Source organism: Blennius ocellaris (genome assembly GCF_963422515.1).
Source record: "Blennius ocellaris genome assembly, chromosome: 10".
Classification (NCBI taxonomy): Eukaryota; Metazoa; Chordata; class Actinopteri; order Blenniiformes; family Blenniidae; genus Blennius; species Blennius ocellaris.
This window is the reverse complement of record NC_137659.1, coordinates 6,673,102-6,957,619: the sequence shown is the minus strand read 5'-3', so window position 1 is coordinate 6,957,619 and position 284,518 is coordinate 6,673,102. Positions and strand designations below refer to the sequence as shown.

General features: G+C 39.9%; 11 protein-coding genes across 13 annotated transcripts; 5 read left to right on the top strand and 6 right to left on the bottom strand.

Annotated features, from left to right (window-relative positions):
* Positions 1 to 1,542: 1,542 nt before the first annotated feature.
* LOC308135713 (alpha-amylase-like) lies at positions 1,543 to 6,145 on the top strand (the record flags this gene model as incomplete). Its single annotated transcript, XM_080503806.1, has 9 exons — positions 1,543 to 1,710; positions 2,808 to 2,954; positions 3,442 to 3,639; positions 3,725 to 3,955; positions 4,799 to 4,932; positions 5,109 to 5,331; positions 5,420 to 5,541; positions 5,634 to 5,759; positions 5,956 to 6,145. The coding sequence occupies 9 exons, from the start codon at positions 1,543 to 1,545 to the stop codon at positions 6,143 to 6,145; spliced, it is 1,539 nt and encodes a 512-aa protein (XP_080359932.1).
* Positions 6,146 to 94,602: 88,457 nt separating this feature from the next.
* On the top strand, positions 94,603 to 151,522 carry LOC308135000 (netrin-G1-like; the record flags this gene model as incomplete). Its single annotated transcript, XM_080502864.1, has 6 exons — positions 94,603 to 94,851; positions 118,225 to 118,868; positions 138,803 to 138,975; positions 143,542 to 143,568; positions 144,650 to 144,694; positions 151,284 to 151,522. The coding sequence occupies exons 1-6, from the start codon at positions 94,606 to 94,608 to the stop codon at positions 151,520 to 151,522; spliced, it is 1,374 nt and encodes a 457-aa protein (XP_080358990.1). The 5' UTR covers positions 94,603 to 94,605.
* An 18,488-nt stretch (positions 151,523 to 170,010) lies between these two features.
* On the bottom strand, positions 170,011 to 220,274 carry LOC308135820 (guanine nucleotide exchange factor VAV3-like; the record flags this gene model as incomplete). The annotated part of the gene is made up of 28 exons (XM_080503945.1): positions 170,011 to 170,643; positions 171,863 to 172,011; positions 173,877 to 173,930; positions 179,609 to 179,738; positions 180,122 to 180,209; positions 184,392 to 184,508; positions 184,642 to 184,676; positions 185,469 to 185,534; positions 188,921 to 189,051; positions 192,612 to 192,636; positions 194,781 to 194,803; positions 195,329 to 195,420; positions 195,900 to 196,001; positions 197,377 to 197,486; positions 200,464 to 200,596; positions 201,035 to 201,120; positions 202,409 to 202,495; positions 203,612 to 203,680; positions 205,753 to 205,848; positions 206,532 to 206,631; positions 207,112 to 207,215; positions 207,627 to 207,695; positions 208,328 to 208,420; positions 209,373 to 209,490; positions 210,075 to 210,140; positions 211,079 to 211,137; positions 216,493 to 216,609; positions 220,071 to 220,274. 28 exons carry the CDS (start codon positions 220,272 to 220,274, stop codon positions 170,602 to 170,604), a joined length of 2,565 nt encoding a protein of 854 aa, XP_080360071.1. The 3' UTR covers positions 170,011 to 170,601.
* Positions 220,275 to 222,603: 2,329 nt separating this feature from the next.
* Positions 222,604 to 230,239, top strand: dcaf8 (DDB1 and CUL4 associated factor 8). The gene is made up of 13 exons (XM_080504139.1): positions 222,604 to 222,807; positions 223,298 to 223,374; positions 223,467 to 223,562; positions 224,090 to 224,730; positions 225,145 to 225,285; positions 225,371 to 225,465; positions 225,699 to 225,809; positions 225,895 to 226,025; positions 227,566 to 227,673; positions 227,788 to 227,918; positions 228,064 to 228,183; positions 228,901 to 229,017; positions 229,099 to 230,239. Exons 2-13 carry the CDS (start codon positions 223,338 to 223,340, stop codon positions 229,201 to 229,203), a joined length of 1,833 nt encoding a protein of 610 aa, XP_080360265.1. The 5' UTR covers positions 222,604 to 222,807; positions 223,298 to 223,337; the 3' UTR covers positions 229,204 to 230,239.
* Positions 230,240 to 232,172: 1,933 nt separating this feature from the next.
* Positions 232,173 to 239,456, bottom strand: ndc1 (NDC1 transmembrane nucleoporin). The gene is made up of 18 exons (XM_080503963.1): positions 239,365 to 239,456; positions 238,034 to 238,154; positions 237,861 to 237,962; positions 236,951 to 237,125; positions 236,736 to 236,862; positions 236,415 to 236,523; positions 236,260 to 236,311; positions 236,036 to 236,168; positions 235,727 to 235,819; positions 235,563 to 235,644; positions 235,303 to 235,464; positions 234,935 to 235,195; positions 234,532 to 234,644; positions 234,293 to 234,343; positions 233,853 to 233,916; positions 233,668 to 233,768; positions 232,823 to 232,983; positions 232,173 to 232,743 (listed from the first exon to the last, which is right to left on the bottom strand). The coding sequence occupies exons 1-18, from the start codon at positions 239,401 to 239,403 to the stop codon at positions 232,680 to 232,682; spliced, it is 2,010 nt and encodes a 669-aa protein (XP_080360089.1). The 5' UTR covers positions 239,404 to 239,456; the 3' UTR covers positions 232,173 to 232,679.
* A 340-nt stretch (positions 239,457 to 239,796) lies between these two features.
* On the bottom strand, positions 239,797 to 240,555 carry LOC308135109 (uncharacterized protein; the record flags this gene model as incomplete). Its single annotated transcript, XM_080502983.1, has 1 exon — positions 239,797 to 240,555. One exon carries the CDS (start codon positions 240,553 to 240,555, stop codon positions 239,797 to 239,799), a length of 759 nt encoding a protein of 252 aa, XP_080359109.1.
* A 2,184-nt stretch (positions 240,556 to 242,739) lies between these two features.
* On the bottom strand, positions 242,740 to 246,456 carry yipf1 (Yip1 domain family, member 1). Of its 2 annotated transcripts, none has more exons than XM_080503122.1 (10): positions 246,385 to 246,456; positions 246,059 to 246,144; positions 245,772 to 245,923; positions 245,609 to 245,689; positions 245,425 to 245,512; positions 245,225 to 245,341; positions 244,967 to 245,133; positions 244,464 to 244,646; positions 243,712 to 243,803; positions 242,740 to 243,442 (listed from the first exon to the last, which is right to left on the bottom strand). In XM_080503122.1, exons 2-9 carry the CDS (start codon positions 246,090 to 246,092, stop codon positions 243,732 to 243,734), a joined length of 894 nt encoding a protein of 297 aa, XP_080359248.1. In that variant the 5' UTR covers positions 246,093 to 246,144; positions 246,385 to 246,456; the 3' UTR covers positions 242,740 to 243,442; positions 243,712 to 243,731. The 2 variants fall into 2 exon arrangements, with proteins under 2 accessions (XP_080359248.1, XP_080359247.1); XM_080503121.1 differs by having other exon boundaries at positions 246,377 to 246,448.
* Positions 246,457 to 246,722: 266 nt separating this feature from the next.
* lrrc42 (leucine rich repeat containing 42) lies at positions 246,723 to 248,860 on the top strand. Of its 2 annotated transcripts, none has more exons than XM_080503642.1 (7): positions 246,723 to 247,369; positions 247,536 to 247,589; positions 247,680 to 247,798; positions 247,877 to 247,962; positions 248,035 to 248,148; positions 248,234 to 248,318; positions 248,396 to 248,860. In XM_080503642.1, the coding sequence occupies exons 1-7, from the start codon at positions 246,981 to 246,983 to the stop codon at positions 248,659 to 248,661; spliced, it is 1,113 nt and encodes a 370-aa protein (XP_080359768.1). In that variant the 5' UTR covers positions 246,723 to 246,980; the 3' UTR covers positions 248,662 to 248,860. The 2 variants fall into 2 exon arrangements, with proteins under 2 accessions (XP_080359768.1, XP_080359767.1); XM_080503641.1 differs by having other exon boundaries at positions 247,458 to 247,589.
* A 1,616-nt stretch (positions 248,861 to 250,476) lies between these two features.
* Positions 250,477 to 253,267, bottom strand: tmem59 (transmembrane protein 59). Its single transcript, XM_080503162.1, has 8 exons — positions 253,075 to 253,267; positions 252,790 to 252,895; positions 252,513 to 252,607; positions 252,280 to 252,432; positions 252,113 to 252,179; positions 251,570 to 251,693; positions 251,324 to 251,441; positions 250,477 to 251,154 (listed from the first exon to the last, which is right to left on the bottom strand). The coding sequence occupies exons 1-8, from the start codon at positions 253,228 to 253,230 to the stop codon at positions 251,014 to 251,016; spliced, it is 960 nt and encodes a 319-aa protein (XP_080359288.1). The 5' UTR covers positions 253,231 to 253,267; the 3' UTR covers positions 250,477 to 251,013.
* Positions 253,268 to 253,926: 659 nt separating this feature from the next.
* On the top strand, positions 253,927 to 256,837 carry tceanc2 (transcription elongation factor A (SII) N-terminal and central domain containing 2). Its single transcript, XM_080503980.1, has 4 exons — positions 253,927 to 254,230; positions 254,325 to 254,466; positions 256,189 to 256,382; positions 256,485 to 256,837. The coding sequence occupies exons 1-4, from the start codon at positions 254,132 to 254,134 to the stop codon at positions 256,671 to 256,673; spliced, it is 624 nt and encodes a 207-aa protein (XP_080360106.1). The 5' UTR covers positions 253,927 to 254,131; the 3' UTR covers positions 256,674 to 256,837.
* Positions 256,838 to 256,867: 30 nt separating this feature from the next.
* Positions 256,868 to 260,499, bottom strand: cdcp2 (CUB domain containing protein 2; the record flags this gene model as incomplete). Its single annotated transcript, XM_080503979.1, has 6 exons — positions 256,868 to 257,218; positions 257,319 to 257,497; positions 257,621 to 257,974; positions 259,007 to 259,348; positions 259,887 to 260,234; positions 260,433 to 260,499. 6 exons carry the CDS (start codon positions 260,497 to 260,499, stop codon positions 256,913 to 256,915), a joined length of 1,596 nt encoding a protein of 531 aa, XP_080360105.1. The 3' UTR covers positions 256,868 to 256,912.
* Positions 260,500 to 284,518: the final 24,019 nt, after the last annotated feature.

Genomic DNA, 284,518 nt, shown 5'->3' with positions numbered 1-284,518 from the left:
TTGATAAAAGATATCCCATCCAGATATACAGTATCTGTCCTGCTCACTGGAGTGTGACCTATCACCCACATGCAGCAGGACTGAAACACCTTCTGCAAAAAGGTTTTGTGGCGGCTCAATAATTAACTCTATCTGACCTCCCGTGTGTCTCTGTTGGTTTTCCTCAATGCAAACCAGATAATGGCTATTTTAAGTTACGCAGACACTTTGCATATTTGAGATAAAAACAGTGTGATTAAATTCTTATCCATGACATTGTTAGGATTCTATAAGATGACGCTTGCATGTTTGACATTTGAAAAGTTTGAGATTAGGACAGAAAATGGCAGTTTGTTGTTATACAACAACCTGCAAGATAAAGCTGGATAATCCCACGACTGGTGTGACTGGCATAACATCAAGTGCAGTCACTTCATTACATAAACATGCGAGTTTTTGGAAAAGCTTTAATCATGGAAAAACAAATTGTTGAATATGCTTTCTTTCTCACATGTTGTTGCACCCTGGCCAGATAACAAAAACACACCACAGATAATTTGAGAAGAATAATTGAACTTAGATCAGTTTTCTGTTTAATTTGTTTTGGTTACTCTGAACCAAAGTCCTGCAGACTTAATGCTTTATAGCTCAAATGATGACGTCTCAATTTCTTTAGATTCCTTCAAAATTTGGATAAATTAATTGCCGTGATTACTGACAATCAGAGAATATATGCATTTTTGAAATATATGCTTCTTATGTCTGGTAAGTCACACTGGGGTCCTGTTAGTGTAATACTACAGTATTACTCAATATAACTTGAACAACATTCTTGATTCACCTTTTGGGGAAATCCAGTGATATAATAATGCCATTTAATGACACTTTTAAGATAAAAGTCAAGATTTGTGGAGTTTTACTTTGCTTGAGTTACATTATTTTAATGGTTTATTAGAGATACATTGATTAAAAGGGTTTTATTTTTATTTGATTTGATTTGTTCTTGTAAAACGTTAAACTGCTTGTTGCAAAATCATGAGGTCAACAGATTAAACAAATAGTAGCAGGCTGAATCTCCACAGCTGGTCTGACTAGTGAAAACTTTCTCTACATACTTCATTCTTCATATTTAATTCATAAATAAAAATGTTAACGTGTTTTGGCTTGTCTCAAAGTAAAGATATTTTCCTTAGCTATTGTTGCCCACTACAATTAAAAGTTAATTAAACGTTACAAATCAAAATAGATTTTTCGTTTGCGCCTCAGCTTGAGATAATTTTTCACAGAACCTTCGAATAGGTGACGCACGTCTTCAGTATAATTTACTCGCTTATTATTATTTGTTTGACTAAAGACGTTATGCAAGCTTCAGTGTTCCCTTCCTGCACATGCCTTCAAACAAAGTTTCCCACCTGTTTGTTTTTACTGAAAGTAGAACGTTGTGATAAAAATGCACCTGTTTAATCTCCATGCTGATATTTGCCAGCCTCTCATTGGCCATCAGGGGGAGGGAAACACTGGTATAAATATGAAGAGTGTCAGAAGGGGAGATTAGTGAAAACCATGAAGCTGCTGGTTATTTTGGCTCTGTTCGGCCTCGGACTCGCTCAGCACGACCCCCACACCAAGGATGGACGGACCACCATCGTCCACCTGTTCGAGTGGCGCTGGGCCGACATCGCTGCAGAGTGCGAGCGCTTCCTCGGTCCCAAAGGCTTCGGTGGTGTTCAGGTGAATAACGCTAAAGAGTGGACAGAGTATTGGAAATGTGTACTCAAGTACTTAACGACCGCTCCACTGCTTAAATTCTACTTAATCAATTAGTATAAGCACTTTTGGCTTTAAAAGCAGAATTAACTCAGCGCCAAAATGGATTAGTGACTTTTTAATTGCATTAAATACATTCTTACATTATAATACAAAATATTTTTTGTTGTGAAGCAGAATTTGTCTCTGTTAACCCTCTAATCCTATATTCAAAAATGTTCAATTTTATATACATATGTGTTATCTGTATGTATATGAGTATGTATTTCCAGATGGGTCTGTGTGTATAGAAATGGGCAAATTTGTGATTTGTTAAGTCTACTCCTAATTATTCAATATACTAATAAGGAATACAATATAATTACTTATTTATCATTGTTGTAGAATATCTAAGGTCTGTTTGATTTCGGGTCTACGTATTCACTGATAATTACGCCATCTGCCAGGTCACTGCCACCCCAGGCCGGTTACGTTGTTGTTAGATTTGAGCCCCTTAATCAACGTTGTTTTTACTTGTGGCGCCAGCAACTGGCCTCGGGGGATGAGATTACAGGGAAACGAGTTTATATACAACGCAGTCAGAGGGTGGGGGTCAGATTGTGCATGCCTGTGTGTGTGTGAGGATGGTTTGGGGAACGTGTCTTTGTCTGTCAGGTGTGGGAGCGCTCCGGCTTTACGTCTGAATAAATTCCACTCTTAGCATCTCACCCTGTGTCTCACTTGATCTTTCCAAACCTCCAGCCGTCACTGAAGAGCAGAAATTATCCACTACAATCATAATAATCAGCCAGTTATAATTACTACAAGTAAAAAAGACATTATACTCAAGAATACAGTATCGAATATAGACGAGTGAAAGGAAAAAAATCAGTAAATCCTTAATGTGAAGAAAAACTGTCCAACATGATTCCTCACTAACAAAATGCTTTGTAACACACGAGTCGTAATACTTATTATTTAACTTCACTGTCTATCCTAATGACTGTACTACACTGAATATCTTTTATATTGACGACACCTGATTCAAATGTAATGAATGCATTTCTGTCTGTGCTGTTCAGATCTCTCCTCCAAATGAGCACATCATCCTGAACAGTCCCTGGAGGCCCTGGTGGCAGAGATACCAGCCAATCAGCTACAACCTGTGCTCACGATCTGGCAGTGAAGACGAGCTGAGAGACATGATCACTAGATGCAACAACGTTGGTGTAAGCTGCATTCGACCAATGATTTCATGAGACACATCAATGATATTTTACTTGGACACAGCCTTGAACAGATGGAATAAATCCTACCAAATGCAATGACAGAAGAGCACCAACAACCTCACAAGTTAACTGAAAAGGAACTACAATGCAAAGAATGGTGCCTGGGCCAGAAACAATCAGACATTCTTGTGGCTGTGGAAGAAATTTTAAACAGATTGTGAGTCTCCTTGCCTGGCTGCTCAATGCTCACTTACAACACGATACTTAAAGTAATAAAGTCCTTAGAGCACCAGTTGCTATGCACTGTATATTCAGAATCAGGATGGAGTTTGAATGAAACCAAACATTTTTATTAGTTATTGTTTGTTTTTGCATAAATATTGCCATTTTCATCAAGTATACTCTGTCTCACAAGAAAGAAAAACTTTAAAGTTGAAATACAACGGTTATTATGACACATGTTGCACATTTTGTGTCTTCTGAACAGGTCAACATCTACGTGGACGTCGTCATCAATCACATGTGTGGAGTCACTGGAGGCGAGGGAACCCACTCATCATGTGGAAGCTGGTTCAATGCCGGGACAAGAGACTTCCCCAGTGTCCCTTTTTCCAGCTGGGACTTCAACGACAACAAATGCAGGACCAGCAGCGGTGACATTGAAAATTATGGTGATAAATATCAGGTGATAAATATCAGTTGAATATAAAACCTACAGATTGAGTCAATCACAATGGACATGTAATGGTCATGTTAATTCACTGATCCAGGTGCGTGACTGCCGTCTGGTGGGTCTGTTGGACCTCGCTCTGGAGAAGGACTATGTCAGAGGGAAGGTGGCCGACTACTTGAACAAGCTGATCGACATCGGTGTGGCTGGATTCAGAGTGGACGCCAGTAAACACATGTGGCCTGGTGACCTGGATGTCGTCTACCGTCATCTGAATAACCTCAACACCAAGTGGTTCCCCGACGGCTCCAGACCCTTCATCTTCCAAGAGGTGGGCTTCCTCAAATGTTTTACTTATATATCAAACAACACTTTTAAATGCTGCAATTCAAACAATGCCATTTAAACAATGGCTTATTTTCCATAGTTGTGTGTTTATAAGAAAATGTGGCTGCATGAACTTATAAGAACTCGATTCGTAGGACAAATTTAAAACAAGTGAACACAAAGTGGTGCCGGAAATATTTGGTTACATTCAAGACTATGATTGGTCGAGTCAAGCAGTGATCAATATCTGAGTGTGGAACCGAAAAGCACAGGCAGTCCTTGCATCTAATATATGTTATAACAGAAAGCCAAAAATGAGACCAAGTGGATAAAAAAATTATAATTAAAATTAAGAAATGAAGTTCACGAGCATTAGATAAATATAAATGTTATTAACTATCAAGTGAAAATGTATAACTTCCATTGCGTTATGGGCATCTATATACATGACAACACAGCTCTGAGTCACTGGTGGAACTTTCTGGAAATGCTTGGGCTCTGTCTCTGTGTAGACGGCAGAAATACTGCAACTATGCATACGCACCACAACCATAGTAAATAGTTGTTCTGCACATGTGCCAGTCAATGGACAAAAACAACAATGGCAGCCTCCAGAGTGTCATGACTCCCAGTCCATATTCTCCTGGGACTTGGTAGTTTTATAATTGACATTTCATTCATCGTTTTCAAAATATTACCACGGAAATGGGACATTTTTCTGAAACGAAAAGACAAAAATAATGCACTTTTACCTGAATTGCCATGTAAACGGGGCCTTGAAGATATGCATCTTATCATTACCAATAGTACTTTAAAGACTCCTGATGACAGTCTCTTTTTGTGTTAGGTGATTGATCTTGGAGGTGAAGGCATCTCAACTGGGGAGTATTTCCACCTGGGAAGAGTGACAGAGTTCAAATACAGCGCCAAACTAGGAACTGTCTTCAGAAGGTGGAACAGTGAGAAGCTGTGTTATACCAGGTATGTGTTTTGTAGCAAAAGAGAGATTATAACTTAAATACTTCTTTTTCTTCTGCAACAACATTTTCATTGTAATTCTGAATATCGGACTTAATTAGTTTCTGCAGGGGCTGCAGTCGTAAAGAATTAACAACAATCCTCCGAAATGATTCTCTAACTTCTGTTCCTGAGTCCAGGAACTGGGGAGAGGGATGGGGTTTCATGGCCGACGGCAATGCTGTCGTCTTTGTTGACAACCACGACAATCAGAGGGGACACGGCGCTGGCGGAGCGTCCATTGTCACCTTCTGGGACTCCAGGCTCCACAAGATGGCTGTGGCCTACATGTTGGCTCACCCGTATGGACTGACCAGGGTCATGTCAAGCTTCCGCTGGAACAGACACATCGTGGATGGAAAAGTCAGTTCTTTGTTTATTAGATGCAATGTTTGGGGTGTGTGTGTGTTTAGCAATGTGCCAAATCTGTTTGTTTAACACTGTTCTCTAGGACCAGAATGACTGGGTTGGCCCTCCGAGTTACAGTGATGGGTCAACCAAGCCCGTTCCCGTCTTTCCTGACCAGACCTGTGGAGATGGATGGGTGTGTGAGCACAGATGGCGTCAGATCACGTGAGTCCTTAAAACTTAGGACTGACCTGTTGAATGAATGGGAAGATAATTAAATTTGACACTGGAATTCAATTTTAAAATCTCTTTTTCAGGAATATGGTCATTTTCCGTAATGTGGTGAATGGACAGCCTCATACCAACTGGTGGGACAACCAGAGCAACCAGGTTGCATTCGGACGTGGCGATCGTGGTTTCATTGTCTTCAACAATGACGACTGGTGAGGACTTTGTGACGCTTTAAACTGAAAATTCAAGCATTTACAATCAATATAACTAGTATGTTGTTGGAAGTTACCAGGAGTGTCTAACATAAGGCCTGTGGACCAAAATTGGTTAATTGGAAGCAGGATCCTCACAAAATCAGCTTTCGTGTAATGGAGCAGAGTATATACTTTGTTTTTTATTCCTATTCAGGAACCTGGATGCAACCCTGAACACTGGCCTGCCTGGTGGTACCTACTGCGATGTCATTTCTGGCCAGAAGGAAGGAAGCAGATGCACCGGGAAGCAGATCCATGTTGGGAGTGATGGACGTGCCCATTTCAGCATCAGCAACAGCGAGGAGGACCCCTTCGTTGCCATTCATGCTGAGTCCAAATTATAGATACTTTAAATAAACATCACCTTTAAAGCTCAAAGAATGACCGAAATGGTTACTGACGATAAATGCTTGTGTCATAACTTTTTAGTTTAGTGGAAACTAGGGATTTGGTTGATGGGGCAGACTGAAAAGTAATGCAGCTTTGTTAAAATTCACGACTAAACTGAGAAAACAAAACACCGGCATTATAGGCTGAAACAAAACTAGACATGAACAGTTTACCTTTATTTTCATGATATTGATTTTTTTAGCCAGCTCCGACAATCCTACTTTGTTTGGAAATCTGTCTACGTTTGCTTTCTGACCGCTGAATTTTACACTCCAAGACATTGCTGATGGACTCAATGTCTTCCTTGGGTCATAGCACATGTTATTGAAACTCACTGTGCCACATGGGTTTCCAGCGAATATGAGGAGAGAGGCAAGATGCGCCGTTGGCTGCACACCAGTGCACTGCAGAGCCACCAGTGTCGTATTAAAATCTCACTCCCTCAGCTTTTTATTTTCTTGGCTTACAGACGAACTTCTGTTTGAAATCAAAATAATGTCATCTTAAAGTGCCTGGATTTGAACTGTGAAAATACATTTTCTATCAGAAGGGAACTGGCAAATGACTACCTGTCCATACTCTCCTGGGATTTAGAAGTTTTATAGTTTACAGTCAAACAATCCAAAAACAATTCACCTTCGTGGTCTGTTCATATGAATGTCCATGTACTCCCATTGTGAATGTTTATGGCATATTGTTCTTTGTGTGAATTGTGTGTGTGGTTTCATTACAGAAACAAACAACACCTGTGGCCCAATATCATACATAATTTCCATCATTTCTGCCATTTCTGTGTAAACAGACAGTCATCAAAATATTACCATGTAAATGTGAAACATTTCTGAAATGATTTATCATGTAAATGAGGCCTTATTTAAAAAAGTGTCTGAATGGGATTGCATCATAATCACGATGATCCTCCTGTATTGAAATTTTAATTTGGGACTGTTATTTAAAAAAAACAAACGCTAAAACTTTGCTCCACCCTCAACATGCTTCATTTACCTTAGCTGCAATCCTCCATTGTACTTATTTGCTCAAAGCAGTAAATGTAGTTCAATCTTGTGCGCCACAGACTATACTCTACCTGCCGTATGTCTCCACACAGCAGCCATACACTGCTGCCTGCCCCAATCTGCAGCAGCCTGTTCCAAAAGCCCCAGGAAACCCTCCTGGCATGATGAACTGAATATATTGCACTAGACTAGAAGGCTTTCTTAACTCCACATGCTGAAATTGACTGTTTTGTGCACCATGCTGGTTGGCAGAGGTAGTTAGACATGTTTGCCGATAAACAAGTGCTATGATGGCAATGAGCAAATATGCAGAGAGAGATAATTTACAGGATAAGTTATTCATGTGGAAGTGATATGGTGCATAGGATATCCAAAAATGTACGGAAAACTGACACGAGTCATTCTAATGTACCCAGCCCTTTTACAAGCCCCCTATTGTCAGATCAGTAAAAGCTATAAATACTGAGGCAGACCTTTTACACCTTACACCAGAGAAAGATTATGTGACGGACAACGTGCCTGACAAGTGAACGAGCAGATCAACCTGGGTGTGACTGGATTCAGAGGGGATATCTGCAAACACATGTGGACCGCTGACCTGAATGTGATCATCAGTGCTTCATCCCTGTGACTCCAGACCCTTCATCTACCAGCAGAAATCATTTTTAAAGGGTAATGGGTAGAATATCCCATATTCCAGCATTAAAACAATGAATTACATCATCTTGTATGCTGCATGAACATATGCGAATAGATTTATAAGGGAAAATATACATAAAGTATAAAATGCTGCCAGAAATATTGACTTGCATTAAAAGCTATGATTTGTCGAGCCAAACTGTAATCCATAATGTATTTCTGAGTCTGTGACTAGAAGAATACAGACTTTATATGTTCAATGGATTTGGCTGAAAACCCAACATACTTAAACCAACAATACTTATACTCTCTGAGCTGAAAATCACAAAAAAAATATACATCATAAAATGTATATTAGTTAGCCATCACCCTGAATAGCAAATTCATAATATAAAATGTGAAAGAAATGGCAACTTGAACTGCAATGTGTGAAAGCATAAAAAACATGTGTGACTTTTGCGCATTTTGTTTGACACCTCTGCTTTTACAGCAAAATGCTATGCTGCCATCATAAAAGGTCACTATATATCAAATGTGGCTGTCAGAAGCTTTGATTGTCTGAGACAGACCATTTCAAATCAAATTCACATAATCACATAATCTCAGTTTGCTTCCTGTTTGTAGCTTTATTGTGTGGAATAATATCTGAAGTGTCAGGTCCTCAATTATAAACATTGTGGGATGTTTTTCCTGACACCTACATGGTCGGTAAGTGTCCTGAACGTTACCCTTGACACCTGCAAATGTTCTTCCTGCATTGTATATTCTTCTACTCCACGGGGGCAACTCCTTGCCATCACACTGTGGCCACTTCAGTTTCAGCTGAGTGCAGAGCTGGCACTTCTCTTTAGGGCAGCTCTGGGGCCCAGAAGGCCAATGGACCAACTCTCTGTCCTTACTGCCTCTGTTCTCCTCCAAGCCTGTCTTCCCATCCCGTCACCCTTACTTTCTCCCCGTCTCCACCTTCCCAGCCCACCTACAGAGTCTCCGTCAAGCAGATGTGGACCTGTGACACGGGAGTGCCAGCCACCAGAGGTGAGACAGCAAAGGTGATACATGCCAGAACATTCAGCTCATTTCGGTTGTCATGGCAACAAGGCACAGGAGCAAAAGAAAAAAAAAGGGGAGGTTTTCGAAGGCCTCCGAGAGAGAGAAACAAAGCAATTGAAGAAAGCAGTGTCTAGTTATTCAGAATCAGAAGCTATATTTTCATTGTACAGGTACAGGTACAGGTACAAGTACAACGAAATTGCATTTTTTTTTTTTCAGGGTGTGTTATAAGTGGCAGGGCATATATTCAGACTGGAGGGTTTTGGGGTGTTGTACCCTCTAAAGTGGTCTTCAGTTCTCTACCATGGCTGTATCTTTTTAATCACGGGGGGGGTTTAAGGTCTGTTTAAGGTTCTGTATTTCTGTTTTGCATATTTGTACAGATTACACCAACAATAAATATACTTCTAATCCTTGTGTTTTATCAAAATACATTTTGTTTGACTTTACTTACTGCTGACTGCACTTTGTGATTTCTGTCTGTAAAAAGTGCAATATAAATTTAATGTAGTTACTGTTTTATCATGATTCCTTAAAACACTGATGCAAATAGTGCACATTTTTACCCGCATTGAACTCTTGCCACCTTTATACATGTAATACTGGAATGCCCTGGAATTGCATATTTTGGTGGTTTAGATGCTTCCAGCTCGAATTGGCATGATACTACCATTTGATCTTGTGGCACATGTCCTAATTGATAATTGTAGCTTTCCCTCATGGACAATGCACAAAAAACTGGACAAACCTAACTGCAACCAAGAAGACTGGAGTCCACATTGTAGTCAAGACTGGTGGAAACCTCCATACAACATCTCAGAAATGCAAAGAGCTTTTTACACACCTCATGAATAGAAAAAAATCATCAGCAAGGATTAACAAAGCAGAACAAATAACCATATCGCTGTAGACAAATTTGATATCTGACTTGATGGACATTTTCTCAAAAGAAAACTGCTCATGTGAGTTATAGTTGGTTGTAGTGAGTGGATTGGTCTTGAAAAACTGAATGAAAAACTAACTTGGGAAGGTTTCTGTTTTGATGACTTTCAATCAACTTGTTATTGTTCTCATAAAAAAAAAGAAAACTCTTGATTAATAAAAAAAAGTACATAATAGAAAACTGAAAAAATATGTGAGCCCACTCCTCATACCTGGAAGGTCTTGACCTTTACAGACTTGGAAAGTCGTGAGCCGCTGTTTAATTCAGTGCGTTACACAGCAAGTGACCAGACTGTCCACAAAATGTGCAAGCGGCGGCGGCGCAGAGACATTTAAGTGCAGGAGAAGGATAGATGGAGACCTTAAGATTGGACTAGCCTCAACATATTGCAACTACTAAATTATTGACCCTCTCTCCATCTTTTGGTCCGGCAACTGTGAGGACCTGTACTTTCCGATTAGCTGCAGAGATGTCAGCGCAGCAGAATGGGGTCTTTGGTCCTGTCATCCTCACTGATGCTTTGTGACATGGCTGTCAAAGGTGTCCCCATCCTGTTTTATATTTCATATGGAGCATCAGACCTGCCTGTCACCTCGCCCAAGGAGAGAGACAGTCATTAACTTAAAGATGAGGCAACTCAGGGGTTTATTTATTTATTTATTTTTGGGATCAACAGTGTTATGCTCCTTCTCAATCTTATAGATGGGCAGTACAGGTGTGGCTTAAAGACAAGGAGTGGAGGAATTCAATACGGTCAAATTGAAAATTATGAATTCTAAATTGATGCATTATCAAGTCTGTAATAGGCTTTCAGTGCATAATTTAGATGATTAATACAGCTGATTTAAATGGCTTTACTTGGCACATGGTTATGTTTGGGTGCTCAATCTTGAAACACTGCTGATGATGAATGCAGTAATCATGAACAGAGAGCATAGAAAGTCCACTCTGAGCCGCTTTGGTAATATTCTGCTTCAGATCACTTGGGGGCAGTGTTGAAGCAAAAAACTATGTCTCATAACTTTTCCAAAACAGATTTTTAACAGGTGCATGAAACATTTTACTCGCTGTGTATTTTATCTCAGAACTGCTTGAAATTCACAGCAGAAATGTTCAAAATGAAGAAAACATTCATGATTGATAATTGTAAGAATTGATCATGAATTATAGATTGTCGGTGACAGAGTGAAACAGGTAAATCATGCATGAACAGTTTGCTCACGCAAGCTGGATGTATGGAAAACTTCAAGTGTTTGTGCTCATTCATCCTTTAGTAGTCAGCAATCTACTGCTGGATGGGTGTTATATTTTCATGAATATTTTCCACCAAGTATGGCATGGAGTTAAAGTGGCTAAGGCTGTCATTTCTCAGAAAGAATATGCTGGTTTGATTACAAGGTGGACCTTTTTGGTTTGCAGGTTTCATATAATCCACAAGTCTGTGTTCCAAAAATCTAAATACATGCTTTTTGAGGTATTTATTTACTCAAAAGTGGTTGAAATTGTGAATGTGTGTGCAACTGTTTGTGTTATGTTCATGATGCTTTTTGACCTCTGTCAACTGATGGATGGACAGACGGACGGATGGACTAATAGCTGGATGGATGGATGGATGGATGGTTGTATGGACAGGTGGATGGATGGATAGTTGATGGACCAATGGGCAGATAGTTGGATGGATCAATAGATAGACAGTTGGATGGGTGGACAAGGGAAAAAGTTGGATGGACATACAGATTGGCAGACAGTTGGATGATGGATGGATGGATGGATGGATGGATGGATGGATGGATGGATGGATGGATGGATGGATGGATGGATGGATGGGTAGACGAATGGATAGCTAGATGGACTGATGGATGGACAGATAGTTGGATGGAGGACGGAAAGATGGACAGACAATTAAATGGGTGGATGGACTGAAGGATAGTTGGATAGGTAGACAGATAGTTGATGGACAAAAGGATGGACAGAGAGATGGATGGATCAGGTCTCATAGCCTCGTCAAAGAAGCAGCAAGAACTCACATGGCCAATTGTATAAAGAGTAAAATATATTCCAAGACACATGACCAAGTCTGGTTGACCCGATGCAATTGCTTTGAGATCAGAACATGGAGGTATTGATCTAAAGCGCTTGATGGAATGGTCAGTCAGTTTCTGGTCACTGGTGAGTTCTGTCAAGTTCCCTCACCATATAGCTGTCACTCCATATCTGTGTGGTGGTGCTTTCGCTGTGTCAACATCCAATGTCCACTGAAAGGTGATTCTGGACAGTTTTGAATAAATACCTTCCTCTCATGCCCCCTAGACCAGATTTAATCTGACCAAGAGAGATGCATTAGTGGATATTTTGGTGTGAAATTGGCTTGTTTTATGTCTCCTTGGCATGTTCTTATTGACTCAAAATTGCCTGTTGGTTTGAATGTGGCCGTATGTGATTGTCTGTCTCTCTTTGTTTGCCCTGTGATGGACTGGTGACCTGCCCAGGCTATAGGACGCCTCCACTCATAATCAGCTAGTAATTCACAACAGAACCCTATAACCTTCAGTTAGATAAGGATTTTAAACTCAAAGCCAGTTTATCCATCCATCCATCCATCTGTCCATCCATCCATCTATCCATCCATCTTTTCTAGTCACAGGAATTCTGAATCAACTCCACATTAAATAAATTAAACACTTATTAATTTAATATAAATCCAAGTTTGCAATTGATGCCACAGTGGTCCTGAGTGATATACAGTATTATTTGTGTGCTAAGTGTTTTTTTCCTCCATACTTCTGCAAAATGGGATGGACATGTCATCTTTTACAGCTTTTACACGTCCCTTGTACAGTAATAAAACGCTCGATTCACACAAAATTTTGTCTACTCTTCAAACCAAACTCATAAATCAGACAGATTAACATGTCAGTTAATCTTGTGTATGAAGAAATACCCATTAGTTGATGGGTGTTGTGTCAAAGTTACCCTTTTACTGCACCTTTGCTGTCCTTACAGTGAGCTTATTCATACCCCCCACCAACAGATTATACAGCAGCACACAGAGCAACGTGAAGGTTGGCCTTTTGTGTCCTCATGCATTTCTCTGCTTTAGTCTTTAATGTTATTATTGCCTACCTAAGTCATCTTTTATAGCTGATACCCCACAGGGTGGCCAATGTTTACTGTGTGCCAGTGTGTGTGTGTGTGTGTGTGTGTGTGTGTGTGTGTGTGTGTGTGTGTGTGTGTGTGTGTGTGTGTGTGTGTGTGTGTGTGTGTGTGTGTGTGTGTGTGTGTGTGTGTGTGTGTGTGTATGTCTACATTGAGGCATCCTAAATGTAGAATGTGACAAGCCCTACCTAGCCCTGAATCCTAGACCAAGACTCTAATACGCAGCTGAAAAACTACGATGTGAAACAGGCGCCCGGCACAACTTTGAAATAATTGAGACAAACTCATTCAGTCGCGGCTCATTTAATATAATGAGCGAAGTGAGCTGTTCAATTTGCATACTGATAAGATGCCTCCATCAGATCGTACAGCTCCTTCTCATAGAAATTCACTGTGGTTATTCCATTTAATCAAAGCAAGGATTTACTTTACAAACACTCTCGGAGAAGTGCAAACTAAGGCTTTCAATTAGGCTGTTGCTGGGCCCTAATCACCTCCAAAACAAATTGGGTGTTGGTTCAACAACTGCCCGTGTTATGCTACCATAAGAGGTGACTCAGACCCCATATATAGGACAAAGTTAAATTAACACACAACACTTTCATTGTGTTTTTGGTGTCTCTTTATACAAAGGAATACTGAAAATACTGAATAAATACTGAAAATGCACCTTATTATAAATGGTCTAATTCCATTTGTTTTGCTTTGTCCCCATATAGACAGATGACATGCTGCTGCACATACACGCATCACAAGTGTAGTAAATAGCTCTTCTGCACACGCTCAGTAGTTGGACAATAACAACGATGTTTTCCTCTAGATGGTCATGACTTCCAGTCCATATTCTCTTGGCACCTGTAGTTTCATAGTTGACTGTCCCACGGAAAGTCAATTGAACTTAGTTGTCTGCTCATACGAATGTCTGTGTACTCCCATTGTTAATGTATATAGCATATTGTTCTCTGTGCACTCATGCTTGTGTGTTGTTGTTTTTTTTATACACAAAAGCTAACAATAGCACCCACTAGTGGCCCTACATGGAAAGTACATTGTTATCTGCATTTCTGTCATTTTCATGGAAATGGACATCGTTTTCAAATTAAAACTTGAAACATGTCAATGGGCAGAAACATTGGAATACTAACAAGTATTTATCTTCCAGCAACTTCTAAAATAGAAATGTGTTATTTTAACAACACATTTTGTTCGCCGTTTTAACTGCATATATGTTTAGTTTGATATATTATATTTGGGCTTTGGGCTATTATGTAATGACCTATTTTGCTCTTGCTTATCGATCTCTGTTGTAGCCCTTGAAGTGTCATGTTCATGATTGTTCCTTTTACTCCAACACTGGTGCTCTGCCTGGCTGTTTGTACTGGTAGTATAACTGACACAAAAGCCCCGAGAGCAGCCGTACTGCCTGGTCTAATTCATATGTTTGTGCAGTGACTCCATGCACTGCTGGAGGACCTCGACCAGGGATGTAGTCCTGGTTCCAGAGCCCACAGACCTGTGGAGCAAGGCTTTCGGAAAGGGAGCAGATGGTGACATGAATAGTGCAGCAGGTCCTGTCCACCCCCGCCCATTGCCTTGCGTGCAGCACATTACCTCAACAAATGCTTCTCATAATTGATGTGCTGGAATGGCCCCATCATCACTGGATTTTGCAGAGTGGCAGAATCGTCAAGGTCATTACTGCAACTGACATACTTACTATGCTGTACAGTTGGATGTAGAACTGCTTCGAGATGACAGAAAACCTTGAAATCTCCTTCACTGATGTCTCTTTGTGTCAATCTTAAATTTTTCTGTGGAATACATATCTTGATCAAGTGGCAAAATTGAGAGTGGCAGCTGGATTTTAGCAAGATTTCATCATTCTGTATCACAGGATGCCTATTTCTGCCACATGATTTTATTTTATAGAGTGATTCAAAAAACACCCCTCTCACCTAATTCCCTATCTGTCTACCAAGCTTTGCAGGGGGGGTGGGCACAGAAAGACCTTAATTATACATGGCAGCCTTGGGCAACATATAACATTAAACTTGTACATCTTGGTTTTGACAGACTGTGTCAGAATCTGTTTAGTGACCCAGCCATCCCAGTGTTGCAACCTTATTTCCAGTTAAATTTTTCTCTTCTTTCTTTTTCAAACCAGCACAAAATCTACTGTTTCTCTACTAAAGTCATTTGGAAAAAACAAATATATATGTAAAAACAAAAAGAAAGAAAAAAAGTCCAATATTTTATACATCAATATTTAACAGTCAGCCTGCCTAACAATCAGTTTACAACAACTGTTTGTGCAGCCCAGCCAGCAGTGGAGACGCTGCATATGTTCGCCAAAGAGAAAAGTTTAATGATCTGATAAAAACATGCACCATCTGTCAAGAGTAGCTGAGAGAATGCTAATGATAATTTAGAGAATACAAATCATTCGGTTTTTTTAAATATTGAAATTGGATGTCAACACATTTTTAATTAGAGAATAAGTGTTTTTTCATCTCATAAATAGGAGAAATATTACAAAGTTCCATTAATTGTTGGTGTGTTCCATCTGACACGTGTAGAAATAGGAATCTGTCATGTTTACGCAGATATTTATAGACTCCAGATTTCAGATGAATGAATGCATGAACGAATGAATGGACATCTGGCATTCATCATTGAATCAAATTCCTCTTTTCTTGAGATGGAACATTTTTCAACTGTTTAGAGGGCACTCAAATATATACAAAACTGTGTTTTTACCTTTACCTGTTCTTAAAGGCTTGTTTAAGACTTACTATTTTGTTTGTCAACATTTCAAATTCAGATAAGCACAAACAAATGACACTTGTATCCCATAAAATGCTTCAAAAAATAGAATTTGTTTAAATTCACAGTACACCATTGGCTTTTTGTTTGACACCCCTGCTGAACATTGTTCCAGTATCTTGCAAAAATGTGTTATTTTGTAAGCAATGTGCCCTGTAATCTTTATTACGTAAAGAAAAATGAAATACTTTCATTTTATGGTCATATAATATACATATATGACCATAAAATGAAAGTATTGCATTTTTCTTTATGTAATAAAGATCACATATTGGGCAAGTGATCATCCTGTGTACATGGTCCTATCTGATCACCTGTTTGATAAATAAATAAGGAATGTATGTATGCCGCCATTAATGCTATAAATTAGGTTTGAAATAAGACCTCAAAAACACACAAAATGTATCTCTTCTACACTTCTCTACACATTTCTTAAACCCCCCCCACCAAAAAAAAATAAATATATACATAGCTTTAAGCTTAATTTTCTTGAGATTACACTCAAAAATATCAAACTCTATGTCAAATTACCAAAATGTGTATGCATCTATTCAGACAGGGTTAGGGTTCACTGAGAAGTTTTGTTTAGAGCCAATGAACAAATTTCCATACAGACATTGAAAACACAGAACATGCAGGACATGGGATCTTGTGAATGGTAGCCTCTGGGAACATTTGAATTGCACAGGTAGAACAGGAGAAAACTAATTCCTGGAAATCCAAATCTCTTTCTCCTGTGGAGACAGGACACTGAGGCTGAAAGATGAGAAGTAAATAGGAATATGTTTTTAAATACTCAAGACAAAACCTTGGGTTTTTCTACCTTTCTGCGTTTCGCCTGCAGCATGTCAAGTCCATTGTTTGCCATATTTGCAATGACTGCTGTTTACAGAGAATGTCCTCTGTGTATCGTATGCTTGCCATGAAAATTAAATTAGCAAGTGTCCCTGCCAGCTGTAAAAGGTGCTGCAAATCAGGAGTTTCTGGTAACTTGTCAGTCACACTGCAAGACTTCCAAACAATGACCAGACCATGGGCTGAAGATGTGTAACCCCCAAGGGACGATGTCACATTTCCTTGGGATATTCATGAGTTTTTCTGGATTTAAATCTGCATAGGGGGGAAAAACAACAACAGGCACCCGGCCTCTCCAAGGTGAAACACAAGTGTTATTTTATTTATGCCCTACCAAACTCCCTCCCTCTACTCTCTTTGTCTCCTCTCCCTGGGGAGCTGGGCTGCTGTGCCCCAGAAAGCTGACATGCCCAGGCTGAGGGGAGCCGGAGCAATAGGGGGAGATAGGCAGCTCCATGGTCACTCAGACAGAGCCGGCACTCGACACATGCAGCAGTTCTCCTCTGCTGCATCCATACACACTTTCCCAGAGCACGAGCGTGACCTTCAAGGACAACGAGAGGGTTTGTTGTGTTTGGATGGTGGGCATCAAGTTTTTATTGGGAAAATAAATATACACTTTTAAAATATAATAAACTAGAAATCCATCAATACCAACCCGGTGACGTCAGGCATCAGCAATGTCACCCGCAGGTATGTAAGAGGGGACGAACGATACCAGCGATTTGGAGATCCTTTTGTCAAACGTAGCACAGACTGTAAATTATGTTCAGCCAAAATATCATGAGAAGGCAAAAGCGAGATCATATGACACCAGCAACTTAATCAACAGTGACATTTGGACCAGCAGAGTTCGCCCTGTGTCACTCACTAGTTGAACTGCTCAGCACGTAACTCTGAGCCTTGCTACATGCTACATGATACATGCGTAAGGTTTTTGGGACTAACAGCAGCAATGCAGAGCCTTCACATATCCTTTGTGTATTGAGTATAAACAAGGCTTTATGGCATTTAATAAGTACTCGTATCGGTACTGTGGATTGGCTAAAGTAGCTAAAGGTTAGTACTTCTCTTTTTACAAAAGTGGAATCATTACATACCAATAAATTATATTTCAAATGCAGCTGTAATATTATATGACTATCTGGATCACTGCAGCTTAGAATCTTTTTGCTCTGTGTAATTTAAAGTTGAGTTTAAATAAAGTGTTTTTTTTTTTTCCAATTGATACTATTTTAAAACCTGATGAAAATAGTGACAACTCTCACCCTGCACCCCACTTTTCCCCTTTCCACCGAGGATTGATTGGCTGAGAGCGAGATTGACACGTCAATGACAGCTGCCGGGCACACTAGCTCTGTTAGGTCAATGCTCCGTGACAGCTAGCTGACACCCCAATTTCCTGACGAGCTGCCTCCTGCTCACTGGCTCTTAAGGAAAGCTTAAGAAACCCTCGGCCTCAACCCCTCCCCACTCCTCCCGCTTAATTTCTCTCAATCACTTGTCATCTGATTATGTGCTCGTACACTTTGTTGTGTCAGCAGATGGAGAGGGGGGTTAATGACCAGGAGCTGGAAGTACTTTGATGCACATCCCCACCCAGCACTCCACCCCACCCCACCCCACACATCTTCTCAGGACATGTAGCTTCAGAATGTGTAATGAAAGAAAAGATGAGGCGTGAAGTGAAGTGCTGCATGTCTGCACGGGTGACTTGGAAAAACCCTAATGCACCATCTACGCTGTTTACACGCAACTTGCCTGTATCCACTTTTTCTGACACATTTCACTTTATATATTTAAACAAAGTTTAACAGATTGCATCTATTTGATCTGAGTGGTTGTGGCTCAGTTGGTAATGCAGGTTTTGTGTAGATATCTCACCATGTCCTTTTGTTGAAGTGTCTTTGGGCAAGTGAACACAAACTTGCTATTTAACTGCCTTCATTGTCTCCAAATCCTCCACACCTGTCTCTACAGTGATCACTACTCTGCTAACTTGAAGAATCAGATTGGAATAGAATCTCCATCCTTCAAATTAACTTTGCATTTTCTTCTGGCACCCGTAAATACCTGACAGTCACTGTGATAGCATTGGTTGTGGCTGCTTTCTGATGTGCTGACCCATTTTATTGCCTGGTGTTAACTGGGAGGTAACAGTTTCTCTTTAACTTCAGGGCAGACGTGTCCCTGCCATCTCAGGGCAGACAGGACAGCTGATTAATACATGAGTTGGAAACCTACTTTCAGACTTTTTTTTTCTTCTAATTTGAATTATGATTAATGAAACATTTTTCTGTAGTGCTCCTGCTGACAATTATTACTTATTCACAAATATTTTAAAGGTGTAAAGTTTATATAAGAAGTACATTGTGGAATTCAGTAGACGGATTAATAACACAGCAAAGAGGAGTTTAGTAAATCAGGCCCTCAGTGGTGTTGCTGACGTCATTACCTGTGTTGCATTTGATGTTTGGCGGCTGTCTAATGCTTCAATAGCCATTAAGCAGATGAACAGTTGTGAACATTATTATTTGTTGAACAAAATGTGAAAAAAAGCAAACCTTTGTTAATGATACAACAGAACGAAGAACATGAATGAACCAAATTCAGTCCCCAGACAGATGCATAAGAAAAGGGGCGGTATGGCTCGGTTGGTAGAACCTTCCTAATCGGAAGGTTGCAGGTTCGATTCTATCGCTGCCTGCCCACATGCTGGAGTGTCCTTGGGCAAGACACTGAACCCTGAACTGCATGTGTGAAGGCAGTGTTAGAGTGAGTGAGTGAGTGGTTGGTGGTGGTCAGAGGGGCCGATGGCGGCCTCGCTTCCGTCAGTCTGCCCCAGGGCAGCTGTGGCTCTAGACGTAGTTTACCACCATCCAGTATGGAATAAATGTATAATGCTATGTAAAGCGTCTTTGACTGTCTAGAAAAGTGCTATATAAAACCAATGCATCATTATTATTAAAACATTTGAAGCTGAAGATAACATCATAGTGTAAATAGAGGATGGGTAATACCTGACTGTAACTCACAGTTTGCTTATCACATTTTTACCTGTAACAAATGCACATTTTCGTAAGTTTATGATTAGCTGCTTATTTTTGTTGTTTTTTGTTGTTGGTTTTTTTTGCTTTGAACAGTAATCTAGATGGAGACTGTGTGATTCTGTGGAGAAATGCAGGAGATATTGGAATTTCCCAGAAGAGAGCATTGCTACAGGATCGTGCAGCTTTATTGTCCAGTAACATAAACCTTAATGCATTCCTCCTTATACTAAGAAAGCTCATCTTCTTATTGGACGTGACTTAATGAGTGAGCAAAACAGTCTTTCTCCATCCTCAGATTTGGATCTGATTATAAAACATGGCTCCATGAACGCACAAACACTTCTGGGCCTTCCTCTTCTTCTCGGGAATGAATTCACTTCTTGCAGTATAATGAGAGTCAGTATGGGGTCCATATGTTTACAGCGGGGTTGGATAGGAGCGGAGATAGTGAGACAGGAAGGGGGTAATGCACGTTTTAATGAGATGTGAGTCTCTGTGGCACACCTGCACTCCAGCGATCTGTGAGGATTGCTCACTAGAGCCTGGAGAGGAATAAGGCCTGTAAATAGTAAGTTGATGTACAAAAAGCATCAGAGTGCTTAAAATGCAGCACCGACTTCATTGGGAACTGTGGTAAATACAGTGACCAGACTAAACTCCTGATTCACAGCATTTACACCATTCATGATTAACAACACAAAGAGTTAATCAGGTGTTACTTGTGATTTTCAGCATGTGTTTGATGGTCATTTGGCTCTCTGTATGTTGCTGACAAATGGGATACGGCTCCAAGAGCATTGTGACTCACAGCATCTGCAACTTAGCCTCTCTCTCTCTCTCTCTCTCTCTCTCTCTCTCTCTCTCTCTCTCTCTCTCTCTCTCTCTCTCTCTCTCTCTCTCTCTCTCTCTCTCTCTCTCTCTCTCTCTCTCTCTCTCTCTCTCTCTCTCTCTCTCTCTCTCTCTCTCTCTCTCTCTCTCTCTCTCTCTCTCGCTCTCTCTCGCAGCGAGTTGGGCATTTTTCTGCCACATGGCTGACTGTGAACGATTCATTTCTGCCATGTGCTAGAGGCTTGGCTTAGCCGCCTTTGGAACGTCTGCGTCACATGACAACGATGTGATTTTTGAAGGAGAGCCAGCAGCGACGACAGCCACAATTCAGGTATTGCAGGGACATCCAGCGGGACACTGCACAACAGTTTAATAATAATACTGAGTTTTATATAGCGCTTTTCAAGACGCTCAAAGACGCTTCATATTGCATTATTCATTGACTCCTTACTCGATACTGGTAAGGTACTTATGTAGACTGACGGAAGCGAAGCTGCCAATCTGCGCCATCGGCACCTCTGACCACCACCAACCACTCACTCATACACTGCATTCACCCAGGCAGTTTGGCGTTCAGTGTCTTGCCCAAGGGTGGGCAGACATGGCAATTGAACCTGCAACCTTCCGATTGGGAGACAACTGCTTAACCACCCAAGCGATGCCACCCCCTACCTCATTTAGATGTAACTTTAATCTGTTCTGTAAATGTTAATGAAGTCATCTTTGTCAGATCAAAGAGAATAATTCACCCCATCGGTAGACAGACAGGCGCACACACTCACACACTTACACACTTCTACACAGAAAGACACACACATGCACTGCAAATTGTTGCATCTATAATTGTTTTGACCTTGACATCCTGAAGGAAAAGGATCAAAGTTCCTCTATGTACAATGCAATAACCATTGCGGCCTTTATTGCCGTTCAACATTGTGCCATGATTTCACATTTCAGCCTGACTTAACTAAATTATCATGGTTTGACTGGGAAATAGCCACTCAAGGTCAAAGTAAGACAAACAGCATGTTATTCTGAGCCAGAGGGGAACTGAGTCGACTGATCTCGCACAAGAAGACTACAGAAGGCCTATTAGGGGGCTACAGATTGCAGGGCCTTGTCATGCATTCACTCTATTTATGCCTCTCAGTTGTCTTTTAAATAATGCATCTCTGTTTAAGCAGAGTCCTGCGTTTTTAAACACAGCACCTGGCACGCTTTGGTATTCCGCAGTTCGCTCTCTCCCGGGGAGCAGATTTTTATAAGGATTTGTGAGGGGGCTTTGTTCAGAGATGTGAGGGGAGAATATGACTGAACTGGGAGCTGCTGCATGACAATGATGTTAGATGGAGAAATGGCTGGTTTGTATTGTGTCGTTGTCAGATCTCATAATGCATAATGAAAAGGAGTGAGGAGAAAAAGAAAGAACAGGAAAACAAAGGCACAATCATCTGACAATTATGTTTCAGTCACTATGGAAATCGCAAATGATCCTGTTTCAAAGGATTAATAAAAAATAAAAAAATCAAGGGTGAGTTTCTATAAATTGCAACATAAAGTAATTATTACTGCTCTCCAGTTGTAACTTTACAGAAGGTGCATTTGAGCTGCTCTCTGCCAGCAGGAAGGCAGCAGTTTGTTTTTACCCTGTGTGTTTGTGTGTGAGTTTCACCAAGATTTGCTTTGGACGTTTGCATGCATCATTACAATTCAGTCCATGTTCGTCTCTTGTTTTCGTGCATTCTCGAGTTGGAAGTTTTAAAAGCTTGGGGTTTGATACATGATGCAGATCGGAGTTCAAATACATTCGACTAATGAGGCCTCTCAAAGGCCCATTAGAGGAAATAGCTGCGGCCACCCAGATCTGGGTGGTAGATGCTCTTTCCCCACGAAACCTTTGATACGACCCAGTTTATGAGAAAAGAATAATGAATGAAACGTTACTGGGCTTACTCTCTTGTTAGCTCTGACCTGCGTTCTACAAAGTTCTGTCACTGTCATAAAAGGAATCAAAGTCTTCTGTATTTGTTCTTTGACAACCTATCCCTGTTAGAATAGCAGTGAGTGATTTCAGCGAACAGTAAAAATGATACCCGTGAGTTTGTTGGTACCATTTACAAGCACACAAACAATACTCAAAGCATCTTCATCTTTGTAAGACACCAAATTCCCATGTGCATTTGAATATGTAGATAAACAAAAGCCTATTTTCTGTTTTAGTGTGAACAGTTTAAGGATTAGTGGTGTCAAATTCAAATTTTGCTCGTGACAAAGTACCCTGCACATGGTTGAATGTGGTTGTATTTACACTCTAACGATTTCTTCGGCATGTTTTGAGCATCGATTAAGATAAACCATTCTACTGCATGAGAAACACTAAGAAGTATTAATGCTACCTCCCTCACGAGCATTACAGCCTTATATTTCCCCTTCAGGTATGTTGGAAAATGTCTCAAAGTGCATACCTTTTTCATGAGAAAAGGTTAATTGCCTGATTTGAATTTTTTAAACTCACTAAGACTCTGCCTAAATGAATCAATATGCAATCCTGTTGAATATGCTTCTCCATATTAACGAAAGATCGGCCTTAATAAGGGGAAATATCATGTCTCATTTTCCTCATCACACACATGATGTAAAGTAGTTAGGAAGGCAACTGATTGCACCAGACCTCCTCCAGACACTATCTTGATATAATACAGAAACTTTAGTTAACATGTAAAACAATACATTTTTGTTGTGTTTCACCTATTTTTTTACACAACAATTTTGCTCGAAGTCACTGAAAACAGAACTTGTGGAAAATGTCTTTCCTCCACTCAGGCAAAAACATTTCTGAAGCGCCGTGCATCGACACGAGTTGATCGATAATATCAGTGGAGGGATTTAGAGTATATGTGCTGTTCACTATTTTTAGGTTAAGATTGCTTCTCTGATTAAGTGAACATTTACTTCACTACTTAAAAAACATTTTAGGTTTCATAACTTGTGGTCAAATATGAGAACAACAATCACATACAAACCTGGCATTAATTCAAATTAATGAAATTGCCCATCCCTCTTATAGTATAAATACTGCCGTTTTGTGTTTCAATGTTTCATAATACTTTCGACACAGCATGATACAACTACATTACTTATCAATTAGACTTCAAAATAAGGTGTTCAGTCAATCAAATTATTGATATATACCAATATTCAGCATCCTTCGTTATCATAATGTTCAACAGTAACTGGCTGAGTCCAACTTGACATTGGTGCAGGCTGCGCAACGCTTACAATTAAAATTCACAAAGTTCTTATAGTGACATTTCCTGGCTGTGAGATTCCACAGTTCAAAAAGAAATTTCCACATTTCCCTTCGCAGGGATTGCGGCAGAATTACTGTGACTGATTATCAAATACATTTTCTCAGTCACAGAAGGCTGCACAGTATGCAGGCCTCGAACTCTGCAGTGGAACAAAAGTCCTGAGACACGCCTCGGATTGAACTGGTGGTAATTAAACAGGTTTTACAGTCATTTGATTCCACACGGCTGGAAGCGGTGGAGTATTTTCACTCGGACTTTAGACAGATCGCAGGCTGCAGATTTGTGAGCACTTGTGTCAATTGGATAAAGTTCAACATCAAATATAAGCAAGGTACCCTGAAGGGCCTGTGACTGGTGGAAACAGTTCAGTTTGTTGAGATACAAGGCTGCTCGTTTCAGGAAAGCACAAAACTCAAACAGTCACTGTGAATGGTATATTTATACTACGTCTGGGTGTGTTTTGCTGAAGGTGCTTTAAATGTGACAGGATGGATAACTAGACACAGCAGTAGAGATTGACTCATCTTTTGACCTAAACTACCACCCTACTGCATTGTCAGTAATTGTTCCAAACAACCCAAGGCCCATTTCCCACATTCTAAGCAGATTTCACTGAAGTTAAATCTCACATCCATCTGTCAATCTTTTATATCGCTTCAATGCAAAGCTGCAGATGGAGCTGATATTAGGTGAAGAGCAAATACAGCTCAGATAGTCGCTCACAGGGGTAATGCACAAAGGTATCGCAACAGTAGGAAAGGTAAGCATTTGCATAGCTCCCTCAGCTGGATGGAAGCTTCGATAGAGGACTGACATCGGTCCATATGAATGACAATACAATGAAACTCCCTTTAATGAAACCTCCTGCTGCTGGCTACTTGCTGCCTGGTGTAAGACAATGAAAGTTGAAGCACAAGTGGAGGATGGGGAAAAAATAGAGACATTGGTAAGTTAGAGAATAAAACCAATAGTTATGTCACTTTGTCCCAGTTTACCACATCCCCATCTGCTCAAGGTGCTTCTTTCTTTTCAATTACCAGGGGAAAGGACATTGGACCTCACAGTACTGTGAAAACACATGTAGATAGTGAGATTTGTACAGAAAAGCCACGATAGACTAAAGTTCCTCACCATTTGTCAGTAGACATGATAGCCTACGTGAAATTCTACATATAAAAAAAAAAGAACAAAGAAGACCAAAACAAGCTTAATTTTAGAAAAGCTGTGTTAAAATGTAAAAAAATAAAAATAAAAAGAACAGCTTTCCAAATGTCTACACAAAGTTCCTAAATTATTCAGTAAAGTTGTCAAGAAAAAAAGAGCAGAAATGTATGAGGGAGTTTGTGTATTCACATTAGGATACTGAGAATGGAGAGATGTGTGTACACACATCTTCACCATGAGGAGATTACATGTACCAGCCAGAAAAGCCATTTTGAAACCTGCTCCGTACAAAAGCAAACATCAATAATAGAGGTATTAAGAATCTTAATCATGGACTTACTTAACATGGTAATTGCTGGTGACAAAAGCAAAGGACCAAATGATTAAATGCTTGACGATGAAAATTCTGTATCCTTTATTAGCAGCATAATTTAAGGCGGTCCCCTACAGATTCTGCACTGGTATTCAGGGGAGCGAATACCACCGATTTTCAAAGCACCTCTGTCAGGCAAATGTTTAGCATATTCAACATCCCAGGATCAATATGTAGTCCAGGAATAGCGCCTCTCGCAGCCTGCAATTAATTCACTGACGTCGACCTCTGGCTTGAGTTTTAGTGAAGCCAACATCATGCGCCTGCTGATGGGACAGAGGGGGACATAAAGCAAATGACCCGTTTTAATACTTATCATCAAAACCCGCGATAAAAGATCAAACGGGGCAGCGGCAACCCGAATCTCTTACAATGACCTTAAAGTGAGATGCTAAATGTTGTGTAGGTGGTAGGTTGTAACAAAGGTCAACTTGCCATTGATCTGCTCACACCGGGCAAACATTTGCCTTCATGCTTTGATAGGTGGCACTGACAGTGTTTGGCTGGATCGTTATACTTCTTCGGTCCAGCCGCTTGGCCATTAACTATTTCAGTGTGGTGATTTTTTTTTTTTTTTTTTACGGCGATGTGGGAGTGCATTAGTGCTGACATTAGAAGGCATTTGTAATGTCCACCATTCCAATAATTGTTAAATGTGAACTGTTAACGGCACCTCACAAGAAGCCCAGTACAACACTGCTAACAAGAGATAGAGAGATGGAGAGATAGAGATAGAGAGAGATAGAGAGAGATAGAGAGATAGATACTGTAGAATGAGACAGATAGAAAGATAGAGACCGAGAGAGAGAGAGAGAGAGAGAGAGAGATACTGAAGAGAGAGAGACCGAGAGACAGGCAGACAGACAGACAGACAGACAGACAGACAGACAGACAGACAGACAGACAGACAGACAGACAGACAGACAGACAGACAGACAGACAGATAGATAGATAGATAGATAGATAGATAGATAGATAGATAGATAGATAGATAGATAGATAGATAGATAGATAGATAGATAGAATAGCAATTTGTGTTAATGTGGCACAGGCATGTTATCACAGTAATAAAAAACTACACCTGTAAAGATAGCACAGCTTCAAAATGTTCTTCATCCTCGATAAAACATTTTTTATAGCCTAAACAGGGTGAATTGTGTTAATACATAAAATCTTAATTTTCAATAATGGTACAATAAATTGAACCATGTTAACTTGTAACTATTGACAGAACATCTGAGCGCTCGTCACCACAACTCTGATATCAAAGGAAAAGTCTGACTCACCTGCTACTGAATACCATCATAATAATGTTTGCCAGACGTATTCACTCATTTGTTTATGCTCCATTTGTAATTCCAATATTTCCGGCACCACTCTGATACACCACATCGGAATACTAAGTGGTGACATTATAGTTATGCAGGTTGATGCACATCTACTTGTTGCGCTTGTTTTTTTTATCTCCAATGCCATCAAATGAATAATTCAGGTTGTTTTTTTTTATCACCTCCTTTTCACAAGTAATTGTATAATGTTGATAAATTGGTCACCCCTTTTCTTAGAAGATAAATTGTTGATATGTATCAAACACACCATTAAATTAAAAGGTTAGAAAGACAGACCATTTGCTTCTTTACTCTTACAAATAGCTAAACACTTAGTGTAAAATACAGAAAATGACCACAAAAGATTTGCATGTTTTCTCAGTGTATAATTACGTCCTCATCACATAGTTTCATTAACAAATGTGTGTTGTTGCTTAATGTTTATGTGTTTTCATTACAAAAACAGCACCTACTAGTGGCACAACATGAAAATCACTTTCAGCATGTTTGATGTTTCGGTGGAAATGGAAATCATTTTCAAAATATTGCCTTATAAATGTGAAACTTTTTTAAAATGAATATGCTTAAAAAAAAAAAGTGTTTTCACTTGAAACGCTGTCATGTGAATTGGGCCGTATATTCAAGATTTTGACACTGACCAAAAACAGTTGAATCCCAACAGGTATTCAGCTTCTGGCAACTTCTAAAACAAAAAAAGAAATGCCGGTTTTAACAGCACATATTTTTTTTTACATTATAATTGTCACAGTGACACAGTGGTTAGTGCTATCTCGTTTCAAAAGAAGAAGCTCTTGCTTCAAACTTTCCTGAAACGAAAATGCAAACACTGTGTAGTTTTTACTTGTTAATGTTATCACGTAATCGGGGCTTTAGACATCGGTGATCCAGTAATGAGCCTCCGATGGTTATCTGCAGCCGCTGATGACAGAGATAGAAGGAACTTGACAGATTAGAACCGGTTGTGATATTTTTGTGGTCTCTGATCAGGTGAAGGAAATGATGGATGGACTAATACTGGTCTCAGTCCTCCTCCTGCCTCGGTTTGGGCTTTATTGAGGTCTTTAGATTCACTTATCTGTAAGCCCTGCGGTTATCGCTTCCTACTCCTTCAATGACAAGTGCCACCTCAGAGAAACCCTGCAGACTTTCTTTTCCTCAAGCTGTTCACACCCCGACTCTCACAACGCAGATTGAGCTTAAGGTGAATATTGTGCTTATTTTTATTGGTTCAAATTCACCCACATGATTACATCTTCTATTCGGGGTGAGTTAGAATGTCAGTGCATTTCTGAGAGCCTTATGAATATTTCACTCTTTCTCACAATCATTGTTTTCGTTTTTCATTTTCTTATCTAATTCTGCACATTGGGCCACAACCAAATAAGCAGCAATACCTTTGCATGAGTTTGAACATCTGTGTTTGATGATTGTCAATATTGTGCCAGTTGTCCTTGTTTTCCAATGCCAATGCAAACATACAAAGGGTGGAAACTGAGGTGGCAATTCGGTTTCGTTTGATTTGAGTTTATCCTTTTGACCAGGCTGTATTTAAACACATTTTGTAATCTCATCAATTGGCAAGGGTCAATACATTTGCTGGTGCTTACATTGCAGCTGTATCACAGTTCGAAGTGTTGTGTTATGTTTTGAGGAACCTTTGTTGCGTTTATTGTTCAAAAATAGGCAATTCTTTTCAAATTCATGGATGCATCAGAGCAACATTTCCCTACCTGGTGTCATGCAAAAGGCAGCTTACTCTTATATATATAAATAAAAAAAACTGTTCTCGATAACTACTGATTGCTTTGCCATGGTCAACCCATTCACTCCGATGGGAGCTGTGCAGGGGACGCTTATCTTCCTCTATGCTAACCGCCTCAAGGGAAAGCAGCTTCACTTTCCCCTATATGAGGCTGGATGGTGTCATTATCCTGGATCAAGTCCAGATCCCCGCCATCACCACCAGGCATGACTCGATGGAGTATTGACGGCATCGACTGCTGTCTCTCTTCGCTGATGATAAACCAACTGTTACGTGCCACCTGGTGACAGATCCATTCAGTAACAAAATATGTTCCAGCATGCAAGTCACAGCTGAACATAAGAAATAGCTAATGTTGTGCTTTAAATACCTTAAAATTTCAAATAATCGATGTGGAGTAAACTGGCCCACAAGTTTGTCCAAACACCCATAATGCAACAGCGAGAGGACGAGTTTTCTGGACATTACTTGTCACTTTCTGTAACAAATGTTTGGTTTTGCAAACAGAAAAATAAAGAAAGAAAGGACAGTGATGGCCTAAAGGCTAGAGAATTGGACTTAGAATAAGGAGTTCCCAGATTTGATTCCCACATAAGACAGGTCACCACTGTGGGACCCTGAGCAAGACCTTTGGCCTCCATCAGCTCTGTGAAATACCTAAATGTGGTGGCCCACAGCATCCTATTAATGACATGTAGAAAAAGGAATTTCCCAAGTGGATTAATAATGGTTAGTATTAGTTACTTAGTTAATATAGACGTTGACCTGAGCTGCAGTGCTCTCTCTACCTGAGTGTAACACGGTGTGGGTGTGGCTTCCAGGCAGAAGGCGACAGCGGTTCGATTACATCAGGTGGAGGTCATCAGAAAAGTTTGCAGGCATTCACGCAGAAGGCAGCAACCAATGAGCAGTGAGTCTGGACTGCAGAATCAAAAGAAAAAGGAGACTGTGGGTAAAAAGTTTGAGTCAAAAACAAGAGGAAGGAGTCAGTGAGCCTTTGGTCATGTTGTGTGTGTTTTCTTGCAATGGGTTGCTGGGAGCTGTGGTAAAATCATGAAGTCAGATTTCTGTCAAGTTAAAGTCACATGTTTAAAAGGCCATTAAGATGTTATATATTATCATGCTCGTAGGAAGGACAGTTAAAAATGTGTATTGTAAAAGAGGAAATTTAATTTGACATGGGAGTTGAAAGGCTGCTAAAAGTTAAAATCAGCATTGAGCAGTGGGTTAAAATGTATTTAATTTATTTGGGGTGTTTAAGTATGGACATTTTCTACTTATCTACTACCTATTTTGTAATTAATTTCAAGGTTAATCTTTATTAGTCTAAAAATTCTTGGGTCTCATTTGACTTTTTAATTGTGTTTGAATTCAAAGGTTTTTCACATGTTTTGCCGGGACATCAAAATAACATATAAATAAATCAAAGTGATCATGGAGTGAATTCCAGTCCATTTCTTCTCAAGCAAGCTACCTTTTCAAGTGGGAGAAAAGTGAGGAGCACTTGATGGAGACATTTTCATAGCGTATATTCTGCACCGCAACATTGAAAACCTTTTTGTTTAAATTTAAAGGTTATTGTGGCGCTAATATACTGTATGCAGCCCTTTAACTAAAATGTATTTAACACCCCTGTACAAGACCTTATACTATGAGGTGTCACTACATTGTGCCTTTTTCACTACTGCAAAATTTGCCACCACAGCAGAAATGTAAAAATCCACGTGAAGAAGTTGCAGGAAAGTTTGCCAGACAGTTGAGACGTGTGACACTTTGCAAGGAGACGACAGGAACACGGTGATGTCACCTGGCCCGCTCACTTCAGTTGTCCCGGCACTGCTGCCTCAGATGAGGAGTTGTTCCAAGGGACGCCCCAGGGCTACGGCACCTCAAAGAACTCCAAGAAATACCCTTGACCATCTCAAGAGCACTCTCTCTTCACAGTGTAGAGACATTCAAACAAAGGAACAATTACTCCTCTCACTCTGAAGAGGCCACAATAATATTTACACAGACATTTTAAGGTTAGACAAGGCTTGGTAATACAGGGCACGCACAGAAATAAATTAGGGAATTGCATTAGGATGTCGGTTTTGTAAAGGGTAGTTCAGAAAAGATACTTTACTTCTGTGATCTTACACATGAGACCTACATTTGATGGCATCAATGATCAGGAAAGCATTTATTCATGAACCTGCAGACGGTTATTGCGCAGCTCCATGGTTCCTTTCACATGGTTTACTGAAATATTAATGTCTTTCATCTCATTGTTTCCTTTTACCATTCCATTGCACCACCAGGTAAAAATGGTGGATTAAGGTCATGTGTTTTATTTGCATCAAATCATTGCTTTTTATTTCATGCACATTCATTTGTTTCTTATAGATTTTTCTTTGTGTGTATCTGGAAGGATTGATTCTGTGTCCAACTTTGTACCACTTCACTTTCGATACATAAATATGCCACCAAGACATTTCAGCAACATACTGGAGTCTGTGCTCTCCCCTTAATTAGTAATGGGGGTACACATTTGTATGGACAGATGACCAAGTTGGATTGTTATTCAGGGTGACTCAACTATAAAACTCCCAGGAGAATATGAACTGAGAGTCAGGACACTCTGGAGGCTGCCAATGTTGTCATTGTCCATCTACTTGCACATGTATTGCACAAAAACTATTTACTACAGTCATGGTGCGTATGTGCAGTAACTGTCATTTTGCCATCTACACTGGGAGGGAGCCATTTACAAAAAAGTTGTCAATGTTTTCATTGACTCTCACCAACATTGTCATAAAAACTGGCACTGAAGACACAGGGAAAGTTTTGTGTTTTCACTTGAAAATGTTGTATAAATGGTGCCAGAGGGAGACGGAGAAACACAGTCACACCTACACTCCATTTAAAGACATGTCTTTCAACTGTGGCAGAAAACTACAGTAGACGAAAAACCAGGCATGCATGGAGACAACATTCAAATTGCACACAGAGAGGCCCAGAATCAAGCAGCAGATCCTTTCACTGTGAGGCACAAATGTTAACCACTGCAACCCTCAGGCCTCATCCTCAATTCCTTTAACCAACCTTTTAGAAATAACATAATGGCATCTTTGTTGCCGCTTGTACGAGTACTACAATACATGAGTAACAAAAAAAAAAAGAAAACAGATTGTGATGAAGCATCTTGACGATTCTTCCTACATAGCAAGTACCACAACAAATACATCACAGTAATGAAAAATAAAGTGAGTGATGCAAAGCTGAACCTGAAAGAGGAGGGGTAAGAGGATGCACTTTGTACATCACAGCATCTTAAAATCAATGCCTGAAAGATATACAGCAGCCTGTAGGTATATGTAAATGCATACGTATATGCATGAATGTGATAGATTTCTCATTGACGAGCGTGAGGATGGTTTTCAGAGCAAGACAACAGTGTAAAACATTTGAGACAACTGCTGGATCAGCACTGTCATGCATTTTGAAGATTAAATTCTCAAAGAGGAGCATTTTTTTTTTTTTTACACATCTGCCAACTTACATCAATGCAGTCCCTGAATCCAATCTGGCTGCTAAGGTGACTGTAGCTGAACAACAGAGAAACAATCTTAAACTCAACTTAAACTGTATAGGGAGTACAGTCACGTTCTACTGAAATGGATCTAATTTATTTGGCCAAACAGGAGTTGGACAAAACAATTGTTTCTTTAAGGTATTTCTTTGACAATAAATACACTCTGGGCGCTGATATCGACGTAATTAGTGTGTGAGTCAGCGCCTTTTAAAGCGGCTTTTGAAACGAATCCCCAGTCTGAAAATTTCAACCTTAAATTCATCACGAGTTGAAGGACAATGTCAGATGAAACATTATCCATCTGTTCTGCGTCCACTTGCACTGCTCCCTCTGCCTCTCTCCTTCCCTCCCCCGGTGAGGCCGAGGCGACCTGTGCATTACAAGTAGAAGGCTGATGATTACATTGTTGGACTGAGAGCGATGCTCATGGTGCTGTAATCCCAGCAGTAATCAATATCTCTGGCCGCTTCCCTGTCCCATCTCTTCCACTGAATGTAAAATATCCCCCAGCAACACTTAGCCCACACTTTAATTATTCTCTCAAAGTCATCAGGAGCTGGGACCAACGCTGGTCTCCCGCGACTTTACAAATGAATTACAGTTTTTGTTTAGGGTCTCTTCACCACAGCAGAGATAGTGACAATAAATACTAGTGTGTACATTTATATCTAAGTAATGTTGAACATTAAAAAAAAAAAAAAAAAAAGCCCTGTGCATCAAGGAAGAAGACGACCTCTCTAGATGGCTCAGTTATAAAAATCGATATCATGAAAGAAGAATCCAAATGCAACAAGAAACAACTTTATCTCTGTTGCAACTTCCGTATATACACTGTATGTTGCATGCACCCATAACCAATTAAACATTAGCTGGACATAATGATGATACACACCTAAGAGCAACACACACCCTGCAGCTTATATTTTACTTTTTACTATTTTACATTTTTTCATCTATACATCTTCTATTTAATGTTACAGGAAGCAGCGGTTTATTCCAGCTGACAATTAATACAATTCTGGACACATAATGGACAGGTCACAAGTTCATCACAGGGAAAACACACAATTGAATGTCACTAGTTTTACTCAAATCTCAAATTTGTTGTTTTGTGCAGGTATTCCTTAATGAATTGCAGAACTGAAAACTGTAAAATATTGTTTTCCACATTGCATCTGGACACAATTTTGCATGTTGTCAGCTATTTTTACATGCTTTTTATTTTAATGTAAAGTATTTTGTAAATCATTTAAAATTGGCAGTTGAGATCAGCTATAAAGTACAGTAAAAGTCTGAAGCCCAAAACATCCTGAAGCTCCCCAACATTTCTAGCTGAAGGTAAATTCTGACCAGCAAAACCCAAGACTCAACACGACGTCAAATACTGGAACTTTTATTAGCCAAAGTCTGCAACGACACATCCGTCTTCCACTATAGCCATTGGCCAGAAATACGGTCAGGAGATGATGATGAGGATGGTGATGATGAGGATGGTGATGAGATCAGGAGACATTTTTTCAAGCACAAAACTTAGAAAGTGATGATGAAAGACCTGCGAGCTAAAATTAGATGACTGCCTACTACATATTTTATCTCTGCTCATCACGCGGAGGCACGTTAGAGAGAGGTCATCGGTCCAGCTCCGAGTCAGCTCCTCTTCCTTCACTTTCTACTGTCACCGGCAAATGTTACAGTCTGGTCCAGATCCCACATGCTCTGTTCACTGGAATGTCATTTTTCTTTGTTTCGCTGATGAATTACAAGATTGTATTGCCTATTTTAACATCATAGACTCTCTGTATCGTGGAGATGTTACATACTGTACATCTTCTGTCCTTTTTTCCTCACTTTTTGCTATTTTGGAAAGATTTTTCTAGATTTTAGTGGTGATATTTTGTACAGGTAACAATTTGAGTGCATCGTTTTTAGAGGTAATTCTGTATATATTTGATCCTTCAGTCTATATCTGTGCCTTTATAAGTCTAAGACACTTCGACACACTTTTCACTGATACTGCTGAAGGAAAGCTTGAAAATTCCAGTTTACATGGACCATTATGTACCTGTAAATGTTAATACATATATGATCTACACTAATCTGATTTGATCTAATCTAATCTAGATTCTTATATTGCTGTGTTTGTTGTGTTTCACAATCTGTTTTAAATGAATGACGGTCATTTATTTCAGACATGCATATCACAATATTTTTAACATATTTAAATATGTGATGTACATATAAACACAGTTCATGTGTAAATGCACCCATGTTTGTAAACCCATTCATCATATCTCGCCTACCCACAGAAATAGGTCGGACAAGGAGTCGGACAAAGAAAAGATTTATTCCCACTTCTTAAAAATATAGGCACCATTTCCATGGTAACGTTTCAAGTGAAAATGCGTCATTCTTGCATTTTTCTCCCCCCAGAAAAGTTTGGCATTTACATTGCAAAATTTCAAAAATCGTGGTTTTGAAAATAATGTAGCACCACATTTTGGCACTGTTCGTTGTTTTCATGACATGCACAGTTCAGTTTCTTGTAAAACCCTTAAAACGCAACAAATGTTTTGCATTTTTACTTGAAAATCTCATGTAAACAGGGCCTTACCATTTAATATGTTACGGTTTCACTTGTTATAATATTAAATTCATGGTTATTTATTATAATCATATCTAACTTCTGTACTTATTATATACCCATGACAACATTGACAAACCTTCCAACCACCAACCTCTTATAACCAGCCAGCACCAAGCACTGTGTGCAAGCATATCAAGCATTTCACAATGCAATATAACTAAAATATCAAAACTTCAAGCAGAAAATTCAATCAGTGACAACACATTTACTTCTAGACGATTGCAGACCATTGCAAAAATGCTTTTACTGAGGTTTGTGGCCTCTGTGCCCTCACTAAACTCAAATTTCTTTTCTCACAGCATTTATTCATGTTGATGCAGCTATTGATCATGGTCAAAGGAAAATTATGTCTCTAGGCTGCAGTGCTAGTAGGTGGGCCAGGACATTAATCAGGAAATCAATTGTGCTGTCGATTGGCCATGCCGTGTTTGGAAAAGGATTGTGATCCAAGGACTCCGTCAGATTGGAGTGAGAAGCTACTTATTCTGCAATTATACTGCAATATTCTGGTTTGTGAATCATGTGAATTGTTATCTGCTAAAGTGTTTGGTTGCCTAATTCTACCTTTTTTTTTCTCTGACACCACAAAATTGATCTGTTGCATTATTCAATACAGGTATGGCAGCATTTATTGGATTTGAGTTGTTTATGTATATTTAAAAAGGTAGGGTAGGTCATAATCTATATTTGTTTTCTCTTTTTGTCAACAAATCTCAGAAAAACTAGGAAATACATTGATCCAGCCACGTATTAACTGTGCTGGATACAGCTAATTCTTCTGCACCATCAAAGGTCAGTGTTGTCAAAAACTATTAAAAGCACATTAGTGTGCCACAATTGAGGTTGTCCTTATTAGTGTAATATAATACCACACTAACATCATTACGCACGGTTCTTTATTTCCCTGTTATTTGCTTGTAAATCAAATCTATCTGGAGCAATTTGTGTCATTGCACTTTGTTCTCACAAATTGAGATATAAGGAGTTGAAATGGTAGCATCAACATGCAGACCACATGCGGTTGGATTAATGATCAAGAAGACAACAATGCCACTGTTCTCGGGGTGAGGTTCCTTTTTCCTCCCCCTCCCGTCACCAACACAAGGCTCTTTGACATGCTATGAATCACTGGCGTCGCTCATTCCATCTGTCAGTCTGTCTGTTTCCATCCTTCTCTGCCTGCCTTTATTTCCTTCTTTCTCCTTCTCTCTTCGGAGAACTTCAAACATACCAACTTCTGTTGACAGCTACATCTATCTTTGAGGGCCCGGCCTTTGAAATACCCTAAATCTAAACTTATCCTAAAACAGACTGGACACAATCCAAGCCTTTACCCTAACTCACCTCCCCGATAACGCATTGTGTAGTCCAGCATCAGTCATTTCCACAAACTCAATCCGCTTGCATTACCATCTCTTTTCAACTTTTTCTTGGACATGCAAGTTTCCTCCTACAGTTGCACACCTTCTTAGTTCTCAGCTTTGAAAGTGTCCTTGTTAGGGTGGAGTATGCACAATGAAAAGAACCTGCAGAAACAAGTTTGATTGCACCAAATCTGTCGGGGAGGATCATTATCTCGAGAAAGTTTCCCACAGTGAGCAGCTGGGAAATTGTCAAAAACCATCTTGTTGTGGATGCAAATGAACCCCTTTGAACTCCATTTTATGTATGTAGGTGTTTATGGCTGTCAATCACCATTAAGATTTTGAGAGTCTAGCAAATAGCACACCAATTCTCATTTCTAGTCACCTTCTGTTGTTTGTATGCCGCCGCACTGTCGGAAGATTTTGCCATATTTGCCTTTAGACGTGGCCAAATATTATGATAAGAACATACGCGCATATGGCTCCAAATGTTTAACCAGTCAGAGGAGTCGAACACAAAACCTGTTTTGTCGGTACGTGATTCCTTTCAGTGATGAACATGGGCTGAAACTGGACTAATGTCACTGTCTGACAGATTATTACAGAAAGGGTTCAGTGACTTTGGAAATATGCACAGATTAAACCATATCGTTCAAGCCGGTGAATAAATCTGTAAATGCTGAAGTGAGATGTCACAGTAGTAGAAACCTGTTGTTAATAAAATCAGTGGAAAGCTCTCAGAGGAGGCTTGAGGGGAACCGATAACACATTTTCAAAGTGGATGTTTGAAGTTATTGCTTTTTACGAAGAAATAAAAATCATCTTTTATAGAGTCATCTGTTCGATTAAAAACTGTTGTCTTCACTCTATTTTTAAATCTGCACTCCTTACCTGCTGTACTGTACCGTCACTTTCTGTGTTACATCCAATTTTACAGAAGCGATGAAAAAGAGCCAAGCTCGCTTGTTTGTTTGATTCTTTGTTAACACCCACAACAGTTAACGCGTTCTGCACCATTATTATGATATGAAGCTAAAAGGCTGCAGACACAAACCATTTTTTTCACGGTGCACAGCTGACTCCATATTGTCTCCACACATTCCTCACGAGTGTCAGAGTAAACACACGGGCAAAAAAAAAAAAAACCCTCCAAAAAACAGATATACTTCTCTTTTTCCTCACAAACCTTTTGGATCATTAAAATGAAAAAGATGGTTTATCTTTCATACAATCATTTATCATCATGTATTCTAACAGTGAAAAATTCTGTTTCTGTCTTGCACATGCTGACAAATGTACAAAGCTTCCCTGCAGCTCGGCTGACTCCTGTGTGGGAGATGGATGTGACGAAGGCTCCCCGATGTTTTGGTCGTGACATATTTGGAACGCTAGACATTGGTGATCTCGGAATTTATATGTTTTCTGCAGCTTGACAGTGACTCAACTGTTCAGGTCACACATTCACAAAGAACACACTCTTTATTTTAAAGTGGATTTAAAAATGGATGTTTTTTTCTGGTGAAAGTATCTCTGATTTGAGTCCTTTCTGAGTGTAATGTGCATGTTCTCCCTGTACATACCAAGGATTTTTACAGGTACTAGTTTCTTCCCATAGTCCAAAGACCAAAACATGGCCGGAGTCCTCATGTGACACTTTAGCTCTGCTTGACTGGCCCTCAGGGTGTCACTGCACTGCAAAAAAAGGTAGCCCAAATATAGAATACATAAGCACTAATTATGAGAGGAAAATTACTAAAAAGTAGAGAAATGATCAATCCATGCAACGTAAATTTGCAGAGTAAATGTGCAGAGTAAATTTTACTTGACAAGAAACCTTGAAATGAGATTTTTATATTGTAAAATTCATATTGTAAAATCTAGGACTAAAAATAAGTGAATAACTTTAAAAATTTGCCAAATTATCTCTCATAACTCAAAATTATTTGACACTTGCCAAGATTCAAAATCTTAATTCAATTTACTATTATTGGCTGGATTACATCTATGTGCCGCTGTGGTCACCTGTCAATCGGAAAGTTGTAGGTTCAATTACCCATCTCCCCCTGCACACATGTCAAAGTGTCTTTGAGCAAGACACTGCACCCCAAACTACTTCCAGTAGATGGACTAAGCTCTTTGCATACCTCTATTCATGTGTGAATGGGTGAATGTGATTAATGGTGTAAAGCACGTTGGAGACTGCTCATGTGGTGAAAAAGCACTTTAAGTGAAATCTATTTCTAAAATCACTACATTATTGGTTATGTCTACCACTAGGTGTTACCTCACAAAAATGTATGTTTCACAGTGAAAACACCCCCACGGAAAATGAAAAAATATCATTAGTTACTGAGCTCCAAATTTTGGGAAATGTAATCCAGACAAAGACTATGAAAGACAAAGTGTCTCAGAGCAATAGTTTATGTAAATTGTGTTTCTATCAACAACAAAAAAAGTTGACTTCAGTTTTGCTCAATAAGAATTAAGTCTTGGCCCTCATTACTTGTGGTAATTTCTCACATGACCCATTTGGGAAATGAGTTGCCCACCTCTGTATTTGAAGATAAGTTGTGTTTTCAAATTGTTGCAGGCTGCCTTCACCTGTTCTCAGCTGGGATTGGCTGCCTGGTCCTGCAGCCATAAATGATATCAAAGCAGAATGAAAGATGAATGAGTGCTGTTATTCACAAACAATAGACTTGTAGTCATTGTCCATTTGTCCATTGCTTCTGTAACGATAATGCACACCATTATAATAAAGTGTTTGCAACAATAGCTTGAAGCCAGACGCTTATTTAAAACACCAGTTTCTGCAAATAAAGAATGTCTTAACCAAGCGTATGGAAAAGATAAATGGAAATAACAGTTTTAATGCTGAGTCTGTGTGCATGCCTTTTATCTGCAGGGATAATTAGAGCCTTGGTATTTACTGTGTGTATTGTTTTACTGTGTAAATTAACGGGGGTTGTTTCCTTCTGTCTGCTCACTCCCTGCAGCAATGATTCATTCCCCTCCCATCAATGATGTCTGAACAAAACCCAGGAAATACACCAATTCTTACAATATCTTCTTTGAATTGTTTGTGCCTTAGTGAACAATACTCGAGACTATTCAATATCTAAAAACTGAAATTCAAACAAAAACAGATGTTAAAGAAAATACAAATGTTCTAGACCCGTGAAATATCTTGATGTGTTTGGGTTTTATATCTGAAATTTTTTTTTTATTGTTAGAATAATCTTTTTTTTTTTATTCTAAGGATAGTCTAACACATTGTATTTGCAATTCTGGTATCATCTTAGTGGGGCTCGTTTCAACAATTCCTCTTTCAGTGATCAGGACTTTGATTTCTTCACCAATACATAAGAAAGCAAAAGATGTTATGAATTCCAATATGTTCACTGACTAGCTGCTATTGTGCCTGATGTTCAATAATACAACTTTTGGAAAACAACTTTGTGCTATAACATGAAACTGATAATAATCCAAAATAAGGAGATCAGACACACAATACTTAGACTTTACCATTTATATCCATTAAATAATATTGTAGGTATATGCACCGATAGCGATACCAGTATTAGGTTCCCCGATACAACCTGGTGAGTATGACGTGACGTCATCCGTTGTTTTCTGGATTAATCCATCCGAGATGTACTATTCTTCACTCTCCAATGAACTCAGATATGGCGTATAAACAGAAAACACTATCCTCAGATTAGAATCCTTTGGCTTTTTCAGTTTTAAACCGTGGCCCTCTCCAGCCTTCTAAATGTCTCCGTGAAAGGAGACAACGTCGCCTCTCGTCAGCTGTCTTGAATAATGAGGCGGATGTGAGGTTGGATCAGCTGGGTCTCATTGCACATAAATAAAAGCTTTCTGTTAGCTCACTCAGGCTCCCAGGTAATTATCCAAGACGTCTAGCCAATATAGAGAGTACATTTCTGTAGATCATCATATCTTTGATCATATTTGTCTTCACTGATGGAATTACACCTGTTGGGGAAGTAGCTCTACAAAAGGATTTCTCACAGAATGAACGAGATTCATTGAAGCTCAGTAAAATTGTGAGCAAACTCTCTCCTCACAGAACTTTTTATTCTTTAAAGAAAATATAACATTATAAAATCTCATTGAAATGACCAACACAAGCGAGGGTGGAGATGATCTCATACAACTTATTTTCTGACTAGTACTAATCAATTTTGGTTATGATTTCATCATAAATGTCTTTGTCTTTTGGCTCCTCTCTTCATCGGCCACCATAACTAGTCATTGTCTCCAAACCAGACATCACAGCAAGCCTCACTACTTGCTGCTGACCCCCTGTCACATATCGGCCATGAAAATAATCTCCACCCCATCCTCCCACACTTTACCTCTTCTGTGCTTCGTCCATTGCGTGACAGTTGACCGCCGGTACTTGAACTATCCACTTGGACTACAATTGGCATCTTCACCTTTTCACTCACACTTGTATTCCGTCTTTTCTCGACTGACCTTCATGCCTCATGAACAAACTAACTGGTGTCATTTCTGATTAATTATACATTTAGAAAAATTGCAGTTATTGCCTTGAAATGAAGAAAATTATTCTTGATTTACTGAGATATAATCCAAACAATTGTTACACCTTGTTACACATTCTTTTGTGGTGACATCAGTCACAGGACAGAGGGGAAGGCCGAAGCGTTTGTTTTCATGGGATCATTTTCAAAGCATTGTCTTGCTTTCCTGAAGTTCCGCTTTTGCAGAGTGGGCCTTTCTGTGTGGAGCTTGAATGTTCTCACTGTGTATAGTACAGATAGTTTCTCTTCCCATAATAGAAGTAACTTGTGATTTTAAGTTTCCTGTAGATGTGAATATGACTGTTTGGTTGTCCGTCTCCTTTTATTTGACCTTACATGCACTGATGACCGTCATGCATGCATGCATGGATGGATGGATGGATGGATGGATGGAGTGCTCATTATGTATAAATAGAAGAGAAGAAGTGCAAAAGTAGGAAAACAATCTAATATGAGTCATTTTCTGCTGTTTGAAAAACTTAACATCAATACATTTTATTCATTTGCACAAATTAATTCAGCATGCATAGGAAATTGAATTGCCCTATGGAGGTAATTACTGCCATATTTTGTCATGTTCTGGGTGGTTTTTATAAGGGAAATATACATGGTTTTAAAATACATTCATTTATTTTCTGATTTTATGCTTCTAAATGTATTAATCACTTGAGTGTTTATTAATGTGGAAATGAGGTTGAAATGTAAAAAACAAAAAGCCTGATATGAAACCTTTTCTTGTTGCCCATGGTAAATTGGAAGAATTAACCCCTGTCATTCAAGAAAATATCAATTTATTGCTCACACCGTGACTTGTGTATGTATGAACCACAACGCTCAAAACAAACTCGGTGTTGGCGCTCAGTGGGGTGTTCCCCCATTATTCTGCCATGTAATGACCAACACAGGGAATTGTTTCTTCACCCCCTAATGTGTAACATCATTCTTTAAATCTAAATATCCCATTACAATTCAATAGGTGGAGGGGACAGGGACAGAGCATGTGAAGAAAATGCACTGGACCTGGCTGGGAATACTAAACAGATTAAACATATGCACGGGGGCCAGCGCACCTCTGTGAATAGAGAGCCATGGATTTGTCCAGACTCTGTCTCTGGCATTTTAATCTAGTGTAGAGATTAATGCACTTATCCACCTTCATCTCAAACAGTGTGGCACATACTGTACAACACAATCACATCAGTGCAGATTGGCTCTGATCATCATCATCATCTACATCCCACATATAGATTTATATTGTTTGATTAAGTTACAATGCTTACCACTCATTTTAATTACCTTACATTCAATAAGATCCCTAATAGTGTTTTTGTAAAGCAGAGGAGGTTTCAGTTTAATTCTTCTATTTAAAAATGTTCTGCTGTGTTTCTACGTTCTCAAATTCTAATCAAGACATACTGTTACCTTAGATGTTTAACAGCCATTGAAGTGAAGAGTAAATCCCCAAAATGCCAGCTATAAAGTGAGATGACACTAAAAGTCACAGAGTAAACAACTGGGGATCTTTGATCTCCAATTTCTGGTTCCTGAGGGTCGGAGACCAGCTTTTCAGCCAAGTTATTAAACTTTATATTAAACCATGTGCTGCTAGTGTCTTCTTCAAGGTTTCTGCCATGTGTGTGTTTACCACTCTTGCAGTGAAATGGAAGAATTTTAATCCGGATCTTTCTGGCATGGAAATGTCCAGAAATTAAATATCTTTGTTAATATTTTATCTCAAATATATTTGCCGCACTTTTGTTCAGTAATTATGAACAATGACTTGGTAGTGTCAAGAAATCTTGAGTGTCCATATTATTTGTCTCATTTTAGACTCCAAGAGGTATGAAAGCATACTGATATCTGTCCAGCACCAACAGGAAACCATTTCTGCTTCGACTTCTTGTTGGAGAGACAGACCCAAAAACTGTAGAAGATGAAGGAGATGTAAACTAATTGCCAATATGTCAGTACCAAGGTTAATTCTTGGAGATGCCCTGCTAGATAAATAGACTACAAGCACACTGAGTTCACTCTGTCTTGTTCCATCAGGCACATAAGTGAACCAATCTAGTCCATCGTTGCCGGTCGGCAGCAACTCGATGACACTCATGTCTGGTGATGTTGATGGATTTGAGTTCGGCCAGAAATTTCCTTTGCCAATTCATCCACAGTCATCCCCTTTTCCGTTTACACCCAGAATGCCACGTAATGGCTTTTCTACCCTCATAGGACTCTTAACAAAAGGCTTCCCAAGCCGGAACTTCAGCAGGAGATATTCCCAGTGGAAGATGATTGTGGTAACCACGACAGCACCATGTGGCCTTGATTCAGCCCATCTATCTATCTTCTATACTGCTTCATCCAAATTAGCTCATCCCAGGAGAGTCTGAGCTTAAACCGGTAAACCCTGGAAAGGTCTTCACAAAGACCATTCACATGTACAGGCAATTCCAAGTCATTATAAATAACCCCAAACACATGTGTGTGTGTGTGTGTGTGTGTGTGTGTGGGGGGGGGGGGGGGGGGGAGACTTGTGTATAGAGATATAACCTTGGCATGCCCAGGGAGAACATGCAAATTCCCTCGAAGCCCAGACTAAGGCGCTGTTCACATGACATCTCAAGTGAAAACATCACTTTTGCATTTTTGTTTCAAAAAGTCCTCACATTCACAATGTAGATTTCATGTTGGACCACTGGTGGGTGCTGTATTTATGTATTTATTTGAATGCGACAACGCAGATTAATGAACAATCATATACAAATTGTACACAAATTGTAAATGTGCCAGATTATAGCAAATCTGTAGTCACGAGGTATTATTATGTTATTGTAATGACACCACAGACACATGCACACAGTGAATAATATGGTATAAACATAAACAATTTGAGTACATGGATGTTCGTATGGACAGATGACCAAGTTAGACTGTTATTACTGTGACTGTCAAAACTATAAAACTACCAAGTCTCAAGAAAATATGGACTGGGAATCATGACACTCTGGGGGCCGTCATTGTTGTTGTTGTCCTTCGACTCGGGCTATTGTGCAGAAGAGCTATTTACTACAGCCATTGTGCACATGTCTAGCAGCAGTTTTCACCATCTACAAGGAGACGGAGCCTGAAAGTTGTGTTTTCCCCATTTCCACAGAGACGAAGAATGTTCCAAAAAGTTGCGTTTTCATGGCGACAGAGTCGGAGCATTTGAAAACTTTCACTTTGGGATCAAAAAGCTTTATTCCAAGCACTGTTGTCATGTAAAACGTTGTGTAAACAGGGCCTCAAATCAGGGATTGGTTTTTTTTTCTCAGTGTAAGGTAAAAGTACTGCTTCAATACTGTGCAGTAAGGTTTTGTGTAATAAACAGCAATCAATAGTACACAATATAGGGCTAAATATTCCATAGCCGCAACCTTTTAAAAAGCCGTCTGCAGTCAATGAATGATCCATCATGAGTCTGCAGCGCACACACACGCACACTGGGAGACGTTTGAATAGGGAGGCATTATTTTCTTCATTCTCTGTCAAAAGGAACACTATGGGGTAAATCTTTTCACTGTGACAGCCTCAGGCACTCGGGATCTGACTACAACCAGCATGCTAGATTTTTATAATCCTCCCCTCATTGAAATGGTGACTGGCAGCCAAATGTTGGTATGTTTTATTAAATCGTCATGTCTTTGGATCCACTTGGCTGGATCATGGAGCTGGATGAGACACAATCACAAGAAAATGAAAGAGAAAAAGGAAAATAATTCTTTTTTTTTTAGACACACATTGAAATTAGACTTGAATAGGACTCAAGCCACTTTCCGCTAATCTTATTTTTGATGTTCAAAATTTAAGCTTTAATGCCTCTGAATACATTTTTAATAGTCAAAGAGTTCGTGTTTGGGAAAAATTTGCAAAAAAAATAAAAAGTGCCCTTGCTTAAAAATCCATGCATAAATGGCACTGGGAAGGAAAGCAGAGTGCTTTTAGCAATATCCAAACTATTCATGTATGCATTAAACATTCATTTAATAATCATCATATGCACAGTGGAACAATTTGCTTTGTTTAATGGCATGCTTAATCACCAATTACAGTTTTGCATACATTGTTGATAGTATAGATGCTTTAATATAATTACTTTTTTGAGTAAAACATTGCACATTAATGAGCTACTAATGACTAGACTGTATTTATTTTTGATGTTATGATTCTTGAATTTTGAATTATGCCCCTTTGTCCATAATAACTTCAACTTTCCATAACTTGCAGTTATTTGACATGACTAATATTTAACAGTCGTGAGAAGCTCATATTACAAATGTGTGTCACGCTGGTGAATCATGTCTGTGACGGTTGAACTGGTCAGATTGGCGTGGAAATGCTTTGGGAAATGTACTTTTATATAAAATATGACTCTTATCTGAGGATTGAGGATCAATGTAAAGCTAATTTTAGTATTTCAATAAAGTTAATACAAATTACCAGCCTTATAATATAGGTCATGTTCATTTATGTGGACCTGGAAGTGAAAAATTAAAAAATCAACACTTCCTCAACAGTTACTGTGTGTATGGATTCGATTGCCTTTCCTATAGTCATAAGTGAATATTGTTTTTCCTGCTCTGTGTGCCATCTCCAGCTCAGAGGAAGGCCAGCGGTCAGGAGAAGCCAAAGCAGGCAAAGTTTTCAAGAGGATTACAGGCAGTCTTTGTCAAACAACCCAGGACGAGGAAATCACTTTCACTAATCCCGCTCTCTCATGTCTGCCCCGCAAAATGTCCCTTTCATCAGCAATAATTGAACATTGAGCACACAACTATTCATATGCCCTTAGCCTTTTGACTTTCAAAGTATCCTGTCTTTCTGTCCCGTCTCAGATTTGGGAAGTGTCGCTGCCCTCTTACTGTATGCTGTTTGATTCCCTCGTGCTGCAGGATAAAACCTACACTGCTCCGGATCAGCAGCTCTAACTTCAAATGAAGGGAAACCCTGCCTCATGGGGACACTTTTGCATGGTTTTGTAGTAGGAAGTGCTCTTACCTCACAGTGTGAGAATATTCCCGGTCAGTGTCTGGAGAATAAACGAAGTTCAGTTTACTTGTGTTTTGTGGCAGAGTCCTAAAACAGGCTATGTTGAAGAACTCATTTTAAATGTGAAAAAAAAAAAACAACCAAAAAAAACAAATAACTTCGTCAAAAACATGTTTCAATGTTGGGGCCCATGTACAGATTGGTTTCAAGTAAAAACATTTGTTGAATTTTAGGCATTTCAAGAGCCAAACTTTCTAAAACTGGCTTTCAAGTTGGAAAATTGCTTGAAATAGGGGGAAAATGCAACTTTTTCCATGGTCATGCAAAAGTCTGTGTACTCCTATTGTCAATGCTTATGCCATAATGCATATGAGTGTAGTTTCATTACAAAAACAAACAACAGCACCCACTAGTGACCCCACATGAAAGTTGCTTCTTTTCGTGCAAACAGACAGATCATTTTCAAATCGCTGCCGCGTAATTGTGAAACAAAAAAAGATACACTTGAAATGTTGTGTAAACGAGGACCGAATAACCTAGGTTCCATGCAGTCACATCAAAGCGAACACAAGCAAATGAACAGGGAAGTATAACACTTTCCAGCAGATCATTTTTGTGCATTGTCTTTTTGATTCCGTTTGCACGTGATGTCGGTTTTATTCTGAGTTAATAACCTGCAAAAATGCACTCACATAGAAAGTGTAATCTATTTACAAAGAGTGTGCTTGGTTTAGAAAAAAAAATCAGGCTCTGATTGTGATGACTCCTTTTTTTAGGTTTGACATCAAATTAAAGTCTGTCAAGCCTCAGAAAAACCTGCATTTACTTTGGTAAACGGATCATTCTCAGTAGCGTCAGCTCCTCCGCACACACAGAGAAGAGTAATGGTGCTGTTACAGACATCACAGCTTTTGTCAGGAGCGACAGATGAAGGGTCGAATTGTCCACTTTGTTTTGTAGCTGGAGATCCAAACAGTGTTTCAATAAGTAACCGAGTAGGACATTTTTTTTTCAAGAGTCCACCAAACCCTCTTTAATGAACTCAGTTTCACAGAGTGACTAACTGTTTTAAGTGATTTTGTGGGATATCACATGGCTGCTTTTGGCAACTCTATGCCTGGATCTGTGATGTCTGGTAAGAAGTGCTTGTTGACTTTGCAGCTTACATAGCAAAGCTTCAGATGTCTGTGTCCAAATCTTTAAACAAAGCAGTGGGAACTCAAACTAAACACTGTGCTTTACCATTCAATTTAAAATGAAAATACTTTTTAAAGGTCCACGGGTAATTACATTTTCTTAATCTGTATGTGCGCATTTTTGTATTTATTACGCATGACTAAGGCCGTGTTTACGCGGAAATGTTTCAAGTGAAAATGCATCTTTTTTTTGTTTTTATTTCAGGAAGGTTTCGTATTTCGTATAGGTTTCATTTACCTAAAAGTGGCAGAAACACTGAAAATCAGAGTTAGCATACTATGTCATGGCACTGTTTTGTTTTTGTAATGAAATCACACACATTGTCACAGAGAACAATACGCTATAAACATTAGCCTTGGGAGTACATTGGCATTCGTATGGACAAAGGACAAAGTTGGATTGTTAATACAGGTGAATCAACTATAAACATACTATGCAGACAAGGCTGCGCAAAATCCTGAGACGATTCTATGCAGGCATATTTAGGTAAAATGCACATTGTGATTTGTGCACTTGTTTATAATTGCATCTATGCATCTCAGCAAATTAGGTTTTTGCAAACATGCTGCTGCTAATATGGTGAGACACATTTCCTCAGCTGGCCCACAGTGACTTTTATTTGTGGACTTTAAAATAAGATATTGTCTGTGTTGTACCTCACAAATGGACTCTGTGACCAGTTATTTCCTATATTGCATTAAACAGGGCAGGATGCACACCAATTCATCATTTGAACACTCATTTTGTAAATATTTATTGATCACATGGGCCAAAAGCTCAATATATCAGCGTGAGCGTGCATTTTAACATCTTTTATGCAGATTCTTTATAGATCAGGCCATTTCTTCTTTGAATGTACAACTAATAATTTCAAAGTAAACAATGCCATGCACACTTCCCAGAAATCTTGAGCACACTCAGAATGGAGGTATTTAAAACTACCGCTATGTGATTTATCGGAGGCTGTTTGATTTTGGCTTTCTGTCTGCAAACCGAGCCGTATATTCCACTTAAACCAAGCGAAGCACAGGCCAGCGATACCTGAATCTGGACCACATTTTCAAAGTGCGCCAACCTAAAAGTGAGTTAGTGAAATGTCAAAGTGGGCTTTGGGTATTGCTCATGCATTTACAAGGACGGACAAGGTGTTAAAGTTTATTCATTTGGGCTTGTTGTGTTGTCTTGTTTCCCCAGCAGCAGGGAGTTCTCAGGCCCTGCTGTCTTCACACGTGGCTTAGCCTGGGGCACTTTAAAACCTCCTCCACAATCGGACACATACACACCTACATCCACACACAAAACTTTGCCTCTCTCCCTCTTCTTCTTTCCTGTGTCTGTCACTCTTTCTTGCTTTGTCTCTCCCTCTCTCACCTTCTTTCTTCCCCTGTTCAGCGTTCAGTTAGCGAATCCCTCAAGTCTATACCGGACCACTTCCTTTGACACACACAGCAAAAGCCTGTCTGTCAGCTCCCGCATTGACAGGATGAGGCCAAGCTTGCACAAAAGTTGTGCAAGTGTTTGTTAGAATATTTGCTGTATGATAGTCAATTGATGGCATGTGATTATGGTTACATGAACCTATCCATCATATAGAATACGTCAGTTTTGCATACAATAAATTGGCTTTTTTTCATCAAAAAAAATGTATAAACCTTTTTATAGGTTTATGAAGGGGAACCACCTTTCTCAAAATAAACCCCATCAACTAAAAAGGCCCTTAATAGTTTGAAATTATTCAGGTTTTATGTTGTGTTCGCATAATCAGCTTAAATAATGTACACACTGATATATACTGAATATACTGATGTTATCAGATGGAAAATGTTCTTTATAACTGGAAATCATGAGTATGCCTTTTTCCAACTAACTAAAGTAATACAGGTCACCACAATTAGTATTATGTTAAAAAGGGATCAAGTACTCATCCAATATTACAGACTATGCAAAAAAATCTTCTCCTATAGCTGCTGCAATATTGTGTGTTTTTACAAACTCACCCACATAGTATGGATTTCAGGCTGATGCTAATTTGCTGACTTTCATGGCAGCATCCCCGATATCTCAGCTCAGGTCTGTGTTGTGTTGTGTCCACTACTCTTCAGAAATGGTTTACAAAAAACAATTTTACAATTTGTTTCATGATTTGGTCAGATTGGAGCCTTTTGTGGGTTGATTTTGGCACACAGGCCTTATGTATGACATTCCTGGCTTAAGCTACTGTTGCATCTCGGAACATATTATCCACATTTATGTTTGCAAGACAATGAGTTTACCAGCCAATTCATTTATCCGTGACATTTGCATTGACCAAAACCTGCAATGGCTCATTGTTGATGATATGAGCGCTAAAGTGGTTGTTGAGTGTATTTGCTTTCAAAGTGGCACGCTCCAACCTGCTGTTAAGAACTACGGCTCAAACATTTAAATTTGACAAAAAAAAATTTTTTTTTATTTTGCAGGAGGATTTCTTAAGGAAAGCTCACCTCACTGACAAGATCAGACACGATGCAGAATTGTTACATGCATTTAAAATCACTCTTAGCCTGACCTTAACGTTCAAGCTTTCTACTCTATTATTTTGTGAGTTTGCAAATTAAAAAAAAATGTATCGATGATAAAACTCACATCTAATTTCTTTTTCATTGTCTTTTGTTTTGTTTTTACATTATCACCAGGCAGGAAAGTGAAAAGGTTGTTGCTTTTCAAGCTGCAGGCCTTCATGCATGGTTTCAAAAACTCACCTTCACGGTATGAATTCAAGGCTAATTGAATATCCACTTGCAAATAAAGGTAGTTAGATTTGTTTGCGCACTCTTGCCAGAATCAGATGTTCAGTTCTGGGCGTCAGTATTTTCTTAATCCTTTTATTTCACACAGGATCAGTAAAATATTTGTCTTTTCATACAAAAAAAGGGAAACTACAGTGAAAAAATGTCAGCGGAAACAGATCCTGTGATTTTAATGTTCCTATTATTACTAGTATTACAAGTCAGTAAAAACTATACAACAGGCATACATATTAGCGACATATACAACTTCTAAAAAAGCTATTGTCACAATCCATTGAAATGTAGCAGTGTAAGGATTACAAAACTGATCCTCTCTGATTGAGAATCACAGCTGTCACTGATGACAAGCTCAAAAATAGAGTCTAGAAAACTCTGTGGAAAAATAAGTCTGACCTCATAAAGGACCTGATGGGAGAGAGCGTGAGCGAGTGTCTGGCTGACAGACAAGATTTACAAATGTGGATTTGTGTTTGACTCCAATTCATGCTTAACTTTCAGACAGAAGAGACTTCAGTGATGAGGACTCAAACTTTCTATTTTAGCATGAAGACTAAAGAAGGATTTCCAATTCTCAAAGTGTTTTTTTTCTATTAAAAAAAAAAAAAGAAGAAGAAAAAAAAAACACTTCCTCGAAGATAAGGGAGGCTGGGGGATGGCTTCACGAAATCAGCGTTGTCCTATATTCAGACTTAATATGAAAATTATTTATCAAAGCAGAAGCGGATCAAAGCGTTGACTCAGTCTGCCAAGGGTGGGTATGTTTAAAAGAAAATGAGATATTTTTTCTCTTAAGAAAGCATTGGGATATATTATCCTGCGTCTGGTCTACAGTGTCCCTGTATGTGCGCTGTGAGATCACACTGTCAATGGACAGGCTTACAAATGAGTCACCGGGTGATTGTCTTCCACCATTGCAGCATCACGAGGAAACACTTGAGAGAAAAAAAAATAGGCCTGCTTAAACAAATTGCCTTGTTGACTTTTCTATTCTCTTCAAGGGCATTTTCTCCATCCTTACCTCTTTGTCTCTGTAGGCTTGACTTGTGCAATGGAACAAAAACGTTGACACCTTGTTTCAACAAATGAGAAATGACAAATGCATGAATCATTCAAGCTCTGCCGCATAGAGATTTCAGTTTGACACAGTCTCGGGCTGTTTGATGCTCCGCTGATGAAAACTTCTAGGGAAGCCCGTGGAAGGCAACACGTCACCACTCGTGTGCTGAAATGGTCATTGATGTTGTTCCAAGCTTCAAAACCGCATTGTTTTCAACACTCATGAGAGGTAACAGTATGGATTTATACAGTAATATGAGGCATCAGGTTCAAACACACACAGTTCTTTCACATGCAATTCATTCATTGTACTTAGTCCGGTAATTAGGCTTCACACATGCTGTGGATTGATTCAAAGAAATATGAATGAGTGAGCAATTTAATTTTACAGCCTGTTACAGCTTCATTGAGGCAATATTACTGCCGATATTGTGCTTGACCTCAGTGGCAAAAGACAGCTTTTCTTTGTCAGGGGTTGGTATTCCTGCGTGAGTTGAAACAATATGTGAGATTTCCACGGGGGCTTCCCCTTATTGAACGATGATATAGAAGGGCACCGCAGTTTAGTTGATATTGTAAACAGTGACCCAAAGTGGTTCAATATTTGCTCTTTTCCACAAGATAACACAATGAAAAACAATGTTTTACTAATCCTACATGTATGCTGTTAACTTTGTGGAAAGAAAAATATTCTGGTTTTAATTACTTGCAGATCAAGTTATTTTCATGATATGAAACACAATTGCTGTAAATTCACTACTTGCAATTCTTCAAAAGTTACAGTCTTAAACAACATTCCCTAGACATGCTAATTCATCTTCAGGCCCATCCAATTATCTATTTAGCCAAACGCATAATTACTTGTCTGTGTGCCGAGAGTGTTTATTAGGATTCCTAACACACAAATTAAATTGCCCCATAAACAATTTAGGAGCCATTAGAGCATCTCAAGAAATTATTCACTTAATGAGGGGGCGAGTTGGGAATGCTGAGATGAGGAGGTGGAGGGGTCTTTAGCAAACAGACAATTAGATCTTGGCAAGTAAATCAGCTATATACAACCATGATGGCTTGGGTGAATTATATATAAAAAGCAGTATATTGAGGGCTGTGGGTATTTTTATGGAAACAGAAGAGGATAAAAATGCCCTCCATTGTGCAATGTATGAATGAACATTTGTATCATGATATAAACCAGATTTTTTTTTACAATAGGATAGTGAGAGCTTGTTATACATCCCGCTGGAGTGATCAAGTGGGTTTCTCTTTGTCAGCGACATCTTGTTGAAGCTCGAAGCCTCCAGAAGGCCCAACAGTGGAATAATTAATCTATGTAGTGGCCATCTCTCATTCATGATGATTGATTCACCACTTCACCAGCATGCAGAAGCAAATTTGCACGAAAGCGCGACACATTATACGTACTGTATTTGCACAGAATATGTTTTATGTAGGCGGATGAGTTCAGAAAGGTAGGGTCACCGTATATTCATCCACAGCGGCAAGAAATGCATTCAAATTCTGCCAATTATTCTAAACAGACATTTCTTTTGAAGGCAATGTGGGTGTGTATGGGATGCTAGAGGCCACAGCTACTCTATTTCAGTAAATTACAATCTAGATGGCATCTGTTATTTTATTTCATCCCTCCATCCATCTTCAATAGCTGCTTTATCCAAAGTAGGGTTTCAGAGGAGCTTAATGCTTATCCCAGCACACACACACACACACACACACACACACACACACACACACACACACACACACACACACACACACACACACACACACACACACACACACACACACACACACACACACACACACACACACACACACACACACACACACACACACACACACACAGCATGCTAGTGGTGGGCAGATCGATCCAAATATTGATCATGTCAATACCTATGTTGTTACTTGGTTTAAGTTTCTCTCATGTATGTATGCATGCTGCTCCATCATGAGCTCTACCTGAAATAATATTTTCTTTTAATTCGTTCTGGAGTGATAGTTTTGTAAAGTTTGTTTATTTAAGAAAAAAAAATCCAGTCATTACAACATATGGGAGAAAATTGTTTTGACACAGTTGTTTGAGCAAAATGTTTTATTATGAGTTTTATTATTATTATCTGTTAATCAACAAACTTTTCCCCAAGTTCTGATCTAGGTTCAACAGACAATAAACCAAAGGAACAAAAAAACCCATAATAACACTTAAAAGTTATGAAAATTCTTCCGGATTTTGCATTAACCTTGAATATCAAAAAGTATTGATATTGGTATGGTATCGACGATACTGGCCCTGTACTTGCTTGGTATTAGATTGATACCAAATCTTGCAGTATCACACACCTGGAGCGCAAGCAGCCATGTGACTCGCCCCCTTCTCTACTCTCAACCAATCACAGGACAACTCGCTCCAACAGTGCCTTCAGGTAACACAAAAGAATTGGAACAAACCTTGTCATCAATAAACGTTAACATTGCAATAAGCCCCCTCTTTTGATATTAAGCAATCAATCAATAAATCAGTCAATGAAAGACTTTATTTGTCTGGGAGGGGGGCAACTAAAGTCACAAGTAACTTTGGCAACACTGGTTGTGACTGCATCACGATATACAATGAATAATTTTTGAAATAGCAATTAACAATTTTCCATTTTTATACAACACTTGATGAAGGCAAATTGAATTTTAATTATGAGAAGTTTAATGCAGTAACTTTCTTAACTTCTCAAAACTCTATAATCTCATTGTATAACACAACTGTTTTACACATGAGGCATTTATGCAAGAAATCTGAAGACATCAAATAAGGTAACTTGTCTCTTATGTTTAGGTAAAGGTACATAAAAACTCATAAGAGACATTTAAAACAGAAAATACAAATGGCAGGTAAAATTAATGTAATATGTATGTCATTAAACTGTAGATAATCCAGAAGAAAACATGCAAACGTCATATACATAAGTCAATACAGTGAGGAATCATCCTTATCAAGTGTATGCCATTGGTCTTTCACAGTCATCTATCGTGTGTTTTTGTATTTTATTGAACATATCAAGAGAATACCATCAGCTCCTAAATTGGAGTGGTCAGTAAACAGGATTAACACATATTAAATTGCAACCTGACTTTATGAAATGCATTGTGGGTGCTTCAGCTGCCTGAGAGCCCTTTTTGCTGTTAGTCATATTTAGATACACAATCCCACACTATACGAGGCGCTTGACCTCTATCGGGAGTAACTCAGGGTTCAGTGTCTTGCTCAAGGACACTTTGACACCTGGGCAGAGCCAAACAACTGATCAAATAACGGTCCTTGAATTGGAAGAAAATCTGCTGTTCCAGCTGAACCACAGTCGCGTTGTGATATTATTAAAGCTTTAATTTTACAAGTACATTACGATAATACCAATAATTGGAGTGCATATTAGGATATTAATCTAAAATTAACTTTACAATAAAGTATGCATTTAATCTTAAATAACCCCAAAAATAAACCTTGAAGAATAAAACTTTGACCACAAGGTACTGTCATAACTTATTCACCAGCAAGTGAGGACTTGTGTTTTGACACCTAACTTCAAAGTATCTCGATTCTATTTCATGTTGGCATTGGAGGAAAGTCAAAAGGATGCCAAATGCAAAATCCGTCACTGAGGTCAAAGCTACTTCCCAAGATGACAGAGGGGTCGGCAGATTCATTGTCAGTGCAGAGATACAATGCCACCTGTCCTTGAAATCCTGTTCTAAGCATTAGCTTTGTCTTTTCTATCCGCCGTGACCAGCTCTCTTTTCTCTTTAGCTGCTCTTTCATCCGTTATTTAATGGAGGGATTGCCAACATGAAAGACAGGACCACTTTGCCTTTCATCACAATGACATCATCCCTCTGGCTACACCTGAGAACTTGTTGAAGTGGAACGCTGCACGTTAAGAATCCTATATGCATCCCTGTTGTTGGGAACGGTTCAATCAAAAGCCCGCTGAAGGAAAGGGGGTTTTGGTAGCATCAGGAGAAGGGAATCATCTACACTCAGTGTACTTTAGACCAGATGGATTTTGTTTTGAAGATTAAGATGTTGCCTATTGCTTGTTTGCTTTTTTTTGGATCCTTGTTACAAACCCACGATCCTCATCCAATAAGACACTGACCTCATTGAATATTGAGTAAAGTAACATATTTAGATCTGATCACGAAATGCTTCCAGAGGCTAAGTAATAAAACTACAGTTGGTAAAACTAACACAGTAGCTTTTCACATAATTTTGTTTTTTATAGGTACCAACCTACAATAAAATAAAATAATTTAAATAATAACAATAGTAATAATAATAATAATAATAATAATAATAATAATAATAGTCGTCATCATTATTTTCTTCAGCTACATGTCAAACCGACAATGGATAAGGCTGTTGAACTGACTATTCTCCTTTAAAAGTTACCAAATACTTATTTGCAAAATAAATCATTTACCTTTCCAAACCTGTCACTTAACTGTCACCCAAGTATTTCTTAACTAATGTATCACCAGAGAACACATCAGCAAATTGACAAAAGCTTATGAGAAGTATGTCGCTGTCAACTTAAATCAAATAATTCATAATAAACATAATTTCTGTGCAACCAAATCTTTTTGATTTTGAGTCTTAATTAGAAGTTCACAAATTGTGTAATTAATTTTTGCATACATTTTATTTTTTTTATTCATAACTCTAGTCAACACTCATTTGGACAAACAGTTGTTTTCTGTCAATGGAATTGACATGTGGAATTAACCTACCTGTAAAACTGATCCTGATTTGGATAATTACAAAAACACTTTAAAACATTTGACAATAATAATTTCATGCCTATCCAATATGTTTGACGAGTGAGGTGATTTTCTGTCTTCAACTTAGCAAACGAGTATTTTAACTTTTCTCTTAATCTGAATATTTCCCAATTGACGAGTTTCACCTGACCTGCTCAGTCAACTAAAGCAACACACAGAACAGGTTCTCCTCCATCACAGGATTAAAAGAGAGAAGGAGTTACCACTATTCTGTTGTCGAGTCCCAAACTTGGGCATTTGTGCAAGTAATACATACGCTGTATATTGTAATTGTAAAAAATAAAATATTTTTCTTTGTAAATTCCAATGTGGCTGTTGACTTCCTATGCTCCCCAGCTGCTCCCTTGGCATTGCTGCAGTATCAGCTTAAGTACCAAGCGGAATCATTTTTAGCAGATGGTTATCTAAAGTTTTTACTTCCTCTTGTCTGGATCTTGATAAAATCTTTAAGACCTGTCTAATTTTAATGGTACTTGTAAGGTAAAGCCATCTGTGAGCCACAAAAAACTTCTGCAGTAATTTACATTTTATCTGTGCAGAAAAAGAGGGGAAAGGAAGCAAAAGGTGCTGTTCAGTGGAACATTAGAGCAATAAGCACCCCCTAAATGTTGTTGATTACAAACCTTAAGCATGCTTTTTTTATTTATTTAATTTTATCCATATGTATTGAAAAGAGCCTCTTTTACTGCTGCACTGAATTCCACAGAAGCTCTCTGCCTATGTTTCTTTTTTCTCTTTTATTGAAGTAGTAATGTTTCGCTGTACTTGGTCCCCTGGAGACTGTAGAAACATCTTCAAAAGAACACCTGCCCTTATCAGTGTGCTTGACCTATTTCCCCAGCTTCTTTGCTCTATCCCTTCCTCTGTACAGCTTGGGCTACAGAGGACAGGTAATCCCATTGACACTCGCAGAGACTGATGTAGTGCAGCTGTGATCTGGTTATCTTGCCCGATCTCAATCGTAGAAAGAGCTGGCAGCAAACCATTGAGGCTTTGTTAGAGGTACAAGGTTGCCATGGATCATTACTGTTGAAATAAGTGAGTATTAAAGGGGATATTATAACTGCAGGAGAATATACGTCAGAGTTAATGATGCTACCAGTAAGAGCTTCAGCCTTGCTAAGTGTGCAGTAAATATTGCATTGTTTGTAAAATGAGAGTAATACAAAGAAAAAGTGGCTGTTTTTGCTTGTGGAGAAAAGAAAGGACCTTGAGTTTGCAATGTGGACAGTGTTGTATTTTTCATAGCATTTGCAAGTCATCTGAATACAAGCGAGAGCTGTGCACATTTTCTCCTCTTTGTCTTTTATGGGAAATGTGTCTTCGACACAAAACAAGAGACACTTCTCTAACTACTTGGAACAGCTGCATTATGAAAAACTAAAATAAGTAAAGAAACTATAAAAGTATCCCGAGCATGGTCAGTAAAGTGAAACAGCTAAACATAAACAAACTTAAATATTGATGGGGGATGTGAATCTCCTGGGAAGGAAAGCAAAGGCGTCTTCTGGTGCCTCAGCGTCTGTCTGAGCTGCAGCGAAGCACAGGGAGCCTCTGTGGCTATAAAAGATGTGAGGCACTGAATGCAGTCGCTATCATTGCTGTGCCGCTCAGCCCTTAACTCGTTTTTTTACTTATTTCATAACATAATGTGCACTTTGTTTTTATCACAGCAGTGAAACTCAATCCATGCATGAGTTGTCCACCCGTTCAATTAATCGATTTAGCCGTCATGAGCCACTCTCTCCGGGATGCTCTCTCTACCCAGCACAGTCTCTCTTCCCTCTTCCAGCTCTCTGTGGGCTCTTGATGGCAGCCGAACGGTCATAGCCAGGCCCAGCAGGTATTTAGGCTTTCAGCAGCTCGGGATAATGTGCATCTAGTGCACGAAGCTAAAAATGTAGCTACTCAGGCCATCCTAATTCATTTAGCGACGCCCAAGGAGGCTGTGCGCTGGATCTGCAAAATCCATCAGCCGGTGGAGGCAGTTCAGATGGGAGTACAGCTACGAAGCCGCCCCCAAGAAGAAGAGACAACTGTGTGCAAGAGTTTTAATCCTCCGTCACAATGACTGCTTCCCATCAGATGACGAGCAATAACTCACATAGCTTGTGTTTTTTTCTTTTTTCTTTCTTTGTGGAGGTACAATACAGGGAAACAATGATGGTGTTGACGAGTTTAACTCGCGATCATGACCAGTGGTTTTGGTAGTGAGCTGCACTGGTTTGGGCACTTTTTTTCCCTTCTTTTTTTCTAGCAATTATTTTTTTTCTTACAGTCAGGTAGGTTGCCTCTTTGTTCTGGGGCTGTTCAGGAGAGGCTCATCTTTCTAGTGACGGAAACCAGGGCAACCACCTCCTGACAACTCCCTCGACTCCACCGGCTTATGGAGTCAGACAGCGAACACATGCATACACGCGGGCACCCACCAACACATACTGTAGGTGGTGATAGACAGCTAAGAGCAGGAAGATACATTCACACTCATACTGTATGAGGTGAGCGGCTTGGAGGAGGATGGATTGGAAGGCACAAACAAATATGCTATAAATGCAATCCTGCACTGCTGTTATTAATCACACAATCCCATCACCGTTAAAAATCTCATCTGTCATTGTGACAAAAATGTTTGCACCACTAAGAAGGTTGGAAAAATCCTCAAACTTCTCAGAAATATATGTGATTTCGAATTTGCTGATACTCATTCCAAAGCCTCGTGTTGGGTAGGGTTATTAAAAATTGATTGAAGCTTTTCTACCTTGATATATCTGCTTTGTGTTGAGGAAACATGTCATCTGCAAACTTTTTTTCTTTCTCTTGTAGTGACAGAGGTTTTGGAGCTCGTGTACAACTGATGTGCGGTGGCACTTGTTGTCTTCGGCTGATATGAGGACTGCAGAGGGTTTTGACAGTGTTCACTCCAAATATACTGCTCTGAGTGCAACTGATCAGAATAGACGCCTCCCTCAGCACCGCGAGGCGAGCTCCACATCACAGTCCGTCACCGCCAACAAAAAGTGCCATGGCTGCAGTTGGATGCTCACTTTACAACACGGCCATGGCCTGTAATGTCTCGATAACTTTTAAATATGTGCGGTGTTACGCGAAAGCATAATATAGGTTTAAGTGGTTTGACAATGATCAGCAAGTAATACAAAGGATTCAGGTCCTGTTTAACTGACATTTCAAGTGAAACAGCACTTTTGCGTTTTCGTTTTAACAAAGTATCGGGTTTTATGGCAACATTTTGACAATAATTTCTGTTTAGATGTAAATGACAGAAGCAGTGAAAGCATTGTTGTTAGTATGTTGAGCCACTAGTGGGTGCTGTTGGTTGATTTTGTAATGAAACCACATGCATGCAGCAGAGGATATATCTCCCAACTGCCCAGTGTGCATTTTGTTTACACCTTTTAATTCAGTGTTTAAAACAGTATGAATGGAAAACTGTAGAGAGATGCAAACTTTTTGAGAAATTGAACTACACCACAAGTATGATCATAGTCCTATGGACCCTGTTACTAATGCCGGATGGTATTTCATTGATTTAAAGGTTTAAAGTCTCCTTTAACCTGCTTAGACAGCACAACTTTAACCAGGACCCAGCAGATTTCTCGCCCCAAATAAACTAATATATTTTATCATAAATTACTAATGATTTGCAGCAATATTATTCAGCTGGTTCAAGCTCTCAAGCCTGGCGAGCTCTGTAGGTGCCCTCATTTTACAGTCCTTTCAGAAACGTTGTGAGAGCTGAAACATTAATTTCTTTCTCGCAATACATTCTGGGTTAAAAATAAACAACACAGCTGTTAAATGACATTTTATTGATATGTATTATCAATAAATGATATGAATGAATGGAATGATAATGTAAACACTATTTAGCTTTGTTATGTATGATTCATATGATCACAAGTTATCACTTTTTCAAGTTTCAAGGTTTCAAGTGAAGACCTGCTGCTGCAGAAAAATTCTAGAACAACTGTCCCTGTCACTGTACCTACATGCATATTATTTATTTTTCAACGACAATCTACTCCATTCTATGTCATAAATACTCACTACCTCATGCCACTCATCATTATTTGTACTACTTACCCACTGCACTGTCATCCATTATCTTACTTAGCTCCTGTACATATATTAGTCTCTAATTACTGTTCATATTCACATTTTTGTTCATTGTTATTTTTTAATGTTACACTTGTACCATGATTTTCTATTGAAGTCAAATTCCTAATATGTTAAACATGTCTGGCAATAAAACTGATTCTGCTTCTACTTCTGACAATGATAAACTTCCATTGCGCTTTGGCTGTCGGTTTACAAGACAGAGATGATTGGACCCACTGAAAACACAATTTAAAAGAAAATGGGTCCCAAGGTGGAACTTTTCAAAAATGCTCTGACTCCGTCTCTGTCGAAATAGCAGAGAATGCAACTGTTCTGAAATGCAGCAACTGGTCATCTGTCTATGTGAATGTCCACGTACTTGCCAATGTTCATATTTATAGCAGAATGTTCCCTGCATGCATGTGTGTGTGGTTTCATTACCAATAAGTACTAAAGCACCCACTCATGGCCCAACATAGAAACTACAGCATAGCATTTATATCTGCCATTTTTGAGAAAACAAACATCATTTTGAAAACGGTGAAACTTCTCTGAAATGAACAGACATATGATGTGCTTTCACTTGAAACAATGTGTAAACGACAAATAACCAGTCTGATGGTTGAGTCTAGGTCCATTTAAAGATAAGCAAATGTAACCTGTCAACAATTCTCTTCAAGACATTTTGTGAAAATATGTGATATCCAGAAGTCACTTTTCACTTCTTGGTTTCATTGTGTTATCTTAAGTTTCTTGTGCGTATTATTTCTTTGTGTGTTTGTTTCTTAAGAATTCGATCCAGTGAATCTAGACTTTGCATCAGTCAAAAGCAACCCGTTGTGTATCCGTTCAATTCCCCCATCTCTGAAAAGAGCCAGACGGTAATTCACAAAGTACATGCTGCATTCCTGCTGAGCCCTTCGGTGCTAATAGCCTCCAAACTTTCTGGCACTAACAATAGACGGTGTGAATTAGTAAAAGTTAGGAAAGGACAGGAGAAGTCATTTGGGTGATAGAAGTTTGTAATAATCTCATTAAAAATTAGAGAGATTATCAGAGGGACCTGAGCATTACAAGGATCTATTCCCAACATTAGAGGAATTCATTACTTGAGTTTTGAGGTGTTTCTTTCTCCCCATCAGCGTCTTGATTTGCTGCCTCAGTGTTTGGCTGCAGTGCAAGATGGCCGCAGAGAGCTCCCATCAACACTCAGGTGAAGTGAAATCTCAAACTGACGGAGTTTTCCCTGGTGACTTGGCAACATGGCTAATGGCCTTGCTCAGGGCCTGCCCAGGCATAGCTTGTCGATACAATTCTCTTCCGCTTTTCCCACTTGCCAGTTCCCATCTGGAGCCAATTCATGAACTGAGATGGTGTGTACCTTTCCCACGAGGTCACTGCCTGTCTCCGCATAACACTTAGCCCCAGTCCTCCCCTCCACATCCCCTGTGGTCCTTTCTTCTCTTGCTCCACTGAGCTTCTGTTCATTGTGACAGACAGTACAGTGCAGTGCAGTGCATTACAGTGAATCAACTTCCTCTCTACTGTAAGAGCTCAGAAAGCAATAAAGGTGCTTCTACAGGCCAGACCATCACTCAACAATATGTGTTTTTGTTTCATCTCAAGTAAAAAATGGGAAAGCAACTTTGAAAACTGGCGTGGACGTATCGCTGACACTTTTGATGACTTTCTGTGTCTGTGATGTTTGCAATATTACAACAATTAATCTCATGCAGTAAAATGTTTCCCTTTCATGATGTGATAGAACATAAGTGATTTCAGTTGACCTCCACTCAGTTGACCTCAGTGGTGACTTGGTTGAAGTCACCAAATAAAATCTAAAGGCTTTAAGTCAACAAAGTATTGCACGTGGCACAGTGGTTAGTGCTCTCGCCTCACAGCAAGAAGGATGTGGGTTCAAATATGCTTTCTGTATGGAGTTTGTGTGTGCATGGCTTTCCTCCAGGGTTCCTCCCACATTCCCAAAAACATGGGAATGCACTGGGGGGAACCTCAGCAAAAACTCTCAGCTCCCCTTGAGCGTTGCTCTGTGTGGCAGAGCGATCCTTTGGGATTAATACAGTGCAATAAGAATAAAGAAATAAAATCCACAATTTAGAACTTGACTTATTATTGAAGAAAGGTTGGAAAATGACAGCAAATTACAAGACTGAAACATTCTGAAGGGGCGGTAGAAGGATGGCTTTATGGATGGAACGTTATTAATGTAAAATCTAGATTAATAACAGATTAATCTATCTAGAATCGAGAAAGATTAATCGAGATACACACAAAATAAATAAACATAACAGAGCAAAGTAAAATAAAAAAAAATATGCTTAAATACATAATGCCACAACATATCTGAAAAGGAGCAGGGCGACGCCTAAAATAAAGAGATATACCATTCTAAAAACAATGTTCACAACAAAAGGCAGAAAAACTGAAGTTAGCAGGCCAGGCTACTCGTGCGTGTTGTTGGTTGTTTTTGTAATGAAACCATAGACACACGCTATAAACATTAACAATGTGAGTACGCAGACATTTCAGTGCTCTGACGACCAACTTGGATTGTTATTATGGTGACTGTTAACTATAAAACTACCAAGACCCAGGAAACTAGGAACTGGGAGTCATGATACTCTGGAGTCTGTGATGAGAAGAATTCCCTCAAACTGATGCATGCCACACTTTTTATTTGCAGATCTTATGATAAAAGCTGAAATGTATTTTCTGTTGATCGTCTGCCACTAAGGTTGTGTCATTAAAACGCAGTAAATCTCCATGATTTTATTCTCCACAAAGTGTGTTAGAGATGTTTGAAAGTGTTTATAAAGTTTGCAGTCTATGTACAAGCTTTACTAAAATAGAAAATGCAAATACAAACAAATAATAGCACAATTAATGGAGCTGAGCCATCTTAAGAACTTCAAACAATAAAGTTTTGCTCGGCTCATTTACGAGGGGCTTAGCTTCTGATCCACCAACACACACCATTTTAAAAACAAAAAACTTTGTAAGCTGCCACAAGTCAAGTGGTGAACAGCAGGAGGCTGTCAGGCAGCCCGGCTGAAGGGGTTATAGTTTCTACTCACCCAGTCAAAGTGCATATTCATTCACACAGCTCCGCTCTGGTTCAGTGCTGAACTGTTCAACTGTGTCTCAAGGGTGAGCGTCAGACAGGCATAATTTCAAAGCCACGCACTGTTGCTCTCATTGCTATTCCAAGCCATGTTTACCTGTTTAGCCAAAGGAAGAGAGAGTGAACAGGTAAGACCCAAGTGTTTGATCACTTCAACAATGGAGACTTTAGATTTCGTATTAGGGCCTTCAGATAATGAGGCATAACTTCTGACCAAAAGAATACATAATTTATGGGGAACATCTCTCTTTTCGACCGACTTTACAACCTTTTCAGACTCGAGCCGAGACAACCTGCCAATTCAAGGCTAAAGCACACAGGTTGGAACCTCCGACTGTCCACTGTGCTGAACAGACAGTTGGGAAGAAACTAATAGATACAAATAGACAGCCAAAAAGATTGACAGGCAGATTTTTCAATCCAGATTGGGAGCCACCTTTTCAGTTTTTTTGTCTCCAGGGCCTGATTTGAATGTTGTATTGCTCATGGTCAAGTAATGGAAACAAGCTCACCTCTTCTTATTTGTGTTGTGCCTTAGACTTATAGCATGGCGAGGAAGTGGAGGGCCTCTAGTTGGTTCTGAACCTGGGTTACTCCGCACACCAAATCATTCTGAAAACACTTTTTTTCCCCCCCTGATTCTGTGATCGTGTGTCAGTGAATATCAGCTGCCTTTGAAGAAGTACGCAAGGCTGCCTTGGTTTGAGACGTTTTTTAACAAAAGTTGAAACAGCTCCTTTACAATGCGCATTCAGACCCTAGACGTCATATAATTTAACGTTTACACAGCAACGGTCTGAGATCCATGTGCGTTTACACACCAGGACACAAGTTGTCGCTGTTGTTTTTGTAATGAAGGCATACACATGTGTGCAGGTAACAAAACACTGGAAATATTAACAATACTGACATTCGTGTGGACAGACGACCAAGTTGGATTGCTATTCTGGGTGACTCTCAACTATACACTTACCAAGCCCTCAGGTGAATCTAGTGAGCATGTGCAGAAGACCTATGGCCATAATGCACACTCACAGTGACAGTCTACTCAGAACAGTGTTTCCCAAAAGATGTGTTTTTCCTCGTTTACAGAGAGACAGAGTTGCCGCGTTCTTGTTGAGTTTCACCTTGGGAGTCGTTTTCAAAAAGTTGCGTTTTCAGTGGCTCTGATCACTGTTGTTGTGCAAACAGACACTTGCATCATGCTTAATTTCTCATTGGCATGAAACCTCCTGAAATTTAATTCCAGATGTGCCTTTTCTGCCCTTAACTGGTCTTTTGATAAATTTCACACATTTTTCAGGTTTAAATAGCCATGATAATGAGGATTACTATTGACCATGTTTGCAGCAGTCTGCTTAGCGATGCTCTAAAGTATGGTGATAAAAATGGCATGTGGAATCGGTTAAGCTTGATTTATGGTCCGTTCAGAAAGCACTGTGAATGGAGAAATAGTCCACTTTGTATGTGTGTGTCAACAGTAATCACTAACTTTGCAGTAAACTCACAATTTGACTTTCACATGGACTCATGCAAAGGTGAATGTCACGCTTTGAAATTCTCATTCAACCTTTTCAGTCATTTGTTAGACAACTGCTTGTGGCACATTCAGTGTGAACAAACACTCTGAATTTCAATCCCTGAATCGTGGACAGACTGCATGTGTGCACTTGTACCATTTTTCAAGTCATCTCCACCTTCCTGCTCTACAACAGTCCCAAGCACTTTGGATTTACTGTAATCCAGTCCTTTCCTCTCTGAATACATCTATGATGAAAAACCCACAGAGCTGCCCTGCAGAAGACAAGCCTGTAGTAATGTTTTCTTCAAATCGTGTAACTCTTGAGTTTGGCGCTTTACAAGATCGGTTGATGAGACATCATCACAAGTAGTGGGCAGCTCAAGTGACACAGAGCAAATACACCACGTACAAAAAAAAATCCCCTCATCTTCCAAATTTGCAGGTCTCGCTCCACAACACATTGTACTGTACCCGACTCGCATGAACCATCAGGGAGAAGTGCCACTTCCCACATAGTTTTGCCTCTTGGCAAAGGTGGTGGAAGTACACCTCGTATCACACAAGGTTTGATGTGGTGCAGAAATGCAGTAGGCCCAGGCATCTGTCTCTCACAGCCACAGGTCTCATCTCGGCCCACAGGTCTCTTCCACATCACCCTCGCTCACGCAGCGAATGCCACCCACCAGCTATCCCAGCTGCCAAACAGTAGGTGGTGGAAAGCAAAATAGGCAGGTGTATGAAGTACAACAACACCTCAGAACCCAAAGCACAGCATAGCAGACAGACAGGTTGGTGTGGAGAAAACCTTGATAGTGATTTGTTGATATGCATACAATACTGTATGTACATGTAGCCATGCATAGACCTCACTGAATGACTGGTGAAACTCCAATAAATAGTTACTATAAAGCTCAGTACATTGATGAAAAGCTGTTTGTGTTTCAAATTATTTTAAGCTCATTCAGGTAGGTCAGTTGCACATATCGGCAGGAACATTCAGCTTGTCCGTATTTTTAAATTCCCTGACGATGCTGAACAGGGATCTATTGGAAAAATGCCAAGTAACAGCAGCATGAGAAAAAGAGAACCCAACATAATTGTTTTAAATATGTATTGATTATTTTAGTTTTTTTTTTTTTTTTTAGGAGTTATTCTGATTTTTATTTGCCCTTTCCCTCCCTCCGAAAAGAGAACAATTATTTTCCACGGCAATTCCCAACCAGAGGGGGTCTGACGCCTATGGAGGAGCCCTCTTGATTTTAAGGGGTATTTTTCTAAATGTTAATTATAGCTGATTGCGGATTCACCTCGATTATACCACAAAATTACTCAATAATTTAGATTAGATGAGATTCTACTTTATTCACCCCACGACAGGAGGAAATTTACTAAGTTAAAAAAAGGAGCAGAATATACAAATATACAAAAAAAAAACACTACTATAACATATTTTAACAATATACAATAAACCTATGATTGGAGTACAAATGTAGAAGTAAATAAGTGTGCAAAATAAATAAATATGTGCAAATATGTGTAAAAATTCAACATTACCTTGTATGGAAGCACAAATCTACTAAAAAAAATCCTCATCACGCATCTTTTGTGGTGAAAAACTGGTGAATGAAAGTTTGAAACTGCAGTCTAAAACGGATCAACAAAAAAACTCAGAGATGGTGTTTAAGAGTTTACCCTCAGAGAAAAAGAAAGTCATCATGACAGAGCAACGAAACCGTATTTCACAAATAGTGTGTTATGAGGTTCTTTCAATTTTTCTTTATAATTGCACATGTTTGGGTGGGGAGCTGGAAACTTGAGTCCTGAAAGGAAAAGGTTGGGAATCACTGCTATAGAGCAACATGCCAAATTCAACAGATACAAAAGAGAGACCTCGAGATAATCTATGGGTTGACTCTGATGTGTAAACAAACTACAAAGGAGAAACTCTCAATAAATCTAAAAAATAGCATAAGCTATGACTAATAAAATGTATTTTTTTAATTATTTGTGATGAAATTGCCTTTTTAAAAAGAAAGTGCAAATAGCGCTACTGTTTGTTTACATAAATCACATATGAAATGAGAAGTGCTTCTGACCTGTCCACAGCATCTTTCTGAACAGGAAGAGGAATGGCCCATTAACATAACCCTGTGGCAAGTCCTTTGTCAGAGCTGTGACTCCTTCCCTCTGCAGAACAACACCATTTATGATGCCGTATCCAATTACAGAAGGCGGAGGCTTGTCGAGGGCAATGAGTTCGAGCGACCCTTGGCCTTGCAGTCAGCGGATACATCTTATTTTCTAGTATTTTTCAGCTAATCACTGCTGCTGTTACATTGTGCCATTCAAGTAATGTTCTCTTCTTAAGTCAATGACAAGAAAATAATTAGAAATGCAATGTTTAAGTCATGGGCTCCTGTCTAAAAATCCCCAAATTCCCCTTTTTGATTAAATTTATAGTTAAGCTTGGCTGATATGACCTTCAGCCTTCCAGCCGCTTTGGGCCGAGGCTGCTGGGGCACCTCCCATGATGCTCAGAGCACCCCTACCTTCCTCTCGCTTCCTCTCATCCACTAATTTAGTGCAGTTACATGTCGCTGTCACACATCATTAACATTGTGTCCTCTGTCTCCCAGTTTGTGATTTTTCCTCCCTGTACCTTTCTGGCTCCAGAGCCGTTTGTCTCTGATCTGCTGTTGTCCTATTTCCTCTTTCTGCTCTCCTCGCCCAACTGATACAGCTACTACATGCTCCTGAATGTGACCACCTTGCCACCTTCATTCACGAAGGGAAAGAGAAGCAGTGGAGAGCTGTTACTGCTGTTCTCCTGGCCTGTGATTTCAGATTCCTGCAGCTCAGAGATACAGCAGCCAAAAATGTGTCTGAGTGGATTACCTATTTTTGTAATCATCTGTGTGTTTTTCTCATTTCTGCTTTTGTGAGTTTGTTTTCTTTTGGTGAATAAAGTGCTATGGTTGTTAGCCACGTGGATGTAATTAGAGCTCCGTTAACATGACAACGTTTCATCTTAGAACGAAACAATGATGCGCTTTAACGTGACTTACCTGCTGCTATTGCCCGCTGGGCCATGCTCGCTGCTGTGCGTCCACTCCATCATGACGCTGCTCCAGGTGTGGGACAGCAGGTAAGCTCCCTCGTCCCGTTTCGTCGTCTCCGGGCCTCGTTTCCTTATTTCCGCTGCCTCCATGATCCAGCACTTGTTGGCGGGCCTCTTCAGTGGAGAGGACTCCTGCCCTATCTTAGTTTGTGATATGATTTTCTCGTTTGAAGTGGCTGATTTTAGGTTTTCCTCCAGGGCTAGCTCCTTGATTGCTCTTGTTTGCCTCCTTCTGGCACTCATGTAATGTTCGTGTACTGAATTATCTCAGGACAGACAGTATTTCATATATGGTGTTTTCTTGTTGGATTTTGCCCATGACAGTTGGAGGAAGACGAGAGAAGACCGTCGAAACATGTTGAAATGCTGGACAAAGCCTTTTTTCCCTAAACAGAAGAAAAGAGAATACCTATTTAGATACAGTTTTAAAAATATCCCCATACATCAACTGTCACAATTTACAACAAAAAAGGCCTTGAGGTTAAAAAACCAGGAGGTTTTAAAAGCACTCCTTTGACTCATCACTGTGGATCCCTGAGTGGAAGGAAGCAACTGAAACCAACCCTCTGAGGAATTAGGTAAAAATATTTGCACTGTGACATTTCTATCCAGAATAAATACACAATTGCATTTTAGAAAATATAGGATAGATTTATACAAAGCTGTGGTGCATTTTCTTTATTCACATGAGAGAAATTGTTCATTCATTTTTAATCCTGCACTGCTTGAATCTACAGATAATTCACAGATCGCTGTTCTCTTTACTACGTGCTTAGAAAATCTATGTAATTCAGCGCAACGTGCATCCGCATCAACATAACGAGTGCGATTGATGACCCGATTCAGTGGAATTACACCTACGTGATGAAACGTAAGTAAAGCAAATATTGCTTTTTCTGCAAACAGGCTAACCACAGACGAGAGCATTAGCAATCCCCTCTAACACATGCGCTGGTTTTTCCTGTGAAGTAAAACCATGTGGATCCTTCTATCCTTCCATCGCGGCTCCTGCTGATACTCTCTGGCTGCTCGCCTCTTGGAGGAAGAAGGAATATTACACAGCTCCTTTTTAATGTTCTCTGTAAATCCTGTGGGGAAATTACCCATGCCCGGTCACCCCCGTTTGTGACAGATGGAAAACCTTTCCAAAGGGATTATGATGCCCTAGAGTTGCTCTCGTTCTCATTTCTTTTAAAGCCCAGGTATCAGTTATCTGTCAGGCGAGCTCCGGATCGCCTTGACAGAGGTGCACCTGTTTCAGCTCACCTCTCGTCAGAGAGCGGATGAAACTCCTCGTTATGACCTCTCTGTCTCTGCCATTCACAGCTGTCAGGCGACCGAATGACATAATGGTGACATTTGAAATGCACCCAAATAGTGCCCTGTTGGGCCTTGTTACCACCATCACCCCGACCTTAGAGGAGGCTTTATAGGCTATCAGCAGCGACATGCTCACAATGGCCCTTTAAAATGGGATTAACTTTTAAGTACACATCTGAGGAAGACACAATTTGAGGTTGAAGTGATGGACCGTTCCATTAGAGGAGATATTGTTGACTTTTCTTTTATTAAGACATACTCTTGCTCCTGGAAATGTCTGGTTCTGTCCACAGTGAGTGTGAATCCAACTTCTTACCATGTACATCAGAGGTGTCAAACACATTTCAATCCAGGGGTCTTGTTCAGTCAATAACATATAGAGTGAGCTGGACTGGTAAAATAGTGCAATAATAACCTTGTAATTGACACTTTAAAGTTCATCATTGTTGAGCCACAGAGTATATGTGATAGAAAAGTCTATGTTTTCGCAAAAAACAAATGATTACTACCAAAAACGACTCCGATCTCAACATAAAATCAATTTTAATGAAACCGTCTGGTGCAAAATACAGTGAAATGTCAAGGAAAACTGTTGTATTGTGTGCGTTTTCAGCTTTGGTCTCAATGTTGTGTCTGCTACTCTTAAGAAATGTGTTTTAAAAAATCTATGTGTAGACTTTCCCATTCATGCAATTACGATTGACTTACAAAAAAAGTATTGCGTCAGTGTCAAATTTACCTTAAATAAATTACTAAAATTTGGTGAAATAAACTGTGTTCATTTCCTGCATTCAAGTCCATTTCCAGGTTATCTTAAATACATCTCTGTCTGTTTTTATCCGATTGAAGTGAATGACAGCGATTGCACACAATTCAAATGTATACTCAGAGGAGTTTGAGGGGAAAAAAAGAATACGTGTACGTGTGGAACAGCTGTTGACAGTTAATCAATACGTAAGCGTCCCTCCCGACTGAAAACATCCTCCTGTTTTTGTGCCGCTCGCTGTTTGTTTCTCCTCCTCACTGATGTGCTTACTGTATGCATGCTGCAGGTAATCACAGACTCCCAATAGACCACACATGTTTAGGATGTGGTGACATGATTTGGCATATTTATAACTGCATCATGCAACTGTAGGTATAGATAGAGCTCAAAAGTATTCTTTTGAGCTCTATCTAAAGGGTTTCTTCTGTAGGATTTTTGTTTACACACACACACACACACACACACACACACACACACACACACACACACACACACACACACACACACACACACACACACACACACACACACACACACACACACACACACACACACACACACACACACACACACACACACACACTTCATTTTACACACATATAAAATGAAGTAGCAATCTTTCATGGCAGCATCGCTGATATCGCAGCTCGGGTCTCAGCGTCGTGTTGTGTCCGCTACTAAAAAATTCAAGAAGATCCTTGATTTCATACAAGTCCACTCAATAAACTAGGAATGTCAAACAAGCAGTCAACAAGCCAATACCAGCTCAGCAGAAGGTGAATTTCCGCCTGCATAATGACATTACAAAGTGTGAAATTAACAATGAAGATATCAAATGTCTTTTTTCAATAAGTGTCACTACTTTTTCTAATTTCACTGATAAAGCTTGCACAGTTTCAGGGGGAGTATCATCAGCATAAGAATGGACCACAAATAATCTATTTGAACACACATCCCAGAAAAACAACTCTAAACAACTATATGTGATTAAATTGGCCCAAAATGACAATGAAGTATGATGGAATTGATCCACTGACTGAATCTGAATATATTTTGTGGTGCATATGAAGGCACACATCAATCTGGTCATTTCAATTAAAAACTCTACAAACAGCACAATCTGGTCTCTCAGTCAGATTGTAAAGAAAAAAAGTAACCATGTAAACGGAGCTACTGAAAAGGCAGATGGCGTCAGTGCTGTAGAGGAACAGAGCTGCAGCAGTAAAAGTTTTCTACATTGTAAAGAGCATCAGAAACGTACTGTGTGGGTGACTTTGTGAAAATATACGTGTCGAAGCCTGCAAAGACCCTGTGTTCTGAGACGTGACAGACTTTGGCCATATCAAGAGAAACATAGTGACAGGTTGGATTTCAGACGGCACTTTTTTCTATGTTGGTAAATTCCAGATTTTTCCAACTAAAGTTTAAAGTTTGTAGAACTGGGAGTCATGACAATCTGGAGGCAAACGTTGTTATTGTCCGTATATTGGGCATGTGCAGAAGAACTATTCACTATGGCCCAGGTGTGTATGTGCAGTAGCAGCGTTTCCTCAGTTTTGAGGGAAACTTGAGGGAATCACGGATGTCTAAAGGCACTGTCTCTTTAATTTTATTTATTTATTATTTCTTCAACCAGTGGTCAACAAAATAAAATAAGCTAGAGCAATTTTTCATCCATAGGTTGACAAATCTACAGACCAAAAGGGTTTAGGCTGAAGTTAAACACTTATTTCACCTAACCCTATTAACAAATCAAATATAAGATGGAGCAAGACCACAAGACTTCATAGATAAAGCTAAGCTGGAATCTAAGAAGGTACATACATTATTATTACATCAGAGCTGAGTAAACCAACACTCCGATCTCTAAAACCGTCCACATGTGGATCTAATGACATTTTAAAACTGTGCCTGACATATGATGCCAATTCAATGTAAAGTCTTTCTCCATCTCAGGGAAAAAAAACAATGCATTATTTAACTTGCTTTGATTCATAAGCAGGCAGAAATAGAGGATGCACTTGAAAATGTAAACACCTTGCTTAAACCCAGGGGGCAAGGCTCGACAATTTTCAATGGTTGATGGAAAAAAAAAATCTTTAAATGAAGGCTACATCCTTGTTCTTGTGAGAGCTTATTTTTTGTGCAACACGCTACTCCCACTGGTTGCCAAACACGAACTCTCAACTACCCACGCGATGAAATAAAGCCTCAAGGAAGCTCATTTCCATACGTTGGCCCCTCGTCCCTGCACTGACTGAGAATGGAGACTGCACTCCATACATTCATTGTCTACCACTTTACCAAGGGTGTGGATATACTTCCTTACATCTTTGACATTCATTCAAATGACTGTCTCCATTTTGCTTGTCAAACCTCGCGGGTCCATAATTTCCTTCTCTCCCATTAGCTCCCATGAAAGACAAAGAGAAGGATCCACCGGGACCGGCTGAAATATCCAATGTCAAGAAAAAGGGATAACTCAATGCTACAGCTGTGTTAAGCTGTGCAGGTAATCATGCTCTGGTTAAATCCTCCTGTTAGCCTCATTTGTAAAAAAAATTTTTTTTTTAAGAAATAGCAAAACCACTCCCAAGTTCAATTCACTCCGGGCATATTCATCCTTCTAAAAGTTGATGAAATAATAATTTTGATTTTATATATATATATATATTTGAGCCAATTTCTCTCAATTTACTCATCTCATTTTTTCATCCCTGACAGATTTATCTTAATGAAGATTTTCTGAATAAAATGTAATGTTTTGAATGCAATCAATTTATTTTTGTGCTAAATTCAATATTATATCAGATTGTGATATTCTCTCTCAAACTGCAATTAATATATATAGCTTTTTGCTTTTTTAGACGAGTGCATTTGGTCAATTTTAAATATCCCTAACATTAATCTGCTAAACTATTGACGGATTCATGGAAATACTACAATATAGGAACAAATGATTCTGAAATATTTCTTACAACATCATAAACACCACAGTGTGTCTAATTCAGTAAAACATCCCATATTCCAAGTTAGTGCACCTGCTAAATGGTGCTTGAACATCAATACTGGAGACAGATATCAACTGCAATAATAAGTCATATTTTGTGTATTTTTGTTCTAGATAATGAATTGTATTGTTTGGCCAAAGTCATTGAACTCAGCATATATATATATATATATATATATATATATATATATATATATATATATATATATATATATATATATATATATATATATATATATATATGTGTGTGTGTGTGTGTGTGTGTATGTAGTTTAAAATTTTTGTCATTTTTAAGCAATTTAGCAAAATATTTTATTCAATATTTACCATTTAATCATGAACCTGTTAGGCTTCATCAGCTGAAGGTTAAGGACAAAAATCAAATCAAATAATAAATGTCTCTCAAAACTAAACAAGCAGTTGTGAGCTTCTTAATCATTTCAGATTGATTCTGATCACAGTGTCTTTGGGTAAATGATGTCAAGCGTCGTTAACACTAACAACGATATTGATGTATGATTCCTTAATTTGAATGTGGTTGCAGTTTGCTCTGGTGAACTTGCCAGTTTTGGAGTTTTTTCTGACCCACCTCATATGCTACCTGATGATGCGAGGGAACTTCCAGCTATGCTGTTTTGAAGCTGGCTTCTACTTTGGATTGCTGTCTGATGGCTCAGAGGCTCTAACTATTGGCAGTTAAGCAACTGAATACATGAATAAAATACTAATTTGCTTAACTGACTAAGGCCCAATTTATGCCACATATAATGTATATAACCTTTAAGTGAAAATGCAAAACTTCCGTTCCATTTTGGGGGTCCGTTTACATGAAAATTGATATGACTCCCGAGACTTAAACTAAGTTTTAGTCGTGAGCATCAAGGTTCCAAATCTGAAAACATAAAATACTCTTCTCAAAAGAATCTTTTAAAAAAAAACAAATGCATACACAAACTGCCTCTTTAGTAATTTAATTTCTCATGTTTGTTTATGTTTATTTCGCTTCTTTATTCATTCCTGAGCTAGGCCAACCCATCAGCTCTGGTGTTGGTAGAAAGAAAGTGGCCTTGAAATTGCCACCAAATGTTTAATTATTCCTTTAACTTGGAGTTCAGGTTTGATCAGAAATCAAAACTGGGCTTGAATCCAGAAGTGTTTCTGAGCCGGTGTAAACGAGTTCACTCTCCAGAGAAAGTTTGAATGTGGACTCATTAGAACTTACTCTTCCTTTGGACCTGTGAGTATTAGAGTCTTACATATTTAAAGTGTTAACTCTGGTTTTCATTTGAGGCTGCCGTCAGGGGAGAAATTTGCTGTGCATGTTTAATTCATTAACAGAATTGGCTAAAACCAACATATGCTTGCGAGCATGCTTCTGCATGGAATGTACTCTTCTTATCAGACCATCAAAGAGGACTGAGGACATTATTACCACTTTTCTTAAAAGTCAGAGTGCAGTTTAAACCCATAGCGATGGAGAGGATGTTGCAAGCCAAAAGTGTTCTTTTGTCTCAAAATTAGGTCTCTTAAAATGAGAAATAAGAGGGGGTAAAGAAAGCAGCAGGGAGGGTAATCTTTGGAGAGACGTTTGTAATTTTGCTAAGTGAGTCATCAAAGATAGTCATTTAATCCCAGATCCATCCCAGACAGGAACAGAGAACTCTTTTGATCAGGAAATGAGGCCAGTGCTGGGCCTCCAGTAAAAAAACCCAAAAAAACTCCAAATCCTTTTTGGGGGATTGAAGTCAATTCAGGGAATGAAAAGATCAACGAGCTATCTATTTGTCAACTGCAGCCTCAGTTGTGTCTAATTAAGCAAAATGTACACAAATTAGTTCAGGAAAATTCTAGTTTGGTTTAATCATCAAAAGATAAAAACAATGACCACTGAACAAGATCCTTGCAAGGCCTTTGTGACAATGGATAAATTAAATAATTAGTAAAGATACAAATTATGCACTTCTGAGGCCAGAATCCATTTAAATGGATTTTACTCATATAGCACTTTTCCAATGTGTTTCCCAGACATGCTTCACCCCGTTCATCTCTTCACACACCAATGAAAGTGGCTGCCTTGCAAAACATTATATCCATTAATATAGAGCAGCTTGGGGAGATGGAGAATTGAACCAGCAACTATCCGAATTGAGAGACGACCACAGCCGCCCAGAACAAATTAGTCACAAAGTTTTCTTAACGTTAGCAAAATATTCGGCAGAGATGCAAATTACATTCATTAGTCATCCTCATGAACCCAGACGTGGCTATTTATTGCTTTTTACGTTGCATTTGTAGTCTTGTTGTAAACATGTTTTATATCGTCCTCTGTTATGCAATCATCACCCGCTCACACGCAGAAATATCACAGCTTCGGCGGCTGCCGTCTATTATTGAATAGAAAGAGAGAAAAACTGCAGGTGGTTGCCGTTCAATATTTAAGAGGTTTTGCTGGATTCCAGCACCTGTCTCGCATACTGAAGAAAACGGGAGGATTTCTCGGCAGACCTGGCCCACGGACCCCGTGGCCTCCTCGCTGCCCTCCATCCTGCAGCCCAAACCCCCCCCCCCCCTCTCTCCACTCCTCCCTGTCTTCTCCACAAAGCCTGGTCTGCACCCAAACACTTCCCCTTCATGCTTTTTTCATTTTCTATAACATGGACATCACAAGTAAGTCCCTGTCTGTCAGCCACTCTTTGGATTCTGGGATTAATGTAAATCCCGACAAACAAAGCGGATTCGGTGAGTGGATGATAATGGATAGGTGCTATTTGCATTGTAATATGAATTGATTAGACCCGTCTGCATGGAGATGTCTCCCTGCTCCGGCAGGGATGTGATGCTTTGTTTCCTCCAGATGAGGGGTGGAGATAGAGGTGTCCTTGTTCATCTGTTGAAATGTTTATCATGATTCCCACGCACTCCTTTCTTTTCTGACAAATCAGCAGTGAGACGTTCGCGCCAACATTTTTGGGGGGGAGATATCCCCCAGGACTCCCAGTCCCGACGCTTCTCGTTTGTGTCCTCACCGAGGCTCTCGGAGCGCCGCTTTATGCCTTAAATGAAAAGAGGTGTCACGAGGCATCACTAAATGCACGGGGAGCATGTTTGATTGCCTCACTTCGGTATGAGGAGCTGTTCTCGTGTCTGTTTGGTGCCTATCACTTGCCGCCTGGTTTGCCTCATCATAAATAATGCAGTCTCCACCCTGCCCAACCAACAAACACCTAAATGAAGACAGCCTGCATTGCAGATTCCCAGAACGAAAGGTTACTCCAAGGAGCAACGGCAAACCCGAACGAGAGGAAACGTTTGAGAAGGATGCCTCTGTCTGAGGGTGGCGTCTACAAATATGTGTAATCTTGTTGGAATGATGTGTGTGTGTGTGTGTGTGTGTGTGTGTGTGTGTGTGTGTGTGTGTGTGTGTGTGTGTGTGTGTGTGTGTGTGTGTGTGTGTGTGTGTGTGTGTGTGTGTGTGTGTGTGTGTGTGTGTGTGTGTGTGTGTTTGTGTTGGCACACTTGTCTGCATATGTGAGGGCGGAATGAATAAAGGTATCATGCATATCTGGGCTAGTATAGAGGGAGAAAGCAAAAAAGAATAAAAAATTATGGGCAAAAACGTAAGCCTGCAAAATACAGTAGCTTTATCTCCCAAAAATCTTGTCTTCTTTTCTGGGAGGGGGATAAGATTGGCAGAAAAAAAATGTGTGATGACAGTTATCTTCCACATAAAAGCACGCTCACGCAATGCTCCAGAAAACTTGTGGCGGAGACATTCCAACAATTGAAAATCTGCTTTCCTTTTACTTTCAATCACCAAAGTTATGATGAAATACCTTCGCTGGAGGCACGTCAATGGATATTATTACTGCGAGTTAAGACAAACCAGCCACTCCGTCTAAAATGCTGCCAGTTAAAAGGTGAAGGCATAAACGGATTCAAATAAATGATCATAGCAGATTAAAAAACACAAAGTTCTTGTAGATATGAATGTTGAAAGGTGGCTTCGAAAGCACCTTTGAAAGGGTTACATGCCTCCAATCCAGTTATTAAAAGAGTGTTTGTGATTTTATTTATATGACAAATACTACTTCTTCACTACGAGACAAACCTTTTATAAACTTAAACCGGAGGGGAAACCTGGATCAGACGTAGCTGTGAAGTTTAACTTTAAAGAGTGTAACCCATGTCACTTTAACAGTCAGCCAATCAAGTTCTTCCTCATTTCTTCACATTTCTTCAGAACTAACAGTGCTGTGGTATACATTGAGATTGTTTAAGTTATGACAATCTATGTAAGTGATGACAACTTATGTCCTTTATTCAGAAAAATACAAATACTGTTGTGTTTTGGCTTTTCATTTTTGCTTTAAACTATGTAAAAATGCTACAAAATAATTAATCGTGTAAAATTGTCAAATAAGTAGTAATATAAACAATATATCCAAATAATATATTCAACTCAATGAGCTCGGCTGGTATTTATCTCCACATTGTGAAATTAGTGTGCTCTATGTCAGATTTTTAGTATATGTGTATTGGCCAACGATAGCAACCTTAAATAACAATAGTGGAAAACACCAGAAAATATTCCCACATGCTTCCCTTGTTCAACATTTTATGTTACAGCCTTATTCCAAAATGGATTGAAGTTGTGTTTTTCCTCAATTTTCTACACACAATAAAATGTATGTTTTTGCTTTTGCAGGTTCATGCTTCATGTTTTCACAGGCTCCGCTCACATGTAGCGCTCCTCGTGTTCTTGGCTGTGCTTCCTTACCCTTTATTGTGTCAAGTCTGTGTGTGTGTGTGTGTGCGTGTGTGACATGAGTTTCCAAATCGCCTAACTGTGAGCGTCTGTCCACCGTCCATCAGCGTCGTTTCTGCTGTAACCTTTCTCTCGCCTGTTAGTGTTCTGACCTTTGCCTGTTTTTTTCAAATGTTTTCAGATCTTCTCTTGTCTCGATTTATTAGCTTGTAGTGGAATTTGCCTGTTTTTGGAGTCTGAATGAAGCTCGTCTATCAGACCAAATTCTAACTTGTGGGTTGAGGTTCTTCCCTTGAGCCAACTCAAAGAGACGAAAGCAGACAAAAAACAAAACTGGATTTTTTTTTTTTTGAAGATCCATTGTCATTATCAATCAATTCAGTAAAATCTACAAGTAAAGTAGTTCAACTGATTTCTGCATGGAAAAGATAAAGAACACAAAACAGTTGGACTTCAAATTGAGACATTATCAGAAAAAGACATATTCCTGTGTGTACAGAGCAGATTTTCATGTTCAGGTCTCAGGATAATGTGAATTACAGTGGCCTTTGTACCTTGTCTCACCTCGAACTCAACTGGATTTGTTCTAGAAATTGACTTGACAACCAAGGTTGTCTGGACTCCAACCCCGAGGCTACAGACGCTGTGACGTGGAGCTTGTGACTCTTACATAATGGCCGGGAGGTACTGCTTTCCTGGCTCAAATGTATTTAGAAATAATCATAATAATAATTTATCAGATTCAGTTAGAAGAGATAAGTAAGGGAGAAAAAAAGTATCTCCATTTTCTCTCCTCGTAATTTCCAACTGCCGGGAGCAGCCGGCTTGTTATTCCTTCAGCTGGCTGCGGTTTTTGAAAGTGTGATCTCTTCTCTCCTGATAGTAAAGAAGAAGCAACGGAGTTTACTTCACAAGCAGCAAGGGTCCCGGTGGTTTTTAACATCCCAATATGTTAACCGCAATGAAAAATAAATTAGACATGGGTGAGCAAATGCTTATTCGAGCATTTACATGCCCTAATCATGGTGGAGGGTTTTTATTTTACACTACACTAACACACTGAATCAATATTCTCATAGAGCCCCGAAACATTAGCAGGCAGTCCCCACATCAAAACATGTTACCCTCAATCAAAAGTAGATTAGGTAGAGGTCAGTGACTGCCTTGTTGGCTGCCAATGGTCCATGTTGGGAATAATGAACCGCTCAGAACATGACGGACACAAATAGCATGATACATGAGCATAACAGACTGTGCAGGCTTAATTGATAGTCAGGTGATAAATAAGGCAGAACGCGAGAAAACTCCAATCAATTAATAGTGTTTGCAAGACAACCCCCGGACAGTCTCACAGAGAAGGGAAAAAAAAAAACTGAACGACCGCTCAGAATTATAATTAATGACAGTGGCAACGCTTGTCTGTCCTAAACTGTGTTAACACACGCCCATTGTTGTGTTGGTTCCACTCTGCCGACTGTCTCCTGAGAACCTCCACATGACATATTCCCCACCACTGTTCTCTGTAATACCATCCAATTTATAGATAATTGATTCTGGGATATATTCCATCTACGTCTGCCTTCTGGGAAGTGGTCACACATCTACCAAAAAAAAGCTTCTAGACATTATTTTTAAGCCAAGAAATAGTAACTTGGCCCGAGTCATTTTCGCGATTTCCCACTTTTATTCTCCCCGACAAAGCAATGAGATTTAATGGACTTTACAATATCAAGCTGACAGTGCAAGCTCTAAACCTCACCAAATGTCACCCTGGCAAAATAGTAAGCCATAAAGCAATTAGCATATTGTGGTCAGCAAGGTGTAACATGGAATGCAGAGGCATTGTTCTGCACGCTGCATGAGTGCAGGCTGTTTATCAGCACGTCAATCCACCAAGATGACTTGCAGGGAAATCTCGGCTCTCCTCTACACTACAGAAGAAGTCAAAACCTTGTCAAGACACAGTAGGAGAACCTGAGGGAATATAGGACTTTTTTGGCACGCCGTACCTAATAAATGTCAAGAGGCTCACATGGGTTTGTAGATGTGAACCAAAACTCTGAGTTATTGAAGAAACCGTCTCGCTGTTTAAAGTAATAAGAAAATCCATGCAGAGATACGGGCAGCTTGTTTTCCAGTTGAATGTTCTTTTTCACCTCCAAAGTCTGTCATTTTTTTTTTTTTCCCTTCAAATTTTTTTGTCCTTGTTTTCAGGCTTGTTTTATGACACGTAAAGCTTTTTTGATTCCATCATGAATACCATTTTTATTCAAGGTCATCTTTTCCTGAAAACATGAAAAAGCCTGTGGCAACTGTGAGCCATCCGCGGCACGCACAGCCACAATTAAACACTCAACCGCATCATCTAGTCTGTCCATGGAAGTAAGAGGGCAGGAAATAATCTGGATATGTCAATTGGCCTTATCGTTCAAATATATCGTTGCTTTGGCAGTTAAAAAATAAGAGCTTTTATCTCCTCTAATATTAGGCAGGACTGTTGATTAACTAATTTGTTGTTACGACTCGAAATAACTCGTGCCATCCGTCATTTTGTGAAATGTAGCACAGCTTCCAGAGAGGTTGGCATGATGCCCGCTGCTCCCAGAGATACTGGCTTCCAGCTGCGCATATGACCTGGTTTTGGGGTGAATCGTACCTGGCAAAGAATGGAAGTGTGTCGCCCACTCAAAATGAGTTTTGATTGCCTTAGGTCTCCATCTATTTAGAAAAAGAGAAAGAAAGAATCATGTTCCGAGTGTTTGTGTGATGAATGAATTTCATTTCAATGTTTCAAAAACGATGTACTTCTGTTGAAATACTGTAAACAAAGTCAAGTCCAGGTGTGTCACATTTGATAGATGATAACGAAAGACCCCGTGAAGTGATGTTGGAGAGATATTTTATATATTTACCTATTTCACATAGAAATGCTTTGAAGGAGATGATGTTTGTTCCAAATGTATTTGGCATCTTCAGTTACTAGTAAGGTGCATTTCAAACCTGTATTCAAGGCTGCATTTTCATTTCTATTGGGTGCAGGAGGCTACTTAATGTCAAAACACTTTTATGCATATGGCACTCATCAAAAGATGAACAAACATTTGTTTCACATGTCCAACTCGCTGCTTCCACCCAGTTCATGTAAACTATAGATAGACCAACTTATTAAAGTTGTTGCATGGCTTACGTTTACTTTGGAAACTTGATCTGGCATAAATAATAGAAAAGCATATATTCTTCAGTGGTTACATAACTTCAGTGAGACTTACTGAGAGCGTTGCATGTCACAGGAATGTTGCTGCTGGTGCAAGAGAGGAAGTCAGAAATATCTGCCACAATATCTGTTGTGTGAGCTTCGAGGGCCGAACGCTGTTTCAGGGCCAAACATGAAAAGATAGAGAAAGTAGAGACGTGCTCTTTGCCACAGGAAACTGCCAATGTATTGACCACTGTATTCATAATACAATTCAGTTTCATATAAATATATCTATACTGTAAATATACAGTATAGCATCAATTACAATATAGCCATCATATTGCATTTTCACATTTAAAAGAAAAGAAAAAGAGAAGCAAAGCTCTTGTGACAGTCAAAAGAAAAAAAAAAAACTCAGTTTCACCAAGAAAAAAACCTAGAGCAGATTGAGACTCAAAGGTGGCGGCTTCCTTTCTGACTTTGACGATAGTGGAAGATAAAACGGATAGGATGACACAGAAAGCAACAAACATGTTGACACCAGACAGCAAACGAACCCACATGCTGAAGACTATATCTCATTGGATTCTGCATGAAGATCACATTTATTCAATCGATGAAACTTATCTGCACATGCGTACATCCCTCGTACAAAAGTTGCTGTTAAAAATGTGCAGGTTTTTTTTCTTTTTTCTTTCTCAGGCCCCATTCATACGGCAGCGTTTGAAGTGAAAACACATAATTGTTGTATTTTGGTTTCAGATAAGTTGCTTGTTTACATGGCAAGGTTTTAAAAAAATGGCAGAATTACAGAAAATTATGGAGTTTTCATGTTGGGCAGCTCGTGGGGGCTGTTTATTATTATAATGGAACCACACACACATGCACACAGAGATCAATAATCTCTAACATTCACAGTACACAGACATTCGTATGGATGTACAATGAAGTTTGATTGTTATTATGGTGACTGTCAAAATAAACCTACCAAGTCCCAAGAGAATATGGACTGGGAGTCATGACACTCTGGAGGTAAACATTGTTCTTAATGTCCATCTACTGAGCATGTCCAGAAGGATTAGTTACAACATCTGTGGTGCACAGGCGAAATAGCAGCGTTTCTACTATGTACGCGCATCCCAGCATTTTTAAAGTGGTTTCGAGCCTCGTTGTCATGTAAACAGACATCAAAAATACAAAGAAATTGTTTTTGTTTTCATTGTTTCATTGTTATGTAAATATATCTCGCTTGATTAATCAATAATAACTTCATTGGCTCTAATTATACAACAACTTCACATTTACTTTCATTTAAATTATAATCTGGAAGCAAATAATCTAAATTTAATGTTGGGAAACAAGATAATACAGCAACATTATAGCCTCCTAATTAATCTAAATATTTGTTGTCACGCTTTTTGTTCTGTCTGACATTGTCTTAAAGTCTTTGTGCTTTCATAACAGAACCAGAGAGGAAACATCATAAAGAACAAGAGGTATGAACAACAAGGGCTAAGAATACTTCGTTACATATTTCTGACAAATACCCGTGAAATGAAGGAAAGTTCAACCAAACTATGCCAGCTGCCTTGTCACATATCGAAATCGATAATGGTAGAAATGGTACACAGGGGACAGGTAATTTATTGAAGAGGGTGATTTTGTAGAGCTCACGGCTTTATTTTGTCCTCAAAAATCAGCAGCAGTTGAAGTGTCAATTTTCACCACCATCATATGCAGTCACATAATATGCAGTCAGAGTCAGCAGGTCGGGTGGAAATATATGGTAATTTAAAGGTATTTATTTGCAGATACTTTATGCACACCAATTTTGAAGCTTTTTACCTGCTGGTATTTTTCCACAGGCGGCCTGTCTTCTTTGTACATGTGCTGCCACTTCCAACAAAGAGTTGAAAGAAAAGCAACAAAAAAACGCATCGCTGTTATGTTGTTTATCAATTTTTCCAGGCATGTTTGTGACTGTGATCACAGAACAGTAAATGTTTTTATATTCTTTCACTTTTTTTTTCTTTTTTTAGAAAGAATGCCTTTACAGGGGGTTCCTCAATACAAATATCAATACAAAATACCAGAAGGCAACAAATCTGTTACAGTAAATTTGATTAACTGGAATGTTTCTACTTTTGGCTGTAATTCAGTGATTAACTGAACGTTGTTTTCAATTTAGCGTAAAACAGTTGCAATAACTATTGTTCTAATGGGCTCATTACGTTTTAATTTTGTTGTATATTGAGAGCTGCAGAGCTGCTGTCCCTCTCTGCTTGACTCACTGAATTGAGAGCTGAGCCACATGTGCAACACGTTGGCGGAGAGTTTTCAAACATACCCGCGTGTTACAGCAATTAAATCGATATTTGACTGAAGAAAGAACAAACATGTAATATGGAAATGATCTGTCACAACATAAAAGTGTGGCCTATCCAAAGTTTATAAGCGTTAAGAAGGAGTACAACACTGAAAATATCTCATAATTCAGTCCTCAAATACAAGTTGTAGTGAGCCAGTTGAGGATTACTGCTGACATCTCCCTCTTCTTCAAGGCTGCATTTACATGACAACATTTCAAATGAAACACATTGTTTTTGCATCCTCATTTCAGAAAAGTTTTAAGATAACACAGCAACGTTTGAAAACAATGTCGTGAGCATGTTGGGCCACCTTGGGTGTTGTGTTTTCATTAACTCCGAGCACTATTGTCAAATAAACAGACCTCTAACACTCAATGGAAGTTTTTCAATTTCACCTGAAAATGTCATGTCCCATGTCCCCGTGAGCTCAAATAACACACCATTAACAATGCAAATGTTATGAATGACATTATGCATTGTGGAATAATTCATTAACCCAATCCAGTATAAAATGCTTGAAATTCTATATTCATGAAGCAAAATTTGCTCAATTTGTTCGATCATGCATGGATATTTTTTGTGTGTGTATCTATCTGTGATTGCAATAGATAATCTTCCACATTAATGTGGGTGTGAAATATCAAGTTGGAACCTGCTTTTATGTGCACAGACCCTTTTTAGATCAGGCCCAATGTGTCCAGAGTCTTTTGAGAGCCGATTTATCTCCATCTTTTTTTTTCTGTGCTGTTTTGTGTTTTTCCCCTCGAGCGCCCCTCCTCTCTCACCATGCATGAGCGCACACACACACACACACACACACACACACACACACACACACACACACACACACACACACACACACACACACACACACACACACACACACACACACACACACACACACACACACACACACACACACACACACACACACACACACACACACACACACACACACACACACACACAGTGAGTATGCGCATGCAATTTCACTGAGCTCACGCTGTGACACAGGAGTAGCACCCCAGGTTAATGTTGCAGATGTGTCGGAGGTGATCTATAACAGCAGCAAGATATTGTAACCCTAAAAGAGCAAACTCATCTCACCTGTGTGTGACTAAAGTATATTTTAAAAGTGGGAACATCACAAACAAGTTCCACGTTCATCCAGACCCCAATGAGGATTTTGCTTCAGCACAGACTTCCATGAAAAGGGAAAATTGGTGTTTCAGTAACATCTTGAAAGGAAGGCCAAAAAGTACTTTTTTTTTTTTTTTTTTTTTTAAATAAGCGCTTTGTTTTCATTTGCTCTAAATCGTAAAGTAACTCAATTACCTTTATAATGACTGGAGAGCCACAGTAACTTAGTAGCACAACACGAGACATTGGACACTAAAGTGTTTGTATTGCTTTTGATTTTAAATGCTCAGCTCGAACTTGTTTCTACGAACTGCCATCGATAACCTCAAACACCAAACTTATTTTAATTGGATAAATTAAAGATAAAGGCGGTGCAGACTAATGCTAAAAAGAGACCTGATGGGTTTATTTTTGAGAGTTCTTGCTGTGCTAAAACTGTTGATTGTGTGTGTGTGTTGGTAAGTAGCAGCCATAAAGATTTTAAATATCGCTGCATAACTCCAAAAGGTATTGTCCATTAAATTTTCCATAAAAGTATTTACAGATGTTTATTTACTTAAGTGTCTCAAAAGAGCAATACTCACATGCATGTCAATACACAAACACACACACACTCACAGTACTTGAACTAATTCCAAAGAGTCTTTCCTGACTCTCCCGTCTCCTTCCTTACCCTGATCACTTCCTGTTCTGAGCTACACTGCAGCCGCTGTGGCATACTCTCCCAAAAAAGTGTCACATATTCCTTGTACACAGAGACTTTTATGTGTGGTAACAACCCACTCAAACTCACAACTATGTCTCACTTGGTGAAGAGCTACACTGTCATATGCCACCCCAGAGTTGCTCAACTCTTCGCTTCAAAGGTGAAGTTTTCACCTGAATTATCAGTAGGCTTCCAATGATGCAACCGGTGAAGATAAACACACAATATATATATATATATATATATATATATATATATATATATAAATATAAACCCTTCCCATCCAAATTCTACAATAGATGAGTGATACTTGTCTGAAGGCGTGTGAATTTTCTTTTAATGATCACCAGGAGCAATCTAAGATCTCTATGTAAATCACCAATACCTGAAAAAAGAAAAATAACTTTTGGGTTAACTTTCACAGGGACTTGGGAAGTTATCTAATATTTATATCCGCTCTAATTGCATGCCATAATTACAACCTTGGCCTTAAGAAAGGCTTTGGAATAAATTGAATTAATTTGGCAGCCATAAGTTGTGCCTGCATGCTGATTCACTCTGCTCCACCTCTGGAGAAATATCTGATTAAATACACTAATAATACATTTAAACAGACAGAAATGCTTCACAAGGAGAAGAAACCAGACGCTGGATGGGATCAAAACAATGATTTCCCACATCGACATCTTACATGTTGAGAACTCCTTGAAGAGGTGCAACAGCTTCACAACCATATGATCTCTGCAGGATCGACTCTTTCGTTATCATTTCTTTATGTACAGTCATCCATCACACAAACAGACTGGGGTGCGGATCTGCAGAAATCCACCTACACCTCCTCTCTATGGTCTTTCCAACATGCAGCCGGGGTCACAGATGATTAAAGCAGTGGCAGGTGGACTCCACTTTGAAACTATCAATAGACCCCCGGGAGCTGAATCAAACAGCAAACTCTCCATCTCTGTCAGCCGGCTCTCGGTGGCCCCGAAGGAGAGGACACGTGGAGGGTGAGAGGGCAGACTCCACCTCTGGATCCTCGTCGTACACCGCAGCACTCCGCTGAAAAAAACCGGAGGAATTCCTGACTCTCTGATGTGATCTCAGGCAGGCTTAGTGGATTCACAGAGATGACCCTGGAGCCTTTGACCGGAAGGTGCTCGTAGGGGGGGGGGGGGGGGGGGGGGGTGCAGCACCTACTGCAGCATTTATATTCCTGCCAGTATGAAGAACTGGAGTTTGATATTCTATGAATTATAGTCCAGGACTTATAAAATTCACAGCCTGATATTAGTGAAGCCCAAACACAATCAATGACTATCAGATTGTCATGAAAAGGTCTAATCTTGAAATCATGAATAAAAGGCCTCCATCCATCACATGATACTCATAGATCACTTTTGAGACCCCGCTTAGACGGCAACAATTTCAAGTGAAAAAGCTTAACTTTTGTGTTCTAAGTGTCCATTTACATGACAGTGTTTGGAGTCACCAAAAATGCAACTTTTTGGAAACTACTCCAAAGGTGGAACATTTCCAATATACTTGAGCTCCATCTCAATGTCGATGGCAGAAAAGCTGCTTCTGCTCATGCACACCACAAAGTTCTTCTGCACATGCTCAGTAGGAGGACACAAGGACAGTGTTTTCCTCTGGAGTGTCATGACTCCCGGTCCATATTTTCCTGGAACTTGGTAGATTTAAAGTTGACAGTCACCGTAATAACAATCCAACTTGGTCATCTGTCCACTAGAATATCCATATACTTGCCATTGTGCACAGATTTTCAATACAGAAACAAACAATAGGATTCCCTGGTCGCACCACATGAAAGATGCATCATTTTCATAATGTCACTGTGGAAACGTGAAACTTTTCTGAAATGAAAACTCAAAAATTCTGCGTTTTAACTTGAAACTTTGTCCTGTAAATGGAGTTCTAAGACTCCTAAACAGAAATAATTTACCAATACTGAGACACCCACAACCAAACCCTGAGCAAAAACAAACAAAACAGGAAAAACAAGTGATCCAAATATAAACAAAAAAAAACAAAAACCTGTAGATTTCACAAACAAAACAATCACAACAATGCAAAATAATTTCCTTATTCACAACTGCTTCCCTATTTTGTATAATTACTTTTAGAGGTAGGTTAGAGTGAACCTATCTATCTATCTATCTATCTATCTGTCTATCTATCTGCACCACTTAGACTCAGAATGAGCTGGCACAGTCATGCGATTGTCAGGGCGGTATATAGCAGGATTTCCAGGAGGAATGATTTAATGGAAATGTCAAGAGCAGCAGTAGCTCCAAGCAAAGGCTGAACCCTGTGATACAATGTGAGACACTTAGCTCAGTGCTGATGAGAGACTTGTTGTCATTCAGCTGCTGTCCACACCAAAATCTGCCTTTATCAGAACAGAAATGGCATTGTCACTTTTTTAATGGGATTACAGGTCTTCCATTGCATATTAATTTGGAATCAATAAGGGGCCGTGCTTCTATTTGGGGGCATTTTAAACACTTAACTGCTCAGCTTTCCTTCAACAAAAGGGGCAATAGAGAGCAGGGAGTGGGAATTACACTTTTATATTCTGATTGGGGAAAGAAAGAAAGAACAAAGAAGGAGTGAAGGTCAAGTAGATCTCTGGGGAATGATTCCAATGAGGGTTATTGTCGAAATCTGAAGTTATCTGGATGAGTATAAGAGCTGGATGGATGGACATTGGGGGCCGTGGACTAACTAGACACTAGAAGCAACTCATTATTCCTTCATAAATGTAATTTATGGGCAATAAAAAAATGTCTCATACACAATCATTTTAATTGAAAATAAACTCAAACAGCTGGCAAACGTGTCTGTGAGGCATGGGAACTGTCCAGGGTTCTGAAATGAGAGCTAATTAAAACGTAACCAAAGAAATAAATGTTCAATTTGAAACAAATAAATAAATAAATAAATAAATAAAACAAACATATCTCTGGGGAATTTCACGAAGAAACGATTTATGGGTAAAACAACAAAACAAAGACGTGTTTGATAAACATGTTTGAAAGAACAGCGCATTTCCACGCCCATCCGAATGAAAAAAAAAAAAGGAAAAGCTGGAGTTAGTGGTTGTACAACTCTTATGAAACATTTTTTTTTCTTTTTTTTTTAAACACACCGACGTGGGATCCGGACTGCTCAATTACCGTGGTGACCTTCAGCTGGGCGCGGCTGCTCCTATCGCGCCATCTCCACCAGTTGGCATTACGGCACAATTAAAAATGCGTATTCAAAGCGACCTGTCAGCGCGGTTGTTTGCCGTGCAGCTTGGCACCCTGCAGAGGAGAGGGTGACATCTGTGACTCCTCGCCAAGGGAGCCCTGTAGACGCACCGAGCTGTGCTTATTCGCCCAGCTTCGTCTACTAAATTCACCCCCAAACTCCGCAATTACATTACAAACTTCAGCCAGGGTTGTTGTTTTTTTTTTCTTTTTCGTTATTCCGCCTCTATTCGGTCGTTGCTGCAGGCGCACTTCCAGTCTCACACATCCTCAGATGCAAGGTAAGATCTTTTTTATGTTTGTTTTTTGCAAGCATCGGGTCCTAAGGCGGTGTAGTAGTGGTAATAGTCGGTGTAAGAGACCTCCAGGCGCTCACCAGCGCATCAAATTCAGCCTCATCTCGAAACAGCAATTTTGCCTTCACGCGATTCAAAATTCCTGTAACTTACTTTACAGCGTGATTGTACTGTACTTGGAATTGGTGGCCGGGAGCCTCGGGTCTGTCAAGTTTTGCTGTTCTTACTATCCACGCACATTCATATACCTTTTTAGAAAAACAATTACGCAAATGATCCTTATAACTCGGCGGTTTTACGCAAACGTCAAGTTGTGTATTACAGTGGGTGAAATTTGCGCGTTGATGCAGCAATCGTTGACGAAGATCGTAACTGTTTGTGTACCCTGTTGTCAATAGTTTCTGATATTGGTAGTTTCCAAGTGGTATATGTGCGTTTAAGGTCAATCAGGTGAATCATTCTTATGAAGTCTGTCATGCAAAGATTAAAATATAGACGAGAAAACAAAATATTTCCCAGGATCTTTCAGAATTATTCAGCAGAAGGATTGTAGAAGTTGAGATTCATCAGCCTGCCTGTGTTTAGGACCCGGCGGTGCGCTCATGTGTACTGGGCATTGTGGCTCCATTTGAGGAAGATTGCTCATCTCTCGCCTCCTCCTTCATCCACAACTCGACTTGGATGGGGAATCAGTCCGACTTATCCCCGATAAAAAAAGAGTTGCATTTCAACGGGATGTGTTTTTCTAGAGACTGTTGGACTTAAATAAATTTGGAAGAAACTGGGAGTCGGTTACTTGAAGTGTTTGCGGTGCGCCATTCGGAGGAACGCTGAGCCAAGCAGCGCTGCGTAAAGTCAAGAAAGCTGTTGACGCCAGGCGAGATTCGGCGGCGATCCGTCTCTGAACATTATGTGACCGCAATGCTTCTGCTTTAGGAGGAAAGTTTAAAGAAAGTTAGGATTGATCTAAAACATTGTAGCCAAGCCGTGATCGCGCGCTCTCAGCACTTTTTATTGTTTGACCGAGTGATTTTTTGGAAGACAAAATACAAAAGAAAACACATATTGTGCCAGAAAGTCTTCCGACAACTACTCCTGGCTGTAAATAACTTGTTGACGGGCTGTTTGTCCCAGAGGAGCATTTAAATGTGAGTATTTAGACTCCTTTGTTATTATTATTTTGCACAATACTCTTTATATGGTGGAAATCACAGTAACTGAATGTGAATCAATAGGGCATTTATGTTCATGGATGGTATGTGAAGAGTAACAAGATTTGAATAAGTAAATGATTGTTTTCACGTTGTATTTCCTTTTAGTGTTCTGATGGTTTGTTGATGTCCAAGGCTTTAAATGCGCAAAATGAGTTTTTATTTTAGTTCATATTTTTGGGAAGATACAATAGCTTTATTTAATATGGGTGAAATCTTTGATTGTTTTTTAGTCGTGTGTTTTTACGTGCCCCTAGTGTTGATCAACCCAATAATAGACGCAATAACGTTACTTTAACCTGTTGCGCAGCGGGTCAGAAAAGTCACACCTTAAGTGCCTCGCCTCTGCGCAAAAATCCAACCCAGAAGCAAAGACCTCTGTTGCACATCAAGATAAGATGCTATTTAACATTTGCCTTTAGTGACTAGGCCATTAGACCTGTATATATTTGGCATTTGATTTTATTTATTGCTTTGGTGGCTATCTTGTATTTCTGATTGCATAAATGTTGTATGTTGTGGATTTTAATCTGTTTGCAACATGCTGTGCATTTTTACATGCTAGAAGTCCAGGAAGGAAAAGAGAAAAAAAAAAACTTTGAATAATGCATGGCAGCACATTTCATATGTGACAGTGGTGAAGGCTGCCTGGCTGGTGGTGGCTGAGACCATCACACTGTCACCACATATACAACCGCATCCTCTCAGGGAAAAGGCTCTCTGGTGAACAGCACAGCAAGCCATGGGTGTAAATAACAAGTGAGCTGATGTGGCTCCAGCAGGAGAGGTTAAAGGTGTAGCCCTGGGGCCAGTAATTGTATGTTTTGTGTGCATACTGATTTAGTGCAAAAACAGAGGAGGCGCCAGAAAGATGAAATCGAGAAAGGAATGAGTGACAACGAGAAGCCTAATGTGCTCCCGTAGAGACATGCTTCTGCTTGCCAGTCGAACCCACTGTGACTCATATTGATGGGTTGGTTCTTGGCTTGGAGACCATTGTAAGCATTAACCCATTTATTGTTGCACTCATCAGCCAGAAGCAAAGAATCAGTCACACTGCTCACACTGGTTCTGGATCACACGTTTTTGGTGAGAAGTCAACAAAATCAATAAGCACAGTGAGGAGGCATTGACTGTGTGCAAACCCAAATCCTAGACCACTTGTCCCAGGCAAAAAAGCAAGGCAGCAGAACAGCAATTGTTGCTACGTAAACCACAGAGAGAGCTCTATCTGTGTATTTTTATGTTTCATTATTTAAAAATCAATAATAGTTTCATCTTGCAATCAGCAAAGTCAGCCTGCGTAGAGCATCACAGGTACAAAGAGCTGTTGCCCTCTGTATCAGCACCATGGACAGTTGTCATTAGAGAAGGCAAGAAGTGAACACACGCAGACTCGGGATTACTAAAAAATGATGGGAAGACTTTAGCCATGTGGTTTTTTTTTTTTTTTTTTAAGAGTCTGGTTAGGAGTTTGTAACCAATAAAAGCCACGGGGTACAGCTGCCTGCTGACTTTTAAAACACTCTGCTATGCTTGAGCTGCCCAGGGGATGGAATGCAAGCGGACACAAGGGGGTGTTTCAGAGGCTTCATAATCAAGTGGAGGGGGGGGGGGGATAGAGAGAGAGAGAGAGAGAGAGCGAGAGAGAGAGAGAGGGTCACCCTAAGCACTGTCTCTACCCCTGCATAAGGAGAGCTGCTCAAATATTGATGACTTTTAATATAGAATCTGACCTCATATTTTTCCTCGGTGAAATTATGACATTCCCTGGTCCCTCCCTGCATTTTGAGGACCACTGAATATGAGGTAGTGATGTGAGGACAATTATAATGTCGTTGTATATTGCATTTTTTAGCTTTTCTCTTTTCAATTCGGATTTTATGAGATATATAAGGCGAGTGTGAACTGTGGGCCACTACAGCAGAGATATATTGCACATCACTGTGATTATCAAACACTGCGCGTCCTTGAGGCATGCTTAAATGTAAAATCAAATGAATTGGCTTTCTAAATGGTGTCGAGACACTTTTTGTGTGCAATTCCCTCTTTAGCATAGAAGCGTTTTCAAGTATTTTATATTTTAATCTTTTTTGTCCTTTTTTTTTTTTGTACTGACATCTCAGTAGCAGACTGGTGCTGGAAATGTAATCCCCGAGCATCCTGATACCGCTCTCTCATCGGTATGGATTTTATTACACCAGGTGTCTTTGAATTTAATCCAATATTCCCATGGTTAGCTTCATTTACTGTCTCTTATTAGCTCTGAATGTTCCCTATTAAATAAAAACAAGATAAGCGACCTCCACCACCCTGCTGCTGGTACCTAATTTCACTGTCTATATTATGAAAGTCAACCTTAGCCTTATGAAAGGTGCTGAGGGAGTGTGATGAGGTTTTGAGGTGTGTCTGTGTGAGAGAGAGATAATATGAAATGTGAGCATTCCATCACACGATGCATCTCTGATCAGCGACTGACATTTATATTTATGATATTTGAAGACACGCATCTCAATGAAAGAAATGGCTTATTCATCACTTATAGTTCCACCCACGTTATCAAGTTAATAATTGGTCTCTTCTTAGGCATCTTTATGATTGACACAAGCACATTTAAAGAGTCAAAACTCTCCCCCCTCGCCTGTATTTCCACCAGTTCTCCCACCAGAGGTTTGTCAAACGGAGCCTGCCATCCACACTTTCTGATAGGTTTCACTCTGAAGGCTCTGTTGAGCCTGAATAACGGGGCAGATAATTTCTCTGGCTCAGATGAACGTCATTCATTACAGCTGGAATAAATTCAAGCCCTTAGTCATTCTGTAAAATGGGCATTCGATTCGGGGGGGGGGAGGACCACAGTAATTGCCTTACATGTGGTCAAACTCCCTTTTAAATTGGCCCATTTCCCTCTGCTGGATAAGATGACCAAATTAAAATGCTGAATTCTGCTACTTCCACGTGTGGGCAGAGAGTATGCGTTCACACCAAAAAATGACTCATTACGACGAATGTCTGTTTACTAAAATATTATTAGTATTTACTCAATGAATGAATGTTGTTTGGATTGATGAATATATTTACATCACAACATTTCAAGTAAAAGTGCATAATATTTGTGTTTTTGTTTCTGAAAAGTTTTGCCTTTACATGGCAACATTCGGAAAACGATGTCCATTTACGTTAATGATGTAGTGAGCATGTCAGGCCAGGCCACAAGTTGGCACTGTTGGTTGTTTTTTGTAATGAAACCACAGACACACACATGCACAGACAACTATATGATATCAACATTAAAAATGGTAGTACACGAACATTTATATAGACAGATGACCAATTGCTGAAGAAATATTTACTATGGCCATGGTGCGATGGAGTCCCACTATTTTGAAAAGCTCCGCGTACGTAAATTCAGGAAAAAAAGTCAGAAAATTGAGAAAAAATAAATAAATGAAAAATAAAGCTTCATACCACTGGTTACCTAAAAAACTGCATAATATTTTAGATCTGGCTGTCAGTCACCAGTGGGCAGCTGCTGCTTGAAGGGCGAAGAGTGAAGCTACTGACTAAAATTCCTGGTTCAGCTGTATGTAACAACTCAGAGAATTGACTTGGCTTTTCTTTTTTTTTTTTTTTGTCTGTGTGTGAATCTGCAGTACAATACATATAATCTGACACTATAAAAATAATTAGCCTAAAAAGAGGCTAGTGATACATATTTGTTAAATAATGGGTCATATGTTAGCCCAGGTTAAACAGAAAGGCTTATTTTATGTCCAGCGAGGCAGACTTCCTCTAACAATAGACCCACCCTCAGGCCACCAGGGCCCATCGACAGTCAACACTAACTTAACTCTTATTTAGAGTGCCACTGTGCTGGTGGCAGCTGGATATAGCTTCTCCATTTCTTCAATCCGAGCGCGCAACACATTTCACCTGAGACATGGAGATGGCGGACGGCTCTGCTGACTGCTGCCAGGCATCATCGCGTGATGAGTTTGGCCATTTGACTGATCGCATGTGATAGCTCCGAGAAACGCACAATCCCTCAAATAGACAATTTCTGTCTTCCCATCTTACTCTAATATTTCCCAAATGCCTCTGAAGGCATTGAGACGAACGCAGAGCCACAGTCAGTGCTGAGACAGTGAGACTCTGGAATTCAGGACCTTAACCTGATTCAAGGAGAGGAGTGAAGTTTATATTGAGCTTTGTCTGATAAAGCAATTCTTGCAAGATCATTATTAAATATTACACAAAAATGCACAGAAACAATGGTAGATTTTACATATGCAATGAATGTGTGTGGTAGAACATCATGAGATGCCCCACAATTTGTCTGTCTGTCTGGTCTTTTCCTCTTTTTCTATTATCTAACCCAAACTGGAACTGCAGAAAGTGTCCACCTCCGAGTTTGGTACTGCAGAAAGTCTCCTAGTCTGAGTCTGTTTCTGAAAAAAATCTCCACCTCTGAATCTGGTTCTGCAGGTTTCTTCCTGTTAAAAGAGAATTTTTCACTTTCCACTCTCTCCTCTGCTTGCGCATATACAATTATTGGGTTTTTCTCTGTAAAAGTGCTTTAAAACGACTTGTAGTTGGCGCTATAGGAACAAAATTTTATTGAATTCACCAAACTGTCTTTGTCTCTGTCTTTCAGGATGACGTTGGTTCAGAACGAACACGACTGACGGAGGATCAAGCCAAGACGTCTGCTGACTTATGAGGAGTGTCTCTTGTCCGCGCACATCACATTTGACCGTCGGCTGACCCCCTCATCAGCCATCAGCACGAGCGAAAAAGCTCACTTGTTGGCACACCTCATCATCCAGGCAGAAGTGGTGGCAATCAAAGACAAAATAATTGAATGGGGGGGCTAATCGTTGCCTGAAGCTGCTCTCACAAAAGTAGCAACATGGTGCCACGGTTTCCCAATGCTCCTGTTTGCCATTCACAGCTATACATTTAGAGACCATCTTGGTGATATTGTCATTTCTGTGACAAAGCTGGTGTTTTCAAGACTTTAAAAAAAAAAAAGAAGAAGAAGAAGAATTTCACAGAAAGCGTACAGAACGAGATCAACCATGCTTTGGCCTGTATTCTTCGCTCTGCAGGCTTTGTGCACCAGTGTGGCACACGCTATGCAACATTACCCATCAGCCTGGGGACACTATGACGTGTGCAAATCCCAGATCTATACCGAGGAGGGCCTGGCGTGGGACTACATGGCCTGTCAGCCAGAAGCCACCGACATGACAAAGTACCTGCGAGTGGCCCTCGACCCCCCAAATATCACGTGTGGAGATCCGCCAGAAACATACTGCGCTTTGGTGAGTCGTAACCTCGCCTGTCCCCTGATGGAGACAAATGAGGCTGTGGACAGGATCACACAGCATTCTGGGTCAGGGATAGAGAGCAGAGCATACAAGGCGATGTGCCGCTGCTGCAGCAGAGATTAATGTACACATAGATCCACAGTGCGTCGGGATACACACTTTGCCTGCCACAGCGGCACACTCATCTGGACTCATTCATGCACACAAAATTGAATATTTACTTCAATACAGTGTACTACAATATATTTAGTAGATCATAAAAGCTCATGAAGAAAAAACACGATATATAGCTGAATGAAAACAATGTTAAAGTTTAATGCATATCTTTAAAAGCTGTTTAACCACATGTTAATTTGCTCTACATACAACTATTTTCTTTTTCCTTTATTTCCTTTGCTGAAGCAGTTCACTGAAAGCCTTCAGTTTGTTGTTATGAACATATAGGGATATACCGATACCAGTATTGGGTCCCATCATGCTGCATAGAGGACAACCCAGCAAGTATTATGTGACTTCATCTCGCAACAACGTCGCCAGCAGATACGCAAGAAAGCAAAAGCGATATTTGAGGTTCAGAGTTTATTTTGTATTAATGAGAATAACAAAAGGAAGCCAGACTGTGAATTATTTTCTACCAAAAATATCAAGAAGAGGCAAAAGATAGTTCATACAAAACCAGCAACTTTATCACCAGAGGCCAGCAGAGTTAGCTCTATGTCTCTCGTCAGTTTAACTGCTCAGCACAAGCTGTGCTCCATGCAATACATAGCCTTCGCATATCATTTACAGCATTTTTTAAGTACTCGATTGGTACTCTGTTTTAGCAAGTAACTAAAAGTTAGTACTCACCACTACCAAAAGTGGTATCGGTGCATATTTATCAGTATCGGGGTAATTGAGCTGAAATTGTGCGATGAGATGAATGAAGATGCAGACATGCACTCACATGGAGGAAGTGACAGGATGACTGTTCGTGGTGCTGTTAATATGCCCTGCAGGCTCACTGCACTGTTCTGTGTTGTGTTTCGTTGGCCCTTATCAACCATTATCAACAGTTCAAGTCCAGGTTGCGTTTGTTTAGGAACACGCTCGTCGTAAGCAGCGCACGCCTGTAGGCTTGAAAGTGCTTCATTAGAAGTCGTGTGTGTGCCCGCTGAGAGCTCCTGCAAGTAAATATTTGCCAATTAAAATAGGCATCTTTAAAAAGGAGAGTTTTTATTCTCACTGCTCCAGATGGCATTGAGACATTTAATGCCACTGTCGGATGAAAAAGGATCCGGTCTCCAGTCGGGTGTGACGTTCTGTCGAGCTTTATATCAAAACAAACTGTGGAACCTTTAGCAGCCCAGTAGATTATCATGAATGTGCAACATTAACATAACACAAGAAGCATAAAGAAAAAGTGCAGACAAAAGCTAAAAGTGGGAAGATTTTTTTTCTCTCCCTCTCTACAGTAATTGCTCAATTTAATCAATGTATGATTCAACTTTCCTTTTTTCGATTATGTGGACGGATCATTTTCATCAACATCATTCTTGAATACGACATTTTATATTTTTCATATGCTGGTATTTTTCATGACTTGTTTTTTGTGATATTTATCCCAAACTCAAAATACATGGAAAAATTGTATTTGTTTAATTCTTCAGTAAAAAGGATTAACATAATCTTTTGTATTTAGTTGTATTATCACTACATTTGTTTATTATGTCCCAATCACCATAAATCACCCTTTTATCAAGTTGGAAATGTGTTGAATTTTAAATCACCTAATATCAGAAGTCTCCATTTTGCAAGAGCTTCAACTTGGCCAGAGAACAAGCAAAACACATGTTAGTTAAAGTTGAACATTTTGTTCTTTGTCATCTGTTAGTCACTCCAACGTTTTTTGTTTTACCAAACATGCATGTTGATTGACCATACGATAATGTTCTTATACTGTAATCAATAATATGTATCAATTAATTTATATTTAAGGTTTCCATATGGTATGGAGATACATTTGTGGCTCAGATCTCACATTTGTGAGGTGAAATTGTGATAAATTACCTTACAATTGCATCAACTAGTAATTTTTTTACAATGTTTTAAGAGGGATGACATGGAGTTATGTTTATTTGCATTAATGACATGAAAAGTTAGTATTTTGTGAGATACAACAGATTAAAGATCACCGTGTATGATGTTGAACATAAAGCCCCCACAACAGACTCTAATCCAGCCCAATACACCACAAAGGAAAGTGTAATAATGCCATAGAAAACATTGATTTTATTAACTAATTGTTTTGAGAGTAGAAACACGACATGATGCTGAGACCCGAGATGAGATATCAGCGATGCTGTCTTGAAAGCTTGCTACCTCGTTGCTATCAAACTGGCATCAAGGCCATTCTCTCAGGTGGAGTTCGTAAAAACATGTTAAATGCAACAGCTCAAGATGTGTTTTGGACATTTCACTGGTACAAGCAAAGTCTTCTAGCAAGTGGCAGCATGTATGACCGGCATATGTTAGATTATTTCTGAACAGTATGAGAAACCACCTCCATATTTAGTTCAGGTCAATGGCTCCACCTCAATAGCTCAGAACTTATAGTCTATAGTTATTTTACATTAAGCGATTCAAAGAAGCTGATCCCAAAGTGTTGGAGCTTTAGATGGTGTTGAAGAGTTTGCAGAACTAGTTTTGTATTGTTCTGTAATGCTCCTTTTGTGGTAGGGTTGCGGCTCTCATGATATCAGTGGTACACAAATAATTGAATCAACATGATCATTTGATAACTAATGGATGCCAGTAACAGTGGATAAGAGCAACATTTGCAGCCTGACAACCATAGCCGACTCTCTGTTCTGATACTGATAAGCACAATTTTGTCATAAAACTTCCCAAATCTGCAAGTTTTCTAACTTGCACAATCCTGTTTGGAGTTTGCGCCACAAGATGGTGTATTTATTGAGTCATAAAAAGAAGAAGCAAGAGGGATAGGTGATTCATTACTGAAGCTCTTAGCTACTACACCTTGTGCAGTCAACGAGACGAATAGCAATTCATCAAGTAAAAAGAGCTAAAACCTTAGAAAAAGGCAAAAGCGACAATGCAATTACTGTACAACACAGGTATGTTTTCATTGTTACACATTTTTAAAAATTTACATTTAGAAGGTAGAGAAGTTAAAGTTAATAAAGAACCGTTGACTCTGATCACTTCATGATTGTGGTGTTATATTTACCCTCAAACGAGCCAATACACAAGCTGTGTGGCGAATTGGCAGCATGCCTCATTGATGTGACTTTTCCGATGTCCCCTCATCTGATGTCCATCACCTCTGACATGAATCTGAGCTGATCATTGTAAGGATGATCAAGAACACGTTCTCCTCCTGGACCTGCGTAAATGGCTGTTGTGTGTTTGATCTGTTTACATTCTCCGCTGGCGCACAGGCAGACTGACACCGGTGACCTTATCCACCGGTGCTTACTGAGAGTTTGCCCGAGATGAGAGAGGCATGCAAATGAGCTCTTTCAGCCGATTGCTAAAGTTGCCTGCAGTTGTGTTGCTGCTCTAATCAGTTTCCCCAGGAGTTGGTTTACCTCGCCGTGGATGGTCAAAGAACCCTGGAAGACTCGTCTGCCTCCTTCCCGCCTCCTTCTTGTGCTTTTGATTCCCATCTCTGTTGCTCAGGGATGGGTTATTTTTTTCTGTCTTTCTTTTTTTGGTCCTCACTAAGCTCCTCCGGATATAGTTATACCAGAGGCTGTTATAATCAATATTATATAAACCATAAAAAAAGTAATCTTTCACATCAGGGGTGTCAAACACATTTTAGTTCAGGCCCAATTTCATCGCGAGTGGGTCAGACTGGTAAAATAAAGCCATAATAACCTTTAAATTAAAATTTTAGAGTTTTTCTTTTTCCTCAGAATATACGTGATGGAAATATTGATATGTTAATGATTACTATGGAAAATAACTACAATTGCAACATAAAGCTAATTAAAATTTTTGGTGCAAAATACATTAACATCACCAAAGAAAACTTCTCCTATAGCTCTTGCATTACGCATGTTTTTGCAAACTCCCCCTGACAGCATGACTTTGAGGCTAATGCCAGTTTGCCATTTTTCTCTGCAGCATCAACAATATCTCAGCTTGGGGTTCAGTGTTGTGCAGTGTTCCCTACTCTGAAGACATTTGTGAGAAAAAAAAAAAGTTTCTTTGGTGGCTGGATTGGAGCTTCTTGCGGGCTGGTTTTGGTCCACGGGCCTCGTGTTTTACGCCATCCAGAGGAAGATAAAATGGTAAAGTTACCCCCTTTCTGCTATCTGGCCTCTTTCCTATGGAGTGCTGAGGATAAGCAGCTGAGACAGTCCAGGATAAACAGAGTCTAGGACAGGTGTTCTGCATCAAGGAGTTAGCCTTGTTTATATTTTTAGCTGCAGACCTTCGGGGGCTCTGCAGAATGTGTTGGTATTAAGCCCGTTCTCCCGCAGTGCACAGTGGCACTGTCACTCACTATCACTCAGCCGAGCTCTGAGCTCTTTTTTAGCGTAGAACAGGCGGCGTGCCATTTAAAACTGATTTCACTGTAGCACAACTGTATGCAGGCAGGGTTTGATTTATTGATGTGTTCTGGTTTGTTTCCATTTTTCAGGATTTATACAAAATTAGTAATGAGTCCTGTTGTAATTAAATACAAAAGACAAAGGTTTCAATATAAATATATTAATGTATTAATATAAATGATCCAATTAGAAGCATTTGAATGGTTGTAGGCGAGACAATTATTACCCTATTGCACCACATGGACTCTAATGAACAGGAGCTATTAATGCAGAAAAGCACCCGCTGAAAGATATCTGCATCTAAGACCTCTCATAATCATCTCTGATATGGGTAACAGAAACAAAAGTGTTTTTAATTACAGCTCTTCTCTGTCCCAAAAGTCCAAATCAGGTTATCTTTGGTAAATTTCATAGCAATTCTAAAAAGTACCAGCCCATTACATCCAATTCATTGTGAAGACTGTTTAATTTTCATGCATTTTCAGAGTTAAATCAATTTTTTTTGTAGTTTCCACTCAAAGGGAATAGACATAATTCCACAAAACATAAATGAGCACTGGACAGATGGCTGCTGCAAAATGGTCACAGTTTGGTTATGCCGGATAAATAAACTCGTTTTTGTCAGGAGTCTGTGCCTGCTACCATCACACCGCACTGATCAATGGTGAACCTGGAGGGAAAGCGGGAGAGACACTTTGTCCTCCCACAATATCTACGTAACGATCCAGTGATTGATCAAAATGAATTAATGTGAGCTTTGAGTAAGATGTCATCCGCCCACGTGCTCCCCACTATTTGCAGTCATGATGATTCCGCCACATTACTCGGGGGAAAATGTGTAAACACTTCTGAGACCGCTTCAGGAAGCGTGCCAGCTACTCCGGATCTCGCTGGGCACATTCGTGTTGTTCCTCTGAACTATATTCAGTTTTCTCAGAACGGATGAGGACGAGCTGCTGCTTGCCAGCTCGCCACACGGCCCCCTCGGAGGCTTAGGGAGGGAAGACAAGACGAGAGCTCCCACTAAGCTGCTCCGAGACGGCCACGTTATTGACAGTCAATGCAAGAGACTTATCTTCGCGGGCAATGACAAGCGTCATTGTGAAGCTTCAATCTGTGTCGCACACGCAGACAAAAGCTGACGTAACAGACATCAGAAATAGATTATGGGCAAGAGAAAGGGAAGTAACTTAGGCTGCACACATAGGTTCTGAGGTCACCAAGAAAAATGTGCAGCTCTGTGGCCCAACTCTCCTCTGAAACTTATTAGCTGCAATCTGGGCAGGAAAGATGCATCAATTAAGGAAATGTTGGCCTGGGAATAGTTTGGGCTGAATGCAAACTACTATACTGAAATGTTCCCATCACAAAACTTTCTTTTTTCAATGTATACATTCGTTATTTGCTAGAAAAAGAAAACATGAATACTTTGTTAGTCACTGTGGACAATTATGAAATCAAAATGGTGACAAATGTCTTCTTTTCTTCTAAATGAAACCACATTTTCATTTGTATTGTCTTTTAAGCGATTCTAAAGTATGTGTGGAAATTGAGAAAAGCAGTGGAAAATTAACTTGGTATTTATTTACCTTCCTGGTTGAGACATGGCATGTAAAACTACAACTTTAATATTGCAAATTTTTTTGTTATATTTTTGATTTTCAATAGAAAAGATTCATGAAATCGACCATCATTCAATCCCAGACATTAACTTGTTTCTGTAACAATGATTGATAAAGAGAGAATATTTTAGTATGTTGAGTAACATCTGAGATGTATATATATACATTTGTTTGTTTGCTATAAAGCTATCAATTAGACAAAGATAGAATTATTATTATTATTATAAGTTCATTTTATATCCATACAGATGAAGTATACTTGATTATATTCAAATTAGAAGGAATATTCAGTAAACTTTGAGTATAATTTAATTATCTCAAGGTCAGATCAAGATTCCTTTTTTTCTTGTTTGGATTATGTTAATATGATGATAATTTCATATCATTCATTGTGATTCACAGGTCAAAGAGAGAGATTTAACCTGAAGAAAAGTGCATTGGTGTTGATATTGCAATGAAGTTAAACCATTTTTCCTGAAGACCCAGATGTGAGACGTTTTCCCTCATTTAAATAAAAGTAATTGATCAGGTCAAACTCTTTTTTGAGAAGTCAAAATCACATTTGCAAACAAAATCACTTCCTTCCTTCTTTCCTTCTGAATGTTTATGCAAAATAAGATTTCCTATTCAAACAATATTTTGCTCTTTAATTCTGCCATTTATAAATGATTATGATTAGAATATATATATGATTTCATTATGAAATTATGGAATTTTTTTTTGTTTAATTCCTCGCTTGAACTGAGCAAATTTATCTATAAAGTATAACTTTTCATAGTGTGTCGTCCGCAGAAAAGCAGTTTGAGCATCCACCCCGTGAAGTCCAGGTTTATCTGAAGTTGGTGAAATAACAAAGCAGTTCAGAGGTCACCCCTGAAGTTGTCATTGCCCCTCTTTGATCTCTGTACTCCCCTTTTCTCAGCTGAAAATTCACTCATCCATATATTTGTTTGGAGACAGAGAACAGTTGGAGCGTTTAACTTGCCGTCACCCCGCTGCCCTTGACTCTGTTCTGAACTGGCCCTGCCCGGCACATCATCGCCGCACCGCTGCGTACCAAGACACCGAGATGACATGCAACATGTCCCCCGACTCCACCAGAAGACGGGGGGAGAACTCATCATTTATTCCTTCACTCGCCTGCCACCTCTTTTGTCTCCTGGCTTTTTAATTTCCACTTCCCTTGTTTTCTGTCAGCTGATGATGCATAATATCCATGTCGTGTTTCAACATGTGGAGGTTGGAAGCTCCATAAGACGCCAGCACTTGACAGATAGAGATATGTCGGCATTACGCCCTGCTCCCCCCAGGATCTGTGGCAGGTTAATTCTTTGAGGGTTGTAAATACAAAGACGGATGAATTATGTATGCAGATATAGAAGGAAATGAGGGGCTTTGTGGTTCAGGTAGACGGAGTTTTTCTGGACAGCTTAACATTTGAGAGCAGAAATGAGGCACATGTCATAATATGAATAGGTGATTGATTCATTTTACATTTAAATAAGATTTAAGAATCAGGTTTGGAGCTTTTCATAAGGATGTAAACAAATCTTAACGGTATGCTAATTGTTTGCATTTTTGCAGACATTTTCATCCATTCATCCATCCATCCATGCATCCATCTAGCATGAGTTGATTACCAAGTATTAATGAATTGTTGCCTTCACAGGTAATTTTATCACATCGAACTGGGTATTAGTTGAAATTTTTTATGTGAAAATTGAAATTGAAAATTATTAATGAATTAATTTCAATTGCATGCATTTTGACTGAATTGTCAGACATATAATTGACATTTTTACAAAGTCTTGAGGTGGAGGTGCAGAGATGCAGCTCGGCCTGATGGTAGTGGGAATGTCAAAGTTGCATATCCATGCTCTACAGGACTTGTGGGCCAAAACCGCCACGCAGGAGGCTCCAATCCAAACCATGCAAAGTGCAATAATTAAAAAAAAAAAACGTTGATTTTTGAACAGGTTTCTTAAGAGTAGTGGACATAATATAACACTGAGACCTGAGCTGAGATATTGGTGATGCTGCTATGAGTGATAGCAAACAAGTAGCAGCCTCAGAGTCATGCTGTCAGGGGGAGTTTGTGTAAGCACCCATAATGCAACAGCTATAGGCAAAGATATTTAGACATTTCATTGTATAATGTACCAGAAAATGTCATTAAAATGGCCTTCATGTTGTCTGTAATGATTTTTAGCAGTAACTGTCAAAATATAGACATTTTTATCACATATAATCTGCACCAGAAAAAAAAAAAAAAAAAAAGTAAAATAAAGTTAAATTTTAATATAGCATTATTTCATTGGTTTTGCTCACTCAAAATGAAATTGCTCTGTATGTGGCCCCTGAACTAAAATGTGTTTGGCACGCCTTCTCTATATCTACTTTATCTTGATCTAACACACAATCACAAACACCCACATTCATCCCCAATCTCAAATTATCAAGTAACCCCAAAGCATGTTTTGAAGTTGGATAACACGCAACCCTGACAAAATTCACAGCAGGCACCAGGAAAACATGCTAACTCCGCATAGAGAAACCCCGTGGTGACTGTGCTAACCACTTAACTGAAGCACTGCCCAGTTATACTTATTATGAAAACATGAACGCTTGTGAATAATTCTCCATCAGAGCTAGATTGCACACTTCTTATGGTAGATTGTATTAAGATTCAGCAAGAAGATGTGATGGAACCACGCTGCTCCGCACAGCAGGCTGTAAAACCGTGATGTTTCTTCATATTGTATTTGCCCACTGTGTTGTAAATGTGGTGACAATATAATTTATTTCCACTTGACACGTTCGAGTCACCGGCACACATGTCAGAATACATTTTATCATTATTAGAAGTTCAAACTAACTCCAGATTTTAATTCTGGCAGAAACCTTAAAGGTTACCAGATAGGCGATATTTAGTTCAGACTGATATGACTTGGCATGAATAATACTGTTTTAGGTCAATTTATTTATTTATTTTCCAAGGGAAAATATAGGACTCGTCACACTGATTTGTAATTAACATATAGATTAAATTCTACATTATAAAAGAGCTCCTTTGCACCAAGTTTCCATCTTAAACAGGCAAAATGAAACCGAATTCCCTCTTCATATCTCACCCATTATCACATTTTGAAATTCCACATTTTCCATAAATGTTTACATTACAATAAGTTTTCTCATCCTTGGGGTTTACGTTTATGCAGAAACAAAAAAGACTGCTTCTGTTAGCATTATTTAGGTTCTGAAAATTGTCGTAGAAGAGATTAAATCTGGAATCTTCACCATATCCACATGTCGAAATGCACTGAGTTGCCACCATATGATTGGCTGATTAGTTCTTTGCATTCACAAGAAGTTGAACAGGTGTACTTAATACAATGGCATGTGTATCTTATTTGACTGAAATGCAGAAATGTGTATGTGACGTTTCTTTTCCCACTTTAATTGTTTTTGTTTATCATTTGTGGGAGAGTTTCTGTTTATTCAAAGATTATTTGGGTCATGAGTCAGTATTTATAAAAGCCCTTTTTGAGCTTCCTAACAATATTCTGTGTCTCTATAAGCACTTATAATCTTTATAATGACAAAATAAAAAAATATCAGGGCACTTTAACTGTATTAATACAAATTTAAAGTCTCCCCACACCAATAAATGCCTTAGTTTTCAATGTTTGTATACCCATTTGACATATTTCAAAATGTAAAGGACACAGTAATTGAATTATTCAAAGGCTCATTGGCAAACCGGTTTCTCTTTTGCTGCCTAAAAAGCCTCAAATTGGCAATCTCATCTGCAGAAGGTTTTTCTTCTTTTTTTCCCCTCTTACAAGAGGAGTGCATGTGCGTGTGAAGGACTTCCCCTCCCTCAAGACACCGATGACAATTTGGTCCAGACCGAGTAGTGTCAAGTAATCAAGCAGTGCTCTCATGGGAAATGAACGCTCTAACCTCAAATGTCTGTGTCGGTGGGAAAGTGAAGGCATTACACCTGCAGACGTTTTAAAAGGCCACATTCACTTATTTAATGTATTTAAAGCTCTATTGGGTCCAAAAGCTGAGTCACTAGACACTTCACAGCTTTCCCAGAAACCACTTCTGTGTTTTCTTAACAGTGTTTTTCAGGTCACGGTGATTCTTTTTTTTTTTTTTTCTTGAGCATCTCATTTTTGTGCATCTTTATCCTGATTTTAGAACTGGCATCATATCCAAGTACTGTCGCATGTGTATATCATTGTTGCTCAAAGCTGTCAATCATCTAACCATTGATCAGATGTAGATTGTGTCACATTGTATTAACAAAAAAGCAGAGAAATAGGCATTTCTTAAATGTTTTCAAACTGTATTTCATTTGTACCGCCAGATCTTATGGTGAATTAGCTTCATTCATTATGAGAGGAGGGCAACTATTGTTATCCATGTCTGTGATGAAAATAATTCAGGAGAAGAGGAATTCATAACCCAGTTGGTGGTATTTCCCTTCCATCCAAGTAGCTCCTTGATCAATATAAAATATGAATAACTTAAGCAGGTCTTAAGATATTCTAAACACATCGACCGACTCCATAAGAACAAAGATGAGTGTGGGAGTCTCTGGAGTTGAGGTCCTAATTAGCATTAGGTTTCTGTATAGGGCGTTTTTTTTTTGTTTTTTTTCAATGGTCTGTAGGAGGCAATAGCGTCTCCATTCTATTTATATACATCTCAGCAGGAGGTGGTTTCAAATGCAGGAAAGATGCTTCAAATTTAATTATTTGATGGTTTGAGCTCAGGGTGGAACAGATTAACAATTAGCCTTTCCTTTTGGATGCGAGTCAATATCATTTAAATTATAGATCATCCTGAGACCTTAATGCATGGGTGCCAAATATACTGTAAGACTCATGGGCCTGCATGAGGCTCCAATCCGACCAAAACTCCGGGCAAATGTAAACATTATTTTTTTAAACAAATTTCATTAGAGTAGTAATACAACACTGAGACCCAAGCTGAGGTATCAGTTTTGCTGCCATAAAAGCTAGCAACCTCAAAGGTTTGCTGTCAGGGTGACTTTGTAAAAACATGCAAAAATGCAACAGCTTTAGGGGATTTTTTTTTAATTTTTCATGTCACTGTATTTTGCACTAGAAGGTTGTTTTTTTTAATGACATTTTTGTTGAGATTGTATTAATTGTAGTAATTGTTAAGATGTAGATATTTTTATCATGTATACTCTGCACCACAACAAAGAAAAACTTTAAAGTTTAAATTTTAAGGTTTTTAATCGCTCTATTTTAGCAGTCTGTCCCACTCAAGATGAAAATGTGGCTTGTGAACTAAAATTAGTTTAACTCCCCTGCACTAATGTTAATGAGATTCACTTTGCTATTCTAATAAAAAAATGGAGTCATGAATAGATTGACCCTATACCTACAGTGTGCCTTCATTACATGACGCTTCATGCAAGACGTAGAAAAAAAAAAGTACAAAGTAACTATTTCATATGGAATATATTGTCACATCATCAAAAGAGATGCCTGTGTATTTGTTTCTAGGTTTTGGTTCTCAAACTGCTACAGTAAAAGTGCAACGCATTCTGGGAATGAGCCACTGACTGAATAGTATTATATTGTTGGTGCATATGAACCCACACATCAATCTGATCACTTTATTCAATATTCGTGGAAACAGGACAATCTCTTAACTTAGTTCTGATGGGAGAAAACCCACGCATGCACAGTAAGAACATGTAAACTCCACATAGAAAGACATCCAAGCTCGAAAGACAGATATTCAGCTTTAAGGTGTTAATATGTACAGCACATCAAAAGTGTGCTGCCTTCCCTCTGAAATTCGAAACAAGTCAAAAAGAAAACGAAATGTGAAAAGGTCAACCCTCACGGTGCGGCGATTTAAGACAATTTTTTTTCTTCTGTTTGCTTTTCGTTTGTTTATTTTCATTTTTTTTTTTTTTTAAGGCACGGTTTGAAAAAGAGAAATAGTGTCGAAATGACAGGCAACTGTTGCGACCCACCTCCCCTTAGGAAAGGCACCCATCATGTTGTCAGGCCGAATCGATCTGTGAGGAAGAGTGAAGGAGACTCCACTGGAGAGAGAGAGAGAGAGAGCGAGAGAGAGAGAGAGAGAAAGAGAGACAGACAGGAAGACAAGGGGACAAAAACCCAAAGGGAAAGAGAACGTTCACTTCCAAAAGTGGGATTTTATCATGCTCATTGAAAAGGGTGACATTTCAGCAACGCTTTCTTCCTCACTTTGGCATTTCAAATTAATAAAAGCCTCTAATAACTATGCAGATTGAAAAGATGGTGGATGAGTTGACACACTATGAGCTAATGCACTGATGAACAATGCAGCAATTTCACTCTCGGCGCTCGCTCCGTCTCTCTTTCACTCTCTCAATTTCATCCCACTTTCCACACATTCCTCTGCGATGACCCCTGCATCCCGGCGCGAAAGACCGAGCTGTGAGTCAGTGACAGATCCCCATGGGGGTTGAAACAGCTCATATTAAAACAACGCATTAGCTTTAGGGTAACCAATGAGCATATTGTTAACAATCATTAATCTGAATTGTTACAAAGGGATTAATCAGAGTTGATCACTGCGAAATTGAGGAAACTTGTGTTACAAATGTGGGATTCAAAACACGCGAGCCTGTTTGCTCAGCCAGAATAAGGTTTTCTGACAGATTTAATACCTTATTCAGGACACATTAAGGCTAAAACTTAAAAAAAAAGAAAATAATTCAAGTTGATTGAGGTGATGTCATATTTCATTAAAAAAAATTATACCAGCCATAAAGCATGCTAGTGAATATGTGAAATACAAATTTATTCAGGCACACATACTATGCTGAGAACAATCCAGAACAAATTAAAATGTGGAATTATGATAAAAAAATGTGTTGTTTCTTTTTGTTTCGTCAACTCAGTCAAAAAATTACGTAAGATGATAAACATAAAGATTTAGGCCTCATTTACAACCTATCTAATAAAAACTCATTGTTTGTGCATATTTTTTTCAGAAAAGTTTCACGTTTACACGGTAATGTTTTTAAAATGATATCCGCTTACGTGGAAACCGCAAAAGGGCTGTTAGCATGTTGGGCCACTAGTAGGTGCTGTTGTTAGACAACAATATGCTCTAAACATTAACAATGATAGTACACCGACATGCGTATGGACAAACAAGGAATATTGTTATTACAGTGACTGTAAACTATAAAACTACCAAGTCCCAGGAGAATATGGACAGGGAGTCATGACACTGGGTGAAACATTGTTGTCATTGTCCTGCCACTCACACATGTGAAGAAGAAGTGTTTCAGAAAGGGTGCGTTTCCCCCAACAGATTCGGAGTGTTTTTGAAAAGTTCCACTTTGGTAGCCATTTTCTAAAAGTTGCCACCCAAAATGCAATGAAACTTTTGCGTTTTTACTTGAGAGCGTCATTGTCGTCGCAATCACAAACATTGATGTTTAATAATAATACTTTTGGACATATCTGGATACATCTGAGTACCTTGACAAGAAAGACTTCCATTTTTACAAATCAGACTCGTAGTGTTTTATTCTGCCATGGCTGCTTTGCAAGATAGAGTAAAGAAGGAGAGAGAGATCTACCAAAGAGAATTAAACATCCTCTCATTATAGCAATGTTGAGGCTTTTTATTGAATCCTGACATCAGACAGAATCTAATCCCCCACACAGCCGAGATCGCACATGCAGAAATCTACCACACACACACACACACACACACACACACACACACACACACACACACACACACACACACACACACACACACACACACACACACACACACACACACACACACACACACACACACACACACACACACACACACACACACAAAAAGAAATTATGAACAACTGGCTATAATTCTGTTTTCCATACGTGAACATGCAGGAATGTCCATGCACATCGATATTAAATCTCACCATCAGCATCCCGAGTGACAACAAGGCGGTGTTAAATTTACCCCAGTGGGACTCGGCCACATGGGACAGATAATGAGGCCAGGTGTTAATTAATGTGGAGTGCGTTTCCCCTCGTCTGCTGACGCCCCGTGAATCCCAATCAAGGCAGCAGCCCTGGATCGTGGTGCAGTTTATTTGCCAAGCAGCGCACTTCAAAAGGCCAGACTGGCTGTGTTGCAACCCTCAAAGGGACTGCTTTGGCGAGGGCTGCCTTCCAAAGGGCGCAGTGTTTGGCATGTGGCAAATTGAAACACGAGCGCCGGGAGAAGTTTGTGTTTTGATCACACAACCGCGCCAATAGCAAGTTACAGTTATCCCCTCTGCACATTCTGATGTGATGTTTGCAAAACCACCTGATGCATACAGTTTCATCTTGTTTGCTGTGTGCAGCCTTACATATTACGCTCAAAAGAGAACGATCGCCCTCAAACAATCTACGTAGCTTATTGACTTCTAAGTTAGTTGCCCCTGAACCTCCATCAGTTAAGTAATGCTCCACACTGTTTGTGTCTTTATAGCATTTGAACTCATTCTGCTCCTTCTGTCAGGCTAAAATGTTATCATAATAAATTTGCATAGCTTTTCCAGAAACTCTGCAATATATTAAAAACCTCTTCGGGCCACTTCATCAGAACATCTCAACAATAAAAAACATTATTCATACCATCACCCAATAATTACACTGGAACAAACATACGGTAGATTTTTTTTTTGCCAAAGTCATTGTATTTGTCTCTCAGGAAAAGTAAGGAAAATTATCCAGCACTCGTGAACTCAAAGTTCCGAAAACTAGGAGTGCACCGATACCAGGTTTTTACAGGATGAATATAAGTATGAGTTCTAACATTTAGCTATTTGCAGATACTGAGTACAAATACTCAATAACCAAGATTAATTTGTTCAAAACAAAACAACTCCAGAAAATATTAACAACAGAGTACACTATATGACAGAAGTGGGAAATTGTTTTTTTTATGAACAATCGTTGTATAAAGAAGAAAGGAACTGCAGAGCTTCGATGCATGTTCAGTATCAACTGGTAGCTTTTCCAGCCCAAATAGTGAAAACGGGCAAAACGGTATTGCCATGAACTGATTTTTTTTTTTTCAATCTAAAAATTTTCCTCACGCAGGCCACATTTGGCCGAACAATGCCCAGGTCTGCTATATAGGATATATAAATTGGATTTATTTGTTTATTTATACGTCTCTATTTATCGGGTACACTACCACCCCCATGCTCAACTTTGCTTTGTTGTTTGCTTTGTGTTGATGGTGCATGCATAGAACTGAACTACCAGCATACCTTGGTCAGGTCTTTCATAACCCTCCAACCTTAGATATGATATGATGGAGCACACGTAGGTCAGATGTGCAATTCGCCCGTCCTTCATTGCTCTGAAGGTCAGAAGAATGAAAAGCCTGGCTCAGTGGTGAGCCACTGCTGGCCCTGACTGCAGGTCATTAAAGCTCTATTGAGTTTCTGCCAAAGCTCTGACTCCACCGATATCTCACCATGGCTCATCTCAGCTGTCTGTTCCGTTCATCTTATATCCAGCACTGAAAGGATCAACACCCACTCTTTGTGTACACTTGAGCAGCCTCTCCTCTAAAGAAGTCACCCGAGATTCAACTGGAAACCAACCTCATGACATATTCTCTTTATCCCTACAACTCAAATCAGCATTATTTTTCATTTTGCTGAATACATTTAACTGAAATTGAGCTGTCGAACCTGCTCTTTGCATCACCCTGTGAATGTGGATGGACATCTGGAGGTGGAGTAGAGGGTGTTTGAGCCGATAACAGGTCTGCAGGTGTCTTGTGGAGGGTTAGGAGGTGTAAGGCCGAGCAAGATGAAGGGCTGATTAATCCAGCAACACCTTATATCCAGTGGGAGAGACTGCTTTCACAGCCGTGGAGGCACCCAGCCAAGGAAGAGACAAAGTGCTCAGGATAAACCTCTCAGCATAATATTAATATCTCTCACATTATAGATTTACTTCAAAATGTGAGCAAATTGCCTTTAAAGAACAAACCCATTGATTAACCAACATGTTTTTAAATAAATTAAATAATCTGACTATAAATGGAGATCTTTTTTTCTGAAAAATCATTGACATCACACTGATGTGAATTTATCCAAACAAGTAATCATCATCTCAAGATAACCATTTATTTGCAATAATTACATTTCCTGTCCATTAAAAGCCTTCATCTCAGATAATAAAGTGGCCTCTTGGAGGATCCACCCTGACTACTAATTATTGCATTTCATTAATGGAGGTATGAGATGATCAGAACAATGACCCACATTAAATAAGCAGATGGAGACACCCTGCTAATAAAGTCCAACCGCTAAACAGACAACAAAAGGCAAGAGCTGACAAACATCACAGCCGTGGCACCGTGCATCCCATTTCAGCAACAGAAGAATTCCTTTTTCTGTTTATTTGCACAAGCAATTATGTGTTTCCCAGAAAGCAACACCACCACCACAATATTATGATAAGTGCATTTGGGCAAAATACACAGCATTGTTGTGAACGTGAGGACTGTTGTGTTGCATAATGCACACCACAAAGGAACCCACTGTGGCATCTGTTTACATCTTCGGGTGTATTGTTGGAAATGCCAGTGTCACTACGAACTGAGTCAGACGAATACAGAATCCTGCGTTGGACTTCTTTAATCTAGACCAGCCATTCACAACACACATTTTACCAATGTAAACCTCAATGACAGCCACACCCTGTAGTCCTGCAAAGAATATAAGTTAAAGGAACCTCTTCCACTTAGTTTTCTGTAATGATGAGTTCCTTTTCTCTGTGGATAAACTCTGGGTTTAACCTCTTACATTCTGATGCTTCGACTTGCAGTATTAAGCTTTCATTTGCTAATTTTTCACTGCACAAGTTGTATTTAGCACCATTTTTTGTCCATTTCTTCTATTCTATGCAACCCTCTTGGTACACTTTTTGTTATTTTTGACCAATTCCGATTTCAGTATTTTTCTCGATCACTTTGCAAGTTTACCTTTGCGAATATTGGAGACAGAATATTAACATTCAACATGCCCATATCCTTACAGTACGGTATATTTAAGCCTTTAAAACCTTATTCAATAAAGGACGCACTTCAATTTAAAAGCATAAATGTAATAGATCTGTCCCTTAAAGTTCACCAACTCTATGAATGACCCACAGCAATATTTACCATAGTTTTCATTATGGTAGCTTCTCACTCAATTCCCGGTGGGGTTATCTTTGCATAGCATTGTCTTTTTATCCTAAAGCTGGCATCACTCAAACAAAATCAGCCATGTTGTGCACATTCAGAAAGAAGATTTATTGTGAAACGAAGCTGGAAGCATGTCTCTGAGTTAAAGCCCGACTGTCACAAACGTGAAATAATAACCTCACTTTGAAGAAGACGGCCAGACTAGAAAACTGTCGTGAATTCAATCTGTGATCTGAGCTCCCGGTCCAAAAATCTGTCAGCTGAACTGATTGGTTGGATTGCTTGCTCCCATCCTTCAACAGCAGCTGTCATTGGCTGGAGGATTTATCAGCAGAGCCACATCCTCTGTCAAAAGGCACATCAACAGGAGGTTGTGCTTTGTCAGTCTCATAGGCCATATGTCACTCATTTAAACATCTGCCTCGCACAACATCAGGCATTCATAAATACGTGTGTGGGTGGAAGTTCATTAGCATCTGTATAATGTGCATTTCCACAGTGTGAAAGTTGTCAATCACACTGCCTTAGGTGAAATTCATATTTTATAGTGTTTGTTTTAAGTATGGACGATACTGGGTATATCGTATATGCCAATATTTCTTGAACAAAATTTGACTGATTGCTGATACGATATAATCCACTTGTTGTTTTGTGGCAGCTGAAAGACCAAAGCAAGAAAACTAATGCAACTTATATGTAAGCCACATTTTGAAAGAAAAAACTGTAAACTCTTTTTTCAATATTCTCAGAACGTTATGAGGTGGAAGAAACTGGCGTCAACACTTGTGTGGGATGCACTGAGTTGTCAAACATGTCTGCTATATGGACCACAACCCAGAAGCGAGTTTTAATTTCCCTTTGCATGATCAACATTGACCATTCATTGCAAATGGCAATTTTGTTTCTAAAACATTTTTAAAAAATCTTCACAAAAGCAGACATGTTCGATTTTTCTCACTTTTACACTCATCAATATAATGACGTCTCTTTTTTTTTTTTTTTTTTTTACCCTGACAGCGTAGCGTGCTCATGGCATTTTCACCCTGACTGCACCCCAAAAAAGAAGAAACAAAATGAAATTGGTAGATGAAACGCAGTTGCTTAATTTGTTTGTGCTTATCGGCAGATACGGATGTTGTGCCGATATTATTGCGCATCCCTGGTTTGTTTTTCTTCAATCCAATGATTTCTACACGACCACTGAGTTGCACAATCTCAACCACTGGATATCCTGATTGCTTTGTACTGCAGTGAATGACATTGAAGTGTACATCCCCACCTGCAGTCTATACTGTATCTTCCTTGTTCGTGCACTTGCCTACTGCCTGACTCCCCGATATTGGATTGACCTTATAGGCTGCAGAGATCAGGACATCATTAGCAGCGACCGGCCGCAGAGTTGCTGCTTGGGCTTCCTGCACTGAGACACTGCTGCCAGACGGATCGCATAGCATCAATAGAAACCAGCTGGGCTCCATTACACGTCGGCCTCGGCTGGCAATAGAGATGTCAGTAATATCAATGAGAAACAGGACATTAGAAGCTCTGGCAGTGTTGTATGTACTGTAATGTCAAAAGGTGTGGAATTGGAAAGGCTATCTGACCATCTGTGACATGAATTTAAGTTAACCATGGAGCAAACACATAAGTAGCAATATGAAATTAGTATTATAGCTCGCTGTTATTGAATTTTCTTAATTTCAGTCAGAGATGTCTGCAATGACGTGTCGAAGCAAAACAAACCAACAAACATGAAACAGAGATTTATTGAATCTTTAATGATATATAATCCATTCACTCATTGATTTGTCATGCTTCAGAAGACTCAAGACATTTGATTACAAGTTTATGCCATCTCGGTGCATAAAACTGGTCAACATACAATATATCAACTTCATTCTTAAATTTCTTTGAAAACACCACAGTGGATCAAAATGCTGTGAAAACAGAATAAATGTGATGTAAAAGTGCATTTTCCAGTGTACACCTGCACACAATACATACTACACATACATACTACAATACTCCCATGTACAGTCTTATTTAATGTCAGAGACGCCTATATATATTCACCACAGATCTTCATCCCTGTACTTGTTGGCAATGATCCGTCTGAGCCTTGCTATTTACAATCATAATCATAAGACATTTATATTTTAAAAGACACCAATCTAGTAATCAGGTTCCATTTTCCATTTATCATTTTTTGGTTACGAGCTTAACTTTCTTTCATCTCTACTGCTTACAGCTTCTTCTCTCACAGCACAGCCTTGATCACATGTAAACCATCAAGTTGAGAAGGTTTATTGTTTTCCTATAGCTGCCCCTTCTGTGCTGGAGCCTTTGGTCTTAAATGACCACAGAAGGTATTGATTCTCATAAGGCACTGTTTTTGTTGTTAAATAACCACTCCCGACCTTTTCTCCAAGTCTTTTATTTCACCTAAACAGAGCTGCATGAAAACCAGTCCATTATGGTGGACTTTACTGGGAGAAGAAATGCCTTTGGATTATTGTGTGTTATTAATAACGGAGGGGGATTTTAAAAAAGGTCTGCCCTCAGTCGTGGCCGACCTTCTTGGATAAAGCGATCTCTTCCCTGAAGTCAAAGCAAACACCCAGAAAATGATTATGGATCGAATTTATGACTTCTTTTCAATGGCCTCCGAACACTTGCGTTGGTGTGATGAGGCAAATTTCGCTCTCTTTAAAGCTTCAATTTACTCTGCTTCTTGCTGTTCTGCCAGGAAATTGTTTTTCTCATTAGACACGGACGCTGCAGTCAGACTTCTTTATATCATCTATGGATAAGGTGCCCATTTCAGAAAATACAAAGGCAGCCACCCCACTGCTCCCCCGAACCGAGCCGTGACAGCAAATGAAACGAATACATAAGTGAAAAATTCATGCTCTTGGATGACAACGGAAAAATAACTCTCTCTTACAATGTCTGCCTCTCTCCATCCATCCCTCTTTCCACAGAGGAGTGGGCTATGAGCAGGCCTCCAAAGCTGTTCAAGCTCTAGATATAACGACACTCGGCACACACAATCGGTAAACAGTTGACTCAACCACAATTTATTGTCCCTGTGGCAGAACTCAGGCAGCCACCATCAACCCTATTAGCACTCCTTCCAGTCTCTCTCGCTTCTACGGCTCAGCTTTCAGGGTACAGCATGGCCTTTCAGGCTTTAGCTTTGCATGTATGTGGGTGTGCATGGGCGTGAGAGCGGAACAGTTTTAGCAACTGAGAGCTGCCTTCAAAAAAGCATGCAGCAAAAAGGTTAGATCTTCTCACTCCTTCCCACTCACTCTTTTTCTCAGACTCTGTCTTAACAGCATAACCCTTATTACCCTCCTAATTGGATCATGCAATGCGCCTTTGAGTCAGCTGAGCGGGCCTAGTAACCCACAATCTCTCGGTCTTGTTCTACTTCATTGAATAGTTATCGCTCCTAGCTGAGAAGCGAGTGGGGTGATAGCATTTCGTGGTCCCACAGGAAATAAAATCGACTGAAGATTTTTATCTAAAACAGGCGAGTCATTCATATATCTTCCTGTGAAAAAGTTAAACATCAAGAACATGTTTTTTTTCCCTTTTGTGCAAGAGAAATTTCGGGTACTTACTCAAAGACAAAAAGCAGCTATTGGTCTTTTCAAATGAAATATAATGGTGTCTGCTTATCAGTATTCCTGCCAGTGATCTTCGCTCAAGAAAGTGGCCGTCTGGGTTGAATGCGCTGCAATATCGGAGAGATAAGTGACTAATGTTGCAGATAGCACTGTTCTCACCTTTCGATGATTTTGCATGTAGAGTGTCAGATGATTGCTGATTATTGAACTGCTTTACAGTAGATCTGAATCTCATCAGCACTTAACCTCATTGTTCCTGGAGCAGAGGTGACAGGAATGTCAATTGGAGTGTGTCTTGTGCTCTCTGGGCCTCTTTCATCTCTCTCCCTTTCTCTCTCTTGCTCCCTCGCTCTATGTGCCCTCTCACACTTCTGCACAAACACACAAATGCATACTGCATGTGCACACAAGCAAACACATTCAGAGCTTTCTATCCCCCACCCAAATAAACACAAACACATCAAGAGCTTCTCTGGTTTCTTTTTCTTTCTCTCTCTCTCTCTCTCTCTCTCCTCACAAACATGCGCTCACAAACATGGAGACCCACTGGATGTCTGTGGTACGGAGCAGACATGGGCCCATGAAAAATGCATGTCCCTTTGCGCGTTTCATAAGAAACACTCATCGGGATTCCATTCCCATCTCGGTGGAAATACCACACAGGAATATCAATTACACTGACGATTTGGGTGGCAGCGTGGGCAGGAATGGTGCTCAACGTGGATACGGAGAGCATGGTGTCATCTTTATGAGAGGGTCACTGTCCGGTAGCTCTCCAACTGACATCACGAGTGCAGATTATAAAATACACATTGACCTGAAAGTGAAAAAATTCCTCCCCAGTGTGGCTGTCGAGTCACAATATGGCAATGGGGAAAATGAATAACCTTTCAAGGGGAAGTGGACTTACTGCGGGCTTGTGGGATGTTTTAGGGTTTGTAATCGTGATGGTGAAACTATTACAGCAAGTTGCTTTATAACTAACAAGTGTTCCAGAAATCCACTTTTCCTCTGAATATTTCATCCCCGAGCTAAATATTTAACTATTTTTTGACATCTCAATTGCTTTACTTCCTAAAACCACACAGTGCAGCTTATCCCTGTTATTTTCAACACAAAATCTTTTGACAAGTCAAATTTTCTTAATTACCTTCAAACTACTGGGTTTTTTTTCTTTAGCAATTAAAGTTTGCTGAAGGTTGACTTATTCCTCCTTTCACAGAATGAAAACCTCTCCAATACAAAGTATGCAAAAAAGTAACTTGTGCAATAAAACTGAAAGGCTATTTGAAAATATAATTCTGGTGAGCTGCATGCCTATGGGCATTATATTGTTGTATTTGTTATGTTTATTTTATTCCATCTATTTTCTTTTTATCATTTTTCATCTTTCATGTTGTAGAGTATTGATTCCCAACCAGATTGACGCGCTGCAAATTATTAGTCATTCACCAAGATTTAAAATGTTATTTTTATACATAAATTAAAAGTTATTCACTTATTTTAGTCCTTAATTTTAGAGCATTATCTTGAATCTAGATTTTAAAACATTATACATTTCAAGATTCTTTATCCAGTAAATTGTACTTGCTGCCCAGACAGATAATTTCACTAGTTTCAAGTAATTTTCTTCTAAAATGTAATGTTTTTATCTTACATTTGCCCTGCCCTTTTCTGTAGTGTGCAGGGTTGTGAAGTCCTTGGGGTTTTAAGGGGGTATAACTTTTGTCATGTCTTAAATATAGGAGAGTCTGTATTTACATAATTTGTCAGAAAACTACCAAGTTTCAGCATTTACAATAAAGATATAAGCACAGAGAGAAATTAGTCTTGCTTGCAAATCGGGTTACTTTACAAGCCATTGCCACATGCCAGAGTTCTTGATGAGCCCAACAGGGGTCCGTGTAGAATTATGAATCAACTGAATATTACATACAATACTCATCGTTTGCCTTTTTCATGAAGACAGCAGCTTTATTTCCTCTCATGTTTATATTAATGCTGATTTATGCTTGTGTGTGCTTGAACAATGACAGTTTTTATCACCATTATCAGACAAAACATGCAGAAAACAAAGAAATATTAGCTTACTAAAACCAGGTTATATAATGCATGAGCATATATGCATGTTCAGTGTAGATGCAGAATTTAGCAAAAGTAATGTCTCAGCTCTCGACAGTTGTCATGTTATGTCTACATTCTTGTTGAAGCGTTATATTATGAAAATTTCTTCTGAGATTACATATCCCTTCTGTCTCTCGCAGTGTGTTCTTACTCATGTTTAATTCTGCTTTCTTGTAGGAAAACCCTTACATGTGCAACAATGAATGTGACGCCACCACAGAGGAGCTGGCTCATCCTCCCGAACTGATGTTCGACTTTGAGGGTCGTAACCCCACAACATTTTGGCAATCGACATCATGGAAAAAGTACCCAAAGCCTCTGCAGGTTAACATCACGCTGTCATGGAACAAAACCATCGAGCTGACCGACGACATCGTGCTCACCTTCGAGTCAGGCCGGCCGGAGCAAATGGTCCTGGAAAAGTCACTCGACTACGGTCGGACCTGGACCCCCTACCAGTTTTATGCCACCGACTGCCTGGATGCTTTCACCATGGAGCCCAAGACGGTGAACGACCTGACTCAGCGCACCCTGCTGGACATCATCTGCACGGAGGACTACTCCCGCGGCTACGTGTGGAAAAATGACAAAACGGTACGCTTTGAGATAAAGGACCGCTTTGCTCTGTTTGCGGGGCCGCGGCTTCACAACATGGCCTCGCTATACGGCCAGTTGGATACCACCAAGAACCTGAGAGACTTCTTCACGATCACCGATCTGAGGATTAAGCTGCTTAAGCCGGCCACTGGAGCCACCATGGTAGACGAGAACAACCTGTCCAGATACTTTTACGCAATCTCTGACATCAAAGTGCAGGGCAGGTAAGATCCATTTGCTATTGCTTTTTACTCCAATGAAATCAAGTTGCCTCAGATTGTTTTAAAGACTGTTTTGACTGACAGGTCTGTTGTTTGATATTTTCTCAGAGACGTTGTGCATCGTCCTTCTCTATAGCAATCTGATCAATGAAGATGGTTTAAATCCCTTACAATTTTGACATTTTTGTACCAGGTCATCCTCTTGACCAAGGATCTGCTCAGTGAAAATCCAGTTCTTGTGGTTTTTAACTTTAAAAAGGTCCTAATATCCTGCTGCACTTCTCCATTGAGGGTCTACAGCATTTTTCTTTGACGTCATGACTTTGCTTTCATCCTGAGGATCCTATTTGCACTGGTGTATTCTTTTCTAGACTGCATCAAATTCATCCAGCTCTTCACAAATAGAATCCACTCATTTTCAAAACAACTCGCAAACATGAACGCAAACAAGGTGCACAAGACTGCAGTTTATTGAGCCACTACAAATGCTCTCAGTCCTGTATGAACCAAAAATTACAGCTGTTGACTTGAAAAGAATTTGCAGGGAGGGAAAAACCATCTATTTATTTCAGTGTAGACTAAAAGTAAATAAATGTGCAAAAAAAGGTTATGAATGCTTTCTGAAGCAATCAGCGGTTGGGTTAGGTGTCTTTTAAATTGTGTCTTTGATTCTTCTCGATTCATAATAAAAGTATAGCAAGCTGCTCTCATCAACCCATTTCAGGCTGCTCCTTATGTTCACATTCAGTGTGAAGTGTTTGCAGTTTATTCTTTTCTGGATTTGACTATTGCATCCAAGTGTGATGCTGTGGAATAACACGAAACCTGGTAGCAGCTCCTCAAAATGACATCAGAAGTCTGTCATGGCATACTGACTGATGAGAAAACCCAATCATTCTTAGATTTCCTAAGTTTCAGAATATTATACAAGACAATGACAGTTATCAGAACAGAAGAAATGAGAATAATGATGTCTTTGTGCATGTATACTTGCCAATCTGATTTATTTCACTCTTTTAAGTCTGAGCATGCTGGAAAACAATAATCGTAGAAAACGGAAATGACGTGGTCACAGTAACATAAGAAGTAGAAGAAGAAGCAGCTACAAGAGTCATGTTTCTAGGACAGATTTCAGGTGAAATTACAGGAAAATCCTTTCAAATTTATTGCTAAGGCTCCAGCCATCACCATATTCAACAACTGGAAGGTTTAGTCATACCTTACCATGTATTCGTGTCCTCTAGTGAGTTATGTAAGCAGAACCAATAATATAAGTTATATGTGTGTTATATGTGGCGTTATATACCAGCAACCTACAGGTTTTAAATTCCCAGTAAAGACAGTAAACATGAGGTCAGAGCAGAGAAATATGAAAAGCTGGTGATGAGGAGGAATGTAAATCATGCTTTAACAACTGGAAAACAGTTTGTAATTGGAGAATGTTTGACTATGTACTTCTGATGAGCAGTAATTGACAGTTACAGGAAAAACTTATGGTAAAATGATCAAATTGACACCTCCACGTGTCCCTGTATAGTGCATATACTAATAGAAAAATCTGGATTGAAAATCCAAAAGGAAAAGAGATTCAACAGTTCCCTGAGGCTCCTTTACAAAACTAAGCCTGTTTAACGTTTATCGGTGTGAAGAGGCCAGTTCAGGTGGCAGCTTTAAATCAGTCTGTTCTCAAAAGGATCTCAAATCAGAGCCAAAAGGAGACGCATGAGCCAACAATGAACTCTAGTCTACTACATATTTTATCACAGGGCTAACCTGACAAGGGTTGAAGTCGAGAGTGCATCCTGTGAGCCACAGTGAAAGGAAGTGTTTTAATGTGTGTGTCTCTCTACATTTTTTATTGCAAACACACATCAAGAGACCACAGATGTCTCATAATCAAACAATATGGCATCGCAATCATTTAGTCAGATAGTAAACCAAGACTTGTTTTTTAAAGCACTGCTGTCATTTCAGCGGAAACACAGCTTTGGTTTCACCCACTACAATTGTGAAGATGGTAAATGGTAAACAGACTTCATTTCTCTGAAGCATTTACACCGCTTCAGCAGGCTCAAAGTGCCATTAGTCACAGTCAACCATTTGTGCACACACACACACACACACACAACATTGGAGCTGCCATGCACAGTGCGCACGGACCACCGTGAACGGCGTCAGAAACATTAAGGCACTTAGATATGAAGAAAGGCTGAGGTCAATGACCCAGGGTGACTCTTAAAAAAAAAAATCACTATTTTCATTGTAATGGAAAAAAATCGTTTATTGATCCATCCATCCAGGGATTCATCCAACTCATTCTCAGACCATGGGGAAAGGCAGGATGGATGCAACCTGGACAGATCAGCAGTCCATCACAGAGCACTTTTCTTTAATACTTAATGTGATGTCACATTGAACTTTGTCGTGTAAACGGGGCCTTAATCTGCCAGTTTTGTCCCATTTGAGTTTTCAGCGATTTTCGCACCCTTGGAGACCCCTAAGAGTCTTTACGACTCTTAAGTGTCCCAAAGAGAGACTTTGCAATATGAGGCGTCTTTGTGACAAACTAAATTAAATTAAATTATTTTAAAATGGTTTGGCCAGAGGCTTTATTGCAACAGCAATATTTTGTCATGCCTTTACCTGCCAACTGCTCTACCCCATTCAGTAGTTCGCTATAAATATCATCTTTAATTTAATGCCAGAGTGATGTATGTGAATCTTTAAGTAATGTGTTACGTGTTTGAATTTCAATAAACTGTCTCTCAACCATCCTGACTTTAATTAGCAGTAAATTCAACAGCACGTGTTTAATTTGCAACGCTCGTCTTCTCGCAATGTGTAATATTTTCATCAGTAAGCCATCAGACTGCCTCTGTGATTCTCCGGGAATGGAAACATTGTCATTTCATGACGCATGGAAATGGCCCACATGATGGTCGTAAAGGCTCCACAGCTGCTCTCCAAATGGGACCTGTGCTTCCTGCTGCAGTTGGTTTATATGAGGGTAACTAGGTTGGTAATGACCCATCAGATTGGCCCGAGGTGAATTGAAACAGTTAGTCCCTAATTAAAATTCAGTCGACTTCAATGGCAGATTAGAACCATTAGCATGCTGGCTAATTGGTAGGAGACTAATCTTGTAATTAAGAGCATTTGCAGCAGATTAAATGGTAATCATCAGGGACCCATCAGTGCAACGTGAAGACATTCACAATTGCCAGGCTGCGGTTCCAAATTTAGCCTTGCCCTGTTTAATAAAAAGCATAGTTATGGTTTAATCAATGAGCTTTCCCATTGGAGGGGAGGGGCTACCAAATATGTTTATTGTATTTATTCATTTCACTGTTCAGTGCAGAAATGTTGACAGATTAGTGTGCAAATAACTGACCAGATCTTATGATGCTTGATGCCTTTGATCACATGTTTTATATGGATCGAGTGGAATATTGCCTAGTCAGACCCGTGCAACGGATATATATGTCCGCCAGTGAGCCTCGGTTTTCCAACATTCATGCTTGTATTGCAAACATGAATTGATGAGTACTAAATTGCGAGGCCTGCCACCCAGCACAGAATAGCATCTCCCACAGATATCTTATTTTGCCATTCATTAGAAAGAGTAGCAAAAGGTTGGATGTGGGGAAAATAAGCTATTTTGCCCAATTTTCCATCCTGCCCCGGGGCATCAAATTCAATTTTCGAACCAAAAGTTTGCAGTGAGAAAGAAAAGAAAATAAACATACGATTTCTGTCCAGAGGTGGATCAGTAACTCACTTGAAAGAGCCTGATGGAGGCAGGGGGGCAGAGACTGAGTAGAGTCCCCACCAGCCTCAGCAGCCTCCTGGCTACAACCAAATGTGAAAGCCTTATCACAGAGTGGCCATCCTGTCTAAGAATTCTCAAAACACTCCACAACACTGATAAACTTTCACTCTCACACACAACTAAATATTTTCAGCGTCAAGTTGACTTGCAGGTTTGTTTGTGAAAGCAATGATGGATTGTCAAACTGTTCTTTGACAATGGCTTTTTTAGGATTTATATTTCATATATCGTAGGATTACTGCATTGATGGTTAACGCTGCCTTCACAGGGGCAGTAGTTCCCAAACACTTGCCATGAGACTTTGTTGCTACGTGGCCTCTTGGGCAAAGTTGCAGAGGCCAACTCTCTGCTCTCTGAGACCAACGCTGATAAGCACATGTAGTTCCATCAACATACAACAGTAGGAACCTTTGGAATAAAAGAACTGGGTTTCTATTAAATGTCTCATTGTGATTTTCTTTGACAACTTCAGTGACCCACTGGTACACGGTACGGGATCCCAACCTATACCATACCACTAACATTTCATATACATGTACAGGCATCTTTAGTGTGCAGGACCGATAGAATAGTACCACAATAGCCTTTAAATTGTAACATTTTCTTTGTAGTGGTACAGAACATACTTGGAGAAAATGTCTATTTTCACAAAACCAAACAATTATGAGAGAAAATGACTACAATATCAGCATAAATCCATTTGAATGAAACCTCCTGGTGCAAACTACAGTGAAATGTTCAGAAAATGTACATAAACTCCTACAGCAGTTGCAATCTGGGCGATTTTACACACTCACGCTGACAACATGACGTTGAGGCATGTTTGGTAGCAACGAGGTTGATAGTATCCATGGCAACATCAATGATGCCTTAGGTCGGGTCTCAGTGTTTTGTTGTGTCCAATTACTCTTCAGAAATTTGTGAATAAAAAAAAAAATTTTAATTTAAAATGTTTAAAATGTGTTTGAAGTTTACGGATTTGTGGTTTGACCGAATTAGAGCCTCTTACGGGCTGGTTTTGGGTATTCCCAAGCCTTTATATTGAGTAATGCAGATTAATGTTATTTAATCTGTCTCATTTAAAGATGCTTTTATTGGCATTAAATACATTTAGAATGCGATTCTTTTAATTATATAAATTCATGAAAAGCTTCATTACGATTGATTACTATAAAAAGGATATTAATCTGATAGGAAATAGCAAGAATGCCAAATGTCCATTGTAACATCCATGAAGCAACCTGAGGAGATTTGTCCCCAAGATATTACTTGTAAAAAATGACTTTACAGACCTCTGAGCCACTTTGCACCTTGTCACAGACTTTCCTGTACCATGATTTTGTGTGATTGAAAAGTGGATGTGTAAGACATGGAATTATAAAGATAGAAATGCCTTTATCGCCCCTGTGGAGTGGCGAGTCAGAGCATGTGGCCCAGCTATTGATTTCTAATGTTATTCGACATCAACAGAAAACAAAAACCTTGAACTGTGCAGGCTGTCCCACCTTTTTCACGTCTCTCTCACCATCGTTCCTCACTTATTGATCAAACGTCTGCTTGTTAATTAAGACATGACCGCTACTGGCTGGCTGCGCGGTCAGTGCTGCACATCTGCAGGGCTACAGCAGGGCCTGGGAATGAGAGGCAGCTAATCCATAAGTGCTAATGTGCTATTTCTCCCATCCCTCATGTCATTCTCGATTTTACCCTAACCTTTCCTTCCATAATTTTTTTTTTTCTTTTGTTCCCTTTCCTTTTTCACCAGGACTATCTATGTGATGGAAAAGTATTGTAATTTGTTGGTTCATACTCAAATCTCAAGGTAATTTACAAGTATTCGACTCAGGTATCCAGTAGTCCAGGTATCCTGAAAAAATAGAAAACCTCCATTACTCTATCAGCTCCACCCAAAAACTCATGCAAAAGTATAGTTCAAACACCATTCAACTCTTTTTTTAATTTACCTTGTACATGTATTCATATCAGAATTAAACTGAAAATAAATAGCTACATCGGGGGTGTCAAACATAAGGCCCATTGGCCACAACCAGGTCGCAAAAGGTTCCAACCCAGCCACCAAACCACCAAGCAAACTGTACAAATTTCAAAGAAAATATAGATTTTTAACAAATTTCTTGAGAGCAACAGACACAACACAACACTGAGACCTGAGCTGACATATCAGTGATGTTGTCATGAAAGCAAGCAGCCGTGTTTCTATCAAACTGGCCTCAAAGCCATGCTGTCAGGGGAAGTTTGTAAAAACATGCATGCAAAAGGCTGCAAAATGCACCCGCTTTTCAGACTTCTCACTGTATTATGTTTAGACAATTTTAGACCTTTTCAAAAGCCACAACAAAGAAAAAAATTTAAAGTTATTATGTATGACGACACTATTTTACTGGCCTGGCCCACCAAAGAAGAAATTGGACTGTATGTGGCCCCTGAACTAAAATTTACAGTTTTCATACCCAGTTTATCATGATGTCAATATAAATGTATGCTGTTTGTTTGTAGAGTTGTGATGGAAACTGAAACCAGGCAGAAAAGAACTATTTGGCATCGTTTACAGGAAGAAGAAGAAGAACACACGCACACACACAAAAAAAACCTCCCACAGAAACAGGAGCTTACACACATTGTGGCAGTTTAGCGAGGAGGCCAGCAAACAAAACCAGAGGGAGAGCAGAGATCAAAGTCCATGAAACAGGCGAGAGATACGAGCAGGTAGCAGAACAGGCACGACAAGGCTGCAACATTTTGGCCAAACACAATGAAACTGGCAGACATTGAATGTGGAGGGACGTACTGTAGGACTGATGAGGAGAGGCAGAGCAGGTGGGGAGATTTGGAAACTGGGAGCAGGTGAAGTGGGCGTGGTGTGTCAGGAACAGGCGAAAGGTGTGAGAGAAGAGTGATGCAGTGAAAAATCAACATTCAGTACACTTAGGCCACATTTACGCGTACCTTGGGCCTTGCATTTACACATAAAGGCAGCTATGACTCACCACAAACGATGATTCCTGAAAACTCCGGCCACAGCGGAGATCTGAATAAAATCCATGTCTCTGTTTACATCTAAAGGTGGGTGGGCAGATATTTATGTCACAATTCGTGACTTCCTGTTTATATCCAGGATTCTTGATTGGCTATCATGGCTTCATGCTTCTTGCTACACTGCCCCCTACAGGTTTGGCATGCTCATAGCAGCTCTGAACCAGATGTATATGTGGGTGAGTGTAAATAAAGATTTTTTTTTTTAAATGTTAGAGAAGGAAATATCCAGGTTTTTTGGTTGTTTTTTTTTAAACTGGGTACATGTAAACGTGGCCTTAATCTTGTTTGAAACACTCGGCCAGCTTCGAAATGATAACAATAACGATGGTCAGTTTTGAGATGATATTTGAAGTTGTGACATTTATGATGTTGAGATTTCCTTCAGTCTCGAGACAACTTGTGGGAAAGTGTTAGAAACCTGTCTATTGCAGTCACTGCAAGCTGTATCTCCTGATCTTCAAGGTGTGAACAAATTAATCATGTTTTAATTCTTTTCTGACAATTTTAGGCTCCGTCCTCACTGCAGGCAAATGTGACCCAATTCCGTTTTCGTGACCAGGTGAACGTTGGCAGAACATTTTTATTTTTGCACACCAGACCCAGACCTTGATCATATGAGGCACTAAATTGTATATATTTCAATGCGACCGCTCTCTAAACAGTCAAGTTGCATGTATGCAAATGCCATGTCATTGGCATGAGACCGACTTCATGAATCTGTGTGGAGGATGTGGCATTGGCACAATGTGTGAGAGAAAAATGGAAGAAACAAACATGGTACAGAGAAATCTTATTTTTGTTGATAATGGGTTTCAAATATCATACCTATTCAGCACAGATGAGTGTGAATATGAATCTACATTTTATAGAAACACAAAGCTTTTCAACTCTGTATTTTAGTTAAAAAAAAAAAATTATGGATTTTTTATTTATGCATGCATTCAATTAAAAGCAGAAGAAATTTGGTATTGTTCCAAAATGTTCAGCTTGAGTTTAATCGGTTTCACTGTTGATGCCTGAGAGGTGAAAAACTCTCCTTTATTAGATTTTCAAACACATTTATTTGATGTGGTCTGTCTGGTTTGGTCTACTTCTGCAACATAAATGGAAAGCAAAGACCAGAGTGAGGATACAATCACTATTCCTTCCAATAACTCAAACTTTGGAGTTACTATTTATATATCACTAGTATAACCACACCTGTTTGATAACTTTATGTATTGAGTATTTCCATTAACAGTCTAGACTCTACGTCAAAAGACATTTTAGTTCAAGGGTGACAAACTGCCTACTTTCATCTTGAGTGAGCCAGACTGTTCAAACGTTGCCTCAATAACTTTTCAATTTAAACTTTAAGGTTTTTCTTTGTTGTGGCGCACAAGTATGCGTGATGAAAATGTCAAATTTTTTGACAAAACCAAATATTCAGTACCTAAAACAAATACATAAAATCAATTTTAAAGAAACATTCTGGTGAAAAATACAGTGAAATGTCAAATAAAAAACCCTTACAGGAGCTGCATCTTTTTGCAAACTCACCCTGACCACATGGCTTTGAGGCTAGTTTGATAACAATGGGGTCTCAGTGTTATGTCCACTGCTTTTAAGAAATTGGGAAAATAAATAAATAAATGAAAATCAATGTTTTATTTGAGATTGGCTTGGTGATTTGTTTGACCGGATTGGAACCTGTTGCGGGCCAGTTTTGGCCCACGGGCTTTATGTTTGACGTCCCTGATCTGGAAGAACATGAGAATCATGTAGTAGTGGCAACAGTATTGTTTCAAAATTGGTTCAATGTTTAATTTGTTTTCAGACCAGTTTATCCATGTGGATTTATTATTTGTGAACACAAATAAGATGTGAAGCAAAACATGACCGATTGGATTAGAAACGGCTGCATCAGCTGACTGCAGGATTATCATTGAAATACAAGACAGAACCATGCAAATTAAAATCTTAGCTTTTCAACAGGTGAGTTTCACATTCAGCTGACTTTATCAGCATGGGAAATGGATTTCAAATGCTGCTTTGTAACAAACAAGGATGTTAGAGAAATTTAATGTTCACATAACTGCAGGCGTCGAGAAATTAAATAGGGATCTTTTATTCCCCGCTGACGTTCTTAGATGACAAATATTATACAAAAGGAAATTTCAAGGAGTAGTGGGGAGGAAAAAAGCATGTTACTGTGCCTACCCTCTGCGGTATACATGGAAGTTATTCAAAGGCAATTTGGATAGAAAAGAATAATAGTTTTAGATGAGGTATGGAACATTTCAGTGTTATTTTATGCTCGTCAATGTTACCCTCGAGCCACAGACAAATTCTGTGTCTGCCTTCCCTGGTGGGATCCCGCAGCTCATGGAAGAAGCATATCGCACATTTCAACTGTATCTTGCACTTAAAAGGAGTATAAATTTGCAGCTCCTCCACAGAGTATTCACACAAGGGGCAACGCAGCAACACAGGCAAGCTAAACCCCGAGGAGATCTACAATGAGGGCTGCACCCAGGAAAATGAAAGCAGAGTAATGACATTATACCATGTCATCTACTGTTGAACATTTTATTCCATTGTCCAAATTACTGACATTTGAATATCCTGTCATGATGAGATAACCTCTCTCTCTCTCTCTCTCTCTGTACCTCTCTTCGGAGGCCTGTGAGTTTATAATGCAGGCCTGAATGCAGCAGAAGGAAGTCAATCAATATTCGTCTTGAGTGTTTGTAAAGGATGCAGTTGAGTAGCCTGATGGAGTGTTTTGTCAACTCTTAGTTTGGCCTGTCGCTCATTCCCTGCAGGTGAGGCCTGTGCTTTTGAAAAATAGCACCGGTTCAACCTTGGCGGTTAGATTTGTAGAGTCCTGTTGCATCGCATGCCGTCTGATGTGAGCGTGCACGACACTCGCTGTACCCAGAGATAACACGCACGTCTTATGGTCTTAGTTCATCTTAGTTGGTCTATATATTGTGGAGATGCAGGGTGTCCAAGCTTTTAACTTCTGAAAACTACTTTGGCGCAATGAAATCACCAGAAAGCGACTCATATATATATATATATATATATAAACATTTCTTTGTTACCTATTGACCTGACAAGTGTTTAATGGTTTGGCTATGCCAAACACTATGTAGACAAAGACACTATGTAGCAATGCATATATATGACTTTTACCAAAATGATAAATCTTCAAAAAATTGTGGTGTTTAACCCAAGCTAAATCGCATAATCCAATTCAAATTTGATACATTTTTCTTGAACTGAGATCTGGTGCCATTACGAGTTTTCTCCTCACATATTTATGCAAGTCCACATTTCCTGTATATACACATGTAGACACAAGCTTACTGGCTCTAATCCAGCCTCTTACATACAGTCACACACATACACTCATTCATACTCACACACACACACACACACACACACACACACACACACACACACACACACACACACACACACACACACACACGCACACACACACACACACACACACACACACACACGCACACACACACACACACACACACACACACACACACACACACACACACACACACACACACACACACACACACACACACACACACACACACACCCGTCCTCTCCAATCCTCTAAGCCTGTGCCCTGTGAACCATGACAGCTGCAGCCAGCTTGATTGACAGAGTTTGAAAGTCAGGTTCAAGTGCAGGTTCACATGACCCCTGCACTTCTCGGCTTCCACCGTAAGGTTCTCTTCAGCTCTGCCGATGCCGGCTCGCTTGCCTTCCACCAGATGTCTGTCACACGCAGCGATGTTTTCTGCCAGTCATCTCCCAGCCTCTCACGTTTAATTAGCACTCATTAAGGCCCCGGCTTTCTTTGTCAATAATATATGAGTGCCAGGGAAAAAACATCCACATAAGTTGTCTCTGGAGAGTTCGGTAGATATGAGTGGTAATGTCATCAACCTGCCTTTTTGTTATGTGGTCACATGATGACAATAAGACAGAAGATGGTGCTGGCTGTTTGAGTTGTACTTGAAACTGTGTTTTTTTTTTTTTATCTTATTTATTCCCATCCTTTCTCTATGTGAGAAGACCTTCTTAGAAATTGAATTGTTTTTTGTTGTTGTGACTGTTTTCACTGAGACACACACGGATGCCCCCATGTAGCCAAGCTTTGATTTCCATGGTAATACACTCCGTCTCCGCTCTCCCTGCTTCTTCAATGCTTCCACCTTGTCTCAGCCGCTTACATCACATTGTGAATGATACAGCCCTCCACCATGAGGGCTGAGGTGGGATTATGGTGGGAGACATTAGCATACTGCATGCTTACTTCAATGCACAACCCCAATAATAGGCCCTGTCATTGAAACAAATCATAGTCTTTCCAGGGGCAGTGGCCCAAGTCATGCAAATTCAAATTTCATTTTGCCTTGGAAGAATATTGGAGCTGCGGGAATTAACTTGTGATCCATTTCTAATATTTTCCAACAATTTGGGAAGCCCTGGTAGGGCTACATTATATTTTGATGGGGGAGGAGGGCAAACAATTTGCTTGATATGTATTACATTGCGCCAGCGAAGAATGACAAAATTGGCCACAGCGCAGAGCGACAAAAACAAGCCTTAATCGGACTCTTCAATTTCACGGTGACACAGCCTGCGGTAATGAGGTGACTCTCCGCTCTCCTGGTGAAAAACTTCAATGCCATCGAGAATGTGGAGGAAGTCAACGTAAGGAAGTGCCTTGGAGCTCATTATGTGTGTTGGATTAGCATTGTTCCAGCTCAAATTCTCATCAAGGCTTTTCTCTTTCTCTCCCAAGCAACTGTGTGTTATGAAAAAACAGTCTGGATGCATTCTCTTATTGGTTTTCAAACACCCTCAAGGTGTTGACCATCATTTTTGAAATATGTAGTCAAATTTTTATGAGGCTCTTTCAGGAGCCTCCCGCTGATTGAGGCCCTGTTTACGCAAAAAACGTTTTTAAAGTGAAAAAGGCTCAACTTTTTGGGGATTTTTTAGTGTCTGTTTACATGAAAACCATGTTCAGAGCCAATGAAAACACAATTTTGTGAAAACAGCTCCCATGATGATAGTTTTCTAAAAACGCCCCATCTCTGTGAAAAAGGGGGCAACCTCAACGCTGCTACCAGACAGGTACTGCAACTGGTTTCACCCACTCGCGGCCCAAAATGAAAACTACATAATTTTCAGCATTTCAGCTGATTCAGTGCATACTCACATCATTTTCAAAATATTGCCATGTAAATGCACATTTTTAGACAGAAACACAAAGCAAAATTAATGTGTTCTCAGTTAAAATATTCTGTAAATGCAGCATAAATTAATAACTTCTTTATTTGCCAATATAATTTGTTGCTTCTGACTTCAATCACTCAATAAAATTAATATCTGTAAAGCAGAATGAACTGTTTTGCTTTTTTTTTTCTTGGGCAAAACTTACAAACTGAGCTCAACTGCTCGTTTCAGAAACGCAGTAACAAGTAAAGCGGCAAATAAATATGCTTTCAAACATATTATAGACCATTGCATTAAAAAAAAAACAGACGAAAAAGACATATTCCAGCAAACATAAATATCCTAAATCTAAAACAATTACATGACATATATAAATTGTACTCACTCTGTAATTACTGCATTATAGTTCTCTAAAAAGATGTTTGTAATAGTGAAATTATAAGACTGGCAACTGAAGCAATGTCATTTAAGTGTTGAGAAACATTAAAAAAAATTCTGTATTTAAAGCATTCATCCAGCTATACAAATATGTTTGTAGATACTGTTTTACTGAATGCAAGGCAAGTAGAAATCATGAAACCTGCAGACCATCCAAGTTCCATATGAAATCCTTCCATTCCCTGTACCTGCTGCTCGTGTATATCACAGCGTCCACTCCTTTCATGTAAAAGACATCAAACAGCGTCTTTCTCCTTCCAAAGTGTTAACAGGTTTTTCAGGTTTGTCCAGGCAACACATTGACAATATAAAAGTTTCAACAAGGCCAAAGTTTCCCTCAGCCTTGATCTCTACATATCTGTCACCGCAATCACTGGTCAGCAGGTGCAAGGGGGAACGTTTCTGGGAACCTCAGTATGCATTTATGCAGCATGGAGGCACATTACAGGTTCTGACCGTGAGTGACTTGTGCGAAGAGGAGGATGGGAGATACAGAGCAAAGGGAGGCCGGGTTGCCCGGTCTTATCAGTCAGAGAGGCGCCTATGGGTTAAATATCTAATGAACAAAGAAAGGAGAGGCTTTGAATGCCAAGATACTGCAGAGGCATCTCAGAAAGGTTTCTCAAAGTATCACTGAAAACTGATGAAGCCTCATGAAACATCTGCAAAACCTTCTTTTGAGACAAGGCACAAAGATACCATTGACATGGGTCTGTATGGTGTGCTGATATAAACATTAGCAGATTTTAATCTCGTTTAATTTTGTAGTATAGCTTCCCTTTTTGCTCTGGTTATTTCACTAATTCCCCCATAGTGGTGGAAAACAGATGTGCACATTGGTAAACAGCCCTTTAGACACAGTCTAAAGGGCTCAGGCTCCATTTACATGACAGCATTAACAGCAGAAACTGATTTAGTTAGCATGCCAGACCACAAGTTGGCGCTATAAGTTGTGCAGAGAACAACGTGAGGTTGCTATTCCAGCTTACTGTCAGCTATAAAAGTCCCAGGAGAATATGGATTGGAACCCCTTATACTTTGGAGGAAAACATTGTTGCTGTCAATCTACTCTCGCTGGGGCTTCGAGAATCGTTGTTTTAACGAACACCCAAAATACAAAATGAAAGTTTTGCCTCAAAAAGCCAGAGTGCACAACATACAGACCTTGAAGCCAAATCAACAAAATGTAATTCAACAACCATTAATTCTCTCATTTATGTGTCTTTTTCCAACATGTCAATGAAATGGGGAGGCAAAATCTTAACAAAAATGAAGAAAGTGTAAGTCGTCAGAGAGGAACATTTCATAAATCAAATGATCTTTAGATGGATCATAGCTACTCACTTTAAACCAACATTCCTTCTTTTCATAAGAATGTGTGAAAGTTAATGCAGCACTTTGCAGGTATGTTACAGTGGGGGCACTCTGGCCAAAATTGAGTTTATTTATTAATGACTATTGTGAATTAATGGTTTGTTTTGTTTGCATTTGCATTATTTTGCAATGATGTATTTCATTTTAAACATTTAAACTTAATTAAATGCCTTTATTTATTTAATTTTCCTTCCATCTTGGAACTGAGCTGCCTGATCCAGTTGGGGGGGGGGTCTCAGCTGACTATGAGCAAAGCCAGGGTGAAGACAGAGAATCAGACGCAGCAAAGCAGTGCAGCCAACACGGCTTAAACAGACTCACTTTGACACCTACAGCCAATTTGGAGCAGGGGTGTCAAACATGAATCCCTTGGGCCAAAACTAGCCAGCAAGAGGCTCCAATCTGGCCTGACAAGCCACCAAGTAAATGGTCAAACTCAGAAAGAACACATTGATTTTATAACAAATATAGTAGCGGACACAACACAGAGAACCGAGCTGAGACATTAGTGATGATGCAATGAAAGCGAGCTACCTCGTTGCTATCGAACTAGCCTCAAAGCCATGCTGTCAGGGTGAGTTTGTGAAAACCCCTGTAATGTAACAGCTGAAGGTCAGGGTTTTTTTTGACATTTCACTGTATTTTGCACCAGAAGGTTTCATTTAAATTGACTTTATATCAATATCAATAATTTTCAGTGATCTGTTTGGTTTTGTGAATAAACAGACATTTTGATAACATATACTTAAGATAAGGTAAAGTTTCAATTTAAAGGTTATGACACTATTTTATCAGTCCAGCCCACTCAAAATGAAATTGGGTTATATTTGGCCCCTGAACTAAAATGTGTTTGACACCCCTGATTTAGAATCACCTATCAACTTCAAACACATGTTCTTGGACTGAGAAACCCAACAGGGAGAACACAGATCTAAATGCCCTCGACTGTTTTCAAAACAGGATAATTTTCACTGCGAGACAAGCGCACTAATCACTGCACAACTGTGCGGGAAAATTCAGTCTAAAAGAAAAGAAAGGGAAAGTTTCCCTCACCTGTCAGCCTACTTAACTTAACGAGTTCAGTGTTCCTCTCTTGTCTCAAACCAGCAATGCTACGAGCTGTCACAGAAAGAAAAGCTGTGTTCGACATCGCGAGCCTGTCAACACAGTGCCAAGCAGCCAGGAGAAGCCAAGGTTAGGAAGCAGCCAGATGAGAAGACAAAGGGCACTGCTGCTGTCTGCTGCTGAATATCAACACAAACTGGAACCACGGCTCACCTTACAAATAACACAATGGACTTCATTGTTACACTTGCACGCAATATGCACATCCACTGGCCACTATGAGGCCGATATACTGTTGCATTATGTACCAGGTGCAGCGTGGAGGGGATGCATAGCATTGAGATGTCCTTTTTTTCCTAATGTGAGGATTAGAGTGAGTCATCTGAAACATAAAACAGCACAAATACACTCTGAAGTAGATGAAGCTCTATTTCTGAAAGGCCTTTCTTTTTTTTTTTGCTTACTTTTAGTACTTCTCTGCCCTGCAGACAGGCTTAGTTTATACAGCCAAGGTTTTGGAATATATTTTCCGTTATTTCTCTCTCCACCCGGGTTGCGAAAGTAAATGTAATTTCATCTGTGGTGGTCACATGGCTGAAAAATATTTATTGACAAAATCCAACAGCAATGTGTCTTTCCAGAGGCGGCGTACTAGTTACTGGGAGCAATTCACAGATCCCATTTTAAACTACTTCACATAATAAAAAAACATGACATGTTTGGTGGATTATACCGAACCAAAATATTGCTATTAAGTTTTTACTATGAAAGCCACAAGTCAGAAATATGAAGAAATTTGAATTTTTATGAGAGTAGAGGTACCTTGTGGTCTATATCAGACATTTTGTGGCCGGTGAACCAATTTCTGGACAAAAATAAATCATTGGTTTAACCTCTAATGGCAGCATGAAGGTCGTTTTAAGCCCATCTGAACCAGATATAATTTGAAATTACCCCAAATTTCTGTAAAACTATCAAACACATGTATGTTGGTTAAATTGACAAATATGCAATTAGTCCTCTTCATTGGATTAGCTGTGAAAAAATGTCATAAATGGTTGTTGCAAATGTATCTGTTTGGCCTTGCAGTGAGGATGAAATCCCGGATCCATATGAACTGACCAGAGAAATCCTATATTATCTTCAGATAACAGCACTTTGGGAGGGTCCATACTGCATGACTATGAAGGCTGCTGGGGACTTTATCCATACAGTTTTATAGCTTTAGAAATGCATAATTTAAATGGACTTCACTTGTAAAGCACATTTTCACCACTTTAGCAGTCTCAAAGGGCTCTACGCTGTCAGTCACACTCACCCCATTCATGCAGACACAAAGATGATGGCTACCATGTGGGCGGCAAGGGCTCGACCTCCATCGGGGGTAATTCAGAGTTCAGTTTCTCGCCAAAGGACACTTTCACACATGCTGACAAGGAGATGAGGAGTTGAACCACCAACCTTGGGATTGAAGGATAATCTGCTCCAGCAACTGATCTGCAAAATGATGAAATAGTGAGAAAAAATATGTTTAATGTGAAAAAACAAGAGCCATTTTTTCAATAAAATGTATTGATGTATTGAAAAAACTTTTTTGAAAAAGACTTCCATTGGTAGTTTTATCGTTGACAGTCACCCTAATAATAATCCAAATTGGTCGTCTGTCCACACGAATGTCCACGTTCTCCCATTGTAAATGTTTATAACGTATTGTTCTCTGGACTTGTGTATGTGACTTCATCACAAAAAACAACCAACAGCGCCAACTTGTGTCCTGGCATGATGACTACATAGTTTTCAGTCTTTCTGCCATTATTGTGGAAGCACAACACTTTTCTCAAAAGAAAACGCAAGAAATGTTGTTGATTTGAATCTTGACCCACCTGTCTCCCCCAATATTTTCACCCATTACGTAAGCTATAGTAGTCACTCCCATGAACCCCTATCATGCACACAGAAACACCCACTTAAGTAAAGCATAAAGACATTCAGTTCATTAAAGAGCACTTTTACCTCCAGTGAAAGAAGAGCAGCGTATGGGAAGGACGGCGAGGCGAGGAGAGCCGATCCCCAGTGTCTCCTCAGGGAGGGTCGCTTGTTTAGATAATGGATAATAGCAATTGCTGTTGGGCTGTATGTGGAATAAAAGGTCATGAAAACTTTATGAAATGTGTCTCCGTAATGGTGCTGGTTCAAAAGGCTGGCCATACAGGGGATCTCTTTCCTTTTGTGACCGAAACCAGTGACTGCAAGAAAAAAAAGGGAAAAAAAGCCAAGATTTCAATATGACAATGCCAGCGGCAAAAGCATCACATCCCCAAGCTCCCCTGAGCCCACATCCTCTATCAGCCCTCCAGCGGCGCCGGGTGGGCCTGATGATCCAGATTTTGCTGGTTTTTAATTAAGTGGAAGGTCAAATCTCATCGCTCTTGACTTCAGGGAGCTGCTGCCTTCTGCATGGCAGAAGAGCTACAGCCAGTCATTAATTTTATGGAGCAGGGACTTTAATTGATTAAAAAGTTAAGGACTGTGGGGAATGCGTGGTAAGAGGCACTACTATTTAGTTGCTGTAAATGTGGGTCGGTATTCAGTCTCATCCATTACGGCTGCTCATATTATTAGACAGCACTTGAGGATTTATGTATTAAATTGTGCTCATTGACAGCAGTCGCTGGATCTTTTCAGGTTTAAGCTTTATTGCTGTTCCCCTCACCACTCTGTAAATAATATCATTGTAAATAGCCACCTTGCTTAAGTATGGCATGATTTCTGCAGTAGGTTTCATTAAGTTTTACAGCTCTGGCATTGTTGAACTGTATTTAAATATGTAGTATTTTTATGATCGGATCCTTAATGTTTAACAATCATTGATCATGATGCCTCCAACAACCATAGATTTATTACTTAACCACTCAGTATTTAGTATTTATGAATTATCAGGCAATTATGTTCACTCTGTAAGGCACTATTACTGAATTATGTGTTCTAATGAGCAACATTTTGCTGTCTGTGGGTAAACTGAGCTTATTTCTCAATCACAAGGTTAGTAACTTATAGCTGCAATCATGCATGATTATATGTATTTAGTGAAAGCTAAAACCTATTGATTATGTTCAATGTTTGAGAACAGTTGTCCCCCAAGACTAGCCTTCAAGAAAGAGCGCAGACCATCTCTGATTTGTTGCAATAATTACAACAAAGCCAAACGTGGGAAGACACATCCACTCTCACTCGTCTTTTGTCTGCACATGAGCGGGAAGAGGGAAGAAGGAGAATAACAACAATGTTTGCCTCCAGAGTGTCATGACTGTCAGTACATATTCTGCAGAAATTTGGTAGTTTTATAGTCGACAATCTAACTTGGTCACCTGTCCAAACAAATTTCTGTGGGCTCCCATTGTTAATGCTTATGGCATATTGTTCTCTGTGTGCATGTGTGTGGTTTTATTATAGAAAATACAAAACACCAGCACCCACTAATGGCCCGACATGATAACTACATAGTTTTCAGCACTCCTGCTGTATAAACGGGAAACTTCTAAAACGAAAACGAATAAAAATAAGCTTTTTTACTTGAAATGTTGTCAGTTAAATGGGGCTTCGATTTTCTTTTAACTAATTCCCTTTAATATATTTTATTATTGACAATCATTTCATGAAAATTGTGTGTTTATTCACAGTAATGTTAAGGCAAAGCATTAACTTTATGGGGATTTAACTAAATGTCCACAAAACTTTAAGTCCTCTTCTTTCCTTTATGCAATGCTGCTTCTCATTGGATACAGGGTCTAGTTTCCACGATTTCCCGCAGTTATCTATCATTAATGTGAGATGTCAAAGTAAGGCCAGGAAGTCAATTAGAATGGATGTATTTCTATCTACCTCTGTCATTTCTTGCTCTCGTGTTTACCGATGATCGCAGGCACCAGATACCCGGCTCCTCGAACTCCAGCGGCAGAAAATTTTCCCTCGGAAGCAAATTGTAAAAACAAACATGTGAAACCATGAGCTGCCCCGACCTCCAGGGAGGTCTAGTGTGTCAGATCCACTCGATGATCCCCGGCAAGTGTTTCTGTAACAATCTCCCAACCCCCGCTACCCCCCCATCTCCCAGGAGACAGAAGCCATGAGCTGAAACCTTTTACCTTCTTCAGGGTAAAAATCAAATACTTAGATTTATATTTGGAATACAGCAGCAACATGAAACTGTACTATCTCATGTGAGATATTATGTGTGGCAGACCTCTACTATGAGAGTGAACACAACACTCACTGACTGAAAAAAAGAGAGAATTTCCAATTTGTTCTTTTTTTTGGAAGCGTGGAAGCATACTTCTTCTATGTGGTCAAATGAGAGGAAGATTTGGTTCAAAGTGTTGAAAGCCGTCAGGCCCTCTCTCTTCTCCTGTCAGGAGCATCTGTCAGCTCTGCCACAGTTGGGTCTAATAAACCAGCTCCGCCAACTGGTAAGGTCTCCCGCCTGAAGGCTGCCTCGCCAAATAACACGTGAACTTTGAAGCGGAGAGAAAGACGAGAATTCTCCGGCTGTGCGGCTCCTCTTTAGTCTATCATCTCTCTATCAGATCCCCGTTTTGTGCTCAATTAGTGAATCTTACAGAGTGCCTTTCATTTCGCTCTCGCAGTAGCAAAAGTGACCTTATTCTCGTTGCTGTTCTCTCCACAGGGGCCGCAACAAATGAGGCCTTGTTTTTTTAAAAGGAGAGCATAATGAAGCTTTGTGGAGGCATGATCCAAGTCAGATAACACGCCAAGATTTCAATTTACCCTTGTTAAAAAACTTGAAAGGCGTAAATAAACATCGCAGCAGCGTATTCCCTCCAGAAAGGTTTTTTTTTTTTCAATGCGTGCAGAATGATGCCTATTCACACTTTTGTCTTCTGTTGTTATCCCTCTGTTTCAGGTGCAAGTGCAACCTGCATGCCAACAGTTGTGTGTTTGACAAGGGGAAGCTGGGCTGCGAGTGTGAGCACAACACCACGGGGCCGGACTGCAGCCGCTGTAAGAGGCACTACCATGGACGAGCCTGGAGCGTGGGCTCCTACCTCCCCATCCCCAAAGGAACAGCAAATATATGTAAGCGGAGGAGTCTTTCTATTGTTATCTAAAGTCTGTCCATGTAATGAATGTACAATGGATGCTGATGGCTGGCAAATAGCCATCCAAGTTTTGCTGCTGCCAACGCTGACTTCTGATAAAGGCTGCAATAATGAAATATACCATACTTTTTTTCTTTCTGTCGTCATGCTTGAGTGATTGCTCCATCTCTTTGCCTCTGGGCTGCAAGTCTCCTGTATGCTGTTTTATTTACACTAGCTTATTGCTGCGTTTTCCTTTGTGTAGATGAAATAACAAACCGCCCCACTGTATGACTGGACTTACAGGTGGCATTGTATCTGGAAATCTTTAGCCGCAATCATACATTTCTGAGAGTGTGTTGAAACTCCACACCAGTCAACATGAAAGACCAGTGTTTACACAGGGACAACCTTATTTTTCCAGCCTTAAGTCTCCATTGTTAAAGGGTAAAAAAAACACTGAAAAATACAAATCTATCAAATGTGTAAAGCAAATTATAGACCGGACTTATTTACAAAGATCATACAATAACCATGCCCATTTTGGGTGAAAACATGTTTTTGCATTTTTGTTTCATATTTGTGTATACATGACTTTGCTTTGAAAACAACATTGTTAGCATGGTGGGCCACGAGTTGATGCTGCTGGTTGTTTTTGTAATGAAACCACACACATGTATACAGAAAACAGTAGACTAGAAACATTAACACTCCCCAAACCGACTCTCATAATGCAATGAAGGCTTTTCCATTTTCACGTTGTCGTGTCACAGCAAAAAAATATGCAAGCTAATCTGTCTTAAGTCAAGTTTGTGGAGATAGAGAAACAGGGGATATTTTAGAAAAAGTAAGTCCACATATAAAATTCAAGGGGAGCCATGTGAAAGCAGCCTCTCTGCTTAGGGCTGAGCTGATTAATGCCTCCTTTTAAAACACATTAAAAACAGATGCAATCATAAGGGTTCAGGTGTTGTTTTTCAGTATAATTCCATAAATTATCAACAGATATCTACATGCAATGACTGTTACTTTCTTTAACGATGTATTCAAAGCCTCTACCTCAATTCCGTCACAAGTATGAACATCGTATCTCTGAGGCAGAAGGTGCTCTTTTGCATTATCCCCATTATAATCTTGGACGGGAGTTGAGTCACATTTATCAAATCCCATGCCTGAGGCAGGGGGCTCATTGCCTCAATAAATCTAATACAGCCACTCAGGGCTGCGGTGGTAGATGGCCAGGCGAGGCCAGATGGTGGAAGATCCCTCATTCACGCCGATTCAGCCTTGTAGTCAGAAATGCTCAAGGGATTGACAGCATTGATGCTCGCTTTGACTGTCTGTCTTGAATTCTCAGATGTGTAGCACTGATTAGATTTGTACAGAGATATGATATTGCTATTGATCCACTGTTTTCGTGTGAGGAAAATTGTGCAGTAACACAGTTTTCCTTGCTTGTCTACAAGTTTGTTTTTGGTGAAGTGGAAGTCATTTGCGCGAATGCGTTGTACTCTGTGGTTTGCATATATTGTATCAACACATACTGCAGCACTGTGTGTGTGTGCGTGTGTGTGTGTGTGTGTGTGTGTGTGTGTGTGTGTGTGTGTGTGTGTGTGTGTGTGTGTGTGTGTGTGTGTGTGTGTGTGTGTGTGTGTGTGTGTGTGTGTGTGTGTGTGTGTGTGTGTGCAGATGCATGCTCACGCAGCCCATCTGATTGTGTGTGGGAGTGTGTTTGTGACCTCTAAAGAGATATTGCTGGATTTACCCCTGTACCACCTCTGTGTTATGAGTCTCCCTGCAATGTGCTGCTCACTGTCAGATTGACAGGGCGATATTAAAAAATCCAACACTTGGCCGCATCTGCACTGAACTGATGAAACTCAGGTCTAGCCATATCAAAAGCAATATTAGCACATGTTTGGCAGTGGCGTAAAATGCAATAATGTTGCACATGGAATGACGTAACAATATTGGTCCCCCAGGTGTTGAATGAGCACCCTTTTGTCTTGAATTATTCTTATTTCTCTCATAAGTGAAGCTCGGGCACCATAACATGCCTTTATCTATTATGTGAAGCTCATATTTCCTACAAGGTTATTAAACACACAGCCCTCGTATTAAGATAAATACGCTGAACGTGCAATGTGTAATTATAGTTTAATAGCTTTCATCTGTCATCAAGTCTTCCTCTTTAATCACGGAAGTCATTTATCTCACAGGTAAGGACAGGCCGTGCTCCATTACATATTCAAATCCCTGTTCATGCAGATATATGGACATACGTGACCCCTCATCTAATAAATTAGAGACCCAAATTGAGCGCTTTGTTGCTATGGGCAATTACTTTCAGCAGCTCAGAGGTTCACAGTGATTCAAATCCAAGGTTTTTTGTTTTTTGTTTTTTTTAAAGCAAGAGAAATATCTGTAAGGTGTCTGCAGAGCAGAAGAGGAATCACTTCAAGAATTATGTTGACAGTCCACTTTCCAGGGAGCGTCAACTCATCTCGCGTACCAAAGCTGGTTCACGGGTTAAGAGGGGTTGGAGCCGAGAGTTTGATCAGACTGTAGAATGTCTGGGCTTTAAAAGGCAGGACTGTTTGCCCTCCATTGGTTTAAAATTGCACTATACTTGCTGTCTTCCAAATTGGAGCTTAAAATCTTTTTTTACCCCCCACTGTTTCACTTTTGCTTTCTCACCAGTGGTTGTTGTGACAGACCCCAGACAAGTAATGAAGTAATGAATGGGTTGCAAATGATATGAAAACTCCAGTGCAACATAATCACAGGACACAAAGTAATAAAGAATGTGAAAGTGATCAGAAATTGCACTAATTGCAGGGTAGCTTTGGCTCACTGATGACATTAGCATCACAAAAAGATGGCGAATCAACAGCCAAATGACTGTAACACATGTAGTTTTTAGGCGGCAGGGTTTCCAAATTTAGAGACAGCGCAGAATCAATCTTTGGAAAGATTATTTAGTTTTATTTTTAGCTCTCAGTTTTTGTTTATTTTTAAACATTATACAATCTTATATTCCTTTTGTTAACAGAAGGCTGACAACAAAAAAAGAATCACATACAGAAAAAGGGCTCTTACTGAACATAAGCCAGAAGCAGATGGGAAACCAACTTACTTATTTCAAACGTGAATGAAAACACTGATGAAAAGATTGTCCACGTTTGGATTCTGTTGACATTTCAAAACACTCACAGACCTGCTCTTATCATCAGATGAAGGACGTTGAGCCATAGTGGAGCCACAGCTGATTCTAATCAGTGGACACTGTAAACACCAACTGGGTACAAGATGGTGGTTTTGGTGTTGTTTGCAAACTGCTCCATTTACAAAAGTTTATCTGCGTTTATTTATTATAATTATTTTTTTTACAAATTAAATGATGACAAGAATGAGGTGAAACAGGTGATTAGTGTTTTGTTTTTGGTTCATATTGTTTCACCTTTCCTGGATGGTGATGAAGGGTTGCACGGTCTGCAGAGGTCTGTCGGTGAGTGCAGGTTGAGAAAAACACAACCCAAAAACACCGTCTTGCAGCAAGAACCGAAACGAATGCCCTCCTAACCAGTCACCTACAATTACAGGTCCAATGGAGGGATGGATGGCTGGATAGATGGATAGATGGATGGATAAATGGATGGATGATAGATTGATACATTTTTTTTTTCTTTTGCAAGATGGCGCCGTGCGTAGATGCTGCAGCTCACAGTTCCTCACATTTGGGCAGCTTTTTCTTTGTTCTACAGCCTTTCACTGCTGCTAACACTGTGTTTTAACATTGATAGAGAGTGACAATAAAGGACTTCTATTCTATGGATGGATATTTGTCAAGTGTGTCTCTACATTTTTTAGTTCCTTAGATAAATTTTAAAGGCCCCGTTTAGATAATAACGATTGTCGGACACACCCTCGATTGTGTTTACATTTATAGCATAAACACATTGCACACATTTATGTGTGGTTTCAGTACAAAAACAACCAACAGCGACACCCGGTGGCCTGGCATGCTAACTACATCAATTTCAGTGTCTCTGCCATTGTCGTGTAAATGCGAAACTTTTCTGAAGCAAACAAGGTGTTGTCACTTGGAACTTTATCACGTAAACGGGATCTTCATCTCATGTCTTCATAATCTGTGTGTGTGTGTGTGTGTGTGTGTGTGTGTGTGTGTGTGTGTGTGTGTGTGTGTGTGTGTGTGTGTGTGTGTGTGTGTGTGTGTGTGTGTGTGTGTGTGTGTGTGTGTGTGCGTGTGTAATTGAGTGCCGCACCCTCATGTTGATTAGCCCCACCTCGTATTGTACCAACCGTACTTCCTTCTACCTCAAATAACACAAATCTAAAAATAGGCGTGATCGTGTCCTTGTGTCCTTCTCGGTCCATCTGTGACGTTACTCGTCTTGATATGTGTTCTCGTGCCTGCACCCTGCCTTTCCTCCCTTCCACTTTAGAATTCTGGAATAATAATATATTAATGACTCCTTTTGGCTTTGAACCTCTGTGACTTTCTTTCCTGCCATTCTGACAATGTCTTTGTATGTTTCGGCAGGTATTCCAAGTAATCATGGACCAGTGCGTAAGTTGATCATGCTTTTTATTCAGCATGCTGATTGTTTTCCTCACTGTCTGGTTTCACTGGTGGTGTTTGTTTGAGAAATTGTGCTTTGTTAACTTAATTTCCACAGATCAGCTTTATTTTCCCCACAATAAACAAAATCACTTAATAAAAATGCATCCTCATACTGTGCTCTTTCTAATAAAAGTGATCTGATACATAGGATGAAGAAAACCTTTCCAAAGAAGCTCTGGATATTTAAACAAGATCTGCATTTCAACAGTTAATTAAAAAAAAAAACAGTCTTTTTCACATTTAGTCAAATATATTTAAAAATTGCTCTGAATTTGGCTCCTTTGCATATCATTTGCTGCTCTATTTTATAGCTCCAACATGTTTTCTTGTTCTTCTGGGATAAGAAAACAACCTCTATTTATTTCCACATGGCATTAAATCATTGAGCGGCTAACTTAATTAAGTCCGACCTTTTAAAACTGTAAGTTGAATTCAACCAGAATTAACCTGGCTTTTTATACCAAAATATATTCTTAAAGCATTGCCATTCTTATAAGGTTTGAGGAATAATGGTGCAGCATGGTGTGCAAAATAATTAGAAATATTATGCATAATTCTATTAATAAAGATAAGACTGAAAGGGGGAAAAAACCCACCCCTGTACAGATTCCTGGATGTATGAGAGAGGGATTCTTCTTCCTCCATGAGAATATTTGCTCGAAGCGCACAGACAGATTTTCGCCCAGAGACAAAGAAAAGAAAAACCATACATGAGAAAGACATTGTTCCAGACATGCATCCCTACGCATGTCGATGCCTGAAGGTGACTCCACATAACTGGATAGCAGCCGGAGATAACATGCATCCACATCTCTGCCTTTGTCTTGTGAAAAAAAATTCATTCAGGCTGCATGCACTTTTTTTTTTATTAACCCCTTTGAATCCTTCACATGTCTGAAACGTTCCAGTGATCCTGAGATGAATCAGTCCAGATGAGCGTGACTCTATGCATGCTGTGAAACCTGCTTCAACGGCATGAATTATATGACAATCCAGTGTAACATATAACCTTTCCGTTTTTACACAGATCGAGCAAATGCTTCATCTCTTGGTGTTGCAAACCGTAACCAAGGTAGGCTTATAGGCTTTGTAACTTCAGCATGACATTGCCAGTACTTACATAGAACTGACTGCTTATTGATTGGCCATTTGAAACAAACAACAACAACAACAACAACAACAAAAACTGCAACGCCCTCATGCTGATTTCAGTATGCAGTAGGTTGTTTTCCCAAAGCGCTGATACTTTCATCCTGCATGCACACCAGTGCACACTGGTCCTTACAAGCTAGACCTTTTGTTGAGGGAAGACTGGTGGGAACGGACCACATGCCTCATGATCACCTAGTCCACAACCTACTAACCTCTTTGATCGTGCCCTCTTATTAATTACCCAGAATACTCTCTGGGGGTGCACCCTTTCTGCCACATTCACAAAAGAAAAAGAAAAAAGATAGAGGAGAAGGAGAAGGAAGGAGAAGGAAGGAGAGAAGACGCTCCAGGGGGGTTTATGTAGATTGATCTCCAGCTAATCCGCAGGCCCAGATATCCTCTGTAGTGAGTGTTAAGTCGCATCTGCACCACTGCTCACACAGCGAGGAAAGAAAAAAATTAAAAAGAGACTTTAAGGATTTCCACAATCAAAGGAGAATTCTTCCTTCCCTCTCTCAATTTCTTTACACTTACAGAGCACAGATGCACCTCTGAATATAATCTACTGTTTTCTACTGCCAGTAGTCAGAAAACAATCATGAGATTTACACTTGAAGTTTCAAAACACAGCATCTGATGACTTTACAAACAAACTTCGCCACAAGATTCTGTAATACAATACCAAAAAGTGAGAGCACTCGATTAATGTTGCTTCTGGCAAGTTATGCACAAGCGCACTGTGTATTACAAGATGATGTTACCTTTCTGTGATAAGCTGAGACTCTTAGACCCCATTTACACAACGTTTTCAAGTGAAAATGCAACCATTTCATCGTGTTTTGGGTGTCTGTTTACACGACAACAGTGCTTGGAGTTACTGACAACTCAACTTTTTGAAAACGCCTCCCATGGTGGAACTTCCTGAAAAATGCACCGTCTACGTGCACACATGCAAAAACACTGCTGCTGTGCAGGCACGTCTCGGCCGCGGTGACTAGTAGTTCTGCACATGCTCGGTAGATAGACAATAAGAACAATGTTTGCCACCAGAGTGTCCTTTCTGTGGAAACGGACTTCGTTTTCATAATGAAGGCGTGTAAATGTGAGAGTTTTCTGAAGCAAAAATGCAGAAACAAAGCACTTTCACTTGAAACCTTGAAGCCTGTGTCTTTTCATTAAGCTCAGCTAACCATTAGATGGTCTTTTAATATCTTCTTACACTCTTGCCATAAGGTAATGTTGCATATTTCCTCAAATTTCATAATACTTCTCCAGTGCAACTTCAAATTTTAGACTTGGAAAAACATTGCGGGGCAGAAGAAGACAGCCAGGTGCTTTCTCTCCTCACATCCGATCCTAACGACGCCGCTGACAAGTGCTGCTCTGCAACTGACAGCGTACAGTATATCGAACTTCAGAGCGCTGAATCATTGACTAATGATGAAGCCTTCATGTTAATATGATAACTGGAGGCATGGCTGAACACAGGTTTCGGCTTACACTGACATCATGGCAAAAGACATCGATTTGGTGTAATTGAAGCAACACTATTCTGTCTTCGAGCGTATAATTAGCAGATCCTGTATCTGAAAACTGTCTTCACTTATAGTTGATTGCACGGGTCAATCTATAATCATAAAAGCCTTTTTAAGAAATGTAAAATCCATCTCTATGATTCAATTTCAGTTTGTTTTTATCTCCAGGTAAATAAAGGTACTGCTGGGTTTTTTTTCTTTCAAATTGCATTGAATTCATATTACTTGGATCTAATAATGACGGCGTCATGAATAAACTGAATTCCTTGTGCATTGAGAGTTTGTTATTCAATCAGATTTACTTCCCTTCCGAGTAAGATCCAGATCTGGCAGAGGAAAGAGCTATGATCCCGATCATTGATCTGTGACTTTCTGCTTGTTATCGGAGCGTGGTTTCTCAGACACTCCAGCTGCTGAGTATCGCAGGCCATCAAGAGTTTACCAAGATGAGAGGATTACAGAATTCAGGGTGCAAATGGATAAACACTTAAAACTAAACAAGATAAGGAAAGGCAATGTCTACAATTCATGTATCAAGGTGTGTTTCTTGGGCACGGACTGGATGTTATCCAGTGTGACTGAATATGGCAGAGAAAAAGACAATATTTGATTCAAAGCAGATCCCTCTCAAGTACACCGTGCATCCAGTCACACAGTATATGAAATGTTATTTAGGTGTTTATCCATCCTGTCACTGTCGACGGCCTGGTGAATCGTCTCCGTGTTGCTTCGTGTGACACCCAGACTCGAGGATGGATGTGTCCTAACAGTTATACTGCTAAAATGTCACACGTCCTGCAGAGGTGTGAGGCACACATATATCTAAGAGAGAGCACACGGGCACTTAGCCATTGTTGGAATTGCTGTCTTCTCACTTCCAGCTCGCACAAGTCCAGCAGTACGGCAGAGTGATGCCACACCGGACAAATTGGTACATCCCAGAATATGAGTGAAGGTTGCAGGACTGGAGAGTGTCCGAGCTGACAGAGAAAAGCAAGGTGCATCCTGAACAAATCTCCAGTTCATCACAGAAAAGAAAAAGGAGGCAAACCTTACAGCAAACGGCCATGTTTTGGACCTGAATCCAGGTAATTTGCAATAGATACTGTCCAGTAGAGTGTTTCAGAGCCATAATCTTAGATCAGAGGTGTCAAACCTCGAGTGGGCCAGACCATTAAAATAGTGCCATTATAACCTTGAGATTTAAACTTAAAGTTTTTCTTTGCTGTGGCGTAGGGTATAAATGATAAAAATGTCTATTATTTTCACAAAAACCAAACAATTACAACATAAATCCAATTTTAATGAAACCTTCTTGGGCAAAATACAGTGAAATGTCCCAAAAACTTCTCCTACAGCTGTTGCATTCTGGGTGTTTTCACAAACTCCCACCAACAGCATGGATTTGAGGCTTGTCTGATAGCAACTGCTAAGCCAGGGCAGATATTTCCCAGCATGAGTTATTTCATGGTAGGAAAAAGTTTACATAGTCTAATCATTACTTTATGTAAATGCACATTGGCGCTACATAGAATGAAACTGGATTCAGATTTAGATAATGAAATTACCGGTAAGTGTACTGCAAAACTCGTTTTATATTCTACCGGAAGTATAACATCAACCAAAATTGCCCCAAATACAGGTTGGGTGTTATTCTAAAGATAATACTGGGGATTTTACGACTTTAATTGTACTCATTACCTCAAAATACTGCATGTGATCTGGTGATGATCATAACATATAGTAAGAATAATCACTGCCATGTTCTTTTATTCAAAAAGACATCAACAGACAAACTTTTTATCATTTCACTCACTCACACACACACACACACACACACACACACACACACACACACACACACACACACACACACACACACACACACACACACACACACACACACACACACACACACACACACACACACACTTTGTTAAATGAACCAAAGTAATGGATGTCTTTTCGTCTGTATTTTGACCGCATGCTATGGGGCTCCACAAAGACACCGCAGGCTTAAGCCTCTGCATAAGCAAACTAATTGGGCTACCGAGGCTTTTAGGAAGACAATGGTCCTGAGGGTCCGCTGGAGGACATGCAGATTATCCTTCGGCCACAGGCAACACTGTTAATGTGTGGACGAGGCAGCTGAGACTCCACAGATCCCATGGAGGTCTTTTCCAAAACACATGGAGCAGGTGCTTTCCATTAGCTGTTATAGTATTAGCCGTTGAATAAAGCCTGATTAGACGGCACTGATCGTGTTGCCAGAAGGTCATTAATGTTGGAACTCACCGAGGACAGGAACGGCACCACTTTGACTTAATTTTCATGCACAAAAAGTTCAGACTCAGATGTTTGTGGACCGCTTGGTCATTTTGTTGTCCAAGCAAAGGCATCAGCAAGAATTCAAGTCAGGACATGAATTTAAGCTTACTTTGATAACAGACTGACTGATCAACAAAAGTTGATCAGTCAGCAAAAGAGTCAGTGTAACATATATTACACCCACTTTTTATATCTTGTACAAAATACTGTAAATACAAAATGTGTTTTTTGTTTTTACTTCATGTTTCTTTTTTACATAATAATAAAAACAAAGTCCTCCAACATTATTCAATTCATCCAATTAAATTACCAAATGTGTTTGAGAACTTGAAATCAGGGGAATGCTTTTTGAAAGAAAAAATCATACTTATCATTAATTTTGTTTGAGTTAAATGGAGAAGGATGATTAAAGCTCCATTTATGCAATGTTTTCCAGTAAAAATGGAAAACTATTGATGTGTTTTGGGGGTCCGTTTACACAATCACGTTGCTCAGAGACACTGAAAATGCAACTTTTGGTGAACGGCTCCCAAGGTGGAACTTTTAAAAAATGAACTGACTGCAACTCCATGGAAAAAGGGGGAAATGCAACTTTTTTTTAAAATCTACTACTGAACATGCCACTACGACCAGGATAAAGAGTTGTTCTTCACATACGCAACGAGATAGAGAATAACAACAATGTTCTGTCCTGTCATGACTCTCAGTCCATATTCTCCTGGGACTTAGGAATTTTATAGTTGACAGTCACTGTCAAAACTAATAACCAATTTCGTCGTTTGTCTGTATGAATGCCCTTGTACTCACATTGTTCATTTTCTTGTGTATTGTTCTCTTCTGTGTGTGTGTGTGTGTGTGTGTGTGTGTGTGTGTGTGTGTGTGTGTGTGTGTGTGTGTGTGTGTGTGTGTGTGTGTGTGTGTGTGTGTGTGTGTGTGTGTGTGTGTGTGTGTGTGGTATCAAACTGTTGCAGTATCGATGCAAAATCTTTCTGAAATGAAAACACAAAAATTATGTGTTTTCACTTGAAACATTGTGTAAACAGTGCCTAAAACTGTGAATTAAGTATAATATGATGATAATTGCAGGACATATATAAATACTTGACTCATTTTTGAATTTTCAAATTTAAAGCATTCAGTTCCAACAAAAATTATTAATGCCAATGCATCCCAATAATTTGTTGCATTTCAAAAAATATTCAATCAATAATTACAGCTTAACATTAACCAAATCAAACTGTTACATTTAGTTGGAAACATTTTGAGACTGATGTGATCTCCCCTGTGCTTTAGTATTGGAGTCAGGCCTTGGTGTTTAACGCTCAGTTTGTAACCTGCCACTTTCTAAGAGCAGCTGCTTTCTATGTGAGGACCGGCTTCAAGAGCTGCTATACTTGCTCCTATAATGCCATCATTATTACATTTCTTGAAGCACACATAAGACCAGTCGAACACAAGAAATCCAACATGACAAATCTCTGTCGACTCTCAAGAGCAGCACCAGACCAGCCAGGGAAAGTGGATCAACCAAAAGTATAATTTACAGCACTTCATTGCAAAGTTATTGAAAATCCCATATTGGAGATAAAACCCTGTATCCACAGGTGGAATTTTCCATTTAAAGCACATAACAGCAGTGGTGTCGGCGTGAAGCTGGTGAGAATATTATCGAGTTAAACGCAATGCCAGTGCCTTCTTAATCAGTTTTGGCATGAGCAATGATTATTTGTTGAGTTTATTCTGATGCATGAGCCACATTACCGAAAACCAAAAATGAGATTACTATTTATGCAGGCGAGATATCCAATTACACTGAAATCTCTTGGCAAATATTACCTCTTCCAGGATTTCACCTCTGCCAGCAGAGAAGCTTCCTGGGATAATTGAGTCTTGAGTTTTTTTATGTTTTATTTTGTCTCGAAATGTGAATATTAGCTTATGTAATTTCTCATCAATCGGCATCCAAACAAGAGAATTCAGTATGGCTGTTAAAACTGTGCGGCACTCTGTTAATTCTAGCCGTGTTGTAAGGTCAACTGTAGAGATGAAAAACAGCTGCAATTGGTGGATTACCTGCAAACGCTGATTTGCATATCAAAGGGCTGCGTTGATGCGACGGCGCCAAGTATCCGTCCCGCGTCGTCTCCGTTCTGCCTCCCTGCCCTCAGCGCAGAGGGGCACTTTCACAATACTCTGGCAACCTTTGATTCACCAATCATTAATTTCACCTCATCGCTGCCATGGTGTTTTTGCTCTTGTGTTTTGCCAGGATTATTTGCTCTTGAGTCCCCTTGGTGCCTCCTAAAAATACCCATCAAAATGTCTGTTTTCTTTTGTTCTGAGCAGCCTTTGTGTGTAAGTGTTTTCAAAGGCGGCTGCCTGTGTTTTTACTGTGCATCTATTAAGTGCCCCGGTCTCGCTGCCTCCTCCTCTTTTCTTCTTGCACACTTTTCTGAAGTCCTTGGCTTTACCCTCTCTAATGTGTCAGCTGTGCTCCGAGGATGGCGAGCGTCGCAGACAGGACAGGAAGAGGCAGCTTGTGCCCTGTGAACCTGCCTGTTGATGTTCTCTGCCAACCCTATCACTGGATGATCTATTAATCACGCCTTCCTGTCTCCCCCTGCCCTCTCCGTTTTGTCTCCGCAGCCCGGGTGTGTGACAACGCGATGCTGCGCTGTCAGAACGGCGGCACGTGCCACCACCATCAGCGCTGCCATTGTTCCCCAGGCTTCACGGGCGTGTTGTGCGAGCGAGTGAGCTGCCAGGGTCCCGGGGACTGCGATGACCAATTGTCTGGACGGGCCTCACTCCATCATCGCCCCATAGGCCTCCAGCTCGCTCTCGCCCTTGGAGTGCTCCCGCTATTGATTGTTTCCCTCTGCTGAGAGACCTGAACCAAATCCTCAACCAAAACCCTGAGACCACAGACGCTGGGATGGAACTCTCGACCTTAAGGACACGAAGAACAAGGAACGTGTGGACAATGTGCTCGGCATATAATATAAACAACTCTTTTTGTAAATCCCAGGCCGTGGTGGTGGGTGACTGTGTTATTTGGGCAACAAGCGGTGCGTTGAATGATTCATTATGTTGAATGATAGAAGGATTTCGAAGAGGCTTGGTGCAGCCGCTGTTGTCTCATAACTTCACAGAGGAAATGACTGGAGCCCTTCGCTTTGTGATGATCCCATTAAAGGCAGACTGGAGACTCCCTCTCAGATTGAGTTACACGCATTCAGAGAGCGAAACTGTACTAAACTAGACACACGATTTCTAAATATCTTCTCGAGTTATTAAAAAAAAAAAAATTGTAGTGTGGACGGGGAACGTCTTGGAACATCTTGCCTCACTGCCTCCTTCCTCACTCGTAATCTCCTCTCCCTCATCTCGGTCTTCCCCTTCGTCCTCACTTCCTCCTTCCTGTGCTTTCGTGACCCTGGTGATTTTACTTTGCTGAGGGGCATCTGCTCTGTGGTTTTTTTGCCAAAATGCTGCACATGTATTATTCTCATGCCCCTTACGAGTACCGATCTAGACCTTTTTTTCTTCTTTTCAAGAGGCTTCGTAGTCATGCTTGAGTTCGACTGTATGGGGGGGGAAATTGTAACATACTGTAACTGTATTTAATTTTGTATAAAACAGATATTTTCATGACTACGCGAAACGGAAAGATGTATTACTTGTTTTCTATTGCTGCCCACCTGTCCTACTGTCGATGTGGACTCTGAGTGCGCTAAAGGAGTTTGGTTTTATCGTTTTCTTTGCTTGTGTGGCACGCGGCGCTCCTCGTCCGTGAGCTGCCGTCAAAACTATGTTTACATACACACGTACACAATATACTACCACCAAAGCGAAAAAGAAAAAACATGTCTTTGTCTTGTTGTTGAACCGTAGTAATTTTATTAGGTAGTGACATGACATTTAAGACAAGATGTGTAGAGTGAAGCAGTGTATTGTTTGTAGACAAGCCAATGACAATAGCTGAATGTCATTCTAAAGGATCTTGAAACCCTATCGATGCCAATCATTGACCATTTCACTGAGGCAACAGCAAATAACTTCCCGGTCCTATGCCTACGATTGTTTTTTCCGTCACTGTGCTGTAACACGTTGCTTGTTGTGCTCATATGATGTGGGAGAATCCGAAGAATTTTCGAGCCAAAATCCCATCAACTTTATGTAAATTCAATGAGAAGACTCCGGGAGAAAAAAAAAAAGGAGATTGCACGGCTGTCGCAGAGGTTGTCCGGCTCGAATCTGTTATCAGATCTAATCCTCGAATCAAATGGGAAGAGGGTAAGGTTTTCTGAGCCGGTACGGCTGAAAGCCCGCATCCTGCTGCGGGAGCCACAGCACGGCTACACGTTCAGGAAATGAGCTTTAATTTCATGGAGGGTCAATGAATAGAAATGAAGTTGCATCCCACTGGGTGACATATTGAGCACTGAGACCAATTTCATTTGAGAGATTAATTTTATTCCCGAGGTTGTCGTGAAGCACCTAATTGTGCTGGAGTCTAATGTAAGTGCCTCTCATTAAATGACACTGTCTATGAAAAGAGTAGCAGCCTTTTTTGACGGAGACTCCTGCTTTGGAAAGCGACGTTGGCAAACTGAGGTGAGGTTTGTGTGAAACTGTGCAAAACACCAGCAACGGATGGATGTTAATGATTTAGCAGACATGACATTTTTTGAGGAAATGGTGCAGAAAAAAAACTATACATTTAAGTAAATTGGAAGCATCATTGCTGGTGTATATTTGAATATCTTAGTAGTGATCACATAAATGTTGAATTTTGCATTTTTTTTTTTTTTAATTAGAGTTACTGCAACCAGAAAACCAAAACTGTGAGGGATGCATTAATTGTCATGTGAACTACAACTGCATTGCATTTAATGCAAATGGAGGTTTTTTGGGTATTTGGTAAATCAAGGTATTGTCTTGATATTGTCAGTTATCATCCAATAGCTACCAGCTTTTGGTTCATGCTAGTGACTCTGAAAATAGAGAAAGTCCCCCACAATAGCAACTGCTGCCCATCCTGTTAGAAAAAAAGAAAAGAAAAGAAATGCATCAAAATGTGTTTTGTACAAGAATATATATTGAAGTGGAACGTACAGGTGGAACTACAAGTAATAAAGCATCTACCTTCTCTCGTGTTTGTCCAAGTATGTGAGATAAGCCTTAAAATGGGCCAGCCTATATCTTTAAAAGAATGCTGGCTCATTATTTATGGCCTCGGTACAAAGACCTATTGTTCTGAATTGATAGGAGCACAATTCAGAAAAGTGTTTATGAATACTAAATGCAAGTAGCAATAGTTTGAAAATAAGGCACTGTTTTTGTTGGATGCAGGGCAATGGCCGAAGTGATGAAAACAATGGAATTTCCATGTTTGGTCACTAGTAGGTGTTGTTAGTTGTTTCTAAAATGAAACCACACATGCACATACATTTTTCAGAGGTTCCCAGCACTATTGTGTAAACAGACCCCCAAAATGCAACTCGGGCTTTCTATTTTCTCTTGAAAATGCTATTGTGTGCACAGGGCCTAAAGCATGCTAAGAAGTAATCAAATTGTTGATCAATAATGTTTCAGTCAACCAGCTAAATTATGGAATTAAGCTTTGACTACCACAGTTAAAAATCCGTTAAAAGACAGCATCCCATTATCTTATATTTGAAATAAAAGTCAATATTGTGAATCCCTCATGAGAGTAAATGTACTTAAAATGTCATTGTTATTGCCAGACAAACTTTGGTCTGCAGCCAATGGAGTTGATTTCAAGGCTCTTAGCTTCATTTATCCATCAGGTTGACATTAACGGCATATCTTCTTCCCAAACATGAAGCCCTCATTACGGACTAAAAAGTGAGCCAGGGACAGCATTTCAGTAGTTGGCAAAGCCATAGCAAGAACAACCTATTTAGCAACACATGTTATTGCAGTTAGACACCTGCTTCTGTCCACAGAACAAAGACGGACTGGCTCGAAAACTTTCATTTTAAATCTGCCCTCCATCGTAAAAATGGACTATATAACATGTAGGAACATAAAGTTTGATTTGCACATCGACGAGAGGCCCGACCAAAAAGGTCAATTGGTTCATAGATATGACAGAACCTAGAAAATTACTGTGCCGGCAATCCTAAATATAGTCACCGAATCATATCTGTCCAGCCTCGTCCACAGTCTGATTTAAAAGTTTCCTCCAAGGTTCCTCTGGCCAAACCGGCTCTGCTGAATGTGAAGTGGCCCACCAGAGACACACGCACACACTCTGTGTGTGTGTGTGTGTGTGTGTGTGTGTGTGTGTGTGTGTGTGTGTGTGTGTGTGTGTGTATAAGACAATTACAGTTATGACATGTTAGTGCAATAAAACTCTTGTTTTATGACCCTTGCGCCAGGCTTTGGGTTTCATTTAATTATTATCACCCCCTTCAAAAAAAGAAAAAAAAAAGAAAAGAAAAAAAATGTAAGGTTAGATCCAAGGCTCTAGTGCTTAAATGCAGATTATAGCCTGAAAAGGCTGATGAATAACTGCATGGAGACCATTACTCTGCCTCAAGAGCAGGTGTGACACAGCCAACGTTGACATTTGTTGGAAAAAGCAACACTATAATTCCTCTGCATGGCCTGCTGACTGTTCAAGTATCGTCATAACAATATTTAACACAGTTTCTCTCTTCTTGCACAATATTTGGGGAAAGAAAAATGCCATTGAAACTGCATAACAATAGATTTATCTTGGATACTACTTTATTGAACTAACGCCCCATTTACAAGTTAAGTTAAATCATTTTTGGATTTTCATTACAGAAAAGATTGACATTTACATGACAACTTTTTGAAAATACTGCCTGTTTACAGAGAAACAGAAGAAACACTGAAAACCATGTTTTCATGTTCGGCCACTCAATGCGGTTGTTTGTTTTTGTAATGAAACTCTAAAAACTGTAAAACTACCAAGTCCCAGGATAATATGGACAGGGAGTTGTGACATCGTTCTTATTGTCCATCTACTGAGCATGTGCAGAAGAACTACTTAATACATGGTGCGCATGTGCAGTTGCAGGATTACATTATCTCCCATTTACACAGATATGCAGAGATTTTTCAAAAAGTTGCCTTTTTCCCCATTTCCACATAGAAGAGAGCATTTTCTAAAAGTTCCACCTTTTGAAAAAGTTTCATTTTCAGTGGCTCTGAGCACCATTGTCATGTAAACGGAACCACCAAAGCACTATGAAAACTTTCGGTTTTCACTTGAAAACGTGTAAATGCGGCCTTAACCACTCTGGACATGTCACCACTTCATCGCTTGGTCAAACACACTCACACACCTTCATATTCACACTTGAGGCCAATTTGGAGTCACCAATTATCCTAATGCATACATTTGAAACTATCCTGTTTGAACAGCACTCACCAGGATGAAGACTACTGTTTCATGTGTGAAAAAGCCTCAGTGTGAATGCCAGCCCAAATATGCCGGAAAGGTTTTCTTCATGCTGAAACTTGAGTTTCTGGGTTGAAACCACCTTATCTATAATGAAACCACCTTCAGTAGGGTAGAAACCAGCCATTCTTTTTGAACAGTTTCTATTCTAAAACAGCACTTGGTGGGATGAAAATAGACGTTTTGTCCTTGAAACTTTTACTTTATGGGAAACCACTTTATCTACACTATGGGGGAAACCCATGCAGGTACAGGGAAAACATGCAAACTCTACACAGAGAAGGAATTTAATTGTAAACCCTAACTCTGGATAATAATCAGCCGAATATTCTCCCTCATTGTGTGATTTGGTTCGTTTGCGAGATGCTGTGCACATGACATTTTGGGTGTATGTTTAAATGATTACTGTAATCAGAGCCATTGAGAATGCAACATTTTGAAAAGAAGGAACTTACTGAAAACACTCAGTTTTCTCCACGGAAATGGGGAAAATGAAACTTTTTGAAAACGCTCCATCTCTGTCTCCATGCAGATGGTGGAAACGGTGTAGCTCTTCTGTAAGTGGCTCTTCTGCACATGCTCAGTAGATGGACAATAACGACAATAGCTGGCTCCATAGTGTCATGACTGTTAGTCCATATTCTCCTGGGAATGGATAGTTTTATGGTCAACAGCCACCTTAATAATCTAATTTGGTCATCTGTCCATTAGAATGTCTTACTATCGTTGTTAATGTTCAGAGCGTATTGTTGTCTGCGTGTTTTCATTACAAAAACAAACAACAGCACAAACTAGTGTCCCCAACATGAAAACTACATTTTTTTTTTCCTGTTTTTCCCATTTCCATGTAAACATATATCATTTCCAACATGTTGACGTGTAAACGGGTGACTTTTCTGAAACGAAAATGCAGTAAACTGTAAACCAGGCTGTAACCTCTCGGTCACCAATACCCCACTGACGTTGTTCCTGTGAAACTTACATACAGCAAATACCAAACAAATAATGTTGTCTTAAAGTTGGATTTTCAAGATGTGTAGGTTCAAGAGCTAGAACTCCAAAAAATACTGTGAGAGTTTGTCTGCTGCTTGTACTCCACATTGTTCCGTGTCACAGCAAGGCCTTGTCCTTCCTCCATTCACCTCCCAGACTCAGGGGTGGGGGGGGGTATTAGGAGGACATTTTTAGACATGAGCAGTCCTTGTGTTCTGCCGCTGTCAGCACTGGTGGCACCAACAGAAAGTTACATAACCTAAGACAGGGGGTGTTCAGTGTCTCGGAAAAGGAGAAGCTCAGCAGCACGACTGGAGACCTCAGCCTATTAGTGAACCGATATCCATCTATAAAGATCAAAAAGCTCAAAAACAACTTGTGAGCAAATATTACTAATGCACTGCATAATATCATGAGAACAGATAGAAACCTTCCTCTTCTCTCAAAACATTTGAATATTAATCATTTGTGCTAAATATGGGTGTCTCGCATTTCTTCCCGCGGCTGTTTTCAACTAAAGGTTTCAGAGAAATGTAAAATGTCTTTTTTTTTCTTTTTTTATTTAAATCAAACATTTCAAGGATGTTTATGTACATGTACAGCGAGGAGTCTTAAGGGAGAGGTTGCACACAGAACTGGAGCTCAGTGTTTGCTACAAGAAGACGTCCTTGACCCTGCTACCGTGCGACGTTCAGCTGCTGGTTCGACTGTCACTGTAACAAAAGAAGAGATGAGAGCTCGGCTCCATATGGAGAGCTGCAGTTTCTATAAAGCCTTTCTCTTCTGTCTTTTTTTTTCCCCTTCTCCTTTTGAGAGGCATCGCTATTCTCATAACTTTTATTGCCAGGCAGCCGGCAGCTTTCAGTCACTCTTATTTATTTATTTATCTATCTGCTTCTCAGTTTTGTTTGTTTGAAAAAGTTTCTTTGCAGATGCCAGCGCTCCCAGAAAGAAAACCAAGATGGAGGGGAAGAAGAAAAAAAAAGTTACACCTACTCCTGCAAAATGTTTGCATGCACCAATTTAAAAGTACTCACTGTATAGTGCTTATTTGAGACAGCTGGCTAATGTTGACTGTGCTAAAGGCATTTATAAATGTTGGATTTGCATCTAATAAACAATAAATGCAAGGTAGTGCAAATCATCTCTTTTCTCGGTGAGTTGAAAATAAGTGGACGGAAAAGCATTAGATTCAGCTTTCGAGCTTTTAACACTTCACATGGCTGTTAGTTTCACGTTACACTACAAAGTTTAGAAAACAATGTCAGTTTCCACGGAAACAGCATAAATGCTGCAAACAATGTAGTTATTGTCCATCAAGTCGAGCGTGTGCAGACGAACTATTTACTGCAATGTACAATGCACAGCAGCAGCATTTCAGTAAAGTCGCATTTTCATGGAGACGGAGTCGTAGCATTTTGAAAAACTTCCACCTTGGGTGCCATCTTCCCGAATTTGTGGTTTCAGTGGCTTCAGTGTCGTTAACAGACACCCAAAACAAAACAAAAGTTTGCCGTTTTCACTTGAAAATGTTGCCCGATAAATGTTGTCTTTTTACAGTTATTTGTTTATTAAAATTTTTTTGATACTATGTTATTTCTTACAGTTTAACACATTGCAACATCTTGATTTTATCTCATATATATATATATAATTTCATATTTTTTTTAACTAATTTTAAAAAGTAAAACAAAAAAATTGTCAGTTTGTACTTTCTTTTTTTTTCAATCAATGTGTTAAAAGCTAGTTATTGTTGCAGAATCTCACAATGCCCAAAGCATCCTGCCCTCTCTATATGTCAATGCTAACCTCTGCGAGTCGTGCATGCATACAGATCAATAAAACATACATTCACTTTCTGTACCGCTTCATCCAACTTCCAGCTGAACATCACACGCAAACATGCAAACTCCACACAGGAACGTCTCCAACTTCAAAACAGACTCAAACTGGAGACTCTCTTGGTGTGAATGCAAGCCACATTTCATTGCACAAGACTGAAAAAAAAATTGCTTTGTGGTTTTGATGTTCATCCTAATGAAAACACATCACACATGCTTGAAGCTCACACTTGTACACATCCACACCAACACCAGACTTTCTGTCCTCTCGATTATAATCAATTTCCTTCTGCTTATCGACTCCATTTATGTGACAACACATTCAGAATGGCACTTATGGAGAGGTTGGAGCAGCATGCCATATGTGGCTTTATCAAACTCCTATTCACATCTCTGACATTGCAAGGACAGCTGGTGGGCGGTGGGAAGGCTTGGCAAACGGAACCAAAGTACACCACAGAATCAATAGAACAAAGAGGAAGTTGAGCTGGAACATAATTGAAATACCCTCTTCCCAACTACTCTGCTATTGCAACCGACTACAAGAGAAAGTAATGTTTCTATTCTGTTCACGTCCATTAGCTCAGGGAGAAATGTGAATGTTCACAGTGTTATGATACCCCTTTCCTTTGAAACTGCCCTTGCATTGCGAGCCAGTACAATTCTCTCACCTTTTTTTTTTTTTTCCTTTTTGGGCTTAAACAAAGTGGATTTTCAAATAATGAATACCTTAACTTTTTGGTTGATCTTTGCAGCTTTAACTCCTTCATGACTCTCACTGAGATGACTGGAAACGTTAACCTTTTACTTCAGGGCGTGTTTAATTTAAATTTCAGGAATTTCAAATGAAATATATCTGAAACGTTCATGTTTCTCTTGTGTCTCTTGTGTTTCTCTTGTGTCTTCCCATCTTTAACCAATGTGATTAGAGACCGTCATTTAATTTTATCTACTCAGTTGTTAAAATTTGCTTCATACTCCAGATGCCACGCCTTCAAATGGGAAACCAACTTCAAGACCAAGCTGACTTTAAGTAAGATAAATGAAGAATGTCAAAAAATATAATTACCCCTGTAAGTTTGGGTTTACACCATTACATTATAGATAAACTGTAAACATTAAAAACTAGGAAGCTGAAAGTGTGCATAGTGCCACCTATCATCCTAGAGGTGACATGATTTCAATAATAAATCAATTTGATTGCATGTATTCGGGGTCAAAACTCTTAAAGCATTAAATAATTTTACATGATCGTATATCTTGTAAATCAGAAAAGTCACAGCAATAATCTTCAATCCCAACAAAATTAACACAACTATTTATTCATGCGCTCAGTAGTTGTCTTAAACTTATGATTATTCCAGAGAAGAGGTGACCACGTGGTGGATGAAGGGTTAAGCCGGGCAGATTTATATTCTGGAGGTAAACGAACGCTTCACAAAATTTATTCTGCTTGCTTGTCACGACCACAAACCAATCTGATGTTCCCCTCATTTCAATACAATCTAGGGTGGCAATCCGCTCTTCAGCAGCAGATGGTAATCCTATCCAGTGTCACACACAGTCACAACTCTCTTCTTTTCCTTTTTTTCCTTTCTTTCTTTCTTTCCGGTGCCAAATCCAGCACTCCGGCCTCCGGTGCCACACCTAGATTGGAAATCAGCCGTGGCTGGGATTGGCACCATGGACCGTCCTCATCCCGGCACACCGCACAGGAGAAATTATTTATGTATCACACCAACACTGTCCATAAATAAAAGATACCATTCACAGTTTGTCCCACAGTTCCCGGTGGTTACAATAAATACGGCTCATTTTCTCACGTGCTGCGACTGGGTTTTATGTGCACCCCCACGACTGGGAAAACCAAAATGACATACCTGCTACACATGTGAAAGATTACCACCTGTTCTGAATTCAATTGTAAGTTGCAGTTATACGCTGATAAAATTAAAACAAAGGTTGTTTTAAGCTGTAAGCGCAGCTTTGAGAAGCCCACAATGCTGATTAGGAGGTTATAATGTTCTTAAAATCATCAACATTCACACGTGACCCATTGTCTTTTATGTGTGTTTAGATCTGTACCTCCACTCTCACACATGCAATACCTGCAGCACACACTGGATGAGAAGGAAATAAATGGTAACGGCACAGCGGGATGTGCTGATTGGACGGTGCAGAAATGTAATGCAATTCCTTCTTTAGTGATGAGCTGTCACGCATCAAAGCAAGAAAAGAGGATAATAAGTGTGGCTTGTGTTACCTTTTTTTTAATTTTTATTAAGTTCAAATAGAAAATTGTATTTTCTCGAAGTGATGCCTGGTTCATCGGGATAATCCACACAAAGCCATGTTTTCAAAGGGATAAACTGATGTACAAACCTCTATATTCCCTCAGTTTTGGTAAACCATCTGAGCTCCGCCCAAATATAAATTGAGACTGAGGCGCCAATTACACGGCGTCAAATTTCAAGTGAAACCGAAAAATAGATTAATTAATTAATTGCCTTTTTGGGGTCTGTTTACGTGACAACTGTGCTCTGAGCCAATTAAAGAACAACTATTTGGAAACGGCTGCCAATGTGGAACTTTTGCGTTAGGGTTAAGGTTTATGAGTGTAAACTATATAGTGCAAATGAGCGAAGCCGGCATTTTCTCAAATCCAGTGCCTGCCTCCTGGTGGTGGAAACACTGCTACTGGTCATGCACACCACCGCTGGAGTAAATACTTCTTCTGCACATGCTCAGTAGTGTCATGCCTCCAAGTCCATATTCTCCTAGGACTTGGTCATTTAATAGTCGTCTGTAGTACCAGTCCAACTTCATCGTCTGTCGTCACTCATCATTGTTAATGTTTACATTCTTTCTTTGAATTAATTGAATGCATATTGTTCTCTGCACGTATGTGAGTGTGCTTTCAATTCAAAAAGAAACAACAGCACCAACATGCTAACTACATCATTTGCAGTGCTTCTGCCATTCCCGTGTCAACGGACATTGTTTTGAGAAGGTGACGTGAAACTTTTCTGAAACGAAAACGGAAAAAAACCCAACTTGTTTTTCCTTGAAACATTGTCATTTAAACGGGCTCGAAAATTGCTGCCAGTTAAAATTGAGGTTGACTATTTTAACAAAAAACATTTGTTTCACATTTGTTACAAAGCGGTGTTGACTGAATCTGCGGACTGGAGGAAAGTAAGGCACAGGTGGCGGCAGCTGCGGCACATAATCCCAAAGAAAATAACGAGTACAAAGCAACAGTTTGAGAAAGAACAGCCAGTAAGAGTGACAGACTGATGGGAGTAAGAGAGAGACACAATGCGGAGATAAAAAAAAAAAAAAAATCCAAAAACAAAGGGAATCAAGTTACAGTAGGGGAGAAATAAAACAGGACAACCGAAGCCTCCATCACAAAAGGCTGCTATGAAACAATGGCTCCCTGATGGAAGGAGGCAGCTGTAAACACACAGACCTGGAGGACGGCGCGAGAGTTGAGGGACAGGCAGACCCTGCCAAAGCTGCCCCCGTGACAAGCAGCAGCACCTCGTTAAACCTGTCCCCGGGAGTCACGGGCAGATGCTCCACTTTCCCTATGATAATGACCAACCCGCTAAGCAGCGAGCAGCGTCACGCTCCTTTGAACAACTATTGACCTCGAAGCTGTCGCCCACTTTCACGCCGGCGCCGGTTCCAGCTCGCCGCCCTCAGAGGGGGCTTGTTGCATCATGAGCTCCGACTCGGGCTGAGATGTATTAATATCGCTCGCAATCGAGCGTTGTACTAAAGGCCTCAATTGCTGATAGGATCTCCATAAGTTTGTGTTCGGCTTCGGTACTCGGTTGCACCGCACGCGGGCATCAGATTGAGCGGCGAACAATTCATGATCACCAATTACGTCCTCAGACCTTTGAAAACACGCTCCCAGAGTCTGTGCAAATTGGCATTAAGGATATGAAAGTGTAAGCCATTAATGCACATTTATTCACCATTTTACATTTAGAGGACCCACTGCTGTCAAGCATCAAAGCAAAGTCAGCACATGGAGCCATGAGTCAAGAGGAAGTAACTGGGGTGAGGGAGCGAGAGAGAGAGAGAGCGAGAGAGACAGACAGACAGAAGAGAGAGCGAGAGACAGAGACAGAGACAGAGAAGGAGAGAGCAGCAGTTCTCTAAGGATTAGCTCATTTAGAGAGCTTTGATCTGTGAGATCTTAATTGCTGCGTAGCACTGACAAAGTCCTCACGGAGACTTAACAGCACCATCCATGCTGAGCGTGCCAATGGTGAGTGTGTTTTTACTTTCTTCTTTTCTTGTTTTTTTTGTTGTTTTTGTTTCTCTAAATGCCTCAGATTGCACAGATTCATACCATTCCTCCTAACGACTCGTAAGAGCATGGGTTCACATTAATAAGATGTGCTTACACTTATTACATCTTAATTCAGGGGTGTCAAACACATTTTAGTTCAGGCCCAAATTTAACTTGAATGGGCTGGACCGGTAAAATAGTGTCATAATAACCGTTAAATTTTAACTTTTCTTTGTTGCGGTGTGGAGTATACATGATACAATCCTGTCATACCAATTGTTCAGACCTAATAATAACAGCATTTCCCTCATCAACACAGATAATTCCAGAAAGTGTTCAAGAAAGGTTACTCCTTCCATCTGGCTTTCTTTCCACCACAGCAATTAGACCCTCAGTTTTCAGAGTGTCAGGAGTGTGGGGGTTTTCCCTGGAGGGGTGACATAGAGATTAAACCTGAAGTACACCAGCAGAACAACCTGTCTTGTCATATCTTTTGATTTTAGACAGGAAATCCTAATTTTAAAATGTCAATTTTGGAGTTAAACTGGCCTTACTCAAACTATATGTGTAACCATTTCAAACAATATATGAAGCCTTACAATATACTTCAAATTGATCGCGTGTATATGAGAAAGTTTTATGTAAATACCAGCTATTAACAATTTTAGTGTGAAAAACATTTATATATATTCTATATTTTCCTGCTGCTTTCTGCAAGTATTGATTGGAGAAGGAAAGGCTAAGGTTACATGATGATTGAACTTGTCTGATTTTCTAAGGTAATAAAAAAAATAATAATTTCACAAAGTGTTTTTTATATCGGAGTCAAAGCACTGTGCAATATTGCTTAGGTTTCTGAATAGTGTTTAAGCAAATAATTGTAATTTAATTCAAGCGAGGGCTGATATCCATTATATTCATTTTGTCAGGTCTCTGTGTCTGCCCCTTTGTGTCTCACTTCATGGTTCCTATTAACCACTGGCCTTCTCCCTCTGTGTGAACCCATTGTTGGGTTCCACCTGTGTCCACCCCTTCCCAGGGTATTTAAGCCTCACATTGTCTGTTGTCTGTGTCAATTCATTTTGTCAACCTGTCTCGTCCATGTACCGGTCCCAGCTCCCCAGTGTTACCCGTTTGGTTTTTGGACTTTGTGGACTGGGGATTTTGGCTTCCCTGGACTTTTATTTCTTAAATAAATTACATTTTTTGTACCACCTGATAAGTCTGTGTTTGGGTCCACACATTCCAGCTAAGTAATTAATGCAGTTGTTTTTTTTCCCCCCAGTTTTTAAAATGGGGTTACGGTTAGCCAGTAAACTCATAAACATAAGAGCTACTGATCATTATTAAAGTTTGCTCTGGATGTCCTCCCAGTCAAAACCATGGTTTAAGTTGCATGCAAATGAAAATGATAAACTTTAGTCACATTTTGGGGTCCATTTACATGACAAAGAATCTCAGAATCTCTGAAAATGCAACTTTTTTTATGTTTGTTTTTAAAGTGAACTTTTAGAAAACACTGTCTCCATTGTAATGGGGGGGGGGGGGGGGGGGGCGAGGGGAGATGCAACTTTTCAAAAACCCTGCAACGACGCATGTGCATCACGGCCCTAGTAGCCACTGAGAATTAATTTTTTGGGAACCGGCTCACAAGGTGGAACTTTTCAAAAACACTTGGGCTCTACAGATGGTGAAATTGCTGTTAGTGTGCATGCACAACACAGCTGTAGTTTATAGTTCTTCTGCACATGCTCAGTAGATGGACAACAACAATGTTTGCCTCCTGAGTGACTCCCAGTCCATATTCTCCTGGAACTTGGTAGTTTTATAGCTGACAGTCACCGTGGTAACAATCTAACTTGGTCGTTTGTCCATACGAATGTCCTCGTACTCCCATTATTAAGTGTTTATCAGGTATTGTACTCTGTGGGCATGTGTGTGGTTTCCTTACAAAATCAAACAACAGGCCCAACATGAAAACTACATAATTTTCAGTGTTTCTGCCGTTTCTGTGTAAATGGACATTGTTTTCAGAAAGGTGCCATGCAAATGTGAAACTCTTCCTCAACGAAAATGCAAAAACGATAAGTTTGCACTAAATGTTGTTGTCTAAACGGGACCTGAGACTAGTTGATGACTATAAACTGCACATAGATTTCAGTGTGTCCAATATGTAACCTGGGACTGGACAAAAACCTCTACAACCCTCAGTGGTTCAGAAAACAGATAGATGGATAATCACTGTCAGCAAAAGTTCATTCTTTTATTGGTCCGGTTATACATTAAACTTTGATTCTGTGGTATAATATCAAAGTAAATGTCAGCAGCCTTTGTTGCTTTTGTAACACCCCAGGATATATATTTCTTATTGTACTCTTTTCTCTTGCACGCCAGCTTTTTATGTATCTTGTCTGAATACACAAAAAGTCTATAGCTGCGGAATTATGATTTTGTAAGAAGGGTTGATGGTCACAAGTCAGCAGTTGAATGTAAATCTCACAGATAAAGTCTTCCAGAGCGTCAAGCCCTTTTGAGAGGAAACTGAGAGCTCACCGTATTTGAGGGCAGCTCTAGCTTTTGTTAAATCCCTGTTTAACCCCATATAGAGATCCGGAGGGGCTGACTGGCAAAGACTGGGGTTAAGGAAATCATTCAAGACAGATAAAGATGATGCAGGGCCTCATTTTGGTTTTGTTTTTTTCCCCCTCTCCATCTGCCTTTTGTCCCTGCCTTAGATGCACAAACATAACTCCACTCGCCTCATCATCCTCTCTCCCCGTGCACTTTATCTACGTGCAACCTTGTAGATCTATTTTTCTCTCTTTGGCTGTTGTCCAACTCCTCTGTCGTCGCCTTTCATCTCAGATTAAGACAGGAACAGGCAGATTAAGGAGAGGAAGAGTATTAGGTGAGCCATTCTTTCTGCCTCTTTGTGACGGGAGGGCTACAGTTAGCACAGCGGAGCCCTCCCTCTACTCGGTTCGGTCATCAGAGAGGCTGCAGAGTAGTGGGGGTAAAGAAAGCCCAAGGGAGTGTTTACATTACAAGAATGCCTACACTGTGAGGCTTCAGTCTGCAAATGCACTCTTATATTTGAAAGGGAATAGTGACTGAACTGAAAGGAATGAATAAAAGTGCGTGAAATATACAAACAATCTCGTAAAAACACTTCAGTTCCAGATTTATGCATGCTAAGACAAGCTCAGAACAAGGAAGGTAATCGACACAAAAATATGAACTTATGCATAAAATGGGTCTTATGATGAAATTATTGTAGAATTTGTTGCATAAGACGTGGAAATTTTGCATACACACAAAATGGTTTATCTTGATACTATCAAATTTTGTCATTTGAACGTTTGCACATTATTGTACCCGTCACTTCCTGACATGACTCAGACGTACAGCATCTTGTGTGTACACAGGAGCTAATCTTAGCCAGCTTACTGTAAAATCTTCAGCCATAAACCCATAACTCATATCTTGCATCTGTTTGATGAATTAAGCAGCCAACTGTTCACCAATGAAGCTCCGACAGCTCCAACTTTTGATTTCTTGTAAAACCATATTTCAGCATGCATCACGACTGAAACGTGTTACTCATCTGACTCCAGTCTGTCACATTTCATAATGTCATTTGATTTATGAGCACCTGTATGAGCTGCACAAAACACACAGATACTGGTATCTCAAGAGCTTCGTTGTTCACACTCCAGCAATGCTACATGCTAAACATGATTAAAGTATGACTTGTAAAACTTTCTTCATTTTTGGGGTGTCCGTTTACACGGCACCAGTGTGCGGATCCACTGTATCTGCAAAGTTTTTACCCTGGCTCCCAAGGTGGGAAGATTCTTTCACGGTCGCTGTTCCCTCCTGCAGGGACTGCCTGAGGTTATTTGGCCTGTCACAGCGCATGCGCATCTCTCCCCCTTCCGGTTGCGCATGCAGTCCCGTAGTGGTATGACTCGCGGTCAATATTCTAGTTTTAGCGTCCATATCAGTAGTTGTATAGTTAAGACTCACCCCTGATAGCATCCGATGCGTCATCAGTCCATGCAGATTTCGGGTGCTCTCCATTTTCTTCACATTTGTAGTGTAATGTTCTCTGCACACACGTCTGTGTAGTTTCATTACAAAATCAAGTAACAGCGCTCTCGTCTGGCCCGGCATACTAACTACATCCTTGTCGTTGTGTCCGCTGCTGCAGTGTAAACATATTTCTTTTTTTTTAACAGATTGGGTGTTGTCATGTCAAATGTCATCGTGTAAACAGGGCCTTAGAGTCAATGACCTCAAAAGCATGTTTTGGACTGTGGTGTTAAAAAAATACTAAATAAACAAACACTGGTGTGTCTGGAAAAACATGCACATTTCACACAGATATAACTTAGAATTGAACTTGGGATATACTCACTATGAGGCAAGAGTGCTAACATAAGACTTGTGGGCCAAACCTGGCCCTCAAGAGGCTCCAATCCATCTGTCAAACCAAGGAAATTGTAAAAACTATTTATTTTTGTATAATTGTTTGTTTTTTGTGGAAATATAGACATTTATTGTGTATGGGCCGTAACAAAGAAAAACCTTATTATTTCAAAGCTTAATATGCTACATTGTTTCCTCACAAGAGGAAATTGGACTTTATGTGGCCTTTGAACTAAAATAAGCTTGACACCCTTAATCTCTGACCTTGTCAACCAAAATGAATAGAAGCTTAGTGTACGATATGGTTTATGTTTTTACACACCATATTCATTTAAATTAGATCAGCCGTTTGGATCAAAGAATTAAAGAAAACCACATTTTCTGCACACAGCGCCTACAGGCTGATCACACTTGGCAGCAGTTTTAGTTTCTCCATTGGTCTCGAATTTTTCAAAATGAATTATATTGTATCGTTAAAAAAGTGCTTAGAGAATGCAATTTTGCTGAAAATCCTTTTTTTTTATCACGTTATGACAAATTCAGAAAGAAAATGAATATTTTTCGGTGCATTGACCTGATCTCTCCTCTCTGGTTTGTTTATTTAGCCGTTATTCGAGCGCTGCCGGTTCTCCACTGTCACAGACACGGCGCTGATTTGTGATGCAACCGCATTGCCTCTGCTCCTGCAGTGTAACATTTGTCTGAAGAGGGGAAAATAGCTTATCAAATTTCAAAAGTACAATACAAAGAGTGAGCTTTTATTAAATATTGATGTCACACACATGGTTAGCGGGGTGTGAACGTCTGAAGGAAAACAGCATCACTTAACGCCCTTGTGCTACCTTGCTCGACAGTGAGCGCCGGTTACATCACCCTTGAATCATTCATTCTGAAACCAGAAAGAGGTGAGGTAAACACAAAATCTGTGGAATGTAAAAGGGCTCTCTGGTTTCCACTGCGCTTGATGAAAAAGATGAAGGGGCTCACACGGAAGTATAGATTACAAAATCCTCCAAACTTATTGTGGCTTTGTTATTCCTTTGTGCATACATTTCTCTTTGATGACTCCATATGCCTGAAACAAAGCATACATTTTTTTATTTTTTTTTAAAGGACTGGACATTAAATTTCCTCTAGCACCATTGACGACACCCTGTGACACCACTGAAACACGATTCCCTCCAGAGCTGACTACTAAACCAATGTGCAGTCTCCTTTTATTATGCACCATTTATTCTTATGAGCTCAGACGTAATGGAATGTTGTGTTTTTTGAGATGTGCTAATCAGAAGTTAGAAGCAGAAACATTAATAAATTAACCAAAAGTCAAATCATTAAAAGTGGCTCCCAAGGTGTGACTTTTGGAAAATGGAAATGGGAAACTTTCTGGATTCACTTAGGCTCCGTCTCAGTGGAGACGGCAGGAGCACAGCTACTGCACACGCTCGTGTCATGACTCCCAGTCCATATTGTCCTGTGACCTAGTAGTTTTATTTTGATGGGTTGCCATAATAACATTCCAACTTGATCCTCTGTTCACTAGAATGGGAACTCCTTTTGTTCATGTTTATGGCGAATAGTTGTTTGCTGCATGTGTGTATACTTTCATTGCAAAAACCAACAACAGCACCCATTACAAGCCCAATATAAAAACTACATTGTTTTCATTGTTTCTGCAATTTCCATGTAAACGGACATTGTTTTCAAAACGTTGCCATTCAAACACAAAACTTTCCTGAAATGAAAACGCAACAACGATGCGTTTTCACTTGTAATAGTTTGCAACCTCGCATCAACCTCATCATCCTACAAAAAGACAAATTTTTCAGTCGATGTTAAAATAGTGCTTTGCAGGATAAAGACGCACTGATATTTGTCTCTTGCAAAAATATAAAACATTTTTTTAGACATGGTTTTAAAATTTTTAGTTCATGATTTTACAGTATAATCTTCATTTTAGAGTGCACGGACAGATTCACTTGTATTAAGTAATTTTGTTTTCAAGTTTAGTAAAACAAAACTACCCTTTTTTGCAGTGCATTTATCAAGTGTTACTCAAGCTGAAATTAAAGTCCAGGTAAATATTCACATAAACTCTGGCTTATAGGAAATGATAGTAGAACAGCAATAACTTTTAAGAGACATGAATTTATAAAAGATGTATTTCTTCCACAATAACACAATGAATATCCACAATAATACCTACTTGTACCCAGATGCCGATTCTTTCCACAACATAAAAAAAAAAGTCCACACGTCAGTAACATACACATTACATGTGAATCGAGAATCACGACCTTCATTATTTTTGAAAACTTTCCATCCAAAGACGCACTGAGCGCAGGCAATTCCAGATAAGAAAGTCATATCTTTCCAGTGATTTGAATTGTTAAATATAAAACGGAGGAAAGTTGAATGCAGACGGCTGAAGAGCTGGGAGGGCGACAGTGTTCCAGCAACAGCTGAAGCTCCTCAGCATCTGCATTTCAATTTGGTGGAGTACCTGGTGGCGCTCTGTCAGCGGGATCTGTGTTCCAGTTGGCCGGACTGAGCCTTCCTAGTATCGAAACAGGATGACAGTGAAGGCAAGTCTCACGTCGGCCGATGGAGTCATCAATTATAAGAGAAGGTGAGAGGCTGGGTGGGGGGGTTATCTGGGTACAGCACATGTTCTTGCCGGTGGGCCGCGGGGGCTGAAAGGGCCGCAGAGAGGCCAGATATGGCATGACGCTCCTGGAATCAGTGATTTGACACGTCCTCTATGTCAGAGTCTGTCGGAGGGCAGTCGAAGGTTTTGGAGGGCACCGCTGGCTCCCCTTTACACCTTATATCAAAGAGACGTGGCTGAGAGCACCGAGAGGGGCAGAGAGGCATGGCTCTCACTTTGGGTGGGCAGCTTTGGATGTCGGCCGAGTTGACTTTACTCAACAAGGGACGTCAGTCCTCCTCATCCACGTAGGTCGAGGGAAACCAGCCCACCTGAGAAACAGCAGAAGAAAAAACATTTTCAGACTATATTCACACATGTGGACTGATTTTAAAGTCCAAACCAGAATCAAAACTGAATTACGTGTGAAGATCATACTTTAGTAAATTTTTAATCCACCTGCACAGGAGTGCATCTTGGACCAAGACCAGCATGAAAACTCTTAAAGAGATCATCTAACAGTGCAATCACACCAAAGCTGGTTTGGCACAGTCCAATCCAGGTGTGACCTGAGTTTAATCTAACTCAGGGGTGTCAAACACAAGACCAGTGAGCCAAAACCAGCGTGCAAGAGGCTCCCATCTGGCCCAGGAACTGACCAAATTGTAAGAATTCTAATGAAACCGTTGACTTTTTTAACCATCTTGTTAAGAGTAGCGGACACAAAGTGATTTGTGAAATCATTCATGCAAAACTCTGTGAAATGCAGCAGTTTCAGAAGGTTGGGGGTTTTTTCTACATTTAAGTGAATTTTGCACCAGAAAATATCATTAAAATTTGTTTTTTGTTGAGATTGTACTCATGTTTGGCAATATATACATTCTGCAAAAATATGTTCAAAACCTATACTCGGTGCCCCAACAGGCAAACACTTTAAAGTTAAAAATTCAAAGGCTATTATGGCACTATTTTACCAGTTTACAGGCTGTATGTGGCTGCTGAACTAAAATGAGTTTGACACCTCTGATCTTACTCAATTCAAATGAATATATTCATCTGGACAACAGCACACCCATTCAGACCAGTGGGAGTAAAGTTTCTTTTCATTCCGCTTCCAGGATTTAATGGTTTGACCGCAGAAGACAAGACAAATCCTCTTTGTTAATAATATTTGTTGTATTTATCCACTAATTTCATTCCTCTAGGCTTATACTGCTCACTGTTTAGCCTTGTATATATATCAATGTTTGATACAACTTATTTAATTTTTATTCTTATTGGTATATTACCTTCTATTTTATTTATTCTGTGTGGCGCAACGCAGCAAAAAAAAAATACCCTCTGGGATTATTAAAGTATTCTATTCTATTCTGATCTGCAATGTTATAATAGACGTGTCAGTTTGTAAAACATAAATAAAATGTTTTGACTTCTGTCCAAATATAATCATTTTAAACTCTGAAGCACACTGAAATATTAATGAGGTTCAGAGACTAAAATCAAATTCACTCCACTTGTAAAAAGCAGTGTGGGCATTCGTTGTGGACCTACCCGACCGTCGACCTCTCCCTTCCACCAGCCGTCTGACATCTTGAAGTAGATCTTGATAATGTCTCCTTGCAGCAGAGAGAGTTCCCGCGTATCTCTTGAGCAAAAGTCGTATCGTGCCACTGCGATCCCCACAACTCTAGGAGAGAAGACTGAGAGAGAGACGCAGACCAGATCTTATGCTTGGGAATTATTTTACAGAATGTAACAGATATCGAAAGGATGCTATAGAATAGAGAATAAACTCTCAAGATAAGAATGTGCATGACCTGCATTATATTAAATTACAGATTCTGCAGGAAATATCACATTAAATCAGGAAGCTTCCTTCCAAATGAACATTAAATCAGATTGTTTTTGAGGTTGAAAATGACGAGAATTACACTGAAGCTTCAACTTCTAATAACACTCAATATGAAGTATCTGGGTTCAATCCACATCCTCACCTACATGGACAGGAGACCAGACCCCATTTTTCTCACAGAGGTGGTCTTGCACATTGCATGGCATCTTTTGGTCTTTTCTGGTGTGTGGGAATTGATCAATGTGACAGATCATTGAAGTTTAATTGCAGTATATGAACCCATCGTTAAAAATAATTGAAATATTGCTTTGAGAAATGATGAGGTGGAGAATGTCAATTTATCCTGATATATAATTATTGTGTAGGCACTATATCACTAAGTATATTTAAATGTGAAAAAATATGTTCCATTTCATCAATTCAGAGCTATATTCTTCAGGGTTGAGTAACAAATGACTTCTCTGGCCAAGACATTAATCAAAGTAGTCCATCCTCAATCTAAAGAGCTTTTTACTGCAGAATCAGTTAAAGTCTGAAATATAAATGTGGTTTGTCTTTCAGCATTTGTTTTGAAAGACATTTTTGTTGAATCAACAACTATAATCCAAGAAAAAAACCCCAGATGAAGCCATCTTTAATGTGCACGGGTATATTACTGGCAGTCATCCTTTTTACAAGATTTTCAATACATATCTTTTATTTTGTCTCTCTAAAGTAAAGATATGGTAAGGCAATCAAAAGCCTCGACTCAGGGCTTCACACTACACGTGAAAGCAAAGAGACAGAAAAGAGAGAACACACAAGGTTTGCTCGTGCGAGAGGTGACGGGTTATCATGGTCATGTGTCGATCTTATTAAAAGTTCATGTTGAACTCGGCTCACGCGGTGCATCCTCACTTATCGGGCGACACAAGGTTAGTCCCGAGCACGCAGGTGAGGGGCTCGTATCACACGTAAACACCAGCATTCGTATGCTTGTTTGCCTTATCTGTGGAAATACAGATGACATGGCTGCCGCGATACACTGGATGAAAGGAGCACGCCTGTCAGCTCGGGCAAAGACGGACACATCATACCAACACACACACTTAGACACACACACACAGATCGACCCACATGTACACATATGTGTAGGATATTCTCATGCATAATGCAGCAGTCTGTGCAAAACAAAAAAATATATACTATTTGATTAAAGCTCTGGAGCTTTTACCCTGTACGTCAAGATGGTTAGCACCAAAATCACAACTTTTAATAGATACTGAGCCCAAATTAACCGTTTTTTTTTTCTTTCCGTGCAACATATTTGTTATGGCTCATTAAATGAAGCCACACAAACAAAAGTACACATCCCCTTGTTAATTAGGTGAACTGATGGTGTTTTTCTGGATTTTATAAAATGCCAGCGATGGGTCTCTGTGACAATTGTTGCTATGGGTTTGTTGAAATTCTTGCAGTTATGTTCATGAAATGGGAAATGCAGCTGGCAGAAATTCATAATATCTCAGAATTTTAATTACAGGCTTATGTGAATGGGTTTTCCCACATGGCAACTCATACAATCTGCAATATGACGTATAAGTGGGATCATTTGATTACATTATTTATTAGAGGCAAAAAAAACCCCCAGAAAAAACAAGACCGTTTATATTTGGAAACCTGGAAATGTGCAGCAAAGGAGAGACAAAGTGAGAAAATAAGCTGTACCTGTACCTGACCAGAAAGGCGAGGAGGAGGGAGGAACAAAGCTGCAGCCGCCAGGAGGAACTACAGAGGAGCCGAGCAAGTGGTGGGGGGTTCGGGCCGTATTGGGAGCAAAGAAAGAACATAGGCAAAGTAAACACAAGTTTGACAGATAGAATTTTGCGAGAGGGTAAAGGAGAGAGAGAGAGAGAGAGAGAGAGAGAGAGAGAGAGCGCGAGAGAGAGGGAGGGAAAAGTTGTCAAAGTCAAGGAATAAAAGCAGATACGGCGAGATGAGGACGAAACGACAAACACCAAAGATATTGTCATTTCACCTGGCGCAGTTTTATGCAGTGCAGGACATGGCAAGTCAGGGCAATTCAGTTGGCAATAACACACTTGTGAGTCTGTATACCTTAGAGTCTTTATTTGTAGTATTTGGGGGAATACTTGTTGTTTTTTTGTTCATGCCTCAAGCAAAAGCCCAATTTAGCAGGATTCACAGACATACCATGCAATGACATTTTAGACAAATGTCAGGTTGCAGTACACTGTGGAAATAGTTTGCCAAAGTTTTTGTTGTGTTTCAGCACTGATTTTGACTAAACGATTCTATTCCCCCACCAAATATTGGCATGGCCCCATTGCAACTGCCTAGACGACACCTCAATTAGTCCAGTGCTTTAATTCTAACCCCAAAATGCATCAGAGACTTCACCGATTGACATCACACACAGTATCTTCATTAATTAGATATCAGTATGCATCAAGCATTCGAAGGGCAAATTAAAATTATAGTTATTCTATCATTTTGTCAGGAACATTGTCCTCGAGGATCTGAAATGAGTGGATAAAATGAACATTTTCAAATGCAAACATAAAAGCTACCTTTCTTTCTCTCACTGCAGTGATGTATAATGAGAGGGAGGCACTTGGAAATGTGAGGACAGGAGGTAGTGACAAGTTCAAGCACCTTGGGTCATCCATCCAAAGGACAGTGTACAAAATAGGAGAAAAGAGCATGCCGGTAGGATGGAGTGGGAAGAGAAGAATGCCAGGGCTGAAGTGTGACAGAAGGACAGCTGTAGAAGTGAAATTGGAGGTTTACAACACAGTAATGAGACCTGTTATGATGTATGCTTCGGAGACAGTTGCACGGGCTAAAAGACGGGAGGCCGAGCTGGAGGTGGCAGACATGAAGGTGCAGAGATTTTCATTGAGGATTAAAGATGAACAGACCAGAGGGACAGCTCAGGTTGAGCATTGTCGCGGCGGTGAGAGGATGTTGCGAAGCTGCCAAGCAGGAGGATAAGAGGAAAGATTCCTGGAGGACATGGAGATGGTTGGTGTAACAGTGGAGGAGGAAGGGAGGATGGTGAGATGGAGGCCAATGATTGGCTGTGCTGACTGGCAAAGGGAGCAGGATGCAGACGGAGTCTATTTATTTGCTTGAATTTTATTTTAATGTATCATATTACATCAGCCTTTTGTCTAAGGATTATTAAATATCTGCTTAAACGTCTTCCTCTTTTTTCCTGCCAATTATTGTCTATTTTTTCTAAAACTTTTATTAATCTTGGATGGATGGATGGATGGATGGATGGATGGATGGATGGATGGATGGATGGATGGCAATCTAACAGTTTATGTAATGTAAATGGGCTGCTTGGTTACTCTGTAAGTTGGTTGCTTGGTTAGATGCTTTCTTGCCTTGTTAGTTGCTGCTAGGTTAGTTGGTTAGTCAGTTGCTTGGTTAGATGCATGCTTGGTTAGTTGCTTGCTTGATTGCATATTTAGTGGATTGTTTGCTTGGGTGCTTGGTAAGTTGATTGCTTGGTAAACTAGTTGCTTGGTTAGTTGCTTGCTTGGTGAGTTGCTTGGTAAGTTGGTTGATTGGTTCGTTGGCTGCTTGGTAAGTTGCTTGGTTGGTTAATTAAAGCTCAACAAAGGTTTTCAGGTGATAGCACACCTTAAAAAAAAGCATAAGCAGGATTGCACAGTGTTTATGTATTAGACTCTTTTTTTGTGGCAACTCTGTCAAGAGACTCCAAATATACAAATTTTTCTGCAAGAAACTTAAGTTGTCCTCATTGCTTTAGAAAACTGTGAAGCTTTCTACTACTTTCCCGGAGTTACAAAGCACAAAAAGCATCAATACCAACATTTTTAGTTTCTGCCCTGGTGAGCCGAAGCAAGCAGCATGTGGGTAAGTGTGAGCTCGGCACGCTGCCCCGACAAGGTAATGTCTGGGGCTCGGCGCTGCAGAGTCAACAGCTTCTGGTCCAAGATGAAATCACATCTGAGCCAGTGGACCCCCATGCTAAGAAAACCTTTCCTGTCAACACAACAATATGGCCGCCTGCCTTCTTCTTCTCCTTTACAGGCAGAGGCCAATACAAGTCAATTGGCTGACCAGAATGCATGCAGACATTTATTGCTCTCTCGCTGAGTGTCTTGGATAGCTGGTACTAAACACTATAGCCTATATGAAAGTAGGACTGCTTTATTTAACCTCCTGCTTCTAGTTGGGTGCACTTTATGAACTGCTAAAGTTCAGGCAGTTCAATGTGATCGAGCTGTGTATATTGGTGTGGTTCCACAATATCTTTAATAAATGTTTTTAGATCACAGTTAGAAATGTACACACTTACACACATTAATAGAATTTATTAGATTTGTATATCCCAATGACATCAATACATAATACGAATAATTATCCTGACAGACAATGAACATCATTGTATTGCAAATGATTTCCGAGCTCAAGCGTCCACGCATGATGAAATGCATTCGCTCAGACCTAATTAAAAATGCTGACTGGGTTTTACGAGCATGCAAATTACTCCAGAGTTTGTTTATTTTTTATATGATATTTCAGTGTTTCTGCTTGGTGTAGTTGTTTGTGCAGCCTCGCATTCTATTTTCTTTGCAATGAGGTGTCTATTTGTGAGATTGAAACCATTTCTTTTTGGTGTTTTCCTCTTTTTGTTTTGGTGTGACATCTGTCTTTCCACGGAGGCTGTTTACCAGACTGAGAACGCAGTGCCCACACTAAGTCTGTCTATGGGGGTGGATGACTTAAGGCAATAATAATCTATCCCAGAATGCACTGAGGCAATGGCAGGTCTGTCAAGGCTTTTTCTCAGAGAAGGCAGCAGGGTGAATGGCAGCGATACACAAAAACACACCTCTCGCAGAGACGCTTTGAAGCCTGATGCGCTGCGAGACCGACGCTGCCAAAGAAGGCAGAGGGACAAGGATGCAGCAGAATTTTACATCTGAGCAGACTCAAAGGGCTAACTTTGACTTTGTTCCACCATTCGTCGGCTTGCCACGGCTGCCGATGCGGCAGCCGCGGTTGTTTACACGCACATCTCCCTTTAAGTTGAGACAGTTTACCTCCAGCTGCTTCCTGCTCTTTTAGATCAGATCATTCCTGCAAACTTTTCCTCAGTTTTGTGGAAACAGTGGCGGTTCCTCGGTCGGACCAGGGGTATCCCCCAGGTATGTGTCAGCGGGCGGCTGTCACACGGCTTTCTCTGCAGCCAGCCCAAGTGAAATGTCATGTCCTGTCAGGAAAATTGTGAAGCCATCTCAGAGCCGAGCAGAGTGCGGAGTGTGACGTTTGGAGTAGCGGGCTCCCGGTGCTTGCCTGGGGGCACTGGGGCCTAACTGGGACCTCGATGGCAAGCCTAGTGAGCTGCCGAGGCTCCTTTATATTTCTTTCGCTCACTGTCTTTTTCACTCTTGCTTTTGTTTTTCGCTCTCTCTGCACCTTTCTCACGCCGCACCTTTTGTCTTGCAGCGTCTCTCTGAAAAGTCATTCCCATCAATGTGCAGTATGAAAAGATTGACATTTATGCATATTTTTGTCACGCAGAATAAATAAAATAGTGTGAATATGACTGGGTCAGCTCATGGGGAGGTGGACAGGCATCTTGGTTTGTCTACTTTCTTATCTTCCCCGTCACAATGTGGGTAAAACAAACACTTATTTCCAGCGTGTGGTAATATTATCACTCTGCTCAGTTGCATATTCAGTTGCACACTGCATGTTAATGCCATCTATCTCATTCTATTCTCTTTCTCACCTCCAGTCGCTCACTGCGTTCGCTCTCCTGCTTCCCCTGCTTACCATCACCCCTTCGCTTCCCTGTCTGTCCATTTCATTCCATCCAAATTTTCTCTCCCTCGCACACTCCATTCCCTCCACGCTACTTCCTCTAATCTGCTTCTTCCTCAATACCCCCCCCTTGACTTTTATCCTTTGAATGCTTTCTGGGAGTGACTGAGCATCTGACTCGTAACGACGCAGTGGCTGGACATCTTGAACGTGTGCACGACAATGCATTTATTTATGTCTGTCAATCAGACAGGTGGGGTTGAATAATGCTGCTGTGCACCAGCCATGGTCCCTCTCATAAGCAACACTTTTGGATACTTTAAGATTCCAAGAGGGCTTTCTCGCATGTGAGTTTATATGAATTTTTGAATAGACGAATCCTGTTTGTGTCATGCCTCACACAACACAATTGCACAGAAAGTCAGTGCCATGCAATTCTATCATTTTGGTTTGATGTCTGGGACGGCTGCGGCTCAGTTGGTAGAGTAGAAGATTGCAGGCTCGATTCCCCATCTCCCCTTGTTGACATGTCGAAGTATCCTTGAGCAAGGCACTACACCCCAAAATTGTTCCCATTGGATGGGTATTTGACCTTACACGGCAGCCACACCCATTGGCTTATTGGGGCAGTGGTGGCCTGGAGAAGAGGACTTCAGATCAATGGTTTGCGTGGTCGAATCCCACAGACAGGGCACCACTGTGGGCCATTTGACGCCCACAACCTCCCTGCAGCGACTGAATGTGGCTGCCCACCGCATCCTGGAAATTGGATCGGTTAATGTGAAAAAACTAATTTCCCCAAGGATGATGAAGGATGATTTGCTTAGTTTATGTCCAATTATGTGCATATTGATCTTTAAATACAATTGTTTTGATTAAGGTTTGATATGTTACAAATATGCAGTAAGCATTATTGCATCTGATAACAAATAATCTAGATATAATAAAGAGAGGAGAGACATGAGACACGGACCTAATATTGATGTAAATGTATCATTGCATCAAGATGATGAAGTAAAACTGAACAGACATGCCTCCCAAGGAGAAGTGCTGCTGCCTTCTCGCCCAAGCTTTTCCACGGGGATTCATGTTCGCTCATTATGCTGTGCTAAATATTTCCAGCATGTCTCAGACGTCAAAGATCGGACTGCCCCGGGTACTGAAGCACAGTTTTGACTTGAGTATCTAATAACTAAGCAAATGCTCTGTCAGCATGATTTTGCGGCATGTGTTAGGACAGTTCTCTATAGTTCCTCAAGGTAAAGATGAATAGTGCACAGGCTTGCTTGTTCTACAAAACGCTGTGCAGAAGTTGAGATTCGAATACGGTAAATGGTTTCTGGCTTTGGCTTGTTTTATTGCTGCTTGTGTGCCAACATGGGAAACTACAGACTCCTGAATGTTTCTGTCATATAGACAGGCTTTACAAGCAGGGTTAACTATCCCGGGGGTGGGAGGGGGGGAACTCCTCTTGCTTTATCTGACTCGATCCGACGTAGCAAAAGCACAACCCTGTGGTCCTCCAAACTGGTCAAAACAAATGCTAAGAAGGTCTTTCAACTGCAACCGGATCAAGATCCAACCTGAACTTGTAGCGTTTCCACCTGTCAGACAGATAGCGTCAGGGAAGAAACACTCACCACTGCCAACCTTGGTAATGGCCCTGGGCATGTTTCCATTGGACAGTTCCCTATAGGGGACCTGCAGAGTGGTGTCAAGACTGCTGAAGCCCTCCTTCAGAGAGTGCTGCTTGTAGTACTCCACCAAGTCCTGTTTAAAACAGGCACACGGGAAGAAAACATGTATTCAATGTGAGTCCACCTGAATCACTGCACAGCTGTGAATGCAGAAATGTACTTTCTTGTATACAATAATAGAAAATAATCTGGCACTGAAGAGAGAAGTAAAGAGAGCACAGAGTAATTTCCTGAAGGTGCTGAAAATAGGTTAACATTGGCAGGTAGAACACAAGAGAACAAGCAGCTGATTGCAGCATAAAAACACAAAAGAGTGACATGAGTGACATTTTTGCATGCATGAAAACTGCCTTCGTTCGAAGTATGGTGCAAAGTTGTGTAATGTCAGAGTGATTATACTCATCAATGCTGCAGCAGTTTGAAAAAAAAAAATCGATACCAAGTTAAAGCCTTTACCAGCACGGTCTTGAACAGTTGAGCTTCTGCGATGTAAAAGCCTCCATCCTTGGTCAGAATCTTAATGTGCTTGACTTTATCATTGAACCTGTGGAGGATGAATAAGACATGGGCTGCTAATCAACTATACATGCTTCACCATCAATTTGGTCTCTGTGGTGAACCATCACGCAGGTCTGTCTGAGCTGACGGTTGCCATGCTGAGCCAAGCAACTTTGTTCAACACGAAACCTTCAGGGTTTCCCTGCTGTGAAATCGGAGCCGATTCATGGGGAACATTTAATAATAATGGCTGAAGAGTCCCTTCTTCACTTTATACTTTAAATTCATTCTGCATTCTCGCAAAACTCTGACAGTTTTTCTTTTTTCCCTGAGATGAATCAGTGTCTTCTGGTCTTTTAAAATGTGTCTACACCAGGGAGGTCAAACACATTTTATTGAAGGGGTCACATATGGTCCAATTTCACGTTGAGTCAGCTGGATGGGTAAAATAGTGGCATTGTAACCTTTAGATTTAAATTTTGAAGTTTTTCTTTCTTGTGGTGCAGAGTATTGGTGATGAAAATGTCTATATTTACAATTATGACAGAAAATGGCTACAATTTCAAAATAAAGGATAGGATAGGATAGGATTCTTTATTGTCATATCAAAAAAACAATGATACGAAATTTGGACTCAATTTGGACTAAAGCCAATTTTATTGAAATATTCTTGTGCAAATTATAGTGAAATGCTCCTGCTATAGTGGAATGTCCAAAATCCTTGCCTTATAGCTGTTGTATTATGTATCTTTTGACAAAAACCCTGACAGCATGGATTCAAGGCAAGTTTGTTAGCAATGAGGTAGCAAGCTCTCATGGCAGCATCACTGATATCTCAGTTTAGGTCTCAGTGTTGTGTTGGCTACTCTTAAGAAATGTGTTTTAAGAAAGAAAATCAATCAACAATTTGCAGTTTTCAGAAAGTGAGACACTTCTCTGAGACGCTTATTGTTATTACCATTTGTCTCATGCATCCATGTGCATTTATTGAGTTAATTGTTGACATTTTTCCCATAAATTGGTCTCCATGTGTTTGTGCAGTCAACGTATTCATATAGATTGGTTTGATTTTACCAATAATTGCGTATTTTGTAATATATTTGACATGAATTTGTAGTAGAACCTGCTGATGTACTTTTTATTTGCATATTTGACTATGAAAAAAAAAATCTGTATTTCTACAGGACGTGACAGAAAAAATAGACACAGCTATTAGAAAACCACAAATAAAAATGTATGGTGATGCGAGTGGAGCTTGAATTATGGAGTGCTAAATAATTAAGTGATTATATTATCATATGTCAGGTGGGAATCATGGCCCAGGCGATGCACTTGGAAAGAGTACACGGGGTAACCTTGAAAATGCATGAGTACTGTTCAGTGCACACATGCTATAGGGAGAAGCGGAGGTGCGCTGGAGGCCAGATTCAAGCACAGCACTATACAGCACGGCTCCCATATGGTGATGAGAAAGCGTTACGCTGCGGCTCGATCGGCATTGTAAATCTCCATGTGCGGTGTCCATCGGACGGCTAGAATACAGTCACGCTGCAAATGCACTGATACATTATGAATATACAGTCAGGAATTCATCAGCGGTGGGAGCTGAATTATGAGGTGCGTAACACACCGAGACAGATGACTCCTATTTGGTGACTACACAGTCGTTCTTCACTCCTATGGGCTCCACATAAACATTGGCGTGCGCACACACAAAATGACCACTTGTAGCGTTTGTCATCATACAGTTTCAGATGATTAGTAGGCGCTCGCTGCATAAAGCTCCATTATCTCAAATGGCCATCCTGATAATGATCTTAAGCATCGAGACAGGCAATTAGGATCGGAGCGTTGGGGGAAACTAGCCCGGCACATCAAAGTAGTGAATGAAGAGAACGGTGTGAGTCGACAAAACCAAATGGGCTGGAATGGTGTGTCACCGGCTAAATAGTCTCAACGTCCAAAAAGTATTTCAGAGTGCACCCGCAATTGTTGTAATCTAACGGTGTCGTCATTCCAGGTCAGGGGGACTCGCTGGCGCTCACGCAAGCTTTGATGTAGCCTGAAACATATTGAGCAGTTAGATGGACAGGCTTGTATTTGAAAAGAAGAATATGGAGGCACTGGAGTCGCAGATAAAGCAGTCATTTACTGGGGGCCTTAAGCAACGTATGTTTTATCTGCGACTGAAGTGCGTGGCCAGCCTCCTTCTGAAAGACGTATCTAAGACTGATAGCCAAGGAGTATCAAATAGCATGATGCAAAGCTATCAGGCACTTTTTGAACATGTGTCAGAGACACAGACAATGGAAAGATGGAAAGATAGACCATCCAATTTCACCCCTTCCCCGAGCCGCATCAAGCACTTTTAAACTGAACCGCAACAATGTTTACGTAAGATGTACAAATGGCAGATAAACTTCCCCTTCGTTTAAATGAGGGGAAAAAATACTCAACTATTGAATGTTGGTTATAGAAAGTTCTGAGGATTGTGTCTGCAAAATAATTTAGAAACAATTCTTTCCAGGAATAGTGCCTCTATCACTATGGGTAATTTGATAGAATAATGTAGTCACTCCAGTGATAAAATAAAGAATATTTTTCGAGGGTCTGGCTGAAGGTTACGACATGAACCATAAAACCTGCTTCCATTTTTTTGTATTGTTAATCAGCCGCCATCTTCCCTGAATCCTCCAGCAACCGTCTCCATGTCCTTATTCACTCCATTCAGATTCCTCTTCTCTCCCATCGACCTCACAGCTTCATCATTGTCCAATATAAGCACTATCTCTCCTCGGCACATGTTCAAACCTTCCTAACCCGGACTCTCCAGCTGTATTTCTAAACTTCCATCATCCTGCTAATCTGTTCATTTTTATTCTTGTCCATCCTTTATGGCTTGCAATGAAAATTTCAGCATGTCTGCAGCCTCCAGCTCGGCCTCCTGTCCATTTCAATGCACTGCTCGGTGTAATCTGAGCTAGCTAAGATGAATAGAAACTCATCAAATTTACTTTTAACCAGTGGCTGCTGCTATCTTCTTACTTTTGTACTTAATTTTCCGTAACAGAATCAAAAAGCTTTTCCTAAAATCATAGTGTGCATGACCAATAGGAGCATTTCTGCCGTCTACACTGAAATGAAGCACGAGCATTTTCAAAAAGTTACGTCCCCCCAATCTCATTTATACAACGATGGAATCAAAGCATTTCTGAAAAGTTCTACCTTGGAAGCCATTTCCAGAAAGGGCAACAGAATTTTGTGTTTTCACTCAAAAATGTTGCGAAAACGGAGCCTTAATGTACAATACAGGTAAAAAGACACACTTTGTCATATAAATGGGCATTTTCTGTATTAGCCAAGTGAAAATGAAAACAGAGATATGATACCGACATGCTACTTTGTGGGACACTTTTATTTTTACTTTAATGAGAATTTTATCAAATTCCTTAAAAAAAAAAAAAAAAAAAGGATCAAAAGTCATTTTTTGGTCTTTTAAAAGATAAACTACATTTTAAAACTCAAAAGAAAAAAGAAAAAAAAAGCCACTTAAGTAATTTTATTATCTTGTGCAAGATCTTTTGAAAACTTTTTTGAAATCAAATTTTGTCAAAATGAAAATTTTCTGACCTGCAAATGACTTAACTAAAGCATTACGATTTAGAAACTTCACGTCAAAGCCAAAATCTGTCCCACATGACTTGATTTAAAAACAGGGGGGGTCATTCTTGTTACTGTTATCTGGGTGAATGACCCTTTAGACTGCGCTCCATCTGTACTTCAGTATAAACTGTGAGTCATCGGACCGGGCAAACTTTGCCGTTCTTCAGTCGCAGGCTGTTCGTGACTCTGCAGACGCTCTAACTTGTTGTTTTTCTACGACACCAGAGAGGGACACAGCGTGGTCTCCTTCTGCTGCGCTCCATCCACTTCAACATTTGACCATCAGTTTGTTTTCTCATATCACTACTGTAATAAACTGTTATTTGCATGTGGGCTTTTCATTTGTTTGAATTTTTCCTTGCCACTCGTCTCTCACCTCTTGAAAAAAAAAGGTGTTTTTGCCCACAAGACGGCTGCCAATGAATGTGTTTTGTTTTTACAGACTTTGTTGGTAAATGCTTGTGAATGAAAACTGCAGTAGATGTGGCCAAAAAAATGTAACAAAATAAAACAAAAAAAACAACGAATGTGAACGAAATGAAAAGCAAGATTTGATTGAACCTACTTGATGCTGATGGCATATTCAGTGCATTCTTTACTCCTGTGTCGAACCAGATAGGTGCTGTTTCCTCGGTCCAGGAGCTCCACCTCAGCCTGGTATCTCTCCATCGGCCCTGCAAACCTGAACCATTCATGAACAACTACTAAACTTACACTGCGATCAGTCATGAGGAGAGGAGTTGATACGATCAATATACCGGAGCAAGGAATGACTGGTGGTTATACTCAGGAATCATTAGTTTTTACCAACTTACCAGAGCTGGCTGGAGTAATCGACAGGTTTTGGGACCTGGAATGCAAAAGAATAATGGTCATTTAGTGTATTGATGGAGGTTAATGGAGGAATGTCATGTGACATTCAAGCTCAAATCGAGGCCCGTTTACATGATGATTTCAAGTAAAAACACAAAACTTTCATTGTCAGTGTCTGTTTCCATGAAAGGGCCAATTCATTAGTAGCTTCCTGTTTACACCCAATAATGCGTTCACAATAAAATAAATAGTCAATAAATAAATGATCAGTCCATCAAGGAAACAATTAAACATGGGACATAGGGAGATGTCAGAACAGCAAGATAAAATCAGATAAGATAAAGCACAGAAGATGAGAGTTTTGTTTTTGGCCGTTTCCATAGCGACGGAGCCCAAGTGTTTTTGAAAAGTTCTTGTTTGAATGTAAAAAAAAAATAGTTTTTTCAGTGACTATGAGCACGATGCTCATAGTCACTGAAAAAACTACATTTTTGCAGGATAAACAAAGTTTAACAGAACTGAACTTTCTGGAGACACTCATGTTTCATTCTAAAAACAACCAACAGCACCAACTCACACACTAACTACATTGTTTTCAGTGTTTCTACCGTTTCCACGTAAATGGACGTTCTTTTCAAAACATTGGCGCGTAAACGTGAAACTTTTCCAAAAATTTTTTGACTTGAAATATTGTCGTATAAATGGAGCCAAACTCGTCTGCAGTAAAGAAAAAAAAAAAACAAAAAAAAAAGAAAGCATCAATATTTGCCATTATCCAGTGAATGACTTGAAATTCATCTTATCAATGACAGAATGTTTGCACACTTACACACGGACAAGGCCTCACAGCATCGCTTGGAAAGAAGCCAATCTTGCTCGTCGCCAGGATTTTGCCCTGCAATGGCAAACGGTTGTTAATCGCATTATATTTGTCTGGGAGCGACTGCATTTCTCTCTCCCCTTCTCTCCCTTTGCTCTTCCCCTCCCACCCCGGCTTCAATAAATCCTCAGCAATTAGCACACAACAAGCAGTGCATCTAATTTGCAGCCCAAGTTAATTATGGTTCAAACTCTGCCGGCAGTTAGATTTGTACTGCATCAAAACAAGAGCCTCGTTTAACACTAAATAATGGATCTTATTCTGGTCTTTGAATATCCAGACAGCGTGAGCTCTCCGGCTCCTGCTAAAGACTAGCAATTCCATTTTAGCTATCCTTCCGAAGCAGCCACGGGCTTTATGTGAAAATCATTAATTCTTTCAACAAACAAAATTTACCTTTCTTCTTTGGCTAAATAAACCAATTTGGTAAACCTGTTTATTTGATTTTCACATAGACTTGCGCCTAGTTCTTTTTATAGGCCTAATTCTCTGATGTTTCATGATCTTGTAGACAATAATCAGACTGCGTCCCACAATTAAACTCTACGTTTGAGGTCCATTTGAAGTCCATTGAGTGGATCTCTCCATTCAGCTTCCTGCCCTGGTTATGCTTTCCTCTTCACTCCTCTTTATTTAGAGTATGAAATGCTTTTGGGGACCGTGCAAGCCCTGGCAGTAACTAGATTGGAAGGCGAATCTTTACCCATCTCTATGATTCATTCTGTGTAATAACATTTCATCAAAGGTTTTTTTTTTTTTGAGAGCCCTTCTCTATTTGTTATGCCTTCGATAAGCGTATGATAAAGATTAAACTTATTACTCTGTTGGCATAAACAGGCAGCAGCCAAAGGATCAAATGAAATTACAGTGATTGATTGTATTGTTCTGCCAGTGGGATGGGGATAATTGCCTTCTGGGTAACAGGGGATATGAATTCTCCATGTTCTGTAATTCCATCCTCTGGCGCCACCGGGGACGCTGAAGATTAAAGGTACCCTGTAGAGTTTTCATTGTAAACAAACATGGTTTTTGCTGAGATTCAGTGTTTCTCTTTAAAATGCCTTGTGTGTAAGCAGAAAAACTGAACAAAACCGGTGGAAAGCAAAGCCTTACATTGTATGCATTTGAGCTTTAATGTTAGATTGTACTATCTTTATCTTCTCTTTAATTACAGAATCCTACATCTTACAGCTCATCATTGAGATCAGCTGTGGAAATGGTGAAACATGGTACACCAAGTGAAATTCATATTTTTGTGTCTGTTTCACAATATGTCAGAAAACCACAGTGATAATAAATAAGATATGAGCTGTAGCAAGTGTTGCTATTTACCATATCGAGCCAAGGCAAATTTCCAAATTTACTGTTTCCCCGAAATGATGCAGGAAAACGAGTAACTGAACTAAACTAGTCCTGTTAGAGAAGAAGCATCAAACACGTTTTAGTTCAGGGGCCACATGCAGTCCAATTCCATCTTGAATGAGCTGGACTGCTTAAATAGTGCCATAATAACACTGAAATTTAAAGATTTTCTTTGTTGTTATGCAGAATATAGCAAAATAAAATGTCTATATTTTCACGAAATCAAACAATTAGTCCCGAAAATGACTACAGTCTACTACTACATTAAGCCAATTATATTGGCGTAAAATACCATGAATTGTCCCCCCAAAAAACTTCCCTCATAGCTGTTGCATCGTGCATGTTTTTCCAGACACTATGTTGTGTTGTGTCCACTAAAAAGTCCAAGTTTTATTTGAACTTTTTAGAATTTGCTTTGGCCTTTTTGGAGCCGATTTAGACTCAAGGGCTTTCTATTTGACACTCGTGTGCTGGAGGTTCAGGAGCATTGAAAAAGCTGTGTTAACTAGTTACTCCAGTTGAGTTTTGAACCAACACGATTTATTGTGGTAGTTTTTTTTTTTGTTTGTTTTTTGGGTAAAAACATTAGGCTAGTGCAGGACTCGAGATTGGGAAAGTGTGCTTATAACCAGCACTGTAAGTACCAGAGCAACGCCCTAAATCACGAGAAAGAAATAATAATTTGTGTAATAACGTGCTGTTGAAGGGAATATGCAATTGTTGAATGTAAACAACCAAAAATAAAACTTCATACTAACAACTGTGAACATAACATGCTTTTTTTTCTAAATAAACAAGAGTTAATGAGTTTCTTTCGGTGGACATTGATTGTCTTTATTTTTTCTCTGTTTCTGTAGCTACTGTTCTCCGCTTCCATTGAACACATCAAAAACATGAAAGCTGTTAACTCCTGGACGCGCGCGCACACCTTCATATTCGGGAAAACAAAAACAGCGGGCGTTGCGTCATCAAAGCACGGCTCCACAGTGCCACCAGCGGTTGTGAATTCAAAAGGATAGCTTGTAAGTTGAGCTAATTACAGTATGCACAAGACGTGAACACACACACAACTGTGCGTTAGCACATAATTCCTCTGATTATCCCCCTCCGGAATGCACAGTCGCCATGGCAGCAAAGCGTGCAGTGCCGTCGGGTCTGTGGCGTGACATTCTGGTCGCCCCTCTGCCAGCTTACAAGAAGTCTCCCCTCAGTCGCGTCCTCACCCTCCACCTTGTGCTCTGTCACAACAGAGAGAAACATGGCGCACAGGAAATCGGGCTAGCCGCCCACTCCCAGCCGTGCCACTGGCACAAGACTGTAGTGCGATTGGAGCAGCACCAGAAGGCGGATGAGGCTTTAATCCCACCGTAAAGCGGGGCGGGAAACAGCAAGGGAGGCCGCCGGAAGACCCCAGATAAATCGCTCTCCTTTCAAAAATAGAAAAGGTCAAACAGTCTCAACCACTGGCTGACCTCATGAGACGGTTGCTAAATGTGTCAGCACACAGGGTTGTACGCCGCCATTAAAACATCCTCCCGAGGCCTGAGTTTCTGCTGTTTTATTGTTTTACCGTGGCACTCAATTAATCAAGTGAAGTCACTAATTGGTTAGATCATCTGTTGCAGGCTCTGATTCAATCTTTAGAACAGACAGTTACTGCCCATTTGTAATGTAACGGGGTCCAGTAGAGTTCATGGAGACCTTCAACTCATGTTTCGAATCGCAGTCGACGTCATCGTGTTGTCAAATTTGTAGCTTGGCCGACACAACACAGAATGTGATAAATAACCTCAACTCATACAGTGATTTATGAAAAGGCGACAGTGGGGAAGAAGATGAATTGAATGAGAAATCTCTCTGTCACGTAGTGTTCCATTCAGCATCGAAGAGAAGCATTAACATGGAGCACACATTCAAACCCATGACATTGCACGGGTATTGCGTGCGCTGCGACCCAACCCAGTCAGCCACAACGTGTTATTTTTTCATGGAGTCACAGATGTTGAAGATAAAACAGGGGTGAGCTGAGTGACACGCACCTGCCACCAGGAGCTGTGCAGGTCGGCAAACATCAGTTCAATGACATCCCCCGCATGAATGCTTAGTGGGGGCCCACACGGGGGACAGGGGATGCCACTGTAGTCTCTGATCACAACCATCCTGGGTAAGCCTAGCAGACAGGGAGCACAAACACATTCACACTCTGAATTCCAGACATTTATCCGACAGTCACGGTTAGAGGAGCGATGGGGACAAAGACCTTGATTATTAAAACTTCAGTTCCAAAAAGGTTGGGGCAGTGGGGAACAAGTTGTTCAAATGAAATGGGAAACATAATATTTTTATGAAGCAGAAATTTACCAACTATCAATGAAGATACATCACCAGCAGTGGCCAAATTTCTCATTTGAGTTTGAGACGCCTGAGACAGACAGAAACATTTCTGGTCTTTTAAAAACTTCAGTGCAATTTTATGTTGTGATTCAAGCCTTAGAATATTAGTGAAACTCTTCATGAGAATCCATCTCTTATAAATGCTCCTATTATAACCAGTTAAGTCGTGTTTGCATGACAAATTTTCAAGTGAAAACACATTGTTTTTGCTTTTATGTTTTGAAAAAGTGTTTAGTTTACATGGCAACATTTTGAAACTGATGTCTGCTTACACGGAAATGGTAGAAACGCTGACAATTATGTAGTTTTCATGTTAGCCCACTAGTGCATGCTGTTGGTTTGTTTTTGTAATGACCACACACGTGCAGACACTATGCTTTAAATATTAACAGTGGGAATACAGTGGAATTCGTATGGACAGATAACCAAGTTGGATTCTTACTACGGTGACTATCAAAATAAAACTACGACGCCCCAGGAGAATATGGACTGGGAGTAATGACACAACGGAGGTAAACGTTGTTCTTAATGTTCATTGAGTTGGGCATTTGCAAAAGAATGATTTACCACAGCTGTGGTGCACATGCACAGTAGTAGTGTTTCAAAAAAGTTACATTTTACCCTGATTCTATGAAGATAGATATTTATATAAAAATTAATTTTCCCACAAAATCCAAAGAAGGAATAGGCTGATGGTCCATGGTATTTCCATAAAATAAAATATCAGTGATTCCAAAAAGAAAATAAACATTACTGAATTTCAAAGTATGCTTTAAGTTTCAATCATTTCACAGAATAAACCTGAATCATGTAACATTTTAAAGCTCAACAAACAACTATATCTAATGTATTTTTAGAAATAGTTGTTTGTTGAAGAAATTGCCATTAATAAAACATATTTATCACTGTATACTCTTTGATTTCACCAACCTTTTTGGAACCGGCAAAGTAAGTAATAGATGATAAACAGTTCTGAAATAGAAACAAAGGTTGAACAATAAAGAAAATATTGCTACTAATGTGCATAAATGATGAAATTAACAAAAGTAAAAATGAATCAGGAGAACATGAAGCTATCACTAATACAGCAGTATACATATATATATGAAACATTAATGTACTTCTGGAATAGAGACATTTCTGGTCACTCTTAAACAGCGAGATGTTCACATCTGAAAACAACCTGCTAAACCAATTTGTAACGGCGAAGGGAAAAGTCGATAATCAGCATCATCAGCAAAAACAAGATCTCTGGCAGTTTGATAAGTTCCTGTTTGAAGTTTTTGTAAAACAAATTCTTGTTTTTCAATGTTGTATTTGGCAAGAAAGCGTTGCTTGGATTGGATTGGGAGAGTGAGCGGTCCATTAATTGCAAGGTCACTGCCACATCTCACCCCATCCGTATGTCAACGTGTCCTTGAGTCAAACACTGGACCCTGAGTCGCTCCTAATGGAGGTCAAGCACCTTGTAGGGCAGCCATCGATATTTGAGTGTGAATGAGTGAATGTGACAAACAAACTGCTGAAACATCGAAAAGTTCACTTACCATTTTTTCCTAAGAATTATCTATTTCTTATTAGATGGGACGAAAACAAACTCACAATGTCGTCATAATCTGAGATACACATACAAGAGATGAACACCCTTTAAACCTTTGATTATAATATATACATATCTAGAATACGTGTTATTTATATATTGTGCAAATTATGAACTATCCTTTTACAACACTTAACAAACCTGATTTGAACAAAAATAACAATTACAACTAATTATAGCAGATTTTTCTTACACTATGTATCTTCAAATACATAAACAATTTAGCCACATGGAGCTGAAACAAAAATATACAGCAGGCTAGTTCATATTCAAAGCTAGAGGAACTTGTCTAATTCTAGAAATTATATTTAATGTATACATGTTTCTACATTTGTGTAACCTGATCACCTGAATTGATTCAGCACATAATGGAAAATGGAAAGAAAGATAAATTATACCCCTGGTGGTCAAATACACATATTGCAGTTATATGACAGAATTTTCCAAATCTGGTCAATTTCATCTGGCGTGCCAGTTCTGGCTGTATGTTTGACACCCTTGCTTTAAACTGTTAACTTTACCTAAAATAACCACATGAACAAGCTCTCAAATGAGAGAAAAGCTGAGGATTCACACATATGCATGCATCTGCAACGATCACTTTCTATCGGGTAGTTTTACCACATTCACAGATTATTTGCTGGTGTATCCACCACAGTGCAGTCATTTATAGCAGTACTGTCTACGTTATGTGCCTATCATTAATACTACATGTATTGAGATTATGCTAAAGTTTCTGAAGTGCTTCGTTAATAAAATTTTCATTTGACAGTTGTTGAGAAATATTTGAGTTCTGTTGAGGACACACTTTACCCGTTAGCTGTCCCGCATGCACATAAATGTGGACTTCCGCGACAGTTATTTTGATTGAGGACTAAACAATAGTGCTATCCTATAGAGCAGCAATCTGCCATCGCAGGGAATTTATCTCTTTGATTCCTGAACAGCACAGCACCGCTCTTCCCTCAGCGTGGCACACGAATACAGCCACAAGCGCAGGGCTAAGGCTAAGACTAAACACTCCTGCCAACTTAAAAGACAGAGCCACTTACTCTCCCCTGACTCACACATCGGGCTCCATCCGACACATCTCCCTTCCGGCCGAGCCTCCCCTGCAAACCAGCCCGAGGAAACTATTAGCTGGCTGCGACCTCAGATGAATGGAAAATCTTCACATTCATGTTTTTAATAAGAACAATAAGCACGGCTGTCTTTCTCATAAAGCCCCTTATGGAAATTGATTTATCACAAAGGCACAGCTCAGCAGTTGAGGGCGAGTCATATAGGCTGCTGGAAGGGCTTTTCTACCAGCATTTCTCATAATGATTCTTCCCACTTCCATTCATCTCAATGTCGTCTGGGGTTTAGGCATCAGGGCAGGCAGCGAGGAGAGGAGCTTTTTTTGTGCTGTGGTTAAGAATCCAATTATTCACACGCACGCACGCACGCACGCACACACGCACGCACGCACACACACACACACACACACACACACACACACAAACTATATAAGCTGTGAGTAAGAATGACGGAATTCTGTGACAAAACACAGGGTTTAGCTTTAAACCTGTGTCCGTGTGCTCAGTCTCTCTCCGACCTCTGACTAACCGCCTCCTTTTCATCTCATTGCTGCTTCTGTTTAGCTGCAGAGCTGAGATGAAAGCGGCTTAAAGGGGTTCCAGGTAAAGCCCTTAGCAGTTTCACAGAAAGTGGCCGAGTGGTCAAGCCATACTGACCTGGGTCTGGTGGTGTTGTGTTGTCCTGCGAAAGGAGAAAAACAGAGAGTGAGAACAGTATCCAGGTAGAGGTTCAGGCTGACCTGCTAAATGTTTTATTCAATAATTTGTAAGACTTAAAATCTGAAGCCTTGGAAAGATCAAGATACAATGCAAAAGATAAATGTATGACTTTTAGTTTTTATGGGAGCAGTCTTGTAAATAGATGCATAAAAATACCATTGCAGATCACAGAATGATACATCTGTGAAAAACACATACATTTTTACACTAATTACATTAAAAAGCATTTAATCAAGTTTTATTTTTACAACCCAACAATGGATGTTTCACAGAGCACCTGAGGAAGTTCCGTGGCCTGGTGGAGAGTTAAAAGTTTGAAAAACTGCAGAATGGATTTATTATATATGAGAATTTTACACATCTTCAAAGCAATTCAATGTCAAACAAAAAATTCAAACTAAACAAAATATGATTAAGTTGTGCAAACATAATATGTGAGTGTATTTACACATTCATTCATCCATTTATCCCCCAAAATTAGTTATAGTTAGTTAATTATTAGTTTTTATAAAACAAACCCTCGAAGTCATAAACTTTGTTATATTTCTTGATCACGATCAGTAGTTTGGTGGTTGGATGTCATGGTGAGACCTCAGAGGAAGAACTAACAGGAAAGCATCTGCTAATAATACCTCCGCAAATAAAACTGTTGCCTCTCACCATAATAACAGCAGTCATCTCTGCCGAAGCCTGAGCTGATTCACACCTTCCTTTCAGACGTGATAAATGCAGATGCAATCACAAATAAAGAAAAATAGCTTCTCTGTGTCGTAGATCACAATGCATGTGGTAAATAAAACATGCAAATTGATTCACGAATTGGTAAACCGGCTTCGTTCAGTGGAATGTGTGGGAAAGATCTTATCCTATATATAGATGACCTCATTTGAAATCAGTATTATCATTATTAGCTGTTTGTCTTGAGATGAAATTCAATAAGTTTATGTCTAAAATGCTGCTTTGCAGACTGTGCATAACCAATTGTCTCCTTTTCTGTGTAAGTAGATTTTTCATGGTGGTTTTACCTGAAGAGCACATTATTTTCTCAGAACCGCTGCACTTGAACAAACTCCTCATAGTATGTTGCAGGATGCAGGATATTGCATATCTGAGACTGATGTGTCAGCTATTTTTGAACAAGTTTGTTATTTTTCCAATATTGGTCAGCTTCCACATACATTTGAGTACAATGTTAAGTTTGCACATGCATAAATATTGAGTAAATCAGGATTTGCAATTACATAAAATTCAGAAACAAGAATATCTGCTAAGAAAATATCCTAGTTTTCTATTTTTCGGTGACAATACAGAAGTTATTGTGAACAAATAGGAATACAAATTGGAGACTAAACAGGGAAACAGATGCCTAATAAAGCTGGTAGAGCTAGAATTTTATAGTGTTTCTTGTTTTGTTTTAACTACGAAACAAATAGTCTGCCATGAATATTTTGGATGAAAATCAAATTAAATTTTAAAATTTTAAAAAGAGCACAAGCAGATCTCCTGCTGCTTTCTTGGACTTCATTAAATGTGTGTGTGGCACACTTCAGGCAGAGACAAACAAATGATAAACGAAATATTAGCTGTCTTATAAAGATATGGGAAAGTAAAGAACATTTTCAAAAGGTATCATTCTTTTTTAAGACTTAATATTCAATTGTTCTGGAATATGGAAACAGTTATTCCTGTGGCCAAATGTCAGATATCCACATAGACAGAAAAAGATTTCTTTGCAATTTAGTCACAAATTACTGTAACAGGAGCGGATAAGACTGTGGGAGGAGTCCAGAGACCCGACGATATGATAAAGAGCAATTAATACACTTCTCAATGTGAAATACAATACCAGAAACACATAGTGGAGGACCACGTTCAACTGTTTACTGGTGAAACTAACTAACTAATTATAGACAAATGATCTTTTACCTGCTCTTGTGAATAACATTATTTCTTTTTGACCTTATCCATAAATTAAAAAAAAGAAAACTAAATCCACGTGTGCTTAGTGTGCACATGCAAGGCGAAGGACATCTGCCGCGTTATGCCCCGCTAATTATGTTAGCTCTGGCGTCTTGAGTCAAAGAAGACAAAGAGTCCAGGTCTTACCTTGGGTCGCAGCTTGACAGGATCTGCAGTCAGGTGAGAGAAACGGATACAGTGAGAGGAATACAATATGAGCGTGTGGTGGCTTCCTGACATGCAACCTCAACTGTCAACCTCTGCAGGCCCCTCGTCACTCCCCTGAATGTATAAAGACTGCAGCGCTTCGGCTTCTCAGAGGCCATGGCTAGATTTAGCTGGCGGGGAATGCAGAAGGGCTAATGTGCCCGAACTGCAGTGGCAGAACAGATTTGAAGTAGGACGCAGAAGTGAGACTCAAAGACGACATAGGAGAAACTCGGACTGCAACAATCATTCCACCTGAGGTGTTGCAGATGTGCATTGTTGGCGATACTTAACACTGAAGAAAATCTAACGGGATGACCAAACTGTGAAGAGTTCCTCCTCTGAGGGGCCTGAATGTGCTCTGTAAATTCCGTGGCAATCTGCCTTTCAGATTTTGGTCTTTTGTGAGGCGAAGCAGTGGTCGGGTGGCGGTGCAAGTCAAAAAGGTTGTTGCATTTATTGAAACAACTGGTTTGTCTCCATCTTACCTGTCCTCCCACAGACTCCAAGTCGACCAAGACACTCCTTATGAGCTCCCAAGCCGCATTTCAGACAGAGATAACCCTGGTTAAAGATGCCCCTGGAGACCGTAAAACACAGAGTGGATTTCACGTTTTTAACAGATGCCTTGACATTTAGAATTTTCTAGCTCATGTCGCTCCCCTCAAGAAGAGAAATGACACCGGCAGTGTCCTTCAGCTTTCCCAAACGATAAAAGCGATCCTTTTTTGCCTTTTTTCTGCTGAATAATATTTATTTTAATTAATCACCATGAAGTTTTTTCAGTTAGGTGAGAGCTTAATTTCTTTTTTTTTATAAGCTATTTAAATTGAGCGCCTGAGGTAAGGTGATAGAAGACGGAAAGCTAAAATGTCAGTGTGTTCTTCCTGAATATGAAAGACATCTGACGAGGGTGTTTTCCTCAGAACGTTTACTGTCACAATGTGTAGTTAACAATTCACCCCGTTTGAGATGTAAGACTGAATCCTGAGGTTTTCATGACATCCACATAATTATTCCAAATATAGAATCATCCCCAAAATGTATCGTCGTGGTTACCGCAGCAGGAGGTGACAGAAGCTGCAGGATGTGATCCTCTCGAAGGTGTGCATCTTGAACTGGTGAGAGTTGTGGTTTGATTTCTCGGGTCGGATATTTGATCTGAGACGGGAGAAAAAAATGGGGAAAGAGTGGCTAAATGAAAGGCACTTACCAGCTTAACAAGATAAAATGTGTATAGAAGTGCATGAATGACAAAACTGTCTGTCTGTTTTGCCAAAGCCCAAAACATTCAAGGACCATGAGTGGGTGTGCTCATTTTACTAATGAATGTATTTGAGCCATTTTAGTTCAGGGGTGACATACAGCCCAATTTCATCTGGGGACCCAGTTTAGACAACAAAGTTTCAAGTGATAACACATTGTTTTTGCATTTTCATCTCAGAAAAGTAGAAGTAGTAGTACAATGAAATGTCCAATAAACTTCTCCGATAGTTGTTGTGTTACACATGGTTTTCCAAACTCCCGCTGACAGTATGGCTTTGAGGCTAATTTGATATCTTTCATGGTAGCATCACCAATATCTCAGCTTGCCTTATGTCCACTACTATTTGTCAAAAAAATCAATCTTTTCTTTGAAATGTTTACAATTTGCTTGGTGGGTTATCCGGATTGGAGCCTCTCGTAGGCCAGTTTTGGCCCACAGGTCTCAAGTTTGACACCCCTGGTATAGGATCATGTGATGATGTGTTCTATGCAGCAGTGCCAACAAAATGACTTTTCATTTTTTTTTTTGTGGAACAAACAACGTGCAGTTTGTTTCTTCGCTTTAATGAAACACAACATTTTCGACGAAAGCCTTTTTGATCCGCATGCATTCAAAGAGGAACGGTGCATTACAGAGGGAGGCGGCCTTTCTGGAACGTGAACAAACACGACGGACACAAACACGGTGTTGTGTTGAACACATCATTCAGAAGCCACTTAAATTGAGTGCTCTGGTAAGTGAGTCATTCATCAGGATCCCACATCTTCTTTCGGTAGGTACAATTTCGATATTCTAAATCGGGCTCCTTCTGGTGCCATTATTTCGACGCACTGAGGCAAAACACTTTCGAGGTAAGAAAATGGATATTTCTTTTTTTGGGTGGGGGAATTTTGGAAGTACGCTTTGGGCAGGGGTCAAAAACATGAATGATGAAAGTGTTCAACTCATCAAGTTTTAGCTCTGAAAAAAATTGGCATTGTTTAACTCTGGAGTAAACATATATCAAGAATGAGTCGCAGCAATGGAGTTTTTATTTCCATACGTATACACTCCAAACACACATTTGTTACAACACATTTGTTAACACAAGATAAAGACAAAATATACTCCCACTGTAAACAAATAATACAAAAGATATGCGGTGTCCCTGTAAGGTGCTTGTGTGTGTGTGTGTGTGTGTGTGTGTGTGTGTGTGTGTGTGTGTGTGTGTGTGTGTGTGTGTGTGTGTGTGTGTGTGTGTGTGTGTGTGTTGTGTGTTTGTATACTTACATGGCCATTTCAAACTGATCCAACCACTTCTTCTTCAGCTCCCTGGTCTTGAAGAAGAGTTCAAAGCCGTTGTGCCCCTGCTGGTGTGTCACATAGAAGCCGTAGCACCACTGACAAGATCAGGAAGAAGAAGAGACATGGAAATCAAATGAGGTTGGGGTTTTTTTCTGACTCCTGTGCAGGAATATTTATATATTAATGTTTGCAGGAGAAGCAGAAGAAAGTGAAGAGAAGAAAGCGAGAAGGAGGAAGAAAACAGGAGGAAGGAGAAGAAGTCAAAAACATAAGTAGAAGGAAGTCAAAAGAAGCGACAAAAGGAAAGAAGAAAGTTTGAGGAATGATAGAGGAGGAGGTGAAAACAATGGAGGACGGAGAAGCAAAGAAGTAAGATGAAGTGAAAAGTCAATGGAAGATAGAAAATTTTAAAATTGATTAAGTGGCAGTAAAAGGAAGGGGAAAGGAAGGAATTATGAGGAAATTTAATAGAAATTGGAAAAAGGGCGAAGTTAAAAGAACCAAAACAGAGAAAAGGGAAAAAAAGAATGGAGGAGTATGTAAAAACAAAGCGGTGAGAGGAAATATGAACAGAATAGGGGGATGAAATAAGAGGAAGTGAAAACAGCAAAGAGGGAGGATGGGAAAAAGAAATTGAGTAAGAGGCAGGATGAAGATAAAACAAAGGAAAAGGAAGGAAGTAGGAAGTAAAAATAAGGTAGAGGTTGGAAAGAAAAAATGTAAGAGAATACACCAAAGAAAGTAGTTGGAATGTAAGAGGACAACATAAAATGAATTCAATAAGGGGATGGGAAATTGAAAGAGGAAGAAGAAGAACATGACCACAATGAAGTAAAAGTAAAAAAATAAGGAAGGAGGCGGTAGGCAAAAGAGGTAGGAGAAAATTAGGACGTAAAACAAAAGAATTGTGTAGTTAAAAGAAATAATCTGACAAAATAAAAAAGGATGGAGAAGTCGAGGTATGTGGTTCGTTTTGGGCCTTTTTTTTTACCTTGATGTAGTTAAATATCTCCTTTACATAAAATAGATATATAGCTTCAAAAAAACGCCAAAAAACTTTTCTGTCCTATAACCATTTGTTTCATTTCGACTTTGATATAAATTCTATTCTTCTGGCGAGAACTCCTTCCTTTATTCAACTTATCCCAAAAAAAAAAGAGCTTACTGCTAAGACAAACTCTTAGATTAATTTATCTTCTTGCTGATTCTTTACTATTATTCAAAAAAATTTTTTTACTGTTTCTCTTTCTATCCCATTTTCAAACAAGTAACGCACACAGTGTAAAATTGGAGCATCTGTTACGTGAACACTGAATGACTCATTCTCTTATTTCTTCTTGTAAAATATTTTTGTACATGTTCGAAAATTAAATACATAAATAAATAAATAAAATATTCACAGAGCAAGACACAAAATTTGCTCCGTTTTTGGAGTGATTCTTGTTTTTCACATATTCAACTCCACATTGGTCATCGTCAATCATGGGAACAGTTTGACATCTTCGTCCTGTTGTGTGCTTAAGTGCGTGCATGCATGTGTGTCATGCATGGCGCCAGCACTGATGCTGCCAGACGACACGCAGGGCAACCACAGCATTCTGGTGGCTGGACGTGGTCGGCATCAAAAATAAAAAGAGCAGCAGCAAAGGGACTTCAGCAAGAGATCTGCCCGAAGCAGACTGAGGGGCCAAAACTGTCGGAACGCCACAACGGGGCTTGTTAATCAGCCTCACAGCTTTATTTGGAAATATTTTAACCTGCAGAAGAACTTCAGTGAGGGTTATATCAATGACAGAAACATCTTGTTTGTCACTTTCAGATTGATGCACATCCAGGAAAGCAACGTTTTGAACTGCAGTCAACCAAATAGCTCTTCTGATGCACTCTCGAAATGCCTTGCTATCAATAACCAAACCTCTCTGTAAAGTTTACCCATCAGTGATCGGCCGGCCCTGAAGAGTCTTGAGTGTTTTAGAGCTCTGCTGGGTGTTAAATCATTGATGACTGTGTGGGTGCTCAGTAGCACCGCGTTCAAACTCTGCAGTTTCATTTAGCAGAAGATGATATATAGCTATAAGTAGCCTTGGAGAACTGCACACATTCATCACTTGATATTAGCATCTCTGTCCTGCAGTGTGAGTTTGAGAGTGTAAGTACACTTTCGGTGTGGAAATGGCTTCTTATTCTTGTGCCTGTGCATTTTTGTTTTGTTTTTTGGGGGGTTTATTTGTGGGGGGGGTGTACCAATAATAAAAGCTGTGTGTGACTGATGAAGGTTTATGTCGGAACAGAGGTGAAAATAAAGCACACAAAAAAGACGCATCCGAGCGCGTTAAGCAGAACTCTGTGGACGTGATTACACATTAATTGAGAAACATTATTGAGACAACCACCAGTCATGGGCATATTCGTAAGAAGCAAGCCTGAAATAATGACCATTCACGTAAATTTCGATCATTGTTATGCGCGTATGAGCACGCACGCACACAACGCGGCTGCATGACAGAGTAAATGGCGATGATAATGGAGTCCCTTTGATAAAAACCCACAGAACCATCGCCCATTCTGGCAAGCTGTCAGATTCACATTAGCAGATGGCACCAGAGTGAGAAGACACCATCTGCAGGCATACATCAACAAGACATCAACAAGTCTCCTCCGCTGAAGTCCGGCCCGTGAACGCTCCCGCAAGGCGGGAGACATCACGCTGTATAATCTGTACGGAGCGGAGAGAAAGAGGCCTGTAGGGGCTTCCAAGACCGGGATGTTCAGAAAGAGGAAAAATATGGAAGGTTGCAACAGGTTTCACACAGAAAAAGACAATTACATGGTTACATTCACACATACTGTCAATTCTCAGTCACCAATTCATCCAATTCATCCAATTCATCCAATACAAACCTGTGAGCTTTGCCAAAGTATATATTAAGAACAGAGGACCAACAACGTGGCATCAGATGACTTGGCATCAGAGGCGAATAGATATTCGCCTCTTATTCTACTATAGAGTAGAATATTCTATAATAGGTCCAGATCTATTCTATAACACTTAGTTATTTTCGTCAAACTGACCTTTTTAGCTTCCCGGTCAGACGTGGGGTTATTGGTGATCTTGAAGTAGTTGAGGTCGAGTATCTCCTTCATCTCATAGTTGTCTCCTCGTCTTTTGCAAACAATGACGGCGACATCAAATAAAAAGATGTGTCTGCAAAGGAGATAGAGAAAGAGTGTCAGACACATTTTAGCTCATTTTAGTCCAATTTCATCTTGTGTGGGCTGGATCGGTAAAATAGAGCCATAATAACTTTGGAATTTAAACTTCTAATGTTTTTGTTTGTTGTGGCGCAGATTATAAGTGTCTATATTTTCACAAAACTATGTTTTCTTTGAAATGTATACAATTTGCTTGGTGGTTTGGCCAGATTTGAACCTCTTGTGAGCCAATGTTGGCCTATTTGACATCCCTGAGATAGTCGTATTGCTTCATTAATACACATTAAAGCATTAAATTTCACCACGTTATTGGCTATACTGTATTCTTGACTAACTAATAAGCTTGAGTTCACCGAGAATTACTTTCATTCAAAAAAAAAAATCTGTTTTTAAATTCTCTTATAGGACAAAACAGTTAAAGAAGAACAACCTGTCTTGCTTCCTCTTGTCAAAACTGGAGATCATGCGGACTTCGCCGTCTCCCTTTGGCCGCCCGAAGACGATCAGAGGCTGATTCTGCAACAAAAAACATGAGCAAGCGGAGACACATCGAGATATATTCTTAAGCGTGTTTTTACAATGTAATTATCTCATCAATCCCGAGCCGTGACAACTCATGAGCCTCACATCTGGTCACGTCAACCTTTTTCATGCTGAAATGGCATCACCCACATCTTCTATCATCAGTCCACTTAAGTTGTTGAAAGGAAGATGAAGATTAAACGCGAGGTTTCGAGAACATGAAGTGGCGTAACGATCAATAATTTCTATCACGGTGGCACAGCAATCTTCTTTTTATTTTATTATAATGTGCAGTGAATTAGAACAGTTTCACTGAGTTTGTCCACATGGAAGTGAAACCAACTCTTTTACTAACAGTTGACTCTTTTAATTAACCTGAAAATTCATTCAAATCGCTGAACTCGTTCAGCGGAAAACAATGATCTGTGATAATCTGGAACTTTGCAACGCTCATTTTCTTCATGGCCACTTGATTAAGCCTCTTTTACTAGTAACGTAATTGTGAAAACACGTTCAACATGTTGTATTTGCTATATATTTCACACATATGTCGCTGTGTACTGTTCTTTGTTCATAATGGAAGACTGCTACTGCAGCATCCAGAGCTGAGATTAGTAAGATTAGTGATGATCATGACGGCTGATGGGGGAATCATGTTAAATTGTAGCTAGATTCAACTTAAGACCCTGTCTACACGACAACACTTGGATTGTTGTCATGGGGACTTGTTCTTATTGATCATCGACTGAGTATGTGCAGAAGAACTATTTACTATGGCCATGGTGCACATGCACAGTAGCAACAGAAAAGTTGCATCTTCGGCTCCAAGCACTGCCGTCGTGTAAACAAACGCCCAAAACACTACAAAAGTTTCACATTTTCCATTGGAAATGTTGTTGTGTAAAAAAGGCCTAAGACACACTCTTATATTAAATAATTTCTTCAAATACCAAATATCTGATATTCAGTTCAAGCCAACTTTATATATATATATATATGAAAAAAAATGACCATTTCAGTCCATTTTAGTGTTTTGTCCATGCTTCATCATATACAACCTTTAAAAGTCACAATGTAATGTAAGTATAACATAAAGCTGATGAGAGGAATGTCATAAATGTGCTGTTTGTGTCACAGAAGGTGTTTGAGTTATGTTACCTAAATTCCCCAGAAAACAACTTTGCTGAAAACTTAAAGCTGTACAAGAAAGAAACAACTTTACATTCTCACAGATTTTCCACTAACAGTTGCTGATAGTCGGAGAAGAGGAGTTTTGGTTTACCAGGTTTTCGATAGACCGCTGGTACTGGTCGATTTCCCTCAGAGTCTCATTATCTCTCTTCACCTCATTGACATACTGAGCCAAGTCCTATTCAACACACACACACACACACACACACACACACACACACACACACACACACACAAAGAACACAGTCAGTTGGGTTAGTTCAGCCGTTGGAAAAGTAAAATATCCTGAAAAAATGTGGTCGCTTGTTTGTAAAGACGAGATCATGTGCTGTACATTCCAAATGAACACTCCCACTGAAAATACACTCATTTTCTGGCAGGCTGAGAATTTGATGAGAGGATAATGACAACTGTTGTATCAGATGCTTCAACAGGAAGTCAGAGCCAAGACATAGTTAAGCTAAAAAAAAAAATAACAACAACAACTTAGTGGAGTATTAATGCTGTAAAAGGAGTGAGACCGCTAAAATGTGACAAAGGCAATATAGACAATTACTTGTGTTTTTTCAAGCTGCATTAATCCAATATATATATATATATATACACAAATACACACATACACACATACATACATACATACATACATACATACATACATACATACATACATACATACATACATACATACGTACAGTAGTCTAGCTCCATTCGCTAAAATAGCTCATACAAATACAGCCTAAAACTGGGAATGTACACTAAAAGAGCTCAAATATTTTGACAAATGCTTTTCATTGGAAACTGTTTTTATAAAATCTCATAAACAAAGCACACAATCTAGTTTTTTATGTGCAGAAAAGTTAAGGGCATGTTTTAACACATATCTCATGTTGCTCCAGATTTATTTTATTAAGTGGAAAGTAGCAACAGCAGCTCTTGTGTTCATAAAGATTACAGACCTGTGGTCTAGATTATGCCCAGCATGTTTTTTAGAAAAAAAATGTTGATGTGTTTAAGGTGATATGTGCACAGATCTGCTGCCGATCAATCTCACATCCCTTCAGAATTAGAAAGAAGGTCACTCAGCACTCTAATGCGTGTGAATGTGAAGCTTAACCAACTCATCCCCCTTCAAAGTGGTCAAGCATGAATCATTCATGACTTTGTGGGTTGTGGTTTTTTTCAAACATCACACTCGTAGCTGACTAGAAGGGACACTTTGGAATTTCTGCTAAATCAGCCACTTTTGGTGAAATCACCGTGATCGCTATCAATTTACGAAAAGCGCAATACTTACCTTCATGGCATCCAGAGCAATCTTCAGGTTACTCTTGTCAGCAGGATCGTGAGTGTGCTTGACGAGCTCCTGTTTGACATGAAAGCAGACATTTGTCACGAACGTTGAGAGTCAGAGTAGGGATCGGATTATGACAAACACTTTTAAGTTAATAATAACAAAACAAAAGAGCCACTGGATCTACTTAACTACCCTCCAGTGGATAATTGCTGATTAGATGTGCAGTAGACAATTATTTTAGCAGCGAAATCTACCCAAGATTAAAAGCAAGCCACAGCAGGACCCTTCATGTAATACTGCTTTGTGCCAGAAGATGGTGCACTGAGTCACACTACAGCTCTTCGTTCAATATGAGAGCAGAAGAAGCGAATTCGTGAAGTAAAAATGCATAATATTTGCAATTTCGTCTTGGAAAAGTTTTGCATTTGCATGGCAAAGTTTTGAAAACAATGTCAGTTGGACATTGGGCAAAGGTTATGTTTTTGACGGTGTGTAGTCATTTATTTATCTATCGGTTTGTATGTATGCATTTTATTAACTTTTCGCAAAAACTATTGACCCAGGTACAATTTGTCATCATCCAAAAACCAATGTGAGACTGCACCTTAAAATCTTATATTTCTACCATCTTTAAATCCCAGACAGTGGATCTGATTGTACTGAAGAAATTGAATTGTTAAGTCAAGGTGTGTACATCTTTTATTATCTAAATCAATACATTTTAAATAAGATGAAATATGAAAACAAATAGATGTAATTTAATTTTTCAAGCCAAAGGAAACTATGAAACCTGTCTGCATCATCTTCCGAACACCTCGTCACATCTATATTGGTCCAATCCACACATGGAAGTTATTGTTAGGAGTGTAGCTTCGAGGAACCTACGTGTTAAGTGTCTCCCATAAATTATTTTTAATTTAAAGTCTTCAGAGATGTGAAAAAAGAAACCTCATCACATGAATTCATCTGCACAAGTCTTATAATAAAACTGGCTCTCGGTTCCTATACAGTTGTAAGAATTTATCACTTTAAAACCACAAGCTTATCAAGCGCATGTAACGTTCTCATTCTAATGCTATGATTAAATCTTTAGCGAACTCAGTCAAAAGGTGGGCGGGATCATTTAACGTGTGATTATCTCTCGAATAACATTATGAAATGAACAGATTAACTACTCTTTGAACTCCCTCCGTGGGGGTCACGAAGGCCACGGTGCTGTTTCCCCGCTGAGCTGTTTCCTGTCTCGCTTCATTTCTGTCTCATCACTTCCTCCCTCCTTCCGTTTCCTGCCTCCGTCACGCGGTTTCTCCTCGGGGGAGCGACCGAAAACTCCCCGGATCAGCGCCGCTTACCGTGGAGGCCTTCACCCTCCACGGCGACTTAAAACAGCTCTCGGGGCATTGTCCTCGTCTGCCCTGCCAGCGAGAGTCTGACCTCTGATTCAGACTATCCACAGGAGACAGTGTCATACAGTTTGTCAGCAGCCACTTGAATTAGTGGAATGTGGCTGGAAGACAGTGAGTAAAGGATCATTTCACACACAACTACCCTGCAAAATATCTTCATAAACTCAGATTATTTATAAATTTTGCCAAAAAAACCTCATCAAAAATTCTAATGGAAAGATTTAGTCGTCCTGAGGTTCACTATTGTTCCCTTTATAAATCCTGGTAAATGTAATATGGGATGTTTGGAAAGAGACCAGACAGACACGGTGTTTCTCTCATGTCAACATTAAATGCAACACCTCAATCATCATGTTCAATATCAAGACTTGTTTAGTGTGACACTGTAAAGAGAAAGAAAAAAAAAGTCACATATCTGGAGTTAATATGTGGAGAGTGTCGCCCTCTAGTGGTCACTTTCTGCACTTTCCAGCCCATTGAGCCACCAGACGAATTATTGAAAATATAAAATCACAACTAATTGAAACAATTACAATAAAATGGGAGCATGGGAATCTTGGACAGATTTCAAGTTCCAGCTGCTATTTGGAAATGACCCTCAAAACATGAAAATGTAAATCATCAACTTTAAATCGGGTGTTCATTAATTATACAATTGTCACAATAAAGATTGAATAATCATTAACTTGCAAATTTTACTGGCTGAGAATCTGTAAAAAAAAAAAAAATCTTTACCTGTAGAAGAAGGTGGTACTTCAAGACTCTCTGCATCGGGACCACCAGTAGGTCTCTCAGTGTGAACTTCCCGTTGTTGGCTCTTTTAGAGCACTCCTGGAAAAATATGGAAAATAACTTGAACAAATCAGTGTGTCGTTCACACCGTCGCTGTGTGCAGAGAGCGATAACACCAGGTTCACGATGCTCTATATTGGTGTGAATTAACAGTTTCATGGCACAAACCTGTCAGTGATCATTCAACAAATGCATCCTATTCTGTTTTATCGTAATATCTAATTAGTGTATTGTCATTAACTATACATAGTTTATTTTAAACTTATGCCTAGAATAATCTCAGCTGGTTAAAGATTTGTTTAAATTAGAAACCAATCAGCCATAACATTATGATCAGTGGCAGATTAAAGGAATAACACTTAACATCTCTTTGTTATGACCCTTGTTTTGTGCTTTAAATTTATTTTGGTAACAAGTGGATGTTTAATAATTAAACTTGCAGATAAAATGAGTGTAAAGTTTTGTGAATGTTTGACAAAAGGCCTCGAAGTGATCGCTACACGACTGAGTCAGAAAAGAGGTGAACTAATAACGGGGACGAAGGCCGATTGATGCATGTCTTCATATTGAGGCAGGAAAAAAAAAAAAACATCAAGTCTAGTCTTGATGGTCCAGGACTGTTTTTGCTGTGTAACGTAAGCACTGAATGAGGCATAAATGACTTCAAAAGACATCCTGTGTAGAACACACCACGAGTCACTGACAACCTGTTCCTGGCTCACCTCCAGCTTGAGACGAACGTCCTCTTTCTCTTTGCAGATGAGGTCTAAAACGGCGATGGCGATTTCCACCCGGCTGCAGTAGATCCCATAAATGAGCAGCCTTAAGGAGAGAGCACAGGGAGTGAGAGCGGCATATTAGCTGGTATTATGTGCGAGTGAACGCACAGGTTCAGAATATTGAAACCTCTACAAATAAGCAACAGAGACGGTGTCAAAAGGTGTTGCTGATTAAAGTTTATTTACAGGAAAAGGCATCTCAGCTATGGTAATTACATGCAAAGGAAACACTCCCTCCACTCTGCACCACTATTCCTCACAAAGTAGAAAATGTAAACAACATTTAGTCGCACGCTTCTTTGAAAACACAGGGACATAAAAGCTTGTGATGCAACGCAAATGCAGACTAAAATATGTATATTTATATCGGCCTCCTAAGAGAGAGTGTGCCATATGTATAGATAATAAGTACTGTGAAAGTAAACTACAACAAATAAGGCAGGGTAATGCAAAGTAATCAATTAAACTGAAAGACCCAAAACCCCAAAATGCACTTGTGATGCATTGATGAGTGTTGTGATACCTCTCTTTGTAGCCGATGAAGATCTGGTAGAGATTTAAGGCATTTCTGTTGAGGATGGAGTCCTGCACATCGACCATCAGGCTCTTGTGAACTTTAACCAGATCCTGTATCACAGACGACAGTAAATTTAACCCTTTAACTTCCCGCTCAGCAAATTAAACCAACCAATGTTGGCAAAGTATTTCTCAAAAACGACATGCCATGTGTGTTTGTTTTTTTTAAGAAAGCACTCTTTATTTCTTTCCAGAAAAGATAAAACAGCAAAGAATCTTGTACCAGATTGACATAACACTTGTTTAATTTGATGAAATACAAAGAGGACATTAAAACGTGAAACTGCATGAAAGAAAAATTACATTTCTGTGTTTGTGCATTTCTATTTTGGCAAATCTTGCTTCATGTATGTAAAAAGTACATTTTCATATCGCTGTTTTACATTGTGTTGATGAAGCGGATGATAAAGGGTCAAAGAACAGAAATGTAAATTTTCAGAATCAAAAGCTACAAGAACTCACTGGTATGTTGACAAACACTTTGTCGATTTCCGCTGCAGAGAAGAATTTCTTCAGTGGATTCAGGAAATACTGAGGAAAGAACAACATAGAAATGAAATATATATGGCGATATATGTAAAGTCAAATTAGTATAGATAGATTTTTTTTAACTTTTGTTTGTATCTGTAGTTTCATACAAGTCTGGAATGAATTAATAATAAGTTATATTCTGCTCTGAGCTGTCACTTATATTGAAACTACAGAAATGTTCATGCCAGACGTTTCATTGTAGGTCGATAGTAAAACAAATGAGGAAATTTATAACATTGATAATTCCCCTCAAATATTTGTAAAATGCAGTGACGCTGAATTAAACCAAAAAGCTCCTGGTCAGGATGCAAGCAGGTTGCCATACAGGCGAATTGAGCCCCCCCCCCCAAAAAAAACAGACGTCTCAGATTTCCGGCTGGTCTGAGAGGCTCTCAGAGAAACTTTCACAGGAGCCGAAGGACATTGTGGGGGATGATGACGTCTCCATCTTTGCTCTCACTATCCCCAGTGTCTCTTTGTCGATAAAGTTTTCTTGCAAAACTCTGAACCAACGGTGTGAAGTATTTCGCTGAAGCTATTTGAAAATGCATCATATTTACACAGACATTCAATATTTGTAGAGTAGAAGTGAGGATTTTAGGGCACAGGGGAGCGTTGGGGAGGTTCATTACCTTCTCGATAGACTCCAGGGTCTCCGTGTATTTCTCCTCCGTCTGTTTGATTTCTGTAAGGCAGCAGCTTCGGACGTCCACCTCCGCCTGCTTCTGGGAGGAGATACACGCTCAGAAAGACTATTTTTCCCAACGTCGCCATTCGCTCCCAAAAGAGTTTTCCATTCATTTCTTATAATTTTTGTCCATCTGCAAGCAATTTTTTCATCCCTCCTACGTGCATCAGACGCATTTCAGAGTGCAGCAGGAGACTGATGGATGGATGAACGGTTTGAAATGAGGATCACAGCTGTGGCTCCAAGCCACAGAAACAAAATATCTCAAGGGAAAGTCACCAAATAGGGAGCGTGTCCGATGTGCCGGCTATTTTTTGAACAACTAAATGAATCAATGAACTGGATAAAAATGAATATACAAATATAAACATAAACAAAAATTTGGGAATCGTTGCAACATAGTGATGTTTGTTAATGTGAAGCACTTTGAACTTCCTTGTAGCTGAGATACTTTGTCGCCTTGCCTGGGTTCAAACTCTTTAGTTCGTTCATTTTTTTTTTTTTTTCCAAAAAGAGAGATGAACTTAGCATTTAAAGTGTAAAAATGTGCTTTAAAATAGACAAAAATTGCATGAATGGATGATAAGAAATAAAGGATAAAATAGTATTAGAAAAATTTGAGGGCAAACACAAATAAAAAACACAAAAAATTACCATTATCATCAATATAACAATAATGTTCCTTGTTTTGGTTACGTTATATACATTATATGCTTTATTTAACTACATTTAATAATACAAAGCTTATGAGGAGTGTAACATTGCTATTTAGATGTGCAGATGGGCAATTATTTTGGTGAAAATCATTTATCAATGAAAAAGCTTGTAGATAATTGTTTTAATCTTCCAAAAATACAGTCAGACTGGGCATCTAAAATGTGGAATTCTGCTATTAAAAAAAAGACAAAAATTGCATCACGATGAATAGGTGACTTTAAATAAATGATAACATGTGTGTGTGTGTGTGTGTGTGTACGCTGACTCAATACCATCGGGGGCAGAAGTTCAGTCCTCATGAGGTCTTCATAAATCTCCCCGCCAGCGTGGTCTTCCTGCAGCCCGTAGACGTCGGCGTACAAGTCGTCTTCGTCCTCCAAGACGTTCTCACTGTCACACACACAGACACACACACACACACACAAACACAAACACACACACACACAGAGAGTTACACCTCTGGAGTGTGCTAACTGTCTGTCAGAAGTTGCACTTGTAAATGCAAACAAGTGAATTCACAAGTGCCGTCTTGAACTGCTGTGTGTGAACATTATGCAGCGGGAAATGAGCAGCAACACATGTTCTGTATGTTTGAACTGCTTTGCAGATAACAAACATTCATCTCCTCATTGATGATTACGAAAGAAGTTTGTGAAGAAAGAATTTGCAAATATTCAGTGTTCACTGATTTCACGTGCTCTCCTCCATCAATCACTGTCAACAGGGTCCAACCTTCGTGTGGGTGTAATGCAAGCACTCAGCAAAAAAAAAAAAAAAAAAAAAAAGATGCAGAATTACTCATTGGTTTCCTCTACTGGTAAGTGAGAGCCAGAGCCAAGGCTTTTACCAAAACATGTGGGTGTCCAGACCCCTGGAGAGCCAGGATGATGAGCAGAGCCGGTTCTGCCACTGAGCCAAATAATCACGTCTATCAACAGCAGTAACGGGCCCGTGGAGACGAGCCTCATACATACTCAATCAAGTCCTGCAGATTGTTGTACACGTCTTCGTCTTTCAGGCTCTCCTCAGTTGGAAATGGCCTAGAAATGACAAGGAAGCAGGGTGAGGGTTAGTGTTTAACAGGGAAATTCTGCCGTGTGGCTTAAGGGAGGGAGAGAACTTTTGATATATTAAAATGTTTTCACAATCCAAGATATATGCTTTTTATATGGAAAAATTATACAAATGGTAATATGTTGTTTGGATAGCTCGCATTTCAAAATGTGGATATAGTGTGTATTTAAAAAGTGTTTTTAGTTAGGAATGACATTAAAAGATATAAAGTTTAATTTTAGAGCTTTGTGGATATTTTTTTTTTTACACATGGGAAGTAAAAACCAACATAAAATAGAGATTTCATGTCTCTGGATAGGTCATATTGATGAATTGAAGTTGTGCAGTTGTCCCTTGAGATGAATTAAAGTAATTATCATGTAACGTATGATCACACCACATCAAGTCAACACACAAGGATGCAGGTCTATTGTTAGGGAGTGTGTTTTTCTTTGTATTGAACATGTTTGTGGGATGAATTAAGATTTTAATTAAAATAACTACAACATCAAAGCTACTGTAACAAACAACCACAACATAATAGCTTCTTATAATAATCTCATCAGTCATCATGGTTATAATCTGCACCCATTCTTTCACACAAATATTTGGCGTGCTTAATTGAAGTGTTTCACTTAAACTCCCATTTTATAAATCAGCCCAGCATATTTTAATTAATCTCCCTAGCATTTTAAGATCACTCAAGCATTTAATCTTTAAAGTACTATTTATTTTATTGTCTATTTATTGCTGACTTAATTTTAATTCTCAGCAATTTAGCAACAAAGAAGAAGGAAGTAACTATAGCTGTGGCTGTGTTGTTGAGAGATGCAGGGCAAAAACAAAAAGGAAGTGAATTAGAAAGCACATTCCATACGAGCAGTCATAGTTTATGCTTTTTAATAATTCCTTAAACGTGACTTACTTGAGTCCTTTTTGCTGAGCAGCTGCTGTGTATGAGAGCTTGGATAGAGTGTCCATAACCTGGAGAAACAAAGTGAATTAAAGTCTACATTCTGACCTGCATGCATTGTTGCCATACGTATTTACAGAATCAAGTCCATCAGTTTCATAAACTAAAGGGTTTTTTTGGGGACATTTCACTGTATTTTGCACCATAAGGTTTCAGTAAAATTGTCTTTATATTGAAATTGGACTCCTTTTCAGAAGTAATTGTTTGGTTTTGCTAAAATATTGACACTTTCATCACATATACTCTGCACCACGACAAAGAAAAACTTGAAAGTTTAAATTTAAACTTCATTTCGGTGCTATTTTCTTTTACCACTCAAGATGAAACTGGGTTGGTTGTTGCCCTTTCAACGAAAATGCCTTTGATTTACAGTGTGTATGAAACAACTCTACTCTGTACAGAATTAAAAGTCTAACCATTTCTTTGTACCGAAATGAAATCCGCCAGCAGACAATAATGTTTAATAGACTGCATTAGAGTGAACTGAACTATGCTGTTAGCTGATGTTCTGTGCAAAGTATTTATCCACTATAACTTCTCTTGCAATAAAAAGTCTTGCATACACACAAACCCCTTATCAACACTTATTTAAGTCTTGAAATATGAGTGTAAGAGAAGAGCTCTGAACCACAGACAATGCTGTTTGCAGGAAACGATGTTTCGAACAAAACCCTGTATCGCACCATGTATGCTTCATCGTGGTGTGATGAGTCGAGCTGCTGCTCAACCTGTAAGTAACCTCTTTGACTGTGACAACATATTACAAAACTTAATAAAAGTACTGATTTCAAGCAGTAAATCAAAACTCACTAAAAATGTTTCTATAGATTGACCCATTGTCCACTGAGTGATTAAACCAGGGATGTTAAGTACATTTTATTTAAGCCCAATGATCAGGACTGGTGTAATAGTGTCCTAATTACATTTAAATTTAAATTTAAATTTACACTTTAAAGCAGTTACTTTTTCATTATCATGATTTCTCTGGTTGATTTGAAGGTGTTTCTGGTAAAACAAATATTTGCTATTTGTTTGATTCCCCCCACCTCCCGGGCTCTCTGCAGTGCATCCACTTCCTGTCTGTATTGTCACTGTGGCTATAGCTCAACCCAGCTGTGTTTGACAATGTTACAAATATAAACTCATTCTCATGTCACATGTTTTTTTTACAAAAAAATGTTTTAATGGAAACCAAAAGAAATATTTGATGATCTTTTTGAAGAGATGTGACATAAAGTAGAAATCTATTGTGGATTGACAATGCAGATAAAAGAAAAAAAAAACTTTAATCTGAATAAATCATATTAAGAAGGTAATTAAACAAATTTTACACACACTAGGTGTTTTTCAAATAACATGTATCATTAATATTATTCCATGCTTGTTAAGTTTCAAGAAGCGTTTCAGAAAGTCGTCCCCACACCTGGTTTGCTTCATGAAAATGTGACTTGAGGAGCAAAAATCACAAACTAAACTCCAGTCCAAGCTGGTTAGTGTGGTCTGTACTTACAAAAACAATCTGTGGAAGTTTGGCAGAGCTTTAAAATGCTATATTTCATAGGTTTAGGAGGCCTTAAATCTGTAGACAATAAGCTTTGGCACTTGGGTGAGTATTATCACAAAAAGTCAACTCAAATTAGGTCGTCCTTAAGGAAGTTAACACAGATTGAAGCAGCTTTTATGTACATCTACACTTTTAGAAACATAGGAAACCTTCACAATAAAAGTACATGTGTGCAAACTGGAGGGTGTTTTGGGTACTGTGAGGATACATTTGCTCTGTTCTTGAATGGGGGCTGCAAATAACAGCTTCATTTTATCTGTACAGACACACACCGCAAAAGAAATATTACTCATATACAGTTTATCTGTTTGGTTTTTCATAGTACCTCATCATAGATCATAGATAAGACAGGAAGTGAACATTTCTCTGAGATGCAGGAAATCATTTTCAGACTTAGCATTTACACTTCTATCATTGATTCTTCTGTTAATATCAATATATAATTAATTTAATTTGAATGGCAATGAAGCCGCTATTTCCAGCAAATGCAACCTTACAGTACCGAAAACTTCCTCCAGTTTGCACAAATGTATTTTATTGTGAGGTTGGTTTTTTTCCTTGTTCTGGGCAAATTGAAGTTAAAGCTCCACTATTCAATTATTATTCTGACTTTAATTTTTATGACTAGGGTAGTCAAAATCTCAAACTGCAATGTAAAAGTAGATGGCAATAAAAAAAATACTGTATGTTCACCAGAAGTTTGTTGTATACGATGCAAACAAGCGTACTGGTACTTTCTTGGGAAGAAGCCTGTAAACATAGACACTGCCTGTGTTCCTATTTCTGCCTCCTGCACATGGCTGCAGCCTGTAGTAACTCGTGAGGGGAATGTAGGCTAGAAAGCTCTCATTAGATATTCAGTGGACTAATGCTCAGTCTATGGGCAGAGTTGGCACAAACCGAGCACCGGCTGGATTAGACTGGCTGAGATTTGAGATGTTCGCCTCTGGATGTTTCTGGGGGAAAAAAATAAAAAATACGCGAGAGATTGAGAAGTTCTTGTTCGGCCGCACACAGCTCTCGTTGGAGTCGATCCAACCCGGCTGCTGAATGATGTATTTCTGACTAATGATGCAACGACGCAGCGCAATCTTCCGCCTCCGGAAGCTTGTTTCGTTGGATGGACAACCCCTTTAACATGACTGAGATTATGCAGCCGGGCCTGGATCCATGTACTGTACATATTTGCAGGCAGCACCTCCCCTGTGGGATTATCAGCAGACAGATTAACTGGAAGCTTCTTTGGAGTACAACACACTGGAGAGAAAGAAAAGAGAGTCTGTGTGGGGGGAAAACTGCACGCAAAGCTCCACACAGACTCACTCACAGTTCGTTAACATTTAAGACCCCCCTGTTTCCTCCGCGAGAGAGTGAATGCTGTAATCCTGTATATATGAAAGACCTGCTGAGCAACTAATAGTGACTAAAGATCATTTATTCTCATTCAAATCTGCTCACACATGAGAAACAAATATTTATCAAAAAAAGCATAGATTTTTTTATATTATTTTACTAATTTCTTAATTTTACATTGACACACCATAACACTGAGCTCCAACCAGAGATGCTGTCAGAGAGAGTTTGTAAAAACACCCATAATCCAACAGCTATTGGACAAGTTTTCTGTTATATTTCACTCTATTTTGCACCTCAATCATCAAAATTGACTTCATGATAATATTTTAGTCATTTCCCATTGTAATTATTTAGTTTTGTGGGAATATAGACATTTTCATCATGTACTATACTCTGCACCGCAACAAAGAAAAACTTTAAAGTTCAAATTCAAAGGTTATTATGTCAGTTTTTGACTGCTCAGGATGAGATTGGGCCGTACGTGGTCCTAAACTAAAATGTGTTTGACATCCCTGGTTCAGACAAATAGCAGATGAGTGCTGTACAAGACCCGACGAGGAAGAATAAAACTATGCCCGTCAAATAAAACAAATATATTGGAGTTTTAGACAGCCAACAATCTTAAGAAGAAAGACAGAACAGAAATGATAAAATATCAATTATGTAAATAATTTCGGTAAAAGCTGATTTTAAGTGAATGAAGAGCAGAAAAGGTCACTGATGTAGTTCAAATAAAAAGCAGAAATGAACTATTTGCATTAGCAGTCAAAATTTAATGTATATACTTTGTTATTTCATTAGATATTAACAACACATGAGCATAAGTGTAGACACATGTCTGTCAATTCATTGAAAATGTTCAATTAGTCATTTAAGATCTGAATTGACTGTATTCAGTGTTGTAATACAATGTTTTGATAAATTAATACATCGATTGTGTTGCTTTTTTTTAACTACTTGAACTCAGACAATCAGAGCTGTAGCTGCGCAGCAGATACAAACGCACATCCAGCACAGACACACTGCAATAGCCATCTAATGATGAAACATGATAAAATAGACAATATATTCTGTATTTCACTGTGGATACACTCTACACTGAGGTGATGTGGCTCTTGGTTCAGCACAGTTAAATCAAGCTCCAGCGCTGCGAGCGACAGTCCACAAAGTAGGCAGAGAACACAGTAAACCCACTGACCTGGTAACACACACACACACACACACGCCGGAACCAGATTTCACAATAACACACCAATAAAAAGAAGCTAACCAATGCCCTCGGAACGCATACCATAAAAATGCAAAACTGGCCGTTGGGTGGGCAAATAGCGCATGCGTTTACACACACACACACACACACACACACGCACACACACCCTCCAGATGACTCTGTGTCTCAAAGGTCTTCATAATATGGTGCCTAATGTACTCAGCAGTTTTGTAGGAAAACAAGCTTGAACTTCCCAAGTCATGTTGCTCCAGACAAAAGTGATCCATCATTATAAACTCTTCATCAAACTAGTGATCATACATGGTGCTTTTCTTATTTCTTTACATTTCTTTACATCAATCGCTGCGCGCATTATGAAAAAGTTTTGCATTACATTGAAAAATGTTTAGCTTGAGGAGGATTATAGGGAATTCTCAGAATAACACAGTTTTTTTTTTCCACTTTGCTTTGACTAAGTAAATCTTATTTGCTTTAAAATGTGAAAATGTCAAATACTGGAATAATGCATTATATGCAGCATGATGCAAGTCAAAATCTGCAAATTTTTTCATTTTGCAAATACTCTTAATAGTTGAATCATCAGTAACATCCAGCTGGAAATGCATTGCATGAAAGTGACTTTATTATGATCTTATTAATAATACTGGATTAGAAGCAATGAGCAAATGTATAAGCTTGTCTTACTCTTTAGGGTTCTTCGGTCTATATTAATCACTAACTAAACTAATGATACTTTATTAATCTGCTTGGTGAAATTCCCTTATCTCATTGACTAATCCTATTTCCAAGGTGCAGAGGTGCGGCCGGATTGCAGCGCTCCAGGGAGCTGAGTGGGGGTCAAGGGTCAAGCTCAGGGAGCGACAGTGGTGACAATGAGCCGTTGGAATCGAACCTGGGAGCTTCCAATCCAAACTCCACCTCTTTAGCCTCTAGGCCATAGTGGGTAGTGAGTAGTTGTAATTTAGCAGAAAAAGCAAGCTCTTTCAAATTAGCATGAAAACCAGACTAAGGTGAGTTTTGAGAACATTTTGCATCCAAGGCCAAAGAATCGACGGGCTTTGGTCAACAGGGAAAAAAAGTGTTTTCTTCGATTTGAAGTTATAAAGTAGAGCTTTGTTAGATCCTACATGCTTCACACACCATTCATCCATCATTACAATTAAAGAGTTTCAACATGTTGTCCAGCTGTTCAGTGTCTGAGGGTTTGTGTGTTACCTTGCCAAAATCTCGCACATCGAACAGATCGAAGGCATCGAATAAGTCACTTTTCTTCAGGCCGAACACGTCGCAGCAAGATGTCAGGAAGGTCCGGATGTTCTTCAAGCACAGGAACTGCAAAAAAGAGCAAAAAATGCATCAGGCTCATGCGTCTAGTTTCTTTTCACGCTGCAGTTAAAGCGGCATGTGTTCTGTAATTTGTGCTTTAAAAAAAAAGAAAAAAAGTCCCACTTAGCTGAATGAGAAAATGAAAAGTGTTTTGTTTCAGCACGGTTACATTTAGCTTTTACAAGTCACACAAACTCTGCATGGCAGTGCAGTAGTACAGTGGTTAGCACTCTCGCCTCAAAGCAGGATGATACTGGGTTTGAATGCTGGTTGCAATTGTGCTTGCTTTCCTCCAAATACATATATTTGATGATAACTGTGGATGGGAATGCGATTGTTTTGTGTGTTTGTTGAAGCCTGTGTTTATTTTAAATGACCACCACAATGGTTTTGTTCTTACCACAATCTGAACCAGATCAAAGTTACAACTCATCGGTTTATGTTTCATAAACACATGTTTATTGTAAAATTCCTGGACTGTTTGAACTCATGACCTGTGAATTGAGGCTCAAATAAACTGGTTTTTGGAAAGGTTTTGCAGAATAACACAATTGTGAAAAACTATTTTTAGACAAAATATTGCAATCCTACCAGTGAGACTCTCTCTCTCTCTGTCTCTCTCTCTCTCTCTCTCTCTCTCTCTCTCTCTCTCTCTCTCTCTCTCTCTCTCTCTCTCTCTCTCTCTCTCTCTCTCTAGTTTTCATGGATGTCTTCACATGATCTACTCAGTGTGTGCTGCTTTTAAAGTGCACCTTGGGGATAAATAAAGTTTCTTAAATCTTGAATGTGGTTGTTTTCTTCAGGCCACCCAGTGGTGCATTGATTAACAAATTCTCCCTGGGTGTATGTGCACGTCTATTTATTTGTGTTCTCCAGTTTCCACTGACAGTCCAAACACAAGATTTTTAGGCAAAAAAAAATTTTTTGCCCTGTTTTGCCCATTTTCATTTCCCTGGAACTCCCATTGATCTGAAAAATGTAGCCATGATCACAAAATCACAAGTAAAAGTTACACATAAGCATTGTATTAATAATGAAACATGATCATTTATGGCAGAAACTTTCCTTTTGAAGCATATTTCATTTCTTCCAGTTCAATTTCTGAGTTTGCTTTGCAAGCATGAAAAAGCAGTTTTTCAAAGTTTGTCCAAACCATATTCTTAATAAATGAACACACCAAGCTCATTATGATAAGTACCTAGTATTGTGTTGTAAACCAGTATGTCTAGTTAGCAGAGGCCGACTGACTCGATCATACAGGATGGGTGCAGCGTGTCTATGACATGCATACACACTGAATCCATGTCAGGCTGCTTGCATATATTTCAGCAGATACAAGCTTGTACATTGTAATATTGGGACTGTCGTCAAAGTCATGAGTCTCAAACATTTACCAACATATTTTGCAGACAGAAAGTGAAACCTGAAAGGTTGACAGTGTGAATTGAAACCACCAACTCTTTCCTCTGCTGGTGTCACTTCACATTATGGTCTGGAGTGCGTCTCAGCGGCTACCTAGAAGCCAAACAGCTTTTATGAAAGACAGTGGTCTTGGTTTCAAGTTCAGTGTTCAAGAGAACGGATCATTGAGGAACCTCTTCCACTACCCACCCACTGACTCGTCAAGTATTCACACAGGATATGAGATGTAAACTGTGCAAATTAGCTCTTTTTTTTCCAAATTAAGTTATTAAGCAACAGTTAATCTTGAAACTGCAAATAGTGAAAACACGGGAGAAACAAAGATTTTTTGAAAGAGATAGCCTCCTTTTTTATCACACCAGCTCATCGTAGAGACGCCTGTAATCACTCCACTGCCCCCCGGGGCCTTGTGCGTCTGCAGAGGAAGTGCACAAACGTGACGGCTCTGCATCGCGCTCTCTCCACTTCCAGTCTGATTGAGTAAACAAAGTCAAGTTAGCACCACTAGTGAAGAGCATACGCTCTTGAAGTGTCTATTAGAGCTACGATCACGAGGACGTTAAATGCGAAGGTCTTCGTCACTTCTTCATATTCTGTATCCTCAATGCATTTTAATGTCATTTACGCCACAGCCTGACACGCAGTATGATAAAAATAGGACTTCTAGGCACATTTCCGTCACAGTACACTGCACTCTTGTCCTGTCGTCCATTACCTCCGTGCCCTTGTTTCCTTTTCTAAGCTCGGAGGTCAGCAGAGCATATTGAAAGTGCCATTTGGAATCTGGAGCCCACTGACACACATGCCTTTCTTGACCGCACTCAGATGCCCTACAGCTGCAGGCTACGACTACCCATTGTTCGGCACATTACGCCCTGGTTTTGCTAAATAAATATTAAATATATATATATATATGGATTTATTTATTTATTTAATTAAAAAAATTTATTAATTAAAAAAACAGTGGCTATGCAGAGCACAGTAGTTGGCATGACAGAGTGCAACCTATGCCTGCTTTCCCCCCCCACTAAAACAAGAATCAGAAGGCAACTGAGTTAAACTGTTGTAAAATTCTCTTTTTTAGGCCAAATGTTTCTAAGAATTTGCAATGATTCAAGTTCAACATATTGCTCATCTTCACCCCCCCCCCCCCCCCCCAGAAAATGTTTTTATTAGCTATTGAAAACTGATTTTCCCTTCTGAGGCATCTTGCTCAACACAGTTACATTCTTCTTGTATTGAACCTCAAATGAACCCCTGGCTTTTTATAAATGTTTTTTTCTCGCTTCAAAAGAAATATGTATAAATTAAATAAAAACGTGTAGTGCCAGTGGCTGTACAAACCCGAGAAATATGTATAAATTAAATAAAAACGTGTAGTGCCAGTGGCTGTACAAACCCCAAAGCCTCTTAATGCCTGTTGTGTGGCTTCAGTTTCAGCCAGACTACAAGTTAGACCACAAAATGTACAAGTTTCCTCTATAATGGGTGGATCAAAGTTGGGATTGTATCAGGCCTCTCTTGTGGCAGCTGGAAGAATTACTGTACGAGTCAAAAAGGTCGAGTTCTGTGGGTTTTTTTTTTTTTTTTTTTTACCTGAGTTGAGACTTGAGTTTTTAGTTCTCTTGTGTATTGAAGATTTGAAATGGGTGAAAATATAATTGTGGGGACATATGCAGGTCACTTGGTAGCCGTATTTGCAGTGATGTTTTTCAGTTTGACATGATGCCAAGTTACAAAAAAAGACACTGGCTGTGATGACAGATTCATGACTTTAATAGTTGAGAGAGAGAGAGAGAAATTACATATCTAATATTCAAGATTGACTGTATGACATGAATATGACCTACTATTGCTATCACACGTGGACCTGCTTATTTTAGTCTTGTACAGTCATTTCTTTAAGAGTTCTAGCATGCTTTGGGTGAAAGTGGCTTCAAACGGAGCAGAAAAGCTTTTCGCTCTCGAAATAAAATCATCTGAACTGATTGGGGGATTATACAGTAACTTGAGCAGTTGATTTCCCACCCAGAGATGTCACTCACCTGTGACATCTGAGGCCTGAGGTTGATCTCTTTCAGGTTGATGGTGTGCGCCCTCAGGTTGTTGAGCAGCTGGCACAGCAGCACCCCGTCCCGCAGGGTTTGCGCCAGGTCGAACACCTGCGCCGTATCTGCGGTCACCCGGTGGTTCTCCGGCAGCACCTTGCAGCCGATGAGCCACATCGCGCACTGCCTCCAGTACTCCATGTCCGCGGATTCACAAACTTTGTCCGTGTTTCGAGGGCGCGCGCGGCATAGTGGAGGGCTGCTGCGCGCCGAGCCGTGCGCTCCGCTCTCCGTCCTCCAGACTCTCCTGAGTGCGTTGTCGCCGCCTCTGGAGGACGCAGCGCGCCGCTGCAGTTTAAACACAGTGCAGGGGGGTGGGTGATCTGAAACCCACGGTCTGCGTGAACTTCCTCTTCCTTTTGCTCTTTGTTTCATGAGATAATCTATTCTTTAATCATCAAATGAATGGAAACTATCACAGGACACATTTTGTGCAATGTAACTGATTCATTGATCCACTATCTCCATGTCTACTTTCTTCAAATTAACTTTATCCAAATGTTTCCTTTGTGACGCATGCTTGTCTTTAAATATGTCTATGCACATTTTCTAGGCTTATTCCTGCTTGCCTACACTGGTTTTCTTTCTGGGCCAATGCAGATATACAATGGTCTTACCATGTTGTTTAAAGTGATCTGGTGCTGGTTTATGCTGGATTACTGTTGATAAATGTTTGGTGTAAAATGATCTTGTCTGATTCTGGTTTCAAACCTGGATGTAGGTAGTCGGGGAGAAGTTTATGAGGGTTCACGCTAGTTTTATGTTGCTCTGTGCTGGACTACTTCTTACACATGCTTGTTTAAGGCGTAGAACATTGACCTGATGCTGACTTTTGGTAGTCTGATGAGGCTCTATGCTTGTTTATGGAGTTTCATGCTGGTCTGGTGCTGGTTTCTGCTGGGTTTCTGCTGATCAATGCTTGTTTAAGGGGGTACACTACCATGGTACACTTGGGTCTAATGCTGCTCTGATGCTAAGCTATTCCGGTTTTCTCAGGATCTATGCCTGCTTCAAGTGATCAATGTTAGTCTCATACTAAGGCTGATCTGATGCCATTCTATGCTTAGTTTTATGCTAAGTTTTTTTTTTTTTTTTTGCTTGTCCATACTGGTCTAATGCTGATTGATTGGTGGTCTGCGCTTGTTTACTTTGTGCTTGTCTACACTTATTGGTCTGGTGTTAGTTGATGCTGGTCAATTTTGGTAAATATTAGTTTGAGGCTGATTTATAGTGGCTTATGCTACATTTTTCAGTTATAGAAAGCTTCAGTTTATATGACTGCAGGTTTCTTTCTGCAACTAATAAATCATCATTGTAAATATGCTTGTTCATTGTACAAACTCATTAGATAATCATCATAATCCTTATTTTGTTTGAGTGTTTCACCAAATCCTCACTTTATGGAACCTGCAGTCTACAAAGATTTGACACCACTGCTTGATACTTGAACTGCAAATTATTAACTTTGTTGATATCTCAGCATTTTTCTTATTATTCACATGCGACTTGTTTTCAATGAGACCATGTGTGCCTCACAGTCACAGTTTACATTCCATGTGGATTACAAGCGGGTGACTGTAATCTCAGCTCTTTGTGGTATGTATGCTGACAAGCTCAGATCTCTATGGTGCAATACAATCATAAATAAGCCATAACTAGATTGAAAAGAATCAAGGGATCCAACTGAGGCGGCGAGAAGGACATCCTTCTGTCACAGGAATTATTTAAATCGCCACCATTAAGCCAGTAGGATAAACACAGGAAGGAAACAAATGGATCCCATCATGTTTGAACCAAAGGGAGGGGAAGACAGATGTTTCCTTTGATCGGGCTTGTAAGCTGATTGAAGCTGAACCTTGGTTTCTGAGCATGAATTTAGTGTTGTGAATAAGTTTACACTGTAAAAAAAACTTGACAGGCCAAACTGGAAATTAACGAGATGATGCATCAGAGCTGTTTATAACTCAACCCAGAAAAAAACTGCAGTAATAGTTAGGGTTAGGGTCTTCTTGTACAGCACGAACTGCAGCATTTTTGACAGCCTAATCGTGCTCAAACCTTCGTGAACATTTGCACATATGCCAGAAGTGGTGAACCATTCTATATTGCATGGGTTTTGTGCATGTGTCTGGCAACATGGCTCCATAGCACTCCTACATTGTTTTCATATTTGTAACATCTGCGAGGAGCAACGGGTTTAACACCTTTCACCTGTCCAAGACATTTGGTAGAGTTTTCCTATTCCATGGCCCCAAACTGTGATATCTTCCATTTTTACCTCATAACCTGTCCTCAGGGGACACTTGCCCTTAGATTTTAGGGTGATCCGACAACAGCGTTTTTACTGTATTATCATTATCATTATCATTATTATTATTATTATTATTATTATTATTATTTCTACTTCCGGTAGTGGAGACAGAAGTCCGTACGACACCGGAAATGGTTCCAGAAAAAAAAAAGAAGCTGAGCCGTCAAAACATAAACAGAGCAGCAACATTGTGGAGCTGGCGTGCTTTATTGTCTCACTTTTAGATGCACGCCTCCCTCATGCGGTGTGTTCTCCGCTATAGGACTCCGTGTCGAGGCTCTTAGCCAGCGTGCCGAGCATCGAGGTGGGCAAAAATAAATCTGCAGTGAAGATTAGGACGCCTCGTCGGGCCTTCGAGCGGAGGTAACATTAGCATGCTAGTTAGCCACCTCGCCGCTGCTGGATCGTATTGAAATCAGGCCAGGCCCGTGGTGTTTGCTTTCTCGGCAGAACTGAACAGCATTCGTTTGGTCCCTAGAATTGACAGCTGCATTTCCACACTGCTCTCAGTTTGACTCTCTGTTAGCCGCGCACATGCTAGTTAGCATTAGCTGTCTGTAATAACAGTTGCAGCTGTCGCAGTTTGACAGGACAACACACGAGTAAACATCATAGACGTATGCTCAGGCCTGTGTGGCATCCAGAAAGCAGAGTAGTTTTAGGCAAACAGTTACTGTACGATTGCGATTTGTATTGTAAAATGTAGTCTAGTTTGAGAGCCAGCAGGCTAACAGGAAACTTGTGCCCTCTCGGACACATAGTGCGGCAGCTGTGATACCAGCACACAGGATCAACTCTTGCTCCCATCGTTTCACGGCTTGATAACTTTTGTTTTTGTGTTTGACACGGAAAGGTTCACACCTCGGGTCGACGCAGGACAAAAAGGAGACAGGATGGCTGAGGCTGACGGCAAATCAACTGCGCTTAACGGTGAAGGATCAGCGTCTTGAAAATAACTGAGTACTTATGCTGGTCATAACGAGAGCTGGGAATAAAACTGGTAAACGTTTTGGTTCAACTAGGTGCTTCAGATGAAAATGAGCCTGGAGAAGATCGGCACAAGGAGGACGATGCCTCTGGAAGCAGAGAGGGGCAGACACAGTCGTCCTCCCAAGATGGTAAATCAACAACTCCGACAACAAAACAGATGTATCCATCAATCTTACATTCTGCACATGGTTGTGAAACCAATCCCATCTTACTATGGGTGAGGGTACATGCTGGACATGTTGCCAGTCCACCACAGGGCAAACACTGAGACAAACGACAACACACACTCATATTCACACCTGAGAGCATTTTAGGTCATCAATTAAGCTCACTCGCCTGTTTTCAGGAGTATGTGGAGGGAACTTGCACACAGGGAAAACATGCAAATTCCACACAGAAAGGCCTGGCCGATATTTGAACCACTGTGCAACCATGTGGCTCCAAAAATGTATACATACAGCATTGCTGTCACCCATCATGCGTGCCTTGTTTTTGCCTTAAATTCTGCAAATGTAGTGTGTTCGACTGGCATTGTTTCGGCTTTTTCATTAGATTTAATAATCAGTTTGAGATTTTTTTCAGCCAAGTGTGCACCTTTTGTTGAGACTCCCAGTGAGAAAGAGTAACCCTACTCTGGCCTTTTCTATTTCTGTAGCTCCCAAAGAAACTGCAGAGGCGTCGGGAGATAAACCCATGCCAGGTGTGGAAGGACAGGCCGGGGCTAACAGAGAAGGAGACGAGGATGAGGACACGGACAGCATGGATGGCAGCAGCCTCTACTCTTTGACTGAGGATGGAGAGCGGGAGAGCGAGGGTGGGAGGCGAGAGCGGGTCAAGGAAAAAGACAGTGGAAAAAGAGCAGCCAGAAAGAGGAACAGACCTGGCGTTGGCACTAACCACTCCTCCAGTTCAGATGACGACGATGAGGACGAAGACGAAGAGCCAAAAGATGATGACGACGACGACAACGAGGCCATGGAGGCGTGGTTGGGAGCAGAGCTCTGTGACTTGCATGGCCCTGTGTGGCGGGCGGTACCTTCGCTGCGCTCCAGGGAGCTCGGCAGGGACTCGCACCAGTTTGTGAGGCGCGTGTGTGGAGCCCGGGGTCTTGTGCAGAGGCTGGAGCTCCAGGGCCGCCTGGAGAAGCACACGGGCTGCGTCAACACATTGCACTTCAACCCTTCAGGCACACGCCTGGCGTCAGGCAGTGACGACCTGCGAGTGGTGATCTGGGACTGGGCCATACGGCGTGCTGAGCTGGAGTTTGACAGTGGGCACAAGAGCAACGTCTTTCAGGTGGGCTGATTACGATTCAGGGTATTTTTTTCCCCAATAAGCATTAAAACAAACATGTACAATACCACCCCCCCAAAAAGCCATATTTTACAGAATTTATGTCACTTGATGTTTGGCTGTTTTGCCTTTACTTTAATATATAATAATCCTTAAAATTGAATATTATTTTTTAACAATCCATTTATTTTCTGTAATTTAAAATGATGAATAAGCATTTTACATCTTGAGGATCTAAATTAGCTTTTTACACCGCCTTTTCCAAAATAAAACGGATGCAAAATGTGTTAACTGGTGAAAAAAAAAAGGTAAGAAAAATCAAAACAAAACTGCAGTTTCATCCAGACAAAAATTTGAAAACACCTTGGAGGGAGCATACAAGTGCCCAATCAAATGATATTGTTTTATCTGACGCAGGCAAAGTTCCTGCCTCACAGCGGAGACTCCACGCTGGCCATGTGCGCCCGCGACGGTCAGATCAGGGTGGCCGAGCTTTCGGCCACACAGCGCTGCAAGAACACAAAGCGGGTAGCACAGCATAAAGGCGCAGCACACAAGGTGAGCGTCGGATCTCAAGCAGCTCTTTTCTAATAATAGGGAAATTGACCGTTTCATCAGTGTGTGTGTGGCTTCTGTTTTCCAGCTGGCCCTTGAGCCAGATTCTCCTTGTTCATTTCTGTCAGCTGGAGAGGATGCCGTGGTTTTTGGTATCGACCTCCGCTTAGACCGCCCCGCCAAGTAAGAAAATGCAAAGTTTAATGTTACCAGAGGTTGATAGTAATGTTTAACACATCAGGGAGTAACACCTAATGACACTTGTTTGGTTTGATTTTCACTATGTAAACCCTCATTTACAATATTGTAATGTGAACATGCTTTCATTTTGTTATCCATTGATCGTCATACTTTTTGAAGCACTGCTGTAGCTAATCCGTACCTTTCCCATATGTCTCCTCACATTTGCTCCACAGTAAACTAGTGGTTGTGAAAGAGGGTGATAAAAAAGTGGGGCTGTACACCATCTTTGTCAACCCCGCGAAGACTCACCACTTCGCTGTTGGGGGGCGAGATCAGTACGTGAGGTGAGGGCCAGACATTCAATAACACAAACGAGATCATGTGATGATGACTGTCATCTTAATTCATTGGCCGTATGTATTTCTTTAGGATCTACGACCAGAGAAAGATTAATGAAAATGATAACAACGGTGTGCTGAAAAAGTTCTGTCCCTCACATCTGGTATCCAGCGAGTCAAAAACCAACATAACATGTCTGGTGTACAGTCACGACGGCACAGGTAAGATCATTCACACAAGTTTTTATGAAAACATTTGAATTTGTTGTACAGAAACAGAATTTAACAACATTTCCCCTTGTCTTGTGATTGTCCTTCTATACTATCGTCATTCTGTTGGTAATCTCTTTTGGAAACACCCATTGGAAATAATGAGCACTCCACTTGATCCTGCTTTGATTTATCGTCGTCAAATTTCACAAACTTCCCCGTTCTTGTCTGCCTGATGCAACCGCCTTGCAACACCATCGACACTCGAGTTAAACTCGTTTTTCTCTCACTGAATGAATTTCCTCATTGTGCCGCCGTCTGCACAGAACATCACTGTGGTCAGATTGAGTCGCATCTACCTCCAAGCCCAGTGTTTATAGATGATTATAATCGCAATGTTTCTTACAGATCACAATTTGAAATGTGCTATGATTTAAAAAAGTTTACCTATAGATCTCAAATTAATTGGATTGTGAACTTTTCCTTTAATTCTAAGTTTATTTTGTTTGATATTATATTCACTCGTAATGTTTATATGCTACTTCTCATTACAAACGTATTCACAATTTCAATTTTCAGTGCAGGAAAGAAAAGAAGTTACATTTGATTAATAAATAGCACTCAAAAACATACAATAAATAGTCGACGTGTTAACTTAGCCCAGTGGACGAACAGGGTGGAGCGTCGTGTTTTCCATGACGACTTGAGAAGATAACGATAACATCACAGTCACATGGTCGTTATACAGAGTGATTAAAGTTCATTTAACACGGCATGCCCATCACTATATTTATGTGGTGTCTAGCTGTGCATTTATAGTTGTTAATTATATTACAGTTCTAGTAATGAATCATCTGCATTGCTATTTGGACGACAGGAGCATTCGCTGCTCAAACTTGTGATGTAAATGGTTTGTTTGGTCTGCAGTCTGCTGTTATTGCTTTCACATCACATTCATGCTGCACCAGAGTGCGACTGCAGATGCCACCGAGTTTAATTACACTTTAAAACCAGCAAACTCTAAGCAAGGTCTACCTAAATATGGCCACGTCATCTGGCTGTGGGGTTTATTTTAATTCTGGCAAAAATGTGTTGCATTTCTTCTCATCTGCGGCAAAGCCATGAAACATCTTGTGGGGAATTTTTTTTTCTTCTTTTTTTCCTGTTGATGTTAAAGAAACCGTACAGAAATGATTTAACTGGACTGACTTTCCTCACCCTCCGGTTTGTTTGTTAATGGAGGGCGTATGCACAAATGGTTCAAGTGGTTAAAAATACACAAATATGAAAGCCCTGCGTATTTCCGTATAGTGGATTAATGATCAGGAAGTTTATTTGTGTGTGTTTTTCAAACTACATATATATCCATTAATCATCCTGGGCTCCAGTTCTGCCTGCTCCTCCCATAGTAACTCATTCATAAACTGGTTCAGAAGCAGCATTTTAAACATTGTATATTTGCTCTAGTCCATCTATACATATATATGATGTCCAGAACTCCAGCCAGCTTCTGCTTCCATCGAAATGATGTCTGGTGTGTCCGTCTCACCAGAGCTCCTGGCCAGCTACAACGACGAAGACATCTACCTGTTTGACTCCAACCACAGCGACGGAGCCGACTATCGCAGAAGATACAAGGGACACCGCAACAATGCCACAGGTAGAACATCTGCTGCTCCATTAGCGGCTTTTGTCTCCACTCACAGTTTCAAGAGTCAACACACAGATTGTTGGCGTTGACCCAACATGCCGGTTCCTCCCCCGTCCCTCACAGTGAAGGGGGTAAACTTCTATGGCCCGTCCAGCGAGTTTGTGGTCAGCGGCAGCGACTGTGGACACATTTACCTGTGGGACAAGTACTCCGCTCGCATTGTCCAGTTCATGGAGGGAGACAGAGGAGGAGTGGTGAGTCTTCTATTGGCGCTAATAAAGAACGTCTGCTGGCAGGTCACTCGGCTGTGGTGGATATCGAGCCGTATATCACGGTTTCTCTTCAGTCACTTTTAAAATACTTATCTGATTTTGTTAATAATCTTCGTGACTTCCACAGGTGAACTGTCTGGAGCCGCATCCCCACCTGCCTGGCATGGCCACCAGCGGGCTGGACCACGACATCAAACTGTGGGCCCCCACAGCCGAGACCCCCACAGGGCTGAAAGGGCTCAAAGAGGTATCCAGTCCCGTCTGGTCATTTCCTTTTACGTTTAATTTCTCTGCATGGTGTCCCTGTATTTGATGTAAGAACCAAAAATGTAATAAAGTCATAACTTAACATTAAATAGTTGAGCCGTAATCTTAACAGTTTGTCAATAATTTAATAATGAAACAAAAAATCCTGAGTCAGTATTGTAATAATGCATAAATAAAACTGCATTTCTGGGGAAGAAAAGCCTTTTTTCGCAGGTGTTGTGCAGTTTGCCTGTCAGAAATAAGTATTATTTGCAAAGAAAAAGATTAACCACATCATTAGACAACATCAGTTCTCATTCAAATACTGTAACACTGAATTTATTTTAAGGATGGAATGAGCAGAATGACATTTGTTGTCTTTGCATTCAGCTCTCTACATTAAACTTGAATATTTCATTACATTATTGATTGTTGACAAACTATTTAGAGTTTAAATATTCTCATCACTTACAATATATGCAGACATCTTAGTATTGCTCTTTTTGATGGATGTCCTTGTACTTTTTTGTAATGGTATGACAAAAATAAGACTCTGTGCCGACTCGAGAAGAAAATCGTCTGTATAAATGTGCTTTAAGTTGACTTAATATTGTGACGTTATATGTTCAAGCGAGGTGCAATTAAGTCCAACAGTTGTACCTGTAAAATATGTTTGAGGCGTCCTCACCCTGGTCGCGGTGTTGTTGTGCTCCTCAAGGTGATGAAGAAGAACAAGCGGGAACGTGACGAGGACAGCGTGCGTCACGGAGACCAGTACGACACCCAGCTGCTGTGGTTCCTGATGAGACACATGAGGAACCGACGGCCCCCGAGGGTGAACTCACCACCGAACAAAGCGGCGTCTCCCGTCAGACCGCAGAGTCTCACCTCTCCCTCTCCTCCCTCTCCAATCCAGGCCCGCGAGGGCGCCGATGCAGACACAGACGAGTCCTGGAGTTCTCCGGATTCCTCGGATGAAGAGGAAGGAGGTCCAGATCACGTCCAGTGCATGTCGTCCTGAGCCGTGCACGCGCGCGTTCGAGTACTTGCACACGTTCATGCAGACGCCTACAGAAACACACACAAACTCTTTATTGCCCTTGAATTGATGCACATAGGCAAGCACTATTGACACACTGGCACACTCAAACACTGAGGAGACGCAGACGAGTTTTCTTTTCTTTTCTTGTCTACACACGAACATACATACAGACACATACTCTCTTATTGAAACACTGTTGCTGCATAGTGACAGATGCTTTATGTCTGGTTTTCCAGCAGTGTTTGAAAGGCAACTCTAGACTTTGCACCCACTACCAGAATCCCGATTAGTTTTTTTTTGTTTGTTTTTTTTATCCTTGTGTGTACGAAGAGGCCTAGTGAGTGCTTACATCCCTATAAACCACTCGGCTCGTCCGTACTTCATCTATATACTCTGCCTAGACCCAGGATGATGTACTGCACGTGTATGGCAACAGGTACCTCCAAAATTTGGTTTCCTTGTAGTAAGCTATACATCACCAGCACACGATCCCTCTCTCTGTGTCTCTCTCTCTCTCTCTCTCTCTCTCTCTCTCTCTCTCTGTCTGTAGCTTCTCCTCTCAAGCTTTCTGTGCTGATGAAGACAGGCTCAGACCCTCGAACCATCCCCTCAAATGTGACTTCCTCTTTTGAGCAAGGAGCGCCCCCAGCTTCACTAGTGTTTTGGGCTTTTTTTTTTTTCCTCTTTTAATCATTATTATTTTTGGGTGCTTGCTAGCTTGAACAGCTAGTATTTATCTTGTTTGCTCCCATAGAAACTACTAAATCTCGACATGCTGTGTGCCCCCCCCAACATGCTGCCGTCTAATCCTTCCTCTCCTGCCGCGTCCGTCAGCCTCTCCCGTCACTGCTGAGTGCACTCCGATTCAGGGAAGCTTTAGTGTGAGACACAGACAAAATGTGCACTAAGATTGTGAGTGTGGGAGGACGAGCTGTTGTGTCGTTTGAGAATCCAGTGGTTTTTACTTTTCTTCAGATCGGTTGGTGGTGGGGAGGGGGGGATTTTTCTTTGCTTCCGCCAGCCTTTTCCTCTTCATTCTCTACTTTATTAGGGGGGGGGGGCCTCATCTTTGACAGGAAATCGTAGATGACACGTGTACAGAAAACGAGGGCTGATGTTTGGATGCTGTTGGGGAGTGGGAACAGACCCGGATCAGTTGAAACACTGCCGATGAGCCAGCCGAGATTGGAGCGTTTAAAGGGCTTCACTTGTTTCTGTGGTTCCGTCAAAGGACATCTCTGGTTTGTTTTGAGTCGGGGAGGAAAGTGGGGCGGCAAGGCTCGCCTGGTTCACTGCTCAACGAGATCCAGACACACTGTATCCAGTCCATTTAATCCGTACAACGATGGGCCGTTTTTATGGGTGGAATAGAGAGCAGCTGATCACTTAACTTTTCAAAATCATCATTAAGTTTAATGATTTAATCCGACAGTCGTCCTCCACGGGGCTGGGCTAGCTTGCTACCTCCCCTCTTGCATGTCCGCTTGGTTGTAGCTTCATGTTTAGTAGGAACTTACATGGCCTTGAATGCTATCAGTTCACCCTCTTTCATTTTTGGTGAACATGTGGGGGGGGGGAAACAAAACAAAAGGCAACTTTTACTCTGACACTTGAACCAGGTCGGTGGGAGTTAGCAGCCGGTGAGCCATGAGAGATGGTGGGGGGGGGGGGGGTCAATATGCTTGCCAGTCATTTGTTGTGTGAGAGCGATAAAGTCCAGCTTTTCTCATTTTCTATGAGAACTGTAGTTAGTTGAATTTATATGTACATATATAAATATATATTAAAATGTAAAAAAAAATAAAAACGAGAAAAAAAACTACTTTAGCAAATGCTGTTTGACTAAAAAAAAAAAAAAAAAAACCAGATGTCAAAACATTTGATTGGTATTGAAGCAGAGGTTTATATTCTATATGAGGATAAAGTACTTTTAAAATCCAGATGAAAAAAAATCTCATCCTGACTGTTTCTGATTGGTTTTTTTCCTTCGATCACATCCCGCTGTCACTTAAAAGTATTGAAGATTTTGGTTTTGTTTGTTTATCCGAGAAGAAAAAATTCTTTCTTTCTAGGTCTTGATCCATAATTTGACATTCAAATCCAGCAGCTATTTTTTTGGCATCTTGTACATGATATGGCTTTCGATGAATGATTTCTCTTCCGCCACTGCCTAATATCGCATTCTACCAGTTCAGTTGGAAAATATGTACGATTTGTGCAATAAACAAAAAGACAGTGCTCTCCATGTGGTTTTATGGTCTCATTTGGGTGTTTGCCATTTTCTTGTCTGTGCTCAGTTTAGTGTAAAAAGAGGGGGAAATGTAGCACAGTACTAAAGTATTTTCTTATTGACGTCCCTGAGATCTTGCTTTTCAGAGCTTTCTAAATCCATGCAATATTCAACTTCCTGCCGTTCTTTTATTTTTAAACTCTACAGTTCAGCACAAATAAACGATCAAAATTAAAAACAGGAAAATAGTTTGTTAAAGAATATGAATGGCTACCAAAACAAGCAGCTTAAAAGGTTTGAGTTCAAATATCCCAAGCAGAGCACTTGTTTGAAAGGCACAAAAATGTTTAGTGTTAAAATTCAATCTTAACGGAGATAACCTGAATTGCAATCAAAGTAAAACTTTGTAAATGGGCAAGTTGTGTTTACAATCACAGTGACAAAGGTAAAAATGTGCAGCAAACATTTAAAAATTGCGAACCAAAGTAAACGCTTCATTAGTTTTTCTTTTAAATTGTTGACTGTGAGAAAATCCCAGTAGATCAGTATTTGTGGAAAAACTAACCTAAATACAGAGTTGCTGCCATGTGATTCGCTGATTAGTTAAGTAGTTGAACAGGTGTATCTCGCCAAGCATCTGTAGACACTAATGAGGTAACTGACATTTCAAAGCATTTCATGAAACACATTCTGTTTGCAGTTTTTTTTTTTATTTACAGGCCCTTGAGTGAACTGACACTCGTGATGGCAGTGACAAAACATTTACACTTTTAAGCACTGGATGGGTGCCAACAATCTGACATTTCAAACACAGGTGGCTGGTCTGTAAACCTGACTGAAGCACAGAGCACAGGATCAGTTCTGGCGTTTACAACAAAATCAGACCGATGAAAAGATCTTGGATCGCACAACAGTCTTACAAAAACAGCAGCTTCAATATAAAACCTGGAGGAAAAAGCACCAAACAGCCCTTTTTCTGCTCATTCCAATCAAATTATTCAGAGCTTTAACTTATTCATGTACAAACCAAATGTATTTTGGACTTAGTGTTGGGTCCAGTCAGTCCCGACCCAGCCTCTGAGATCGAACGTATTATATACAGTCTGCCGACATAAATATTAAAAGAGGCGCCGTCCTGGCCTTTCGCTTGTTGCATTCACACAAACTCGCACGCACAAACCAAGAAGAATCCTAAGGCACAGGAGCCACAGTCACATTGTGCTCGTTATTCCTTGTATTCCAGAAACTGCTGCAGTCTTTTCCGATGTTCTGCCGACATCTGAACGGCACTGGAGGGAAGGAGAGAGAGAAGTTAAACTCGGGTTTGGAGGTTCTATCTTGTCCTGTCCAGTCGCATCCGGTTCTTACTTTAAATGATCCCCAAACGTGGTGGTGATCCTGTAGATAGCGGTCTTCAACGTGGCCCTGAGGGCGAAGCGCAGCGTCTTGTAGGTGGAGTCGCTCATGCTGCTGCTCAAGCGGGCTGGCTTGCTGGAAGCATGAGGCAGCTTGAAGTGTCGGTCTACAGCCTGAGGAGGAGGAGGAGCACAACTGTTGTCTGCGACAGTGAACACTGATTTATAAAAAAAAAAAAAGGTACAATATGTTTACTATTTAATGTATACATGACAATAATGTCACACGGTCATCTAATTTTCTGGAAAAATATACAATTCCTGAATACAAATGTACCTATTTTGCAGAAAATGATTGGTGCCAGTAAAAAGATGAAATTCTAAACATGTTATGTAGTCAAACCAGCTTGCACCCGACAGAGTTTCTTGACCATTTCTTTGTTTCTACTGCTTTATTTATTTAGATTTTGCAAAAAATTTAAGAATTTTTAAACGACGAAAGACAAAGAAAACCCGACAGCGAATTACATTTACATGCCAACCCGCATTTTTAGTGTTTCTTCCATTAACATGTTAACACACATTTTCAAAAGGATAACATTTTGTGCAGCGAAAGCACAAAAATTGCACGTTTTGACTCCAAATGTAACTTAACAGTGGATGGGATTAATCAAATTTAGATTCAATTCAATCTATCGGTAGTATATTCCACAATTCCATCTCTTTTTTCCCCATCAACATTTAAGCAATAACTTTACTTTGTGGAGAAAATTTTTTATTGTTAACATTTCTAATAATATTCACACACATTTTCCATTTAAATTCAGTACACTCCCCGTACAGCTACGCCAAACTCACCTCCTGCAGGACCAACATGCAGCTGAGGATGCTGGGCAACGTCGTCTGCACGACGCCGAACTGGTCTTCTGAGAAGGAAGTTTGAACCAAGTACGACAGCCCTTCGTTCAGACGGAGAGATTTGTCAACATGTTGCATCAGACGTGACGAGCCACATATAAGTCGCGAGCAGGAAGTCTCTGTACCTTCGAGAGCCCAGATGTGAGCCTGGCTGTCGGCAAACAGAGCCTGACTGGAAGCTTCTGGAAGCTGTGGGGACACGCCACTTTTTATTTTAACCAACAAGAAGCAGATCGACCGATTTGTGAGGCTACATTTCAACATGCGAGAGAGAAATGAGTGTGAGAGGAAGCAGACGAACCAAATTAGTTTACATAAAAAAAAAAGGAGGAAGTCGTGAGTGGGACAAATGAGATTTTTCGATTCGTACAAAAACAAAGGCGGATCTGTCAACGCGCATGTCACACGACTCCCAAATCGGACTTTCTAAAAGCTGATCAGCAGGAGCCAGTGTAACCGAGACAGGTGGAAAGCAGCTACATTAGTAATGGCGGCGCCGGACCGGGAGGTGAATTAGTCGAGACGCGTCCACGTGAGGAAGAGAGAGCATGCTGCGCATCCTTACCTTAGTAAACAAGTACATTATCAGCACGCGCTTCGCCAAGAAACTTTTAACCTGGACAGGACAATGAAGTGGGTTTTTTAAGGGGGGGTTAAAGTAGGAAAGGGGAAAAAAACAAACAGAAGGATTTTAACAAGATGACAATCTGCGCCGGATGAAACGTGTTGCATCATCTCTGAGCTGCACGCTTTCTCTGCTGCAACTCTTGGTAAAACAGCACAAAACCACTTCAGTTTTATTACCTGTTCTTTTCTGTTGTGGAGGAACTGAGCCAGAAAACTGGGTTTGGACGGTGCCTGCTTCAGACTGGGAACGGCTGCTGGGGACGGAGGGAGGCTGCCGTTCACCTGCGAATCTGGACCAGGACGGATGTTTAGTACCCGTAAGAAAGCTGAAGGATTATTCCATCAATATGAGGTTAAAAAAAGGTTTAATTAAATGCTGACTCGCCTCATTCTTAAAACAAAATAATCTTATACCCCTAAAGTCAAGAGGGCTTCTTGACCCTCCATGAATGTCGTCTTAAAAACATTTTTAACATAAGTTGACAAGTTTTAGTACAGATTTAATCGGGGGACTCAAAATTTCAACAATGTCAGCAAACATGCCCAGCTTAAACATTACATACAGGTTTTTAATCCTCACCCGTGGAGGTTGACCAGAGTTTGGGTCCTCTCCTCATGATGTGGGGGCTCTGCACGGCGCCGTACCACGGCGAGCACTGGTCTACCTGGGATGTGAGGCGGCGCAGAGCGGGAGAAGCAAACGGACTGTCCAGGTCGGGGGTGAACGGGGCCGTCAGGGGGCTCTGGGGGCTTCCGATGAAGGAGCGGGCGAACACTGAGGCCGGAGTCTTCAGAGGGAACGTCGGCTTTGGAGTCATGAAACCGTCTGTGCCCGAGCTTCCTTTAAAGATTCAAGACGCAAGAAAATATATTTAGATGCATTGATAGATGGGTCACTTAGTGCTCGCTCTCGTTTAAAAAAAAAAAAAAATAATAATAATAATATACCCGATGTTTCGGATGAAGTCTTCCTCTCGCTGCCACTCGACATCGATTTGGCTCGGCCGTTCGTTGCCACCGTATCGTGATAAGCTATGAGCCTCTGGGTCAGATCAGCCAGGAGAGACAGGCACTCTTTACTGATGGCGTTCCAGTTGTGAGGGTGACCTCCTGAAAAGGACAAGATGGAAAACATATCACCTCTGTTATGAGCTAAATGTACAGATAATGAAAATGAAAAAGAAAAAAAAACTGGACTCGCAACCGACCCGGCTGACTCAGACTGAAGACTTCACAGCGTCTCACGGGGGAGTGTTGAGACAACAGAGCCAAATCCTGCAGAGCCAGGAACTGAAAGAGGAAAGAAAAACCCCCAAATAAGATCCCAACTCAAAAAAGAGAAAATCTGATTGCGCAGATCAGTTGAAGCAACCTTTAATATCATTGGCTGGTTGTCAGTGAGGACTCTGGGTAAACACTGGAAGGAGTCCTCGGTGAAAGACGACTGCACAGGAAAACTGTACACCTGCAGAGGAAAGGAGACGATTCACAGCAGATTGGTGTCAGGTTAAGTGCTTTTTCAGATCGGTAGACATTCTAAACCTGGGCACTGCTGCCCCCTAGTGTCTATAAATTATTAAAAACGAACGATGGGTCATCTCAGCCGACTTGAGTCACATTTATAGCGAGCCGACCAGTAACCTCCGGCCCGGTGGAGATGTTAAAACATAAAAAAGCGCACCTCAGTGACGAAGATCCTGAAGAGCAGCAGTGTCATGTACCACATGAAGAGGAAGAAGGTGGCACTGAGCCAGAGGTGGTAGAGCAGAGAAAGGTCCAGAAGTCCGGCTATGCTGTCCAGAGTGTGGACAGTGCTGCAGGCAGAGATCACAAACACCCAGAGTGTCACATGAAGCAGAAACTGATCAACACTGTGGAAAAAAAAGACATGAAATCCATCTGTACCTGTTCATATGAAGGTTGAAGGTTGTACAGATCCACACTCTTGGAATGTATCCTATTCGAATCAGACGACATATTTGACACGTTTACCAGGTCATTTCTTTTTAGATGGAGGCACTGAGGTGTTACTCACAAATTATTAACCAAATACAACTCACCCAAGAAGAAATACACAACAATGTAGTTCCTGACAGAGTAAAGTGCTTGAGTGGCGCTACACTTCATAACCAGAGGAAGGGAACCTTTGAAGCGAAGGTATTTGTATTGCTGCGGAAAAATAAATGAAGCATAAACTCAAAGTAGATTGTTTGTCATCATTTCATACTATGTGGACTTAATTATGTTGGGTTCTGCTTATTTTCTTTAATAAAAATTGCAAATAGAAATGGATTACCAGGCATGCAAAGGTTGATTTAGATTGTTTGATGCTGAAAAACAAACGTTATCTTCAGGCAAAGTAAGACGTTTGCATCACCTACCTGAACGGTGAGGAAAGAGACATAGTTCATGTTGTGCATCACACCCAGCACGCTGTGAGAAAAGCCAACAAACGCTCCTGCCAGCAGGAGGATGAGCTGATACTCGTTCAGACACATCTGAGGAGGACTGGAGGAGAGGACCAGACGCACAAGTTAGGAACAGCGGTGGAGTGTGTGAAGCCCAAAGTGACGTCTCCCGAGTGGCGGCAGTTTACCCATCAGTCTGTGCGCACGGGTAGCAGAGGGACTCGTATCTGAACCCGATGATGACGGCGCAACACCAGGCTACGATTACTCCCATGATGCAGTGGACCGAGGAGTGGACCAGCTGGCGAGGGTGGAGCAGCTGACCCAACAGGGCGATCCTTGAACACGCAACAGTCGGGATCACTGACGACAGGAGAAGAGAGACGAGGCAGACCAAAGGCAAATGAGCCTCAAACTGACAGACAACTTTTTCCAACACGTGAAATCTAATGTTGATCTGCACAACAGCTCTGCTGAGGTGGCAACTCTTCCCCCCCCACACACACACACACACTTAAATCTTTAACAGAAAACAAACTCACATACAAACACAAAGACGACCAAAAACACCAAAGAACCAATGCCACTTATGAAATATCATCATGTTATACAAGCCTCAAAGGTCTAGAGATTGCTCATTGTTTATAGTCCAGCATTGCTATTTTCAGTCCATTTCTTCCATTGTTTTTATCCAGTCAAGCTTCTTGGAGTCCGACCATGCATTACCTTTTCTATTAAATACTTCAAATAAATATATTCTTATCTCTTTTGTCATATTCTTCACTGAATCAAGTGATGCTTTCATTTTACTACATTTCCAAATTTTAAAGTCACAGTTGGCATTGTGTTGAGTGATCTCCCCATTAATATATATGCAAACCAGAATAATAATAACAACAACCCATGTTATGATGCAGTCCAGTTTAGGGCTATAGCTTATTGCTTATAAACTATTCACTCAGAAAACAGATGTGATTTAGGAATAAATTATCCATATCTGTGTAAAATGTGTCCTGAAGTAAAATGCAGTTTATTTTCCACCAGGTTTAGTCATGAAACACTCACTGAAAGTTATTTTTGTGAAGCTGTGCCTCTCACCTGCGTAATACTCAAAATCCAGGAAGCCGATCATGAGGATGACTCCACACAGCAGGATCAGGGAGAAGATGGCGCTGGCGCTCATCAGGAGTGATAAGCATTCTGGAAGGTGAAATGGCACATGGTGAGATTTGAAATCCAAGCTGAGCATCATCGAGACAACGATGACCCACCTGATATTGTCTGAATGGGGTGGAAGAGGCTGAACTTGCTGAAGATCACAAAGACTGCTGTGGTGGGTGGCAATAGCAGGACAGACCAGGCAATGCTGGCAGCGGCTCTCCAACTGACCACCTGGACATAACAGACAAATACGTTCGGATCACTTTACAGTTCTGACACTCTTCTATTGGTTAGCCGAGTAAATCACCTCGTATCTTTCTGCAAAAAGTATCTCAAAAGACAAAGTTATACTGGTCATAGATGAAATTCATTTTTGACTCATGACTCAAAATTTTCTGTTATGGTGGCAATTTCCAGAACGTCCTGTTGCCATCAAATAGAAAGAGGAAAGTGGCATATTATGTGGTGTTGCCGGATGAGGAGTCTGTTTTCTTAGTGACCTCTTAGGATGTACTAGACAGTCATACCTCCAAATGCAGGACAAGAGTATTTTCTATTCTATTCTAGATAGACTGGTGTCTAAGGGTCACTTACCTAGAGCTCCTGCTGAGGTTTAGTTTTCTACAGGGAATGCAAATTGTGAAGCCCTTCAAAATTTTTAAATGTAAACTTTGCAGGGGTTACTCAAGTTCATAGACCAACTGTGACACATATATGATTTATGATTATTCTGTTATGGTATAGCCTACTTGTTATGTTAGAGCATATTTAAACAAATGGATGTTGTACTACTTCTTATATCAACACGCCATACAAAATCATCTGAAGCAATTATTGCTTTGACGAAAACGGTTAAATGTTGGAAACTTAAAAGGCTTCGTTTAAATTTCAAGCTTCACACAAAAAAACATTTCAGGCTTCTGATTAACCTCAAAGTTACACGGATCATTTAATTCGTTCGATATTTAGAAGATGCAATATACCACTTCCTACAATTCACTGGTAGCTCTGGAAATACTTTTAAAATTGCTCCGAAAAAGTATAAACAACGAACAGCTTCACAGAGACGGTGTTTCGGATGAACTGGATTCCTTGTTAACTGGTGACCGACTTCGTGCGGCGTCGCTTGTTGCCGTTTGTAACAGCATAAGTTAATAATTCGGCAGAAATCCGGAGCTGCACTGATAAACACCGTATGACCACATTTACAATGACATTAAAAGCGTTGTATTTTTTGTTAGTCTCTATCGTTTCCCCCTCTGCTTATTTCGGGACACTGAAGGAAACAGGTCCCCAGTTAACAGAGAAAACAATTTAATCCAAAACACCGCTTAGCTGCACTGCTAACGTAGGCTGACTCAGTTGGCAAGCTTTGCTAAAACGACATATTCCAATCAGGTAATGACACACACAAGGGCGAACGTTGAACAAAACCACCTACCTTGTGGATAAACCAGCAGCTCTGCTGTGTGGAAAGCATGTTTTTGAAGATAATCCACTCAGAGATGAAACTTACTTTCTCATATCGCGCCACATGCATTCAAAGGACCGCTCGATAGGTGTCCAACTTGGTGCCTGCGGCCAGCATTTATTGCCTGTTTTAATTTATTTCAAGAATTTGATGTAACGCGTACTTAAAGTTCATGATCTCAAAATGTTTTAGTTATAAAGCTACCGAGAAACGTGTCTCACATCTTAATTATGCAATTGTGACAGAAACATCATGAAAAACCAAATTACACAAGGCACATAGACAAGCCATAAATCAGCTTTGAAATAATATCTCATTTTACTTTAATTTCAAGATGTATCAAAGTCAAATAATGATATTCTCTGTCTCCACTTTCTGTTCTTGGGACAGTGTCAGTGGCTGTCAGTTCTGAACTCCTTTTGTTTCCTCGTGCATAAAAGCTTTCTTGTCATGATGATAGCCATTTCCATAAGTGGGGAAACTGTGTTTATCCAAAACAGTCTGTTTGTCATTGTCCCTTGAAAATGACTTGGTTTCAAATGCATTGAGCGGAAGCATTTGGGTAGAACTGACAGACATTTCAGTCTGAACTGATTTGTGGACAACCGGTTTCTGTCCGGGTTTCTGGGTAATCGCAGGGAGGGCGAGTTGCTCTCTTTGGGTTTTCTTGTCCTCCCACAACTTAAGCAGACGTCGTTGATTATTTGTCATGTCCTTGAGGTTTTGCTGTAATGACTGTACTTGATCCTCCAAAAGTGTTTTGGAGGTGACCGTATTTGCTAACTCGGATGTCAACTCATCGATGGTCAGACTCAATTTCCCAGTTTTCTCCACCAGAGAACAGCACTCACGATCTTTTTCATGCAGGTCATTGATTATGTCCTTTGTGGTCTTCCCGTTGAACTTGGGGCTGCACTCAAGTCCAATCTCAGTACGGAGAGCCTTCACTTGTTTCCTCAGCTCCTTGTTGTCCATGGTCAAGGTCTTTAATTTTTGTTTGAGGGCTTCAGTTGAGCGCATCCTTGATTCATACTGTCTGAGTTTCTCTCTGAGAACACTTTCTCTGTGCACGGCATCATCTCTTTCTTTTCTGCACTTCTCCAAAAGTCTGAGCGTCTCGAATTTGGACCCTTTTTCACTTTTGCCATTTGAGGTGGCCATCCTCGGTGAAATGCGTCCAAGCCAGAGTGGGACAAAAAAATTAGTGAAGCATTCCCATTGGGGAAAAAATTAATCAAAGACCAGTGAAATATCCATCGGCGTTGGAACAATGAATCCACGAGTAACCTGCAGCAGCCTGCATGCCTGCAACTGAGGCAGGTGACATTCTTCTAACAGGGTTATCTGTTTGACAGGCAGCTCCAGTGTAACACAAAGCTGGGGCTAGAATGACCATTAATTAGGGCGCCACCATCCCTTTGACACAGTTTCAAGTGACACAATTTTTTCTTCTTCCTTTTTGTTAATTAATGTCAAAAGTTTGCCTCCTTGCTCATGGATTGACATATCAAACACAATCCGAATAGGGGTGTGTGACGTTCTGACCGCACGCCGCATGTCTGTCTGTGGTCAGCTTTGCCCGTATAAGTGAGATTTTCCATTCCTCACAGTGACCCCGTAGAGTCTGTCAGTTTGCTCCAGCACACGACAGCTTAGATGGATGAGCTGGCAGTGGTAGTGTGGCAGTAGTCAAATGTTTACGTTTGGAGCTCCACCGCTCTCTCTGAAAAGTTGAAGTTCTACCTATTAGTTACGATCTAAATATTTAAAATATCCAACTGTTGAAATGGACGGGCAGCCTTTCATGTTGTCAGGGGCCGACAGAGGAGTCACGTTGTCTACACGTGTGGCAGCTAGGGTGACTTAAGGTTGTACTACTTGAAAATATCTTAAAAAAAAAAAACTCCTTTTAAAAAGGCACGTAATATTTTTGAATATCGAAAATCAACAAATTCTTAAAAGATATTTCGAGACTCCTTTTTTTCCGTTTGATACACTTTAAAATATTGGTATGAATCCTTTTTATACCAATTTTATGTAATTAATGAGTTAAGAAACTCACATTTCAGTGGACTTCCGTATGAGGTTACACAATCTTATATGTACAGTACTGAGTCTTACAACTTTTAATGATCATACTCATTGTGTAAAGGAGAAGGGTAACTCTATGAGACTGTCTTATATTGAGTCCTATATTTTTAGTAAATGGTCATAAAATGTTCGTCAGACCTGTTATATGCCAAGATACCCTGTAAAGCCATACTATGCAAGTTTGGAATAAAAAAAAAACCCCAAAAGTTCTGGACTTTGGTTTTCTCCAGGAGAGAAGAGCTTTTGCTCTTCTAACTTTGTTTGAAGAGTTTACTATGAACTCTCCCACTGTGGAAATGTAGACAAAGGAATTACCCAGAAGCCTTGGATTTGAAGGAATGACGTTAATTGCAAAGGGCAAACAATTTTATTATAATTATTTTATCTTTGGGAACTGTACATGAACATCATTGCAGATGAAAATAAAGTACATAGGTTGTAATTATGAGCCTCTCTCAAACACATGCTTATCTTTATAATGTTTGGACTCTAATGTCGGGATGGAATTTTGGCTGGTGCAGGTGAATGTACGTATATATCCACGTTCATATGTCATTACTGTTCATGATTGTTGGGGGAGGGGTAAAAAGAAAATAACAATAAGCATATTGCAATAAAAAAAAAAAATACTGTTTGGGATATGAGCAGCCTTTTCAACGGTCGGCTGAATTCTTCAAGTTTAATAATCTAGTGTGGGAGATTTTTGCATAAAATCACCAGTTATTGCTCATTTTATCCTGATACAATATAGATATATTTTAAATTAACATACATCATGAGTGCAATGTAGTTAAAGAGACAGATGATGATTGTTTTTTTTTTTAATACTCTGAATATTTTTTATAACCCAAGTTTCATAAGATATCTTTTGTTTTTATGACTAATATGTTTAGGTCAGGTTAGATAAGTGAGCTTTGCACTCCAGCTGCTGCACAGCCGCAGTCCACTGCTCTTAGTTAACTATAAATAGAATATGTTCAATTAAGCAATAGCTTTTCCCCAATGAGTTTAATAAATAATGATCTTTTAACAAATTTAAACTAAATAAATGGAATTGTCATACAAATATGGTAACTTGCCCTATGAAGAATATGAAGATTTCAATGCATTTTTGTCAAGACACATCATTTATATATCTATTTATAAAATTTCAGTTATTGAGAAGCTGTGACATTTCTAGTATTACTGAAAAACACCTATGAACATACAGAAAGAAACAGCATACATCCAAAAATGTATTGTTGAACCATTTATTTATTCTTTGCTTACAACGTGAAAACGACTGATGAGCCTAAATTGATTTGTCACTGTAAATGTATGAACTGTAGCTTTATCTCAACAATAAAAAATAAATTCAGTAATGATAAAGGAATTACTTCATGAACCAATCCCACAATAAACTTCAAAGAAACACTTTCACCAAGAAAAGAATTGTAATTTCAATAAATTTTTATCAAATGTACATTATCATTAAAAAAAAAAAAATACAAAAATATTTACATAATCGTTTAAAAATGTAGGGGAGGCCTTTGGCATTACTTGAGGGCACTGAACAAGTGAATTATATATCTAATTTCTAAACGAGGCTGATCCAATTATACAGATATAAAAAATGCATTAAACAAAATGCCATTGATGCCGCTCCCATTAATGCACAAACTGCTTATGTAAATATTTTAACATCAGAGCTCTAAAGTTTAAACTGCCATACTGAGAGAGATACTGTGCACTTTGTAACACCAGACACCATTTATCTTCAAGGAAGCTCAGAACCCATCCCATTAGAAATAACATACTCGGTACCAGTGTTCCTTTTCAGAGGTCACGCAGCTGAATCACCAATACACGCAAGGTTTAAATGTGTGAAGCCAGAATCTCCAAGTGTGGTGAAATCAAGATGCCCTGTGACTTCACCTGCGCGGAAATCCAATTCCCGCTAATAAGGCAACAGGAGAACCTGCAATTTAGAAGTAAAAAAGAAAAAGAAAAAAAGAAGGCGAATACTTGTGAAATGAAATCATGTTCAGGAAGTCCGGTGTCGAATGTTTCACTTTAGTGGGTCAAAATGACAGACGTTTCAGCAAGAGGAGCTAAAATAGGTTAGCAATGACCTGCAGCTTCACACGTTTCAGAGCAAATATAAGAGGAGACTCAGTAGTAACGTGTTTTGTTTTATTAGTACAACAGATTTGTGGCTTAAAAACCTTTCGTGTCACTGTTGTTTACCTTCAGACAATACGAGGCGTTCATGTTGGAGCGCTAGCGTTCGTCGCCTTCACCACAGGTGGAAGGGCTTCCGGTTTGCTAAAGAAGTAGGTCTGAAAACACAAATAAACAGTAAAGAACAGTAAAGAAGTAAAAGAAGCTGCAACAAAAATGACAGTGCAGGGAAATGTTCGGAAAAACTATCAATCACGAACTAAGGCTTGACCGTCTGGGAGTAAGCGTGCAGAAAATGTTTAGAGATTATAGTATTCCTGCGATCCATCAGTCTTCATCACATGTCAGACAGAGCTTTTCTTTGCAGACTAATTACATGAATGTGACGCGACACATGATACGTCGAACTGAGAGTATTCACATTGAGATGTGTACCAAGAGCCTGACCTCACACTGGTTTCATAGTTTCCTCAGGTGGAGGTGGGATGTTAACTTGATACTCTCTCGTGTGTTAGTTTCCCATAAACACAGAAGGAGAGACGCACAAAAATGTTGATGTAATATAACGTGGTCAGTGATTGGCATATACAAGATAGGTGAGAGTTTGGCAATGCTGAGATCACTCAGTGCAAATGAGAGCGAGTCCATCATTATTGACACCGCGTTGGACGGGCAGCCCGAACGAAGTGGATTAACGTAGATGTAGCGGGTTAATGAATGTCGTATCCTTTTCCCTCGGCACACAGATTTATGTTCCACTTCTCTCAGATTGGTAATTAAGTTGCGTGAAACGTCACAGCGGGCAGTGGCACAGTTACCTTACAGCCGACGGCGAGCAGGATGTTGAGGAGCTCGATGCCGAACAAGATGGCGATCATGACTTTGGGATGGTCATCTCGGACCGCGGGCCAGAACGTGATCATCAGAACGGAGCCGGAGAGGCAGAGCGCCACCAGGATGGAAGACCACCTCAACCACTCATAGGGAAAGATCCACAGAACCTGACGCAAGAAACGGGGGAAACTTTTCACTGTATAATCAGAATCCGAAACACTTTTGGCAGGTACTGTAAATAAATATATTTTTCAGCATGAGGACATTTTTGTGCCTTATGGTTCAAAAAACACAAAGTAAACCAAAAAATTAATAAAAAAGCAGTTACATATAGACCAATTCCATATGTGAACACATAAATCGGTTATGGATTGGTGGGAAACTAGAACTTGCTACTGTTTCTGTTCTATGACATTGTGGGATTTTATTAATATTTGAAGCTGTAATGCACATCTGGAATAACCCCCTCCCCCCAAAAAAAGCTTACCACTGCAGGGATGTAAACCGAAAGGGAATATCCATAAACGCAGATGATCTCCATGAAGGAATAAGTCACCAAGCTCATGATCTTGTTGTTTCTCCACACCAGCAAACCCCAAAGTGCGAGAGGCACCAGCCACGCGTAGGTGAAGATGGCAGTGGCAGCGATCGTCACTGCAGTACCACAAAGACAAAAGACCAGTCAGAATTCAACTTTCCAATTCACATTTGGTTTAAAGAATGATCAAAGTGTCATAGTTCTTACCTTTTTGAAACTCTGGAGTGTACTTGTAGTCCGGTTTGCCTAAGTTCGATAAAAACTTGGAGATGTTTCCACTTATTGCGACAGCAAACACAAGAGTAGTGCAAATCCAGAACGGACCTGTGTGTGCAAAAATTGAGAATAACAATTTTACTTTGTTTGCCGATTCAGTTTCTTTTCAAAAAATACGAAAAAGTTCAAACCATAAAGGTCAGGATTTCTACGAAGGTAGACGTGAATGAAGTTCTTTCCAGGCCATGGCAACACCGATCCGATAATCCGTTCCTTCACCTAAAAAGAGATGTAGGTAAATATGACATCAGTAATTCAATCAAAGCGGTTTGTTTCTGTATTAAATTGTATTGAACAAGAGTGAAAATGTCTTACATTGTGGGTCTCAATGTCAAAAAACTTTTGGTAATACTCAAATGTCCAGAAAGGAGCATTTTTTGTTTGCCCGGAGAGAAGCTGTAAACAAGAATAAAAATCCATCAGTACATATTTGATGCTGACAAAAACAACAGGAAGAGGTTCTGATAACTGGCCTGACCTCTTCCTTGTCGTCTGCACTTGGTGGATCCTCATCGTCTCCTCCGAAACCTCCGGCAGGTTTTTCCTTCTGAGGCTTCAGAACTTCGTCATTAATGCTAATGGTGACTGCATCTCTGTTGCTTTCCAACAAGCTTCCAGCTTCGTCAAATTCTAATTAAATGAAGAGGAAGAACATATTAAATTTGTTTGATTATTGCCTTGCTCTTCCAATTGAGTTCCCTGATGGGTTAAGGGTCCGAGGCCAGGGTTAGGATTGGGTTGTGGCAGCCTGCAGAAGAGACTGACCTCGAAATTCAAATGGATCCTGTGTTGACGCCATCGATGTGGATTCACTCAATAAAAACGAATCCGTTTATGTTAGTCTCATGGAGCTGTGAAAGACAAAAAACACCCTCTTTAAAATATGATAGATTATTTAAACATGTCCTAGATTGTGGTGAATAAGTGAAAACACACAGATTGGATTTAGCTAAGTTAGCTATCAAGTTGACAGCTCATCATAAAACCTCTCAAATAGCAAGAATCACAAAATGGCAACGACATCATTTAACGCCTTGAATGAAGTAAAAAAAAAAAAGCTGTAACTGTTACATTTAATCTTACATTTTTACCAGTTTTCTCTTTAAAAAAACATCCAAACTTTCGATTCTGAACGACGCAAAACCGGAAACAACAGAATAAACACGACGTTTTCCTGTCGACAATCGCTTTCAAAATAATCTTTAAAAAATTCCCTTTCTGATTCACAAACGTCAATTACCTTCATATAGAGTACTGGTTATACGTATAAATTGTTTGAATATAAATATTGTAATAAAAACTAGAATCAAAGCGCAATTAAGGACGCCAATTAGATGTGTTGCCGTGTGTTCTCAAAACAGCATATGTTTTGAGAATCCTTTATTTTGAAGTTACAAAGTAACCCGGGTAACTTCCTGTTGCTACAAAATAGCTTCGGCAGTTTAAAATACTTGAAACACACCATTGGCAAAATAACATACCTAAAGTGTGGAATACGTTGAAGAAAAATGGGGAATGATGCATTAGATTGACGTCGTCTGGAAAATGTGTTTTTTGGAGCGATTTTGACAGTCGACAGTGTCATTCGTTAGTTAGCCTGTAGGCTCCTTCAGTGGCCATGGCTTAAATGTCCATCTGGATTTCAGGTTGTTGTTTTTGGTGTTTGGACCACTTTACAGGGTGAACTATGGACAGCAGCACAATCTATGTCCGGGAAAAGGGCAACCTTCGCCGCGTCAATGGAATTGTCTTGGCTCAGCCAAAACAAGTGTCATCTTGCAGGAGGACCAATCCGTTTGTGTTGAAGAAAGAACATTTCATATTTACATACAACGAGGAGGGAAGTCTCAGATACACCACCAAATCTCTCTTCGACATCACTCTGCTGTTCGTAGCTGACAACATCCATCACGTGGACTCTTTGATTGGTTTCCCTGAACAAATAGGAGACAGGCTTTTTGTAGCAGTGGAGGAGAAACGTGTGTTTTTAAAGCCAGACATCTCTGCAAAGGCCCTGCAGCTGTTCACTGAGGCATATGGGGAAATGGTGCTTGGATCACTCTGTCTACGGAATAGGTAGGTTGGTAATACTCTGCTCCTGTGCCTGCCAAGATCTTTCGCCCTTAACAGCCTTTTGTTTTTTGTTCCTTTTTCATTTCTGCAGGTTCCCACTTTTGCATGAGAGGATAGATGAAATAAAAACTTTCCAGAGTTTGACAACTCTTGATTTGTTTGGCTGCAGACTTGGTGACAATCACGAGCTCTTCCAGCATCTCACATCCAGTTCACTGGCAAGGTAATGTGGTGCATCTCAACCTCGATGGTGATTAGAAGAGATTTAAGAAAATATGTTAGTAGTAACTCCAGGGTTTGCCTTCTTTAATAGCCTGATTCAACTCTTCATTGGTGGAAACAGTCTGTCAGATGCTGGCCTGCAAAGATTGACCGCGCCCATCCGGATGATGCACAAGGGCCTGGACTGTCTTCAACTGCTGGATATTTCTTGTTAGTTACCACAATTTAAATGTGCCATCATACTTAAAATGTTATTTTTTAAAAATAATAATCATTCTCATTACACAGACAACCCTATCTCAGAAAAAGCTCTCGGATACCTCAAATGTATCCCAAAACTCGTCAAGCTCGATGTATCTGGTACTAATCTGAAGGTAAGACCGTAAAGTGAGTTTGTAATGTTTGTCTGTACGTCATTGTGATCATGATGTTTTCTACTCCTCCAGATTGGCACAGGATTGAAAAGAACTATTTGGAACGAGCTGGGCATGATTCACTCCGAGACACCACTCGACTCTTTTGATCATTCGGTATGCAAAACCGAGGGCTGGGCTGAGCAGGTAAATATTTTCCAGGGTTTATCTAGGTCAGGTTATTTACTTTGACAAACGAGGTGTCACAAACTAATACGTCACCATTGTTCAGGTTGTGAATCAGTGGGAAACCAACGGCTCTCAAATGCCAAAACAAAAGAAAATTGAGGAGTCGAGAGCGTCAGCACTTCGCTTCTGTAAGCTTAATTGAGTCTCTTGAGCATTGCTTTTTTGCAAAATATAATTCAATGCTTTAATGTGGTTTTTTTTCTAGTTGGAAGGCAGAAATTTGTCAGAGAAGTACTTAAGGCAGCACCCCTTGTTTGCGAGAATGCCAATGAGACGAAGAAGCTGCATTTCTACAAGCCCGATGACGTGAGAGCGACGCCTACTACGACAGATCGCTGTGTTCCCAGTGCTGCACCCAACATCAACAAGAGAAAGCGTCACTTACAGGAGAGCACACATCAGAGACCTCAGAAACACTCGACCTCACCTCCCCTCACGGCTGAGGACATTGACTTTTTGAACAGCTATTGAAGAATGCACCAATGCGGGATTCCGCGACAACAAAAGAGCAGAATAAGTGAGGTGAGGGTTGAGGTTAAGGTTAGGTTTCTCCTCAGCGCACAGTGATCATTTAAAGGTCTGTCACCCTGTGGAATGCAAAAGTTTCCCATTCCCTATACTTATGATTTGTGTGATTAATTTTTATTAATAAAGTTTTGTATTTCTTGCTCGTCATTTTGAACTTTGCAAATCCATCCTGCCATCTTCGAGAGCTGTATTTAACTCCGAGTCTTGGCTACGTCGCAAGGAAAACTCAGTCACACAGAGACATATTTATGTCTGCAGGCTTTTTAGAGTCATCAATAAGCATTAAATACATGGTGTTTTTCACTGCGGGAGAAAGTCGGCGTACCCAGAGAAAACCCATGCGGCTCAGGCTCGGTTGGTGGAGTTCTTCATGTTCATGTGTGGGTTTCCTCCAGTTACTCCACAAACATTACACAAGTTTGATTGGGGACTTAAAGATTGTCTGTCCAGCTATTCAAAACAAGATGGAGCGACATGGAACATGGTTGAATAGTAATGTTCCAAACTTTTTGTTGTTTTAATCAAACATCTTGAATGTTTTTAAATTTGTTTTCATTTTGCATTTACAAAAATGCAGCCACACACACGGGCATTAAAACCACCAATTAGCCTCAAACACACGATTTTGGACTGCTAATTAACCCATGCACAGGCAGAACGTGCCAACTCCACACAGAGGACAACATGCTAGATTCTATACAAATGTAATTCATATTTTATTGCTTCATTGCTTACTGCCTCTTGGTGATTTGCGTGAGTTGCTAAAGCATCTGTTTATGTTTCTTCACCAAAAAGCCACGGATAGCAATTATCCACAGTTCCGCTGCCGACTGATCCTGGTTTTAAGTCAATAGAAGCAAGCACATGGAGGATGAGCAGGCTACAGAGGTCTGCTCCTCCTTACTCCACAACTGAAGACTTCCAAGTAACATATCTAAGGGCACATTGTGGGAGTTTACACACCTCTATCAAATCCACAAAACATTAAAAAAAAAAAAAAAAACTTCCAAGACAGCTGTTTATTTAAATATTGAATTACTTAAATATGGTTCACGTGTCTCTTTCATTTGCTTGATGAAGGAGTTGGAAGGATTTTCACAGCCAAACGTTTTGTTTGTTTTTCACATTCCAGCATGAGACCTGTTTAATGTACGGTTGAGCAACTCAACCTCATTACAGCAGCCAACAGTGATAAAGCACACAGGAAGCTATTACCACTCGCTGCAGTCTTCCAGGAACAGTTGAAGCACAATGAAGTGGAGAAAAAGGTGAAATCAAGCGAACTGAAAGGAAACACTGTGCTTGCTGCAACATGGGAAACAAGTAGCTCTCCTCCACACATGCAGCCTGTGAAACAGCTTCCAGAATCATTGGTCTTGCGTTAATTATAACATTTGAACAAAGAATCCCAATTTGCCGGGTTCATTTCACATGTTTCTGAATGACAGTAGATGCAGGCTGAGATTAGTCCTTCCAATTAAAAATAGCTTCTGTGTTTTGTCTGCTCCCTTCGGGAGTCACTACAGTAGATCATATGATTTGCCTATTTGTTTAGGTTCTCGCACATCCTTGTACATGTCTGGAACATTTGATGTTATTTTTTTTGTCAGTGCCATGATGTGACTGAAAAGCTTCTAGTATTTGCAAGATTTATAGTCGGTCTTGAAACATAACACAATTTTTCTCCAGTTGACAAAGTGTTTAATTACTGGTTTAAAATTCCGTAAAATAATCATGACTCAAGGTTTTTTTTCTTTCCATTTTTATTTAATTAAGTCATTAAAACAGCATATAACAGAAGCAAGATCCACTCCCTACATGTACCTTTGCTGTCGATTTGAATTGAAAGCAGCACTTTAAAATTCAGTATCAAGATATCGCTGCAAGTAGAAATATGATAACAAAATGAGGTGAGTCTGCAAAAACCAGGACGAATCACCGGAAACTCGAGTGTAGGTGAAACTCGGACCACTTCATTTAACACATTCATTCAACATGAGAAACACACCAACTGGAAGCTAATGCACACAAAGCAAAAAAAAAAAAATCCAAAATCATTACTGCTATCCAATGGCTGAATTATTACCAATATACAGATAAAAAGGTCCCATAACTCCTACTTTGAAACATCAGACAGTACAAATTGTATTGCAAGTAGTTACTCCTGTTAAGACCACAAAGCGCTGCATCAATTTTCAGAGGGTGAAGAAGGAGGAGGAAAAACATTTTTTTTTTTGATTACATAAAAGGTAGAAACCCTTTTCTGTGCTACAGCTTTACAGTCTACATGTCAGACTACCCCAGGTTGACTTTGGCAGGGAGCGGTCCAGCCTCTTCATCTGGTGCTTTAGAGCAGAGGATAACCAGTGAGGACGGGGTGTCAAGACTCAGTTTCTCTTCTTTCATGCAGTCGCTGTCACCGTAGATGCTCAATTTCTAAAAGAAAAAGGGAAAACATAAATATTCTTGCGAAAAACATTTTGATAAGATATTGTAGTTTGCTAGCCTGTAGTTGTTGAGATCTATTTGTTCCAGTCATTCTCGAGGTCTATGAACAATAAAGCAAGACCCACAAATCCTAGATGATTCAACTCAGCCAACATACCTCTGCAGGTACATACTGGTCCACAGCAGTGGCCAGAGTGGCGCAGCAGATCCAGATCAGAACCAGCACAGACAGGACCAGCGTGGTGGTGAGGATCCACCCGGTCAGCCAGGGGTTCCTGGAACGAAAAGTAAAAATGTCAGACCGATGGGAGATCCGTGAGGACGAGACCATTGGAGCCTTCATGAGCTATGCAGCTGAAAGTCATGTACGACGGACATGAAAATTATTCGGCGACCAACGAACCTGGAGAGACAGCCGAAGAAGGTGTATTCGTCGTCGTAGCCACGGGCTCCGACCATGTCTCTGTCCCTCTCCTGGATAAACGAGCGGTGGTATTCCTTGTAGACTGGACTGTTCAGAGCTGGAACTTCATAAAGAACCAAAATCAGGGATTACAACAGGAACAAAAGTGTCATTTGTTCCTTTCCATAACTGAATTGTGACCCGATTGTATTTGAACTCTTTGCCTTCCTAAAAGATACAAAACAATCCAGACCTCATTCCTACCCAAACATTCATCGCCAGACAGGAAAAAGTAGTGTTTGCACTTCGGAGAAGTTATACGAGGGCACTTCTCCATGTCAAAACTTTAATGACAGCATGACAATGCATCAAGTTAGACTTTTAAGTTTCAAATGAAAAGGTTATTATGGCACTATTGTATTGGGCTGAATGTGGCCTCTGAACTAGAATGCGACTGACACTGCTGCTTTATGTCACCACTCGACATACACAATTGATGATGAAACATCAAAAATTAATATGAGACTTTTCAGTCCAACTTACAGTTCCCCTGTGGATCCTCATATTTTTCCATCTCAAACTGGGAGAAAAACTTGAGTTGTGGTTCAGACTGTTAAACAAACAAACAAACAAACAAACAGAAATTGAGTTCTATATGATGACTTCTCCGAACAGTAATGAATAAAAGCAGACGTTTGAACAAATCACACCTGGAAGACGACAACTTTGCCGTCATCCACCTGAAGGTAGAAGGTCCACGTGGACGTGATTAAGCTTTGGGCCTGGTTCATCATGTCGTCCCAGAAGCCTCGGACCAGAGTAAGAGGGTAGAGGAGGTGGATCCTGGGCACCATGGCCTCCAGCTGGAAGCATGGAACAAACTTTAAACGTTGGCCCTTGGGCATGTAAAATGTAAACCATTCCACAGGGGTTTGATGCATACCTGCTCATGCCTCTTTTCTGCAAAGGGCAGCTGGTTCTGGCAGCCAAGGTTGCATGCATACTGTTCCTCAGACTGGGTGTAGGCTTCGTGGCAGGCTGCAGGGGTTTATAAATGGTAAATTACAGCCCAGAGAAAGCCAAAATGGGGAGTCACAGGGTTGAGTGGATTTGCACAGTGGAGGTTGTTTAGGGGCTATATGGCAGGTTGTTACGTGATGACAATCTTCCCCCTGCTGAATTAAATAGGTCACAAAACGCATAGGAGAGGGGTATCTTACTTGATTCACACTCGGATTTGGTGTCATTCAGAGCTGTGCTCTCACGAACAAACTGACAAATGGAGAAGAGACGACAGCCTCTCTGACAGGCGTACAGTTCCCCCTCCTGCAGATCAAAACACACGACCACTTGAATGTCTCCACGACAATAAATACGCACTTTAAAACACAATATGACTTCATCAAAGAGTCCTAATTTAAATATGATAATGTGTGGCAAATATAAATAAAAAAAACTACTTCTGAAATAAAACAAGCTAACGTCCGCAGATTAAAACTACTCACCCGCGGATATGTGTGCAGACTGTATGTCATCTCGCAAGACTTGTGGCAAGACGCCGTGTTTCCCAGGACGCTGTCGAAGACATCGGACGAAGCGAACGTCCCGGCCAGCAAGAGGCAGAAGCCAGACGTGAGCGTAAGGGAAGAAAAAGTCCCCATTTTACCTAGTGAAGCTGAAACAAACAATACGATGATCTTCCTCCTCTGTAAACTCAGACGCTCTCGCGGGATTTCACGTTCACGCGAGATTTGTCCCAGTTGTTATGTGAGGTTCAGGTACGTCCACAACATTCCTTCACAGATGTCAACTGCCATGAACCCAAGTTAAAAAGAAAGGAAACAGTCACCAGGGACGAAAAAGTCGCTGATAAGAGGAAGGGCACATCCGAATAGTCCCTCCTTTCTCCTTTCCTATCTACTTTACCTTAACCTCTCCCATCCACTTTATTTGGGACATTTTCTCACAGTGTTTTGAGATTCATTCCAAAACGGTTATCTGAATTCTTCACAAAAGACATAGCAACATATTCCTGAACCTTTGGTGTCCCTGCTCCCAACTCTGCAGGACTAGTTACTCAGAGAAAAAAAAACTGCATGAATAAACAAATAAATAAACGAACTAACAAACAAACGCAAATAAATAAATAAATAAATAAATACATATCTTAGTTGTTTTTGTCCATTCACTCTTTCCACATATTTTACCCTCATTTGATTGTAGAAGCTTTACGTTACATTTTCCCCCCCACGGTACCTGAAGGCAGCATCATATGAACCATCGAAAGGCTATCGAACCTGTATCCCGAGCAGCTATTGGCTTCACTAAACACTTGATTCGTCACAAATGCCATGAACAAAACGACTCCTAAATGGTAGGGGCGGAAGAATGGTTTGCTTTAAGCTCTAAATGTTCAATTAAGTTGAATTAGAAATGCGGGAGGTGTTTGTCACGGTTTGTTTTTAGCTGTTAGCTGTAGGTGCTAGCAGTGTTTACACCCGAGCTGAAGTGAAGTTTTTGGGAACTGTTTTTATTCAGTAGAATCAATCTTTTTATCTGACGATGGACAAGTTTGTAGTGAAGCTTCCCAAAGGAGAAACACTTCAAAAACCGAAGAGTGACGACAAGGTTTACAAACAAGCTACGATTGAATCCTTACGGGTGAGCTTCCACATGTTTTAAATTTGTTTTAAATGAATGAACATAATGAGTAAACATTGGCAGTACGTTTAATGACTGTGTGTCATCAATCAAGAGGGTGGTGGTGATTGAGGACATAATGCGGTATAAATCCATGCTGGAACTGGAAGGGCAAAGTCCAGCAAACCTCCTGACTGCCCTGACTGAGCTGAGTAAGAAGATCCCATCCAGAGAAGTGCTCAAGTCCACAAAAATAGGTAAACACAAGAAGCCCGTGAGTGCAAAGACATTGTGTTTGAACTTTTTCCTTTCATTTCTGTGTAGCTGTATCAGAGTCTAGTCTGGCAAAAACAACTGTTTCTCCATCCTTGCTGTTGGCATAACTGTAGAATTTGGATAACCAAAGAAAACATATTTTATTCATCCCTTTAGGGAAATTCCTTTTATTTCCACTTTGACCCATCATATTTCTAAGTGAGCAGCCACATTGAGGTGCTTAGGATAGCTAATGGGGGTCAAGGAGTCTTGCTCTATCTGTCCGCTGTGGGATTTGAACCTGTGATGTCCTGAGCCTAAACCACTTCTCTGACCTCAGTCTACCACTAGTGGAATACATGATTTTGTATCTCCAGTTACAATTTGGGTTTTGGGGCCTGTCAGTGCAGAGTTTGCATATTCTCCCTGTGTGGATGCTCTGGTTTCCTCCCGCAGACCAAAAACATTCACAGGACTAAATGACCTGTACACCAGAATTTTTGAATCAGATGTGTGTTAGAGGCATGAATATGTGGCTGTCTGCATCATGTACACACACTTTGTTAGCTGTAACGACTCCTGCACCCTGCCATGCTAAGTTGTACAAAGCATTATAAAGGACGTGGGTTGTTTTTTTCCCCCTCTACAAGTAGAATTTCTCTTTGAAATGACATTAATATATAAATCCAAAACTGCATCTGTAACTCTTCCTTTGTCCAGTGGCTACACATAGTTCAGGTTTTACCACAGCATTTTAATTTAATTAAGCTTTAGTTTACAGAACCAATCCAAACTGTGGATTTTCTCCTTCTTTAAAAATCATTCTCCAGCAATTTACTGATGTATCAGAATATCTTGATTGACTTATACTGACACTCCAGTTGCCATACTTCCCAGCAATAACGAAGGTGTTTTATTTTTTTAGTCGACGTCATTCCTCCGCTGTTGCATCTCCGTATTTGTAGCTGTTCTGCAATAAATCATCGTCTTCGGTCATGTCCTGCCATGTCCGCCACTGTTTAAAGTGAGGATTAGGCATAGCGCCAGTAGACTCAACTTAGCTCAATGCCTTCTTCTAATGGGAGTGCTCACAGTGCAGGATCATCCATTTGTGAGCAATGTTTCCCCAAACAAAAACTTCAAGCCTTTGTCAAAATCTGCACACTTTGCGCAAATCTAATGAGTACATTGATTGGACTTCAGATTTGTTAACTCCTGAACCCCATTAGCTTTTCTCGAGGATTCACTTACTTTATCTGTTTGCACTGTGAATGTGAAGCAGCTCAGTAAAGACATGAATGTAGATAATTGGAAGATATTCTAATTGTTTGTGTGGCATCAGTTTAAGTGCGTTACGTGATCTATAGCGACTTTGATGCCTTTTATGAGCAATTCTTGCAGAAAACGAGCTCATATCCTCCCTCCCGCCTCTGTATATCACTGTGTAGACTAATGCACTATTGATGTGGAAACTATAACCGCACATTGTGAAGTCATAAAAAGTTTTGATGTTATTTCCAGTAGCGCACATTGCAGAGGCAAATCAATTCAAACTCACATAGTCATTCAGGGGCTGGCACTGCATTGTTATGGCAGCATTATAACTCACAAGCGCAAACTGCTATCAAAGCTGTATTTATCTCATAAATGCCAGACTAGTCATCAAACTAACTATATTCAAATGACTTCAAGTAATGTAATGAGAACCTCTCGTCTCTCCTAAGGTCACACTGTCAACAAAATGCGAAAGCATCTGGACCCTCAGGTGAGCTCGATGGCAGCGAAAGTGTACACCGACTGGAGGACATTCATTGAGGAGAATTCCAATAAGCCGGCTATTGAAGTGCGCTCAGACAAACAATCTGAAGGACTCAGGAGCAACGCCAGAAAACTAATGGCTGAAGCACTGGAGGTCAAGGTGAGAAGAGCAGAGAAGTGAAGTTCAGTGTCATGTGCTCACTGTTGTTTTTCTTTTTTCTTTTTTTTTCATAAAGTGAATATCCTTTTTCTTTTACTCCAGGAGGATTCTGGTCTCATCGACAACATAGAGAGGGAAGTGTTTCATCGGAGCTCCCGGTTGGTCAGCAGCTCGTACAGACGGACCGTCAGAGCGCTGGTCTTTGCCTTCAAACACAACCTCGACATCAGGACGCAAGTGAAAGACGGCTCAATGACAGTAAACCAGCTGGTTTCCAAATACAAGAAATGACTGAAACCGTTTTGTTTTTTTTTCATTTCTTTTGAGGGACAATATTTAATGATTTTTCTAGGAAAAAAAAAAGAAAGGTACAAAAATACGTTGACACTTTGTGGCACATCAGTATTTTCAGTCTGTTTTTAACGATTCCTTTTGTAATATCACTGAATGATTATTCTTTTTTTTTTTTTATAATTTGAATTAAGTTTTTTATACTGCCTATATGTGTATAATGTAGTATATATATATCACTAAAGAAGCACCAGCCAAACAATCGCTATCACCATGAGAATAACAGCCAGCACACAAATGCTGATGAATACAATATCGCTCAAGTCGTGTGGCTCAGCTTGGCGCTCCCCGACGTCGCCTTTATTGCTGTTGTCAGTCTGCTGGGCCTGCTCCTCCAGACGACGCTCCTCGGCAGAGATGATGGACACTGATGCGATCTTCCGCAGGGCATCGCACTGCACCTTATATTCCTGCAGATTCTGTTGCTTCCCGTCAGAGAAATCGATGTAGAGTTTGTTCACAAGCATGGTGATGTTCCTGTGTTTCTGCCCCCCCAAAAAAAGGATAATCAGTTACAGTTTTACCCGGAGCAGGATCCAATCCTTGAATCATTATTACACTTCATGAGAAAGTAAGACTACGTACCTGGCTGGCAGTTCCGCAGTTGACGAACTGAGCGAGTATTTTATATGCCGTGGGCGTCAGCTGTGCCACGCAGGATGGGTTTCCCAGGTAGATGCTTTCACGCTCCAGCTGCGGTAGAGACTGCTGGGCTATCAGAATAGTGAATTCTGACCTTGTGCAGCTAACATTTACAGGCACCACTTGAATTCAGGGAGGAAGGAAAAAAAGACAAGTTTACTCTTTTTTTCTTTTAAAGAAAGGTCAAACCTTGTACTCGATAGAAAGAGCAGAAAGTCTTGAACCCGCCGTTCCGAGTTCATTACCTCCAAGATACGAGGCGGTGAATCCTCGATGAGCCTCGTTTCTGTCCGTGTTGAGAACCACCAGCAACCTGTTGCCCCTCGAGACAAGAGACGGAGGATGCTCGCGCCCACAGAATCGGCCAAGCATGGCGTCTGCCTCGCTGTCCCCGTCATACACCGCCACGGAGTCGTAGTCACACTCCTCGGACAGACTGTTGCGATCCTCCAGATCCATCACCGGGAAGAAGAGTTTGATCCGGTACCCGGCAGCCAGAGTGATGCTCCAGTGGCAGTTGATGTTGTTCGGGTAGATGTTGGGGAAATGTGGGCTGCTGAAGTTGCCGCTTACAGCCGACAGGACTTGTTGGCATTCACCTGGTGAAGACGAACAGACTTTGTTAATCTTGAATGAAACAGAGCAAGCCGTTGCAATTCCTCCAGCCAAAGTGCTTTGTGTAACAAGTCGCATGTAGATGTACAGAGACCAGTTGTGTTGATGTTCTCCTGCAACTCTCAATAAAAACAATGATGGACTCTCAAAACATTGAACTATTTGTTTTTAACTAATTTTACTTCAGGGGCCACAGACATAGTAGTTTGATCTCAAATGGGCATATATATATATATATATATATATATATATATATATATATATATATATATATATATATATATATATATATATATATATATATATATATATCTTTGTGCATAAAGAAGTTCACATTTAATGAACAATCATTTTACAACACATGACAAACCTGAAATCTGAATTTCAAGGTCATTATTGCACTGTTTACACCTTCAAAGGCATAAAACACTTCTGATCACAATATGAACAACTGGTCTTTAATGGAGACACATTATAGATCTATGTAGTGATCCTGATCATCTGAATGGACTCAGCCTAATCCAGAATAAAGAGTGCCCTTGTTGGTCAAATACAATTAATGTCATATTTTCTCACATCAGAATTTCATCTTGTGGGCTGGGGTCCACATGTTTGACACCCTTCGTTTCAAACCTTTTACAGGCTTTTAAAATGTGAACAGACTGAACGTTATTGTGCTTTTGAGAACTCACTCAAGGATGATGGCATTCATGCTGTGTGGTATGCTGAGATGGTCTCAAGCATTTGTTTCATCTTTTTGTGAGACCTGCAGCATGGTGTGATGGATTTAATTTTATTTTTAAATACACAAACCCAATCCTAAATCATTTCCTCTAAAAACCGAGTTATTTTTCGCCATTTCTGTATTGTTCTGCAAATCTTTAACTCTTCACTCTGAATGAATTCTCCAGTTCCAAGGTTTTTCTGTTCTGAATTTGTGAGTGAATAGAGCTGCTTTGAATGTAACTTTCTTTCAGTTTGACAGGATCGATAAAAGCCAAACCAAACCTTCCTACCTGAGTAATAGTAAGCTTTAAACCCCCGTCCTCCAATGTTAAAGTCGGACTTGAAGACAACCAGAAGCTGGTTAGAAGTGGTGACTGTGTTGGGGGGTTTGTCGGTCCCACAGTGTTTGCCGAGGTGTCGGTGTGTGACTGTCGGGCCGTCAAATAGGGCCACATAGTCAAAATTGCACCCATCGTTGTTTTCCAGCTGGAAGTCCAAGAAGACCAAGGTGACCACGCTCATGTTTGACACGTGGATGGCCCAGGAGCAGTCGGCGTTGTTGCTGTACTCTTGAGGATAGCCTGGGCTGGAGATTACACCGGACAGGCCCGTCAAGACCCCACCACACATGTCTGGAGAGATCAAAATTACCGTACACGTAGATTCAGATTCAATACTAGTTTGATATCTTTCATGGCAGCATCACTGATACCTCAGCTCGGATTTGAATGTTGTGTTCTGTCCTCTCCTCTTAAGAAATTTGGAAAAATCAACATTTTCTTTGAAATTTTGACAATTTGCTTGGTGGTCTAGGAACCATTGGAACCTGTTGCTGGGTGGTTTTGGCTCACGGGCCTTGTGTTTGACAGATTCAGAACTGCTGTCGTGAGGCTCAGTGACGAAATGTCTCATTAACTTTTGCTTATCCTTTGTGATAAAAAATGCAGACAAGCAGCATCATGCAGTAGCTGGTATTATTGTCACTTGCGCACAGTCATATGCTGGAATGACTCTCAGTCCTGCTTCAATACAACGTCTGAGTGGGTTTCAGGTCATAAACCTCAGTTAAAGAAACGAGTTGCAGTACTGCCCTGAAGCGAGAGAAAATCAGCTCAAGACGGCAGCTGGCCAACCAATTTCTCTCATATTGCATTAAATATAACAAGTTACCTTTTCTGTAGCCAACGCTGAAGCCGCTGAAGGCCACATGGCGGTCTGAATGGAAGATGATGGACATGACATTCCAGGAGGAGGTGAACTGAGGCGGGGAGATGTCGCCGCAAAACGTCCCGAGCAGGTTCCCCTCGTCCTCGGATATGCCGTTGTAGATTTTGATGTAGTCGTAAGCGCAGCTGGCATGGTACTCCAGCTCAAAGTGGTGGAAGGTGAGGAGGACGGACGAGCCTTCCGCCACCACGATCAGCCAGGAGCAGTCGATGTTGTAGGGATAAAGGCCCGGGAAGTTTGGACTGGAGATATTACCAGAGGGAGCAGAGAGGATCCCTCCACATTTGACACCTTATAATCAAGAGAGAATTTTTTTAGATCTGGGAAAAGATGTACTTTAGGCTTTACATATTTATTTGACAATTTTTGTGTGTGTATATATATATATATATATATATATATATATATATATACACACAACACCTGCAAGATAAAGCACTCCCATGAAAGTTAAGCATTGTTCCATCAAGATAACAAATGGCAACTCACCCTTTTTGGAATCAGCCTTGTCACCGAGCAGTAGTAAATAAATCAGTATCGTCACCCTGAGACTCATGTTGTTATTGTTGATCTTGCTTTTGTCACACCTCAGCTGCACTACCAGCAGACACACGGCAGCACAGCCTTGAGACGTCAACAGCAAGAGCCTGTGGAGGTGAAAAAAAAAAGGACATTGAAAAATTCATCCACAGGCCGAATGAGGAACCCAATACCTAGCTCGGTCCACGCGTTGCCCTTCTTCTCTAAATTTTAATGACCGATATCCAATGAGCATGAGTGGCTTGTCAGGACAGTGTTTGGAGGGATGTTATACATTTTTAATGATGGTCAAACACACACACACCCACACACACACACACACACACACACACACACACACACACACACACACACACACACACACACACACACACACACACACACACACACACACACACACACACACACACACAAATACGCACGCACTGAGCAGCCACTGCGGGTGAAATAGATAAAGAGACAGAGGGAAATAAAACAGAGAGAGAAGGGTGATCCCATTTGTCACCAATATAAATGAGTTCATTAGAGGGATTTAAGAAAGGGAAACATCCCAGAACTGTTGATATCACAAAGTAACAGGGAGCACAGAGTAGACATTGTTTGTGCATAAAAGCAGCTTAGGCATGCATTTGTATTTTAATGATCCTGAATATATTTATATTTATATAAAACAAAAAGGTAAAGAATGATAACACTGGCTTTCTGTTAGTTTCTGGGCACTGCATGTGAGGATAATGCAGAATGTAATGCTGTGGGCGGCCTGAGTGCAGTTTTAGCTGTCACTCATATTACACCTGATAAATTAATCATATGCTTTGCATGCCGACTACTTTTTCATATCAAATAAATACGGAGTAGCATAAAGCACAGTTTGTGAAACAGAGCTGAGATATAAAGTTCTGTACTCATTATTCTGCAACAATACTGCAGCCCTGCTCATTTAGATTTAACATTTTATGTGGGAAGGTTCCTGCTTGTATTAGTTGTTATATTTTTTTAATTTTACATTGTGTGAAACATTTGATTGCAAATATATTCTAGTAATTGGCGAGCATAGAGGTAGACTGGTGAACCCCTTTTTGATTTCGGGCCTGTTTAGAGTTTGCATGTTCCGCATCTGGGTTCATTAAACAAGGCGATTAAAGACCAGGCTCTGCTACTGTGGATTGAGCAAGATGATCCCCATTGTACAGCTCTAATGCTAAGCTATCAGCAATATAACAAGTTACTGGATGAGTGGATGCACAAGCAGTGGGGCTATATTGATCCAGTCCTGCAACTGTCAGTTCACCTGAATGTTTAAACTGGCTTCGAACTAACTACGTTTTATGTGAAAGCTTGTATTTACTTTTACTTTATGTTGAATATTTGTTCCAGGGGTATAATGGTCAGCTATGTTCAGCTGCATGTAAGTTGTATTGATCTCCTGATGCAACTTTTCAGAGTGAAAACAAACTAAAATGTTTAAGCCAGCTGTGCTGAATTAAATCCAATCCTTTCCAATGCTTTAGGTGATAGGATGCCTGTTTGTGTTTTTTCATTCATTACTTTCACTTGATGTTGAGCATTTGTTCCGGTGTGGGCATGCATGGAGGTGTTGTGGTCAGCACTATTTTCTCAGCCTTCAGCCTTTTCCAAGAATCTAAAAACATGAACTATAGTAGGTTAACTGGTGACTCCAAATTGCATGGCAGTTTGGTAATCCCTCTGTTTTTTTCAACTGTGATGACCGGTTCCCTGTTCAGGGTTTCCATCAGGGGAATCAAATACACTCATTTCATCTTGAGTGGGCTGGACTGTTAAAATAGAGCCATAATAACTTTTAAATTGAAACTTTAAAGTTTTTCTTTGTTGTGGTGCAGAGTATATGTGATGCAAAAAAGTTGATATTTTGGCAAAAACCAAACAATTACTCCCAAAACTTACTACAACCACAATATGAAACCAATTTTAAATTGGTTAAGTATATTTCATTTATTGTATGAAGCTAAAGAAAACAAAACAAAACAACTCAATACAATACTGAACAAAAGTTTTCAAATTCCTGAATGAAAGGGAGCAGAAAGAATTAAATTAAACTTATATACTCTGCACCTTTATCTCAAATAATAATTTTCCATTGAAAATTAAAAGCAAACAGCAAATAACAAAAAAAAAAGCAAAATGACAATAAAGTCTGAGTGGCCTGTATAACCAATCTCGCTTATATCAGCATTCTATTTCAAAAACCAAACAAACAAAAGAAAAAAGAAAAAAATGAAAAACACTTTCTCCGATGCCATTTCTTTGTATTTCAATAATAACCTTTTTTTTCATCACTTTTTAAATCTAGCGTGTGTTAGAATCTTAATGAAACCTTCTGGTGTAAAATACAGTGAAATGTCTATAAAACACATCATATAGCTGTTGTATTATAGGTGTTTTAACAAACTCACCGTGACAGCAATTAGTTTAAAAGAATCTAGGTTTTCTTAGAAATGTTTACAATTTCCTTGATGCCTTGACTGGATTGGAGCTTCTTGCTGGCCGGTTTTAGCCGACGGCCTTTATTTGTTCAACACACAGTCTTTCAGCTGCAGCCTCCCATGACCCTTAAGTCATATAAGGAGAGACGATAGATGGACAGCCGCATTGTGGGACAACCAAGGTCACTTCTCTCAAACAAGTGCCTTTTTTTTTTTCAATGCTAATTTTGTTTACACTTTCTGTTTCTGGGAATCAGGATTCAACGCCTCTCAGACAGAGATTACCAACTGTCAATCACATCCTGTGACTCAAGCTGTCTGTTTTGGCAGTTTTACAGCTGAACAGTGCAGACATATGTAGACAATAATCCTGGCTCAATGGAGTGCATAACAGACAGAGAGATAAAGTACTCTTAGTAAAAGCCTATCCTGCAAATAAATGCTTGCTATTCCAGCAGTGCTGTGATGGCAGGGCTTTTAGAGAGAGTGTATCTAATAGCCTCTGTGAGCGTCACAACTCCCTGCACAACCCTGCTAGATGGTGCTGTTACACCATGGAAACATGGTTTAAATCAGCACTGCCTTCATGAAAAAAAAGGAGGGGAAAAAAAACCCGCCATGCCAAGCTCCAAGCTGAAATAAATAAGAATGTGATTAAAATCAGTCAAGTGTTTTTCACACAGCGGTCCCTGGAACTAAAAATGAACCGCCTTGCCTTTGAATTTTAATTCTGTCCTCTCTGAAAGCTTGTCATTGTTCAAGGATGTGGATACTGGGCACTCTTTAAATGTGTTTCGGGAAGATATCGTGTGTTTTGAGCAATTAAGTCATCTATCAACAAGTAGAAATTATAGAAAGACATGCGATGTGAATATAAAAGTGCTTCAAAGTAATTTAAAAAAGGCGGCTGTTTAATCTTGTACATTTTCCTGAGCTCAATCTTGTAATTCAAGTTTGGAAATGTTGTATAAAGTACATTGGATAATTGTTCAAAAGAAACCATTGCTAATAGACATTTGTAACGTAAAAGTGTAGTTATTATTATTATTATCATTATTATTATTACTATTATTAATAATTTGTTTTGTTTTGGGTTTTTTTTTTAATCCTGGAGAAGAGAATGTGGTGTAAAATGTATGTCATATTGACACTAATGTAATAAGTGCTTCGTGTGTGCGTGTGTGTGTGTGTGTGTGTGTGTGTGTGTGTGTGTGTGTGTGTGTGTGTGTGTGTGTGTGTGTGTGTGTGTGTGTGTGTGTGTGTGTGTGTGTGTGTGTGTTTTAGAAAGAAGCCAGGCATCTGGCATCTTTTAACCAAAACTGCATTTGACAGGAGCATAAATATCTGTGATTTTGAAAAGAACAAAGAAAAAACAGAGATAATCTGCTTTGGAATCATGTCCCTCCCCCCCATGTTTGGATATATTATGTTCAAGGCAGCTTCAAGAATAAGTGCTCACTCTAATGAACCCTCTCAGTACCTCTCGACATGGGGTGAATGCAGTGGGCTTTATATGTGTCACAGAATGTGAGAAAGTTAATGTTTCTGACACAGCCTGCAGCTCAGCAAAAACATTTACATGTCATTTTACTGCATGCAGTACTGAGTCAGTATGGTTTGAATTCTAATAATTCTTTATGCATGCTGTTTTTCTGTAGATAAAGCCTTGGGATAACTAAGTTATAGTTGGATTGATGCTGCAGTGCCTTGTTGTTTGTTTGTTTTTACACTGGACTTGGTTAAAAGGATGTGAGAGCAGGTTCATTACAAACTCTTTTTGATTACACAATTTTTCCTATCTATCTTGAGAGCATATGCATTCATGAAATTGGCAAGAACATTGCTCTGCTGTATTGAACCTGCCCAACTGCAGCTTGTTCTCCCAAATGACTCCTCTTCGACCCGAGCTGCTGCATTTCTGCGAACATTTCCACTTTCTTCATAGGGACAATATTGATATGTCATTTCACTGCCAATTCGCAGAGCTCTCAGATTGGATTATGGACCATAATGAGCTAAGCCTCACTCTAGTTTTGAGGGCAATGAAATTTGTTATTTGGGTTAAGGAACAGAGAGAAAGGAAGGATTGACTTCTCCTGGCAAAGTGCTGCTACACAAGGGAAATGACATTTCTTCTGTTATTGCAAGTTTCTGTCATTTATACTAATTCAATTGCTTATTGGGAAAAATGCTTCACTGAGAAATGACCTCAGAAATATGCACGTTTGCAGTTTTCAATAATAAATAATTTGGTTGCATTGAATAAATTACATGCTACCATAAACATATCGATTGATTCTTTCGAAAAGAGGCATACCCTTGGATATATAGTAGTTTTTTTTATGTTTATATCGGAACGTACTAGAAAAAAACATTGAAGAAATATCTCAATGCAAACTGAATCAGGTTATACTGTATGTCTTGTTAGATGAATTGACATTGAAGAAATGTGTATATAAATTAATAAAAGTAAAATATGAAATAAAACAGGAATTCAGCAGAGAAAATCTTCCCTGACAGGCTGTAAAATAAGTATATGAGTCACATAGGACTGATTCCATCTACATCTGTAGTATATTTATTAAATTGCACCAAAGCGGTTCCCTGAGCATAACCCTTGATCCCAGCCAACTGCACACAGTTCCCTAATATTTCAAATATCCTCCTGTGACTGTCCAGCACAGACTAGAAATACGTTTGGTTAATGCGGAAAAAACAAATCTCAATATCAAAAGGATCAATAAAGTATGATATAAATATATGATGTAAAAAAATTTAATATATTTGAACAGTGTTGTTATTAAATTGTTGTTTTTTGCAGTAAATAAATGTGATGAACATAGATCACTACTAAATGCATGACACACTTCATGTTTACCTTGTTCAAAGTTTCTGTGATTTATTCGAAAGACATAGATAAAATCCTTTAACAGCTGGTATAGCAAAGTCAAACTGAATACATTTCTAACGGTAAGTGTTGATTTCAACGGTTCAAAAAGAGAAAAAATCTTTATTAACGAACTTAAAATGCACAGGTGTGGCTGTTGTGATGGTGCGTTCTCTAATATCTGGGAAATTAAAATTACAGCTAATAAACTTTAGTTGAAGTGAACAGCAAACATAATACCACAATACCAGAAAATTATTGTTTAACTCGAAAATATAATGAAACCTATGCGTGTTTTAAAGACAAACATGTTGTGATTTCTGTTTTCATGTGACGTTCCCAAACGGGAACATTCCAAATTCCCAGCTCCGTGAACGCTTCACCGTGTGGACCGTACCGATGCTGTTATCACCTGTCTCACGTTTATCGACAAGGAATGTTAAAACGTGTAAAATACTCATTCATTCAGTCATACTCAGTTTTATTCGTACTGGTTCAAACCAATTTGGGGAACATTGGAAACAAATTGAGGAAATTCATTCCAGCAATTAACTTCTATAAGCAGGTGAAAAACTTTTCTGGCTGCAGCACCTTTCCGGTACTTTCCCCCCCCCCCTTTCTTTTTAATGCATTTTGTTAACTGTGAAATGTTGTTTCTTTGGAGAGTTGGTCTGCTTTCATGGAGAAGCAATACCACTTCGTGAGGACTGCGTGCATGATGCTGCTGGAGCCGAAATTGGGAGGTTTCAGTCCCGTGTTTTGCTCAGGTAAGAATTTACTGTACGGTGACATATGAAGGAAACGTATAAACTTTTAATCCTCAACTTTGGACATTGTGGCCTGGATGTATGTTATGATTTGGATTGCTCTCAAACGAATCCAGCATTATAGTTTCAGTATGTAATTTTACAGATAGCTACAACATGTGCAAGGTTCATGCTATAATCACAATTGTGCATTACCAAATATTTTATATTTGATCTGCATTTCATAGCCAATATTCTTATTCCTCTACAATGGAGTTTCTTATATACTGAATAGTCTGTGATGTAACTAATACTGTCAGTGTATTTCGGGCACTTGGAGTCGCAGTTCAGTGTATTTAACAGTACTTTATTCACTGACTTCAGGACCGCAGCACTTTTCTTGGGCTGTGTTTTTCAGGGGACTTGACAGGTAGGTTTGTGCTGCACTTGGATTCAAGCTGTCTTTGTGTCTCCTGCCTCCTCCTGCAATCCCCGACCGACTCAATAATGTCGGTGTCTGTGGGGAGTCGTCGGACACCTTGTTCATCTGGTGTGTATTTACAGCCCTGGCTGTGGCTTGGTGATGTTGATAGCATGCTGGCTGGGTGATGATACTGTGCTAGTATAAACCTGGGGTTCATTCACCTTCAGGCTGTTCACTCTGGTTTTTACTGTTTTACTATTCCATTGGAATATGTGAGTATTTTGCACGTTTTGTTTTTGGTTTCTTTTTTGCTCTTTTGTACAACTGTGGGGGATCTGCTAACCAGATCTAGCAGTTCTTGTAATACAGACTGATATAAAAGGTGAAAAATAACTTGAGGGATTGTGTGCCTCAAATCTTCTTGAACTCTTGTTGATATTGTTTACTTTGTTCCCCTATGGCAGAGGTCTGCAGCCTTTATGACCCAAAGAGCTGTTTCCATGATTTTCCACCCCCAAAAAATGGCTGGAGGTTTAAAATAGGTTAATTACTTCTTTTAAAGACATCTAAAAAGATTGGTTTGCATACAACAAATAAGGTTGAATTATTGAAGTGTCACAGGTAAAAACATTTTTTTCTATTTTGCCATTTTTTTCCCCATTTTTCTTTTTTCCTCTTTTCTATTTTTCTTTTTTTCCCCCCATTTTTTCTTTTTCCTTTCCTGAAAACTAAGACTGACTTCGTGGTTTTACTTTATTTAGCTGTGTTTAGCCTGAAATTTCAACCATTAAAAAAAAAAACAACCCCAGTGTAACATGCAAATTAAAACAAATATTTCTTTACATGACATCTGTTGGAAGCCTTATGGAGTCGCTACAGAGGAGCTTAAGAGCCACATGCGGCTCCAGAGCAGCAGGTTGCCGGCCCCTGCCCTACGCAGTTTTCAGTTTGGGTTGCTGTTGATTGCTGTCTTGCGTAAAGCTCCCTCACATTGACTTCATTGAAGCAACACTGCATTTACCAGATAAAAAAACAACAAAATAGTTATTCCAAGCAAACACGTTGAGATCCTCCTGTCTGGTTTATGTTCTCGCCATACTCCCGAACACTTTATGCTTATCGTTCCTTCTTTAGAAGCCGCAGAGGAGCTTGTTTCTTTCTGTGTGGGACTCGGATGTGATTTTAATATGCTAAACTGTTAGGTCTGCTGCATAGCTGATGTGTTTGGCACTTGAACACAGCGTGTTGTGGTAGGTAGAAGAGAGATGATGAAATGTCATCCAGGAAGGCTTCTCTCACAGCTAGATTTGAAGACTTGTCAGGTGCCACAACACTGCAGAGGGCTTCATAGGAAGAAAGATTATACAGCTGTGAAAAATTGTGACAATCATTTCATCCTTTTTCTTGTCTGAATGACTGCTGAAGTAAACAATGGAGTTATCCTCTAAACATGGACATGAGTGGTCAGCACAGTGAGTTTGTCTCTTTTGCAGGAGCTTTTTGCATATTGATGCAGCATTATAGTTTAAGACAGTAATTGTTTTGCATTAAATGCAAAGACAACAGCGCACGGCTGCATATGAGATTGATTGATGGCTTCAAAAAAGCTTATAACCAAACCATTTCTGTAAAACAGGGTTATATCAGCATTAAAATTCCCCACACGCCCCATACACATCATTTTCAATGTGTATTGTTTTCCCCATGGGGATCTTCATGAGTAACATTTTTCTTCAGGAGCCCGATTTGATATCAAGCGAGCTGCACCAGTAAAATAGGAGTGGAATTGCATTTGACTATACATTTTGAGAATTCCAAATGTTTTGGTGCAAATAAGTAGGATTATATTATGAAACTTTAATATCTTTTCACAAAATCTGGATGAACTTCACTATAGCTTCATGTTTTAGTAAAAACTAATGCTATCAAATTGCGTCGTGGAGACTGAAGCTTCTCAGCTGCACATGTCAACAAATGTCATTCATTGTTGCTGGATCATCTGTTCATAGACTGTGAGCAAAGAAGACTTTTTTGACATTTACAGATCCATAAAGACTCGTGGACTTAATAAAAAATCAAGTATAATGCAAATATTTAAAGATGCTTATGAATGGAAAAGCTTAAAAGTCATTATTGGCAAATTCTACAAAAGGTTTATGTTTACTACTAAGAATTCATCAGACTGCATTAGACAGCACCGTGAGGGGAAAAAAAATCCAATATTGAGAAGAGCTATGGCTACAACTTTGTAAAAATAAATCTTGAAGGACACATTCTTTACTATGGTGGGATTTTGCTGGAAGAAACTTGTAAATTTTTTTCTTCATTACTACAATCAAGACGTTGTGGTTCCCAGGTGTCTTGCTGGAGGGAGTATGGTATGGTTTCTGCAGACTTTTTTTTTTTTTCTTCACAGATCTGGTCCGAATTTAAAAATATTCTGGAAGGAGGTGGAACAATGTATTACAGAATGCTTGTGTATACACTGGATTTCTCTTCTGTGTCAATGTACCTTTTGGAAAACCTCCTGAAGGTCTGTGTTGAAGTGACTCACCTTTTGAGGATAATTATGATTGCAAAAAAAGCAATAACAAAAATCTATCTGCAGCGGGATCCGCCCACCCTGAAGCTGCTAAACACTTTAGAACTTTGTTCATGAAACAGAGATTGAGTTTCACACTGAAGGAGAAGGGAGAGGAATACTGGGATAAATGAGATTGCCACAAAGACTCTTAAGAAGTGTGTATAATTATACTTTGAGTTATCTGTGCGTTGTTTTTGTTTGATAACAGTATATTTTTTTATAATATTAAATGCTGTCCTGTTCTGTGTTCATGTATAATGTTTGACAAAAATAGTAGAAAGTAAGTACAAGAAAGTGATTGAATGGATGGATAGGTTAATAGATAAATACGATTTGAACAAAAAGTACTACTTGGTGGGAGGTAGATGAGGATATTCACTCTGAATATGCGAGATGTGTTTACATAAATTCTTGAATCGCTCTCTCTGGTCTACTGTACATGTAGAGGCTGTGCATGGGAGCTCATTATCCCTTCCTGTGTCCTGTGGTTAAAGGGGAAAAAAAAACACAAGCAGAAGGCGGGATACACAGACCATAGGGGGCTAAAGCCCTCCATAATGTATATCTGGATGAGTACGCTTTGAAATATGTATTTGCATCAGCAAATGCACACAAACTGAAATCTATTCATTTCTGGTAATTGTACAAATTCTTCAGTAATGCACAGTTTAAGATGCATCCTTATTGGTGTAATAAGAGACGTTTTTCTATTATTCTTCAGATACATAAACACACCACATCAAAAGCAGAGTTCTGCTAATCAATTCCGACTGAGCTGTCACGACGCCTGGCTCGGTTTTGGGCAAAAAGTGACAGCGTTTTAATTAATCATTCACATAGTGATGCTGCAGTGCAAATACTCCAGATAACGTGAGCTCAGGGGGGGGAGAGAAGAGCACCCTGGCATACAAACCGAGTACAATTATGGCCTTTAGCAAGAGCACTTGATTAAGCTGTTTTAGTACCCTTTACTCACTGGGTGCTAAACATCTGACTCATAAGGCATCAAATAAATCAAAAGATCACTCTTGCTAAGTTCTTGCATGAATATTCACACGAGTAATCAAAGCATAGAAATGATTAATTTGTATGGGGAAAGGAATTTGCAGTGCAAACAGATTTAGATGCAGTGACGGCAACTATAATTTATATCAGACTTTTTTTCAGTGTCTCCGTTTTTGGAGCTGAATGATCTCCGATATTCCTGTCTTTCATAAGGTGCAAGTTTTTAAAAGATGGCGAGAAATGACAATATCCACTTATGCACTTTAAGTCTTTTCTCAAGGACGCACTTAAAGGTGTTGAGCCACAAACAAAAAAACATTGACTGGAGGTCGGATAGATCATTACTGTCTGTTCCGAGTGTGTTTTATTTAATCTGTGATCACCGTCATCCATCAATGGTTATTTCCCTCACCGGTTGTCATACAGGTCCCGTCTTGCAGTTTTTGGAAGGCACATGCACGTTAGTGGTGCTGTCAATAGAAATATCTGTTAGAAAACACTCATTCCTGCTAATCAAAGTGTCATTTTTCAAATAACATGCTTTGGCATTTAATCAAAAGGCTGTGTGAAACATATTCTAACATATGATGTGTTAAAGGTGTGTTTTTCTACTGCACATGATAAAAATATCACATGATGACAACTTTCTGAATTATAAGGTCCGGTCTGTGGCCGTCTTTGTCCCTGCTGACCTTTTTGGATCTGAATTTGCTCTATCCTTCCTGACAGATGGCCAAATGTGCAAGCAGTCACTTCCCGGTCTGAGCAGGGCACCGGCTGTATGTGCGTATATTCTGGACACAATGTTTCCCTCGTTCTACATTCAACACAGAATTATATGTTAAAGTGTCTATGCAGCACCGGTTGTTCATGTGAGGAGCATAGAGGAGGTGCTCCATTAGCACAGTTTACATATTGCTTAACAAAACAAGGGAGTAAAAAAACCCAGCACAATTCAGTGACATTTCCCCTCCCTGTTAATAGATGCAGCCGCGTTCGGCGGGCAAAGTATAATTCACGAGACACTTTGCGCTCACAGTAAAAGAAAATTTGTATGTTTGTCTGAGATACAAATTCAAAGTACTCCTGAGAAATAATCCCTCCTGCATGAGTAAACAGGGGGAGATAATCAATGCCTTGAGGAGCAAAGAAAATTCTTCCCCGGAGTAATTTCAAAACGATGCCCACCAGTATATTAACAGCTAGAGGTGGGGTAGGGGGGGTGCAAAAGCAGTGATAGAGATGTGAGGTTAACAGCTATTGGTCAGCTCCACTCCTGGGATGCAGGATGACCAATTACTGTGATGAATGCGGGTCTAATTAAATAGTCTCCTCCAAACATTGCCAGTAATGTTTCAGCATTGTAAAACTGTAAGTAGACATTACTTGCTCTTTCTCACATTTTATGAGTCCTTTGTTGTCCATATTTGTAAATCTAAGTGTTGTGGGTGGATTGCCAGTGCCTCTCATAAGACATTATCGTTACTTGCTTTTGCAGACCGATGGCTGTGTGTGTCTGTGTCTGTGTGTGTGAGTGTGTGCGTGCGTGCGCACATGGTGTTGTTTGTGCCTTGTTCCCTCATCTATCAGTGGGCTGCCCTTCTCTGATGACCACTGAAGCTCCATTAGTACCCACAGTCCTGATTGATGTTGCCCAGCACTGCGTTGGAAGGGTGGGAGTGTTGTTGTGAAGCGGCGCCATACTCATTGCAACACCTTTTCATCACAGAAAAGGGAAATTGCTTTGCTGATGTCGTGTGCGGCTCAGATTTACGCCAATAGTGAGCTCAGCAAAAAAGCCTTAAAATGATTTCTGAAAATTAGTTTGCCAAACGTGTCACATCTGAGTGTAAGAATGCATTTGGAAGCATAACTGTTAAAATAATGTGATATAAAAAAAAAATCCTTTTTAATGAATGAATTTTTATTTATTTTTTAAAGCGAGTCCTTTAATGCTGAGCATTCCTGGCCCCTGATTCAGATGATTCAAAGCTACTAAGTGATTACATTTCTCGCTCTACTGTCTTTTCAAACGCTGCAGACCTGCCTGACTGGCAGGATTTCGGCGCTGCGACCGTCAAAGTCCAGTCTTCTTATGATTCCACTTATGAGTGATCTGAGGCATCATAAAAGTGTAAGAATTTTCCCTTTTATTTTCCCAAATGAAATGAGAACCAGTAACCTGAAAACTCACTGATCTGATGGAATCAAACGCCTGTTAAACATCCTTGATCAAATGAAGATTGCGTAGCAGGTGCGGTTAAAATGAAATTCTCTGAAAAGCATAAATTGGATAGTTTATGCGATCAGACACCGATATGGTTTCCCCCCCCTGATGAAAACATACTTTTTCCATGTGATCTTTTCCATCTCTCTGGCTCGTCTCGGGGCTTTCAGTCTCTTTGGTCCTGTCAGCAGAGTTGCGTGTCTTGAAAAGTGAATGCTTGAGTTATGTCGCTACTTTTCAATATGGCCTTTGAATTCTTGTCTGCATTCATTAGTGGGAAGTAATGGCACCATGAGTGCCGGGGCCAGCTGCCAAGACATGCGCGCCGCGAGACAATGAGGGAGATCGCTGCCTCTGTAGCCTGCTGATGAGTACACAGTCCCTTTGATTTTGCATTTGAAACAGAGATGTAAAGCTCGTTGCCCACTGGACTGTCAAAAAGGAGCCGAGCAGAATCAGTCAAGTTTGGATTTATCCGTGCCAGCCTTTGTTTCTTTCCTCCGTTTCCTTTCCTCGGTTGTCATTATCAAGGTCATACATGAGTCAGATGTGGAACTGAAAATAGTTATTATTACTTTGCCTTTCCTCTGCATCCTCACTTTGCCTTTCCTCCGCATCCGGGCAGGTTTGGGATTATCGGACTGAGCAGTGGGTACAAGATTATATTTTTGACTGGAAAAATGAGTGAAAGGGTATGACACACAGGGAAGGCTGAGTCAGATCCGAAGTGACGGCTTTAACTAGCTGAGCTTCCCACACACAAACAGTTCTGTTTTATTGTTAAATCCATGCCATTTGGCAGATGGTGGTTCCCCCCCCCCCCCCCCCCGTCACATTTTCTCGCCCGCCTTATGTACAGTGACATGTGACAAAGTGTGGCGATTGCTATGCTGCATATTCAACACATCATTTTAGTATTCCAACGCTGCACATTATTACACCCGTTTCCACACATTAACCTTTGGCAAGTTCTTCCCTTACCGTTGTGCTCATGTGTGCCCACACTATGATTAATATGCCTTTACTCTCCCGTGATAAAATCTTGCCAATCTCGCTCCCTGTCTACCTGCGTCTCCAGTCACCTTATTATTTTCGAAAGGTTGCATGGTCACCCAGCTCAGATTATTCCATTCGCTGCTCTACATCTTGTGCCCCCACATGTCCCATCCTCATTCAAATGTGTTTTGTCTTCAGAAATGGAATATGGAAATGCGTTTTAGCCTATGTGTGGAAGGTGTTTCACTATATTGTATAACCCATTTCATCAACTTCGCACCAGGGCCGCTTTTGTGGAGGTTCTTGGTGTTGCTAGTGATTTCTCAGCTGGTCCTTTGTGGCTAAAATGTGCAAGGAGGGAAGGGGAATCGGACTGAAAATGACAAAAAAAAAGTGAAAATGAGAATCTCACAGCTGTTTGCATTGACACCTGCCATCTTTCTTATGTATGGTTTCCCATATAATCCCAGAAAGGTTTGTCACTGGAGGTTAGAAGTTGATGTGCTCGGTCCACTGCAGTTATAAAACAATCAAAATAAAGAGGTTTTGTGACTGAGCGAATGGTGGTGGAGTTGGTCAGCTCAGATGTTTTGGCTATCTGGGTCCAAAACTCTTAGCCTGAACGCAGTCGTGTTTTTGTGGTTTTATCGTTTGATTAATCTGGGAGCAAAATCTAAAAAGTCTGACGAGCAGGTTAAAGCAAAGTGTAAATTTGCTGTACTTATAACACTGTAAGACAAAATTGTATTAAAGCAAAGTAAATCTCCAATTGGCAAAACTGAAATTACTATTTTGTCAAAGATTACATCTGGTGCCACCATTTTATTAAGGTGTTTGAAAGCCTTTTCTAATACACTAAATTCTTTATCATGAGCATCTAGTTGAATTGAATTCTAGATGATCTCAAACTAAATTGAATGATAGTACCTTTTGTAGATGCTGAATTTAGGGCAAAGCTGTTGTACTGGGTCACATTAGATTTTCACAAGTGTACCTAATGAGGTGTCCAGTTATTCTCTTTGGGTTATGGCCGATCCTTTTGCTCATAGTCAGCAGTCGTTGATTTTCCGACACAAAAACAAAGCTTTTAGTTTGACCTCATGAAACCTTGAAAACTTCACACGCTTCGGCCGCACTTTGGTGTCAAGATGTCATTACAATAAACATGAATAATAAACGCAGCTCAGCTGCTATAAAATATTCATAAAAATCCGCTGGATTTGTTATTTGTGCACAACTAACATTGGAACTCTGAAATGAACTATCATTAATGGTAAATAATGCACAAATGATCTTTTATACATGACACCATTTTTATTTATTCATTGCAGTGTTTAGTTTAAAAAAAAATGCGTAATAGAGTATAACTCTCCAGGGCAACACTTATTGCTTAGCATTATCACATTTTAGTAATGAGCTGCTGCACTACAGTATGTCTTGACTTCATCTACAAACGTGTTCACGACACAATTTGTGAAAACTTTGAAAGGTACAACTTGGGAAGTTGATCGGTGCAATTGACCGAGGGCCATTGATCCTTTGCATTGTTTGCAGATTACATATTGTTTTATTTACATTTAACTTATTACATATTGCTATATCATTCTTGTTTTGCCCATAGATCCGCTGAAGCAGGAGTGTCAAACATAATAAGATCCATGGGCCAAAATCAGCCCACAAAAGACTCCGATCCGGCCAAACTACCAAGAAAATTGTAAAAATATCTAAGAAAACAGATTTTTTGATTTATATAGATACACCACCAACACCCGAACTGAGAAATTGGTGATGCTACCATGAAAGCTTGCAAATTAGCCTCAAAGTGACTCTATCAGGGTCAGTTTGTAAAAACACCCGTAATGTAACAGCTTTTTATTTTTTTTATTTTTATTTTTATTTCACTGTGTTTTACAGTAGAAAGTGTCATTAGCATTGACTTTATGTTAAGATTGTAATTTGTTTTTGTGAAAATAGACTTTTATGACATATACCCTGCTCTACAACAAAAAATTTTTTATTTTAAAGGTTATTATGGCACTATTTTTCAGGTCCGGTGTTAATTGTGCTGAATGTGACCTCTGAAATAAAATGTTTGACCCCTCTGCAGTATAGTATGTTTAATTGAGGTCTCCTTGTAAAAACATGTAGAATGCAACAGCCGTGTTAACAAGAAATGTGGGAGACATTATAGTATGTTTTGCACTAGAAGATTCCATAAAAATTGGTTTTATGTTGCGATTGTTGTAATTTTCAATGGTAATTGTTTCGTTCTTATCAAAATAGACATTTTTTATCATATCTATCATATATACTTTGTGCCACAGCAAAGGAAAAATCTAAAGTTTAAATTTCAAGGTTATTATGGCACTACTTGATGAGATTGGGCAGACACCCCTGCTTTAAAAGCACGTTTGAGTTCTGTGAACTGCTTCTTGATTAAACTGTCTTTTTCTGTGTGTTTGGTGAAAATGCACTACAACCTTTTGCTATTGTCTCCATCACCTCCGACAGTGTATTAGGAGGAAAAGCGAGGACACATCTCAAGTCTTTGCTGGAAATAATTGAAGCAACCTAACTTCTAAATTGAGTCACAGACCGTATGTTGAGCTCTGTGCATTAAAGGAAGTTAAAAGCCCAGCCAGACCAAATGGACCTATTTACCAACAGATTCTGTTTCAATTAGCGCAGACACAGTGATGAAAAGACATCCATTACAGCCCACAGCATATTTTCTACAGTGGCAAGTGCAGTGCGACGATAGGAAGAGCAGGCAGTGATTGCTGTTGTCTCTGGTGTGACTCTGGGGAGACCATTTTGTTTTGTGGTGCAGACTTGCACGGTCTCTATCGAGGAGCTTTCCGTCACATCAGCCATTTTCACATTTCCTCAAAGCAGGACGGTATTTCTTCTGGGGCAGATTGTGAAAGATTCAGCGTGTTCACAGTCCTCCTTCACTGGATTGAACTATTTCTGTTTTTACTTGGTACTTCAGGCTGCCGGGTCTCTAAGTAGCAACAAAACACGATTACAGAGAAATTGAAATGGTTTTTATGTTTGTTACATCATAGGCTTGTATTTTTCTGGCTTTTGCTCTGTGAGGGCTTTAGGTGCTTTTAGATTAGGAAAGTTTTGAGGGTGTTCATCTGCCCATCTGTTTCTTGTTTATCACAATGTCTTCCAAAAGCCTTGATAACATTTCTTCCTAAGAGGCAGATTCACTCAAATTTCCTCCATTATGAAGTGATTAAAGCCCCATTTTCCCCACAATGCTCCAACTGAAAACGCAGCCTATTTTTGTTTCAGAAAACGTTCACGTTTACATTGGCCACATTTTATAAATGTTGAAACAAAAATGAAAGAAGCGCTGAAAACGATATAGCGTTCATGTTGGACCACTTGTGGGTGCTGTTGGTCGTTTTTGTAATGGAACCACACGTGTGCAGAGATGGGAGGACACGGACATTTGGATAAACACACGGACAGGTTGGATTGTTATTACGGTGACTGTCAACTATAAAACTAGAATATGGACTGGTACTCATGAAACGACGGAAGAAGACATTGTGACTGTCCATCTACTGAGCATGTGCAAACGAATGGTTCACTACGGCTGTGGTGGGCAGGAGCAGCATTTGGCCCGAGGGTTTTCAAGGAGTTGTGTTTTCAGTGGCTCCAAACACTGTTGTTGTGTAAATGGACACCCGAAACTCAACGAAAGTGAAAATGTTATTGTGACAGGGAAAGTGGTTGGAGCTGCCATCATGGTTTTTTTGGGGGTGTCGCTGTATTATGCAGTTGCACTTCCGTGTCATTGTGCTCAAGTGAAGAAGTACTGGTAAGAAGACCAGGGATGAGTATGGGAAGTTGTTCGGCTTGGTTGTCAGTAAGAGGAGATGCCGGTTGCATTTGGCCACTCGCATTGCGTTAGCTTTGGGTCGTGTGGACAAGTGACATTGTTGATGAGTTCATTCAGTCTCCTGCCGAAGGGTTGCTGGATCTATGTGCCAAGAAACAGATGATGAAGGTTACCCAGCATTATTCTGTTGTTGAAGTTGATGTCAGTTGCACAAAGGAAAACTACTGTATAATGGCTAACCTACAAGAAGGTAGTAGAGGTAAAATTTGGGTAAGTACCGTGGCTGGTTTAACACTTGAACAACAGATAAAACGGCTTTTATTGAAAATTGAGCAGGAAAGGGAAGTTGGAACAAAAACCATCTAAATGAAAACAGCTCCTGAGGCCTTGGAGCTGTCGCACCTGAGTGATGAAATTTAAATTTCCCTGATTTCTCCCCACTTGCACTTGTTGAACAGTTTAAATTTATCTGTGTGGCTGCACACCATTTGTCTATAAATAAGAAATGACATGATCAGTCACAGATAACTGACAGATTGAGCAGTACATGTGGTATTTTTAGCTTGTGAGCTACAGATAATGAATTAACATTCGTAACGTTTATATAAAACATCCAGTACTGTGCAGGAGTTTAAGCCATGTCTGAACAAAATGCTATTATTCCTTCTTGCAACGATAAAACATGTGATTAGTTCCAGATTCACAATGCAGCACAGTATAATCATCTTAATCATATATCTTGGGTTCAAAGGCAAATGAGTAATTTCGGAAAGTAATTCAGCAGCTCCCACAGATTCATGATCTCACCAACTTGCAGTCTGTTTGGGATTTTATGAAGAAACTCATCCATCTTCCGTACAGCTTAATCCAATTCGGGGTCGCAGGGCGCTGGAGCCGATCCAGCTGACTGTGGGCCAAGGCAGGGTCCGGCCTGGACGGGTCCACAATCCATCACGGCACACACACAGACGCATTCAGACCCACGGTACATTTACAGCCACAAAATGACCTCAAATGCCTTTTGTTTTAGACTGTGGGAAGAAACCGGAGGAAAAAATAATGATGCACGCACATGGAGAATGTGCAAACTTGGCCCTCAAACCTTGATGAGTGACAATCATTATGCATTTATGCTGTTTTGCCTCAAATAGAGATTTTTCTGTTCATTCATTTTAGATAGTGTAAAGTAATTAATTTTTTTCCCCAATTCTCAGGTTCTTTTGTTTAATATTCAACCCATTCTCACTACATAATTCATAATTTTGAATGGGATCGTATGTGTTTTACTTGTTAAGATGAACAGTTGTATTTTGAGGATTTCAGTATAGAGATGTTACAGTAAAGAGATTTTGTTGAATACTTTATGAAGGCAACAGATTTATCATTGTGATTGTCCGTGCAAATGATGATTAAACCCTGAAAAACGTTAACCCAGTTCCAGATCCCAATGATTATATTGGTCACTGCAAAGCGTGAGAGATCATAATGAAAAGAGTGAATATTTTTGGTTTGTTTTGTTGTACTTTTATCCCAGTTTTTGTAGAACTTTTTTTGTTTGTTTAAATACTCTTGCTCATTAAATCCAAACTATTTGTCCCATTTCCTCAGGAGGGCACCTTGTTCTCATAACCGACCTGTGTGTGCGTGCCGATCAGATGGTAATCCAGTATCCAACCGGGTGCACTCGACTCCAGAGTCGGTAATTTGCTGCGTCTCTTTCTGCCTGTCTGATCTTAGTAGCGGCTATTAAAAGCCATCCACGCTGTGCCGCTGCCCTTTCTGTCATGGTGGGATCGGCACCTTGTGTCACCTTTGTCACAGTGACTGACGGCATCGAGGGTCACTAGAGGACGGGGATGGAGCGGGGGGTGGGGGTGGGTGGGGCGCCACATGGGACCGCCTGCCAGAGCGGGGACCATCACAACTGATGTTTAAGATCAACTCGGGGGTAGTGGACTTCACTTCAAGGATATATGCTTCATAAGCTCAATTGTGGAGCATTCATTAGCTCCATTAGACCTCAACTTTCAAAGGGTAAGAGTGTAATTGACCTGAATAGTGCGATTTCTATTGGAAACATCATTCACTTAATGTCCCGGTGTCTGATCTTTCCCCGGGGTCCTACTGGTCAACCTCTGTCTTGGCTGATGGTCTATAATCCTCTTTTCAGATGTGCTTTAATTAGTTTTTGGTGAGTGTCACCAATTCCCCCATGTGAAATCACTCCTGCTCCATATTTCATATGTGTCGTATTAACACACGTGATGTCACTTTATGGGGGGGGGGGGGGGTTTCCCCAGGATGCTCAGTGATGCAGCAAATTGAAAAAGGTGGAGCACCAGATTTATGGCCCATCATCTTTATTAAGCCTTGTTTGCACAGACAGAAAAGTCAGCATGTTCATTTCACGCTGTAGCTTCCAAGTGTCAGCTGCACTCGCGTTGTTGGTATCTCCAAAAGGGAACGGAGACACATCAGCTGTTTTCATCAGCCGCCTTTTTTTTCTTTTTTGGTAACAGATGGGGCATATTACCGAACATAATCTCAACATGTGTAGCTGTTGATGTATGATGCGTGTAAATAAAGTAAGCAATCAGGAGAAACCGGGAGGGATTTATGTAGAAAAAGCTGGTGAAAGCTGAAATTTGCACTATTATGTTAATTTCTTTATTTTTAAAAATAGACCATAACAGTGGAAGAGGTAGAGAGTTTTGGCTTCAGGGTGAAAATGTTCTTTTCCTAGAGCATGGCACAGTCCCACAGGTTTCAGATGATATTGCGGGATGAATATAACCAGCTGCTTCACAATTCCTGAATCATTCAGGGAGTTTTCAAGCAACTTGATTGGTTTCCCCAGTGGTGACCCCGACAGTCCTTGCAAATCATCCCAGAAAAAAACCAACACTTGCTCAAGAATCCAAGGACTCGGATTGAGAGGTGGAGGAATATCCACATATGTTTTGAAGTCTGCCAATGAATTAAAAGACGCGTGCGGCTTGAGACAAAAGTGGGTCACGCAGGAACATCTTAAGAGGCTGCTGTGAAATTCAAAAAAGTCATTTGCTGGGAATTGAATTTCTAATGACGCTAAATGAAAAACGGAGCTGTTAAAAGTGTTCAGCTCGTGCGTGAGTCCCAGTTCCGACAATCCCTCCGAGACACTGAGGCAACGCGGGAGGCTAGTAAAGGCAGGGCTTATGGAAATGAATGGCATCACGGTAAAATCGCATTTCATTGTGCTTTATTAAACTTTATGGCTGCCTGATGAGGCCCAGGGCTCTTTGATATGATGTGATTACTTTACAGTGTTGGAGGGGTGGGGGGGGGATTTTAGTTCTTCATTTCCATATACAGTAAACATTTAATTGGGCGAGTTGATGATGGCGTCAGCCTGGAGGGATGTCGCAGAGAGATTTGCAGTTAAAATCACGCATGTCACACCAAGTTGCAAGCAGTTGAGTGGAGTGAGCAGCTCTATCAGACCAACTGGGCACAGAAGTAACCGTGATTGATTTAAGTGACGAGGAGATGACAAGTTGTTTACAGCTAGAAATCTCAGTGGAAGTTTACTAGTTTTTTTTATTTTTTCCAAGCGACTACAGCCTAAACGTCTTATATCACATTACAATGTCTTCAGACAATACATTTATACTCTCATAGGATATGAACGGACAAGTTTGAAGCATTTAAAACATTTGGATTGTGATCATTTTAGTTGCTACTCTAAGAAATAGGAAAAAAAAATTGGGTTAAATATACAAATATTTTTAGAAATTGTATCCATTCATTCATTTTGATGACTTATCACAGAGGTGTTAAACTAATTTAATTTCAGGGAACACATACATCTTGAGTGGGCCAGATTGGTAAAACAGTGCCATAATAACTTTTAAATGTAAAGTTTTCTTTGTTGTGGCACAGAGTATCCATGATAGAAATGTCTAGATCTTTGCAAAAAAAACCCCCAAAAAACAAGCAATTACTATGACTACAATCGCAATGCAAAGCCAATTGTATTGGTATTTTTGGTGCAAAATACAGTTGACACAATCCAAAATACAAAAATCTGTTTTTATTTATTATTCTTTTACTTTTTACATTTTGCTCAGTTTGGCGGGCCATATTAAAGTCTCTTGTGGGATGTTTTGGCCCATAGGCCTTATGTTTGACACTCTTTGAATTATAAGCTAAGAATGATGATGACAAGAAGCTTTAAATTAGTCTAAGGTCATAAACATGCCAGTTCACTGAATTGAAATAAGGGAAAAATGTACTTTCACATTTTATTATTTTTTTCTGCACCAATTATCGTCTGAGCACAAGCTGAAATACTACATTACATTAATACAGTTAGGGTATTAACATTGAGGCTTCAAATTCAAATATTTAAACAATTAAACACATTAAAAAAAAAGTTCCTTTTAAAAAAATTGTTTTTTACTATGCCCCATTCTCCAACTTTATCCTCATGCACTTTGGATAAAGCCTCACTGTGCATGAGGTGTATTTGTAAGAGCTAATAATGATCACTTGGCAGTTGGAGTACATTATTGATTATTGGCTTTTGCCCATATCCATTACCTTGTCTAGATTTTTGTCTGTTTTTGCCTCTTTTTTTCTGTCCCCTTCTTGCTCTCGGTGCTTTTGCAGCTGCTGTCTCACATCAACACCTTTTTTTCCAGGAGACATAAACATATAAAATGCTCTTGACTGGTGGAAAAACAAATAAGAGCCGAGTGGATTACGTGTGACTCATCCCAACATTTGTAAACACTTGGGGAGTTTTTCTAATTTGTTTGATTATCTTTGAAGTGACAGTTATGCATAGAAATCCCGATTTATGCTAATATGTTGCTCCTATTTCCATTCCCTCAGAGTGAGGCTGGAGATATTGGTATCTGACGTGTTCCAGTACGTGTGTGGCAAGTGAAGATTTAAAAGTATAAAATAAAAAAAACGGACGAGTGCGATCTGTTGCTCTGTGTGTGAAAATGCTATGCTATAGATGCCCTCATGGTGGAGAGGCCAATTAACAGCAAAAGCCCACTGTTTGGTTGCCAACACCAACAGAAGGGCCTGTTCCAGATGCCAGCTGGTAACTGGAGGGTGGCTGTTTTTAGATTAATGGAGAACTCATATTGGAGGGGACGCTAAAAGTACAGTTTTATAGGCTCTGTGACAGCACCAAAGTCACCCCCATAAAATTATATTATAGTGCATCCAGAATACATTGAGTGTTTACCCAACTCTTTGGATCATTTCAATCATGTAAAATGGATCATTTGGGGGTTAAAATAAAAACAAAGTATGTGAAAAAGGTTGGATTCAGACCATTAGCACCACACTTTGAATTGTGGTGAGCTGCATCCTGCGTATTCTGATTATCCTCTAGAAGTGTGTCGGACTTGGTGACTACGCAGGCCAAATCCAATTGAAGATGATTTACAAAGACCACATACCTACGTCCAAGTCTCACAATAAGCTGTACAGCAACAGTTCTGGTGAAAAGACACATGATGGGAAACTTGGAAGTTGCCGAGCTACATTTAATGGACAAAAAATCACAACCTGGTATGGTCGGACAAAACTAAAACCCCGATTTTCAAGTTGAAACAGACAACTCCCGTTGTGGTTTTAGTGACTGTTTCTGTAGATACGGGGAAAAACAAAACTTTTCTGAAATGCTGCGACTGCAGGTAAATAGTTCTTCTGCACATGCTCAGTAGATGGACATTAACGACAATATTTCCTCCGTTGTGTCATGACCAATCCTATATTCTCCTCAGACTTGGTAGTTTTATACTTGACAGTCACTGCAACAACAATCCAACTTGGTCATCTCTCCATATGAATGTCAGTGTACTTCCAATTTTAATATTTATAGGGTATTGTTCTCTGTGTGCATGTGTGAGATTACGCTGCACAACCACCAACAGCACCCGCTAGTGGCCTGGCATGTTAGCTACATCGTTTCTGCCATTTCCGTTTAAACTTTGGACAATGTTTTCACAGCGTTGCCCTGTAAACATGAAACTTTTCTGAAAACTTGAAATGTTGCGTAAACGTGGCCTAAATCATACATGCCTCATCGTGGCGGTAGACAAAACATTTCAACGTCGGAATGATGTTATGGATGTGGGAGCAATATATCTCCTCTGTAACAAAACAGTTACAGGAACAGTAGGAATGCAGGTAAAGAGGGATCCTGTTTCTTTAGATGGGTTAGATTAGCAGGACATTAATGTGTCAACAATGAGGAAAAAAAATCCAAGAAAATAAAAATGCTACTTTCAATGAAATTTGCCTCTAAATCTACTCAAATATTTCGAGCAAGGTGATTGACATTAACGTTGTATCAAAAACCTTCGTTGTGGGTTTTGTAACAGAACTGCAATTCAAACTACAGTAACAGCTGTCACCTCAAGATGTATTTGTACCTCAATTAAGATGAGACAAATGCAAAGACACAAAAACCCTGAGGAGGAAGTAAAAAACAAAACAAACAAAAAAAAAAACTTCATCAAGTAAACTTGGAGTTTAATTACAAAGAGCCTCTTCCTAATGTCACTCACTTGGTATGCCTTTGAGTGCTGCATTCCTATCTTGGCAACAGGCAATCCAGTTCGCTGTAATTAATATGCACCTCGTATTGCATTAATATGCAACATAAGACTCCTCATCTCTGCAGGTAGCTCCAGTAAAACAGGCCGAAAAGGAAAGGGCGCCGATGTTAGTCGACTCTGTGGTATTTACATGCAGACGTTGATTACTGTGCAGTGACCATGACACTGCAGTGAGATGAAATACACTGCACCACCTCACTGTTCCTTAGTGTGAAATATTCC

Bases quoted from the DNA above. Each gene is read 5' to 3' on its own strand.
- tceanc2 (XM_080503980.1), top strand. From the start codon at position 254,132: ATGGACAAGTTTGTAGTGAAGCTTCCCAAAGGAGAAACACTTCAAAAA. The intron at 254,231-254,324 runs GTGAGCTTCCAC...TCATCAATCAAG, and splicing joins CTACGATTGAATCCTTACGG to AGGGTGGTGGTGATTGAGGA. The intron at 256,383-256,484 runs GTGAGAAGAGCA...CTTTTACTCCAG, and splicing joins CTGAAGCACTGGAGGTCAAG to GAGGATTCTGGTCTCATCGA.
- tmem59 (XM_080503162.1), bottom strand. From the start codon at position 253,230: ATGGGGACTTTTTCTTCCCTTACGCTCACGTCTGGCTTCTGCCTCTTG. The intron at 252,180-252,279 runs GTGTGATTTGTT...TTTGTTTAACAG, and splicing joins GCAAAGTTGTCGTCTTCCAG to TCTGAACCACAACTCAAGTT. The intron at 251,442-251,569 runs GTTCGTTGGTCG...TTTTCGTTCCAG, and splicing joins TTCTTCGGCTGTCTCTCCAG to GAACCCCTGGCTGACCGGGT.
- yipf1 (XM_080503122.1), bottom strand. From the start codon at position 246,092: ATGGCGTCAACACAGGATCCATTTGAATTTCGAG. The intron at 245,134-245,224 runs GTAAGAACTATG...GTGGTACTGCAG, and splicing joins CACTCCAGAGTTTCAAAAAG to TGACGATCGCTGCCACTGCC. The intron at 244,647-244,966 runs GTAAGCTTTTTT...TTCTTGCGTCAG, and splicing joins CGGTTTACATCCCTGCAGTG to GTTCTGTGGATCTTTCCCTA.
- lrrc42 (XM_080503641.1), top strand. From the start codon at position 246,981: ATGGACAGCAGCACAATCTATGTCCGGGAAAAGGGCAACCTTCGCCGC. The intron at 247,590-247,679 runs GTAATGTGGTGC...CTTCTTTAATAG, and splicing joins ACATCCAGTTCACTGGCAAG to CCTGATTCAACTCTTCATTG. The intron at 248,149-248,233 runs GTAAATATTTTC...ACCATTGTTCAG, and splicing joins CCGAGGGCTGGGCTGAGCAG to GTTGTGAATCAGTGGGAAAC.
- dcaf8 (XM_080504139.1), top strand. From the start codon at position 223,338: ATGGCTGAGGCTGACGGCAAATCAACTGCGCTTAACG. The intron at 228,184-228,900 runs GTATCCAGTCCC...GTGCTCCTCAAG, and splicing joins GGCTGAAAGGGCTCAAAGAG to GTGATGAAGAAGAACAAGCG. The intron at 229,018-229,098 runs GTGAACTCACCA...TCTCCAATCCAG, and splicing joins GGAACCGACGGCCCCCGAGG to GCCCGCGAGGGCGCCGATGC.
- ndc1 (XM_080503963.1), bottom strand. From the start codon at position 239,403: ATGCTTTCCACACAGCAGAGCTGCTGGTTTATCCACAAG. The intron at 235,645-235,726 runs GTTGCTTCAACT...TTCCTCTTTCAG, and splicing joins ACCAGCCAATGATATTAAAG to TTCCTGGCTCTGCAGGATTT. The intron at 234,344-234,531 runs GTAATAAAACTG...TGTCCTGTCCAG, and splicing joins TCCACAACAGAAAAGAACAG to GTTAAAAGTTTCTTGGCGAA.